This window comes from Triturus cristatus, chromosome 9, assembly GCF_964204655.1.
Source record: "Triturus cristatus chromosome 9, aTriCri1.1, whole genome shotgun sequence".
Lineage (NCBI taxonomy): Eukaryota > Metazoa > Chordata > Amphibia > Caudata > Salamandridae > Triturus > Triturus cristatus.
Genome location: NC_140592.1, coordinates 85,789,950 through 85,993,523, shown reverse-complemented (window position 1 = coordinate 85,993,523; position 203,574 = coordinate 85,789,950). Strand labels below are relative to the sequence as shown.

The following is a 203,574-nucleotide window of genomic DNA, read 5'->3' as shown; positions in this document are numbered from 1 at the left end:
CACAGCTTTCATCCAAGTAAAGCTAAACAATATTCACCAGAGACACTGCTCTCGAAGTCGGCACCTTAGCTGCCTATCTCTGCTTAGAAGAAGCTAAACTCTAGAGTTCGCTTTTGGAGAAGATGAGAACTCCGAGGGTTCTTATCTTCTGGAATGCTGTAAATAGTTATCGCTTCCCAAGTGATGTCCCAATGACTAGAGTTAATCAGTTCAAATGACCAGGAGAGAAAATAATAGTGCTTATTCTGTCCCTGCCTGCAATCTGGATAACATTTATTACGACTGCGATATGCCTGAATGTCGCAGCCATCTTGAGTAGGTGTCCTCTCTGCTGAGGCTGTCGTACAAGGATTCAACCACCGGCCACTTGATCCCGCCAAGTGCTAAAACCTCTGAGGATTATCCTGGTTTTAGCTATCTGCGCACAAAAATGTTTCTTTGCTCTGAAATGCGCTGTCAAAAGAGGCTGATGGTGTCTTTTATAATCTGTCTACAGCTGACTTAGCATTTACTTTGAACTAGCCCTTTATCTAAGAACATGCCAACAGCGTGAATTTTAATTTTCTGTATTGCAACTACCCTGTCCTTGTCAACTTCCTCCAATGGGTATCACCAGGCCATGTTTTCCTCAGGTTGCACCCTTCCTCCTGCCCGCATGTTGAGTCACACTCTGTCCTCCGGACCATTACAATGGAGTGTACTCTGTGTGTCGACTGATCACTCTGTAGATCTGTTTGATTTCTTTGGAACACACACACTGTTCCTGGATGGAGCTCATATAACCTTGTATGTATTAACACTGGACCTTCCTTGGCACAATCTGTTTTCGATGGGTTGCGTCATTATCACTCACGGTGGACCTACAAACCGATGGATCTGTAATATTTTATAATTTCTAAGCGTGCTCCTCTGGCACTCCTTGACTAGCTCTTATAACATACACCATGGCCGGTTGTAAAATGCACATTCCTATAGGTGTCCACTCACTTCTAATCATAAAGTATGGTAGGTTTTATAATCCCCATTGCATCAGGTCAGTCCCTGCCACACTTGAGTGGACCCGTCCAGTAAATACGTTGCCTGGTTGCATTATGTCCATTTCCATGGGTTTCTCCATATGTCAGGATATTAACTCTATATGTATGTTCTGTAGGCAAGGTTATAATTCTCAAAAAATAGTTTTGTGCCTCAAAGCATATATTAAAAATGGTCATACAAAGGTTTCTCCTTCTTCTCCCCTTAGGGAAACCATTAGAGCATATTCTATGGCTAGTTGTGTAAAGCCCATTCCTATAGGGGGCTCCTCTACTACTCCTGGGTAGCCTGCTGAGCATAAACAATAGTTAATGCAAGACTGAACCTCCCAAGATAGCGCCCATCACCTCTGGGCACATCCTTTGCTGCTGCATTCATTGTGGTCAAATTGTATGACCCGTTCGCTCCACCTATGGGAGGTACCCGCATGCGTGGCAGCAATTCTTCCTACATCAATATATAAGTGCAGCAACAATCTTGTGGCTATACAGTTTGAGCAGTCTGGCAAGTGCACAGCACCTAAACAATCCCCACTTAACCATCATGCATGTACATACATAACTACCCATCCATACACTAACATTCAATGTGTAAACATCATGGCTCTCAGCCTTTTTCATGTGAAATTGAAGCTTCGGAGCAGCAACAAAACACAATGAGTACAATCCTCACACACAATATTATACACGAACCAGAAGGGCACCTGAGAGGCGCACATTTTATCATCCATGGAACTCCCAAGAAGTCATGTCCTGCCTATCTGTTAAGGCACTGTGGCGTCTCAATAGGGATGTGAAGCTGCACCTGCAATACATGACAGTAGTGCCATGCTGATGTTCTTCAGTCCCTTTCCATCTTTGATCTACCCTCCTCTTACTGTGATCAGCCTCCTCCTTTCAAGCTGGCTCTTATACAAATCTACCCATTCCAAAGTGTGCTGACCAAAATATTGCTATTACACAACTTACAAAAACAGATGAATGGTAATAAATATATTTCACTAACTGTCCCCACTACCCTTCTGTAGGGTTATAATTCTTTTCTCAGTGAGGACGGTATGGTCATCTGTCATGGAGCTATCCGCTTCTGTCACTCTAAGCTGGTAGGCACTGTGCACCTGCTTTTGAGGAGGTCAAGGCAAGTTTAACAGATTTGTAGGAACTTCTAAACAGTACTTGCCCGGTCATCACCTGCCCAGTCCACAAGCTAAATATGATTTTGATCAATTGGATGTCAGCCAGGAATATTACAGCAGGTTACAACTGCTACTGAGTGTGTCTTTCCTGTCCAGGACATGAGCTCAGTGCATTTATTTTGTAAAGGTAGACTATGGCGGAGGAAGTAAGTGGTAACAAAAAATTACAGATCCATGAGTTGTTTTTTTTTAACCAGTCATATGGGGCCATTGTATCTATCGAGGAGCATGACACAAAATGTAGAATGAGCTCGCAGGCAGTTTCTGCTTATGTAAGTGAAGGTGGTGTACTTAAATGGATTTGCGTCTGCTCACAGTTTATCTTTTGAGGATGTAGGACTTACATTTACAACCACTGGCCCATTTGTCCTTTCATAACTGTTCAAAGATTTAGCTAGACCCTTGATTGCAGGGTAGGCATCGGCGCCCTGTGGTGAGAAGCATGCTCATGTCTATTATTTGTTAACTAGCATAGTAGCATTCATGGAACTGGTACTTTTTTAGTTAAACATGTTCTTGTTAGTTTCAGTAAACTGTGGATCTTATAAACAGCCTGTTCGAGACATATGAGCTGCAGATTATACACTGTGCATAGATCGCCATCTGGTGTTGGGCCCGGATGTTTGCAGTTTGTTTTTCCTCTTGGAAAGTCTTTGGAAGTCACGAGTTCGGTGACTCCTCCTTTGGTTGGTATTGCGCATGGGCTTCGGCTCCATCCTCAGATTGTTTTTTTCCGCCATCGGGCTCGGATGTAATACTTCGCGCTCTGGTTCCGAACTTTCCAGTTCAACGATCGACGCAAAAATCCTCGCTCATCGAGCTCCTTAAGATAATAAATCATCTTACTCACCTTCTCTTCGGCACTTCTTCGATTCCGGTCGTCGACGGCGGCCTTCGGGCCTATTCCGGCTCCGGTCTCGGCTGATGGAAAGAACTCCCTTCAAGAAGTGCCCTCGATGTGGGTCCAAGTTTCCCCACACCGATCTTCATGAGGTGTGCAACCTCTGCCTCTCCCCTGAACACGAGGCCCAAGACTGTCCCGCCTGCAAGTCTTTTCGCTCTAAAAAGACTATTCGAGATCGACGAACTAGACGCAACATGGCGCATTCCTCGACCTCCGCACCAGTCGACATCTTCGGGGCCGACGTCGAAGCTCCGGGACAGCAGAACATCGAAGAAGAGGACGACGACCTCGTCAGTGCTTCCGAGGCCGACGACTCAGATGTGGAGGACATCACCCCGGCGCAGAGGGCCGTGAGTACAATACCCCCTCCCACACCCACGCCGATACCCAAAAAGGCTTCGGTCACACCTTCGCCTTCGGGCCTAGGCAAGACCAAGGATACTGCTTCTCACACCCCACCTTCGGGCCCGGTAAAGAAGTCTATTAAGCCTTCCGGCAGCTCGGGCTCGAGCCAGCCTACCAGCGGTACCGAAAAACGCCCTTCGGCACCGAAGAAAAGATCGGCCTCCATCTCCACACCGAACCCAGTACCAAAGCCTTCGGTGTCGAAACCTGCCCTTCCGGTGCCGACCAAACATCACAAGGCCCTCGGCACCGACACTCCCATGCCGAAGCCTTCTTCGGCACCGACCCAAAAAATCGGAGGTCCCAAAGAAGCACGGCTTAGACAAACCTAAAAAGCCATCGGCCCCGAAAACTTCGGCGCCGACCGAACAACCAGGGTCGCAAGAACTTTTCACACCGGATCCTCTCCAAAAGACACTCACCAAGGATCCAAAAACTGGACATTTGACATTGTCTTCAAAAAAGAGACACTTGGACAAACCAGCTCCACCTACAAAGAGGAAAGACACTGCTACCTCCCCTTTCAGAGTGCCTTCCCCACCTCGTCCGCCTCCTCCACCCTCCCCAACTCCACCCTCTCCACCCCTGCCTCATCGTTCCCCAACCTTGTCTCCTGTCCCAGACGATTTAGGAGACCCTTATTATGATCCAGCAGATGTGCCACAAGACCCCACCCCTCTCCAGACCCATGGGACGACTTTAACAATCTGGACATCCCAGATGTCCCACAGGATGACCTTTACCCATCTAGGCCATCCCCACCTGAAGATTCCTTAGGCTTTCACCGCCTATTACAAAGGGCAGCACACTACCACGGGGTGGAGTTACATACTGACCCAGTGGAGGAGGATTTTCTCCTAGACACCTTTGACAATGCACATAGGTCTACTGCCATTCTACCTATGTTAAAGGGAGTGATTAAACATGCACCGGAGGTTTTTAAAGACCCAGTCAGGGCCAGGGTCCTAAACCCCCGTATAGAGAAAAAATACAAAGCCTCCCCCACAGACCCTTCATACATTAAAGGCCCTGCACCATTGGATTCCCTAGTGGTATCTACAGCTAGGAAGCGTTCAAATTCTCAGGCGTCAGGCGAAGCACCACCACCTGACAAAGAGTCCAAGCTCCTAGACGCGTCAGGGAAGCGCACTGCGTCACAAGCCGCCAACATTTGGCGTATCGCCAACACGCAAGCGCTATTGGCCAGATACGACAGGGCGCATTATGATGAGTTAGAGGCCATCATGCACCATCTCCCTGAAAAATACAAGAACAGGGCTAATTAATTGATTCAAGAGGGAAAAATAATAACTAATACCTCTATACGCTGTGCCCTAGATGCAGCAGACACAGCCTCCAGGGCCATAAACACCAGTGTTCTTTTCCGTCACCATGCCTGGCTCAGAGTTTCAGGTTTTAAACCTGAGGTACAAGCCTCTATATTAAACCACCCATTCGACCAAGATCATCTATTTGGCCCAAAAGTTGATGAAGCCCTCGAAAAGATGAAAAAAGATACAGACACGGCGAAATCCATGGGAGCCCTACAGTCACACACTCCTAGACGCTCCTTTCGCCGCTCTTCCTTTCGGGCACGGGCAGAGGCTACTCCTCGGATAGTGCATCCACGTCATACAAATCCCCTCCTCAATCTACCTTCACAAAGGGTTATCAAAGAGACGGATAAAGAGGCAATAATAATAAGGGCAGAGGCAAGACAAATACCGCTAGCTCTGCCACACCTCCTGCCCAATGACTTTCCCCCGCTCCCTCCAGACCATTCCACTCCGGTCGGGGGCAGAATACAGCATTTCCTTCACATCTGGGAGACAATCACCTCAGACAGATTAGTGACCCAAATTATTCGTTCAGGTTATTGCCTAGAATTAACATCTACCCCCCCTCCCCCAAACATTCCACCCAGGCAACGCCCTATGTCTCAAGAACATGCTACGTTACTAAAACAGGAGGTGATCTCCCTCCTGCAAAAAGAAGCCATAGAGCAGGTCCCCATAAATCAACAAAATGTAGGGGTCTACTCCCTGTACTTTCTGATTCCAAAGAGAGACGAGACTCTACGACCTATCCTAGATCTCAGACCTCTAAATACTTACATACATTCAGACCATTTTCACATGGTAACCCTTCAACAGGTTCTTCCACTCCTCTCCCAGAACGATTTTCTCACCACTCTGGACTTGAAAGACGCATACTTTCACATCCCAGTACACCAGTCTCACAGAAAGTACCTCAGATTTGTGGTGGACGGGCAACACTACCAGTTCAAGGTGCTCCCGTTCGGGGTAACAACAGCACCAAGGGTATTCGCCAAGTGCCTCGCAGTAGTGGCTGCACACCTCAGAAGACAGCACATTCACGTCTTCCCGTATCTGGACGACTGGCTAATAAAAGCCACGTCCTACGAACAATGTGTGCAACATACCGCCGCTACAATCCAACTACTTCACCAGCTAGGTTTCACGGTGAACCACCAAAAATCCCACCTGGTACCATCACACACAAAACAATACCTCGGTGACACCATAGACACGTCAAAAGCCATAGCCTATCCCAATCCTGCCAGGATTGCAAATATACAGGCTCTGCGTCAGAAATTCATATGTCAAAACTCTCTCCCAGCAAGAGTGTTTATGCAACTGATAGGGATGATGGCCTCTTGCATCTTCATAGTGCCCCATGCAAGACTCCAGATGCGTCCACTCCAAGAGTGTTTAGCGCGCCAGTGGAACCAGGCCCAGGGGCAACTGACAGATCTGATGTTGGTAGACGGTCGCACCCATCGCTCTCTGCAGTGGTGGAACACCACAAACCTTTCCAGAGGTCGACCGTTCCTTGACCCGGTCCCACAAATAATCCTAACAACAGACGCATCGCTCTCCGGCTGGGGAGCTCATCTTTTACATCTCACAGTACAGAGCACATGGACGCCGCAACAGAAGTTACTCCACATCAACCATCTGGAGTTACTGGCAATCTTCCTCGCCCTAAAATCCTTCCAGACGCAGATTTCAGGCAAGGCAGTCCTCATTCGCACAGACAACATGATTGCCATGTACTACATTCAAAAATAGGGGGGCACACACTCTCCACAGCTCTCTCAATTAGCACAGAGCATATGGAGATGGGCAATTCCACAAAAAATCTTTCTCCTGGCCCAACACGTCCCAGGAGTCCAAAACACCGTGGCAAATCTGCTCAGCAGACAAACGCAGCAGATCCACGAGTGGGAACTTCACCCACAGGTTCTTCACCCGTTCTTTCAGAAGTGGGGGCATCCACACATAGACCTATTCGCCACCCACGAAAACAAAAAATGCCCAAGCTTCGCCGCCAGATATCCACACCCATTGTCAAAGGCAATGCGATATGGATGAACTGGTCAAACAAATTTGCATACGCTTTTCCACCTCTCCCACTAATTCCATTAGTGGTGCGAAAGCTACAACAGCATTCCCTAACACTGATCCTAGTAGCTCTAACACGGGCCAGACAACCGTGGTACACCACACTGCTGGAACTCTCAGTAGTACCACACCAAAAACTACACCTCTCACCATGCCTCCTAACCCAGAACCATGGAGAGATCAGGCACCTGGACCCAGCTCATCTCAACCTTGCGATCTGGCTCCTGAGGTCCTAGAATTCGGATACCTTAACCTTCCCCCTGATTGCATGAATATTATAAGGGAAGCTAGACGCCCTACTACTAGGGTATGCTATGCTGCAAAGTGGAAAAGATTTGTTGTTTACTGCCACAACACAATCAATCCTTTAAATGTGTCCATACAGCACATCATATGTCACTTACTCCATCTACAAAGGTGTAACCTAGCATATACTTCCATTCGGTTACACCTCGCTGCAATTGCTGCTTATTTACAGAACAGGCAGCACCTATCACTTTTCAGAGTGCCTGCCATCAAAGCCTTTATGGAAGGCCTCAAAAGAGTAATTCCACCCAGAGTACCACCCTCACCTGTCTGGAACTTGAATATAGTTCTCACAAGGTTAATGGGACCCCCTTTCGAACCATTACATAAATGTGAGCTCCAATTTCTCACATGGAAAACAGCTTTTCTAGTGGCCATCACTTCCCTCAGAAGAGTTAGTGAAATACAAGCACTCACTATACAGGAACCTTTTCTCCAAATGCATCAGAACAAGGTTGTACTCCGCACCAGCCCAAAATTTCTACCCAAAGTCATTTCTCCATTCCATCTAAACCAGTCGGTAGAATTACCAGTCTTTTTCTCACAACCTCAAACCGTTGCGCTTTACTTTACTACATCCAAAGGACACAACCTTTCAGGAAAACCAAACAGCTATTTGTCTCCTTCTCTCCACCACATAAAGGCAACCCTATTTCTAAATCGGGGATAGCTAGGTGGATTGTAAAATGCATACAGATTTGCTACCACAAAGCAAAACGAACGCTATCTGTTCCCCCTAAAGCCCACTCTACAAGGAAGATAGGGACTTCTATGGCTTTTCTAGGAAACATACCACTAGATGACATCTGCAAAGCAGCGACATGATCCACACCGCACACTTTCACAAAGCATTACTGTGTAGATGTGCAAACCAAGCAACAAGCTAGTGTGGGCCAGGCTGTACTAAAAACACTGTTCCAAACAACTGCAATGGATGCCGGTGGTCGCCGCTAGGGTTGGGTACTGCTATATAATCTATGCACAGTGTATAATCTGCAGCTCATATGCCTCGAACGGAATATGCTACTTACCAGTATGTATCTGTTCTTGGCATGTAGAGCTGCAGATCTATACATGCCTCCCCGGCTACCTGTATCCGTTCCAGTTTATCTTATTTAGATACAACACACATGGGTTTCTTTACTGTTACTACTACGCTCCATCTTTCCCTGCTGGCGAAAAACAATCTGAGGATGGAGCCGAAGCCCATGCGCAATACCAACCAAAGGAGGAGTCACCGAACTCGTGACTTCCAAAGACTTTTCAAGAGGAAAAACAAACTGCAAACATCCGGGCCCAACACCAGATGGCGATCTATGCACAGTGTATAGATCTGCAGCTCTACATGCCAAGAACAGATGCATACTGGTAAGTAGCATATTTCTTCCCCAATACCACATTGTGCTGTGCTTTCTGAATTGTTCATCATAACTTATTGATCATAGTGCATTTTTGTGTAATTAGGTTTACAAAATCCTCGTTTACATTCATTGATAGAGGGTTATTGTAATGCAACCCTACACTTGGTAGGTGGTGAACAAGCAAATGACTGTTACTTCATTCCCTCAAATCTAGATGGCAGTGGACTGTTCGTACAAGCACCCACTAATGTCAGTGGTTGGACATCAATGGGTTTGTCTTCTACATCTGTGCAGTAGTCCGTTCCTCTAGACTTGCTGCTCTACCCCTAGTAGGTCCAAGGCTTTGTCAGCCCTTCCCGTGAGGCTGCAGGTCCGCGCAGCCGCATGGTTGCTGTAGAAGTTTCCGTTTCCGCTCAATGCGTTGGAGGGTACTTTTGACTCTGTCTTTGCGAAACACTTGCCACTGCAGTTCTCCCGTAAGCTGCTCCAAGAGGTCTTTGTCGCTGGGGTATGGGCGCTCCTATAACAGAAGACAGACTAGCTAAGATTCAGTCAGGCGTAACACCAACATATTTAGACATAAGATTACACAATTTTCTATGTGTTTTATTGAAGGAACTATTTCATTTAGTTGATAATGCAATTTCTTTGGCTGACTATTGGTTTACCAGTTGAAGGGCACAATTTAATTGGCTTGTTTTGACCAAATGAACAGATCAGGTTCTGTATTTTCTGGAAAATGCAACAAGAAAAGGCAAATTATGTGGCATATTGTGTGGCACTATTAGTTCACTATTTTGTAATTTTAACATATAACCCTCACACACACAAAGGAGGCGGCCATGTTGAGGATAAGGCACTGGACTCTGTTCATACTATACCTTACTTTGCTATAGTATATACCGAGCCAGCTTCCTACACATCCCTGTTGACGATGAGGCACTGGGCTCCTGAAGGCCCAACATCCATAAAGTGATCACTCGCCATGGAGGAGCACAAGTCCTCAAGGGAGACTGGCAGATGGTAATGCACCAATGTTCCTTAGAACAGTTACAGCACAAGGGCCATATCTGGTGAGGAAAGATACACACATCGGCCCGTAGTGCTTGCGCCACAAGATTCAAAAACATGAAATCACACTGCTGCTGCTTTTTTGTTTTGATTAACATTTTATGAAGGCTGGAGAGTAGTAACTTTGCATGAACCACTTCCTATAGTGTGTGGTTGGAACACTCTACGGCCAACTTCCCTTTCTGTTTTCTTATTTACCATTACCATGTAATTGTTAGAAATGATAAAAAGACATTTCCCTTCTGCAGTGAGAAAGACCTAAAGTTTAATGCCTGATCGTTTTGATATTCGGATTTTTCTACATAAGTGCAACTATCACATATTCCTTTCCGGGGACAAAAGCGCTGCCACTTTGGTAAGGTGGGCCCAACTAAAATATGGATACTGACCTATAAACAATAGCGTTAACCTATGCGAAATCTTTCGGATTTAACAATGTTTTTTACATGTTGGGCTGCTGTGCAACATGGCTTAAAGTAAAGAAATATTAAAAAATACTATGACGCCCCCAGCGTTGACCGCCTCCTATAGCTTTTATTTTTTCCCTTTAAGCCATTTTGCTGGTCAGTCTGCTCTGCAATATTTCTACAAACAGTGTGTAGGGGCGAGGGTGCAAGCAACACAAGGGCGGAAGGTGGGGAACAAAGAACGGACAGCATTAGAAGGGCAGGAGATTGGTGGTGAGAACTACTAGGGCAATTAACGTGCCCACAAGGGCTAAGACTCCCTGCCCTTGGAGGTTATTATAGCTCTATAGCTTAGAATAGTTGGGTGAAAGGATGCAAAGACAATCGTGCAAGCTTTGGGCACATATGGCTCAAGCAGTAGTAAGCCAGAGTCTGAGATGTGATCTGGTCACACAAACACATTGGACTCCGAAGGTTATTCTTCAGTCACATCAAAAGCACTCTTTTGAAGGTATTTGGCTCTGTAGCATCTCAGCTATTCCTTCTCTACACATATCTCTATTTCAAGAAATACATTATACCTATGCACAACCAGAACACACTTAGAATATGTCCGGATTGTAGAACTTTGAGAGATTTGTTTAAAGATGACAGGATGAGGTCCTTTGAAAATTGCAAATAAACTTACTGCCTACCAGAAGAAGAATATTCAGATTCTACCACCAGACACATTGGGCAGTATAGGGAAGCGTCTACGAGGGAGAAGACAGGCTTTGAAAAGATGATAGCCACATTTTAGGGAAGTAAGAGTCTTTTGGTCCATTCTGGATAGAATGTTAACCATTCACAATGATGAAATGACCAGGTGGGAAACCAGCTTAGTGTGAAATTTCCCAGTTCTAGTCGATGGGAGGAGGGCGGGGGAAACAACGGACAGCGACGGGAATACTGGGGGTAGAGAAACAATGGACAGCAGAAGGAGGACGGCGGCGGAGAAACAGACCATGGGAGGAGGGCAGGTGAAAACAACACAAAGGAGCAGTAACAGCAGGAGGATGTTGGGATGGAGGAAAGGGGCTGCAGACATACACTCTATAACGGTGCATATTCAAAAGTAAAAAGTATCTGCAGGAGCCTGCGGCCAGTGGAAGGACAATGGTTGCAGACTGTACTTAGTCCATGCTCCACAGCAGCCACACAAAGGAAGCCCCAGGAGGAAGCTGGAGGCCAGTAAGCAACTTGGGAACAAGAGTGGCATTGAAGCCAACCAATGGTAAGTAATGGGCATCTTCTAAGCTCGTTTAAGATTTCTTTTGTATGTTTACAAGAGATTTTGCAGGCAAAACCTAAAAAAGGTAAGAAGAACTGCAACTACGAATGCAATGGCAACTTTTTAGCGCAGGTTTGATTGAGGATTCCAGTCATCAGTTTCCTAATTCCCACACCTCACTAGAGGTTTCCGACTGGAACGAACTATTGCTGTTGTCAAAAATACCCACCCTTTATTAATGAACAAGCATAAAAAAACCAATAGGTCTGGCCTTGACAAGCATTTTAAGTGTCATTTTGTTCCAAGCAAATGTAACAGAAATTTAAATGAGAGAAAATTATAAAAGAAAAGCTGCTGTATAAAGGTGTTTGGCATATGCTTTAATGGAAAACAAATTAAAAACTGATTAATCACAGCACTAGGCTTAGGAGCTTAGTCTTCGGAGTATCTAAAGTGAACCATCACAGTGTTTGCCCAACAGGGGTTGTATTATAGAGAGGGTGCACTGCCCCGCATAACTGAGTGTGTGAGGCACAGAGTGAAACAGTGCTCCCTATTACAGTAATTGTACTCAGAATAAGGCACAAATAGTTGCTTGCGACCTGAACAGTACAATTGTGAAAGGCAGACCGGCTCTTTGAAACTGCTGGTCTGTCTTCCACATGCAGTGTAACACACAGCCTCAGTATAAAGGGGGACAGAGATCTACGTGCAGGAGAGTGCAGTAAATACCTGTACCTGCTTGCAGCAGGATGCCTGAAGGCTCATTTGCAAAGTGTGCAGTCAATGGGTGCATATTCAGTAAACCTCCCGATTGCTTCTTGCCCTTGAGCTGCCATCTGTAATATGGTGCAGGTGCAAAGGCTTCCTTATTTTGCATGGAGGCACACCCCACGCTAACAAGGGTGTGCACCCTTGAGATTGTGCTGGTGTAATCTATATTACCGAAGGGACCTTGTAACGTGGCGAAAGTAGTACATATTTGTTTTTTTACTCAAGGTCTGTTTATTGGGTTATGGAGCATTAGCGTGTCTCTACCTCTCTCCACAGCTAAAGTGAGGAATTGCCTGCCAGGATCCCTAGTAACTAACCGCTTTTGTGTAGAAACCTGTCGTGCAAAGTATGGCAATGCCAACAGTCTTAAAGTCAGTGTACGCCCAATGTTGGAGTGGGTATCTGTGATGGGCCATGCTGTGGCAATCGGTTCAAAGCAGGTGGTTTTCTATCAAGAGAATAACATTGGAGTCGTGTTGATGAGTTTTCACCAGACCTGGTGCAATTTGGTGGGGGAGTTGAGCCTCTGGACGTTACGAGAGAGCAACTTCAGATCGCGTGTGGTACCCATGTAAGGAAGTGGTAAAAAAATTAGGATCGACCAAAACCTCATTCTTGATGCACACGCAACTACTACTGCTGGCACCTGCTTCTACACACTCAATTTACTTAGAAGAATCTTCCCCCTGTTACCTTCCCCTACCAAAAAACTTTGATGCAAGCTCTAGTACTAAGCCGACTGGACTATTGTAACGCACTGTTAGCATCAGCCAACGAAGCCGCCTTAAACAAGCTACAAGTCATGCAGAACACGGCGGCCTGTCTGGTAGCTAACACCCTGTAGGAGAGTAGGATCTGCACTTGTGTTGCCCCCACTTTTTTTCTGATGTATACACTGGTTTCTGGCTATAGTCTGGCTGGGTCCCTGCTAATCAGGGCCCCAGTCTACCTGATCTCTCTAAACAACTTGATGTGCATACTAGATGCACTAGTGATTGGATACTGTGGTACCTTGTGAGCCCCTAGTATATGGTACCTTAGGTACCTAGGGCATTGGTACTTCACAGGCCTACCAGGGGCTGCAGCATGTATTATGCCACCCCTGGGAAGCATTCTCAATCTGACACCACAGGCCTGCTATTGCAGCCTGTGTGAGGTAGTGTTAGCACTCCTCACTGAGGTATAGGTTTCTATATCTCACCATACACACACATATGAACCTATCAGTCACCCCTATGGTAGGCCCCATCAATCCCAAGGGCAGGGTGCGTGGTTTACTATGTGAGGGGGTGCTTCTGCCTGAGCAGGACCCCTCTGCAGCTGGCAGAGTCTATTCTCTGCTGCTGTTTGTGGGTGCGGTTAAACCATATACTCTTAAGTGCATTATAACCTCCCGGTTAATGCTAACTTTGGAATGACTGCATCAAAACATGTCGTGTTTGGTGTCAAACGTTTTGGAATCATACCCCCACACCAGTAACTGGTGTGGGAGTATGATCCCACTCTACTAGAGGGGACGACATGTACCCACTGTACCAAACGGTAGAAATCTTCTAAAGCCCTGGCATCACAAAATGGATGCCACCAGCGCAGACACCGGGCTGCCCTTCTGCTGCTGACCGAAACTCGCAGTGGAGGGAGCTCAACAAAGGGTTTCCTGTCACAGGGAGGTGTCACAACCTCCCAGACAGGATTTAGTGTATTGGAGCTGGGTGGGTGCACTCTTAGAGTGCCTTTGAAGTCCTGCACTGGGGGAGCAGTAGACTCCTCTGTGCATATGCCAGCTCAAACCGGTTCAGGGGCCTCTGCCCCTGTCCTGGCGCGAAACTGGACAAAGGGAAGTGGGTGTAACCACCCCCTACCCTGGCCCTCCTAGAGGAGTGGCCATAGAGCTAGTCCCTCCCATCTTTACAGTATAAGATACCAAACATTGCCAATGCAATTCAGATTACACCTGGACGACGCTCTACGAAGAAGAATCCGGTCCCTTCAACGTTCTACTACCTTTAGAAGACCGAAGGATCTCCCTTGGAGCCAAGGAGTGGCTCCCCTGCTTTGCAGGCACCTTAAGGACTGAACAACGGTTGCAAACTTTACCGCTCCCGCCGGAGCCCGAAGTCCCTGCGTCCCCTGAAGTCGATTTCCTGACCTCTCTACGGCCATTTTGAGTCCCCAGCGAAGCTGTGGCGTCTGGACCCCACGAGTGACGAGGAACGACAATACCAGGGAACCGTGCACTGATTTCGAGTGCAAGCCCTGAACGACGAACTACAAACCTGTGCTTTGGACCACTTAATGTCCAAGTCCCGAGCAGGTACTGAACCAAAGATCAGCGGCCTACCCCGTCCCGAGTGACCGTGGGCTGTTGCTGAAGCTTACCTGCAAAGGCGTCTTCGCGGTTGCTTGCCCGTTGGCTAGTAGCCCTCCTGAAGACATCCTCAACTATTCCAAGGGCTGGCCTGGTTGCTCTGGGCCTACCCTCACTTACCCTCGCTGGGTAAGTCCCTCGGACCTTGCTGGTCTGAGCCATCCACAATCTTCACTCTACCCGAGACTTGCAGTTGCCAAGGTTTGTTGGCTCCAATCCGAGGGCCGACACCGCCAACAGCTGCAGACGTCGTGGGACCCTCCAACTCCAGCTGCTGATCGTCATCGATCCCTCCTGGACGACGTGGGCGAAGAGACAAAACACCATCAGCGACGAAAGCGACGCGACAGTTGTGGTCATCTATCCTGAAGACCACCGGTCACTGGCAAGTGACTCTGAACTCTGTCCCCTCAATTTCTAGGTCGCCTGCAACTCCAATCCATCGTTTGAACCGAACGGACACCTCTCTCGACGACACAAGCAGCAAGAACACCTCGATTCCCATTGATATCAGCATCGCAACCCGACACCAAAGGACACCTGTGCACCCGGACTCCCTGGGTGAGGTAACTCTGGCATTACGGTGCCCAAGTGTGCATTGGCTATCGAAATACTTACCCTGTAAGTTGTGTGCTTGTTGTCCACTCAGAAGTGCCCTAGAACTTTAAAATACGAATCGCGACATTTTTGCATTGAAGTCTATTAGAAACTTGCGTGCGTGTTTAGACACTGCACACGCCTCCTGTGGGCTGGTTACTTACCTGAACACACTACAGCAGTGAAGCCCCAGCGATTCCCAAGGCCCTAGGCCTCTTCATTTTGCTTGTCGAATTTGTTATACCATTTACTTAGTATATGGTCTGGTACGCCCCTAGGGCTACAGTGATTTATGTGCTTAATTTATTGAGAAATGTTGATCTTTTGAATGTTTACCTGGGACTAATCTCATAAAGAGATTAGTAGAGTATATTTAGTAATAAATACAGATATATTCCATATATATACCTGTGTGGTGTCCTTTCATTTGGTAATTCAAGAGATTATAAGGTAAAACAAGCTGCTTTACATTCCTCAGAGACTTGGCCTGAAGGCTGCTCTCCACAGCTACCACTAGGATAGCTTTCTTTTAAAAGGTTGTCTTTAAACCTATCTACCAAGAGTCGAATTGGACTGGTGCAAGGTGGCCACTAGAACTAGTGACCAGCATATGCCAGGCCAACTTCTCACATTGGTGGGCAGCGTGTGGGATTACAGCTTGCCATTGTTTTACCAGAAAATCTCAATTTGAATTACTAACTGAAAACCACTTAAGGTACTCAAGGTACATATAAAGTCAAGCTAGTATCAATAAGTTCTACTGAACTTAGAGCTGTGTGTAAAGGGATAAGCACACCCTTGCTACAGCTCAAGCTAGGTTTAGTAGGCCACAACTAGTGTAGGTAGTACAACACTGCACAACACTAGTATGCCTCACCAGGATGGAGCCAGTGGGTCCATCCCATCTCAGTACAAAGACATGGCCTACACTGACCTGAAGGCCTTATGCTTTGAGGACTGTGGGTGGGCAGGAGTCCCTCATCACAGCACCTGATAGATCTGCTAGTAGCAGATGACCTGAAACAAGCTCTAGGAGCAAGTGGGTCTGGATCAGGGGGTGGGTCAAACATAGTCTCTGGGTCTGATGATGAAAATCAAGATGATCTGGAGTCTGTGATTGAAGGGCCAGACTCAGAAGAGTCTGAAAGGAACAGAGGAATTCTCCCTAAGAGAACTGACAGAGTGGGAGAGAGGCCTAGGTCCCTCTCAAGGGAATCTGACCATTCATACCACTCTGGAAGAGAATCTGTCCCACAGAAGAACTCCAACTTTCCCAGGGAGACCTCTTCTGAGAGAAGGTACAAGTTGCTACAGTATGAGGAAGCTAAGCTTGCTCTCAGAGCCAAGCAACTGGCCTTAGATAGGGAAGCCTTCGAGCTCCAAAGAGCTTCAAAGAAGGAGGGGTTAGATGCCCCTGGTGGCAGCAACAGTGTCCCTAGAAACAGAGATTATACTCCTGACCATAGGAACCTGTCCAAGGTTGTTCCTCCCTACCAGAGTGGGGATGATATCCACAAATGGATAACTGCTATGGAGAGGGCCTGTAAAGTTCAACAGGTCCCCCAGAAACAGTGGGTAGCAATCTTGTGGCTCTCCTTTTCAGATAAAGGTAGAGACAAGCTCCTCACTGTTAGAGAAGAGGATGCTAATGACTATGAAGCCCTGAAGAGTGTTTTGATAGATGGGTTTGGCTTAACCACTGAACAGTACAGGTTGAAGTTCAGGGATACCCAGAAAACACAGACTCAGGATTGGACTGACTTTGTTGATTGTGCAACCAAGGCTCTAGAAGGTTGGCTGGTTGGTAGTAGAGTAACTGACTTTAAGGGATTGTATAATCTTATAATGAGAGAACAGATCCTTAATAATTGCCAGAACCAGTTGTTGCATCAGTACCTGGTGGACTCTGATCTGACCTCTCCCCAAGAATTGGGAAAGAAGGCAGACAAATGGGTCGGAACCAGGGTGAAGCTGAAAAACCAGAACCAGGGCGGTGACACTAAGAAGCAAGATCCTAAAGGCTCAGAGAAAGGTGGGGATAAGTCTAAAGACCAGAAGTCTTCACAAGGGCCCCAAAAATCTGCATCTGGTGGGGAGTCACAATCTAACAAGAAAAAAGGCCAAAAGAAGCCCTGGTGCAACTACTGTAAACAGAAGGGGCACTGGACTTCTGATTGTACCAAGTCCAAAGACCAATCCCCCACCACTTCAGCCCCTAAGGCACCTGTTCCCCCTAGTACAGCCAGTGGTGGAGGTAATGCACAGAATAAGGGTGTAGTAGGGTTGACCCTGGGTTCTGATGTGGACTCTGGCCTAGTCAGAGTACCAACACAGGCATTGCTTGTTTGTGAGGGAGACCTTGATATGTCATTCCTAGTGAGCCCCAGTAACCTGGGCAAATACAAACAGCAGCCTATTATAAATGGCAAACAGGCTTTGGCATTTAGGGACACAGGTGCTAGTGTCACCATGGTGGCAGAGGACCTAGTGGATCCTACACAGATCATCCTGGGGGAAATGTACCAGGTAACCAATGCTAGCAACACCAGGACCAACCATAGCCTGGCAGTTGTTAATTTCTCCTGGGGAGGGGTAACTGGCCTTAAAAAGGTTGTAGTCAGTGCAGACCTCCCTGTCGAATGTCTGTTGGGCAATGATCTGGAGACTTCAGCCTGGTCTGAAGTAGAATTATGGACTCGTGCTGAGATGTTGGGCATACCTGCAGAGGTATTTGCTGTGACCAGGTCACAAGCCAAAATGCATAAAGCTGAACCAGCTCTGGATCCTGAAACTATGGACCAGGTGCTACCCAAGAGGAGGAGCAGTAGGGTTAAGGCTGGGCCTTCCCCTCTGTCTCAGATCACAGATTCCCCTCCAGACGGAGGAGAAGCAGAGCCTGAAGAAGGAACTGCCCCAGAGGGACTTGAGCCTGGGCAGGTTGAGTTCTTGGGGGCAGGGGGCCCTTCCAGGGAAGATCTGAGCAAAGAGCAACAGTGCTGCCCCACTCTTGAACCCCTCAGACAGCAAGCTGCTGCTGAGGCTGCTGGGAGTGCTAGTGGGTCCCATAAGATTTATTGGGATGAGGGGCTCCTTTATTCTGAGGCTAGGGAACCAACTCCTGGCGCCACCAGGAGGCTGGTGATTCCTCAGAAGTTTAGGGGGTTCCTCTTGACCCCAGCACATGATATCCCATTGGCAGGTCACTTGGGCCAAAACAAGACCTGGGACAGGCTTGTTCCACATTTTCATTGGCCACACATGTCTGAAGATACAAAGGAGTTTTGTCGCTCCTGTGTCACTTGTCTAGCCAGTGGCAAGACAGGTGGCACTACAAAGGCCCCCCTGATACCACTACCTGTGGTGGGGGTCCCCTTTGAAAGGGTAGGGATTGATATAGTCGGTCCCCTTGACCCTCCAACAGCATCTGGGCACAGATTCATACTGGTGATAGTGGACCATGCCACCAGGTATCCAGAAGCTATTCCCCTCAGGACTACTACAGCCCCTGTGGTAGCCAGAGCCCTCATTGGAGTATTCTCCAGAGTGGGCTTTCCTAAGGAGGTTATCTCTGACAGAGGGTCCAACTTTATGTCAGGATATTTGACTGCAATGTGGAAGGAGTGTGGTGTAAACTACAAATTCACCACTCCCTATCACCCACAATGCAATGGGTTAGTTGAGAGGTTCAACAAAACCCTGAAAGGAATGATTAAGGGCCTCCCAGAAAAGCTTAGGCGAAAATGGGACCTTTTACTTCCTTGCCTTCTGTTTGCATACAGGGAGGTTCCTCAGAAGGGGGTTGGCTACAGCCCCTTTGAACTTCTGTTTGGGCACCCTGTGAGAGGACCATTATGTCTAGTGAAGGAGGGATGGGAGTTACCTCTCAAACCTCCCAAACAGGATGTAGTGGACTATGTACTTGGTCTCCGCTCCAATATGGCTGAGTACATGAAGAAGGCCACAAAAAACCTTGAGGCAAGCCAAGAACTACAAAAAGCTTGGCATGACCAAAAGGCTGTACTGACTGTTTACCAGCCAGGCCAGAAAGTGTGGGTGTTGGAGCCAGTGGCCCCAGCAGCTCTCCAGGACAAATGGAGTGGCCCCCATACAATTGTTGAAAAGAAGGGAGAGGTCACCTACCTGGTAGACCTTGGTACTCCCAGGAGCCCTCTTAGAGTGCTCCATGTCAACAGACTTAAAGCATATGTGGACAGGGCTGACATGAGCTTGCTCATGGCAACTGATGAGGACCAGGAGGAGGAGAGTGACCCTCTCCCTGACCTCCTCTCTCAGAACCCTGATGATGGATCAGTGGATGGCGTTGCTTTGGCAGGCAGCCTCACTGAACATCAACAAACTGAATGTAGACAAGTGCTACAGCAGTTTAGACATATGTTCAGTCTGACCCCAAGTCAGACTTCCTGGTGCACCCATGAGGTGGACACTGGAGACAGTCTGCCTGTAAAGAGTAAAATCTACAGGCAACCTGACCATGTCAGGGGCTGTATCAGGACTGAAGTCCAGAAAATGTTGGAGCTAGGTGTTATTGAGCCCTCAGATAGCCCTTGGGCTAGCCCAGTAGTCCTGGTCCCAAAACCTCACACCCAGGGCAGTAAGAAAGAGATGAGGTTTTGTGTTGACTACAGGGGCCTCAATGCAGTCACAAGGACTGATGCCTACCCAATACCAAGGGCAGATGAACTAATAGATACTTTGGCCTCAGCCAAATATCTAAGTACATTTGACCTTACAGCAGGCTATTGGCAAATCAGGTTAGCTGATGAAGCCAAGGCCAAAACTGCATTTTCGACCCCTGGTGGGCACTATCACTTTGTGGTAATGCCCTTTGGTTTGAAGAATGCACCTGCCACATTCCAGAGGTTGGTGAATAAAGTTCTGACTGGTATGGAAACTTACTGCTCAGCATATCTAGATGATATTGCTGTCTTTAGTTCTACCTGGCAGGATCACCTGGTCCACCTCAAGAATGTACTGGAGGCCCTGCAGAAAGCAGGCCTCACTATCAAGGCCACTAAGTGCCAGATAGGGCAGAGTCAGGTTGTGTACTTGGGCCACCTTGTAGGTGGGGGCCAGGTTCAACCATTGCAGAGCAAGATCCAGACCATAAAGGATTGGGTAGCTCCAACCACCCAGACACAGGTGAGAGCCTTCTTGGGCCTGACTGGGTACTATAGGAGGTTTGTTAAGAGATATGGATCTATAGTGACCCCCTTAAATGACCTAACCTCCAAGAAAATACCAACAAAGGTTCAGTGGACAGCTAGCTGTCAAAAGGCATTTGATGACCTCAAGCAGGCAATGTGCACTGCCCCCATCTTACAGAGTCCAGATTACAAAAAGAAGTTCATTGTTCAAACAGATGCTTCAGAGCTGGGTGTGGGAGCTGTACTGTCTCAACTTAATGATGAAGGTCAAGACCAGCCAGTAGCTTTCATAAGCAGAAGGCTGACCCCTAGAGAGAAACGTTGGTCAGCTATTGAGAGGGAGGCCTTTGCTGTGGTTTGGGCCCTGAAGAAGTTGAGGCCATACTTGTTTGGCACTCACTTCATTGTTCAGACTGACCATAAGCCCCTCCTATGGCTCAAACAGATGAAAGGTGAAAATCCTAAACTGCTCAGGTGGTCCATTTCCCTACAGGGGATGGACTATACAGTGGAACATAGACCTGGGACCCAACATGCCAATGCAGATGGACTCTCGAGGTATTTCCACTTAGAACATGAAGACTCAACTGGTCAAGGTTAGTTTAATGTCCCTGCGTTTGGGGGGGGGTTGTGTAGGAGAGTAGGATCTGCACTTGTGTTGCCCCCACTTTTTTTCTGATGTATACACTGGTTTCTGGCTATAGTCTGGCTGGGTCCCTGCTAATCAGGGCCCCAGTCTACCTGATCTCTCTAAACAACTTGATGTGCATACTAGATGCACTAGTGATTGGATACTGTGGTACCTTGTGAGCCCCTAGTATATGGTACCTTAGGTACCTAGGGCATTGGTACTTCACAGGCCTACCAGGGGCTGCAGCATGTATTATGCCACCCCTGGGAAGCATTCTCAATCTGACACCACAGGCCTGCTACTGCAGCCTGTGTGAGGTAGTGTTAGCACTCCTCACTGAGGTATAGGTTTCTATATCTCACCATACACACACATATGAACCTATCAGTCACCCCTATGGTAGGCCCCATCAATCCCAAGGGCAGGGTGCGTGGTTTACTATGTGAGGGGGTGCTTCTGCCTGAGCAGGACCCCTCTGCAGCTGGCAGAGTCTATTCTCTGCTGCTGTTTGTGGATGCGGTTAAACCATATACTCTTAAGTGCATTATAACCTCCCGGTTAATGCTAACTTTGGAATGACTGCATCAAAACATGTCGTGTTTGGTGTCAAACGTTTTGGAATCATACCCCCACACCAGTAACTGGTGTGGGAGTATGATCCCACCCTACTAGAGGGGACGACATGTACCCACTGTACCAAACGGTAGAAATCTTCTAAAGCCCTGGCATCACAAAATGGATGCCACCAGCACAGACACCGGGCTGCCCTCCTGCTGCTGACCGAAACTCGCAGTGGAGGGAGCTCAACAAAGGGTTTCCTGTCACAGGGAGGTGTCACAACCTCCCAGACAGGATTTAGTGTATTGGAGCTGGGTGGGTGCACTCTTAGAGTGCCTTTGAAGTCCTGCACTGGGGGAGCAGTAGGCTCCTCTGTGCATATGCCAGCTCAAACCGGTTCAGGGGCCTCTGCCCCTGTCCTGGCGCGAAACTGGACAAAGGGAAGTGGGTGTAACCACCCCCTACCCTGGCCCTCCTAGAGGAGTGGCCATAGAGCTAGTCCCTCCCATCTTTACAGTATAAGATACCAAACATGGCCAATGCAATTCAGATTACACCTGGACGACGCTCTACGAAGAAGAATCCGGTCCCTTCAACGTTCTACTACCTTTAGAAGACCGAAGGATCTCCCTTGGAGCCAAGGAGTGGCTCCCCTGCTTTGCAGGCACCTTAAGGACTGAACAACGGTTGCAAACTTTACCGCTCCCGGCGGAGCCCGAAGTCCCTGCGTCCCCTGAAGTCGATTTCCTGACCTCTCTACGGCCATTTTGAGTCCCCAGCGAAGCTGTGGCGTCTGGACCCCACGAGTGACGAGGAACGACAATACCAGGGAACCGTGCACTGATTTCGAGTGCAAGCCCTGAACGACGAACTACAAACCTGTGCTTTGGACCACTTAATGTCCAAGTCCCGAGCAGGTACTGAACCAAAGATCAGCGGCCTACCCCGTCCCGAGTGACCGTGGGCTGTTGCTGAAGCTTACCTGCAAAGGCGTCTTCGCGGTTGCTTGCCCGTTGGCTAGTAGCCCTCCTGAAGACATCCTCAACTATTCCAAGGGCTGGCCTGGTTGCTCTGGGCCTACCCTCACTTACCCTCGCTGGGTAAGTCCCTCGGACCTTGCTGGTCTGAGCCATCCACAATCTTCACTCTACCCGAGACTTGCAGTTGCCAAGGTTTGTTGGCTCCAATCCGAGGGCCGACACCGCCAACAGCTGCAGACGTCGTGGGACCCTCCAACTCCAGCTGCTGATCGTCATCGATCCCTCCTGGACGACGTGGGCGAAGAGACAAAACACCATCAGCGACGAAAGCGACGCGACAGTTGTGGTCATCTATCCTGAAGGCCACCGGTCACTGGCAAGTGACTCTGAACTCTGTCCCCTCAATTTCTAGGTCGCCTGCAACTCCAATCCATCGTTGGAACCGAACGGACACCTCTCTCGACGACACAAGCAGCAAGAACACCTCGATTCCCATTGATATCAGCATCGCAACCCGACACCAAAGGACACCTGTGCATCCGGACTCCCTGGGTGAGGTAACTCTGGCATTACGGTGCCCAAGTGTGCATTGGCTATCGAAATACTTACCCTGTAAGTTGTGTGCTTATTGTCCACTCAGAAGTGCCCTAGAACTTTAAAATACGAATCGCGACATTTTTGCATTGAAGTCTATGAGAAACTCGCGTGCGTGTTTAGACACTGCACACGCCTCCTGTGGGCTGGTTACTTACCTGAACACACTACAGCAGTGAAGCCCCAGCGATTCCCAAGGCCCTAGGCCTCTTCATTTTGCTTGTCGAATTTGTTATACCATTTACTTAGTATATGGTCTGGTACACCCCTAGGGCTACAGTGATTTATGTGCTTAATTTATTGAGAAATGTTGATCTTTTGAATGTTTACCTGGGACTAATCTCATAAAGAGATTAGTAGAGTATATTTAGTAATAAATACAGATATATTCCATATATATACCTGTGTGGTGTCCTTTCATTTGGTAATTCAAGAGATTATAAGGTAAAACAAGCTGCTTTACATTCCTCAGAGACTTAGCCTGAAGGCTGCTCTCCACAGCTACCACTAGGATAGCTTTCTTTTAAAAGGTTGTCTTTAAACCTATCTACCAAGAGTCGAATTGGACTGGTGCAAGGTGGCCACTAGAACTAGTGACCAGCATATGCCAGGCCAATTTCTCACACACCCCACCTAGAACGGCTTCCATTCACCTCCTCAAAAAACTTCACTGGCTCCCTGTGAGAAAGCGGGTGAAATTTAAGACGGGATGCACTGTTTTTAAAGCCCTTAATGAACAGAGGCCTTCCTACCTATCTGCTAAACTTATCAAGTATACCCCCTCACGGCCTCTGAGATCGGGCTCCAAGCTCCTCCTTTGCACCCCCAGAACAAAAAAAGCACGCAATGGTGGCAAAGCTTGCTCGAACCTCGCCCCTGCTTTCTGGAATGAGCTGCCTCTCCAGCTTCATAACTGCCAGAGCCTCTCTCAGTTCAGGAAGCTTCTGAAAACTCATCTCTTTTGATCCCCTTGGATCTGGCTACATCACTTTGTCCTAAGCGCAGAGATACCCCTTGGGGTGATTCAGCGCTATTTAAATTAATAATAATAATAAGGGGTGGCACTCTCAGTGTACTTATAGAGAGGCAGATCGTCATCCCGTGTGTGATGGGTAATGAATGGAGAGACACCCCCTCAGTGCTGCCAATATACGTAAAGGGCCATGAAGGTATCGAAGAGACCTGTCAGAGAGGGCAAGGGTACAGGAATGTGCAGGGGGTAATTAAAAGGGCCAATAGGGCCCAACCCTGTGAATCACTCCATACTGGGTTGGGTGGAAGTCACCAGACTCGAGGTGTCACCCTCAAAGAAGGTGAGCTCAGTAGGGGGGGAGCAGGAGACTAGGAGCAAGGCAGGAGAGCAAGCTGTGTGGTTAGTCAATCCTCTAATGGAAGAAAAGGAAATTGTAAAATACAACAGGTAAGTATCTGAAGTCTGAGCCCTGCCAAGTGTGTTAATGTTCGGGGGGCAGTGAGTGCCAGATGCAGTTCAGGAGTGAGACATAAACATGTTCTGCTTATGTTAGTTTTCCTGGGGTGAGAAATGAGTGTGTTCTGTCTTCGTCTTGTCAGGTGTGCAATAATGCCCGCCTTCGCCGTAGGCAAGTCTTGTGCCACCTTATTGTTGCAGTTGCGCCCATGTTTCTGGACCATATGCAATTTGGGTCGCTATGACTCTGAGCATATAGAAGGTGGGGGAGAGGTGTCTCTGCTAGCGGATTGTATTGGCCTCCGGGAGGGAAAGTTCATCCTTTGCTTTCCGTTCCAGGTGAAAAGCAGACCAAAGGAATGGGCCAATTGATATTTGATACCTTGAGTATGTAAGTACTCTGTCACTGGCTTAAAGTCCTGTCGCTCCTTCAGAGTCAGCGGGGAGAGGTCCTGGTACAAAATGTGAACCCTGGTGAGAATGTCAGAGGGCATATCTTGTCTGCCGGGAGCTGCAGTGAGCCTGTGTGCTCTGTCGAGAACTGTGCGAGGGAAGGGGCATCCGATTCGCCCCAGATGGCCACCAGCAGATCTCTTGTGAAGGACAATGTCCTCCCTCCTCCTCCCCCACTCTGCAAGGAATGACTCTGAGGTTGTTACGATGGCCCCGGGTATTCCAAGTCTTCCCGTTTGGCCTGGACCTCGATATGTTGTACCTCCAACGCATTGACTCTTCTCCAGAGGTCTTCCTGATCCTCTACACAGGAGTCGACGGTGCGTTCCAGGTCATCAACCCGGTCTCCCACTGATGTTACTTCCCTGCACAAGTCATTGAGGCTGCTTTTAAACTCTGTCTTCAAAGAGCCAATCTCTTGATGGAATTCCTGCAGGTAGTCCTGTGTGATGGAGAGGGGAGGGCTGCAAGGGGTTGAGTGGATGCATCTTTCTTGCTGCTCATGTCGTAGGCAGTCGTTTTAGCCCAAAGGGAGGAAACAGAGCTGTCTTTGGCAGATCTGCCTCTGGGCATAGTAGGCCAGTCTACACTGCTGCGGGCCTATAGGGCGTTGAACTGAAACACACAGATCTGTACTCCCTGCTGACCTTTGGCAGGTGACTATTAAACCAAAGGAGAGAAGCCCTCACACTGTAGAGATCAGTGACGTCCAGGGAGCGCTAAAATATGTCAGCAGTGCGAGGCAGGCGGGTCTGTGAAAAGCGCAGTCAGGCCAAGAGCCCCAAGGTCAGTAGTGCGAGGGATAGGCAGTCTCAGCAAAGTAAGTCCAATGCATTTACAGTTCCAGGCAATGTAGTCAGTACATCAGCACCTGGGAGCCACCAAGGATTCAAGTTCAGAAAGGCAGCAAGGCCGCGTGAACTGTGGGCTCCTCAAAGATGCTCAGGTCATTCCGTCATTGACATGCAGAGGTAAGGGAGCACTTGCAAGGCACTTGCTTCCACTACAGAGTTTGAGGGGGCTCACCGTGCCCCCAGAAGGGAGGAAAGGGCCAGGAGGGGACCCCCTAGATAACCCTGCAAGGGTGGCACCAGCTCTCAAGGGCAGAACAAAGAGAAGAAGACCCCGGGGTCACCTGCCCCCACACTGCAATGAAAGTCCTGTGCACTGTCAACCACTGGGCTGTGCTGTCCTTTGGGCCCCCGCAGTCTGTGATGGCCTGCTGGGCACAGCGAAGGCCGCACCGAGTCAAAGCAGGTCCCTTCCAGGGAACATGGTGCAAGACGCCTCAGGGGAGGGGGGCAGGGCTATCCGCAGTAGAGCAAGTTCCGAGGAGCAGCGGAACATTAGATACAGGTCGCCCCAGGCGCGGGTTCGGGCATTGCCTCCTGCTTACTGAGCCTCAGGCATTCACAGGGAGGGTGTCGGCCAACCAGGAGGCCGCGATGGCCTAGGCTGCAAGTAGGCAATGTCCCCGCAGCATCCGCAAGTGGTGAAGTCCCCCAGGGCCAGGAGGCATTCAGAGACTGCTGCGTAGGTGGCGTCCACATCCCCTGAGCGGACCATGCCCCAGATGGCCGCAATGCGTCACGTGCACAGGTAGGGACCTCATGGGAATCAGGGGCTCTGCAAGACCCTGAAACCAGGAGCCCGATCTGCTCAGCGTGTGGATCCTCCCAGCTGGGAACAAGGGAAGAGAAGGGGTGGGAGGGATGTCAACTTACTGATGGCCCCCAAGCAGTCCAAGCCTCTTCCACCCCTCCCCCCCCCCAAGCTCGCCAGCCCAGAGTGTCCCAGGGCAAGGCGGCGCCATCATCCTTCGCGACTTCAGAGACCACTGCAGTACTGCTGCTCAGAGAGTGGGAAGGACACAGAATGTGCCCCGGTAGCAGCGAAGGGTCTCTCCTTTGCTGGGGGCCTCCCAATCGGCCCAGGCCACCCCCCAGTGAGCACGCCGGTTCAAAGTGGTTAAGGCAAGATGGCGTTGCTGTCCCGTGCAAGACTGCTGCCCAACAGGTGCTGGAGGTCACCGACTGTTTCCCAGCTGTGGTCGCCTACCTCAGGAGGTGCTCCAACACCACCTAGTTTAATTTCAGACTTATAGTTGAGCTTTGAGAGGCTTTAGGGCCCGAGAGCTGTAGGGGCTCTAGAGATCCACGTCCTGTGCCATATCTGATGAGGCCACGCCCCTCTACATCTTCGCTTTGACTGGAAAGTCCTTTCTCACCACACTACTAATGCTAGATCTTTCGTACACCCTGAGGTTTCTAATCCAATACAAAGAGAGGTGCAAGCAAAATTGCTTTTTTTCCAGAAACAAATGAGAAAGACCAATAAATATCAAGCAAAGACTTTCCGCCCACCTTCCAATAACATTCGATTCAGAGTCAAATACAATGGACTCTGATCCAGCTGCCTTTTTAATCAGGTAACAGCAGTCAACATTGAAGTCAGAATTTTCACTAATGGACTGCGCTAAAGACTGGCGTCATAGCACCTTCTTCATATGGATAGCAGTGGAGGACACGTTTTCTTACTCCCTCTACCATCCCCACTTCATCTTCCCATTCATGAGGCGCTTGTGTTTTGATTTTAATTGTTCAAAACCTCCTGAAGATTAGAATCCGAGTACTTACAAAACCATTAAGGTGCAACAGGCATCCACTCCTGGCTTTTTGCAGTGGAAAGTTACAAGGCCTTGCTGCTTTTCTGAAACTCTTCATTTTCAGCAATGATTTTCTGATAGAACATTTCATGATTACTTACGCTTAGATATGAAAGTTGATGCAACAAAGGGATTGGGTCTCTGCCGTCGATGTAATGCATTACGATATGGGCTCCATGCTGCAATTTCGTCAGTTTTGTCGGAGGGGGGGGGGGGGGGGGTGCATTTTCAGTTCAGCCTTCTCCCCTTTGGCCACTACTCTCCACCTAGAGTGTTCACCTAAATAAATGGTAACTGTGATAGGACAATCGAGAGACACCTCATTCTGGGTGTCTGTGAATGTAAAAAGATCCATGCTGGTTTTTTTTTAAACTGCAGTTTACTGGAACGATTCAGGAGACGAGAAAGTTGTTGAGAGAATCTGTCCACCACCTAAGTAGATCCTTGGGTTGTCGCTGTGTGTAAAAGGAAATCGTCCAGATGTCTTTTAATATTTTAAAAGGATCTTCGTTGAAAATGAGCCCATTACATAACATTTATCCAATAATATCCTGGAGCCATCTGGAGCTCAAGATGCAGCAGATGAGCTCTTTCTACAGCAGCCACCTTTGTACATATCTGGGCGATAGACACATACTCCATGATAAACACGGCAAGTTCGTTTAAAAGGATAGGACAGACGGGGTAAAAGCTGGAGCGTCTGGCTGCTTGCTAGCTCAGAGCTCACGCAATGACCGTCACCTACGTCTCACGCAATGGCCGTCACCTACGTCTCACGCAATGACCGTCACCCACGTGAGAGCGCCTCGGAAGCAGTGAAAAGGCGCAATGACCGTCACCCACGTGTGAGCGCCTCGGAAGCAGTGAGAAGGTGCAATGAAAGAAGAGTGGCCGAGCTATTCACGCGCATCCTTGTTAGCCTACGTAGTCCAGACACCTAAGGGCATCATCTATAAATAGCGCCTCAAACAAAGAGCAGCACAGTGTTCCTTTTGAGACGCTCCCTTGTGCCAGGACAAAGTGTTGTAATGTCCCTTGTGCCAGGACAAAGGGTCCCAGAAGGCAGTTGTTTATGAGAAGTGTGTCCGGGAAGGGACCAGAGCCCGTGAATAAATCGTCTCATTAGCATCCCGACGCTTTCTGGAAAGGAATGTTGGCTTTTGCCTTTCCTCCCGGGCACCAATCTCTTCCCTGCGTGATCCGGAGCCTTGGGCAACCACGATAGTATGGGTGTTCATTCTGTGATGTCATCTGGGTCAAAGGTTGTTTGATTTCCCTTCTGCTCCTTTGTGAATCGATGTCACGTCTGCTCCAGCATCTCGTTGCTCTATCCTGTGACTAGCACCCGTCCGAAGGCACGTTACTTTTTATAGTAATGATGCAAAGCACTAAGGGTATGTTTCCTTATAAAATTAGAAAGATTCAACTTAGGGGCATGTTTACTAGAAAATGACGTAGCGCGACGCTGCAAGCCATCTTGGTGCGCTGAACTGCGTCATTAGTAAAGTGCAGGGATGCGTCATATTTACAGCAGTATGGCGTCATATTTACAGCAGTATGACGCATCCCTGTGCTCTCCTCTGGGCTGGCGCACAATTAGCTGCCATGCGCCAATGCAGGCACCCTTGCACCATGGTGCAAGGGTGCCTGTGGTGCAGGGATTTTTTTTGTGTGTGCATATTTATATATAGCGCGAACTCGACCCTAAGGTATTGGAGCGTTTTACATAGCGCTGTATTTACATTACACATTCAGGCACAGGGAGATTAAGTAAATTGCCCAGAATCACAGGATGTGGACGCGACCTCGAGGCTCGAACTCTGGTTTCCAGCACCAAAGTCGGCAGCGTAGCCGACGGACCACATCCTCTCCCCCAAATGGATGATTGGTTTTGAGCAGGAAGGGGCACCTAGCACAAAAAACAATCATTGATGTCGTTTTCCTCCTTCTATGTGTGCTCCCCTCATGGACTGCTCGACCGACACTACTACTGTGAGTCTGGTGTTGAAGAGGTACTTGGCTCAGTTACTCAGAGACCATAATAGACCGGGTCCTGGGACATGAGGGATAAAAGGCCTCAACCTCCATGGTTGGTCCCAATAACACCAGCTTGCCCTATGTCCCTCTGTAAGGGCTTCTGACTGTGCATATTTTCTTTCTGACAGTCTGACCCTCAACTACTTAGTCACCTCATACCAGGTGTTTTGGTAGTGCATTAAATACTCAGGTCCTCATTTATGAGGAATTGGAGTAAGGCAGCACCTCAAGTCTTCTTGCTACACTGCCCTACGCCAATATGAAATGGCAGGAATCAACCATATTGGTGAAATACAGTGCATTCCTGTCCTGTCCCCTTGCTCTGGTGCACAATTTGCTGCCTGGTGCCAATGTAGGCACCCTTGCACTGTGGTGCAAGAGGGCCTCTGTTGCATGCAGGATTGTTTTTGTGGAGGAAGGGAAACCTTCCTGCACAAAAACAATCCCGAGAGGCGTTTTCTTCTTTCTATTTGTGTTGCAGAATGTAGCACACATGGAAAGAGGAAAAAACAAGGAGAAATACAAATATTTCTCCTCGTTGCGCCTCTCTCTGGGGAGGTGTAAGGTTTCAGTGCTGCCTGAGGTTTACGTGATTAAGTAAATATGGGACAGTGTCAAAATCCATGGGTGCTGTTTGGGAAAGCCCACTGCAACGACCATTCAACACCTCCTTGATGCCGAGCAAGGCAAGGCAATGCAGCAACATGCGCTGCTTTGTCTTAATCTATGAAGCCATGCAAAGCCACGCAGAGATATGATTGAGAGACTTGCACTGCCGTAGCGTAAACAAAAGTGACACTCTGGCGGCACAATCCTCTCATAAAAAAGCCCTTTACTTTACTAGTACTTCATCTCCAGCTGCGCTGCTGCGGATGCATCGGTATAATTAGCCCTCCGAGACCTAAGCACCAGTGTGTTTCAGTCCTGAAGAGATGTAGATTGTGTTTTGCACCATATCCCACAGTCAACGTGCTGTGTTTGTCTCATTGGTGAATCAGTTTGCACAACACTCCCCCCACTACTAGTCAGCAAGCACGTCAGTGGGCACCATCATTCAGGGTACTTTCCAGAGTGGGCTCTGGTTCCCAGGAACTACAGATATGTGTGTACTTAATATCTGGAAATACTGTATACAGTGTATTGTGCCCAACTCATATGGTGCATATTTAATCTAATCTGCTTCTTCCCTCCACCCCGGTTGGTATCATGAATAATTGGTTGCTTACATACTAGAGGGAGTAGTATTTATTCAAGGTAACATTGGTGGAAGTTTTTTCATGCCTTACTGTTGCTGTCGTGTTTGGACCAGGTACAAAGATTCCTTTTTAAAAGTCCCTGCTCCAAGTTCCTACCCATTCCTGCTGTCCTTCTTCAGACCTGATGGTACACAGGCCCAGAATGGTATTTCCATCATCTACTCCAAACTCTTTTGTAGATCAGTACATCTCCGACATCCACCAGCTATACACACTGTCTACAGTAGGACAGCCAGAGCAGAACTCCTGTGATGAACCTGGTCATCTCTCAGAGACAACCCCCAGCATTCACATCATGTCTGCCCCAGTTATGTACCTCCAAACTAAGATGACCTCTTCCCAGCTATGGCTAAAATGAAAACAAAGGATCTGACTTCGGCAGACGGGTTTCTCGGTCACAAACATGATAGATATCCCATATGCCTTATTAGAAGTGTGTTGTGATGGAGTAGTCTGTCCAGCAAACTATACAAAATAAGGCCCAAAATAATGTTTTTATTACTGCACGGTGGGCCAATGTGATAAATAGTGCCATCTAAAGAGTGCTTAATTTGAGTTGGTGGATTCCAGTGCTCGGCACTAGCACTTTATTGTCAACATCAGCGTTTATTACAGTCTGCCACATGGAGGCAATGTTTAGCTAATTTAGGGATGAGCACAACAACAGTTGTTTATTGATTAAATATACAGTAAAATGACTAATACATGCCGACGAAGCCCTTTAAATAGCTTTGGGGGCCTGGAATAGTCTGAGCTGCCACATTTATGGTGATGGTTAGTAGTTGTGTTGGTTTTGTCATTGGCAATACTGGCAGGGGCAATGGGTGGTGCAAGCTGCAGTGGCATCCCAATGTGGGCCCCGGCACTTTTGTGTTTTTTACAAATTAAGATCAGAATCTAAACAAAATGCAGCTTAGTAAGAGAAAAACACAAGGAGAAATAAGGTTATTTCTTCTCGTTGCGCCTCCCTAACGCCACCCCTGATTTGGCATTCGAATCTGACGCATTCCCAGGTTTACAACTCCTCATAAATCTGGGAATGCTTCAGATTCTATGGGTGTTGCGTGGAAACACCCACAGCAACACCCATGGAACAGCTCTTTCACGCAGTGTTCTGCATGAAAGGGGCACATATTTACAAAGCCATGTAAAGTGGCTTTTTGAGGTCTTCTAAATTTGCTGTGGCACATTGCGCCACAGGAGCGTCAAAAAAGTGACGGTCCGGCGTCACTATTGTGGGTGGCATCCTATTCTTTCTAATTAGTTGACCTCGGGAAGATGGGATGCCTGTTCATTATCTTTCTTCTCTCCCACCAATGCGCAAAATGAGCTCTGATGGATTTGGACAGTCAGATAGCAAAGTGACCTCCTTGTGTACACGGGTATTACATACACTAAACAAGCATTGGCATAGCCAATAGGTCTCGCCTTTGGGACCTTATAAGTGTTTAGCCATGCAACAGTTGCATAACTAAATACTTATAAGGTCCCAAAAGCGAGACCTATTGGCTATGCAAAGCGGCCGTGAAAGTGAAAGTGATCGCGATCAAACATCAAAGCTGCCGTGCGGCCGCGAAACCGAAAGTAATGGCGATACCGAAAGTAATGGCGGTAAAGCGCGGCGCGCGGGCACATGCACTGTAGCTCCAGGCTGGACTGGTAGCACTTTTTGGAGCCCTCTCAACAAGTCTCGCCAGACCAGCGCATGCGCTGGGTCAGGCGAGACCTAAAAAGAATGATAAACAATGTTTGGGGTCCAGGGATGAACATCATATTGGAATGGAGGGTCAGGGAGTGTGGGAGCAAAACCGGTCCATTCAATCAAAGGTTGTGCCATTTAATGCCTCAAAAAGCCATGGGACAGTGTAGTAATAGATGCTATAGGGCTTGTCCAGGCAGGCAGAAACTCAGCTAAGTATGTTGGTGACTTACGTGCTGTCGTAACCTCTCGATGAACTCCTCTGGGGCATGGTCCAGGTAAAACCGTTTGGAGATTTTCAGACACTCAGCTCCGTTGCTCACCACACACAGGTTGGACTGGTCTTTAAAAAGGACATCTGAAAGGCCCTGGGACACAAGAAAACATGGTTTCTCAAAATCTGCAAGACATAGAATTTGACTTATTACCCTTTAGCATTGACATTCATGTAAAGTTAATTATTTTCTAAGGTTTGTCCTATGGGTCTCTTCTACAGCTCATTGTCACTTTAGAATACATTTATCTGGAGGACGTGAGGCAGAAACTGATAAATATGTAAGGGCCCGATTCTTTTTAACCTTTTGTGCAAGTCAGTGGTAGTTACTTGCGCAAGTCATTGTGTAGGGGAGGGTCTGAGCACGTCCCACTACAATGAATGCTGAACCACACACTTTGACGCCCGCAACCAACACCAACATTGACAAAGAACAGCAAGAATATGTGAATAACTTACAAAATTACCCCACCTACATCTGAGGCATAAAGTCCCCCCTGCCAAAACACATACATCTTTGGTCACAAGACATGCCTCCATTGTGGTCCCTGCTCTTTGGTTGACCCCACTATAGTGAGCCTACATGAGCTGGGAACCACAGCTGAGGCCTGAAGGACACCACCATGACCATGGCCTAGATACCATTGAATAGCTGGTAATTCATTCACAACACAAGGGTCTGCTGCTTCGTATTTGTTTTTGTTGGTCTTGTTTATGCGGTGTACCTTTGTATCAATGTATTTCTTGGACACGCTGAAATGGGAAGAGACAGTAAGTCACACAGAACTTCACAGAACCTCAACACTATCCACTACTCATTGAATTTTCTTGCAATGCCCAGGATTCACTAGAAAGATTGGGGAGCCAAAGCACATGGCTGGTATCTTTCTGGAGTAGCATGGTGGGCAACACAATGGACTGGAATGTGGCCCAAATGACTGCCAGAGGCTGCAATTAATTCAAGTATTCCAGGAGCCAAACGCGGTCAAAACCGGTCTGGGGTTGCTTAAGTTCCTGCCTGTGGGGTGGGGGGAACTGGCGAGGCAATTGAACTGCATCCATCCTGTATGAGCAGGATCAAGTCTGGAGTGGCAGGGTGGGCTAAAGCAATGGACTGGAATGCTTTTCCAAGTAATTACCAAAGGTTGAGATGAACTCAAGCATTCCACCCATCCTGATTTTATTTTTTCGATTGGCTTGGGCACCACAAACGTATGCAGTACAAGACAGAGTCAGACTTTCATCCAGACATCTACGTATATCTGGGCCCCAATCCTGGTTCATAATATCATTTTGCATTACCAGTATGACAAAAATGTAGCGAAGTGCTTTCTTAGATCTTTCCAGTTACCTTCACATACAACTGGTCTCACACATATCCCCTCTAAAAGCCAGCAGATCTAAACATGTACCTATCATGCCCACTAATGGACTAGGATGGTCATCTAACACTTAAAAGGCAGCAGGTCTTCGCCAACAAAGACACTTGAAGGTAGAATTCCTTCACTACTGAAGGGAACCATCCTATGATTCCACTGAACACATAACTACACCGAAGCTACACAAGGCTCTCCAGGCGTGTCATCAGGATGGCTGCCAGACCTCCTAGCACAACATATCCATATTTCTCATTTGCAGAGAAGCTTCCCATGCACACCATTCAGCAGTAGTAATGAGTGTCTGATGTGAATGTCACAAGCATGCACAGTAAAGTAGTTCATGGTTTCCAAGGTTTCCTGCACCTATGTGTCAATGTGGGTTGCTGTCTGCTGCCACCCTTGCTGTTTGAAAATTCTACAGTCCTCTGCGGCCGAGAACCCAGGGGAGGTCCTAGTCTGCTCTACGTTGTAATAAAGCTGGATGAAGTTTAACAGGAATAGGTTTATTGAAGGTTGTCTGAGTATCTACAGGAATAACATCCTATCCACACAGCGCCAGCAGCAACTGACCTGTGGGAATTCTAAGGTCATTTGAACACGATGAAAGCTCTAGAACCAAGAACCCCTTTGCACAGAACACAATGACACGCAGGTCATTACACACCTTCCCCCTTTACACTAGAAGAGCAAAGAAAAAGATCAGGAAGAAGAGGAGAGTTAGGAAAGAAAAAAGAGGCACAATAACATTAATGAAGAACAAAATCATGCAGTTTCACCGGAATCTTTCCAGCGCAAGAACTCCTTCGCAAAGCAGGCAATTCTTTGGACTGATCAATCAACCCAGGGTGAATTTTGCTGCGCATGGGAGCGATTCTGTTCAAATTCCAGATGCGACCATCATCCAACTTAACAGCATTCTGAAAAAGTTTCTTTACCACATAAGGAGAGGAGAATTTAGAGACTCCAGCACACCTCTGTGGAAGACGTTCTCGCACCCTGTCTCCTACTTTCACACGAGTGTGAGTGACAGCGTGTCTGGCGTCAAAATACTCTTTTCTTTTTGCAATCTTCAAATCCTGCCCTGCTTGCCAGGAACTTACACCAGGACCACACCAGAGGAAACTATGCTAGGACCTGCAGTAGGACAAGCATCTAAATCAACACGCGCACTTTTGTCTCTCATCCATGCTTGGAACATCTGGGTATTGGGCTTCCGCCCACGAAAGAGCTCAAAGGGAACTTTACTCGTGGTAGAATGAGTGGTGAGACGGTAGATGGTTACTCGTTCCGCAACCTCAGACTTCCAGTCTTTGTTTTGAGCTTTGGCTATTTGGATGGATTCTTTTAACACTCGGTTAAACCTTTCCACCATGCCATTGGTTTCGAGATGGTAGAGGGCGCACCGCTTATGTTTTACCCCCTTTTTTGACAAAAACCCTCCATCTCTCTTGAGACCAGTTGAACCCCATTGTCAGTAAGAAGACAGTCTGGGAATCCCTGTCAGGAGAAGACTTCATCAAAGGAACTTGGTGACGTGCTTAGTTTCAATCCTGTGAGTGATCTTAATCTTCGGCCACCTGGAGAACATGTCCATTAATACTAGAACATATGATTGACCGGAGCTACTAGTAATGGGACCCAAAAAATCCAATGATACATCTTGACAACAACGAACAGGGGCCTCAAGCTCAACCATAGGTTGGACTCTAGTATTATAGACCTTGTCAGAGGCATTACACTCAGAACAATCTCTCACCATGCGCTGGACTAAGAGATCAATTCTTGGCCACCAAAAGTGCAAACAAATCCTTTCTTTTGTCTTGGAGATGCCCTGGTGCCCCTGATGTGCTTGTTGCACGACTTTAAGTCTGATAGGGAGGGGTGAAACGAGCTTTGTACCTCTCCAAAGCAACCCAGAGGAGACAGACAGCTCATGACGCACATTCCAAAACGTTTGTGTCTCCTCACTCAAGCTTTTAATGCCACTTCCCCAACCATTAATCACTAACTTGCAGACCTCGATAATAATGAGATCGCTTTCAATGGCAGACTTCCACTCTCCCTTACTCAAGACTCCAGCCGTGACCTCACACACTTTATAATCTTCGTCCTCCCACGAGTTCCCAGAGACGTCAAGGATGTGAATAGGGTCACTCCTGACAAGGCGGGGAAGACAATCTGAGACCTTGTTCTGAGCACCAGGAATGTGATGTACAACAAAATCAGAGACTTGGAGTGCGACAATCCACCTGGCGATTCTTGACGATACAGCATCAAAACTCTTTTTAGTGAACAAATCCTTCAAAGGTTTGTGGTCAGACTGTACTGTGAACGAACTGCCCAAGAGAAATTTTTAAAGTTCAATAGCCCAAAAGATGCAAAGGGTTTCTTTCTCTATGACAGAGTATTGCATTTCAGGCCCCACCAGTGCTCGTGACAAAAACATGACAGTTATCTCCTGACCATCCTTCACATGTTTAAGAACAGCCCCGAGACCCTTGGAGCTAGCATCAGTGATGAGGATGGAAAGAGCGGAAGTGTCAAAACTCTTGAGAGAGGGAGCCTCACTCAAAGCCCCCTTTATATCATCAAATTCCGCTTGGCACTGTGGTGACCAGATGAAACTCACACCCTTCTTGAGAAGAGCCCTAAGGGTGAAAGCGCTAGAAGCAAATTGTAGAACAAACTTGTTGTAATATTCAGCCATGCCAAGAAAGGTGACTAACTCATCCCTGGATTGGGGCACAGGAAGATTCTCAATAGTCGTCACTAAATGATCTTTAGGTTTGACACACTTTTTAGATAATTTGTGCCCCAAATAGTCGATTTCCGTGAGGTTAAATTTACATTTGTTCTCACGTAGAGTCAAACCACAAGACTTGAAGCGCTTCAGAACGGCTCTCATCATGTAACTCTTGAGAAGAGCCATATACCAGTACATCGTCTTGGTAAATCTTGACACCAGGTAACCCATGTAAGACATCTTACATAGCTCTCTGGAATACAGAGGCTTCAGAATTCAGTCCGAAAAGAAGTCTTGTAAATTTGAAAGTGCCAAATGGTGTTATAAATGCAGTGAGGTTCATCGAGTCAGGGTCAATTTTAATCTGGTGAGATCCAATGTGGAGAAGACCTTAGCTCTGCCTAATTGCGTCAGCATTTCTGCAATATTTGGGAGAGGCTACATGTTAGCTACGACAGCGCGATTGAGTGCGCGCAAATCCACACAAAGTCTCACCTCACCAGAGGTTTTACGTGCAAGTACCACGGGAGCCAACCACTCACTCGCCTCAGTTCTGACAATAAGTCCATCTTTTAGAAACTTCTGCAGTTCTTTCTGTATTGACTCCCTCATGGCTAATGGTACACTACGCACCTTGCAAGTAACAGGGATGGCATCAGGTTTCCAAGAAATCTTATGCGTATAACCAGACAAACAACCTAGGTTTTCACTGAAAACTTGTTGAATTCACTCCGTAGATCGTCGACTTGAACAACCTTGGGGTCATATCAGCAGAAAACCAGCGATCATTATCGCTAAGCGCGCTCAGCACTAGGATAATTATCGCTGGCTATCGCTGGATTTTATCACGGAGATAGCGCGCTATCAGCGACGCTTATCTCCAAAGCGATAAAAATTCCAGAGTTAGCTGCCAAATGTGCGATTATCGTTTGAAATCCAGCGATAATCACACAACGATTGGCGATACGTTGTTGATAGGGCAGGGCAGACTTAGCCATTATATCCACCTTCCATTGGGTATATTGGCTAAGTCAGATTGAAAAAAAGTAGCGATAAGCATGGTTAGCGCTACTTTTCTTATCGCCATGCAAGTTTGCGGGAGGTTTGTTGATAGGAGAAATGTCGGTTAGCGACATTTCTCACATTATTTTTGTGCGGAACGCCCACTTTGCATCTCATTAGAGATGCAAAGCTGGGCGTTGAGGGAAAGGGCGCTGAGGCAAGGATTCACGCGATAGCGTGACCTTGCTGATAATGCGATAAAATTATCGCCATTTTCGCCCGAAAACGGGCGCTAAAGCGGCAATAATTTTATTGCGGCGCCTCGATGATATGCCCCTTGAATGGCTCAGGTGCACTAAGAGAATCAGAGGGTGATGAACACAAGTCTTCCTTCAAGACTATACAAGGATCCCTACCAGAAATTAACATGACTCCAAGCTCTGCCTTGTGAACCCAACTTATTATACTGTCACCCCTGGAGGAGATGTAGATTTTTTCAGCAGTTAGTTTATTCTTGTATTCTATGTCAGCCTCAAAGTATCCAAACAACTTCATAGGTTGACCACCATAAGCAAGTGGCCTGATGTCAGGCTTGAACACCTTCCCCTTTATTTATTTATTTTAGAAGTTTTATATAGCGCTTGTGGACCCGGAGGAAAGAGGTCACATTAAGGAACAATAAATCAACAGTAAAACAAATCAACATGTTAACAAACTAGAAACTGTTTAAGTCAACGAACATTGCAGAACACCAATAGAGTGAGCTAGGGCAATATACATCAGTGATATCAAGATGTGGGAGATCATGTTTAGAGGGATGGCGTGAAAAACGGGAAAGGCAGGTAGACAGCTTGGGGTGGGAGGTTAGACGAGCAAACGGAGGAGAGAGGCATAGGGGAAAACATAAGAGGGAAGGGACGGGAGAGTAAGAGAACTGAGAGAGATAGAGGAGGAGGAGGAGGGTAGGAGGGAAATCAGTGCCAGTAGGATGTGGTGGCAGGGGATAGGGGAGGAGAGAGAATGTAAAAAAGAAAAAGGGGGGGCTGGGAGATTAGAAGGGGAGAAGGGCGAGTTAATACTATAGGGCATTGGATCATGGCACAGGTTAAACACCCCAAAATTTATAGAGGAGGTGTAATTCGAGTTCTTTTTTGAAGCTGGAGTAGGAGGGGTTACAACGTAGGTCTTTTGGGAGGGCATTCCAGATGATTGGGGCATTTCCAGAAAAGAAGCGAGACTGAGTTGATTTCTTTTTTAGTAAAGGAGGGACTAGGAGGAGAGCGTTAGAGCTTTTTAGGGGTCTTGTGTTGCCCGCCTTGCAGATTTTGTTGGTGAGGTATGTCGGAGTATTTTGGTGGAGGACTTTATGTGTGATGCAAGCGGTTTTGTAGGCGGACCTGCCTTCAATGGGGAGCCATTTAAGGGTTTTGAGGGCAGGGGAGATGTGGTCGAAGCCTTTGCAGCCGGTGATGAGCTTTGCTGCAAGGCTGAGCACAGATTTAAGCGGAGGAAGGTGGATTTTTGGCATTCCGGTGATGATGGCATTGCCGTAATCAATGTGCGATTGGACAAGAGATTGGACAACTAGTTTAAAATCTTCCATGGGGATGAAGGGTTTGATCTTCTTTAGATGACGGAGGGTAAAGAGGGCTCCTTTAGCAGAGATTTTGATGTGAATATTGAGGGTTAGGTTTGTGTGAAGGGAGATACCCAGGGCTTTTACTGAGTTGGTAAGGGATAGGGAGCAGTTGAGGGCATTGAGGTCAGAGATCTAGGATTGAATGGGGAGGTGGTTGTTTTTAGGGGAGAAGAGAATGATTTCAGTTTTTTGGGGGTTAAGTTTGAGATGATTTAATTGGAATCTTGGTGAGGGTGTTATTGAGGTGTAAGATATCGGCATGGGTTTTGCTCTTATGGTAGCTATGGGTATCATCGGCGTATAGGTGGTAGTTGATCCCAGCTTGTTTAAGTATGAGGGTGAAGGGTTCCATAAAAAGATTAAAGAGAGAGGGAGAGAGAATAGATCCTTGGGGAACTCCAAGGGAGACCGGAGGGGGGTTAGATAGGCAGTTGTGTATTTTAATTTGCTGTGATCGGTGTTGGAGGTAGGAGACAAACCATTTATGAGTTGTGCCATTCAGGCCGAAACGATCTCTGAGAACATTAAGTAGAGTCGCATGGTTGACCGTATCAAACGCAGCTAAGAGATCAAGGAGGATTAGTAGGCAGGTCTTGCCATTGTCATGGGAGTGGTGTATGTCGTCGACAATGTTGAGCATAGCAGTTTCAGTGCTGCAGCCTTTTCTGAAGCCAGATTGTAGGCGGTCCAGTAAGTTGAATTTATCAATGTGTTCATCTAATTGGAGAAGGACACATTTTTCAAGGGCTTTGGAAAGCAGGGGGAGGTTAGAGATGGGGCGGAGATTGTTAAGGTCATTGGGGTCAGCCATAGGGTTTTTAAGAATGGGGGTGATTTGTCCAAGTTGAAGGGAGGTGGGGACACAACCCGAGGCCAAGGAGGTATTAATGATAGAGGTCCAGGATGGGGTATTGATGTGTTTTAGGTCTTGGACTAGATTAGAGGGGAGGGGGTCTTTGGTGTGGGAGTAAGGTTTAAGTTTAGAAATGATGTTAAAGACATCGTGTTCAGATACAGGTTGGAAATTATGCCAGAAAGCATTGTTTTTTAGTTGCGAGTTAGTGTGATTGGTTTCAAGAGGAGTGGAAATGGGTAAATGCGGGGAGAGATTATGGGCGGGTATTATAGAGGAAGTGTGTAAGGAAAGGTGAGAGTGGGGAGAAGGGGTAAGCTGGGAAGAGGTGTGAGTAGTGTGATCCAGGGGTGCGGGTAATGAGGAGAGAGTTATAGAGGGGATGTCTGGAGTGATTTGGGCGGTGGAAGGGATCCGAGTTGATAGGAAGGATTGTTCAATCTTTGCGATTTTATCCGAGAAGAAGAGAGCAATTTCTTCACATCTGGAGGTCGAAGCCAATGGTATAGGTGGTGTGGAAGAAGTTTGGTTAAGAACAATGTTGATCAGTTCTCTGGGTCTGTTCTTTGCCCGATCGAGTTGAGATCTGCAGAAGGATGATTTTTCGTTAAAAATGTGTTTCTTATAGGATGATCTGGCTTGTCTGAGTAAAGCCAGATGTGTGGGAGAGGGATGCTGTCTCCAGGTTCTTTACGTCAATCTAAATGTCTTTCTTTGTTAAGCTCTGAGTTAAACCATGATTTGTACGGGTTAGTTCTTAGATTTTTTTAGTTTCATCGGGGCCTGTTGGTCAAGGGTATTATTAAAGTGCTCAGTAAGCTCATTCGCGTTTTGTGAGGGAGGGATAAGGAGAAGTTGAGCATAGAGTTTGGACTCGAGTACTGTAGGGGGGATGAGGTTTAGATTTCGGGTCAGTTTCCTAGGTTTTATGATTTTGGTGGGGAGGGGAGGTGCCATGGCAGCTATGGTGAACAGGATGAGATGATGGTCAGACCAGTCGATGGGTACAATATTGGATAAGAAGGCCAGGTCCTTATTAGTAATGATAGTGTCAAGGATGACTCCTTTGGAGTGAGTCGGGGATTGACATAGTTGTATGAGGTCTTTGATCTTGAGGAGATTGGTGAGGAGGGTGATAGTGGGGTTGTCGGCATCATTCCAATGGAAGTTTAGATCTCCAAGGAAGAGATTTTTAGACTTAGATATTGAGGATTGTGTTAGAAGGTTGGATAGCTCATCGACAAAGGGTAGTGGGTTTCCAGGAGGGTGGTAGATATTATGTAGGCAAATTGGGTGGGAGCCATGAACTTTAAGTTCAGCTTCAAGATATTCGAATGTGGAGTGTTCGGAGTTATTAACAAGAGAAATCTGAATTTCGTTTTTGAATATGATGGCTAAACCACCACCTATTCTGTCAATTCTATCTTTTCTAAGAATAGAATATCCTGGAGGGGAGAGTAAGTCCAGGATGCTCGTAGAATGATCGTTAAGCCAGGTTTCCGTTAGAAACGCAATGTCGCTGGATTCACTAAGGATAGTTTCAGAAATTTCGGTGGCGTGTCGGACAGCGGAACGACAATTAACAAGCATGCATGTGAGAGGTTTGGGGTTACATTTGGGAGGAGGGCAGGAGTGAATGGTGGTTAGTTGAGGCTGGGGTCTGGGAGAGCCGGGAGAGAGGGGAATTCTGTTAGTCCCCAATATAACAGGAATGTTGGAGTAGGGGGGCTGAAGATTATTGATTGGAGAGTTGGGGGGCGGGTAGGAGTTGCATAGGTTATTGAGGTTGGCCAGGGAGAGATGGCTGGAGGTGCGGAGAGGTCTATGCAAACGGCAGTGGGAGGAGTCGCTCTCCAAGGTTTGTCATTAGAGGTGTTGTTTTGGCCAGTCCAGTGGGCGTTGACCCGATAAGGGAGGGTTTGGTCCTATGGGCATTGAAATCTAGTCTAAGACGAGAAAGATCTCTAGAGAATGTAGAGATGACGCGTTCTATGTTGAGTAGAGATTGGGATATAAGAGGGAGATGGGACATAATTGGAAGGGAGGGGGTGATGGGGGAGTTCAGTATTGGCTTTGTGAGGGGGTTTGTTAATAGGAATTGGTGGGCGAGGGGGGCAGGCGGAGAGCTACGGTTGGAGGGTGTGAGAGGATGTGTGACGGGGGCAGGAAATACGAGACCTTAGGGGGCGAGGGAAATGATGTTGGGAGGATGTGACTGGTAAGGAGAGGGATATCCTCAGGGGTAGGGGGCGGTAAGTATTTCTGTGACTTTTGAAAATATAACTGCTGCTTATATCTTGCTAGTTGGGCTTTGTGTCACTTTTTAAAATTACTTTTAAAAGAAACCTTTTTACTTATTGTTGCACCTTCTGTTCCTGCTGCACTTAGTCACTTTCCCTTAACGCTCCCTTGATGTGCTGGTGTACTCGTCTGTCAGAGCGAGTCACCGGAAACATCGCCATCTTGGGTAGCGTTCTAGTTGCTCATTTGCACTCTCCCTATTTAACGGACGAGATGCAAGCACGTGGTTAGTTACGAGATTACCCGCTGCGCGTTTCACAGGGATAGTTGAGATATCGAATTGCTGTGACTTTTGAAAATATAACTGCTGCTTATATCTTGCTAGTTGGGCATTGGGTCACTTTTTAAAATTACTTTTAAAAGAAACCTTTTTACTTATTGTTGCACCTACTGTTCCTGCTGCACTCAGTCACTTTCCCTTAACGCTCCCTTGATGTGCTGGTGTACTCGTCTGTCAGAGCGAGTCACCGGAAGCACCGCCATCTTGGGTAGCGTTCTAGTTGCTCATTTGTACTCTCCATATTTAATGGACGAGATGCAAGCGTGCAGCGCGCGCGCGCAGCGGGCGCACCGACGGCAAACCCGTCTGCGCCCGTCCACACTCCGGACGTGCTCAGCACCAGCTATGCTGCTCCAACTGCCCCCCTTTTGGTCTACTCTAGAGATGAGCTTGTCCGACTTTATACTCGGAGAGATAGGACCATGATTAATGAAAGTGGCACTGGCGGTAAGAATTTCCTTAAGAAAGCCATATCAGAGACTCTTAATTATGGACTGATCAATGTTAGATCCCTGGCTAAACATTACCTGGAGATTTATATATTATTGGAAGAGCATAACCTCGATGTCCTGTTTCTTACAGAAACTTGGACACGAGCAGACAGAGAAGTTGAGTTGGGCTTAGTCTGCCCCCCAGGTTATAAAATTTGCCATAAGCCCAGGCTGGATGGGAGAGGGGGAGGAGTAGGATTTATTCATAAAGACACCTGGATTATCACCGCACTCTGTGTAGAGGATATTCCGGGGATTGAATCACTGGGGTTCTCACTTAAGGATACCAGTAGTGCTCTATGTACAGGACTACTTTGTTACAGACCTCCAGGTGGAGCTGCCGATGGTTATCAAGAACTGATTGATGCGATATATAATTTATCGCACTCTCATTCTAAGTTACTGATCCTTGGAGATTTTAATCTCTGGGAGAATGGTACCCTTGACAAAGCTTTTAAAGAGCTTTGCCAGGCCTGTGAGTATGTTAACCTCCAACAGCTGGTACTACATCCTACTCATCAGAAGGGCCATGTGCTTGATCTTGTGTTTGCTGGTGAAAAAGACACAGCTGTAAAGGAGATGCTTCCGTTATGCTGGACAGACCATTTTTTGGTTCTTTAGCTAATCGCCAAAAACAAGCTGCTTATAAGACCGTTACTCGAACTAGTAGAGAATGGTCTAAAATTCTAAAACTAGTGGATCTTCCCCGACTTGTTGATGATAGGCCTGTCATTTATGATTCAGTGGAGATGAACAACTTGAATCTATGTCATCAAATCACCAACTCGCAAGATCAGTTAGCTCCTCTGAGGAAAGCCAAAAATTATAAAAAAGCTTCCGCCCCCTGGTATAATGAAGAGCTAAGGTTGATGAAGACTAGTTGTAAACAAGCAGAAATGAAATGGAGGAGGAATTACCTAGAGACTGATAAAGTAGCCTTAAAAAAATTGCTTTACATCTATAAAGAATCGATAGGCAAAGCCAAGGCCAAATATCTTGAGGAGACCATTTTACACTCACCTAATAAATCTCAAACTTTATTTAGCCTAGTAAGAGGTTTTTCCAACCCAGACTGTGCAAAATCTAAAATTCCGGCATCACAAGAACTATGTGATGACTTAGCAGTCTTTTTTGAGGAAAAAAATCAATAAAATCTTAAATGGACTAAAATCCTCTACGGATGATGATGCGCACCAGCACACTGGTAATGACACTTTAATAAACTGTGGTATAACTGATAGGGAACAAATGACACTTTTGGATCAATTCCAGGTTCCCTCACAAGAGGAATTTAATGCAATTGCAGCTGGCATCTCTTCAGGTTCCCCTATGGACCCACTTCCACACAAGTTCTGAAAACTGTTTGGTAGTGAACTCTTTCCGCATCTGTATCAAATCCGCTGTCAATCCCTAACCAATGGTGTAGTACCGGACTGTTGGAAAAAGGCAGTTGTCTCTCCACTGTTAAAAAAGGCTACACTGGATCCCCAATGTCCCTCCAACTACAGACCCATCTCCCTGCTACCGTATCCGATTAAGATCTTGGCGAGGGTAGTGAGTAAATCTCTTTCAAAATACGCTGAGGATAATGAGCTGCTGGACGAAGTCCAATTTGGATTTCGCCCTGCACGCGGAACTGAGACTGCCTTGGTGGCAGTCTTGGATGACCTGCGAATGCGGGCTGACAGCGGTCAGACAGCCTTTTTAGTGCTGCTTGACATGTCGGCCGCGTTCGATAAGGTTAACCACCGGATCCTGGTTAAGAGATTAGAGGAGATGGGTGTTGTGGGTAGGGCTCAGGACTGGTTGCACTCTTATCTTTCTAATAGGCAGCAGACAGTGACCCTGTCGCCATTTACTTCTCAGACTAGATATGTTAAACATGGGGTTCCACAGGGCTCGGCTATCATCCCAATTTTGTTTAACCTTTATCTTCTCCCACTTATTATCTTAATAAAATCATTTGGCATTGATGTCATAAACTATGCGGATGACACTCAGCTTGTCTTCTCCATTGAGGGCAATAAAGCAGTGCCTTTAGAAAAATTCCACAACTGTATGCACAGAACAGCAGAATGGCTGAAAGAGAACTCATTGCAATTTAAATGGGGGGAAAACTGAAGTCCTGTGCTGTACCGCAGGTAAAATTCAGCGACCACTCCCAGTAGACTTCTGGCCAGGCCCGGCTAACAACTCCTTATTGCCCACTAATACAGTGCGCAATATAGGAGTGATGCTGGATAGCAATTTACAATTGGATTCCCAGGTGAATAAAACGGTGAACACTTGTCTATCTCTGCTCCGAGCTCTTCGGAAGATACTCCCGTTTTTACCTACTCTTGCTAGACCTCAAGTGGTGCGGAGTATTGTTCTAAGCAGAATGGATTATTGTAATGCACTCCTTTTTGGTGCCCCGGCTTCCCTATTAAAAAAATTACAAAGAGTACAGATCATGGCTGCTAAATTGGCGCTAAATCGACCACGTAGAGCCTCGGCCTCATTGGCCTTAAAGGATCTACATTGGCTGCCCATTGCGCAGAGAGTCCAATTTAAGGCGCTCTGTATTGTCTACAGGGCAACACATAAAATTGGGCCTAAACTGCTGCAAAAGAAATTTGTATGGTATTCCCCTGTTCGACACTTGCGCTCTTCCTCTGCTAATCTGGTCTGTGTTCCCCATGTCAATAAAGCTCGAATGGGTGGCAGATCTTTTAGCTTTACAGCATCCAGATTTTGGAACGCTCTACCCCCGGAGCTTAGACAACTGAACACCTTGTCACGTTTCAGGAAGGAACTGAAAACCAGATTGTTTCCCAGAGATTAGATCCTTGTCTATCTCAGTTTAGTTACATGCAGTGGCTGATTGGTAATCTAAGCGCCAGGATACCCTTGGGGTGTCAGCTGCGCTATACAAGTGTTGCTTACATTACATTACATTACATTTCTGTGGGTGAGAACAGGCTTTCGGAGGGGGAAATGAAGGGGCCGGAGGTGGAATAGAAGTGGAAGGGGAAACGGGGAGGAGAGGAAGGCATTCATGGTGGGGAGGAAGGAGGGAAGGCAGGGGGTAAGGAGTCGGGGTAATAGGGGAGGGGGAGGATGGGATGTTAGAGTGCGTGGGGGATTGGGAGCATGTCTGAGTAACTACAGGAATAATGTCCTATCCACACAGTGCCAGCAGCAACTGATCTGTGGGAATTCTAAAGACACTTGAACACGATGAAAGCTCTAGAACCAAGAACCCCTTTGCACAGAACACAATGACACGCAGGTCATTACATACACCCATTGCCCTCCTTTGAAAGCATAATGCCTCCAAGCCAGGGTTTTGTGGCTCAACAGATCTGGTTCTGCTAGGCTTGAGTTCCTCCTGTGATTGGAAGCACTGCTTAGCCCCGCCTTCCGTAGTCAACATTGTAGACTGATATTGGCCAGGTGGTGCAGCAAGGGCAGAGGTAGATCCAAAAAGATGCCTCCATCTTGTCTCCTTTTAGCTTCTTCCCTGCTTCAGAGTTCAATTATCCCCTTCAGTATTAAAGGTCCCACAGTCCACCACTAGACCCTGGGTACCGCTGCCTATCTTTGTTACTCCTTATGTTACCAACAGGAAGCGTTAAACTTAATCCTGCTTGCGGCACAGATGCCTGTAAACACCACTCTGCATGGGCTTTCCTGTTTCTCTCTTCAAACCTGGACCCAGTCTGGCAGAAGTAGAAGTTGTGTATGCCTGCAAGAGACAAAGCTGTGTGCATGCAAATGGCAGAGGTTTTGTGTGGTGCCTGCAGGTGGTAGAGAGTGTGCGTGTTTGTGTCTACTGAACGTTTAAGAGGGGCATATGTCTCTGCAGATAGATTTTGCCCTCTGTGGATCGTAGGAGGGCCACCTCTTCGGGTAGCAGAAGGTGTGTGCATGTGTGTCTCCACACATGTGTCTCTGCGGCAGAAAGTACATGTTTTGACTGCAAATGGCTGACAGAATTGTTTTTGGTCTTTCCTGTACACCACAGAGTGAGTGAGTGAGTGAGTGAGTGAGTGAGTGAGTGAGTGAGTGAGTGAGTGAGTGAGAGAGAGAGAGAGAGAGAGAGAGAGAGAGAGTGTGTGTGTATACAGGTATGTGTGTATCTGCAGTAGAAGGTGCATGTGTTAACTGCAAATGGCTGAAGGTATGTGTGCTCCTGCAGACAGCAGAATTGTTTTTTGTCTCATTCCTGTATACACCACAGGGTGGGCGGGTGGATGTGTGTGTGTGTATCTGCGGTAGAAGGTACATGTGCTTCTACAAGTGGCTGCAGGTGTGTGTTGTGTGTGTGTTTGTGTGTCTCAGGTGGCTGGAGGTGTACGTGAATCTTGTACATCTATCTTCTTCGTCAAGAAGCTGCACTTTTAAAAATGTCTGCAATGAGACTGGCACAAACCCAACAAAACATCTTCTTTGCTTCCGAATGGCGATGACAGACACACATGTTGACAAGCAGCAGTGGGGTCAAACCATTCATTTGACATTTTTCCAAATCTGCTGTCTAAAAAAGACAGATCTTCCAGAGTGCTCTGTAAGAAAGTCACTGAAATATTACAAGATTTCAGATTCTCTTGTGGACCTGAGGAGCCTTATTTCTCCACAGCAGTAAATCATCTATGTATTTATAAAACACAAAATATATGCTGCCCCTGATGGCTGCTTTAAGGGCTGTATGAGCTGAGGATCCTCTGAGCCCAGAAAGCAGTCGATGGTCATCCAGACAGGCAGGGGTTAACCAGACATCCATCTGTCCAGTCTGCCTCTTCTTGGCATTTGCTTATGTTATGTGCATTTGTAAAGCACACTATCACCCACAAGGGTATCCTGGCACTGGCTATGTGTCCAGTGTCACCACTGAGGTTAAATCCTGCCCCCTGTGGGAGATCTGAATGGAAAACACATTTTTGGCTTGGGAGCCATATGGACTCCTCTTGCTGGCACCCTGTGCCAGTGGGCATCTGTCAGGGGGCATTGTGGATGAGAAGACAAGCGGAAAGACTTACGAACACAGATCCTCTCAACAGGGTGCCCAAAGTAATGAGAACGGGTGCCACCCTCCTGCTGCCAGCCACCGGCTTCTGCACTGCAAACACAAAAAGAAAGGAAGACAAATTTACAGTCAGTTCTACAATGTACTGAAAGTTTATTAAGCTTTCTGCGGGGGCCCATAAAACATGCCTTTGTCCTGTGGATTACCGTTTTCAACCATTTGTTTCTGTTAGTGTCATCGCCCATCAGTGGCAGTGACTGATAGTAAATAATGGGCTTTAAAATGCAATTACCGAGGGAAAATGCCAACCTACACTCACAACATGTGCCAATCAGTTTCTCTGTGCTAGTAAGAGTTTAACTAAATATCTTCTCATCGCTAAACAATTCTACTCCCAGGTTTTTCCTTGTGTGTTGCTTTCCTCGAATGTTTTTACAAAGTATGGGGCATATTAACAAGGAACAGGGAAAATTAACGCTAAGGGCGCTTAGCGTTACTTTTTTGAACGCCCACTATCGCTGGATAATATCGCCTGGTTATCGCGTTATTAACAACGCTAACCGCCAAGGCGATAAAAAATCCAGCGATAGCGGCATTTTGGGAGGTTATCACTGGTAATGCAGTGATAAAACTACAAGGATAGGGATATCCTTTTTGATAGCTCATGGTGGATTTAGCCATGTAATCCACCTCCCATTGGATTACATGGCTAAGTCTGAAAATTTAATAAATTATCTCAAGAAGAGTAGGGGTCCAAGGGATGTGGTTTAAGGACTCAAACAGTTCACAATCCCCAATTCAACTCATGTATACAAAAAGAGAGAACTGTGAGTCAGAGAAAGGTTTTGTGACTGTAACATAACTGGTAGAGGATGGTTCTTTGGTGAAGCTCCCAGGTTCCCAAATGATGAAGCGAGCCACTTGCTGTGGGTGATGGGAATCTTTCTCACGCATACACACACCTATTGACACATTTTGTACCTTGTTGACAGCAGTTATATCTTGATCAATACATGCTGAGTGGTTATGTTACAGTCACAAAACCTTTCTCTGACTCACAGTTCTCTCTTTTTGTATACATAAGTCTGAAAATTAGCAGACGTAAAAAAGCAGCGTTAACCGTGGTTAGCGCTGCTTTTTTTTGTCTCTAATAGGGTTAGCGTGAAGCTTGATAATAGGGGAAATGTCGCTTAGCGACATTTCTCCTATTATTTTGCTCTGGGACGCCCACTTTACATCTCATTAGAGATGCAAATGGAAGCGTAGTGAAAAAGGGTGCTAACATGCGATTTTGCATGTTAGCACCCTGTTGTTGATAGGGCGATATTTTTATCTCCGCTTCTTTGGCTTTTAAAGCCAAAAAAGCGGAGATAAAGCCCTTGTTAATATGCCCCTATGTTGTCAAAATCTACATCAAATAAGACCTCTACTTTTCTGCAGAAAATTCAATGATTCAAAATTTTCTGTGGAAACATAGCAAGTAACACTTGGTAAAAACAAATTTTCAGTGTACGATACACATTTTGCATGAGTGAGGAGCTCTGCATTAAGCAAGTGTGCAGAATTGCAGTAGGACTTTTGTCCGCCGAAATCATGCCATAACAGCCCCATCTCTTCCCATGGAATGTGTATTTTTACTGAGATCACAATGTCATTATCCGCAGAGGTTCCTGACGAACTGCATCTGGGATTTCACTGGAAAGCATCAGAAGTGGTTCCACTCGGCTGCATTAAAGAAGGTTCAACTCAGCTGCATCAGAAAAGGTTACCTTCAAAGATATCAGAGGAGACGGTCAACTACATTGCATCACAGGATGGTTGACTTGGCTACATCAGGGAAGGATCAACCCAACTGTATCAACGCAGCGGCATCGGAAAACATTTGGCTCAACTGTGTCAGAAGTGGTTCAGTCATTTGCATCAGCTCAGCTAGGGCCCGATTCACAGAACTAAGTTAAGACAAAATCCTAAACTTACTACTTTTGTCTTAAGTTTGTCTTAAGTCTGTCTTAAGTCTGTCTTAAGTTTGTCTTAAGTTTGTCTTAAGTTTGTCTTAAGTCTGTCTTAAGTCTGTCTTAAGTCTGTCTTAAGACAAACTTAAGACAAAATCCTAACTTCTGTGAATACCAAAAGTAGTAAGTTCAGGATTTTGTCTTAAGTTAGTTCTGTGAATCGGCCCACTAGATTGGAAAATGTTGAACTCAACTGTCTTAGGGAAGGATTAACCCTGCGATATTACAAGAGTTGTCTCACGACAACCGCATCAAAAGGAGGTTCAACAGATCCCATCAAAAGAGGCTGTCGAGCATTGGATGTTGGCTGCCAACATATTACAGGTTTCTATCTAACTGCATCACATGTGCGTCCTGTGAACTTTATCACAGGAGCAGTAACTTGACTACATTATGGAAGGTTCCATTCAAATATTTTAGAAGCTTGTTTTTTTAACTTTCTTATATGCACCTCCAACCAACCTACATCACAGTGGATCAACCAAAACTAGACTGCCGGTGTCTATAGCACATGAGCCTCCATCCCGATGGGACTCCGGAATCTCAAACAAAATAGATCACGCAGACTGTCCCAAAAGTCCCTTTGCCACATTGCATTCAGTGGCACCGACAGTGCTTAATTTGGGTCGGTGGTTGCAGGTGGGCCCAATGGTATTTATTTTTGGGGTCCAGCACTTATTTTTCCGCAAAGGACTTTGATCCAGAGCAGGAGACAGAAAATCACAAAACAGGGGCAGAGGGAGGAAGCAAAAGAAAAAAAAGTGACAAAGTGGGAAATTATGTTTGAGATAAAGAGTCATGGAATAGCTGCTTTTGGATGAAAGAGGCATGAGGTGGAATAACGTCTACACAAGCTTTAGATACAGCACTCTGACTTCCATAGCGCTGGCCGTGGGCTTTTAAGCAAAACATTGGGCCTGGCACCTATTCTTTAACAAATTAACCACTGGACACCAAGGCTTTGCCCAGCTGGATCCAGGGTGTTTATCTACCTATATATGCGAGATGCCTACACCATGCTACATCAAATCAAAATTCATTCCAAAGGTATCCCAGGAATTTTATCCAAATACATCAAAGGAAGATCACTGGAATTCTACTGAAAGTGTCTGCGCCCAAAAGGTACCTTTGCAAAACTACATCATGGGGCCTCCAGCCATTTAGAGCACATACAAGGGCATCACAGAAGATTCCAACACACTGTATCATATGAGGATTTATGTCTTTGCATCACAGAAGTCTCTACTCAAATTTATTATTGTGGTGTCCACCCATTTGTATTACCAGAACCTTCACTCAGTGAAATCCTATCATCCCGAGCCCTGTCGATTTACAAGAGCCTTTCCACAAGTTCATCATCGCCCGCATAAAAATACCCAAGGGGTCTCTAGCCTATTGAATCACATCTGCCTACCCTCAGCTGAGTCAATGTGCCCCAACCCTGCTGTTGTAAAGAACCTAAACTCTGCTGTATGGATAACTGGTCAAGCATGTAAATAGGACGACCTTGTATCCATGGAGAGAAACTGTGTTACGTTGACATATAAACAACGTAATTTACCAGGAGTGATTCAACAGGCAAATTTGATACATTTAAATTTTTTTCGTCTGAAATGACAGTATATGGGCAGTCAATATAAAATCCATGAAGCTTTGAACAGTTTAAAGAAAATTTAAAAAAGCAGTTGTAGTCAAATTCTGAATATATATATTGCATCAAAACAGACAACTGTATCATAAAAAAGATATGAAAAATCATGCAGTGAGCTATGTGACTTTGAACATAATATGTGAACAAATAGAACAAACAACGCAGCGGCAACCCTGAATACAAATAGTGAAATACACTAGGAGCATCCTTCTAAAATGATCATTGAATCCCCTCAACTTCCTCATGGAAGCTCCTATCTTACTGTGCCTGAAAAGCACCCGCCAATCACCCGACCCATCTGTCTATCCAGCCACTCATGCATCCTTACTGGCAGTATCTACCCCCGAATGAAAACACTTTCAGGTGGATTTGCCTCAATTCTTCCATTACTGTAAAAAAAAAAAAACGAAGGTAACAGCAACACATAATGCAAAGAAGGAAGTCCTCATGTCTGAGTAACTTACATTAACGGAGTGATACCTAATGTGGAACCCGTTGTAGTGCACCGAAGGACTTGCGTCCGGTGGAGTGGCATTTCTCTTGTGCAGCAATACTGCAGCAGACAGTGGCGCTGCTGGCAGCGATCGGTCATTCAGTCCTAATGTTGACCTGCTCTTGAGGTTATTCATTGTTTGATGCTGATGTTTATAAAAGCCAAAATGCACAGCTCATCACTATCCAGAACATCACGTACCTTGTAGTGTCTCCTCGGTCTTCGCCATGGAATTCATCGTGCTGGGTCGCAGGTGTGCAGACTTCATGGGCGAAGGCTCCCTGTTAATACCGCTTTCCTCGTTGCTCACTTTCAATACTGGAATTTTGAACCCATTCAATATCTCTACTTGCTGGTTGTCACTGCTAGTTACTACTAATTTAGGGTAGGGTGAATTCATATGCCCCACTGAGGCAGTAGTACCAAGAGCTTTGACATCTCTGTGTCCACCAGGCTGCTCGGAGAGCATAGAATGTGGATCGCTTGGAATATTCTCTTTCTTGCAGGTTTTGACCTTTTTGCAGATTCTCATTGGTGGTTGTTTGTGCAATATGCACCTGTCTAAGATCAGGTTTGGCTTCTCATGCATCCGTTTCTGGACTTCTGGCTTTGCCAAGGATGGAGCATCTTCAGAAACTGGAAGGAGACATTGTGGCACATTATAGCATACTCCACAGGAGTTTGAAAGTATAAGACAAGTTGGTATAAGATGTAATAACCTCGGAAGCACAAATGTTGCATTATGTCATCCATCGCATTAAACAACTGCAGTCAAATGGGGTACATCCCACAATTATTAGATGCTTTCCCAACTAACAGCTGATATGTTGACCCATGCTCCCTAGAAAACAGTTTATAACAGCCTGGCAATATAATTCTTCATTACACACAAAATACCCTTATGCATATCTTTTAAGAGAGTTGGAATAAATTAGCACAATGCTGTTTGGAAACATAGGTATTAGTTAAGAGCAGATCAAAACAATGTATTTTTCAAGTCTGCCTATTTCCAGCCTGCTGTCGAAGTAGACATAGATGGTATCAGGTTTGCTTGGTGCTGTTGATCCGCTGTTTCGACCATATTCCTTTTTCTAAATTAATTTACTCTTTAATAAATCCGGATTTACAGGGATCATGCTGAGAATTCCCCGGATAACTTTTCTAGATCTACAGGGAGCTTGTCTAGCCTCGACCCACGCGCTCCATATCAACCCTTGAAAAAGTTGTATCAAAACTTAGGGCTTCCTGTAAATCTTGAGCCAGATTCCCTTTCCGTTCAGCAAAGTATTTTGTACTGCAAGACCAAACTCCTGAAGCAGGAGATGGTACTTGCAGAACAAAGTAACAGGAGCCCAATGCACAAAGAGTTTTCTCGTTGCGCTTGGGGGACATTTTACAATTTCCCTCCCTGGGACCTCCATGGAATCCTCTCCTTCAGTGAGTATCTGCAATGCAAAGGCCCTTAATCTTGGACTCGGCTCCCAACTCATGGATCTTTGCTGAACAACTTCAAAACACCTCCCTAACCTACAGGGAAGTCCTCAAAAACACATATATTAAGTCACAAAAAATAAGTGTGAATCGCTGCTTCCGAATACAGACCAGTCTGTGCCACTCTACATTGTAAAGTCACTGAAAACAGCCAGCCCGCGCAGCTGTCCACCCACGTAAAGTCTAACAACCTGTGCAGAGTTACATTTCTGACCATGAAGAGGAAGGAATAGAACTTATGCAGAACACTGAGAAACAGCTATTCATGTTCCACACACAAGACCAAAAGTATGGGCTGATATTAGTAGATCTCTCTGCAGCCTCAGCTATCACCAGTCATAGAATCTCTTCAAGGCCTATAGGGTATCAAAAGGCTGCATGTTGAAACTTCAAGAGAATGATATCTGAATATATGCAGAAGTCACCCAAATCCACTTCAAACTGGCAGAGATGTCTGGGGAACACAATGAAGCGAGTAATTGCCTGAGGCATATTTAGCAGCACTTCCACTTGTCTGACGCTATGGACCCTTAACCAGTGCCAGGATGAGTGGTGCACAACAAGGTGTTATTGTCAATAACACCCTCTCCTTCACCCCATTAGCAGATACATTCACTAAGAATGCTATTGGCCCATGCTACAGGAGACCCTCACAAAATTGCCATGATCCTCAGAGTGGTAAAATCGTGTCGTGAATACTGCAATGATATTTACGCTGAACACGAAAAAAAAGGTCCAAGTTCCAAAGTGTCTTGAATTGTAGTGCTTGGCTGTTGTTTGGTCTGAAGCACCTTGACTATATTGCATGCACCTCCCAATGAGACTGCACTAGCCACACATTAAAGGAAGTTGGCAATTTAACACATTGGGCCAGACTTACAAAAAAGGTCTGGTCTCAGTGCAGTATAGATTCAGCCGTGCATTGTGCTGGGACCAGTCTATCTCATAGGCCAGCAAAGCATAAACTTATTTTTATGATGCAACAAGGAGTCACATGCATTAAGACGCAAAGGGCCTGAATTGTATATTGTTACGGTGGGATTGACTGTACACATCATTTCACAGTGCTGTGGATGCAGAGATAGAACTCTGCAAGGAGCAGCAGATGTGTATCTCTGCATTTACTTTAAAAATGCACCATAATTGCAACCCCTGTCCTTGTAAGGGACAGGGGTCACAATGCACAAAATCAAGGCACACCATGTAAGGAGCATCAAAGGGAGTGTGCAGCCCCCTTAAGCAGCTTACACTTTGTGAATGGGTTCCATCTGCCCACGTCAGTCGGAAACCAATCTAAGCAGCTACTGTGAATCGCATGTAGAGTGGGCGTGTCATGTACCACCCCCTTTTGTGAATTGCAAGGGTTTGCAATATTTGCATCACTATTCATATTGCCAGCTATGAATTGCAATGTACATATATAATGTGCGAATTTGGCACATTCCAAGTATGAAAGATTTCTCAGATCTCTGAATGTCCCGGTTTCTATACTTTGGAACACAAGCCGTCCTCACCCTACTACTCGACCCCCTAAAAGTTATAAGATCCCTAAAGATGGATCTCTGCCACTTGGCCTATTGCCAGGGAGCCCCAAACTAGGCTCTCGTTCAAGCCTGGCTCCCTAGCACTGAGCAGCCACCAAAGCACCCATTGTGCCAGCTGGGCACCAAAGGACAACTCCATGCACTCGCGGACCCAGGATTCAGGTAGCTTCCCTGATATAGGGCTTTTTCATCCTTTTTGTTATACCAAGAAGATACTCAAAGAAAGTGGAATTCAACAATTCGACTGTGCCTATTGGAATGACCCTAGGAAAGGCTTTGTGCTCACGGGCGCCTACTTTTCAACCCTCCCTGTAAAGTTCTCTTAGGTGGCTAGAACATGGCAAAAGCTGGGGGGAAAAATGCATGCATAAATATATAAACACAAAGAAGCCACACCTTGTCTACAAAACATTCTTCGCGACAGCTTTATCCGCACAAAAAAGTAACAGCATCAGTAATATTATTGTATAACTTGTACAATGAAACCTTTTATCCTACATAACTACACCCACAGGAATATCACATGGTGGTAACCCTCAAAACTGGGTGTTACTTTATCGCCCTAAGAAGCTTATGGAGTGTTCCTTTACCTCAATAGCTTTCCAAATAACCATAACATAAAAAACACATTTATGACACAATTTTCCTGGCGCAAACAGAGGGGAGGACGAAGTACTCACTGCTTCTTTGCTTTGCTCTTCTTGGTGGTGCTAGGGTGTTTATGGAAGGCGCCTCTTTGAAGACCTTGAACAACGAGCAGCTTCCCTTTAAGAAACACATTTACGTTAGTTTCTATTTGTTGATCCTGCCAATTCTAAGCATTGTCCTCAACCCCAGACAGGATGCTTTCAGCCTATGTCTTCCTTTTCCACATTTCAATTACAGCCTGCATTTGCAACATAGTCTGTGTTGATAGTGGTCTCTCTTGAGGCAACCTGGTATGAGATAGCCTCATGGGGTAGCAGCAGGGAAGTACTGCTCTGAGCCCCCCTATCGCAGAACAGGGCATATGCAAGGTATGCCGCCATATGTGAACACTGGGTGCCAAACTTCAAAAAGAGCCTACAAATTGTAAGACCACACATTTATCCTACAATACTTTAGAAGATGTCCTTCATCCATGCTGAAGTTGACCAAAGGTCATCTGAAGGAAGGCCTGTTTAATTGCATTGCTCGTCTATGTCAATCCCTCCAATGTGGAGACCCTGCCACCCTTCATTTGTGAGGACTTGGAAGAACCCATCTCATTCCACCTGAAAAGTGAATCATAATCAATACTAAATGATGATATACGTAATTTGGGACCATTCATACTTCAGGTAGAGTGTACTCTCTCAAGCGCCCGGATGCCCTTGCATAGCTGTTAGTGCTATATAAATATATTTCCTGCACTGTGCACCAGGAATTACTTAAAGTTGTGGGCCAGATTTCATTTTGCGCCCCATTGGGCACTCACAGGGATGGTGGCCAGCAAACCAACATGTCTGTGACTGGTTTTTCAATAAAGCAGTTTATTTTTTTTAATGCAGCCCGTTTTCCTTAAAGGAAAACGGGCTGCTTTAAAAAAATTAAATGTAGACGTTTCAGTTTCATTTATTAAGAGAAGGCAGTGATCCTTGGCGCCACTACCTGCTCTTAGATAAAACATTTTGCTGCCAATCACAAAGGGGAAGTGGTCCCCTGGGAACCCCTTCCTGTTTGCAAGTAGCTTACCAACAATTTGGAATTGGTGGTAAATGTGATTGTTTTGCAACCACATTTGTGGTCGTAAAACAATCTTATATCCCCTAGCGACTCGGTATTAGGAAGGGACGCCCTTGGCATGCCGCTTCCTAATACCAACTCACAAAATAGGTCTGGTGCATGCTAGAAACCTTTTCAGCAGTTGCAAACGGGTCTATTTCCTAGTTGCAACCACTAAAAACGGTCAGAAATCTTGCCCTTAGAGACTTATTACCAATATTATTAACTTGGTTCCACGGGCACTGTAGCTATGGCTGTTATGTATCACCCATGTAGAGATATTCCATACTAACAAAGTATTCTTAGATGAATGCTGGTAATTATGCCTGATGCAGTGAGGTGCTGGTGGTAATCTTGCAAATTTTGGCCACTAATGTAATCTTGTCTGATATTGTCGTTGTTACAACTTTAATAATAAAAGTAGCTTGGGATGCTTTTCATTGAACATCAGTAACTGTTATTACTGAAAAAGTTTGAGACCCCTGCTCTATCCTGTACTATTGAGTATGTTCACAATAAACAACGATTATTGACATATAAGTTGGCATCGTGCATAATTTATCAGATTGTGGTTAGTATTGTGAAGCCATCTTCTCATGACAACATTGTCTACAATGATCAGCTGTGCAATAGTGTCAGACCCCAAGATCACATTGTCGGGTTGGGTGGGAGGGATTCTCACCCCTGATAAGAAACTCACTGCGCTAGTGCTACTCCTGTCCAAGAGACAGTCGCCTGCTATTGAGAGAGACAAGGAGCGCCTCAGCATGGGCTTTGGCTGCAATCACTTCTATATTGTCCCGAACAATTGGAACTATATGCGGTGCTCATGCCACTGTCTTCTAAGCCCAGTGTCATCAAGGCCTATCTTCTATCCTAAACTGTACAAATAGACACTAGTTGATGCCAGGTAGGTTTGCGGTGTTAACCCATAAATAACCACCGATCCCCTCAAACCCCTCCTTTTCTATGGGACCTTGTCTATTACACATACAAGCACACTCCCAACAGCAAGAACTGTCTCACCTGGGTGCCCTGACTGTTGCTGACCTATAATTGCTCAAACGATCCCCCCCTTGTGCAACAAGGCAGCTCTATGATGCTTTCAATATGTGCTGTTTTAAGATTCTCTCCTTGAATGACCACACTGCACCGATGTGTTACTTCATTTGTCCTTTTTGTTTTGTTTTTCATGCAAAACTTAAATAAACAACCTTTGGGAAAGCCAATAGGTCGCACCTATGTGAGATCTATGAACTTTGTCAATGTTTTATTTTTAGGGATGTTGTATAGTATGGTGTGGTATGGTGCATCATTCTATGGTATGGCATGTTATGTCTTGGCAGTGTATAGCATGGTATGGCTCTAATTATATCGTTTATTGTTGTATGGTATGGTCTGTCATTGTATGGTACGTTATGATATGGCCTGTCGTATAGTATGGTATGGTGTGCCCTTGTATAGTATGCTATGATATGGTATGTCATTGGAAGGGATGGGATGGGATTAAGTGTCACGGTATCGTATGGTAATTATATGGTATACAAGAAGCTATCAAAGTTGTACCACAAATAAATGCGCGCAACCTCACACAGATACCTAAACATACATACAGGTATCTGCGTGTGTTTTACATGATTGCCTTTTTTTGTGGCGCTAAAAGTTCTCGTTTTGTCTGGAAATCAGGACATGAGTTTCGTGTATAACATATTTTTGCCATAGCCTATTTTTAATGATTAATAATAAACAGATCGTGGATAACGTATACTATGGTCCATTAACCCCATTGCGAAGAGGACAGCCAGTGCTGGAGGTCAGCCTGTGTGCCTTTTAATCTGAATCAGCAGAGGTATTGCAGAGGTGTGTCCTGTCAACTGCCATAACCTTCTAAATTCCCGCAAGCGGCAGTTGTGCAATCTCAATTTTACAGCTTGGTTGCATGGGCCATAAATTTTAAGATGATTATAGTCAGGAGCTGTGCCCTTTCATCTCCTACACACAGTGGCGTGGCTAGACGTACTGCCGCCTGGGTACAGGTAAGGGTGGTGGGGTGGGTTGGGTCTGGTGGCAGCCGATGGAAGACTTGTTCTCGGGCCCGGGAAGATGGTGGTAGTCGACAGACATGACTTCAGTACTGCCCGGGGCGGACAGCCCCCCGCCCCCCAGCTATGCCACTGCCTACACAGGACTCAACAGGCCATTTTCAGTCAGAACAACAAAATCAGTGGAAGGAGGTTGTATTTCCTGTACAACATAACTATTTTATTGTGCGGAATTTGTTGGTTTGTGTTTGGTACTATAGGCCGTCTGCGCTTTGTGAGTGCAGCCTGGTTTTGTTTATATTTCTTTGTCATTGGCAGGGCATGCTCTGGAAACCAGTTACATTACACAAGGTTGCACTGGGAGATTGAGTGATTTGTCAAGAATCACAGGATATTGAGCCCACGCCGAGACTAGAACCATACAACTCTTCTATGGGGCCTCCCTATGACTTGAATTTCGCGTCATATGAGTGGGTAAACCAGGAAGGTCCTTCCAAGACAACTGCACAATGTGGTGTGCCTGAAGATAGGAGGCAGAAATGATGGAAGAGGTAGGCCTGGATGCAAGAAATGACAGTGGAGGGGAGACGGTCTGCAAACACACACATGCACACTTATGGAGTGCTACTAGTGGAAGAACAAGCATTGGCAAAGCCAATAGGGCTGGTCTATGTGAGAGCTATTGGCTTTGCCAATGTCTTTTAGCCAAGTTCTACAGCAGTATGTCATTATACTGGAGTGGTGTGAAGAAGAGTGGCATAGAGTATAGAGGCATCGAGTAGAGTGGTGTGGTGTAGAGTAGAGTGGTGTAAGGTAGAGTGGCATAGAGTGGAGTGACGGAGAGTGCCATAGAATTGCACTATGTGAAGTGGCATAGAATAGAGTGGCGTTGAGTAGATTCATGTAAATCACAATAAGGAGTCCGTTCCTCTGTGGAGCAGATGTACTCAAGGTTGCTATCTGACTAGTGTTCAAGTCGCTGGGAGATCTGTATTTCAGATCGTAATGCCCTCACACACCTGTTAGGGTGTCATGCTTCATCATGGGGCGCTCCTCGTCAGACCGGCACTGCAATGTCTGACGGGCCTGGTGGCTTCTTTGGCGGAGTTCTTCAGATCTGAGGACGCCATATGTGGTGGGTGCATGTGGGCTAAAAAGTGGAGACTTATAATGTGTGCAAAGTGACTAGGTGACTTAAAATAGGCACCGGACCCTTGAACGCTTTATTTCAAAATGGGATCAGGACTAAATAAAAACAGTGGTGCTACCAGGAGGTCCTAAGGTAGCTTTATGTGTGAGTGGTCAACATGTTTCATGCCTTAGAAGCCCAAAAGTCAAGCGGCACTTCATCAGGACCTAAATAAATTAACAAAAACCAGTAAGGCCCTCAGAAAATTGGACCGGGGGGACTCCCCGTGAGGTGAGGATGTCTGAATGAAGTGTAACTGATCCCGTTTGAGGAACCAGCGGTGCGTCTCCACCTCGATGGAGGAGGAATATTACTTCATAGATGAAGGGGAATATTCAGACGTCGGGGAGATGCGCAGGTGAGCCGGCATCGCCTGTGCCTCCGCTTCGGTGGTCCCTCCAGTGGACGGGTCCCTCCCCTTCATCTATGAAGTAATATTCCTCCTCTATCGAGGTGGAGACGCACCGCTGGTTCCTCAAACGGGATCAGTTACACTTCATTCAGACATCCTCACCAAACGGGGAGTCCCCCGTTCCAATTGTTTGTGGGCCTTACTGGTTTTTGTTCATTTATGTAGGTTCGGATGAAGTGCCGCTCGACTTTTGGGCTTTTAAGGCATGAAACATGTTGACCACGCACACATAAAGCTACCCTGGTACCTTAGGATCTCCTGGTAGCACCACTGTTTTTACTTAGTCCTGGTTCCATTTTGAAATAAAGCGTTCAAGGGTCCGGTGCTTATTTTAAGACACCTAGTCACTTTGCACACATTATAAGTCACCACTTTTTAGCTCACATGCACCCACCACATATGGCGTCCTCAGATCTGAAGAAGTCCGCCAAAGAAGCCACCAGGCCCGTCAGACATTGCAACGCCGGTCTGACGAGGAGCGGCCATGATGAAGCATGACACCCTAACAGGTGTGTGAGGGCATTACGATCTGAAATACAGATCTCCCAGCGACTTGAACACTAGTCAGATAGCAACATTGAGTGCATCTGCTCCATAGAGGAAGACTCCTTACTGTAATTTACATTAGTACTTGGAGGAGCACAGGAGAAGGACCTCTCTAAATAATCAGCTCTTCTGTCCCCCTTTTGATTTAACATTGAGTAGATTCATACAGAGAGGTGTGGTTAGGGTGGAGTGGCGTAGAGATGAGTGGCGTAAACTGCAGTAGAGTGGCACTGTGTGGAACAAAGTGGCATGGAGTGGAGTGGTGTAGAGTGGCGTAGAGTAGGGTGGTGTTTGGTACTGTGGCATAGGGTAGAGTTCTGTAGAGTGGCATAGAGTGCAGTGGATTAGAGTGGGATTGAGTGGCATTGAGTGGCATAGAGTGACAGAGTAGAGTGGGGTGCAGTGGAGTAGACTAGTGTGAAGTAGAGTGATGTAGAGCAGAGTGGCATAGAATGGTGTGGAATGGCATAGATTAGCTTGGAATGGCATAGAGTAGAGTGGGGTAGAGCAGAGTGGCGTACAGTGGAGTGGCATACAGTAGAGTGGCATAGAGTGGAGTGGCTCAGAGTGGCATTGTGTGGAGTAGAGTGGCATAAGGTGGAGTGGCTTAGAGTAGAGTGGCGTAGAATAGGGTGAAGTGGATTGGATTGGCGTAGAGTGGCATAGAGTAGAGTGGAGTGGCATAGAGTAGAGTTGAGTCGCGTAAAGTGGCATAGAGTAGGACAGTTGTTTGAGGGGTGTAAGTAACTATAGCTTCAATAGAGACGCCAGATAGGGTGAAAGCAACATAAATAAGATGCTGTATGCCTGTATTAAAAGTAGGAAAATAGATTGCACTTCCAGGAATAATAACAACATGCTTAAAAAATAAAATAGTGCAAAAAGACAAGGAAGAACAAAGATGTGAAGAACACATGTACCTGGTCTATACTCAAGGGAGAAGCTAATGCCAAAAAGGAAAGGAAGCCTATGGAAGCAACGCAATCAAAAGATTGCAAATGAGAGTGACAATGAAAACAACTACTGTTATGCTGTGTACGGTTGTAAGCCCACTGAATTGTAAACAATACATCTCACAGCACATGCGCTGTGTAGACAAGACCTAAAAAACACGAGGACGAAGAAATTGCATAAATACAGTGGTGGTATGAAGCACAGCTACCAAAAAATCATGCGCTGACAAAGAGTGCTTCTGTACAAAAAAAGTAGCTCCTGCAATGAAAGCAGTAGAAAAACATTCCAAAAGAAAGAGGTACTTGGTCCATGCTCCAGAGAAAAAACAAACACACAAAGGGAGACAGGAAACCAACAGGAGACCCCAAGTGCTGACCAATGTAAATTAAGGTAATGAGAGTGACAACAAACTAACTAATTAATGGGCGGGCTGTAAGCCCCTTTTAAGATTTTCTTTTCTAAACAATAGGTTGTTGCAATTACAGCAAGTGTGCTGTCTCGGGTGGGACCTAAAAATGCATTTATGACTTGTATTTAGTCAGTATGCCATTGAACAGTTCTCTCCTCTAGCAGACTGGAAAATTAAGTGTGCACGTGAGGGTCATTAGAATAGCAATAGGAGCCCAAACTTCCCACAGCGAGTGTGGAGTTGACGCTGTATGCCTTCAAAGTCCTGCCAACTGCAAGAAAGGAGAAGACTTGAACCAAAGTCATCTCCAAAGTGATCTGTATTGAATTTCAGTTCAACAAGACCAGTTCATTGTAAAATAACTGAGAATGATGAATGACTTTGAACAAGCCCAACGTGATATTCTTCCAAATCCATATAGTCCATAAAGTCAGGTGGTGCTTCCAAAATAACAGCTTGGTATTGTATTGTTATTCGGTATTGGTAATCACCCACCATAGAAGCTAACATCAAACCACAGAGATCTTGCATGCCCTACGAGATGCAAGGCTCTCCCTGTCATTTAATAACACCAAAACTGTCAACATGTGTCTATGAGGGATCTTGTTGTGATCATGGTGTTTAGTAATCCAGCACAACTTCTAGTAGGAACACCGGTGAAACAGCTACAGTGCACAGTAGACCCCGAACAACTGTGATTAGTGTGCTGTCCTCCACAGGGAGGTGTCAAGTTGTTAAGCCCCCTACACAGGTGGGAGATTAATTAAATAGAGTGTGTGCCCCATAAAGTTAAAGACTGTGAAAAAAGAGGGCGAGACCAGCACCAGAGGTAAGCAATGAATGAAGGTTCAACAGAAGATTCTCAAGGAATGTCTCAAGCAAATGAAATGAATAAACTCCCTCTCCTTGGAGGGCGTGGGGGTCTCTATAGTGCTGTGTGGCACAGATGGGAAAAGGGGCATTCTTTCTGAGTAATATGCCATAGTTAGGCAATGATGGTTCATCTTCTTTTGCGTGACTGGGCGCCCATTGTAAATGTTTTTGTGGATTAAATTCTCCACATGGAACATGGCTTGTTCTTGGGCAGAAGGACCAGTGGAAAGATTACAATGTGGCAGGAATTAGACCCCTGCAAGAAAGGCCATGCAGCAGTGTTGGTGCATGCTCTGCATTATTAACGAAAGGCGGCCTTGGGTGGCACCGCAGATATGACATGAACTTTTTGCTCTTTGGAGAAATAAAGGCTCACAGGCAGGGGCAACAATTGAAGCGTTTGTTCATAGAAAGACGCATAGCAAAGAATGGACTAGCATTGACCATGCTGGGGACTAAAACAATGGAAGAGTTTTATAAGATCTGTACAGCCACCATGGGACCTTGGCTGATGAGCACTAATGGCAGAGATGTGACCCGAAAGAGTGCATAGATGTGACCCGACAGAGTGCATAGTGTAGAAGCATTTACAATATGGGCAGAGTAAGCTACCTGGACTCTGTGCCTAGACTATTGTAACTTGTACCGTTAGGAGGATTTTAGAAAAAAGGGGGGGGGTGTCAGGGTTGAAACTTTTACAGATGTCCTTTTTTAAATATCTGGAGTAACTGATATTGCACACCCATTAACTGTAGTGAAAACATCACAGGAAGTGACATCACCTCCATCTGATGACTCCTCCAAGAGCACTTATGAAATTGCAGGAAATGAGCAAAATAATCCAACAAGAAGTGTGATTCTAAATATAACTTTTAAATGTTTCTGAAGCTGGTACAAGTCAGGGATCACAAAAAGGAACAACAGTGTTGCAGGCGCCAACATGAGCCACCATGGAGGATCACACACCAGTCACAGATCCACAGAACGCTTGGCCATCTGATTTTGTTTTGTTCCTGCTCTGGGGGTGCTACAAAAACCTAGCCATAATTCTGCTCTGGTAGATGCTAGAGATTTATGAGGTGATTCATCTCAATGCTGAGACCCCCAAAAGAACAGATTTTATATTACCTATAGGGGTCACAAATGCACTCCTGGGTACACCGAAAGAACGCCAGTGGAGAGTTTGCAAACTGCAGCAGCATGCCTGGTGCCTGGGGTGAATAGGTTCACATAATGTCTCATCCTAACAGCATGTAGTGGCTCAGTGGACATAGGAGATAGCCCTTCAAATCACTGTGTACATTTCACAGAACCTTGGACAACAAATGCCCCAAATACCACAGTGAATATTCAATTTTAGGGACACATCAGAAGTACTAAATCAGGTTAGGAGGGTATATCAATAGCAACTTGTTTTTTCATTGAATTCTGACAACACTGGGTTATCCAAAAGCTGTAAATGACAGCATGGTCCAGCTGAAGTCACACTCTTCTGGTATTATAGGGAACATGTTGTGACCCAAAAGAGGTAGTATTTTAGGTGTTAAAAAGTCTAATTAGCATTTTAATGACATCGCTAAAGATAATCTACCAAGATCATTGTGTGCACAATGACATCACAGGAAATCACGTGATATGAAACAGGGTCTAGATCAGAGGAAATGATCATGTGGCTTCTGACCCATATGACATCACTAAACACATACTATCAGTGGGTGAGCTTTGATTACTGTGTCTAAAACTGGTTCGTTAGTAAATTTATCAGCAATGGCGAGACTTTGACATTTTTTGTTGCATTTTTAAAATGTCCAGAAGAAAAATCTTCAAAAATTTTGTTCTGAAAGCTGAAATATTTCTACACCTCGCTTTTTCAAACATATGTATGTGAAACCTTCACAAGCACAAAATAAAATCCTAAACGTAATATGGCATAAACGAAAACTGTGTTTTAAAAAAAAAAAGACTGTCTTTCCTTGAAGCGGCAAAGAGCTCAAAGCACAGGCTTGTTAGACTATGTTATCTTATCTCATCACAGGCTGGCAGCGGGCATTAAAAAATGATAGTAATTTGTTGCAAAATTAGTAGGCGGTAGGTACCCTTAAAAACTGTAACCTACTGCTTAACTCGGTAGGGCAAGTACATCTTGGGCCACAAAAATTAAGTAGCACAAAAAAGAAACTTTTGACTCAACAAATTAATGGCAAACTACATCTGCCTATTACCTCAAGTCCTGCAGTATTGGACTTTATTTTATGATTACCAGTTTCCGCACCGATCATGGCATTATAATAATAAACTCAAGAGTGGTATAAAAAAATAAATTTAAAAAAAGCGTATTAAGAGCAGGAAAAATACGACAAAGCTGTTTAGAGAGCAATGCATGCTTGAGTGAATAACCTGATATTATGTTCATAATGATATATAATAGTCCATGGTTAACGACAGGTGGCCATTGGGGCACTTTCATTGTGTTTTTGACTCCCTTGTGACACAGTTATTAAGATCTTTAACTAGTGGAAGAGAGCAGTTTTCTCCCCACTGAGGCATCCTGCAGTATAATACTTGGATCATACAATGCTCTGATGCTGGGAACCACATCTCCTGCACGCTGTAGAGAGATTGAAAGCAGCTCAGTGACGGGCTTCAACATGGAAAATGTTATTAGTTTAAACCACCAACCCTACTAAAAGTTACTCAGTACTCGAAATATGTATTCATGGTATGAGAAGAGGGACACAGAGGGTGTGTAAAATAGGTATTTAGAATTCAGTTTTAAATGAATTATTTGTACCACTAAAATCGATGGTTACAGTATATATTTATGACTAACTAATGGTTCATTTAATATGAAGCATTATGGCTACATGTGCATTGAGTTTTTCACTTACATTTTTTTTAAATATCTACATGAATGTTTAAACTGCAGGTCCTTCTATTATTGGTCCTGAGGAGACCCAGAAGTTGTTGGTAAAGAGCTGAAACACGTCCACATTACAAACAAGGCTATTCTTTCGAAAACATTTTGAACTCTTCGCATAATGGAATAGAAAAACGGTTGTAATTATTAAATACATTTTTCTGGCCAGCCTCAACAGCAATTTATATTAATAAACTTATAGTATGATTTCTTTTTGTAAAACACTATTACAAGGACTGTCTCAAATGGAAATATTTTGGAGTTAATATGAAATAATACATATCAATATATTTTTAATTTAATGTTTTCTTGTATAATAAACATTTGATATACATATAATTGATAGAGGAAATCCTTCGTGGAAGAACACTCACTCTATTATTACTAATGGTTTTTAGTATAACCATGAACAATTAATAATTTCAGAAAGTAGAGCACCGCCTAAGCCAAACACAAACTGAATCACCACTTGGCACAGTGCGGTTTGGTTAGTGGATACAGATGGCTAGTTCATTCGCATACGAACAAAGTGATATCCATGGCTTGCAACAGGCAAACGTTTTTCAGTGAAGGCTCTTCTAGGACTAGAGAAATGTGAAGGCCACTAAAAGTATGTTCATTATGTTGAATGTTTCTAAAGAACAAGTTACTTACTTTCGGTAACGCATTATCTGCTAGACACTATATTTAGCTGCAGATTCCTTACCTACGAATTTTCCAGGCGTCAGACTGGATCTGGAAACTTTTGCAGAGCAATACCCCTTACGCGTGCCATCGGGTGGCTCCATTCTGCTACGCCTGACCTCGTCGGCTTCGGTAGTGTCAGTTATGAAGTCGCAGTGCCTGTATAGGTGCCACCCAGATGCATGGGCGTCAGTAGTTTTTTCCTCGTCAGAAGCGCAGATCCACGAAATAACTGATATAGTCATGTGCAAACTAGGGCCCTGAATAGAGGAGTAATCCTAGCCCTACGAGATTAGTCTGCAAAGCGGGGAGGCGTGGGTGAGGCTGTAAGGAATCTGCAGCTAAATAGAGTCCCTGCCAGATAATGCATTACCGAACGTAAGTAACTTGTTCATCTGATAGAGACTTCCAGCTACAGATTCCTTACCTTTGAATTAGATACCCAAGCCATACCATCCCGGTGGTGGGTTGCTGACCAATATCCTATACTAAGAAGTCCTACTGTACCAATCAAGCAAAATGCCTGTCCCTTCGACCTGACAGTCCAGGCAGTAGTGTTTTGCAAACGTGTGCAAAGATGCCCCCATTGCCGCCTGAGAGATGTCTTGCACTGGAAGATAAGGAGGCGAGCAAGATAACGCCTGCAACTCACTCACCCTCCGGGCCGATGTAATCGGCACTAAAAAGCTGTTTTGATGATCAACAGCCGGGTGGGAGTTGGGACAATTGTGTAAAGGCTCAAAAGGAGTACACATCAGGTAGGTGAGGACCAAATTAAGGTCCCACTGCAGAATTACAAAGGACGTGGGTGAAACAGGTGAGCCAGCCCTTTTTAAAATCTATGTACAATAGGAGACTTGTAGAGAAAGGGCTGGTCTGGCAGTTGCAAAAAAGCAGACAGAGCAGATAGGTAGCCCTTGAGAGTTCCCAAAGCAGAGCCCTGTTGAGCAAGGGTCAGAATGAACAAAGGACAGTAGCAAGAGAAGCAGAAAGAGGGTCAATAGACCTTTCTGTACAGTATAATACAAATTTCTGCCAATGGCGGGCATATACCGTCTTAGTGGAGGGCCGCCTGGCCACCAGAATAACATTACAGACTTCGAGAGAAAGGTCAAAAGCTATCAACTGCAGCCGCTCAATCTCCACGCATGGAGGAGCAGAGTTGACTGGTTCAGGTGGAGAACCCTCCCCTGCTGCCCAATAGGGCAGCCTGATCGGAGGATCGATGCTCATTCTCAGCAGCTCTGGATACCAAATTCTCTTTGCCCAGTCCGGAGCCACAAGAATGACTTGGACCCGGTCACTCCTGATCTTCTTCAGAACCCTGGGCAGGAGTGGTATGGGGGAAAGGCATACAGCAGGCCTGAGCTCCACTCGCAACAAAAGGCGTCGCCGAGCGATAGCCGCCTTGGAAACTCTAGCACACAGTACTGCTGACACTGCACATTCTCTTCGGAGGTGAACAAATCTAACCAAGGTTCTCCCCACTGCTGAACGAAACCTTGCACCACCTCCGACTGGAGACTCCGCTCATGATCAGCTAGGTGTCAATGGCTGAGTTTGTCCACCCTGGCATTCAGAGAACCTACCAGGTGTTGAACCACCAGGGTTATGCCCTGATGTTCCAGCCATGTCCATAGACGTATAGCCTCTTGACAAAGGGCCCACGACCCCACCCCACCCTGCTTGTTTCAGTACCCCATGGCGGTGGTATTGTCCGTGAACACCTGCACTAGCTTCCCCTTGACAGAGGGAGGAAATGCTTTCAATGCCAATTGAATCACTCGTAGCTCCAACAAATTTATGTGGAGCCCCGACTCCGCCAGAGACCAGTGTCTCCTGAACTCCACCTCTTCCAGATGGCCGCACCATCCCAGAAGTGACACATCTGTGAGTTCTGGTTGGGGAAGGGAGAAGAGTCTGCCATTGACCCAATTGTGGTTTGTCAACCACCACTGAAGATCTCTTGTAGTTCTTTAACAAGATCTGAACCATGTTGGTGAGATTTCCTTGATGCTTGATGCTGTGCCCACTGGAACTTCAGGTCCCACTGCAGAGCCTGCATACGCCACCTGGCATGCTTTACCAACAGGATGCAGGAGGCTATGAGGCCCAACAGCCTCAGACTCAGTCTCCCCAAAATCCAGGATAGAGGATGAAACATCAGAATCATAACCTGAATATCCTGGACTTACTGCTCAGGATGATAATCCTGAAACTGCACTGTGTCCAGAACTCCCCTGATGAAAGGGAGTGTCTGAGAAGGAGTCAGGTGTGACTTCGGAATGTTTATAGAGAACCCCAGTGAATGCAGGAGGTCTGCCGTAGTCTGAAGGTGGGAGGCAACAGCCTGGGGTGAGGACGCCTTCAACAGCCAGTCGTTGAGGTAGGGGAAGACTGACAACCCTAACTTGTGCAGATGAGCTTTGACCACCGCCATCAACTTGGTTAACACTCTAGAGGCACTGGTAAGGCCGAAGTGGATCACAGTAAACTGAAAGTGCTCACGGCCTACCTTGAACCGCAGGTAACACCTGTGGCCCGGTGGGATGGGGATGTGAAAATACGCATCCTGCAGGTCCAACGCTACCATCCAGTCTTCTTGGTCTAGGGCAGACAAGACTTGAGCTAGAGTGAGCATCTTGAACTTCTCATTTTTGAGGAAGAGATTGACGGTCTGAAGATCCGAGATTGGCCGCAACTCTTTGTTCTTCTTGAGAATCAGAAAGTAGCAGGAATAACAATCACTGCCTACTTCAGAAACTGACAAATTCTCCCGCCAACTGGGGTAGTGGCGCCTTACAGACTCAAACTAATGGTCCTTTGAGGCTGCGACTGCCGGGGGAAGGGTGGCCAACAACTTCTGGCCTTCATTCCTGGTTCGAAATACACTGCATCCATGTCCTCGCATGGCTTAGGCGGTCTGTGCAGGAAGGTGGCTAGGATATGGCTGACGTAGCTGGAAGCCCCTTCTGTTGCCACGAAAGGGATGAAAGGAAGTCTGGCCATGAGGAGTGGCCCAAGGATCTGGCCGTTGCTCAAGAGTCCTTGAACCTGACCAGGGCAGAGTCTGCCTTTTCCCCAAAAAGATGGGTTCATCAAAGAGCATGTCCATCAGATTGGCCTGGACATCGCTCGAGAAGCCAATTGTCCTAAGCCAGACATGGTGCCTCAAGGCCACTGTCGTTGAAATTGATCTGCCCAGTGAATCTGTCATATCTAGGCCACACCGTATGGTGAATTTTGCTGCATCTCTCTCATCCTTGACTTCTTGGGAGATCACAGCCCTGGCCTCCTCCAGGACTTGTGGCAGCACTTGCGCAACCGTCTCCCAAAGGGAGTGGGAGAAATGGCCCAATAAGCATGTGGTATTGACGATTGCAATGCCAGGCTGGAGGAAGAAAACAACTTCTTTCCAAATGAATCCAACCTCTTGGATTCGCTACCTGGAGGGGCGGAAGAGAACGCACCCTGGGAAGTAGAGGCCTGCACCACCAAACTTTCAGTGGTGGGATGTTGGCTGAGGAAATTCTGATCGCCCAGTGCTGGGTCATGGAGGCGTGCAATCGTCTTATTCACAGAAGCCCCTGTGCTAGGCTTGGACCACGTGCATAGAAAGACGTCTGTAAGTGCCTCATTAAACGGCAAAAGAGGTTTGGAAGTGGGAGCCCCAGGTTGAACCACTTCAGTCAGGAGATTAGCCCTGACCTGCACTGAGGGCAGTTCTAGTCCAAGAACCTCAGCTGCCCCTTTTGCCACCATGGCATAGGATGCCCGCTCCTCCATAATCACTGTTGGCGGAGAGAGCATACCAGTGTCTTGGGAAGTGTCCAGTCCACTGGCTTCCGCAAGTTCCCCATAACAGTCCAAATGCTCTGCAGAGTCATCCTAGTGTTCAAGAGGGTCCGTAGACCCCTCCCATTCCTCTTCTGAGCCTAGCACATCTTCACAGTGCTATGGCGACAAAATAGAACCTCTGGGTTCAATTGGCGCAGGAATTGGCGTAGAGCAACGTTGTTCCGGCTCCGTGTCATCGGGGTTGAGGATGGGGCTGGCGCAGCCGATGGGCACTAGCGGCCCCACAGGCAATGACTTTGGGCCCGACGCCAGAAGAGATCGCGTTGGCACAACCGGCATCGACTAAGATCCGGGATCGGATCCATGAGGCCCCACCGGTGCCATGGCCAGAGCCGATAGAGTCAAACCCTATGCGGTCCCTTCGACTCTGTGGTTCCCGAGGGCTCACCAACGGGTTCGGCCTGCTCAAATATGTGGTACATGGCCTCGTAAAAATATTTGAATTAAGAGAGGGTCGCTCCGGCTCTTGGAAAAGGAGGGAGGTGCGAAGTCGATCCAGGCTCCGGCTTCCTGGAACTGTGCCTACAGCATTGCTGCTCCTTACTACGCCTGGGTGGAGTTCGCTGAGTTCTGCTACATGGAACTCCGCGAAGTGCAAAAATAACTCTGCTGCGCTACGTGGAGCTCCGCAAGCAGCGGAGTGCGTTAGATAAATACTGTTCGTGGTGATTTTCAGTGCCAGGTGCTTGTCTGCACTGTGCAATCATCGCAAATGGCACCATGGACAGCGCACGTGGTTGCTGCTTCCTTTCTGCCGCTCCAGTAGATTTTGACTCGGGCTGCAGCTTTATCAACGTCAGCAGACAGTTTCTCAACGCGAGCAGTCACGAGCATACGTGACCACTCACAATGATAAATCTGACCGCCTGCGTTGAGAAATCTCACGGGAAGTTGATTTTCCACGCTCTCCACCTTGATGTTAACGATCGCGATCGAGAAAAAATCTTGTCGGGAGGTTGATTTTCCTCGCTCGCGCTCGCCAACTTGACGTTAACAAATGCAAGTGAGGAAAAAACTCTGCTACGCGGAGCGGAGTTTTTTGGAACTCCGCGAGCTCCACGTAACACGGAGTTCCCCACCCAGACTTACTCCTTACCTATCTCGTCGACGTACAACAGCCAATGTGAACATGAAGTCCGCTTGGACTTCTTCTTCTCATGCCTCTTTCCAGAGTGTCCTGAGGACCTTTATTGGGAATAAGAGGACTTAGGGCTCCGGGAGCGGTCCCACGACCTCCTCTTCTTCGATCGGGACTGAGACTTCCATGGAGTCTCGCTCAACGGTGGGTACTACTGGGCCTGCGAGGAGCTTCAAGGCCTTCGGAGCCATGGCCCGGCAATCCGAGCCCAACTTCGAGTCGTGGTCGCACTTGAGACACCAGAGACAGCGAGGTGGGGATCGGTGACCGACATCATGTCGCGGCAGGCAACGCATGGCTTGAAACCTGTCTTCCTAAAGGACATCCCTCATTGATTTCGACAAAAAAAGCAAGAAAAGGTCTGTCAAAAAGTGACAGAGGAGTAGCTCTTCCTGGATCGGCGCTTAACTGGCACGGAAAGAAAAGAACTGGCATCCGCAGGCCTGGGTGGCACCTATATAGGCACCGTGATGTCATAACTGACACTACTGACACTGACTATGTCATGCAGGGCCGAATGAAGCTACCCGACGGCACGCGCAAGGGGTATTGCTCAGAAAATGTTTCCGGATCCAGCCTGATGCCTGGGAAATTCAAAGGTAAGAAATCTGCAGCTGGAAGTCTCTATCAGACACAGAACATTTTTTAGCACACTATTCTTAAAAAATGGAATGCCACCTTGACTCTTCAACTGATACCCGCAGCACAGCTCCTGGATACCCTCTCGGGTGATAAGCTGCGCTATATAAATACCGCTTGATTGACAATTGACTGAAATGGGAAAAAATATATACTTACTGACTTCACGATATAAATCCAATCTGTGACATTGCTATTCTTTAAAATGATAGCTCCTCTTCTACAAACAAGGAAAGAGAGGAAAACTAAATGAAATCTGCACCATACATGTAACTGATTTTCTACTGTTGCACAATTGGACAAACCTTGAAAATGCTTTAAAGTAAGAAATGTAATTTAACCCTGTTTTTCTCCAGAAATATTTTCAAATGTCAGAGTTGGAGTCAGCTGTTTTAATTGGACCAGATCATAAAAGAGTCAGACATCTCAGCAAGGATGACCTTATTTACAAATGGCCATTGTACAAATCCATGTCTTACATAGATTTCAAAGAATTCCATGAATGTGCCAGGTAGCACTGAAATTTAAGGCAAGCAATTTAGAGTTGAGGTGCATTTTGCATTTCTTTTTTATTTTGTTTTACTCCTCCCCTAGAAAATATTTTTCCTGTGATCAAATCCCTTAACTTTAATTAAATATGAGTGTGTTATGTACTGCATAGTTACATTTGGATAGCCTTTGCAAATATGAGAGGAGTTTTAAAACTAAGATATACACCGAATATAAAAATGTTGGCTGCCTTTTTCTGGCATGATTGTGGATCTACATGTGGCACCAAGAGTGGTTGTGGGTCAGTGTGTGCATCTATATTAGACTCTTTTTTGGCTATAAGTCCACTATGATTGATGGTTACAGCATGTATTCATGAATAACTAATGATTCATTTTATTATGAAGCATTATGGCTACATGTGTATTGAGTTTTTTACTTAAATGATTTTAAAATATGTATATGAATGCTTTAAACTGCAGGGCCTTATATTATTTGTTCTGAAGAGCCCCAGATTGTTTTGGCAAAGGGTTGAAACACGCCAATGTTACAAACAAGGCATGAGGGTGTGGCCAAGCCGTCGACTGTAATGGCCGCACAGCAGTGAAGCTCCGGAACCAAAAGCCCTTCTCTTGAGGGTTACAGCATCTATCCTCACCTCCACCAACTACCAATGGGAGAAAACTGCATTATCTATCCATCTATGAACTTCTTCTTCGCCTCACTATGCAGTCTCCTCTTAAAATTAGTCTGGGGTTATTGCAGACCCCGGATCGCCTTGAACACCCTCACTCTTCCGTATGACGGTGGCTTTGTCGTTCCTGACTTTTTCATACATTTCTGGTTTCCCTGGCTCAATTTGAATACGATTGGTTTCACCCAGACACCTGTCTGCCTTATTCAAAATTGGAGCGTGATCTGGCCTGTCCCACACCTTTAAATACCCTACTACCGCAGGGACTCATGATGGACCCTGCAGATTTACAAACTCTGTCTACCACATGGTATTGTGTTACGACATTTTATACTCCCCTGCACTTCCTCTCTCACCGAACCCCTGACTGCTTCTCACAATCGAAAAACATGTAAAACATACCTTGACTAGACATAACCTTCAAAGACTTGGTGAATTGTTCCCAGACGGAAATGCAATATTTCATACTATTGATACTGATCATGCCGACACCACATATATGGACAGGATTATTTTTTGTATATTAAACAGGACATTAAGTTCTCACATTCCCTCCTACCCCCTCGCACCTGATGAGTTTCCTCCTCTCACACTCTTAATAATGGACGGTGGACCGAGACAAGTCACATCTGATTACCAAGCTTTACCGTGTCTATGTGACTCTGAAACATGCACACGACAGCAGGGTGCAACAATATTGAGAGAAAAGTCTAGGTCACCCCATCACTGACAGAGACTGGGCCAAGCTTGACCACTCCAGGTCTTTCCCCTGCCCTAAGGACCATTTCCAGGGGGCAGACTTCCCACATATGACTTGGACCTGCCCCATCATTGCTACATTCTGGTTTGCTGTGTTTGGTACTCTTTCTCGCAGATGATCTCGCTGGTCCTTGACCCCTCCCCATTCCTAGCGCTTCTGGGCAACTTCTTGTCCATTCCAAAGAACCTCTGTGGATTCACTGCCATTGCTTTATTACTTGCAAAGAGACAGATTGCACTTCACTGGGGTAGCGCAATACGCCCAACTACTAAAGCCTGGCACCAGAGTATGACGTTTACTCCTCATTACAATCCCCCTCCGCCCGACCCAAAGACATTGGGAAGCCTCTCCAATCCAATCCTACTTGTTATCTCTGGATCCAGACCCCCTGGATTCAGCCCCTCAATCACCTGCTGCTACATCCTCATTATGTCACACTAGCCAAGACACCAATACATAGACCTGAACCCACCTCCCCTTATGCTCTCCCTGTTATTGTTTATCCTTTTGTTTTTCAATGCATTGTCAATTGCTATCCCTACGTGCTTGTGGCATAATTCCACTGTATAACTGAGTCAAGTCGCGATCATGTTTAGTTAATATAATGCTGAACGTCTCGTCTTAGTCTTTTTTTCTTTTTCTTTTCTCTTTTCTGTACCACTACATAGACCTAAACCCACCTCCCCTTATGCTCTCCCTGTTATTGTTTATCCTTTTGTTTTTCAATGCATTGTTTTATTTTTCTTTTCTCTTTTCTGTATTCTATTTGTGAAAAATCACGAAATCAAGATTTAAAACAAAAAAAGTTACAAACAAGCCTATTCTTTTGAAAACCTTTTGAAATATTCACTTCGTTGAAAAGAGCAACTTTCGTAATTATTAGATCACTTTTTCTAGTCAGCCTCCACAGCAATTTAGAATGCTAAACTTGTAATATGATGTCTTTTTGTAAAAAAAATTATGACAAGGACTGTCTCACTGGAAATATTTTGGAGTAAACATGAAATAATTTATATTAATGTATTTTAATTTCACGTTTTCTTGTATATAGAACATTTTATATAGACATGTTTGATAGAAGATATTCTTTGTGGAAGACCACTCACTCTATTACTAATGATTTTTAGTATAACCAAGAAAAATGTATTCTTTCAGAAAGGAGAGCAATGACTAAGCATAATTGTTTCTACTTAAAAGTATTTAAAATAACTCCCTCTAGGAAACAATATCATTTTTGTTTGCCACTTCCATGTTACTGCACATCAAGGGACATAACAGGACCACCAGAGTTATGTAATTTGGTCTGCTGAGTGTTTTCTGCATAATTATGGATTTACCACCTTTAGTAAATAAGCCTTCTGCTGCATAATTTCCTGGTTTAAATAAAATAAATTGGTTTCTAGCTCAAATGTTTCTAAAGAAAACACAGCACGAATGGTGCTATGCAGGGGCAGACCTTTTGCAAAGATTAACTGATCATCTTTCTTCAGTTGCTGATTGGTCTATTCAGGGATTAAACTTGTAATTTGTACTAACATGGCAAACCGTTCAACCAAATTGCATTAATGTGTTAAAATGACAAAGTAGTGGAATAACACTGCTACAGACTGTGCTGTTTTTTACAACATTTATTTGTCGTTTCTAGTCACATAATTTAGTTAACCCTGCTGTAATTGTATAATTTGATCCTCCAAAAGTGCTTAATTCCAATGGCCCTTAATAAAAGGAGATCAGTGAACTTTTGGCAAGGCTCACTACTTTAGCAATCTGCATTGCTTCTGAGGCTGAACAAGCCAATGTGTGTATGCCGAGAAAGATTAGTTAGACAGACGGTGGTCTGCAATAGGCAAAGATGGTGCTCTAAGGTCTATCACAAGTACAAATCAGTTAGGGCAGGTAATCTGGCACGGTGCATAAGGTAGGGAAAAACCACCAGATACCCACGTTTGTGGCCAGCAGACCACTAATGCTGTATATACAAATCCTCTGCACACGTTCAAAAGAAAATCCATAAAGTTACATTAAATATCACAACAGATGCTTGTCTTTATATTTTCAGATGTCTTTAATTCAAGATCTGTTAGCCTTCTTAGCCAACACGTGTTTTGTCGCTGTTACAGGGGATTACCCCGCGACTTCTTCAGGGCTGAGGTCAGTTTCAAGTAGTCTCTTAGTTCCGGTGATAATTCCAACCCGAAAGGGGTTCCTATAAGTACTGCTCCTGGAGAGGTAGACCAATTAGTCTTGTATCCGGAGAGCTAAATATGCTTCCAAATATAAGGGAGTTTCTTTTAGAAGAGTTGCCCCATCCGGCAATATTTAGGTAGAACCCTTCAGCTCTCCAGGCCGTGGCATGTTCGCCAGGCAAATCAGCAGTCTACTAAGAGACTACGGTCATGTCCTTCGGACTAAAATACACCAGCCTCTGTCAAAAGAGATGATGGCTTCTCATCAGACCAGATCTACTCTGCAGAACTCACAGTCTGAGCTGGAGATGACACGCTTATGGTTGATGGTTCTCACCAATGAGTGGAGCTTTTGAACACAGTACCCGCACCTCCTCTGTGGAGTAGGATGCCTCAGTACTAGATCATCATCATATTGTGTGGTTTCTCTTATTTAATAAGAAATCGCCCCATCGAGTTAATGAAAATAAATTTAAATTCAATGCATTCAATTATATATGATAATCGTGACACACTTTTATATCAGATGACATTTCTGTAAATTATATTCTGACATACAACCAATGGGCAACAGCTCTAAAGCAGCATTTGATATGGGAGTGATCAGCAAACTATTGCCTGCAGAGAGGCAACATCTTTCTTTAATACAAAGATTTAATTGAAATGTGCTAAAAATGTGATCCCACACTAATTATTCTACATATTTGAATAGACAGACATAAATCATTGCATTCAAAAGGGGGTGCAGTATATATAAAATAAAGTACCACCTTCCCACATACATTATAAGGACATTGCAAATCACTGGGGAGCTTGGTCACCGTTAAAGTGAAATGACTTGCAATATTCTTAAAATATGAGGCAGAGGGTATTTTATTACCTTTAATACATGGTTACGCCATCAACCTTTTCGCAATCCACTTAAATCCTTGCTGTCTCGCTCTTTCACTTGACGGAGGTAATATGGTTGCAGACATGAAGAATAAAAGTGAAATATAGTGTGAAATTAACCGCACCAAAAAGTGGAATAAATTATAGTCTCCAAATAATAAACATGCTGCCATAAATATTTCCTTTCTGCTCATCACTGTTTGTTTTAGAAAACAAAATCAGAAGAATGAAAACCCATTTTCATTTCTTTTGCGTTGTTTAAATAGCAGCTGTAATTATGCTCTGTGACCGGCCTTGCATCTTGGCTGCTGGCTGGATGCATTATGAGGACAAAACTCCATTGTAATTACATAGTACAGCTCCGTCATTTCATTATTACAGACGACTGGAGTCACAAGTCGCCTATGATAAGGAAGTCATAGACATACGTTTATAAGGGGTTTGCAGGCTCCCATGTATTATATCTTATGTTGCATGGCCAGTTTTTAGAGCTTACACAGGCACAGAGGAGCCAAATCATAGCAACTTCGGTTTCCAGTGAGAAGAAGGTAATTAGCAAACAAAGCAAACATAAGGAGATGATAGATGGAGCGCTGAAACCTTTCAGACACTCACCCCCAATCACAGATCTGGGTTGAATCCATCATCGTTCTTTAGCTCACTTCGCCACCCCAGTTCAGACATAGCTATTTGCAAATCAGTCTTGACCCTGTGCCTCCTGGGAACAGTCCAGCCCGAACTGCCAAGCCTTGTCTTCCCTTGCTCACTTTGCCACTGGATTCAAGCTAGTCTGGCTGATGAGGGCTGTTAACCCGAAACCGGTCCCAGGATGCTTGTTTCCGGTCCGGTGATTTGCATATAGCTATGTCTGAACTGGAGTAGCGAGGTGAGCTAAAGAAGGATAAAGGATTCAACCCAAATCTGTGACTGGGGGTGAGTGTCTGAAAAGTTTCAGCACTCCGCCCATCATCTCCTTGTGTTTGCTTTGTTCACCCTAAGTTGGCAGGGTATGCCCAGACGTGGGTCCCTTGCTCATGTTGCCACTGGATTCAAGCTAGCCTGGCTGATGAGGGGTGTTACCATGAAGCCGGTCCCAGGATGCTTGTTTCCGGTTCAGGGAAGACATGGCTTGGCAGTTCGGGCTGGACTGTTCCCATGAGGCACAGGGTCAAGACTGATTTGCATATAACTATGTCTGAACTGGGGTGGCAAAGTGAGCTAAAGAATGTTGATGTATTCAAACCAGATCTGTGACTGAGAGTGAGTGGCTGAAAAGTTTCAGCAATCCGCCCATCATCTCCTTGTGTTTGCTAAGTAGCCAACAAAGCCATCCATATGCATTGTAGAATATTCCTTGGTCAAGACTGCCCACACCAATATCATTCATAAACTCCCTTTCTTTGTCCACTGTTACAAAGGCACCCAAGAACATGGGCTATAGATACTGCCAAGGGGCTCTTTAGGTACTGGCGGGGTCAGAGGTGCAGGTAGCACACATATTCGTCTCCCAATCACTTTTGTAAGCAATCTGTGGAATATTTTGTTAGGTCGAATTGAACCATGTGTATAATGTATAAATCCCAAAATGCACTTGTGAAGGCATTGCATACAATAGACAAACCTTTCATTATAAACATTCTCTTTTGCAGAGAGATTCGAGATAATTTCACCCATTTCTCTTGGTTTATTTCATTCTTAACGTTGTTTTTTACGGGGAAATTTGGGGTAGTTTCACCCATTTGTGAGAGGTGTCTAGTGAATTGTTGGTAAATCGTTGAGCCAGGATTTTTGAAGAAGCTCTGGCTTTCTAGATCCGTCATCTTTGAAGACCCTGAGGCAGGACCCTTGGCGCTATTGACAGAGAATGTTAATTTTTCTCCAGCTCTACAGCACCTACCTGAAGTGGCAGACGAGGCACTTCCCAGGATGGTCTTCCAGGAGGTGCACTGGCCATCCCCTGAAGAACCGCAGGGTCCTAGACGGATCAGAAGACAAGGCGGAAATCATGAGAAATCACTGTGCACAGGTCCAAGAGATGAACATCTACTAGACTGCTCACCCTCCTTTCCCCCATGCACATGGTAAAAGTCGAACTACAGACTCTTTTCACTCTTGCACACTCTGGGTTACCATATGCCTTTATTCTCGAAAACATTTTGTAAAACTCTCCTTAAATGTTTACTACCGCACATGGGTGCACATTACGAATTTCAGAAATTTAAAGTCACAGGTGTCCAGCAATGCTGCTCGAAAGGTTTTATGAATTTCCAACTATGTCTGTGCTGCAGTTTATTTGTATTGTGTACATAATGTACGATTCTACATGCAATATTGACTTCCCATTGGTTCAATTGCACTTTTCCTTTCTTGCCCTAGGACACACCCGACACTCCACACCCACAGATCATTTTGGGGATGATCCCTTCCCACATTCCTACCCTGGAAAAGGATTTACTCCAGCCATTGTTAGGAGTAGATCTCTGACTGTTTCCAGGGTAAGAATAAGTTGTCAATTATACACAAACTGGCGGTGAGGGTGGCAAGCAAATTGCGCATAGGTGTGTGTTCTGGGATACTTATTCTCAAAGTTCTGATGACACTCTACTTTATGTGGTCCCACCGCCACTGGGCCACCAACAATAACTACAATCTATACAAAAGAAGCGTGTGATTCATCCAAATAATGATAGCGTTCCAAGCAGTGCACTCATAAATTGTCCATTCTCTGTGTATCCAATCAAGCAAATCCCAAGGGAGTCTTGTTTAATTGGAAAACCAATTCCGAATGTATTATTCAATCCAATTTTTCAACACAAAGGTACATTATCCAGTGTATCCAGCCAAGGTGTTCATCCTACATGGACATCATCAGGGCTTCTAATATAATGATAATCATATGACTTTAAATTCCATGTCTTGCGCCCATCCTTCTAGTATCGATCTTTGTATATTGCAAATGCCAATTACATTCCACGCTTCCTTCTAGCGCATCTCCAACACTGTCCTTTGCGTTGCGTTTGCAATAAACAAAGATTGATACTAGAAGACGGATGGGCGCACAGCATGGAATTTAACGTCATATGATTATCATGATATAAGAAGCCCTGATGATGTCCGCGAAGGATGAAACGTGTTGGCTGGATACATTGGATAATGTACCTTTGTGTTGAAAAATTGGATTGAATAATAAATTGGGAATTGGTTTTCCAATTAAACAAAACTCCCTTGGCATTTTCTTGATTGGATACAGAGAGAATGGACGATATATGAGCGCACTGCTTGGAACGCTATCATTATTTGGATAAATCACACGCTCCTTTTGTATAAGTTGTAAGAATAAGTCGTGGACACGTTGGTGAATATATATTGACTTTCGAGCTTGTAGGTGTTACAAAACCTTCCAGAGAATCCCGCCCACAGATGTACCATGCTTAATATTACTGAAGCTACAAACGAAGAATAGTCCTGCTTGCATGCGGGGACCCCGGGACACTTTTCAATATATGTATATAACAATCTTCTGACGCTGGATGTAGATACTTCATTATTGAACATTATACTGACACCTCCAAAAGTCCTTGACAGACCAGCTTTAACTGCAGTGTTTCTGTAGAAAAGTACAGTGATGTACAAAGCATGAAAGCCACATTGCAGCATGTATGGTAGAAATGTGTTACATAGTGAAAGATCTTCTGTGAATAAGACCCTCCCGGCGCTGTAACTCAGCCTGAATCTTGTCAACCAATAGCATTCAACGCAAATTTCAGTAACATGGGCTCCCCTACCTCAGAAACATGACTTGCTCCGGGTCTCCCATTATGTTCTTCCCAGCTGCAAGGAAGAGCTTGAGAAAGTCCTGTTGGAAAGAAACCAAAATGTGTTATGTTTATGCCAAATGCATTCTCTAAATGGTTAGTATCAGAACAGACTAGGGCGACTACCTCGCTTTAGGTCACTACAGACAGTGTTTCCCTTCCTGGACTTATACACGACAACCTGATGCATTCTGGGTGTAGTCTGGGTGTTTTTTTCCATTAACCTATTTAGACTAGCACACCTGAAATCAAGAATGAGTTGTAGGTGAAAACTTCATGACTGGAGACAGTGTCTGTAAAGACCTAAAGTGAGGCTGTGCACCTAGAACAAACGTCTGCAGCTGCTGCTGAAAGCACACCATTTTTTTTACCTGGAAGTGCAAGTGCATATGCACTAAGAGCAGTTGCTACCTATAAAAGATATGCCTCTGAAGGATAACATGCTCCGCCCACCAACTACTTCCACAGGTGAAAGGTGTGAATCAAAGCAGCAAACCACCATGTCTGAGAGTCTAATGTATCCAAGCAGTATGGATCCACTCACTGCTGCATTTTTCAAACATTTATAGTATTTGGCATTGTGGTTTTTACAGGTACAATTCATAAACCTTTGCAGTCTCTCGGAATGACTTCCTAACCGATGTCAGTGACATGAGCAGAAGGGAGGCCGGTAGAAGTAAGCCTGTGTCAGCTTGTGTAATTTCCTCTTAGTGGAGCAGGACCAAGGCTAATTTGCATATGGCTGGTTCTTGTCAGAGGTGGACAAAAAACAATGGGTAGGGATGTGGTCTCAAGTAGTATCAATGGCTGATATAAAATTAAGGATTCCACCCTTCACTTTTTTGTTCTTGTGCTCACTATGCCACTGAAACCAAGCTGCACCCAACTGAAGAACCCAATTAAGCCAAAGTCAGTTTCTGGCAGAGGAGACCCGACTTGGCAGTTGTGGCTGGACTGTTCCTATTGGAGCAGGACCAAGGCTGATTTGCATATGTCTGGGTCCTGACTGAAATGGCATTGTGGACCAACATGGACTGGATTACCAATGACTGAGATTAATTCAAGTGTTGCAGGCATCACTTTATTGTATTCCTCTGTATCCAAGACTTGGGCATTACCAATGGTTGGGTTGGGAGGGTGGATTATGCAGTGAGAAACACATCAAAGGGTGAACACCTTGACCAGTGCAATCCAGACAGAACACATGCCTGTATTATAAAATCAAGAGGTAGAAATGTGGAGTCCATGAAAGGGCCATTGCATCACGGTGCAGTCTTACAACGTCACTGACCCTACACACTGTTGAAGCTGAGGTAGACTAAGGTCTGTCCCTCCAGCCCCATTCCATGCAAAGGTAGGGAGAGCCCTCCTGCCGCTCCTCCCTGGTGCTGCCAGATGCTGGCAGATGGCTGCCAGCACCACTGCCCCTGCTCACCTCGGAGGAGCAGGGGTGTAACACAGGCCCCCTCACCCCCCGCAGTGCGGGGGGCCCCAAGCTCCAGGGGGCCCCCTCAGCACTGCACTTCGGCTGGAGAGCTCTTGATAGAGTCCGGAGGGCCCCCTCAATTATCGTTACCCCACTGTGGAGGAGGGAATTTCAGACCGTACTATTGCGGAGGTTCATGGACGCTGTATCCCCAGTCACCGAGATGGAAAGATTGAGGCCCTCAAGTTGAGGCTGGATCGAGAACAAAGGGCTCCAGTGCATGAGGCTAGCCTCCAGCATTGGAACAGCATAAGAACAAAAAGGACAATGCAGTGAACAAGCATGACACAGACATGCGTTAACCCCGTGCTCTCATTTATTATATTATTGTTGATATCATAATGCTACGCCATATAATATCATGAAGCTATTTCTGTATTCTTTCTGCTCACTTCCTCCCAATATTAGCAGATTATATCTTTGTTGTTAGTTTAAATTGCACATCCCTTGTACACACCATTGTAACGTTTGGTGTTTAGACGCATGTATCTGTTTTGTATGTGTTATGTAATTCATGTACTCTGAGGTCCTTATGTAATGCCACTGGTTCTATTGTACAGCACTCAAAAGCCCTTCGGGCAAAGTACGCGCTATATAAAAATGCATAAATAAATAAATTAATTCTATTAAAAGTGCAACAATATTTTTTCAACGGCTTGCACTATAAAAATACAATTGGTGAAGCAGGAAAATTTACCTCTCGGTCAATGCAGAGAAATTCAGCAGGTTCTTGAATGATAACAGTGAACTGCCAACGGTCTCCACTTAAAATCTCGCTGTCCTGTGGGTTTGGAAGAACAGATTCACTTTATTTATAACATCAGGTCCTGTAAGATAGGCTTGTTTTCACAAGATAGATAGTAGCAGTGAGAGACTGTATATCTTCGTATGGATCAAAGAATCCCATCGATGAATTAAAGTGTAAGGATGGAAGGTGCATGTGGCAGTACTCTCTTTTGTAAGTACAGAGCATGCCCTTAGTAGATAAATACACAGTATGCACCGCACCCATCTCCCCTCCTCACTCATCCTATGTGATCACTTTGTCACCTTTACTAGAGCTGATCACTCATTACTTCTAATAAGTAGGTGTAGATTATGCACCACTGAAGCTGCACGTTCCTAGCGCCCCTTCTACGCTGCATCGAGAGTCTACTCATGGTCTTAGTGCTACTTATTTATTTTATGTTTTTATTTGTTAAGCGCCAGAATCGACCCCCGAATGGGTATCTCTGCGCTAGGACAAGCGGTTTGAGAGAGTAGTCCATTATGAACTAGAAGCAGAAAAGAAAAGTTTTAAGCTGCTTCATAAAGAGAAGATGGTCCGTACACTGCCGCAGCTGAGGGGGAGAGAATTCCAGATAGGAGAGGGACTTGCCCCCCAGGCGGGCCCTTTTAATTCTCGGAGTTTCAAGTAAGGATTTGGATTCAGAGCACAGGGACCTCCGGGGCTTATAAAGAATAAATTTATCCATGAGGTAAGTAGGGCCAGATTTAACCAAAGCCTTATGTACAGTACAGCAAACCTTGAACTTCACACACTCCCGTATAGGGAGCCAATGTAGCTTATAAAGCAAAGGGCAGGAGGCAGTCCTTGGAGGGGCATTGACAATCAGGCGTGCCGCAGCGTTCTGGACAACCTGCAATCTATCAAGAGCGGCCTCATTAGCAGAGGCCAGCAGACCGTTGCAGTAATCCAAGCGGCTTAAAACAAGAGCCTGTGTCACGGTTTTCTGGATCGAATCAGGAAGCACAGGGAAGATGCGGCGCAGCAGGCCCAACACTTGGAAACAGAGGCCAGCTATCTGAGAGGCATGTTCCTTCATGCCCATGAATCGCCTTATTTACATAGGGTGATCTCAGGTCTCTGCCCCTGGCTCCCTCTTCCTCTCAGACTCACTCCAAGCTGGCACTGACCCCAGTCTCTCCCTGCCATACAATGCTGGATGGCTAACACCCCTTAACACCTTTGTCCACCAAGCCCAAGATGACCTACTTTTGTTTATCCACTGCTTCCAAAACCATTCCATCTCCCATGTCTTACCCTTGGCTTCCTTGCCAATTCCCTCCCTGTTGGAATAAAAGTGCCTATTGATGGATCATCCTGCCTCCGTTTTGTGGATTCTGTTCTGTCTTAAGATACTTCTTGCCCAGTGGCCTTGCTTCTGGAAACTCACAAGGGATGCTCCAGTGTGATTGAGACTGCTAGACGCTGAAGGTGCATCGAAGGTGTATCGTCACCTACACTGGTGAGTGGCTACTTCCCCCTCACTATGAGGTTTTAGAGACTCATAGTTGGTGGTAGTTGATGCATAGTGCATGGGCCTCTGTTTGTGTGCTCTAAATATCTCATTGGCATTTTTTAGTTTCTTTGTAGAACACTCACGTAACTTATGTTACTTCGTAACCTTCGAATAGGAAGCAAAGGGTATTTGTGTCGGACACGGACTTGGAGGATCTGGAAAAATTGTGCTTTGGCCACGGATTTTGGATGACTAATTCCTCCAGGCTACCTGAAATTGTGTAGCAAAAACAGTGCACAGATGCGAACACCTTGTGGTAATACCTCACCGTACTCGGCTTCGCGCACAGACTGGTTGCCTTCACACGCCTTCCTCGCATCATATATAAGATGCGCTAACTGCGTTAGCTATGCTTTTCCGGACTGTAAGAACATTTTTGGATTGAAATTGAGCAGAATTTATATCCCTCGTGGGACGGAATTACAATCACGACTCATAATCTTCTTTCTAAAAGGACAGAGCCTTGAAAAAGTCGCGGGATATTGCCCCTTTTGCGACGAAACACGTGCCGGCTGCTTATGTCCTAAGGAGATTTTTACAGCCTGAAGATACACTGGATTAAAAAACAAGAAAACTTACATATGTCTATGATATTTTGTGCTTACTCTTTCGCCTTTTATTTCTGTTTTATAAAATTCACTGTTTTGACATGTGCTAGGGATTTGTCAAAAAACCTTGTGGTAATACCGGTCGCTAAGACCATTGTAATGCATGATTTTCGTGAGGTTTTGGCTGTTCAGCCCGTCTCTATGACTCTGCCCACCTCTTTTCACCATTCCCCATGTCCTACCTCACCACTGCGGGGCATATTATCAAGAAACGGCGTTAAAATTATCGCCTTGAGAATTCCCATAGAAGCCCATGTTCTGGTGTCAACATGGGCTTCTATGGTATGGGAATTCTCTGCGGCATATTAACAAGCCCATTATCGCTGCTTTAACGGCAGTTTTCTGCCGCTAAAGCGGCGATAATTTTAACGCCGTGCTTGTTAATATGCCCCCAAGTTTTTCAAGGAAAGTTCACACTTTTTCTTTACCATGGGTGTCCCCAGACTCTTGCTTTTTTCCACCTTCGTTTTCAGTTAGGTGAAGAACCACTGTGGAGAACACGGTGGAGGACTTATGGTGGCTGAATGTCCTCATACATTATCATACAAAATCTGAAGCCTCAGGCACACCTTTTCCCCACAAGGACTTTAATGACCGTGTCCTCTTTCCCTGTTGTCTCTTCGTCCCTCTCCCCTTGCTCAATCAGCATTCGTTGGTTGCAATACTGCTTTACAAAAATAATAAAATTAAATTAAAATAAACAAAATAAAATACAATGAAAATATAAAGTTCGGGTCACAAAGTGCTTGTTAGTAATTACTCTACCATTGTTTGATAAATTGAGTTTTCTGTAAAATGTGCTGCAGTGAAGAAAAGCTGTATAAAATAAATACATATACTGTTAGCAAGAGAGGGGACAGGACAGCATGCCATCACTGCTCTCTGAGGATGTAAATTCTCAGATATTCAGGGAGGCCGGGGAAGAGAAGCACTTGTTAGGGGCGCAGCGCTGTAGGTGTTTCAGTGAGCTACGTTACTGTGGAGTGCCAGGATCTAGGCTGCTATTCTTTAACGAGGCCTTCTCTGTTTTACAGAAAGACTCAGCACTACCAGGCCTCCGTTGTCTAGGAGTATAGCGTCTAGTGGGTGAGGCGCATAGCGCTACGTAGACAAAAATGCTACAAATTGGGCATTCATTTACAATCACTTTGGAAGTTGAAATATATCCCTTTGGTGCAAATATTTAGCTCGGGCACCAAGTAAGCATCTACATACGTGGTGTGCCGCAAGATGGGTAAATTATGTATTTAGAAAACCATGCAGGGAGAGAGTAACGTGTGTCACTTACCCCAAAAGTATCTCCCTGCGTGAAGAACCAGGCAGGCTTCACCTGGCCGCTCTCGCTGGATCTCTTGATGACTGTGGCTGCAGAGCAGGCGTGAAGGAAACACAGAGGTGTCAAGGAAGGAGCTGGCTTCATTAAGGTGTAAACAGTGTTCAAAGAACCTTTTACAATCAAAATACATAAAGCATCTCTACAACTGTTGTATGCACTGAAGCGTCACAAACAGCCAAAGGATGGTATTGAATAGATATATTGAACCAATATATATTCAGTTTGCACACTGGGCCCGCATCAGTAAGGGCTCGGCGAACACTTTAGGTTCAGTACAGAAGGCACCGAGGACCCCTTTAATGTGTCTATCTGAAAAATAAACTCCCACGTCAGCATACAATAAACTAAGCCTGGTCAAAGTGCCAGAAAAACTCTGCCGTGCTCCGCGGAGTTCAGTCAGCGGCGGAGTCTGTTAAGTCGCGCTGCTCGCACTAATTATTAGCACCAGGAGTTAGTTCTGCGCTGTAAAATCAGCACAAACGGCACTACGCGTCGCGCCAGAGGGCGCAGCTGCTTTCTGCCACTCAGGAAGACATTCTACTCGAGCAGCAGCTTCCTCAACGCGAGCGGCAGATTACCCAACGCGAGTTGTCGCAACCTGCCGCAACCGCCCGTGATGAGAAATCTCGCCAGGAGGTTTTAGCACCTTATTTTTTCTGGCAAGCGCTCGCCAACTTACTGTTGGTAAGCCGCTCGAGAAAAAAACCTCTGCTCCGCATCACTTCGCTGAGTTTTTGGGAACTCTGCACTCAGCAGCGGAGCGGGAAAAACTCTGCGAATTCCGCCGGCCGAGCGGATTTCTTCGCCCACCCTACAATAAACAATATTCTGCTTGTCCAAACAGAGTATGCAGAATACGGTACACTTAGAGAATAAGCATTTATTTTCTACACCCAGGTCCACGCCCAGAGTAGGTTTGGAGTGCAAAAAATCAGGCTGAGTAAGTGGAGTGGATCTCTGGACATTTAACACAACTATATCTATAGGTCCCTAAAGGGTGAACTAATACGAACATTGGTGTTTCTCAGCAGCCAGCTGGCTTGATTTGGGTGGAAACGTGGTGAATACAGTTAACAAATACAGTCTTAGTACAGGATCCCAAACTCTGGAACCCAACGGATGCAACCATTAACCTCTTCGGTGCTCAGGGCGGCCCCCGGCCGTCCGACGTCACGGTGGGCGTGTGCGGAGGACGGCCTGGGGCTGTCCGAACCACGCCCACTCATTAATTCTGCACAGCGGGAACATTTGTGCAGCGCTGAAGGGGTTAATGGACTGTGATCCTGCATAGGAGCACATCACTCCTCCTGAAAACTGCAATCATTGAAGGACTGTGAAACTGTCAAGGATCACATCACCCCTCCTGAAAACTCGAATCATTAAAGTACTGAGATACTACAACGAAGCACTTCAATCCACCTGACAATTCCAATCATTAAAGGACTGTAAAACTGTATAGAAGCACATCACACCTCCTGAAAACTCCAGTCATTAAAGGACTGTGAAATAGCGAAGGAGCACATCACCCCTCCTGAAAATTGAAGGACTGTGAAACAGTCAAGGAGCACATCGTCCCTCCTTAACCCCAATCATTAAAGGACTGTGATACCCCACAGAAGCACATCACACCTCCTGAAAACGTCCATAATTAAAGGACTGAGATACTGCATAGGAGCACATCACTCCTCCTGAAAACTGCAATCATTGAAGGACTGTGAAACTGTCAAGGATCACATCACCCCTCCTGAAAACTCGAATCATTAAAGTACTGAGATACTACAACGAAGCACTTCAATCCACCTGAAAATTCCAATCATTAAAGGACTGTAAAACTGTATAGAAGCACATCACACCTCCTGAAAACTCCAGTCATTAAAGGACTGTGAAATAGCGAAGGAGCACATCACCCCTCCTGAAAATTGAAGGACTGTGAAACAGTCAAGGAGCACATCGTCCCTCCTTAACCCCAATCATTAAAGGACTGTGATACCCCACAGAAGCACATCACACCTCCTGAAAACGTCCATAATTAAAGGACTGAGATACTGCATAGGAGCACATCACTCCTCCTGAAAACTGCAATCATTGAAGGACTGTGAAACTGTCAAGGATCACATCACCCCTCCTGAAAACTCGAATCATTAAAGGACTGAGAAACTGCAAAGTAACACATCATTCCTCCTGAAAACTCCAGTCATTAAAGGACTGAGAAACTGCAAAGTAACACATTATTCCTCCTGAAAACTCCAGTCATTAAAGGACTGTGAAATAGTGAAGGAGCACATCAACCCTCCTAAAAAATTGAAGGACTGTGAAACAGTCAAGGAGCACATCGTCCCTCCTTAACCCCAATCATTAAAGGACTGTGATACCCCACAGAAGCACATCACCCCTCCTGAAAACTCCAATCATTAAAGGACTGGGAAACTGCATAGGAACACATCATTCCTCCTGAAAACTCCAATCATTGAAGGACTGTGAAACTGCAAAGTAACACATCATTCCTCCTGAAAACTCCAGTCATTAAAGGACTGTGAAATAGTGAAGGAGCACATCAACCCTCCTAAAAAATTGAAGGACTGTGAAACAGTCAAGGAGCACATCGTCCCTCCTTAACCCCAATCATTAAAGGACTGTGATACCCCACAGAAGCACATCACACCTCCTGAAAACGTCCATAATTAAAGGACTGAGATACTGCATAGGAGCACATCACCCCTCCTGAAAACTCCAATCATTAAAGGACTGAGATACTGCAAAGGAACACATCAGCCCTCCTGAAAACTCCAATCACTAAAGGACTGTGAAACTGTCAAGAAGCACATCACCCCCATGAAAACTCGAATCATTAAAAGGACTGAGATACTGCAAAGGAGCACATCACCCCCATGAAAACTCGAATCATTAAAGGATTGTGAAACTGTGAAGGAGTACATTAACTCCTGCAACCCGAACTTAAAAAAAAAAATCATATTACTGAGAGATGTTACCTTTAACAGAGCAGCTGTTACCTTTAATGTGCAGACGCCTAGCAGAACCACGTGTCCAGTCTTGATTAATCTGCACAGCCCCTTACAAAGGAAGTAAGCTGCATCCCTTAAATGTTATTGTATGCGTATTATGTAGCGCGTATACCCCTTGCGAGGTCTAAAGCACTTGGTTGGCTGAAGAATATTTTTCAGTCATGTTTGTCACCATTCCTCTTGTTTTCCCTTTTTGGGGACCCCCTCAGCTACCTTCTCACTTCACTCACCTACAAGGGACAAGTCTGTTCCATTACCTCCCCACAAAAAATCGGGGTACGGTTCGGTGATTTCTTTTAAGACTATAGGATCTCTGGGTAAAAGATTACACATACCGACGACGAAGGTGACATGTGCCACTATATGCAAATCAGTTAATATACAATTAATGAAGTCCCTTAGCACCCACCCACACAGACCCAGCAGGACGCACATGTGCTGGCTCTCTGCAGTCCCTCAGCACCCACCCAAACAGGCCCAGCAGGACGCACAGGTGCTGGCCCTCTGCAGTCCCTCAGCACCCACCCACACAGACCCACCAGGACGCACAGGTGCTGGCCCTCTGCAGTCCCTCAGCACCCACCCACACGGCCCAGCAGGACGCACAGGTGCTAGCCCTCTGCAGTCCCTCAGCACCCACCCACACAGGCCCAGCAGGACGCACAGGTGCTGGCCCTCTGCAGTCCCTCAGCACCCACCCACACAGACCCAGCAGGACGCACAGGTGCTAGCCCTCTACAGTCCCTCTGCACCTACCCACACAGACCCAGCAGGACGCACAGGTGCTGGCTCTCTGCAGTCCCTCAGCACCCACCCACACAGGCCCGGCAGGACGCACAGGTGCTGGCTCTCTGCAGTCCCTCAGCACCCACCCACACAGGCCCAGCAGGACGCACAGGTGCTGGCCCTCTGCAGTCCCTCAGCACCCACCCACACAGACCCAGCAGGACGCACATGTGCTGGCTCTCTGCAGTCCCTCAGCACCCACCCACACAGGCCCAGCAGGACGCACAGGTGCTGGCCCTCTGCGGTCCCTCAGCACCCACCCACACAAACCCAGCAGGACGCACAGGTGCTGTCCCTCTGCGGTCCCTCAGCACCCACCCACACAGACCCGGCAGGACACACAGATGCTGGCCCTCTGCAGTCCCTCAGCACCCACCCACACAGGCCCGGCAGGACGCACAGGTGCTGGCTCTCTGCAGTCCCTCAGCACCCACCCACACAGGCCCGGCAGGACGTACAGGTGCTGGCCCTCTGCAGTCCCTCAGCACCCACCCACACAGACCCAGCAGGACACACAGGTGCTGGCTCTCTGCAGTCCCTCAGCAGCCACCCACACAGACCCGGCAGGACGCACAGGTGCTGGCTCTCTGCAGTCCCTCAGCACCCACCCACACAGACCCAGCAGGACGCACAGATGCTGGCCCTCTGCAGTCCCTCAGCACCCACCCACACAGGCCCGGCAGGACGCACAGGTGCTGGCTCTCTGCAGTCCCTCAGCACCCACCCACACAGGCCCGGCAGGACGTACAGGTGCTGGCCCTCTGCAGTCCCTCAGCACCCACCCACACAGACCCAGCAGGACGCACAGGTGCTGGCTCTCTGCAGTCCCTCAGCAGCCACCCACACAGACCCGGCAGGACGCACAGGTGCTGGGCCTATGCAGTCCCTCAGCACCCACCCACACAGGCCCGGCAGGACGCACAGGTGCTGGCTCTCTGCAGTCCCTTGGCACCCACCCAAACAGGCCCGGCAGGACGCACAGGTGCTGGCTCTCTGCAGTCCCTCGGCACCCACCCACACAGGCCCGGCAGGACGCACAGGTGCTGGCCCTCTGCAGTCCCACAGCACCCACCCACACAGGCCCGGCAGGACGCACAGGTGCTGGCTCTCTGCAGTCCCTCAGCACCCACCCACACAGGCCCGGCAGGACGCACAGGTGCTGGCTCTCTGCAGTCCCTCAGCACCCACCCACACAGGCCCGGCAGGACGCACAGGTGCTGGCTCTCTGCAGTCCCTCAGCACCCACCCACACAGACCCAGCAGGACGCACAGGTGCTGGCCCTCTGCAGTCTCTCAGCACCCACCCACACAGGCCCGGCAGGACGCACAGGTGCTGGATCTCTGCAGTCCCTCAGCACCCACCCACACAGACCCAGCAGGACGCACAGGTGCTGGCCCTCTGCAGTCCCTCAGCACCCACCCACACAGACCCAGCAGGACGCACAGGTGCTGGCCCTCTGCAGTCCCTCAGCACCTACCCTCTCCACGCAGAGCAGGGGACATGGATAAAGGCCCTTTGCTGTCCATTAGCACCCACCCTGTGCAGGTCAGTATGGATAGGGAGAAGCTGGCCTTCTGCAGTCCCTCAGTACCCACCCTGGACAGGCCCGACAGGACGCACAGGTGCTGGCCCTCTGCAGTCCCTCAGCACCCACCCACACAGGCCCGGCAGGACGCACAGGTGCTGGCTCTCTGCAATCCCTCAGCACCCACCCACACAGGCCTGGTCGCACGCACAGGTGCTGGCCCTCTGCAGTCCCTCAGCACCCAGCAGGACACACAGGTGCTGGCCCTCTGCAGTCCCTCAGCACCCACCCACACAGACCCAGCAGGGCGCACAGGTGCTGGCCTTCTGCAGTCCCTCAGAACCCACCCACACAGGCCTGGCAGGACGCACAGGTGCTGGCCCTCTGCAGTCCCTCAGAACCCACCCACACAGGCCTGGCAGGGCGCACAGGTGCTGGCCCTCTGCAGTCCCTTAGCACCCACCCACACAGGCCCGGCAGGACGCACAGGTGCTTGCTCTCTGCAGTCCCTCAGCACCCACCCACACAGACTCAGCAGGACGCACAGGTGCTGGCCCTCTGCAGTCCCTCAGCACCCACCCACACAGACCCAGCAGGACGCACAGGTGCTGGCCCTCTGCAGTCCCTCAGCACCCACCCACACAGGCCCGGCAGGACTCACAGGTGCTGGCTCTTTGCGTCCCTCAGCACCCACCCACACAGACCCAGCAGGACGCACAGGTGCTGGCCCTCTGCAGTCCCTCAGCACCCACCCACACAGGCCCAGCAGGACGCACAGGTGCTGGCCCTCTGCAGTCCCTCAGCACCCACCCAAACAGGCCCGGCAGGACGCACAGGTGCTGGCTCTCTGCAGTCCCTCGGCACCCACCCACACAGACCCAGCAGGACGCACAGGTGCTGGCCCTCTGCAGTCCCTCAGCACCCACCCTCTCCACGCAGAGCAGGGGACATGGATAAAGGCCCTTTGCTATCCATTAGCACCCACCCTGTGCAGGTCAGGATGGATAGAGAGAAGCTGGCCTTCTGCAGTCCCTCAGTACCCACCCTGGACAGGCCCGGACAGGACGCAGAGATGCTGGCCCTCTGCACCCACCCTGGACAGGCCCAGCAGGATGCAGAGATGCTGGCCCTCTGCACCCACCTTGGACAGGTCCGGCAGGATGCATAGATGCTGGCCCTCTGCAGTCCTTCTGCATCCACCCTGGACAGGTCCGGCAGGACGCAGAGATGCTGGCCCACTGCACCCACCCTGGACAGGCCCTGCAGGACGCACAGGTGCTGGCCCTCTGCAGTCCCTCAGCACCCACCCACACAGACCCTGCAGGACGCACAGGTGCTGGCCCTCTGCAGTCCCTCAGCACCCACCCACAATGACCCAGCAGGACTCACAGGTGCTGGCCCTCTGCAGTCCCTCAGCACCCACCCTCTCCACGCAGAGCAGGGGAAAGGATAAAGGCCCTTTGCTGTCCATTAGCACCCACCCTGTGCAGGTCAGGATGGATAGGGAGAAGCTGGCCTTCTGCAGTCCCTCAGTACCCACCCTGTACAGGCCCGGACAGGACGCGGTGATGCTGGCCCTCTGCACCCACCCTGGACAGGCCCAGCAGGACGCAGAGATGCTGGCCCTCTGCACCCACCCCAGACAGGCCCGGCAGGATGCATAGATGCTGGCCCTCTGCACCCACCTTGGACAGGCCTGGCAGGATGCATAGATACTGGGCGCCTGCACCCACCCGGACAGGCCCGGCAGGATGCATAGATGCTGGCCCTCTGCACCCACCCCAGACAGGCCCGGCAGGATGCTTAGATGCTGGCCCACGGCACCCAACCCGGACAGACCTGGCTGAAGGCAAATATGCTGGCTCTCTGCACCCACCCTTGACAGGCCCGGCAGGATGCATTGATGCTGGCCCACTGCACTCAGCCTGGACAGACCCGGCTGAAGGCAAATATGCTGGCTCTCTGCACCCACCCTGGACAGGCCCTGCAGGACGCATATATACTGGCCCTCTGCAGCCCTTCTGCATCCACCCCGGACAGGCCCGGCAGGACGCACATATGCTGGCCCTCTGCACCCACCCTGGACAGGCCCAGCAGGACGCAGAGTTGCTGGCCCTCTGCACCCACCTTGGACAGGCCCGGCAGGATGCATAGATGCTGGCCCACTGCACTCAGCCCAAACAGACCCGACAGGACGCAGAGATGCTGGCCCTCTGCACCCACTCTGGACAGACCCAACAGGACGCAAAGATGCTGGCCCTTTGCACCCACCTTGGACAGGCCCGGCAGGATGCATAGATGGTGGCCCTCTGCACCCACCCCGGACAGGCCCGGCAGGATGCATAGATGCTGGCCCTCTGCACCCACCCCGGACAGGCCCGGCAGGATGCATAGATCCTGGCCCTCTGCACCCACCCCTGACAGGCCCGGCAGGACGCAGAGATGCTGGCCCTCTGTAGCCACATTGGACAGGCCCGGCAGGATGCATAGATGCTGGCCCTCTGCACCCACCCCGGACAGGCCCGGCAGGATGAATAGATGCTGGCCCACTGCACTCAGCCTGGACAGACCCGGCTGGAGGAACATGTGCTGGCTCTCTGCACCCACCCTGGACAGGCCCAACAGAACGCATATATACTGGCTCTCTGCACCTAGCCCAGACAGGCCCGGCAGGACGCACATATGCTGGCCCTCTGCACCCACCCTATCCAGGCCCGACAGGACGCATATATACTGGCCCTCTGCAGTCCCTCTGCACCCACCCTGGAGAGGCCCGGCAGAACACAGAGATGCTGGCCCTCTGCACCCAGCCTGGACAGACCCGGCAGAACGCAAGGCCCTCTGCACCCAGCCTGGACAGGCCCGGCAAGATGCATAGATGCTGACCCTCTGCACCCACTCTCGACAGGTCAGGCGGGACGCATAGATGCTGGCCCTCTGCATCCACACTGGACAGGCCCGGCAGGACAGACAGATGCTGCCCTCTGCACCCACCCTGAACAGGTCCGCACAGATGCTGGCCCTCTGCACACAGCCGGGCCTTGGTGATGGTGTCAATGGAATGGCCCGTGTTTGCCTTGAATTTTACGGCATCACGCTGACTCGGCCTGTCTTGCAAGCACCGATGGGCTCAGCCTGCCCTGGCAGCGTTGCCTGGAGTTATGGTCTTAAAAGGGCCATTATTTACGCAGGGCAGGCCTCTGGCGGGTACCTCAGGCCGTGTAACGCGGGCAGGTTGAAAGCCGCCAGTCAGCTGCCTCGGCTCGCGCAGCGGGTTGCCTGGGAGACCGGAACGACGCGGGCATTAAGGATAACCCGACCCAATGAATAACGGGGTGGCCCGAGATTTATTGGGATCACTTCCCTCGGCGCGATCTTATGGGAAGAACCTGTTATTCAGCTGTGAATCAGGTGCTTTCTACTCCGGCCGAGCTCTCGCTTCTTCTCTTCACTTCTGTGTAGTCAGTAGGGTAGCAAAGATGCAAGCGGGTACATGACCCCTATGATTACTTTTGGGCTAGTAAAATAAAGCAATCATCAGGGATCGATGGCCACGCAGGACTCTGGGCACCGGTGCCCCTGCACCTGCTGTACGAATGGTAGCTATGCCCATGTGTGTACTCCTCTCTGGTCTTTCAACCCCCCCCCCCTACTGTCTTTTATACTCCCCCCTTGTTCTCTCTCATTCCTCTTAGTAACTCTCCACATCTCAACTACTCTCCCTTCCTCTCTAGAGTTATCTGCTCCTTGTTAGTTCTCCAGAGTTCCCTGTAGCCTTTTCTAGTTCTCTGTAGACCACTCTAGTGCTACCCAAAACTCCCTACTCCTCTCTATATCTCCCTAGACCTTTCACTTTATGCGTAGATCTCCCAAGACCTGCTGAGTACACGCTAGTCTCGCCAGCACTCCCTAGCGCTGCTTAGTCCTTTCTAGACCTACCTACCTCTCCCTACACCTACCCCACCCTCTCTAGTTCTCCCTAGGCCCACCTATTTGATTCTACTGTCCCCCAGCCTCGCCTAGTCGCATTTAGGGGCATATCAGCAACAACCCGCGCTAATTATCGCTAAGCGCACTTAGCGCTAGGATAATTATCGCCGGCTAGCGTGGATTTTTATCGCTGAGATAGCGTGCTATTAGCAACGCTTATCTCAAAAGCGATAAAAATCCTAGCGCTAACTGCCTAACGTGAGATTATCTCTGGAAACCCAGCGATAATCTCACGAAATGTGGTGTTAGCTTGTTGATAGGGCCTCACATACTCAGCCATGATAGCCACCCTCCATAGGATATCATGGCTAAGTCAGTCCTGAAACAGGCGTAAGGAAAGTAGCGATAACAGGAGTTATCGCTACTTTTCTTGCCGCTATGCTTCATAGCGTGGGGCTTGATGATAGGAGAAATGTCGCTTAGCAATATTTCTCCTGTCATGTCAGGAACGCCCACTTTGCATCTCATTAGAGAAGCAAAGCTGGGCGTTAAGAATTTGCGCGCTAATGCAAGGTTTCACGCGTTAGCGTGACCTTGCTAATTAGGCGATAAAATTATCGCCGCTTTTCGGCCGAAAACGGCTGCAAAAGCGGCGATAATTTTCTATCGCCGCCTTGTAAATATGCCCCTTAGTCCTCTCTTGCTCATCTCTTCTCCTATAGCTCTCCCTAAACCTGCTTAATACTTCCTAGTCTCCTCCCTGTTGCCCCCAGTCTTCCCTAGCCCAGCCTAGTCACGTCTAGTCCACTCTAGCTCGCCTGCTCCCCAAATACCCCCCTCCCAAACTTGCTTGGTCCCCTCTAGTTTCCTATCTAGTCCTACCTATTTCCTAGTGTCTTCCCTACACCTGCCTAGTCATTCCTCGTCCTTTCTTCACGCCTGTTCCCATATTGGATTTCTCAATGTCCATTTTGCTTTCACTAGTATGGCCTAGCCCCAAATGTTCATTTCTAGTCCTTCTTAGGCCTGCCGAGGCCTCTCTAGTTCTCTTTCCGCTCCATCGTGTCCTCAGTGGTCTCCCTACTACCTGACTAATCCTCTCTAGCCCTTCACTAGCACGAGCTACTCTACCCTAACTCTATCTCTCCCCCTCATCCACGCTGGCCCTCAAGACTCATCTAGAATTATTTCTCTTTCCTTCTCAAACCTGTGTAGTCTGTAGATCATTTATGCTCCAAGAGCTTCTCTAGCCCTCCCCAGCCTAGCTTATCATCTTTAACCAGTGCTCCCTAGCCGCAAATCAAGTCTTACATTGTTTTCTGGGCCCTCGTTATTGCCCATAGCCACCCTATTCCTCTCCAACCCCTTTCAGTCCCCTCTAGTCCTCTTTAGTGCTTCCTTTCTCTCTCGTCATCGTCGTGCCCGAGGTGTAGCTACTATTTGTGCATCAGGGGCAGTGGCACCGGGTTCCATTAAACTCTGATAATTGCTGTATTTTACCCTCATAGCAGTCAAGGGGTCCATTTTCATTGTTTGCACCAGGGCCCATGGCGTCCCTGCTACACTACTAGTAGTGCCATTTGTTCCTCCCTAGGTCTCCCGGGCTTCCATACTCCTCCCTGTTTTTATCTATTCCCTCATTTCTTTTCTTTTTTGTGTGCAGTTTTATATAGCGTGAACTCGACCTGAAGGTATTGGACCACTTTACATAAGCACCAGCTACTTTACACAAGGACACATTCATTTTTTGTAGGCACAGGGAGATTGGGTGATTTGTCCAGAATCGCCAGATTTTGAGCCAAGACTCGAACCCAGTTCCCCAGTTTTAAAGTTGGCAGCTCTGGTCGTTACGCCACATCCTCTCCCCAAATGTCTTCCCCCTTGTAGAGGTGGGCAAGCCAAGAAATTAACAGGAAGAGCCAGAGCTGAGTGAAGAGTCTTCTTGGGTCCAAGAGCCCGTGCATGAGCCGAGCCCTGAAAATATTTGGCATGTAAATCATGCAACAAACTTAATGTAAAAAGAACCTTCAAAATTTAAGAAAATGTATTTCTGTAACATGCTGAAGCACTTAACCTCAGTATATTAGGTTATATCACTGCATTGAGAGAATTTATTATACGCAATAGTTTTTAACTTAAAAAGTTCCTTCCCCTGCCCTCTTGACAATGGCATTAGTGAACTAAGAGGCAAGTCAGCTGTCATGTGTACCCTATATGTGGCGTTGATTTTATTATAGGTGGATCAACATTATTGTATACTAAACAACAAAAAAGAGATTTTTGTACAGCCACATCCTGAACGCACGCCCCCCCCCCCCCCCACCCCCCCATATGTGATATGAAAAAGGCTCTGTGAAAGAAAATATTGCTTAGGGTCACACAATTTGGTCAAGTGCAGAAGCGGGGATTTCTTGTTTTATATTGTGCAATTCAGCCGCTAAATGGTATCATCTTCTCTTGCGTGTTTTGCATCTAAGGCTTCTGCTTTGCCAGTAATGTTTGGCACAGCTTTGACTGTAATGTTTGGCGTCTGAGGGTAGAATATGGGTGCCCGGCAGAAGCCACATGAAATCTAGGGGTGTGCAAAATGTGCATTATTTGCATTTGCACAATTATGCGATATTTCAGCAAAAGTGCGTGAAATAATTTGTAATTATGCAAAATACGAATCCGTAATTTTGCACTATACTTGAGTGCAAAATGTTACCATGCGTGAGTTTTTGATGCGAGGATACATTTCATGCTAAATAAAGTACAAAGAAAGGATTCTGAACAACAGTCATTTGCTTTCTGTTGTTCCTGTGCGTTCGCAGTAAAATTTTAATACGAATGGCACGTAATTACGTCAAGTGGCATAATGGTATAATTTTGGGAATTGTGAGTTACTCACACCAGTTACATGAATAATTGCAGTGTCATTTAAATTTCACCCAGGCATAATGAAATCGCTGCTTGTTTTGGGCCCGAGGGTCCGAGGGGATCTCGAGTGGGCCAGAGCTCGCCAGTGACATGAGCACAGCTCGAGCTTTCGGTGACACTCCCCCCTCTGGTGCTCCTTAGTTCTCTCAGGACCTCTACTGGCTCCCGGATGCTGCACACACCTCCGTGGTCTTCTCTACCCATCTCTCTTCTTCCGGTCTGATATTCCCAGATCCTCTCTAGTCAGTCTCTAGTTCCCTCCCGCACATTTTGTTGATCTTCGGGCTCCATTGACTTCTCTATCGTCCTCTCAGTCCTATCTGGCCATCCCACGTCTCGGCTGGTTCTACTTTGTTGTCTTTGGTCCCTCTAACTCTCGTTAAACCTCATAGTTTACTCTCCTCCTCACTAGTCTGCGCATGTCCCCCTCAGTCTGCTCTGGTGCCCATTGTCCCTCCTGGTCCTTTGCAAGTCTTCTCTGGACTTCTCCAGTCCTCACTAGCCTCCCCCTCCCCCCCCACTCAAGCCTTGTTCGGTCCTCGCTAGACCCCCAAGCTCTCCCTAGTACCCCCCATGGGTTAACGTAGAGCGCTGCAGCGAGGAGTATAATGGGGCTGTAGTTCTCTCACAAAGGGAACAAACTGAGACTAGTACTCTGGGGAAAATCCTACTCACAAATTATGTAGGGTAGAAACTACTTACCCAATCCTTGGTAGAGCCAACATCCCCTGCTCTTGAAGGTATGTTTTAATATGCCCAAGGCAGTTGCAGAGCGAAAACTCAATTTCCAGAAAAGATTTGTGATAGAGCTACTGAGAGGTGGAAACTTTGTGCATCTCACGATGAGCTTGGAGTTCCAGAAGATCTCATAGTCAGGTGCTCACACCTGTAACGGAGGCAGGTCTTTGTGGCCCATGTGCAATCGATTTTAATACATTTTTATGGGGTGGGAAGGCGGCACAGAACCGATAGTGGAGTGGGTGGCAACTTCTTCATATTTAGTAGCTCAGCTGTGCAGCTGGATCCTCAAGAGTAATCTAAAGGTTTCATTTCAAGTACACAAGCAAAGCAAGCATTGGCAAAGCCAAGAGGCCGCTCCTATTCAAGAGCTAATGGGGTTGCCAATGTGTTTTAGCCATGTTGTACACCAGCGTGACTACTGTTCAGCATGGCAAAAAGTTAATGGGACAGAGGAAAGAGGCGTGGGGTATCATAGAGTGGAATGGTGAAGAGTGGAGTAGATTGTTGTAGAGTGGAGTGGCAGACAATGTTGTGTATTGGAGTGGCATAGTGTAGAGTTGCATAGAGTGGCATGGAGTAGAGTGGACTGCTGTAGAGTGCATCGGTGTAGAGTGTTGCAGAGTAGAGTGGGGTAGAGTGCAGTGGCATTGAATTCAGCGGTACACAATACAGCGTTGTAGAACGCAGTGGCATAGGTTAGAGTGCTGCATAATAGAGTGCAGTGGTGCAGAATGGAGTGGCGCAGAGTGGAGTGGCGCAGAGTAGAGTGGTGCAGAGTAGAGTGGTGCAGAGTAGAGTGGCTCAGAGTAGAGAGCTGTGGTGTAGAGTAGAGTGGCGTAGAGAGGTGCAGAGTGGAGTGGCATAGAGTTGAGTGATGCAGAGGGCAGTGCCGCAGAGTAGATGTGAGTGGCTTAGAATGCAGTGGCGTAGAGTGCAGAGTAGAGGCAAGTGGCATAGAGTGAAGTGGGGTAGAGTGATGCAGAGTAGAGTAGCATAGAGTGGTGATAAGATGCACTTTATAAGTAGTGTTTGATTGATATAGTGCTGTAGAGTGCTGTGACAGAGTACAGTGACGTAGTGTGGAGTGGTGCAGAGTAGATTGGCGTAGAGCTCAGTTGTAGAAAGTGCAGTGTTTTAGAGTAGAGTGTCAGAGCGCAGTGGTGCAGACTGGAGTAGAGTGAAGTGGGGAAGAGTGGTGCAGAGTAGATTAGCATAGAGTGGTGATAAGCCCCACTTTAGAAGAAGAGAAGAGTTTGATTGATATAGTGCTGTAGAGTGCAGTGACATAGAGTGCAGTGGTGTAGAATGGTGTTGAGCAGAGTAGTGCAGAGCAGAGTGGCATAAAGCTCAGTGGCAGATAGTGCAGTGTTGTAGAGCAGAGTGTCAGAGTGCAGTGGTGTAGAGTGGAGTAGAGTGGCGAAGAGACCAGTGGTGTAGAGTACAGTGATGTAGAGTGCAGTGACAGAGTACAGTTGTGTAGAGTGCACTAGCATAGAGTGCAGTGGTTAAGAGTAGAGTGGCGTAGAGTGTAGTGGCATACAGAGGAGTGGCACAGAGTGGAGCAGAGTGACGCAGTGGCGTAGCGCAGAATGTTTCAGAGAAGAGAGCAGAGTGACAGAGTGCAGTGGCGTAGCGCAGAATGTTTCAGAGAAGAGAGATGTGGCATATAGTGAAGTGGTGCAGGGTAGAGTGCAACCACTAATAAACAGGGGGACCCCTCAAGTAAATGTAGGTAGAGCAGCAGGGGTGAAAACAATTAATATAGAACAAGGAAATATGCTCTACCTATATAATTTAAAGAACGCAATATATCGTTTGACTTGTGGACCACTGTGGCTAGACCATGCGCTCAAGAACTTGCATACTCCAAGTTAATGAAACATTATTTTATTTTTCTTCTTTTCAAGATAAGTGGATAGATACATTCATCATGTGTTAATACGATAAGATATGTACAATGACAAACACCAATGGATTCCATGGAAAACCTCTCATTCATCTCACTCAATTCAATTCAATAACACTTTATTTGGTTACATACATAACCATAAAAGCACATAAAAACATGATAAAATTATTAAAAAAGCATATAATGATATTACATTAATAAACAGTGGACCGAATACATAGACATTATTTTGTTTCTCATATTATCACATCGTAATTGATTTCCTACACTTGAAAATGTTTTTAAAAAAGACAGTTACAGAGGTTATTACAAATTCTGTCTCTAACTGTTGTAGGGCCATAAATGCTGGACGACAGTGCTTCATACCATATGTTTTTAAGACAGGGATAATCCATTATTTTCTCTGTACTGAATAAAATTTGCAAGAAAGTACCACATGTATAGTTGATTGTACAGAGATATCATCGCATGGGCATTTACACAGCTCTTTTGACCAGTCATTTGCATCAGGAAAGCTTAATGATCTATACAGGATACCCAGGCGAAAAACGCAGCAATAAAAATCTGTCATATTCACATGTTATCAAACATAGGTAAGGCTGCAGTCTAAAAGTTGTTAGTGTGAGATTTTGTGCTTGCACTGTTATTTTATTCATTTCCACACATAATCTCTGTTCACTCAAAAAGCTTAGACATTGATTTTTAAGGTCTTTCCTGGATAACCTATTCATGGTAGGGGGATCATCATAAAAGTCTTGGTGGCCCAAATTATATAAGAAGGATTTAACATATAACAGCCATCTAACTTGTTTCACCCCATCCAGGCCCATGCAGTCTGTTAAAATCCAGCGATTGAACTTCATTTCCTCTGTTGTCCATATCCTATGCCACAACAGAACTGGTTGAATCTTTATGATATCTTACAGATATAACAACCATAGTTCTGTGTGGCATATAAAAGAGGAGGTACTATTTGGGACCATCAGCAAGAATCTTAGAAACATATTTTCAGCTACCTGAATAGAGCCCACATCTGCATGCCCCCATATACCAGCTCGGTAGGAAGCGACAGTAACACATTTTGTTTTATAAATATTTAGTAATTCCACCGACGGGCGTCTGCCTAATTTCCTACTAAAGTTTGATAGGGCAGATAAAGTCCTTATATACGATAATCTCCTTGCTTTAACTGCCTGCACACAAGATCCCGACCTTTCAAATAAAATTCCAAGGTAGGAAAAAGTCTTGGTGCTTTCGATCCGCTTTTTGTCAATAAATATTGTTCTGGACTTTGTACACCCTGACCCACAATTCATTGTAAACATTTTAGATGAGTTAATAATAAGACCCCGCTCCGACATAAAATTTGCAAAACTGGTAATGACCCTTTGAAGTCCCAAAGATGTGCGGGCCATAAGAACCGCATCATCTGCATATAATAATGCGGGAATGGGTCGTTTACCAGCTTCCGGTAGGTCCGTACATTCCTGAACTAAAACCTTATCAAGACTATTTATGTACAATGTAAAAAGAAAGGGTGCAAGGACGCAGCCTTGCCTCACACCTCGCCTCACTTTAAAGTGTCTAGTGCATTCCCCCCTGCCCCGAATCAAACCCGTGCCTTTGCCCCTAAATATAGCTGCCTTAATAAGGAAATTAAAACCGCTTCCACACCCATCTCCTCTAAAATTAGCCATAATTTGTTATGCTTTACACAATCAAACGCCGATGATAAGTCGACGAATGCCAAATATAAAATTCCCTTTTTTGCTTTGATATACTTATTTATTAAAATGTTAAGGTTAAGGCCCTGCTCGATTGTACCTAACTTCTTGCGAAAACCATATTGCACTGCCCGATCCTCAGCCCAGTCCTGTAATCTGTTCAGTATTACTCGACCCACAATTTTCTCAGTTGAATCCAACAAGGATATTGGCCGATAACAAACCGGATCGGCCCTGTCTCCTTTTTTAAAGATTGGTACCAAAATGTATTCATACCATGTAGATACAAAACCAGCAGAGCTACAAGCATTAAAAACTTCTGTCAGCAAAGGTCCCCATAGTGCAATATTAGCTTTAAAAATATCGACAGGGACACCGTCCGGCCCAGCGGCCTTTCCTCCCAGACTTGTAGTAATGGCCAAGTTTACCTCACTAAGCTCAAATAAGAGTTGTACCCCTTGATCCTTTGATAGTATTACATACTCATCCTCATAATCTATATTAATTTGCGACCCTAAAAGTGGATCACTATACAGAGAGGAAAAGTGCTCTATCCACACTTGCTCAGTAATTGCTACCTCAATAGTAGCTAAATCTCTGTCTAACAGGAAGGGGGCGTTAACTGCCTTCCAGAAGGCGCCGGAGTCTCTACTAATGGATGCTTCACGTAATGCTGTCCATGCCTCTGCTTTTAACACATTTCTTCTATCTTGTAAGGCGCACTTATACTCTTTTCGGGCCTCTCTGATCTTATCCTGGTTTTTGTCTTCCAAATGCAGGGCATACTTAAGGTTCCTATAAGCCCTTGTACAGTTGGAGTCAAACCATCCTTCTTTCCTTAAGTTTTCTTTCTTATTGTCAACTTTAAGAGTGAGAGCCTTCTTAATATGGTCTGTAATGACATTAAAACCGTCAATAATTTCCTTACTTGTAGTCTTCTCATCCAGACAGGCCATGATCTTATCATTACAATTCATTACAACCTTTCTCATGAATTCATTTGGTTCTATTTTGTTCCAGCGTAATGCATATCCATTTTGCCTAGATGAGGATATATCTCCCATTAGAGGATTAGGGCTATTAACCGTAGTTATATCTTGTCTAAATAGAAGAATACCCAAGCTCTGCGGGAAGTGATCACTTAATGAGATCTTATGAGTACGGAAATTGGTAATTCTTGAGCAATGGCTGTTCGAAACCAGAATAAAATCTATTGTAGAAAAAATTCCGCGACCATTATAAGTAGGACCAAAGATAGCGGAGGGAATACATAAAGTGTTAGCAAATCCTAAATCGAGTTGAAACACAGTTTCATTTAAACTGTCACCATACCTTGAGTGCGGAAAATGGGGAAAAATCGTATCCAAGTCATACGTGATACCACAATTCCCAGTATCTGATTGTTGACATAACACAGTGTTGAAGTCCCCCCCAAACTATAAGCAAATCCTTACTTCCAGACTCCTGTAACTTTTGTAGATGGCAACGTATGGCCTTAACAATCCCCTCGATTCAGTCGTGGGGGACATTATTATAATAGTTCACTAATATTACTGTACAGGATTTGTCCACAGGTAAACTGATAATCTGATAAAAAACAATCCTCAGCCATCATGTTAATTCTACCAAAATTTACTAGGTTCGAGACATAGGTACAAAGACCCCCTTTAGCTCTTCCATGCGATGAAGCTATTGCAGGTGTATGCAGGGTTTTATAACCATTTATATGAATAGGCTCCACCGCCCATGTGTCCTGTAGACTAATGAGTTCAAATTTCTGAATAAAGTCATTCCATACCCTATTTGTCATCTTAGATTTTAAGCCGGCTACATTCCAAAACATGAAATTACAACTACCATTCCCAGTATTATCTACATAAGAAACAGGGCTTTCACCCCTACTAGGTGTCAAATACTTATCCTCCGGTGTAGGGCATAATATTGGGGCAGCCACAGTAATATGTAAAGAGAGAGTAGGTTTCCTATCATAATTGGATGGATTGACCATTTTGCTGGTAGTATGCACTGGAAGTATGTCAGGTATGTCGCATTGCACTGCGTTATCATATAAACCGGATGATCCTATTCCCCTATAGTATCCTCAACCCTATGGATCCTCAATACATCGTCCCTGCTACTTATATCCAAAGCTAATATGTCTGTGGTATTTTCGAGCAAACTGCTCCTATGGATAGGTTTAGCTATACTGAAGAGAGATGCCTTCAGCCAGTCCACTTCTTCCAAGTTAGGTAATACATTAAAACGATTATAAGTGGGTACACCATACCTTAAATTATGAATTGCCAGTGGAACCTCCCTGCTTTGTCTACTATAGTCATAACAACTGGGTTTGTAGAAAAATCCTACTGGGACAATATTGATATGTTGTGCTGAAATCAAGCATTTTCCAGCCCTGCTCTGAATCGACTGGATTAATTGCGGGGTTTTAAAGTTTAATATGACACAATCGCCAGCCATATCCTTGCGCCCCCTCCCTATCCGGCTCACCCTTCTTGCCACTTTGAACTCTAAAAAGAGTCTATCAGTTAGGCCAGACTTGCTCCCAAGCCAAGATAACGATTTGTTTCTCAGGCTCTAAGCGGTTTCAACCATCCCCCGACGCAGTCTGGGGACATTAGCTAATACTACTGTGTAAGGGGTTGCCGCTGGTGGTAAGTCTATGTATGTTGTCAAATTTTCAAACTTAGGATCATCCATGAGTCTTATTTCTTTCATCTCCTTTGGCCCCCTCACTTGATTAGTTATAGTCCCGCTCTGAGTAGTTGGGTTATGATGTGTCCCCGTGACACTTTTACATGCTAGCAGATATTCACTGGGGGTATGGGCGTTTGACTGGATACTGGGATTAGTACTCACTCTACAGGTATTCTGGGTGTCATTAGAATCAGATATTTGGGGAGAGGAGTTGGCCTAACGGCTAGGGCGCTCAACCTCGGACTTGGGGAACTGGGTTCGAGTCTCGGTAATGACGCTGAACTTCCTGTGATTCTGGGCAAATCACTTAATCTCCCCGTGCCTAACAAAAAAAGAATGTGTGTCTTCATGTAACGCAACTGGTGCTATGAAAAGTGCTCTGATAACTGATTGGATTTGGGTCAAGTTCACGCTATATAAAACTCTGCAAAAAAATAAAAATAAAATAAACTCACTCTTATTATGACATTTAGACAGTACATTGTCCATTGCCCCAGTCTTCCACTCAGATTATTTAAAGTCTCCCTAAGGTAACTATCAAGGGCATCCAATTTATTTTTTAATTTCAGTACTTCATTCTGCATACGGAAGTCAGAGCTAGCTAGCGCCTTCTCCCACCCGCTTATTTTGTTCGTTGCAGGAGTCCTACCCTTCTTTGGAGCTCTTTTTTGTGTAACACACGGGGTTGCCATACCCTTTGTACTAGTTTCCTTGGCCAGCTTGGATGAAGTATCTGGATTCCTAGGGCGCTCAGAGGGTGGTTGAGGATCACTCTCAGGATCACTATCTATAATGTGATCAGAAACATTCACAACACAACCATTTCTTTGATCTGTTCCGTTGTGCCTTTCTATCAGTGGATCAGTTGACCCTTTATCAACCGACCCTTTATCGTTATCAAATGGAGTAAGACCCTCAGCAATATTACTCCTATCCGGATTCATGGCCTCTTCTACAGTTAAAATTTGCTTTTCTATCGCACCCATAGCGCCTGTCAAATAATTTAATAATGTCAAGCAAGGTCCTTCCCCCTCTTTACTCTGTTTCTTCTTATGTGGTATGATAGATGATTTTCTCTTCCCCATATTAACTCAGTTTCGTGTTCCTTTGGGGTATCTGTGAATATAATTTGGTATGGACCTCTTACTTGCAGTTACAATAATCAGTCTCAGAGTTCATACCTCACACCTCGGCTTCAACGAATTCAGAATTCTGCGGCCAGGGCTATAGTCGGCCTTCCAAGAAGATGCTCGGCGAGAGCCACCATACACAAACTCCACTGGCTCCCATTGGAAGCCAGGATCCAATTTAAGGCTCTTATCACTGCCTTCAAAATCCTTAAAACAGAAGGCCCTGTACTTCTCCGTCCACTTCTACTACCCTACACCCCCCAGCGCAATCTGCGTTCCCTAGGGCTACATTTGGTAATGGTCCCCCGTACGAAATTCTGCCGTATCGGGGGGCGTTCCTTCAGAGTTCTGGGAGCAAAACTCTGGAACTCCCTTCCCCTGAACATTCGTCGCCTTGATAATCTATCTGCCTTCCGCAAGGCAATTAAAACTCACCTGTTTCCACTGCCTTAAGCCTTCGGCCTCCCGCCCCCCTTCTCAGTAGGTTATGCTATGGTTTCTCAGCGCCGGGACGCCCCGTTGCTGGGGCAGCTGTCGCGCTTCAACAAACTCATAACATAACATAACATAACAGAAGAAACCAGGCAATACTTCAGGGATGGCCACGTAACTGTCAATATACCATAGTCCAGCAATGATCTGGTTCCAATTGGTCTGGTGCAGATACAGGTACAGTCAATACCCTTGCGCTTATATAAATAGAATTAGGTACACAGTACCTTCATGTACACATATAACAGCAGACAGCCAAGAGCCGTGGCCCAGCCCGGCCTCTTCCGGTCGATGACGGGCAAGGACGGGCCCGTCCTTGGCCCGGGCTTCGCCCGGGCGAGCCCACGCTCGTCCCGCGCTGCGGGAGCCCCTGCAAGTTTTTATCGGCGCCTCCTGGCGCTCTAGTGATGGTGGCAGGTGCGTAACGGCGCTAAGGACCCTGGGAGCGGTAGTCCTGCTCCTTCCGCGACACTCCTGGTCTGGTCCTTGGCCCCCAGCGATAGCTCCGCAGACAGATTCAGGGAAGTTTGGCAGTGTTGGCAGTATGAGGGCGTCCCGCGCTGCGAGAGCCCCTGCAAGTTTTTATCGGGGCCTCCTGGCGCTCTAGTGATGGTGGCAGGTGCACGACGGCACTAAGGACCCTGGGAGCGGTAGTCCTGCTCCCTCAGCGATACTCCTGGTCCGGTCCTTGGCCCCCAGCGATAGCTCCGCAGACAGATTCAGGGTAGTTTGGCAGTGTTGGCAGTATGAGGGCATCCCACGCTGCGGGAGCCCCTGCGAGTTTTTATCAGCGCCTCCTGGCGCTCTAGTGATGGTGGCAGGTGCATGACGGCGCTAAGGACCCTGGGAGCGGTAGTCCTACTCCCGCCGCGATACTCCTGGTCCGGTCCTTGGCCCCCAGCGATAGCTCCGCAGACAGATTCAGGGCAGTTTGGCAATGTTGGCAGTATGAGGGCGTCACCTCATACATACATGTTCGTACTCAAACATTCACATTCCCTCCACAAATACACACATAAAATTCATAACACACCACAAAGTGCATTTGAAGTGTCAGGAATTACGTGGTTCCGCGCCTACCTAGCCTCTAATAACTACATTTCCCAGAGGCAGGCGGGGCGGACACCGTGTCTACAAGAAGGCGCAACGCACGTCAACAGGCGTGCGTAATACTGTTTGTTTTCTGGATCCCTTTCCCGGCTCGACAGGACGTCGTAGCCCGTTCTTTAGAGATTCACGGAGTTAGGTGTCAGGAAAAGACGCCGTTCATCTGCAGACCGGATTTCTCGGCCAGAGCGGAGAGCTCCCCGGCGGCATTTCCAACAGCGCGCAGCCCAACTTGGAGGCGGCGGCGGTGAGGTAACCGCGTTGTGAGTGGCCCTTTGTTGTTGGTTACAGACGCGGTGCTTTATTTACAGCGAGGAGCATTGAAAGTACTTTGTGGCTATACAGCGGTGGGTTTAACCGTGGGGCCACCATCCAGTCATTATGGCTAACTTTTGGCCGCTCTAGGGTTTAGCGTTGCTTATCAGGAAATTCTGAAAGTCTTTTAATTTTCTGACTATGTTCCTTGCAGTGCACTTAGAGTGGGGAAAACTTTGTGTGCACTTAGTTTTTATTTCCCGTTTGTATTCTTGATCTGGAGAAAGTATTGAGAAGACACAGACTGGACTTTCTTACTAATGGAAACAAAGATATTCAGTGGACTTCCATGAGTACAAGACTTATTTTTTATTTTTGCATAGTTCTTAGTTTAGGTGAGCATAAGGTATCCCAGGGTGGGGTGTATGAGTACTTAGGAGAGTGTGTATCTGACACAGGTGTGATTTCATGTACTTGTGTTCTGTTTTGGTAGACTTATCCACCCTTGGAGACTGGTTGTTCTCACTTGGCTATCCCGATTACTGCTACTACGGTGGATAAGGTATTTATGTACTTTCCTAGCGAGAATTGATGAGAGTAGCATATTGGATGTGTATTTACCCTGTGTGTCTTTGTATTTCAGGTTCTCCTCCTCGCTGTTCCCATCCTTTCCTTTCCCTCACTTGATCGCCCTAGAGCTCCGTAACTCTTCAGATGGAGTTTGGGGATGTCAAGGGGTGGACCCCTTATTGCTTTAAACCGGACCATGAGGTGTTCACAGAATCTGACATGAAGTACCCTTTAAAGGTGAAACATCAAGGAGTGTTAAGTTTCTTCAAAAGACGGATCAAATTAATTGTATCAATCCAGATATACAGTTTATGATTCTAGAAAAAGATTTCACATTGTATATCAAAAGAGCATAAAGTTTTAACACATAATTGTTCAACTTTGTATCAATAGATCAATAAATCATTAATACAGGGGACATGTTCTCAGTGCCGACGAGCGTTTCGGTGTCACTCCCCTTCTTGGGGTATCACCTTCTTCAGGGCGTATGTGATCAAACCAAAAAAGCCATGGGACCTGCCAAGTTGAGAGCAGACAGATTTGTATTGAAGAGCGTATTAACTGGAAGAGCAGGATAAATCTGCTTATATGCTCTATTTTATAGGGCAGCCTATATGGAAGAGGTGTATCGTCCAATGTGAAAACATGCACGTCAAAGTAGATGGAGTTCTATGAGTATAGTTACTGGACGGGTCCATCCACTGCCGATTTCAGTAAATAAAAATTACTAATAGCGGTATCCGAGTAGCCCGTTTCATCTGATGCCGGCCGATAGATCCTGAATTCCAAGATAACACAAGTTCACAGCGGCATCTGGGCAGCGCGTTCCGCGTATTGCTCGCAAAGGGTAGAGTGCAGTTGCATAGAGTGTCATAGGTTGTAATGGCATAGAGTGTAGTGGTGTAGAGTGCAGTGGTGCAGAGTAGATTAACGTGGCATACAGTGGATAGGCATAGAGTGAAGGGGCATAGAGTTGAGTGTTACAGAGTAAAGAGCATTAGCACAAAGTGTATTGACATAGAGTGCAGTGGTGTAGAGTGTAGTATTTCAGAGTGGCATAGACTACAGTGGCATAGAGTTGAGAGTGGAAGTTTATATGGAAAGACCCCTTTGGATAATGTAGAGCGTAAAGTGCAGTGGTGTAGAGTGGTATGTTGCAAAGTGCAGTGGCGTGCCCTGGTATAAAGTGGAGTGGTCCAGAGTAGAGTGCAGTGGTGTAGAGTGGTGCAGACTACAGTGGAGTGGCGTATAGTGGAGTATTCATGGTGTGGTAGCACACTGCCATTACATAGAACACATTTTCAATTGAAATGACCATTACATTTGCACAGACATACAGTTCTACTAATAAACCTATACAGTACACAACCAAAAATGTGTGGAAATTGCAACACCTAGTGCAATGATTTGCTTTGATCATATTAAAGGATTTGTTTCCAACACACCTTAGAAATAACAAAAAATGTGCTTCATTTGTGTTCCTAATTCTGATATATTCTGAAAAACTTACACATTTCATTTAAATGTTGTCGTGTGCTAGAAAAACACTCTTTATTACCCCCAGTACCAGGAAGAGTTTCACATAAATTCACTCACTTTGAAGTCAGAGAAAGAAAAGTAAACAAGTGCCCTCGGAAGACAGCGCCTGACATGTGAACTCGGTCTATGAATGCACAGCAAATGTGACGAGATAAGAACAAGATTTACAGGCAGGTTTACAGAAAGGGAGCCCTTGGAAGGATACTGTAAATAAGGTTTGGGCAAGGGGAAGTATGAACTCAAGCTGGACAGCCTAAATCAAGTAAAGCCAGCAAATGGAAAGCAAGAACACGTGAGTTACAAACCACAAAGTTATTGGCAAATAACAGACAGAATGCATGCCTTGAACAACTTTTTGAATGTCCCCAAGATGTCTTTAGCAAACTAGACAGCTGTGCTCCCTGGTAGACTGCAGCCTAATGACGCAATAATACCACAAGGTAATTCCTGTTGCCATAGGGTTAATTTTTTCTCCAAAGCGATATTACCACATCATTAGGAGTTCCTGAGGTTGAAATGGGGATAATGCAGTAATACAACATTTTATTACATTGTGTCCACTTTGTGTTGTAAAGAGATGTATGCAAATGATGCACTCATTATGTTTTACATTTACCAATTTCTACTTTTGTGTGTACTTAATGGAGAAATTCAATAATGTGATCATTTTGACCAACTACTAAAATAACTCTCACCTGATCCGGAGAGGCAGATGTAGAAGGAATGTGGTGGCTGTCCCTGTTGAATCATCACCTGGTTGGACTCAAACCTGTTGGAGAAAGAGGACGCTATCAGATGGAATGCAAATGCTTCACTCGATGAGTCAAATTCACTGAGAGCAAATACTCCATCTCTATGAGTGTGCATTCGACTCTCCAGCCCTCAGCTCAGTGGAATACAGCTAGCGATGGAGCCCCCCATCTCTTTGTTTGAGGGCACTGTACACCATCCCTCATATAGCGAGTGAATGGTTTCCTATGGACCAATGTTTGGCCTTCACAACTGTGCATCGCCTATATGACCATCTATGGCAGAGGCCCATGCTTCATCCAGGGACGGCTGCAAAGATATTCACAGAAGAGAACCCTCCACTCCAGACTAGCAGATCATCCTTCCATACAAGAAGAAACTGATTGGTAGATACTACTCTGTACAAGGACAAAACAGTGGATTTATCGCCTGGCACAGATAAAAACATACAAGACCACACGGAATTCAGGAAGGCACCAAACACTTGGCTTTTCCTAACATGCTTCTATAATGAGCAACTTCCCATGACATGGAGAAGATGGATGTTGACATTTCGACAATACCCACCTAAGGATGGCGGGCAGAACCACATACACAGCTATCTCTGTCTATCCTTTGTAATAGTCCACATATTGACTCATCTATACCTTCTTAGTGGCACTACATCAGTAGAATCTGCCATGCATGAAATGCTCTAAAGGGCATATTGCATTCAAACACCATCTCCCCAGTCATACACCTGCAAGTTATAAATATAACCTAAGACAGAAACATAATAAGAACACAACTCTGGTGCTCACATGTGACGTAGAAATGCTACACGCATTAGCCACGTCAGAGACATACACTTTTTCATCCAAGTGCGCCCATGGAATAGCGTGCTATCCATCTGCAAGTGTGCTTCAGTACCTCATCAGATGGTACGGAGTGCAATATAGAAGCAACTACAATTCAATAGAAGGCATCCCTCTTGCTACATGAGGCTGCTGCGTTGTCTCCTTTTATCTCTGGTCTGACTTAGATACACTGGGAGAGGGACTATTCTATCCACATGGGCTTTGGACCCTCCACTCGCCCAGTGATTCTGATACAGCTATAGAGGGCATCCTCTTCAACACAAGGCTGCTCTGCTGCCTTGGATTACTCTAGCCTGCCTCAGCTGCGCTGAGAGAGGGATTCATATTTGCATGAAGGAGCAGAGCAATGTCCCCATCTCCACTGAGTCATTCACACAGAGCGGGAACCACTTCTTCTCTAAGGCTGCTTGGTTACCGCCAATGCTTCGAATCAATTTAGTTACCCTGATAGTGACATCCTTCCCTTCTGAGGATGTGGTGTGTCCCTCCAGTCTGAATCAAGGGCACCCAAATATGTAACTCTTTCTTGCTGAGTGAGATGCTGCAAATCCATTCAGACTTATCAGCAGAAAGAGTTTCTGGGTTTCCTTCTTTGGGAAGGCTATTGTCTAGATTTAGCTCAGACTGACATCAGACAATATTTGACTTTTTACAGGTTAACAAGTAAAGATTGCTAATAAAGTGAAGCTTCATTATTCAGGAGCCATACAGGAGTCTGCTGAGGTCGGCTTTGTCCTACTTCGCATTCCGCCCCACGCTCCACTCGCAGTGAAGAGTCACTCGTTTCTTCAGCTGTCATCTCCCTGTCCCTCTCTCTATATCGTGACATGCAGGTGTTACCTAGGAATGTCACTGAGGGTTTGAAGAATAAATGCAGAAGGGGTCTGAGCCTTCGTCGAGTCTTTGAATTTGTATGTTACAGAAATGGACCACCGTTCCTCACACAGTGCAGTCAATCGCATATGCAGACCAATGCCAACACGTGGAGTCAATATCTTGAAGCCTGAAACGTGGAGCATGCAAAGCCCCTCTCTAGTTAAGCCTTTTCAAGATGCAATGGATCAGGATCTCTGCAACAATCCATAACCACCTCTTGCTTATTGGCAGTATGAGCACCATGTGCCATGGTCAGAGTGTCCTCATGCTCGTCTGGGTTCTCTAACCACCGCTCATTGGCAGTATGAGCACCATGTGCCGTGGTCAGAGTGTCCTCAAGCTCGCCTGGGTTCTCTAACCACCGCTAATTGGCAGTATGAGCACCATGTGCCATGGTCAGAGTGTCCTCAAGCTCGCCAGGGTTCTCTAACAGCTGTTTATTGGCAGCATGAGAGTGTCCTCAAGCTTGCCAGGGTTCTCTAACCACTGCTCATTGGCAGTATGAGCACCATGTGCCGTGGTCAGAGTGTCCTCAAGCTCTCCAGGGTTCTCTAACCACTGCTCATTGGCAGTATGAGCACCATGTGCCGTGGTCAGAGTGTCCTCAAGCTCGCAATAGGGTTCTCTAACCACTGCTCATTTGCAGAATGAGCACCATGTGCCATGGTCAGAGTGTCCCCAAGCTCTTCAGAGTTCTCTAACCACTGCTCATTGGCAGTATGAGCACCATGTGCCGTGGTCAGAGTGTCCTCAAGCTCTCCAGGGTTCTCTAACCACTGCTCATTGGCAGTATGAGCACCATGTGCCGTGGTCAGAGTGTCCTCAAGCTCTCCAGGGTTCTCTAACCACTGCTCATTGGCAGTATGAGCACCATGTGCCGTGGTCAGAGTGTCCTCAAGCTCGCAATAGGGTTCTCTAACCACTGCTCATTTGCAGAATGAGCACCATGTGCCGTGGTCAGAGTGTCCTCAAGCTCGCAATAGGGTTCTCTAACCGCTGCTCATTGATAGTATGAGCACCATGTGCCGTGGTCAGAGTGTCCTCAAGCTCGCAATAGGGTTCTCTAACCGCTGCTCATTGATAGTATGAGCACCATGTGCCGTGGCCAGAGTTCCTCAAGCTCGCCTGGGTTCTCTAACAACTGCTGATTGGCATTATGAGCACCATGTGCCGCGGTCAGAGCGTCACTGCTCATTGGCAGTATGAGCAGCACCATGTGCCATGGTCGGAGTATCCTCAAGCTCGCCAGGGTTCTCTAACCACTGCTCATTGGCAGTATGAGCACCATGTGCCGCGGTCAGAGTGTCCTCATGCTCGCCAGGGTTCTCTAACCACTGCTCATTGGCAGTATGAGCACCATGTGCCGTGGTCAGAGTGTCCTCAAGCTCGCCAGGGTTCTCTAACCACTGCTCATTGGCAGTATGAGCACCATGTGCCATGGTCAGAGTGTCCTCAAGCTCGCCAGGGTTCTCTAACCACTGCTCATTGGCAGTATGAGCACCATGTGCCGCGGTCAGAGTGTCCTCAAGCTCGCCAGGTTTCTCTAACCACTGCTTATTGGCAGTATGAGCACCATGTGCGATGGTCAGAGTGTCCTCAAGCTCACCAGGGTTCTCTAACAGCTGCTCATTGGCAGTATGAGCACCAAGTGCCATGGTCAGAGTGTCCTCAAGCTCGCCAGGGTTCTCTAACCACTGCTCATTGGCAGTATGTGCACCATGTGCCGTGGTCAGAGTGTCCTCATGCTCGCTAGGGTTCTCTAAACGCTGCTCATTGGCAGTATGAGCACCATGTGCCGTGGTCAGAGTGTCCTCAAGCTCGCCTGGGTTCCCTAACAACTGCTGATTGGCAGTATGAGCACCATGTGCCATGGTCAGAGTGTCCTCATGCTCGCTAGGGTTCTCTAAACGCTGCTCATTGGCAGTATGAGCACCATGTGCCGTGGTCAGAGTGTCCTCAAGCTCGCCAGGGTTCTCTAACCGCTGCTCATTGGCAGTATGAGCACCATGTGACGTGGTCAGAGTGTCCTCAAACTCGCCAGGGTTCTCTAACAACTGCTGATTGGCAGTATGAGCACCATGTGCCATGGTCAGAGTGTCCTCAAGCTCGCCTGGGTTCTCTAACAACTGCTGATTGGCAGTATGAGCACCATGTGCCGCGGTCAGAGTGTCCTCATGCTCGCTAGGGTTCCCTAACCGCTGCTCATTGGCCGTATGAGCACCATGTGCCGTGGTCAGAGTGTCCTCATGCTCGCCTGGGTTCTCTAACAACTGCTGATTGGCAGTATGAGCACCATGTGCCGCGGTCAGAGTTTCCTCATGCTCGCTAGGGTTCCCTAAACGCTGCTCATTGGCCGTATGAGCACCATGTGCCGCGGTCAGAGTGTCCTCAAGCTCGCCTGGGTTCCCTAACAACTGCTGATTGGCAGTATGAGCACCATGTGCCATGGTCAGAGTGTCCTCATGCTCGCCTGGGTTCCCTAACCGCTGCTCATTGGCCGTATGAGCACTATGTGCCGCGGTCAGAGTGTCCTCATGCTCGCTAGGGTTCCCTAACCGCTGCTCATTGGCCGTATGAGCACCATGTGCCGTGGTCAGAGTGTCCTCATGCTCGCCTGGGTTCTCTAACAACTGCTGATTGGCAGTATGAGCACCATGTGCCATGGTCAGAGTGTCCTCATGCTCGCCTGGGTTCCCTAACCGCTGCTCATTGGCCGTATGAGCACCATGTGCCGCGGTCAGAGTGTCCTCATGCTCGCTAGGGTTCCCTAACCGCTGCTCATTGGCCGTATGAGCACCATGTGCCGTGGTCAGAGTGTCCTCATGCTCGCCTGGGTTCTCTAACAACTGCTGATTGGCAGTATGAGCACCATGTGCCATGGTCAGAGTGTCCTCATGCTCGCCTGGGTTCCCTAACCGCTGCTCATTGGCCGTATGAGCACCATGTGCCGCGGTCAGAGTGTCCTCATGCTCGCTAGGGTTCCCTAACCGCTGCTCATTGGCCGTATGAGCACCATGTGCCGTGGTCAGAGTGTCCTCATGCTCGCCTGGGTTCTCTAACAACTGCTGATTGGCAGTATGAGCACCATGTGCCATGGCCAGAGTGTCCTCAAGCTCGCTAGGGTTCTCTAACAGCTGCTTCTTGGCAGTATAAGCAGCTCCATGTGCCATGGCCAGAGTGTCCTCGTGCTCACTAGGATTCTATAACAATTGGTTCAGCAACATGAAGCCTGACATTATTTGTGATTTTAGGGCTTTATTGGCATTAAACTTTTAAAAGTGAGGGTCCTGGAATTTCCAATTTGTTACTAACGAACCCATAGACTTCCCAGAGAGTTCAAAATGTAGTGAAACAAGTACCTTTCATAGTCCAACATTTTCAGGGACTTGAAGTATTTCATGAGAGTGCCCTTGAGGTCCTTAAAGGTGCCAATGTCTGAATAGGTGCATTCAAATGCTAAATTCCAGCGGGTTGGGACCAGCTCTGCTTAACAATGGACCCTTCTTGCTTTCATCATCTTCCCCAAGTGGCTGACAGTGTATATGTTGAATCGCTTGATCCATCTTGTCCAACCAGGACCCAGGCTTCTGGACTCAATCCATCAAAACGAGGCAACAAGCTAAGCATCCTCGATGTAGAGAGACTGATGCCATTAAGCACCTGTGATTTCAGTTTAAAAACCATGATTGGCTGAAATCACCCTCATGACGCCGATTTCTGACAAATGAGGATCCTCTGCTTATTCCTCCTGGCTGTACAGACAGTTTGGCGCGCTCATCCATCTTCTCTCTCTATCTCACGCCTTCGAGCTCCCTGCCTGTTCTTCCTAACGAGTCCTTAAGGTCCTGCCTTCTTACCCCACGTAGTCCTTAGGCTTTGTGCCTGCTCTCTCCCTGCCATGTGTAAAGCTCTTTCTCTGGGTTTCTTCCCCCGTCCATGGGCTCCCTGACTGCTTGGTCCCTTGTCTCTCCTACATCCCCATGCCACACATCTTGCAGTTTACCTTGAGTACCAGGCCACTCTTGCCACCTTGCGCTGCAGTTTGGTGGAGTAGCTTCCAAAGACACCGACATGATGCAGTGCAGCCAGCACTTGGCGGACATCTTGCTCCTTCCGCTCCCTAGGACGCGACTTTAGAATGCGAACCACCCGGTCCGTAAGCCTCATCTGTCACAAGAAATTACAATGTTCACACAAGGTATAAGAAACTCAACTTCTTTTCAGAGGAGGAACAAGAACCAGTGACTAATTATCAATAGGCCAATCACAGCTCTACTCTTAAACATCTAGCCATCCAAATGCATGCACCCTATATTAACAAAGCTTGTAAATCACACACTGTCGCGCCCAGCTAGATAGTGACAGCCGCGGCACAATGAAAGCAGGGTGGTGAGGGGGAGAGGGAGGGGGAGATAGGAGAGGGCATTGAGGGTAAAAATAATATTTTTTAAAAACCTTTCCTCTCACTGCCCCGACGCCAATGGCCATCTCAGTGCTTAACTCCTGGCAGTCTCTGGGAAGGCACAGGCTTCCCACCAATCCAGACGCTGCTCTCATGCTATGAGACCAGCGCCAGGATTGGTCTGAGCGGCCTGGTCTGCAACTTAGACACTGCCATTTTCGGAGACGGGCACCTACATAGCTCTGAAGTACACGACTTACACATGGGGCAGGATAATTAAGGCTTGCCAAACAGTCATGGGTTGCAAAATTATGTTTTGAGACTTGTCGTTTTGCTACTCAATTGCTCTGTTGTAACAATGGCGCCGTCTCTGATGTCTATCTGTTTTCATGCGCTATACCACAATTGGGAACAGTTTGATAAAATGTGAAAAGAAAAGTACATTTCACACTGACATTGAGATCTACATGGAAGGCAGGTAGAGTGAAAAAGCCTGCTCCGGCGGGAGAAGATCTTTTCCAGTGGAGCTGGCCTCATCTAAGACCAAGAGGCATTCAACAAGAGTGGCAGCATACTGTGGGGGTCTGAATAAACCTCTTTTAAGCATTAAAGGAAAACCAGGGATTTTACAGAAAGAAGAACATTTTATTGCTTTGATTAATAAAAATCATCAACAATACACAGATCAACAACCCGTTCACGTAAAAATGTTGTCAAATTATTCTCTCCAGCAAAATTTACAAAGACATGTTCTTAAAAGCATACAAATACATCTTGGAAATTTGGGAAGATTTATCAGCACGTACGTAGTTAAAAAAATAATTTGTTATAAAATAAAATGTTTTTCCTAATAGGAGAGTATGGGAGTGGCGACTAAACGCGGGATCTTGCATTAAAAATGATCTGTATTACAGAACAGCTGAATGGAGTTATGGGTTTGGGAATCCCACTCATTATACTGTTGTGGACATCAAAGTTCATTCTCACTCGGGTATTCCCTGGATGTCTACTTCTCGGGGAGCGTCAGATTAAAAGCATGGAATTACATCGAAGGATTTTGTATAGATTTGTCAGCGCGTGCACAGATAAAAATAATTAATTATAATTTAGGGCATTTTTCCTTGTAGGAGTGTATAGGACCTGCAAATATGGTTGGTTGGACTACCAATCCCAGAACTGTTCAACTCAATGTGGGAGTGGCGACTAAAGTCGGGTTCATGAATTAACAAGCATTGGCAATGCCAATAGTTCTGGCTTTAAAGGACCTATTCATGGTAATGTGAAGCATTACAAGTAAATAGCATGGGAATAGGTATGTATTTGTGTTTAAGTAAAGAACTGTAGATTAATATTGGTGTAGGTTAAAAGGTCTGGTGACAGTTGTCCTGTTAAGCCAGACCTAAACATCCATGTAGTTTAATGACTGCCCTCCTCCCATCTTTGCTGCTGCTAGAGAAAAATAACATACATTATCTCTTTATCTAAGACACTTTAATAGCTTTTCAATGTCATGTGTGTGCCCCTGAAAGTTCAAGCAGCTGGGCAAATAAACAAAATGATCACAGCTGCGTGGAGGGCAAGAACTTTTTTGTGGAAGCACACAACTTTTCACCAATCAAAAAATGTACTCCTGGTTCCAAACATGTGGGTGGAGTCAAAGCCCCTCTCTAGTAATGCTCACATAATTGTCTGACAACAGCTGCGCTGTCAAGCCAGACCATAAAAATGATACGTATCACTAAACAGCTGTATGGGATTATGATTAGAGTCATTTCATAAACAGAGTCACACTCATTATGCTGTCCTGGACATTAAAGTTCATTCTGATTTGGTCATCAGACGTCTACTACACGGCGACGTCAGATTAACCGTTACCTTTTAAAACTCTCCTAGAACCAGGTCAAGAAATTTAACTACTGTGCAGATCGACTCTACGTCTTGCCCTAGAATGCATGCCACAGTCGCCTCCTTAATTGTCGGTACCCCCAACATGCACAATATGTGAGAAAGTGATTCATACTATAGCTGCACCCTTTGCAGGATGTCCCGTGTCATCGACTCCAGTTTGCTCATATGTCGCCTAGCGCTAATAGTTGAAATCTGAATCACATACATTTAATTGTCTCAAATGTCAAATTTGTTGTCATAGAATTATCTCTAAGCCTTTGTGCAATTTTTCGCCATATGTAGCGGAGCCATATAAAATTGCCAGAAATAACTTTGATCTAAAAAGTTCCAATATTGAATCTCAGGATGTGATACATAGTTTTAAATACATTTGGCGTAGCTGGTACTGCAAGTGGTAGCTCTCTTTAACATAGCTTTATACTGATGAGTTCTCAGGCACATATCTCCTTCTTGCCAGATCCCAAGTACTAATACGTCTTGACTTCTTCCATGCGGTCCCCGCTGATCGACCAGTTGTGCCGGCCTGTAGTTCTTCCAAAGGAAATGATTTTAGTTTTGGACACATTGAGATTTAGGTCATTGTCAATGATATATTTGTCTAAGGCAGGCCAGGGAATGTGAAAGACCAGTAGGAGTGTGATCCAAAAGAACAGAGGGGCATATTATCAAGAAACGGCGTTAAAATTATCGCCGCTTTAGCGGCAGTAAACTGCCGCTAAAGCGGCGATAATGGGCTTGATAATATGTCCTTGAGAATTCCCATAGAAGCCCAGGTTCTGGTGTCAACATCGGCTTCTATTGGAATTCTCTTTGGCATATTATCAAGCCCATTATTGCCGCTTTAGCTGCAGTTTTCTGCCGCTAAAGCGGCGATAATTTTAACGCCGTGCTTGATAATATGCCCCCAAGTCATCTGCGTACTGCACGGTGGGGGACGTGGTCAGAATCAGTTTTGGAGAAAAAAAACCTTGTATTTTTCAATTCTGGAGTTAGGTCTGCTGTGTTAAGTTAAAAAGAAGTGGGGCTAGCACACAAAGCTGTTTCAACCCACGATTAGAGGGAATCTTCTTGGAAACTCTGGTGCTGTCTCTTACATTCACAGCGCTCATGTGTCCATAAATAGCACGCAGATGGTGGATAGTAGTAGGAGCGGAATACCCCAGTTTTTTCGTTTTCCCAAGAGTACAGCTCTGTTTACTTTGATGAAGGTGGCACTGAAGTCTAGATAGCATGCATAGAACCTAGGCCCTCAATAGATTGCCTTTTGTGCCATTAAGTTGCTCACCAGCACATTATCCTGGGCTTCACACCCCCCTCAGAAACCTGGTCTAGAATATCGGCAGCAGCTCCCTGGCTTCTGCCCATGCCTGAAGATGGGAGTGCAGAAAGGGTGCGAAAATGTTAGGCCTTGCTATCAAGGAGAGCAATATTTCTATAGATTTTTAGATCATGCAGGCTTCCCTTCTTGTACAGCAGATGTGAAATTGAGCCCTTGCCGGAGTCAGGGATTGTTTGTGCTACCAGACTCGAATTGTATTGGTCCAAGACTGCGGATTCGATTTGAATATAGAAATAGGGACTCTATTTGGGTTGGGGGCAATATTACCCCTACTTGCCTCCATGGGCTCTGCAAACATCTTTACAGTGAACGTTAGCATTGCATATGTGCGGAGGTTCCAGATGCTGGTCGTAGCAGAGCATGGAAACGCATCTGCATCGATGTTACTGGTCTCGACTTTAGGATATTCCAATGATCGAACCAGTCCCCGGAACATTTTTTAATCATCGCTGAACACCCCATTCTTTGATGTTGTGCAATCTTTTCAGCTCAAATGCTTTTTGTGTTCCAACATTGGCGCTTACAATCTAATGTTAGTGTCTTCAACTCTTGCAGTTGCAATTTATTTACAGTCTTTGCCTATCTTCTCATCAGACGAGATAGTTGCTTTTCAGGGCACACAACTCTGTTGTGTACCAGTTGTTGCACTGGGCATAACCAGGGATGTTCCCCTTTACTATTGGAATGTGTCCCGTCGGCTGAAGATAGTTGTTTTGATTCCAGAGCTGTTTGAAGCATCTCCCTATAACAAACAGTTGGGAATCCAAGGGAAAGCCTTAAGTGGATCGCTTCCTTCCTTATAGGAAGAACCCAAAGCATCTGCCTCCCCCCCTTCTACTCAGGCCCAAAAGACATAATCTGCAGAGTCGCCCAAGGATCATCTCTAAGCCCAACGCTCTGTAGCACTTACATGGCCCCTCTACCAGCCCTGGTCAAAGAGCACGAGATGAACATCATTTCCTACTCTGACGACACACAGCTCATCCTGTCCCTGTCCGCAGACCCCACCACCACCAAGGCAAACTTCCACAGATGTATGACCGACATTGCCGGCTCGATGCAAAACAAGTGCCTCAAGCTCAGCTCCGACAAAATTGAGGTCCTCATCTTCAGGAGCACTCCTCCCCCCAGAATGACACTTTGTGGCCAACCAAACTCGCCTCCCCACACCAACACATCACGCAAGAAATCCTAGGCATCATCCTCAACTGCAAGCTCTCGATGAGAAAGCAGATAAACGATGTCTCCTCTGCATGCTTTCACATCATTTGCATGCTGAAAAACATTTTCAAGTGGCTCCCCACCGACACGAGGTGCACAGTCACCCAGGCACTCATCATCATCGCCTAGACTACGGCAACACCTTCTACGTAGGGATCCCCACACAACTTATGAACAGACTCCAGATGATACAGAACGCAGCCGCAAGACTCATCCTCGACCACCCTAGACGAGCCCACATGAACCCCCACCTCAAAGCACTACACTGGCTCCCCCGTGAAAAAGTGGTGCCAGTTCAATCTAGTCACCCACGCCTACAAAGCATTCCACAAATTGGGCCCCACCTTCCTTAACCACAGAATTAACTTTTACCAACCCACCAGACAACTACGCTTCATGTCCCTTTACCTGGCCCACACGCCCGCATTCAAAAACGCAATAGCGGCAGGCGCTCTTTCTCCAACGTGGCCGCCAAATACTGGAACCAACTACCTATGCAACTCCATTCAACACTGACCTTCCAAGAGTTCACAAAGAAACTGAAAACCTGGCTGTTTAACAGATAGCTTACAGCATCAGTACCCTCCCACCCCGCCCCCAGCCCCCAGTGTGATAAAAAGCGGGTTACAAATCCCCATGTATTGTATTGTAAATGTCATGAATTGACACACCATAGATCCAAATATCTGATGCAGTCTGGCTTCTGAATACATCCAATATGAGCACATGATATAACTTTTCTGCTCCTACACATTCATATGCTCAGAAAACACTTTACTGGCTTCTCTTTTCAGTAGGCGCCGAGGCGCTTAGTCTCGGATCATTTCTTTGGTGACAAAATCTCCCTGCACTGCCATTCAGTAGCCTTGGATCTGCAGCAGTAGGGTATCTTCAGAGGCAGGGAAAATTCACCCACCTACAGTGGAAAAATAGCAAAAGGCTGGTTCACGACAGCGAGAGGCAGGAATGGCACTGCGCCAAGCAGGCATCCAATGGAGACCAGTGCGACGTCTTGGAAATCAATATCCATAACAAGCTGCCAGGGGAGGACCCAGAAGAGATCTGAGAGGATATGACAAAGACTCCATTGGACCACATCACCCCCATCCCAAGAGAAATTCACTGGCCTCCTTTTTATTCAATGATCCCCTCACCTTATCACACACAGGTATGGCTTACATATCTTTCTAAAAGAAAACCTAAAAACAAATAGTCGTGAAAGAAAATACGAGACGCAAATCATGTCTTGTCCCAGAAATTCAAAATTATTTAAAAAAAACTAAAATTAATTAGGGATTCTCTTGACAAAATTTGGAACTGCCTACACAACACGCCAAAACACCAATCTATTCCCTTTCTGGACAGATGTCAAGACTCCCCTCTTCAGAAACCAAGGCTGGGTCCTTCATACATGGGGATCCGCCAAGATCAATAACTTCTTTTAATCTCTGCAGTGATGTTAACACCTATTGTTACCTCTAAAAGCTTCCACTGTCTCTGTGGCTAGGTTTGCACCACATAAATACTATTATTAAATGCATAAATAGAAGATTGTAAGTCTTCCTATGTACTGGCTCTTGACGCCCACAGACTGGACCTTATGATATATTGACCAGGTCTCTCAATAAAGCTTACTCTCAAAGCATCAGCTCATTGTCTACAAACCACAGCACAACTATCTTTTTAGCTGGTAAAAAAACAACATGCACTTAATTGTCCTAGCATTCACTAGCCATTCACTAGCCATTCACTAGCCATTCCAGCAGTGATTGGAGGAGATGCGCGAATGCCATCCCATACTGAACAAGGTGGTAGTGCCCGTTGAATGTCAGAATATTGCATGTCATAAATATAGTGTCCTAAATATAATTTACAAAAATATTGTTCCATTGGGCGCAGATTTTGTATTATTACCTCCAAAAGGGAAATATTTATTAGAGCGCACTGTTTACGCTGGACGATACTCTGACAACAATATTCCAGCGCAACACCAGTGGTAACGGCTTGTGTTGTGTGCTCTGCCAAGCCTTGTGCCTAACTCTGCCCAAGGCCCTACAGGTCTGGTAGAGCCCTAACCGATCAGTACATCCCTCTGTGGCTTATCAAGAGAATGAATAAATAAATAAATGCAACTACAATACATCACAGTACATCTCATTGTAATTTACCTGTTTTTGAACCTTAAATTTGGTGATGTCAAAGAGGATGTCCTCTTCTGTTTGAAGAGGGCACTGTTGCTCTGGTCCGCGTCTTCTGACCCTTTCAACAGTATAGTCAGGATTTGCTCTGTCAAATGCATACACATTGTTACAATTACAACATATCTATCCACACATGTTCAAGCTCTCTAATATCTCAGGGTGTAGAAGAACATTTCAGGCCATTGTTATAAGAATGTAATACAAAAACTTTTTTTATAAAGCACTTACAACAGCAGCTTTGCCCTAGCACTGTTGCAAATACCATGGTTTCCATTAATCAACTTAGTGTTGCTCATTGTATCGACCTCGGAAGGATGAAAGGTGTGCTTGAACAACCACCAAAGTTTAATGATTTTTACTAAAGCATACGAAAAACCATTCCAAGATGGTTGGCACGAATGTGCGTACACACATGGCAGCCATCTTGGAATGCCTTTTCATTGTGTGTCATGGGGATCTGACAGATAGAAATAAAGCAGTAGGCACACTAAAGGAGGGAAAGAGGGAATTTCATTCAAAATTCTTTCTCAATAAATTGAACAGTATTAGGCAGATGACACTGTCTCTAGGGGGACAGATCGCCTCACTTAAGAAGTGAAACAAGGAAGGCTAGAACTCTGAGTAATGAAGATAACCGGTAAGCTGTCAGGCCATTTATGGTTACGACTGCACTTCAAGTTTCTACCCTACTAATATACTCAAAGTCTTATATTCTGTAAGAATTGGATAAAGAGCCAGGCATCTCATCATGTCCTGCACCCGGAAGGATTGTTTAATGCCTATTTGAAATTTTTTCTTCAGAATCTAGCTATCAATTCTTTCCATGGGGGTATTTATGAAAGTCGTCAAAATCGAAAGTGTAGCTTTTGGAAATGTTTACCCATATTCCAAGAAAGGTTCAGGATCCACCCCAATACCTAGCCTTAGAGAGGAACATTATGTACTCCCAAGAATACACCTCAAGGCTGTTTAAACACCAGACAGAATCCATGTCCTAACAGTAAATGCTCTCCAGGGGCATTGCAATCATGGTAAAATCAATGTATCATGTTTGATAGGCTATATCATTGTCATGTCATATCACAGAACACTCTAATGCAGAGCCTCCTTGTGGATGTGAGAAAGCAGGAGCAGGTTGCGTGAATGCAAGACTGAGTGCAGTGGTGGAAGAGATTAAGGTAGAGATCTCATGGGAGCCAATTATAAACTTGGCAGAGAGATGTGTTTTCAGATGCTTGAGGGACTGGATGATGGATTGAAACCAGTAGAGATCTGAAGCTTTTGTGTTCCAAAGTAGGTCACTACAAATGGTCATGTTGATAATTCTTCCTGAGGATGGATAGAGGTTTGGGCTAGATCTTAATATTTCACAGTTCATTATCTGGGTACCTTATGTACATATTTTGCAACTCAGCCCTCCATACCCAATTTACATTTATTTATCTGTTTTTTTAGAGTAGGTGTAAGGTAGAGTGAAGAGTGTGAACTGGGGGATTTCTTTGAGTCACTCAGTCTTTTTGCTGAGATTCCTGGTGTAAGGGTGAGTGTCCCGATTCCATCGTGTTTGCGATGTCCATCTGCATCACGGACCTCAATTTTGATCCACTCCTTCTACTCAGGTCTTCGGTGGAGGCTACCCATCTCCTCTTCCCTCATCTGTCTTTTCCACAGGATGAGGGAATCTAGCCGCAACAACATCACTACCTGCAGGAAATAGGTGGGCTGCATCGAGTGATCATAGTCAGTCCTCTTTCCCAGCAGGGATTCTTCATACTGTGGGAACTAGGGAGAGGGGTATCAGAAGCTTGCATATGAATCGTGTCTGTTCACGCTATCATATAGGGGGAGGGCGGTGTGCACATGTTGGCATGTCAGAAGTTATTGTGTGACCCGGGGGGAAAAATACATTGTTAGAATGTTGTGCCATCTAGCAGCACAAGCCCTGTTAGCTCTATGAATAAACAAGTCAGGCTTGCTTCCAAAGCTACACAGACATAATAGAATGTAGAAATCATACATAGAGGTGGACAAAACAATATGCTACTGAAGCAGGATCAATGATGCCAAATACTCAACTAAGAAACTCCATCAAATTCTATCAGAATTTCACGATTCAGAAAGCTGTTAAGTCACCCCACCTTCACAATACCCTTAAAGTAAACTAGCAATACATTTAACCAAAGCAAACACACTGGGTTCTTATCTAACAAAGAAAATGAACAACTGCTCCCCTAAAATACAGGCAAAAGGAATCACAGCAAGAAAGCAACCTCCATCTGTCTCTGTATCATCCTTTGAGTCGCTGATGATGGCTATAGACGTGTGAGCTGATGTGGATAATGACGGAGGGCAGTATCAATCGTAATTGGGATGCGATGGTTTTGTGAATGACATGCACTTTCTGTAAAAATAATTTGTGAATTTTGGTGCACACGGTCTGGAGGGATGGATGAAGTTTTTGATAGAATTGCGGCCAAGGAATCTTTGGATGCTCTTCAAAAGTCCTAGTGAGTTTTAAATTGCATGAGTCTTCATTACAGTAGGTGATAAACTCTTACACTCTTGCTGATTGATTTATACAAGTGATACAACTGATTCTCTCGTATTGCTTCTGTATAGCTTTTTCCACCATATTAATTGACATGTCGGTGATATATATGACATTGATTATATCTATACTGATGAATGCCTATTTATCTATTTATTTATTGTGTAACTCTCTTTTTGGTTGTATTGCTTATTATGGTATTTTAATTGTTTATATTTCTTCTCTCAAACTAATAAAGATATTAGAACAAAAAACTCTTACACAGGTGTGGCTCCTCCACTAAGGCTCTCAGAGCAGTGTCCTCGTTATTTGTAGCTACGGAGCTAGGTTCGCGCCGGGCAGGGCTGATGTCACAGGGAGGAGGAGTGGTTTGTGCACAATAAGTGTGGACGATGGTTTGGTCGGACGTCTTGGGCCGGCCAAACAGTCACAAGCTCCCACTCCCTGTCTGAGCGTTGAACCGTGGCGCTCAGACCAATCGCGACGCTGCTGTCATGATGGCAGCTGCATCGTGATTCGCTTAGAAGAGCCTGTGTGGCTCCTGCTTCCGCACTCGGAGTAAGAAGAGAAGCGGAGAGACGATGGAGGAGAATCGGCCAAAAAGGTAAGTGTTTTAAAAAAAGTTTTTTTGTTGTTTTCAACCTGCCTCTGCCTCGCCACCCCTGTTTCCTACCAGCCACCACTGTTCTTACAAACACACAGTGACACACTCACACATACACTTGGTGACTCACAGTAGATGATGGTTCCTGTAGAGAAAGCACAGCAGGGTGACACATCTAACAACTTTCTGGAACCGCAGCAGGACTTGAGGCTAAATGAGGGAAGAAGAACATATGGTATTACACAGAAGTCTTCCACCAACAGTAAAGCATCTTACAGTCTTTTTCTACTGATAATCGAAGAGACAAGTCAAAGAAGTGCAGACCTGTGCATTTTCAGACTGAACGTTCATATATAACTCCTAGTAAATACCCATGAGATTGCTGCATGAGGATAAGGAAATTCCTCGCTGAGCAATAGGAAATGTCTACGATAACATGACAATCAACAGATTCTCTGTGGGGTTGTAGTAGGTCAGGACCTACTAGGATGGCAATAGGAATTGTATAACAACCACTAGGAAATTTCTAAGCAACCTCTTTTTTGGACCATAGGGAATTACTGCAAGGTTGTGCCATGTTTTTTTTCCCATTAAGATGTTTCATCTCTGAGAGGAAACCGATACGAATAGCCTTTTTGGCATGCATGTATGGGGGTGAAATAAAGGAACCACTGAAATGATCCCAGAAACTCAAGTGTAAAGCATAACTCAGTTGTTATGTTCTTCCTAGGGATGTATCCAAGTGTGTAGTTCGCAATAGTGCAGTAGGTGCAGTGGCACCCGAGCCCACAGGTGCGAGGCCCTTCTGCCCCCAGTTATGGTTGCAATTCACTATTCAACTAGAGGCTGGACCAATTTCCCTTGCTTGTATTTGGTTAAATGACGCCCTTGTAGCTTACAGGCTACATGATGGGACCCAAAGCTTGAAGAAAACAGTTTATTTATAGTTAAGCCATTAGCTCGCACTTTCTGGATGCTTTTTATTAGAAATAGTATATGTTGAAATGTTGAAAAATAACGAAATAAAAGACTTTGTACGAATAATATGAAAGGACTGGGGTAGAATGATCTCTATCTATTTCCTATTTTTTCATGTGTGTTTTTTAGATCAGTGTACTATATTGATTTGTGTAACTCGCTTTTTGTTACGCTACCTCTGTTTCTCCCAGTCTCTCTAATTCACTGGTACTGTCTGTCACAAGTTCGCTCTCTATTTTGTAGTATTTTATTTCTTTTTAAGAATCAAATACTGTAATTTTCTGGCATATAACAAGGCACACGGCAATCATAGGAAATCTAAATCAAAAGAAGACATTATAATGGTATCACTCTGCCTCCTCTATTTTTGGCTCCCTCAGGCTCTCTCTCGTCTCTCCCACTATGAATTATTTAATTATGTTTTTTGTTAATTTGTATTTACATGTTTAAGTCTGGCTTAATCGCGCAGCAATCCACAGATTATTTTTTGACCAGTTCTTTAGTGAAGCTTTTGGCTCCGCCCAGAGACGTATTTCTCTCTCGACTCATTCTATTGGCTATGTGGTGCATCGTTCCGCCTTCTCTTCTAAGATGGGCTTCTATTTGAATGCAGAAGGGACTATTTGAGTTCATCACACTAAGGGATACATTCAATTACATAGCTCCTATATGCATTATATACTGAAATAAAATCCTTTTTACTTTTTCCCAGCACTAGCAAAGCCAATAAAACTGGCCATAATGGGATAAACAGCATCTGTGCATGGAACACATGTAAATAGCATTTGTGAATGACTCTGTTTGGATGCTTTGACACATGAAAGACAGGCCGATTGCCTTTGCTAGTTTGCCACTTCCACTGCCTTTGCCAGTGCTTGATTGAATTATTGTTTGCGAATATTTATGTATTTAACTGACCCTTTGTCTTGGGACTCTTCGTGTTAAGAAGTAAGTGCAGTTATGGTTCCAACTTCCATAGCAAGAAGGCTGGAAGGTTATAATTCCCCTCAAACGTATGTAAATGAAGCGCAGCCGCCATGAAGCTGAACCAGAGAATTGACGACGGCATGAGAATGCTGGAAAGATGCAGGGCCGGCTTTAGCGAATGAGGCGCTCCGTGCAACAATGTTTGTTGCCGCCCCCCAATGACCACCTCTGGCACGGATTCCCTCACTACCACCCTTTAACAGTGCTCAATAACCACTCTCTCTCAGATGCATTTAATTAGATTCATAGCACCACTCATACCAGTGTAGGGTGTCAGAGCACAATTTAAAAAGTTGCAATGGGGAGGCAGAAGTATAGTCCTCAAACTTTGGAACAGCTTCCCACCTCCTCTCAGAGCAATCCCTTCACTAGCAGCTTTTAGGAAGGAGATAAAGAGCTGGCTATTTAACATCTAAACAACAGCTAACCGCCTTTCAGACAGCGGCAAGACACCTTCGGGTAATCGCGTGCTTCAAAAAAAATTCATAACTTCATACACATTACACAGACAATCAATCATATGTGTGTAAATCAGTGTGTAGGAAATGTTACATAAGACAGAGGAGTACCAGGTGTAGGAGTCATGTCATTCATTCATACTTGTAGGCAGTATAGTTTAAGAGTGCTTGGTCTGGAGAAGCACAAACTTAGAATTTAAAACCTAACACCATGGTTGGGTGTTCTCTTCAATAATAAGAATTGATTTCTACCAAAATGAACCCTTTTTTGCAACAATAGGATAATGAAAGGCTGGGGAAAAATCATAGCGTTCTAACCTATACTTCGCAGTTTTCATGCAGCTCTTTGATGACAGTTAATACTCACTGTTCTACATTAGGATTAAAACTTATAAACTGCAAGTAACAATAGGATCTCTCTGACAATAATAGTAACCTACCGAGCTATTTACTTGATATGCTCTTTGCCAACTGCATGGTAGACGTACTTTACAGCAGGTCTATTAACACTCTCTGCTACCTTACGATTGGTCAAAACTTCCACTAGACAAAACTCCGATCTCTCTTTCTCTTCAGAAAGAACATTATTCACCGGAGTTATCATGACATTTTTATTGTTGCCTGAAAATTGCAGGAGACAAAGAACGCAGCAGCAGGTGCTTTTAAAACCATGATATACAGCGCCCCCACCTGAAGACAGCACCTGTTGCGGAAGCACTGGTCGCACTGCCCTTGAAAGATGTTCTTTATCCTCACAATCACTGCATATCACAAGGCCATAAGGATATTTGAGTTTTCAAGAACATTGTTCTGTGCTCCACTATATTCATGAACCACCTTCAAACAGACTTGAAGGCAACAGCCTGCAAATATGTTCTGAAAAATAAGACTGGGCATGTGTTTTTTATGTGTGCAGCTTCTTTGAGGGTCACTACCAGCAACTATTTGTATTTCCACCAATTGAAACCGTTGTTGTTTGTGTTTTCTTTTTTTCTTTTCACCTGGTTAATCCTGAACACCTTCGAAAAATCTCCGAGACAAGCAAAGCCTGAGCGAAACGCATCAGCTGATAATACCTGACCAGATAATACCTGACCAGAGACGGGTTGTAACTTTTGAGATATAACAAATAATATTGAAAGGAAGACACACAAAAACATTTAGGAGCTGAGAATGTTTCCTTGAGTGTCCTGTGGATAGAGCTAGAATACTGTTCTTTATGAGCACATTATTATTTTTTGAATGTATGACATTACAACGCATATATTTACAACGCATGCCTTTACAACGCAGTTTTTACATCGCAACATCCTTTACAATGCATTCTTTTACATCGCATGCAATTTCATCGCATATTTAGAAACTACCTTTACAACGCATTCCATTACATCACATTATACAATTATAACGTATACCATTACAACGCATAACATTACATCGCATTTAAGGTAAGTGTTGGATAGTGTAGGGGTAATAATTACTATTCTAACTCCAGTGAGTGCAACAGTAGGGTAAGTGAAGGATAGTGTAGGGGTAAAAATTACTATTCTAACTCCAGTGAGTGCAACAGTAGGGTAAGTGTTGGATAGTGTAGGGGTAAAAATGACTATTCTAACACCAGTGAGTGCAACAGTAGGTTAAGTGTTGGATAGTGTAAGGGTACTATGCGTTGTAATGGTATGCGTTGTAATGACTTGCGATGTAATGACATGCGATGTAATGGCTGCGTTGTAATGACATGAGATGTAAAGGATGTTGCGATGTAATGACTGCGTTGTAAAGGTAGTGCGATGTAATGACTGCATTGTAAAGGTTGTTTCTCTTATTTTTTGGGTCAAGCCTGTTAGACAACACTGCCTCTTCCGAGACACACTGTGGGCTCACCAAGAGCATACAGGTGCTTGCAGCCCGTCCATTGCTCACAATTGGTTGGTTTTCCTGTCACTCTCACTTGCCTGATTTTTATTAATATACCATCTTGGCAATATTGTGTTTGTCCCTCCCATGGAGCATAGCCTCTTTACCTTCTCTTTTGATTGGCTGGCTTATATGCTTCGACTGCTTGATTTACAAATACTACTTTTTACGTTTGGGTAAGCACTTCATAGGAGTGTATGGATTCTCCAGCTGTCTCCCCCCTGTACTTCTCTCCCCTTGTGTTCCATGGTGCTCTCTGCTGCCTGTGTGCTTCCCTCATGTTGTGATCGCCCTTTTATTCTTACTTCCATGCTTTCTCACTAGTGTGCTTCTCTTGCGCCTGCTCCACACTGCTCTCTCGCCATCGCCTCCTCTCTCACCTGTTGCTTCTCCTTCTCCTTCCCCTCCCTCCATGTTGCTTCCCTCACCCGCATCCTCATTTTCTCTTGCCCATTCCTTCTTTTCCCCCACCCTCCATGTTGTTTCTGTCCCCCCTTTGTTGCTTCCCCCAACTGCTCTTTCCATGTTGCTCCCCCTCACCACGGCCCTGAATGTTGCTCCCACCATCACAGCCCTCTGTGTTGCTCCCCCCACCACAGACCTCTGTGTTGTTGTCACTGCCCCACCGGCACGTCAGAAAAAAATGCTTTTGCGCTACTTTTCAATTTGCCGATCCAAATTTGGGTAAATGAGAAAAAAAATCCCTGCGTCCTGTTATAGGTGGTGCATGGATGGTGCACGCACCTACAAAATGAAACAACTACTGCATCATAGTGATTTGTTTTCTTTTTATTTTTAGCCATGCATCAAGTCAAAAACATTGGCAAATCCAATAGGTCCCAAAGGTGAGACGTACTGGCTTTGAGAATCTCTTGTAACTGTACCGGCTCGACCAAGCTTCAGACCAAACACAGATTGTCACCAAGTGATCTCTAGGGAATTTCACAATCTCTGTTCCAATATGGTACATTAACCTCACCCTTACTGGATTATAATACCAGTTTATCGACCATGCACATCGACTAACCAAAGAAACTTCTGAAACCTTTCAACCATGATGACATAACAAGGTTGGGTCCTCAAGTGGATCATCTCTCCTGCAGAGGAGATAGAAGAAGGACAACGAGAAGAAACTGCATAAAGTAAATATAGCCCCAGTGGCAGATATTTATTTTCCTTCCAGCTACTGCTCTGAAGATCTTTGAGACCCAGGCTACCAAGAAACGTGCTAGAGATGATCAGTGCTGCCTTCTTTAATAGGTACCTACTCTCTGAAATTGATACTGGGCTTGACTTCACCTCAGAGAGCTACTCGTCGGAGACCCCTGTGCTAGATGTTGCATAGGGCAAGCCAGGGTGGCACCTGCTATCCCCGTCTACACCATCCCAGCTCCACCTTCTCAGAAATGTTGAAACTCTCTGGTCTGAGAAGTCACCGCAGATGGTAAATTACGCAATATAGGTATATAAAGGTACTGCCCCTGGGATGTAACCCTTTCCTCTGTGATTTCCAGGGAGTGCCTATCCCGCATCTCACAATATGGCACCAACCAGCAGCGAGCATGTTGGCTAAACTTAGATAGTAGAATTTATATTATTTCAGAAATTATAGACCCAGACACAATTGGTTTTATGTAGCTGCCATCTTTTGTGGATATGTTTCCTGCAGAACTTCTCCCATTAGTGCCCATTGATTTTACTATGTTTGCCAGTTTAGATCTTGACTTTCTTCATGGTGACGCCCAGTTGATTAAGAGAGACGGACACATTGGCCCTTATGTATCTGCACATTTCTCCATAGACACAGAGTGGGGAGATCCGTTGATGCATCAGGCCCATAGACCTTTTGCTTGAGGGCAAGACTCAGTGCAAGAACACACAAAAATTGTCAAGGGTTTTTTTCAAAAAAAGGTGTTTCTAAGAACTTCCCTAACATTTTGAGAAAAACGCCTCACCCACACTTCATCATTGACTATTCCCAACACATTGGTAGGTAAATACCACTTTGGTGGGCTCGACCATTACTGGGAGCTCTTATATAAATGCAAGCTGGATTATTGCAGATATCCAGATAAATAGTAAACAATATCTGGAGGGATATCCAAGAGTGTATCCTTTATTATTGGGTTCCTCAGATATCATAAAAAAACGTGTGGATAGGATATCGGATGAGGTTCAATGGCTCCTCTGTCTGATAACGTACGCCAACATGTTTTGGCTGTTTAAAAAGCCCATATGGGTGTCCGGCCTTCATCAGGGCTCCTATAATATGTGCCTATGCATTCGCCCATGTACAAATCATGAGGCCTGGTACTCTTATACCTTTCATTTTCTTCATCTCTTCAGCCAGGCACCGAATCTTGAGGGTGAGTTCAGAGTCATAATGGTCAGATCAGGGAGGCACTCCCATGTAGTCACATATTTGTCAGGAGGATGTGCCCGCATCCGCTCCTATGATTACCCCATCTGCTGGTCGCCAAAGGGACAGTTCAGCCATATTTTCAGCAAATATGGTGGTGATTACAAATAGTGCTGCCAAATTGAGCATTCGACTACGTAAATATAATCAATATTCTGATTAATGCAGACGTTCCCTTAGCTTTGCTATTAAAATCAGAGGCAAACCTGCACAACCGGAAGCTGGTAGCTCTTACCCTTCAGGTGGTTCTATGTGGAGCACCTGTGATGGTAATAAAGGTTCAAAATGAACTTGCCATTTTCGCCTCCTCCTTCTAACCTTGTGAATGGCGATGCTGATATCACGAAAATGTAAGTTTCATTATCGAACTATTCTGTCAAGCATTGTCACTGGGCAGTGTCTATCGCACTTTTATATTGAGAGAAAATTGCACTTGAAGTTACACTCTTCACTACACAATCAGAAATGCACACAAAACAAAATCCAAAAGATAGAGGAAGCTGCATCAACATTGACAGTCGAGGGGAGGAGCCTAGCGCGCAACCAAGATGGCCGCGTAGGTGCGGGGCTCCCGAGGACCTCCGCAACCTCCTACGTTTATCCTGTCTTCATCCTGCATCGGTTGAGGGGACTGTGTCGGTGAGCCTGAGCCGAGGTGGTACCCGTTTCCCGTTTTCGAATCGGACCTCGGGTGCCGGAGTGAGCACCGATTGAAGTTTGCGGCCTGCCTCTCTCCTGACCCCGGACTCGCGTTTGGGGGCGACCCGGTGGCAAAGTGAACAACAACGGCGGGCTGGGCCTGGCGAGTCGCGTACCCCGCACTTTCACTTTCACTTTCGCGCCCCCTTGCCGTCTTTGCAAGTGGGATCGCGGCGCTCTTAGTGTTGGGGTGGCCTCGCTGGGGGACCCTGCCTGCCTGCCTGCTGTGGCCCGCTCCGCCGTCCTGGGGGGACCCCCCGGAGCCCGTGGCCTTGATTGCTGGCCTTTTACTGCGTGGCTGGTGAGGGTGTGAGACCCGCAACGATGGCCACGAAACAAGATGGCGATCGGTTGAAGGCCAAGTCGACCCGGCGTGGCGCCGCACATCAGGCCAACGTCATGGACCGCTACACCCTCCCGAAGGGATCTCCCGGTGGACCGCACAAGTCCTCTGAGTGCCCCCCGGATGCCCCGGCTTTGCCCACAGATCTGACCCTGCAGGACGTCATGGGCGCCATTGCTGAGATGAAGGCCTCGGTGGGCCAGCGGTTTGACACCTTAGCCCATAAAATCGACGCGGTCCTCGTTGATGTTAACCTGGTGAGAGCGGATCTCTCGAAGACTAACGACCGGGTCGATTCTTTGGCCCACACCGCGTCGGGCCTCACGACTGAGGTGGCGGCCCTTCAGACGGAGGTGCACCGGCTTCGTCAGGCGAGTGCGCTCATGGATCGGCGCCTGGAGGATTCCGAGAGCCGGGCCCGGAGGAATAATATCCGCATCATCGGAGTACCTGAGGGACGGGAGGAGTCGGATGCGGATCTTTTTGTGGAGGACCTGATCACTACCCATCTCCAGCCTCGGGGACTGAGTAAATTCTTTGCCGTGGAGAGGGCTCATAGGGTTCCCGGGGGAAGGCCGAAGATCGGAGCCCCTCCGTGGCCTCTTATTGCCCGTATTTTCAATTTCTGGGACAGGGACGCGATTCTGCAAGCCTCCAGGCTGCAAGGGCCGCTTAAGCTGGAGAACATGGAGGTGAACTTTTATCCGGACTTCACCCAAGCGGTCCAGAAGCAGAGATTGAGCTTCCTGGGCGTCAAGCGGCGGCTTCGGGACATGAACTTAAAGTACGCCATGCTCTTCCCGGCCAGGCTGCGGGTGGAGGTAGATGGTCGCACTCACTTTTTTGACCGTCCTGAAACGGCCGGGGACTGGCTGGACACTTTGTCTGGGGGTCGGGATCGGGATGGCGGGGGGGGCTGCGGGAGGAGAGGGCCCACTGGACCGGGACTGAGGTGCTGATACTGGGACTCACTCTGGACGAAGATGCGGCCACTTGCGGCCAAGCTTAGGGTCTCGTGTTGTTTGTACTTGTTCTCCCTCCTTTGTAGGTGGTGCGGGGTCTCGAAGGGGTACTCTTTCCTCCTCTAGGGGGTTTACCTAGTTTCCATTATATAGGGGCGACAGGCACACTGCAAGTTGGGGGGGCTGTCTGGGCTCATGCAGGGGTGCAGGGAGGGGGGAGTTTTGTTGAGGCGGTTGGGTTGGGGTGGGGTGTTGTTTAGTTGTACCACAAGGCAAAAGTATTGTTGTGCTATTCCTAAAGTGCTCTCGGGGGGACGAATGATTGCTTTCGTTTATGATGGGGGGTAGGGGACTGAGTCTTTTGTCCTGGAACGTTAATGGACTGGGGGACAGGATAAAATGAGGTGTGGTCCTGCAGTTCTTGAAACGAATTTCACCAGACATAGTTTTTCTGCAGGAGACGCACCTCATTGGCAACTCCTTTCGTGCTATGAACCGACGGGGCTACCGCCTTCTGGCCCATTCGGGCTTCACGTCTGGTTCACGGGGTGTGGGCATCATGGCCAAGACCTCGCTCCCGCTGGAAGTTGATGAGGTGATCCATGATGACAGGGGACGTTACACGGTTCTGGTGGGTAGAATGGAGGGCAGAGTGATTGTCTTTGTTTCTGTTTATGTCCCGCCAGGGTTGCAGGCGACCACCTTTGCGGATCTGGGGCGCCTCCTCCTTGGCCTTCCGGAGGGGATTCTAGTGGTTGGGGGGGATTTTAACGCTGTGGTTTCCGGAACTGAGGACCGTCACCCCCCTAGGGATCTCCCCCGTGCCCAGGCGTGGTTGTCTGGCCTCTTGGACACCTTGGGGCTGGTGGATTGTTGGCGTTTGAAACATCCTACGCAGATACAGTACACCTTTCATTCCGGGGCCCATGGCAGTCTCTCAAGGCTAGATTATGTCCTGGTGCCGGCGGCGCATGCGGGGAGGATCGGGGAGGTGCGCCATTTAGCGCGGGGTATTTCAGACCACTCCCCGCTCTTGTTGCACTTCGATATCCTTCCGAGGGGAGAGGGTAGGGTGGTCCCGATTAATCCCTGGTACCTGCGTGACCCCACCATTCGCGCAGAGTTGGTTAAGTCCCTTAAGCGATATTTTGACGATAACGTGGGGTCTGTGTCATCGGCTATATCGCTGTGGGAGGCATTTAAGACGGTGATCCGGGGGGATGCCCTGTCCCTTATTTCCTATTCCCGGAGGCGCGAGCGGGAGGAGGTGACCCGTGTTGAAACTGAAATCACTGAGTTGGAGGGTGACCTCGAATGTGGGGTGACGGATGACAAACTGCATGTTCTCCGACTCAAGCAGGCGGCCTATAAGGCCCTCGTCACGGAGGCGGCCAGGGGCCTCAGTAGAGAGCAACAGGGGAGACTGTATGATGTGGGTGATAAGGCTGGGAAATTGATTGCGTGGTTGGATAAAAAGGAGAGAGCGAGTCGAGTTGTCCCGTCGATTGAGAGGCCGGATGGTGTGTGTGTCACTGAACCTGAAGACATTGTAGATTGCTTCGCAGACTATTTCCGTAGGGTGTATTCCCCGGTGTCCTCCCGCTCGGAAGAAGATTCCCATGCCCTGCTTAGAGATATCGCGCTGCCTTCCCTTTCGGAGGAGGACAGGGTGTCGTTGGACGCCGCCCCGACCTCTGAGGAAATTGCCCTCGCCATATGTTCGGTCGCTTCCGGCAAGGCAATGGGTCCTAATGGTCTCCCCATCGAATTGTACAAGCTGCGACCGGACACGCTGGCGCCGCATCTCCGTGCTATGTTCCTTGCGGCCCGCTCGGCGGGTTCCCTCCCGCTGGACCAGCGCCTGGCTACTATCGTGGTTATTCATAAGGAGGGGAGGTCGCGGGACCGGGTCACATCCTACCGGCCTATTTCGCTGTTGAATGCAGAGCCCAAAATTCTCGCCAAGGTGTTGGCTAATCGGCTGATTGGCGTGGTGTGCGATTTGATTCACCAGGATCAGTCCGGCTTTATTCCCCATCGCAACACTGCCCTTAACCTGCGGCGCTTGCATGGGGTGCTCGCACGTGTCCCGTTCATACGGGAGCCGGCCATTTTGGCGTCCCTGGACGCCACTATGGCGTTTGACACACTTGAGTGGCCATATATTTGGGCGACACTCGCGAAGTTCGGGTTTGGCCCGGGATTCATCGGTTGGGTGAAACTGTTGTACTCTGGACCGCTGGCGCAGGTGGTTGTGAACGGGAGAGTGTCGGCTCCGTTTGGGCTGGGCAGGGGCACGCGGCAGGGCTGCCCGTTATCGCCGCTCCTTTTCGCGCTTGCTTTGGAGCCCCTGGCGGAGTGGCTGCGGTGGCATCCTTCTATCCGTGGTCTCCGATGGACCCCCGAGTATGAGGACCGCGTATCTCTATAAGCTGATGATATTCTCCTGTACTTGGCTTCCCCACGTGAATCACTGATAGTACTGGTTGATGTATTACACTCATTTGGCCTCAACTCCGGCCTGGTCATCAACTGGGCTAAATCGTGTGTGTATGTTCTCACGGGGGAGGATCCTATCCTTCCACGGGGTTGTCCTATCCAGATCGCCCCGCGGGGATTTAAGTACCTGGGTGTCTTCATTACCCTGGACGCGGAGGCCCGATACAAACAGAACTTGCTTCCCCCCCTCCAGCGCCTGAAGGAGGACGTCACGCGCTGGGGACGCTTGCCGCTCTCGCCGCTCGGCCGGGCGGCATTGTTTAAGATGATGTCGCTGCCACGCTTCCTGTATGCTTTACAGAACACAATGGACGTTGTCCCGGCGCGCTACTTTCGTGAGGTGGAGAATTTGCAGCGCCGACTGTTCTGGGAGGGCAGGCCGCGTATCGCCCTGGCGAAGCTGACGCTCCCGTGGTACGACGGGGGGGTCGCCCTCCCTGATATCAAGCGATATTACTGGGCCTCCCAGCTGGCTGCGATCAATCACGGCCTTTACGGGCCCGCTCTCAACCCTGCCTTTGAGATGGATAAAATGTTATTGCCGGGTGGTGACTATAATCGGGCGCTTTATTCGAGCTCGCTCGACGCACGTCTGACGGGCCCCACGCGGGTCATGGTACGAGTGTGGCACGCGGCTAACGTGGCGATGGGGTGGAAGGATCGCTTGACCCGGGCGACGCCACTATACGCATCCGAGAGGCTGGGCTCCTTGTGGACCTCAAAGGGCTTTGAGAAGTGGGACATGATAGGCATCAGCAGGGTGGGCGATCTCTGGACGAGGGGGGGATTCAAAACGTTCGACGTGCTGCAGACAGAATTCCAGCTGCAGGACAGGGAGTATTTTCGATATCTGCAGATCCGTCATGCGTTGTGCTCCGTATTTCCGGACGTTGCATCCATCCCGGAGTACTCCCCTCTGGAGGATAGAGTGCTAGATAGGCATGTCCCGGACGGCACGATTTCATTAATTTACAAAAAGCTCATTAATGACCGTTCGGGACTGCTGACTGGCCTTCGCGAGGCGTGGGGGGCTGATGGATTGGAGCTGGATGACGAGGACTGGGTGTCTGCGGTGGCCTCCCCGAAAGAGGTGGCCATACCGGCCCGCCTTCGCTTCGTCCAGCTCAAGATACTCCATAGGGTCTATGTTACGGGACCGAGGCTGATGCGTATGGGCTATGCTGTGGACGGGTTGTGCAAGCGTGGGTGTGGTTCTTTGGGGACCTTTCTCCATATTTTGTGGGACTGCCCGGAGGTGGTGCGATTCTGGCGTGGTGTGCATGAGGTTTTGCAGGTAGTTACGCATGTGCAGCTGCTGCCTGAGGCGAGGAGATGCCTTTTGAACGTGTGGGAGCCAACCGACTATTCCGTGCCGCAGACGTGGTGGGCGACTCTGGGATATATGGTAGCCAAACGTGACATTGCGCAATTGTGGGGCTCCCAGAGGTCGCCGACCGTCTCGGCGTGGAAGGACAACATGGACTGGTGTATGTTTCGGGAAAAGGTCGCTTATGTTGCGAGAGGTAAGCCTGGGAAATGGATGAAAGTGTGGGGCCCCTGGAACGCCTACCGTGGGGGAATCTGTACCCCGCCGCTATTGCCTGATTCGTCACCGGCCCCGTCTCCTTAGCCTGTTTGTCTTCCCGGTGCTGGGCTGTGAGTCTACTTAGTCCCCGTCCTGACCTTTCCCCCCTTCGATATTTCTATGGGTCAGCGGGGTCCCCCCCCTAGGGGAGCACATGCTGTTATTTCTGACTTTGGGTTGCCTTGTGGACTTGTTTTTTGTTGATTATTTATATAAAAATGAAGCCGTTGTGTGGGGTCCGGATGGTGTGGCTACCAACGCCTCTTTCAACTACTGTGAATTTCCTTCTGCCGCAGCGTGCGTTCTACTGTCTGTATTATATGCTCCTTCTGTGTGCTAGCGGCCGGCCTGGAGGTTGTAGGCCCATCTTTGTATATTTTTTGGATTCTGTAATAAACGGCTTAAAAAAAAAAAAAAAAAAAAAAAAACCTTGCCTCATTTTTTCTATTGAGGACATGTGTAAGAGACTATATTAAGGACAAGTAGTCCAGTATGCATTAGGAATAGTCATCGCAGTATTTCTATTCATGTTTTGTGGGCAAGTCTATGAACGAAGAACATTCCGCACCGTTACCATTAAGAAGGTATAGCACAGTCTTTTGTTTTAAGGATAAGCAACACTCAAGCCTTTACTTCTGACTCTTCACGTATTATTATGTTTTGAGTGTGATATTTGTTTTAATATTTGTTTTTTACATAAATAGCCTTTGGTATTGGTTATTTGATATTAAGGACAGATGTAGTCAACTCAAGTAAAATCCTGTATTTCTAATAAATAAATTCTTATAGAAACATTGACAGTCGAGTCAAGTGACTTCCAGTTGCTTTGTTGAAAACAAGAAAAAAGTAGCACATGAAAGGGAAATTAAAATTGTGAAAAATGTGCAAGTCCAATTTCACAAATGGCCAGGATGTTTTGAAAGTGCTAGCATGCAGCTGCCTACCGCCATAAATAACACCAGCCTCTAATTGTTTATTGTTTATAAACTGCACTTTATTACCTCCCTGAGTGTGCTGCTCAGATTCTCTCTGTGGAGAAACACTCTATGTGTACTACTTACTGGGCACAGGACACGTGTTAAGTGCCACAAGGCATGGCCGATCCATACTAGAAAATCACAAATAGGAAAGTCAACAATCGATTTTATGTGGCGTAAGTGAATTACCCATTGTAGTTAGATCTGGTTCATTAAAGGCATTTTATAATTTTCTTTTTTTTGTTTAAATTTATTTATTGTTTTTTAACATCATTCATAGCAGATTGGCACAGTACAGTCATAAAAAAAGCAATACATGTTTGTGATACGGACAGAGACGGAAACATCTACTGTTGATCAAGTTTACAGTAACTGTTGGTATTTTATTCATTTTTAATGGCACATAAACAATAAATACGCAACATCCACTCCTTTTGAAATTCTTCGTATACCCCACACCCCTCCCACAGGCAGGTACTATCCTATAAGGTAGTTTCATCAACTTTACCCAGTGGACCGGCACATAGGGCAATCTGGTAGTCTGGTCTGACAGGTCAGTGTGTGAGCCGTTTTTTGTGTCTTTGTGGGCCTGTTGTATGGTCTGGTGGGCCAGTTTTTACTGTTGACTTCTGTGATATTAAAACAAACATTGCCTGCAGCAAGCTCAAATCAATGCAGTCGCAATACCTCGCAAAACAGTTATACAGATTGTCTTTGCAAGTTCAAAACTGCCCAATTTGCAAACATGGCCCGCTTTTGGTTTTTTAACTAATACACTAATGGGGGTGACTTTTATTTTGGTGCCCGGCCTATCATTTGTCCCAGTCCAACCCTGACCAAGTCACGTATCCTACACTTGCATTCTAATTTGCTTATAATAACAAGCATTGAAAATGCAATAGGTCTTGCCCTCGTTTAAGTTAAAGCAATTCTGTTTGTAATTAGGTGGCTTTTTAGCTTTGCTTTTATTAGTGTTTTTCAAACTTTCATGTACATAACATGCATATGTATGCGTATATGTATATGTATGCATGCATTTATATTTGTATTTATATAGATATGCAGATGTATATATATGTTTATATATGTATGTATGTATGTATATAAATACACATAGATATATAAATACATATGCATATATATACATTATCTACTGGCGGTCGCCAGTAGATAGTTATAGTTAGGACCGTGTTTCCATAGGAAATCCGCAACATTCTATTTGGAATAACTTTGGCGCCGGTCGACGAATCCTCGCGAAATTTTCAAAACTAATCGGGCGCTACGCTCCGCTCCTACCCTGAAAGTCTCGGGGGGATTCGTCAAGCGGGGGCTAAAAAAAAAGGGGGGTTCCAAAACGCGTTTTCCCCATGCATTTTTCCATAGGACCTTTAGACACAGCTACAGCCCGAACGGCTGAACAGAATTACTTGAAATTTGGCAGAGAGGTAGTCCTCAGGTCAAGGATGTGCCTTTTGTAGGTCTGGTGTAAATCTGTTCAGTAGGTCCTGAGAAAATAGCATTTAAATCAATATATCTGTAAGCGCGCTCCGTGCGCTTACCGTAAGCTTACCGTACGCGTACGGTGCCGTGCGCGAGCTCAATTCTGATTGGTGGTTACATGACTGTAAACATTCGAATCGGTCGAAATCCGGAAGTGTCGGCCGCCATTTTATGTCTCTCGCACTGAGAAACAAAGGTGGGGAACGTGAAACGGGGGCAACGAAGAGAGTTGCAGACCCCCTAGTGTTTGTCAGGGGGTCCAAGAAGGACCCAAAAGTACGAAAAATAAATTTAATAATTTTTAAAAAAAGCTTACCGTACGCGCATGGCAAAAAAAAGAAAAAAAAAAAAAGAAAGAAGTTACAATCACATTTATTAAATAAATTAAAGGACCCACAAGGGAGAAAAAAACAAATGTTACTGCGTAAAAAAAGGCGAGGCGCGCACGGCATGGACTGCGCAATGTGGGCGCTCGGTGCGCGAAGAGCACCGATCGCCCACAGCGCGCGCACGGTGCACGAAGCGCACCGTGCGCGAAGGGTGTGCGCATAGTGAAAAACCAGAAAAAAAAATAAAAAATAAATACATAACTTAGCATTTAAAAAACCGTACAAATTCACTGAAAAAACCATAGGTTTCACACACGTTATAGTTAGGAATTATCATTTACAAAACCTTGCAAATTCACTTAAAAAACCATAGGTTTCACACATGTTATAGTTAGCTGTACATTTCACTCGTAAAAAACCAATGAAATTCCACGTTATAGTTAGATCAGGTAACTATAACTTGCGCGACCGCAATCCACAATGTGTAATTTCAGATGTCATCATTGATGTCATGAGTGATGTCACTGACCATGTCATGAGTGATGTACTATGTGACGTCATCAGCAGTTTATTGTGGGCGCGCAAGTTATAGTTACCTGATCTAACTATAACGTGGAATTTCATTGGTTTTTTACGAGTGAAATGTACAGCTAACTATAACGTGTGAAACCTATGGTTTTTTAAGTGAATATATATTATATGTGCATATGTGTGCGCATAGAGAGATAGAGACAGGTAGAGAGAGGTAGAGGTAGAGAGGTAGAGGTAGAGAGGTAGAGGTAGAGAGGTAGAGAGTGATAGAGAGGTAGAGAGTAGAGAGTAGTAGAGAGAGAGGTAGAGAGAGGTAGAGAGGTAGAGTAGAGAGTAGAGAGTGAGTAGTAGAGAGTAGAGAGTGAGTAGTAGAGAGTAGAGAGTGAGTAGTAGAGAGTAGTAGAGAGAGTAGTAGAGAGAATAGTAGAGAGTAGTAGAGGGTAGTAGAAGAGAGTGAGTAGTAGAGAATAGTAGAGAGTGAGTAGTAGAGAGTAGCATAGAGTAGTAGAGAGTGAGTAGTAAAGAGTAGCAGAGAGTAGTAGAGAGTGAGTAGCAGAGAGTAGTAGAACATGATTAGTAGAGAGTAGAGAGTAGTAGAGAGTGAGTAGTAGAGAGTAGTAGAGAGTGAGTAGTAGAGAGTGAGTAGTAGAGAGTTAGTAGAGAGTAGTAGAGAGTGAGTAGTAGAGAGTAGTAGAGAGTGAGTAGAGTAGAGAGTAGCATAGAATAGTAGAGAGTGAGTAGTAGAGAGTAAATAGTAAAGAGTAGAACACAGTAGTAGAGAGTAGTAGAGAGTAGTAGAGAGTGATTAGTAGAGAGTAGAGAGTAGTAGATAGTGAGTAGTAGAGAGTAGTAGTAGAGAGTGAGTAGTAGAGAGTGAGTAGTAGAGAGTTAGTAGAGAGTAGTAGAGAGTGAGGAGTAGAGAGTAGGGTTTACGATCTGTGGAGTTGGGGGGGATTAGGATAATAAATGTAGGATTTGTGAGACTACTTTTCAGTAGCTGACCGGGCTCGTCATTAACTCACTTGGGGCCATATGTAGGTAAATAATTTTTACCGATTCATAAATACCGAATTTTACCGAATCGGTATTTAAGAATCGGTAAGTTATATGTAGGTCAACAATCGGTAAACATTACCGATTCGGTAATATTCGGTAAACATGAATCGGAATTTACCGAATCGGTAAATACCGAAGTGGTATTTACCGAATCGGTAAATACCGAATCGGTAGTTCAAAAACACATGACTTGAATCAGCCAATCCTGTGCTACCTAAACCCCACCCAACCAGGAAGTGGCCACACCCAGGCAGGTGCACACAATCAGCAGACTCTGGAGAGGCTGGGAGTGCTGAGGAGAGGAATAGAGCAACTGCCTGATTCAGCCCTGGAAACTGCAACAATGGCCAGCCAGGACACAGAGAGGGAAGGAGGGGAGAGGAAGCGAAAGCTGAAATTCAGCCAAAAGGAGCTGCAAGTACTGGTGGAGGAGGTCGTGAAGCAGCACCAGAAGCTCTTTGGCAAACAGTCACAGCAAGTGCCTGAGTCAGAGAAACGTAAGATCTGGCTTGGAATTCAGGCACAGGTGAATGCCATGGGAGTGACCCCCCGGGACATCGATGTCCTCAAGAAGCGGTGGTACGACATCCGTATCATCACAAAGAGAAAGGTGGCAGAATTGAAAAAAGAGGCCAGCCGGACAGGAGGTGGAGGCAACAGGGCACCAGCCCTGACAGAACTGGAGGAGCTAGTGGAGACCACCATTGAGCCAGAAAGCATCGTGGGGATTGGGGACGCTGACAGCTCTGGCAGAGGCACCTCCAAACAAGGTAAGACGCTTGCACAGCAATGTGCCCCCCCCTACCCCTATCCCAACTCCCCAAATGTGCAATGAGAATCCCACTCCAGTACAGGTGTTAGTGCATGCTAGCAATGCATCATGCGAGATGTAGTCCCTGAAAGCCCAAACATGATACGATTAGCACAGAATAACAGGGCATGTGACACACAGTAGCGAGAAGCAGGCAGAGGACATTGAGATACTGTTTAGAAAATGTTTTGTCATGTCAGCAAATCAATGCTTCAGGTACACTTAGCTGATGTCGCTTTTCTGTCCACAGGCACTACTGCGCACAGAACTGCCCATGACAAGGGAGAGAGGGCACACCACAAACACAGCGCGGAGAAGGCCACCACCAGTGCTGCCCAGGGAACGGCACCACAGGCAGTCACACCACCCCAGCCAGCATCGCCGCTCCAGCCAGCATCCCCACTCCTGCAGGTGTCACCACCATCTTCGCCACCTGCATTGCACAGGTTGAGGAGGCGTCCTGCTGCCAGGTTGGATGTGACAGACTCATCGTCTGAAGACTCGAGGGGGGCGGAAACGTCCACTGTACCCCAGGATGTAACCCATGCCAGTGTGCCTTCCGACTCTGAGGGAGCACACACAGGTGGCAGACGGCGCCGCAGGGCTCGGCCGCAGAGTCCACCTCCCCTAGGGCTGGGCCATGGAGTCTCCTCAGGGCTTGAGGCCACCATGGTGAAAATCCAACGCATCCAGGCAAGGGCAATGGTGTCCATACAGCGACAAATGCGTGGGCTCAATGAGACTTTTGTAAACATTGACAAGGGCATCAGCGCCATGGCAGGGGGAATGGCTGAGATGGCAGCGGGCATGCGGGACATGTCCCAGTCCATCATGCTGCTGTGCTCAAAGTATGATGAGGACAGGGCAGCACGGCGCAGGGGACATCAGAGAAAGGATCTGACCTCAAGGGCAGTGAACCGGCTGGCGACTGCCACTTCGCTGCTCTGCAGGCGCTCTGTGGCGATGCAGGAGGGCCTTGCGCACTGCAGCACAGATGTGTCCAGGGGGATGGTGAGGGTCACGAGTGCACTAGAAGTGCTGCTCACCAGCCAGTCTGCAACAACTGGCGCTTTGGATGCTGGTGACACAGAAGACACGACCAGCAGGAGCAGCATAACCCCCCCTGTCCCAGACACACGTCGGAGCAGCAGGCGGCAAGGTGGTGCCACTGGTACCCCAGCCAGTGAGGACGCTCACTCAATGCCATCCCGCACTGGTGCGCGTGGGCGCAAACATTAATGCGTCAGGAAAAACAAAGACACTATTGGGTGAAGTAACCCTTAACTGACATAAGTTTATTTCTTAATGTTGATGGAATAGGTTTCCCTTTGTGTCGTGGCGTAGTGCTGCCTGATTAAACTACGTTATGGCATCCGACTACTGGCTGTGTCCCCTTACTCATTCAGAAATAGTTGCATGTGATCTCTGCCCGTCTCACTCTCCCATCTGTTGCTGTTGGCACTCCTGCTGCGTTGGCCTCTGGCTGTGCAGACTCATCATCATTGTCCTCAATATATGTCATTTCGACCTCTGTACCTCTCTTCGTGGCAAGGTTGTGCAGCATTGCACAAGTGGCAATTATCTTGCAGCAGAGGATGGGTGTGTACTGGCGTGCACCTCCGCTTTTATGGAGGCAGCGGAACCTGCTCTTCAATAGTCCGAACGTGCGCTCCACCACATTGCGTGTAGATTTGTGTGCCACATTATATCGTCTCTCACTCTGGGTTGATGGGTGTAGGTAGGGAGTGAGGATGAATGACCGCACGGCATATGCACTGTCGCCTAGGTGAGTAAAAGGGAAACATCAGTCACATGCCTCAATACACTATGATTTGCACTGAGTACTATGGAGCGTCACTGTTACTTACCTAGCAGGTATCCTTCTCCAAATTCTCCCGCAAGCAGTCGTGTGTAGATCCCACTGTTCTGGAAGATGTAGGAGTCATGGGTGCTCCCAGGGAACTTCGCAACAATATCAGTGATGATTTTCCCTGCATCGCAGATTACCTGCACATTGATGGAGTGGGTGGACTTTCTGTTCCTGTAGATGTGCTCAGTGGCAGCTGGTGGGCAGATTGGGATGTGTGTGCCATCAATACAGCCAATGACATGGGGGAACTGTGCCATGTGGTAAAAGTCAGTTTTAGTTTTCTGCAGTTCAGCCTGTGTTTGGGAAGCTGATGTAGTGGTGCATTCTCTGCATCATGGGATCCAGGAACTTCCTGAAGAAACGGGACAGGCAACTCTGGGATACACCGCCCACCGCAGCTGTCACCCCCTGGTAACTGCCAGATGCGAGTAGGTGTAGGCTGCAGAGAACCTGCACATGTGGTGGTATGGCATGCGCCCTTCTTGTTGGCTGGTCCAGGAGTGGGTGCAGGTCCCTTATCAGGTCCATGATGGTTTGGGGGTGTAGCCTGTACCTTTCATGTATCTCAGCGTCAGTCAGTTGAAAGAGTGTGATTCGCTGTCTGTAAATGCGTTCCTCCCGTCTCCAAATCCTCAGTCCTGCTGCCTGTAGACGTAGGCGCCTTGCAATGACATACAGAGCGGCCATGTTGTCCACGCTGTTGCATTTTGGGATTGCTTATATGCACTGTTGATGCTTACCACCTGCTTTCAATCTGTGTTAATTACCGACTCTTAATTACCGAATTTCATGGATTTCTTAATTACCGAATTTACCTACATATCTTTTCCCGTTTTACCACTTCATATTTACCGAATCGGAAAATATGTATTCGGTAAATATGAAGCGGAATTTTAGAATTCGGTAAATATGAATCGGTATTTACCGATTCATATTTACCGAAAATGGTTTTTGGCCTCCTACATCTCACTTGACTAAATACCGGTCGGTAACGGGATATTTACCGAATTTCGGCCGTTACCGACCGGTATTTAGCTACCTACATGAGGCCCTTGGTCATTTTACCACAAAGTCGAAAAAGGTTCAGAGAGTCTAATTGTCTGCTCGAGAGTTTTTGTGAGACAGTTATCAGTCCAAAAAGCACTAGTGACGTCAGCCAAGAAAAGGTATGTTTTTTGTCACCTCTCACTATTTCTAACATTTCTCGCTCACTTGATGAAACTGCACCCACCATGTTGATTTAAAATCATGACACTATGCAGCAAATACACAGAATAACATTCACCCAGCACATAAAACCGCTAACAGTAAGGCCTTTTAGTCTGCATTAACTGTTACCTGAATTTCAAGATGCATTCCTTACCATAAATGCTTCCCGCCTCATACCCCGAGGAAACCGCACAAGTGGCTACCGCGCCAGCCTCTCTGTCTCGAGTTTCGGGCACTCTCCCCGCCCATAGAAAGCTTTTATTGGAGGTCAGGGCGGCTAATAAAGTGGGACACGCAATTAACAAGCAGTGCTTGTGGGAAGCCTCGCGCCAGCTTCTGGGGTCGAGTGGTGGCTGCAAGCGCCGTGGCGGATTCCTCAGCACTGCCGCCGGGCCCTTCAGCCTGTCTGGGAAAGCGAAAGCACACCGCCATGCAAGCGTAGTGACAAAAAAATGCACGCGCGTGTGCACAAAGATGGCGTCGGGCTGTCCACATGCGCGTGCATATTTAGCTTTGCCGTTGGCGAGAGCAGCAATCTATGTCCATTTGGACGCGCGTGCATTCAGCTTTGGCTGAATCGATTACAAAAGGAGCTCTCCATGCGCGTGCATTTTTTTGTCCCTACGCATGCATGTTTAGCTTTGCCGATGGCGAGAGCAGCCATCTTTGTCCATTTGGACACACGTGCATTCAGCTTTGGCTGAATCGATTACAAAAGGTGCTCCCCATGGCGAGAGCAGCTCATGCGCTGCTTTCACCAGGCGAGACCTAAAAACAGGACTGCATGTAGCTGGGTCACACACAGGGAAGTGAAATATCAACAGACAGGGCACACAGGGGTGTAACCCAGGCACCTGTGGGGCAGGGTAGCCCCACCTTTCAGCGCCTCCCCTCCACCCCCAATACTTCAGGGGCCACCATTCAGTCCAAGGTGATGAATATCTGTGTGATATGGTAAACTGAGGGGGCCAGTCTTACTATTCTGAAGGGGGTGGGGGGGTGGAGGCATCATTTTGCTTTACACCACTGAGGGCACAGATATCTATGGAGCTGAGCCCCACTACTCTCAATTCAGGGCGGGGCGAATATGAAGAAGGATGAGGCTCCCACAATTTCCAGAGGTATCACAATCAGACGGTTTGAGGTATGGAGTGAATTTCCTCAATTTTATGGAGTGCTTCATTTGTACAATATTAAGTGCCAGGGCTCTGACCAGGAGGCCACTGCAGCTTGCACCATTCTTCGCCCCTGTCATCACTGCTAAAACAACTACTAACCATCTCTCTTGCATGTAAATGCGACAGTCCAGATTATTCCAGGTCCCCAAAGCTAAAGCAATGGCTGGGGAGGCAGGTATGAGCACTATTTTAATGTATGGTGTATTCCTAAACAACCGTTGTTCTGCTCATCTGTAAATTAGATGAGCATTGTCACCATGTAGTGGGCTGTTCTATGTATGGTGTTGACAATTAGTTGCCGGTGCTGAGCACCGGAAAGCACCGGCTCAAATTAAGCTCTGATTTTATGAGACCGCACAGTCCTCTCAATACAGGCATCTAAGTGACTATAGATGCCAGCAGGCTTGGGAAGAACAGTCCCATATGATTATCGCAGCTTGCTACGCTGCCAGGTAACTAGGGAAGGGTTGTTGTATACATCCTGTGTACAACCTGTGCTATACTTGCAAGCGTGTCCCATAGGTTGACCCATTATGGCTCACCCCTGTATTAGCGATGAAAAGGCTGGTTTCACTGATCTCTCCCTATCCTTGTTTTGAGGGTCCAAGCCTAATTTCACTAACTTTAATATCACACACTGTACTGTAGAGTGGTCAGTAGCTGCCTAGCAAGAATTTCCATTGTAAGGCATGCAGGCTCCTCTGACCGCATCTTTGATGGGTCTGAAATACAGGGATTGACAAAGCCAATAGGTATCACCTTTGAAAGGTGTTAGAGAAACGCTTGGCTTAGCCAGTGCTTGCTGCTGATGCTGAACAGCATACAGTAAAAAGAAAATGATTGCCGATGCTGAACAGCAAAACAAAGACATAAATGTGTGGCCCCCAACATAACGACATGTAAACATGCACACGTTAATAAGCACCAGTGCCTATGTGTCATGCCGATTCAGAAAGTGTTTTTTTTTTTACTTCATGGCTAGCCCTGTTCCAAAATAGCAGTTGTCCATCTTGGTGCTGTAAGTATTAAACAAGCATTTGCAATGCAATAGGTCTCGCATTTACAAGAGTAAAAGCTATTGGCATTGTAAATGCCTTTTATTTATATATTTTCAAAACCAACACATATATAAAAGGCATTGTCATTTCCAATGCGAATAGCTCAAACTCTCGCAAATGCGAGACCACTTTCATAGTGGCCACGCCCCTTTCTTTAGCTGCTGCTCGCAGTTTTCAGTTTACAGCTAGCCGCGTCTAAAGAAAGGGGTGTGGCCCCCATTAAAGTGAAAGCACGGCATGGGGCGCTTTTACCAACAACAAAAAAACATTTGTTCACAAACAAATGTTTTGTTTTGTAAAAGCGCCCCATGCCGTGCTTTCACCTAATGCGTAACCTCAAAATCTGTGCTTAGCATAGTGCGCCGCTAGACTCGTATTTTGCTGCTTCTGACACTCCATCCAAATATATAATACAACATGTAACATTACACCTACAACAAGCCAGGGCAGACACGGAGCCAGATTGAAACAGTAGCACGGGGGATCACCACAGACATGCTACCGGTGGCAACACCGAGCACTAAAGCAATCACAGATACTTCGTAGTTTGATTAGCATAAGTGATTCTCCTCTTCAAATTCCTAACACACTATAGTGAGAAATCAGCAGGGACTGGTAAACAAATAATGACGTTTTACATGGGCCATTCCTTCCCAACTTAAATGATGCCGGTGTTTAAATGTTTTATTCGTAATCAATAAAAATTCTGAAAGTAATAAAGACTACTGAGTGAAATTATTTTCCCAGACTCGTTTTTAACTGAGGCAAACAGGGGCACTTTAACAAACAAAATTGTGTTGTTGCTAACAAGAAGGTGTAAACACTCCCTCATTTACAATGCATGGGGAGAGGAGTTGGCCTAACAGCTAGGGCAGTCGACCTCAAATCTGGGGAACTGGGTTCAAATCTTGGCAGAGGACGCGCAACATCCTGTGATTCTGGGCAAATCATTTAATCTTCCCGTTCTTAACAAAAATGAATGTGTCCTCATGTAACGCAACTGATGCTCGTGTAAAGTGCTCTGATACCCAATACCCTCGGGTCAAGTTTGCTCTATATAAAAACTCCATAAACAAATACAATCTCAGATAGCCCTGGCAGTAAGCACCTGCGCTCTGGTGTCTTGCCCCTCGGAGCGAGCTTTAAACCAAGTCCATTTAAGATTCGAGGTATGGTAGGTGTGAGGGTGGCAGCCCAGCTCCGTCCACCACAGATGTTTGAGAGCGAAGCCTGGGGGATTCCAAACTGCATAGCTAAGGGTGACGAAGGAGTCTGACTGCCCTATGCATCCCACTCACCACCCTCTTAGCGGGTGCAGGGAGCGGCACTGCACCCGACGTGGGCTGTTGGAGCAGGAGGTGACCAGTCGGCCTGATCTCTGCCTGATCATAGCAAAATATGTCGCCACCAATCAGCTTTCAGTCCACTGGGCCTCTGGACCTGTGAGGCTACAGGCAGCAACTGCGATATGCTTTAATGTAACGTGAAACACATAGAAGCGGCTGCCTTTCCTGACAACCCGCGAGTGTGAGCAGCCACAGTGAAAGTGCGCATGGCGTGCTACTAACACATAGAAGCGGGCACCATTGCCGGCATCCCGCGAGTCCTGTTTACATTAAGGAAATAGTTCTCCAAAATGCTAATAAACGCTCCCGAGTTAGAACACAGTAAAAGGTCCAGTCCTCATGGGAGGTAACAACAGAAGACAGGAAGGTAGTAAGAAGGGACTAATAGGCCTATTAACAAATCAGAAGCCAGCATTTACAAAGCGCAATGACACAAGCCAATGACAAATATGGGCGGAGATTGAGCAGGACCTTCAAGTACATACTCCAATACAGCATATCTCGCAGAGCAGCGCATGCGCTGCCCAGGCTCGACCTAAAAATATGTAAAAAGCACTTTTTGGATAAAAAAGTGGCACAGCAGTAAATTGCAGCTGGCTGGTTACCTGAAAAAGAAAAAAATGAAATTACAGAAAAACAGGACAGGAGTGGCATGAGTGTAGGGCAACAGGGATGTGAAGGGAGAGCAGCACACAAGAGAGAGAGCAAAATTAAACCATGCACTCACAAGAAGTGCTCAAAGGAAAACAAAAAATGTAGTAAACAGTGGAAGGATACAAGTCATTCAATCAAAAGGAAGGTACAGTATCTGCATTTCAGGGAAGGTACAAACACAAGAAGAGAAACGAAATCCATCGAAATCCTACCCATTGACATCCTACCACAGGATTCAGGACCTTCATGAAGTACCATGGGATGACAGACAGGCCGAAGGGGAGGAAAGAAAATTGTCTTATCTCGCTGAACTACAGACAATTCACAGTCGCAAAATAGGTGTCCTCCAGATGCAGATGCTCCAGTGAATCCCAGATGAGATGAATTTCCTCTGCCTTGAAATGAAGATAAAGGACGCTATTGTTGCAAGAATTTGGGTTTATCATGTTCCTTTAGTTTTCTCTACACTAGAAAATGAAGCTGATTAAAGCCATTTTGTATTGTGTGAGGAAATGGGATGTACAATATGGTGTGGTTGCAGCCTCATCGTGTAGTACCCTTACCAACCCCTTTAGAACCAGTAGGTTTCGCTTGTCAAACCTTCAACGCAACCTGGGTAGCTGTGGCTCGGAGCAGCAATTGCTTATTTAAAGGAAAAAACGTAAAGCATTTATACAGCACCAAAACAATTGAAGAAATCGACAAGACACTTAAGAAATCCGACACCAATTTATAAAAATAGACTGTATTTGTAGACACCACAAGGAAAAAGCATTGACGAACAAGCATTGACAAATTCAACAAATTTCACACTTAGAAACTTTTCATCAGAATGAGGGCTAGTTGTATTGCGGTCATTTAGAGTCACTTTAGGAGACCAACTCCAGTAGGGCAACCAGCAGGGTCCATAGAACCAGATACCTCCACAGATGAAGGAATCTCCAGGCAGTTCCAGGCAGTTCCAGGCATTGAATCCAGGGGCGGTGGGTGAGATTTTAAAGTGGTGGGGCGCAAACGAATTAGCATACAGCACCGTAGCGAGCGAGCGCAACGAGCGATCCCGAACCTCAAAAGGGGGGTTTGGGGGGGTTACCCCCCCCCAAGAAAATTTTGAAAAAAAAGAAGAAAAATCGTGCATTTTCAAGCAAATTTGAGAAAGCAGGAAGGTTAATAAAGCAATTGTGAAAGTGCAGTTATTACATTAATAGATGGCATAACATAGGTAGCTGCTTATTCAGTATTACCACAGAGCTTCATACATTCTGTCCTATTATGCTCAGGTGCTGAATTCAAACTATAAGACTCATGGAAATCTCAGCTCTAAGAGTAGAAGAAGTTGCACAGCAGTGTAATGGTTGCCAGGCTCGTTCCGCAGGAGCGTCAGGAACTTGAAGAAAAGTCCACAGTCTTCCCCTACGGCCTTCCGACTCTATTAGACTCTAGAGTAACGAATGGCACGCAAGGGGAAAACAGGGAAACAAAACAAGGAAAGGCGGGGGAAGAAAAACAGTCTTACAACATACTGAATATTAGACTCTAGAGTAACGAATGGCAAGCAAGGGGAAAACAGGCTGAAGCTCGGGGCAGGGAGAGAGTGCAATGCTGCAGCTGCCTGGTTACCAGCCTCTTATACAAGGACACGTCACAATGTTGTTTTTTCGACGTGTCATCATACACATTCACAACTTTGTGGGTGATACCATGTGTTTTAAGATTAACGGGGGAGCAGGCAAGGCACTGGTATTGCGGTATTCGTTAAGTAAATCCAAATATTTCATGACAAAAATAACCTGCGATGAACCTGAAAGAAAATCCCCTCCTGCCCGAAACACTTCCTCAACAGTGGTCTCTCCTTTCCTCTCTACTGCGGGGACGGCCTCCCCCTGCATTTGCCCTGCGCCTCGTGACATCACAGTGATGTTACATCATAAGCGTTCCATTCACAGGATTTTGCTTCTGATGCCGCTGGGAAGGCACGCGCCTTTCGAATCAATATAAAATGCAGGGTTTTTTTAAGTCTTCATTTAAAATAAATGGAACTTTTTATCATAGTCCGCATTCTCATCACTTGTTCAAACAGCGCTCCACCTTCATTGTACAAATTAAAATGATTTCTACTGGGCCACATCGCCGTATCCAAGATGGGAGAGGATGTGGTTTCACGGCTAGAGCGGCCGACCTTGAAGTTCCGGCACGAGGTTCCAGTCTGGCAGGAGGTTCAAACGTCCTGTGATTTTGAACTCTCCCCGTGCCTTAATAATGAATGTGTTCCTCTGTCATGTAACTGGTGCTCAAGTAAAGCACCCTGATACCTTCGGGTTGATTTAGCGCTATAAAAAACTGCAAAAACATCTCCCTGTCACTGTCAGCCCTGCTCCTCCCCTCGAGTACTATCCAGTAATCCACTCCTTCCTGTATTACGACAGCCGTTATACACTGCGGAGAAATTACCTATTTCAATTTTATGAACTATTCGTAGAATACTTACATTTTACACTTTCTACTGTTTCAAATCCGTTGTCATTGTCTAGTCTATTCTATGTTGTCTCAATGTCATCCACGTTCAGCAAAGGGGGTGAAGACGATTTCAACAGGAAGTTTCCATGTGCTAATAAATTTGGCATCATTTACTGAATCCACACAAAATTAGTCACATGTTTAGAAAGGTTAGTTTTCTGTCGATTATATCAAGCCTTAAGCAAAACTCTCAGGAGCGCATGTAGTACGTCATAAAAACACATTAACTTCGCTGAAGAAATACCACAGTTAAGAATCAGGTTTGGTCCAGCGAACACAAAACTGAAAAAGCCATGAAATGTGCCAATTACAGTGTGCATGGCAGAATTTACAAAATAACTCATACCCACTGCCATGTTCAGTACTGTCCAGGAATATTTTCTTTAAAAAGCTGCCTACAAACAAAGAGCAAAATATAGTGGAGGGATGAGTAATGGTGTGCATTGTATGTTGCACACCATAACTGGTGAATTTCAGGACGTTTTCAGTTTTGTGTTCACTGAACCGTAACTAGGCCTGGGAGAAATTTTAATAATGCTGGCAAAAGTGGTGTGATTGCCAAATGTTGATTTACGCTACATTCCTGACATTACTTGAAATTTCTCATTACACAACTTTATGTAATTTGTGCACTGAAGAGACTTGATAAGTACATTATATTTTGCCAGACATTTTTACCAAAAATGCTTGTGAGGGAAATACCGGCAAATCCCATTCCACACACACACATATTTATATATTTATTAATTTATACATATATATGTGTGGGTGCATTATATATATGCAAATGCACAGACTGTATTATGTTATGTGTTGTCCTTTTTCATAATTAACGGGTGTTTATGAAATATAGGATAAGGGTTTCATCACCATGAAGACAGCTCAAACCACTCTTCATAGCTTTACTTTTGTCCATTGTTTTATCCAAATTCTATTAATAAAAGCCAAGGTAAACAGAAACAGCTTCAACAATCTTCCCATTCTGCTAACATAATGCGCTTAACAAAGCAAAGGGCTTTTTATAAAAACAATTCTGACATTTTCAATCACATAATGAAGTTTTTTTCTCTTATTTAAGGTACAGCAACGGATTAAAAATGCCATTCCCCTCATTAACAATCAGAAGACGCATCCTACCTGTGTGTCCCCCCAGGCGTGAAGAGATGGAGCAGCAGGCCCGATGCTGCAGCGTGTCCACACACCGTCCACGAGTCACGACCACGAGGCTCAGGCGACGCGCACGAGAGTGAAGTGAACCCGACCGTTACCGGATCCGAGTCATCCGACGCATGCTTACCTTACGTCACGCTCGGCTGCTGTGCTGCGCGGTGACCGGCCAATCCTGGCGCAGTGGCGCTGCATGCAGCGCCAGGATTGGCTTGGAGGGCACAGTGACTGCTCGCCCTGTCGCCCTTTTGCTGCCAGCGCTGCCACCAGCAGGTCCTGCACCCCCCCCCCCCTACTAGCTAATGGGGCCGGCCTGGGTGCGCATGCTCGGGCAAGTTGCTGCCCGAAGCATACATGCGGGGGAAAAAAAACGTTTTTTTAAAGACCTGTCAATCATCATTCAAATCAATCACCACACCAGCCAGCCCGCCCCCCCCTGCACACTCCCGATAAAGTCGGGGGCTGCCCGGCGCCGCCGGAATAATTTTGGTGCTGCGCTAAAGTAAATGGTAATTTGGTAAAACATTTATTTTAATTATTTAACTGTAGGGCAGCCGCGGGTCCAAGCAGCAGGGCTGGTGGGGCTACGCCCCTACGCCCCAATGGACGCACCGCGGCTGATTGAATCCCCTCATGCAGTGGATTCCTATGGAAGTGGTCCTGATGCAAGGGCTGAAGATACTTGTGGATGCAATGCAGTCAACGGAGGACTTCCTGGGTCCATGAAGGGGATGAGGTGGTCCCGGTCACAGGGTTGATGTCCCTTGTAGCCCTCTCTGTGCTGGTTGAAGTCCAGTTGCCACTGTGTTACCATTTGCCCAGTATTGTGGTCACAGCCAAATCCTTCCCTGGGTGATAACTTGGATTCTGGGCAGCCAAGCTGCACACTGATGACTCTCCTGGGCTCAGAAAACTCTAGTGCAACTTTATGCATTGTGCCCTGGTCTCTGGTGCTGCGCAACGGTGGTTATCTGAAGATTCTGGGCTACCAACTGACCCCAGCAGGCTTCAAAGCTGTTGTGGTCCTATGCTGTGAACAAGAGGTCAGCCAACTGACCCTTGGAGTCACTTTGCTTTGGCTGTGCTCTGGAGACGACTTCTCGATGAGCCGGACACAGCAGGCACAGTCCCTCTTCTTTCCTAGTCACCTGGTTCAGCAGGGGCTGTCCATGCCAGTTCAGTCTCTCTTCGCTGGTTCCTTGATGCTGCAGGGCAGTCCTTCTTCCAGTCCAATTGAAATCGAGATCTGCGTGGCAAGGGTACCCTATTTATGTTCAGAAAAAGACATGTGGGTAGACGCAGTCAGTAGCCAATGAGCTACTAGGTTCCCTCCCTCCTGATGACCACTTCCTAGGAAGTGTGGCATTTGACTATCCCATGATGCAACATTCTGACCACTCCCAACATGGCAAAACCCCTCTCTGGGTTTCTAGAACTCCCTAGTCCAACCCAGAGATGTAGCTACCAGGGAGGCTACACGCACCTGAAAAACCAGTTTGACAACATGTTTCCCCTCTCCTTCCCGGCTGCCAGCTGGTCTACCCAAACGAGCCTGCCCCTCTACCTCGCCCGAATGTTCCACATTTGCTCTTCAAATGCTTTTTCAGCTTTGAAGCTTGCCTTTTGGGCCAACACTGTGTGCCTTCCTACAGGAGGGAGAAAACACCTCTCTCCAGTGCAGGCCCCTATTGTCTCCTTTCCTGGGAGTCATTAGCACGTCTCCCTAAGACATGGACATGGGCGCATTTGCTTTCTTTATGTAGAGGATTTTTTGCCAAATGTCATATTTTTTTACTTTTTAATGCAAGGGAAGATTGACTGATTTGCTCAAAATCAGAGGTTTTATGCCGTAACCTAATAAGCATTGGGAAAGCCAGCACGTCCCGCCTTTCAGACTATTGGCTCTGTCATTGCCTTTTGTTCATGCTATAAAGTATGGGCATTGCCGTCTTTGGCAATGATTTGTAGCCATCCTGTATAACAGTGTGGCTGATGTACAGCATGGCTAACATTAATAATAATAAAAAATTAGGATACATCGAGCTAATACACTTAAAAAAAAATAAACACACATTACCCTTGGCTGCACCAGAGTACTTTTTAAAATTAGTTTGAACCACACTGGAAAGCAGCCTTGCTGCCGTGCAGCATGGTTACAAAACATTGCCAAAGCCAATGCTCTCATAGGCAAGACCCATTGGCAGGGCCACTGAAATTATGTGGCAGGGGAGGGACAAATTATGCATCAGGGTTGAGTAAATTATGCAGTAAGAATAGCCAAATTATGGGGCACATTTTGTGGTACTATCACTTCATTGTTTTGTCATTTTTACACTTGTTAACACTGTCTGGGTATTGATTGCACCTCATTAGTACCAGTTTAACACCCAAATATAGTCATTGGCAACAGAAAAATGAACAGTCAACTTTGCAAAGGGCTTCCCACTGCACAGCAACATGTGGAGCTGCGTTTTTAGTATTTTTTGAAACGTTTGAGCAAGAAACAATAATTTTTTTGTTAAAATCTACAGATTATGCAGCAGATGATGGATTATGTGGCAAATGCGGCAAATCTATAACTATGCGACAAAACGCAGAGTCCGCACAATACCATAATTCCAGTGGCCCTCCCATTGGTTATGCCAATGCTTGGTTTTTAGTTTTCCAAAAGAAAATCCTGCTTTGGGATTTTGTTTTTGAAAATTAAAAACTGTATTAAAAGTGTGCTGTACTGCACCATCATGTGGACAGAACAGCACAGCACACTTTCAATGGATTGATGAGAACTGCCTTGACAGCGGTGTCTGCCAATTTAGGAGATGTCCACTGGGGAAGCAGACATCTCTAAATCCAGAGTACAATTACTCCCTCAAGGGGAAGGAGTGTTTTTCTCATTCTCTCTGATGGAGTAAATGCCATACTCCGTTATCTAAATCATCCCCTAACACCCATTTTACGAGTGGGGCAGTCTGAGGTGCGACATTAATTGTACCCGATAAATAACATTAAGATGTGCTTCGTTCTTTATCCAGTGAGATAAACAGCATCACTTATGAGTGTTTCCCCTAAAATGAGACATAGGATGGATATTTTAGTACTTATGACATCAAAAATCTCGTCATGATGTTTTCGGGCCTTGTTCTCACTTTAAAATCCAGCAGGTCTGACCAACTGAAATGTAACTACGAATGTATACCACCCAGTGGTTTGCGGTGCAATAGAATCACAAACCTCATAATTCCAATATGTGTGGTAAGAGCATAAATTGGAAATTATCTGACCACTGTGATGAGGGCTAAGATCCAAACACACTGTAGCTCCTTCAAGGGTTGGTTTTCTCAAACAGATCAGCGGTCGACCTCAAATCTGGGGAACCAGGTTCGAGTCTCGGCTAGGACGCGCAACATCCTGTGATTCTGGGCAAATCACTTAATCTCCCCGTGCCTAACAAAAACAAACGTGTACTCATGTAACGCAAGTGGTGCTCGTGTAAAGCGCTCTGATACCCGATACCTTCAGTTCAAGTTCGCGCTACATAAAACTTCGTTAAAAAAAAACTAATTTTTTTTCTTTTTTTCTGGTCAAACCCAGACACCTGGCAAGGTCCATCAATGCTTGGGGTACTTTCAGTGAGCTTCATGCTCATTACAAGCCCATTACAAGCTGAGCCACTAATGCTGCTAAACACAACATAACGATTCACTAATCCCTCGTCTGGACAGAACAGGTTCTTGTTTCTTACAAAGTAAAGAGCAAACAACACTGCACTGGCAGTTACTACCATTGTCTCAGTGCCATGAATGCAATTCCCTGAAGGACAGCCCTGGGGTTCTTGGCTTCTCAGGATCAAGCAGCATGAAATAATGATCCCTGATGGGACACTGTTCGGCACGGATTAACTTATAATGAGGACAGGGGCGGCTCCTCCATGTGGGGGAAGGAGCGTCGCCCCACTGTTTTTTCATAGTGCGAGAAGCAGAAATATAAAATGGTATTATGAATACCATTTTATGTTTCTGCTTCTCGCACTGCGAGGAAGCAGAAAGAAGGGTTTGCTTGGGGGCGGTCGGGTGGGCGGTCCTGCTGCAGGGCAGGGGAGGAGTGGCTTGCCCACTGTTGTGGGCGCTGACTGTTTGGTCGGCCCCAGGGCCGACCAAACCAATCATACGCAGTCTCCCGTTTTCTCCATGTAGGCTGCATGCAGCCTGCATGGAGAAAACTGACTCCCCATAGACGCCGGTGCGGTCGGCGTTCCAGCCAATCACAACGCTGCCATTGCAGCATTGTGATTTGCTTAGGGGAGAAGAGGAAGGCTGCCTGCTGCCTGGGACTTGGAGCAGAGAGAGAAGGAGACACAATGCGGGACCGGAGGCGAAGGTACGTTTTTTAAAATTTTTATTAACCCCTCCTTCCCTGCGCGACTCCCCACAACCCCACCCGCGAGTCATGCCAGCAGCGACTGAATGAGGACAGTGCGGCACACAGTTTTATAAGAGTATATAAAAACACCATACCTACTAATAACTACAGGGGTCATCCTGGTCTCTTTGTGAAATATCGGCTCACCTGCTATTTATTTGGTCCCTGGACACTGTCAACTCCTCGGCGCACCCGCTTCGCGGGCGCCCCTTCGCCCGTCTCGTTGAGGAGACTGCACTCGGATTGTGTGAGGACCTTTGTGGACGAAAAACGGCAGCTGGCTTGTTGTTGCAGCAGGGCTGCGAGCGTGCGGGGACTTCAATTCCCAGAAGTCCCTGCCAGACCGATTGAGAGCTTCCGGTCCGCTCTCCCTGCTGGCCCGCCCCCCGCCCTCCTGAGGATTTAAAACTTCAGCTGTAGATAGCTGAGTGGGTCACCCTGGTCTCTTTGTGAAATATCGGCTCACCTGCTATTTATTTGGTCCCTGGACACTGTCAACTCCTCGGCGCACCCGCTTCGCGGGCGCCCCTTCGCCCGTCTCGTTGAGGAGACTGCACTCGGATTGTGTGAGGACCTTTGTGGACGAAAAACGGCAGCTGGCTTGTTGTTGCAGCAGGGCTGCGAGCGTGCGGGGACTTCAATTCCCAGAAGTCCCTGCCAGACCGATTGAGAGCTTCCGGTCCGCTCTCCCTGCTGGCCCGCCCCCCGCCCTCCTGAGGATTTAAAACTTCAGCTGTAGATAGCTGAGTGGGTCACCCTGGTCTCTTTGTGAAATATCGGCTCACCTGCTATTTATTTGGTCCCTGGACACTGTCAACTCCTCGGCGCACCCGCTTCGCGGGCGCCCCTTCGCCCGTCTCGTTGAGGAGACTGCACTCGGATTGTGTGAGGACCTTTGTGGACGAAAAACGGCAGCTGGCTTGTTGTTGCAGCAGGGCTGCGAGCGTGCGGGGACTTCAATTCCCAGAAGTCCCTGCCAGACCGATTGAGAGCTTCCGGTCCGCTCTCCCTGCTGGCCCGCCCCCCGCCCTCCTGAGGATTTAAAACTTCAGCTGTAGATAGCTGAGTGGGTCACCCTGGTCTCTTTGTGAAATATCGGCTCACCTGCTATTTATTTGGTCCCTGGACACTGTCAACTCCTCGGCGCACCCGCTTCGCGGGCGCCCCTTCGCCCGTCTCGTTGAGGAGACTGCACTCGGATTGTGTGAGGACCTTTGTGGACGAAAAACGGCAGCTGGCTTGTTGTTGCAGCAGGGCTGCGAGCGTGCGGGGACTTCAATTCCCAGAAGTCCCTGCCAGACCGATTGAGAGCTTCCGGTCCGCTCCCCCTGCTGGCCCGCCCCCCGCCCTCCTGAGGATTCAAAATACCTTCTCACTCCCGCAGCGCGGGACGCAGCCTGGACGAAGACCGGACAAAGAGCGGACAGTCTTAGACAGTCCGAGACAGGTCGAGACTGGACTGGATACGCTACTCAGCCCCTATTGTCTTCGTTTTGCGTGGCTCGCAGTAAGACTATTCTTTCTTGTTTTTATTTTCTGGATATACCGTCATCCATTATAACACTGTTGTTATTTGAATATTATTACTAGTTCCTGAAGAATGCCTAAAAAGAATCTAACGGCGGGAGGTAACTCAATAGAAAACTATATGATACAAGTAGTCTCTAAGATTAACAACGAGAGGCGCGAATCCTTAGGTCTCAGCCTGTCCCCTAACCTATCTCCCCTAAGCTCTTCACCTGATTCACCCTGGACTGATAAACCTCCCCTGGTCGAGGGAGGAGTAGTTTTTGACTCTGATAACTTAGATCATGACACTTCAAACCTGAGTACTCGCACAATACAGGGTCAAGACATAGCTCGGGTTAATGACTCGGAATGTCAGGTAGTTGACACTGATCAAGATCAAGATCAAATTGTGCAGGAGCGCGAGCAGCCAAATAATGAGGCTGATCCCCCAGTTCTAGATCATGCGCCACGTGCCATCAGAAATTGTAGAAAAAATCGTGGTGGAGTTCTTTCAGGGAAGAAGAGGGTTGCGTCTCCCGTAAGAAGTAGGGTCAAAGGCAGGGGGAAAGCAGAAGAACTCGAGAAGTATAAGGTGGATGAGGAGTTATTATCAAGATTAGCAGATTTAATTGACATTAAACTTAAAAACTTAATCAAACCAGTTATGACCAAACTGGACAAGCTAACTGCTGATATAAAGAAACTAGGTGCAGATCAAAAAAAGTTAGTAGAAGCTGTGTCTAATATTTCAGACACAGTTACCAGCCTAGCTTTACCCGTAAAAGAGGCTTTTTATCCTTCAGTTGAGGGAGGCACTACTTCAAACACTATACATGCTAATTTACAGGAACAGTCCTCAACTACAGCGACATTTCATTTACTGCCAGGAGATACTTTACCCCCAATTCCTCCTGTAATACCTGCACGCACTTTTACAGATGAAGTTACGGTACAGTTTCTGGAGGAAGCGGCTCCATTAGTACTTGTATTGGCTAACGTCCCCCCACTAGCCGCAGACCAACCAGAACCCCCCCCGGCAGTAACAAGTAAGGCCCTGCATTGGCTATCAGGCAACATGCAGCTGGCACCGTGGGGGAAACAACAGCTAGCTGGTGACATTAAGTCAGCCAGAAGGGTCCCATGGATAGGCCAAAACCCTAAAAAATTCAAGGGTGACTGCATCATTATAAATTTTGCCAATTCTGCAGTTTTACCAAACATCCTGCTAAATATCTTGCCGCCGCAGTGCAGAAGAGGCACCATCATTCCTCTCACACTAGAATTTTTCGGCAAAAAACAGCGGAGCATGTCCTATCCCAAGCCTACCCATAATTTCACCAGGCCCATATGGCCAGCGACTTCTAATGGCTGGGGTTCTGAGGTTCCAATTAATAACTGGGGGTATAGTCAGGATAGAAGGGAACGCCCAACACGTCCACCCCCTCCAGATCAATATTTTTCTACTTATTGTAATAATCACTATAACATCCCCATCTCTAATAGATATGGCATCTTCTCAGATGAGGGGGGACTGGATGGGGTGGAATGACTACCTGATACATCTTCTAACTTCCTCCCCACCGCCCGTTTGCCAGGAGTTATAGACTTTGGAGATAATCCTCAAGGGTTAGAACCGCAAGGTAGTAAGGATGGGGGTTTGGTTGGCTGGAATCAAATAGATTCACCAGGTTTACCCACTGATATTAACCCAGCCTGCCCACAAGTTTGTTCTTCGGCTAATCACGGGACAGATGGGGTACGCTGTTGTACAGGCTTAACACCTATCACTCATTTTGAATGTGGAAATGTGGCTACAATACAACATGAACCAATTAAAATTAAGGAGGGGCTATTATCCTGGAATATAGCTGGACTGCAGGATAAATTGTTCAATTCAGATTGGTTATCCTTTGTTAAAAATTACCCCGTTATATGCCTTCAAGAAACCTGGGCAGTGGGGAAAAATGTACACATTGACGGTTATGAGAGTTTTTTAACTTCGGCAGTTCCTTCATCTAGTGGTAGAGCTAAGGGGGGTTTGGCAATTTTTGTTAACCTATCATTAATTTGCCTTACAACTGTACATCACTCTGGCAATAATAATATTCAGGTTGTCGAATTTAAGAGGGGCAGTACAAGTTTTGCTCTGATCAACTTTTATAACGCAGTGAGTCAGTCTGGAGATTGTAACATGGAGTCATTGTGTGAATTCCTAAGGGCTAAAGATGATTCCCTCCCACGCCTTAAGATAATAGCGGGAGATTTTAACACTCATTTATGTGGGAATCCTAGCCTGAGTCCTGTTGGTCATTTGGGTTGTAACAATCTGGAAGGAGTACACTTTGATCACTCGCGAAGGGGTTCACGTTTAAATGACTTAATGAATGAATATAACCTTTTCACTGCTATGTCAATAGTTGAGGAACAAACTGTATTATCAACCCCTACTTTTAAAGGTCATGCATCAGGGTCATATATTGACCATATTTTATTATCGGCAGAATTTGTTAACTTTATTGGGGATTTTTCGATTATTTCAAGCATTTTTAGCGATCACAATCCTTTATGCATTACTATGGGTGTGAACTTACTCGAAAAACATAACCCTCGAGAGAATCGTGGTACCACTAAATGTATTAATGGTAAGCGACGCATAAAGTGGTCTATGGTGGACTGTAAGCAATTTTATTCTTCTATTAAGAATGTATGCCATCATGATTTGATAACATGTACATCTACTGCCTCAGCACCATTACAAATTCTGACGTCTTTTAATGAGATTGCTAAAAGGGTGGAGTCACTTTTAACGTTACCTGCTAAGAGGATAGCTAATTCATCTAATAATCCAAAATGGTTTGACAGCAACTGTTCGAAGGCCAGTCGCGAGCTCAAGAAAGCATTAAAAACAAATCAGAGAGATCCTTTAACCATCAGGGCGTTGCGGGCTAAGTACAAAAAGTCTCTTGCTACTCGCAAACGTGCTGTCAAGAAAAGCGTTTGGGAGTCTTTGTTAGATCCAGAGATACTAAAAAATAGCTCTAAGTTCTGGGAGATCATTAATAAGCCCTTGTTCGATCATCCCAGTACTTCAAGTACAGGAACCAACATCCCAGAAGAAGTTTGGATTAACCACTACAGTTCCATTTTTAAAGGTAATGGTTCCCAGGTACAATGCAGCCCAAAAGAAACTAGCGAAAATTCCCTGCTCTTCACAACTGATGAGGTAATAAAGGGCATAGAAGGCCTATCAAACAATAAGGCCCCAGGACCTGATGGTCTCCCTCCTGATCTTTTTAAATCTTGCATAACACTCTGGGCACCGGTTCTTACAGCTGTACTTAATGCTGCTGTGCTTTGTGGATGCCCAAAATCATGGGGGGTATCCACTATTGTGCCTATTTTTAAAAAAGGAGACCGCAGTAGCCCTACCTGCTATCGACCAATATCTTTAATAAACTCCGTGGTTAAAGTTGTGGGAGGAGTAATATTGAACAGATTGGTCAGATGGTCAGTAGAAAATAATATAATATCTTCAATCCAGTATGGATTCAGGCCAGGCCATTCTACAATCTCACAATGTTTAAACTTATACCTCATCATCGCGAAGTATACTAAGGCTCGAAGAGGAATGATCCATATGGCGTTCATGGATCTTTCCTCGGCTTTCGATTGTGTGAGCCGGGGGAAGCTCTGGGACGCCATGCTAAAAATGGGTGTGGATCCAAACTTAGTTGCTTTGATAGATGATATGCACTCGGACACCAATGCAAATGTCAGATTCACTCAAGACCTGAATGTGACCAAAGACTTTGGGGTGCATCGTGGTGTCCGACAAGGCTGCATCCTGGCCCCATTCCTTTTTAACTTATACATAAATGATCTGGAAGAGCATCTTTTAAGCACTAATACGGATTATCCGTATATAGGCCGTAGGGGGCTGCCAGTCCTTTTATATGCGGATGACGCAGTTCTCCTATCAAGAACAGCAAACGGTCTACAAATCTTATTAGACTCCTTCCATTCCTTCATGACCTCAAGAGAGTTAAGCATTAATAACTCTAAATCATATATAATGAAGGTCGGACAGGGAAATAAAAAAGTAAACTGCCTAAATGTAAATGGTGTACGTATTCCTACTACACATACATTTTCCTATCTCGGGGTCCTCTTTGACAGTCAACTAAATTGGGGACCCGTGATTGAAAAAAAGAAGGGAGAAGTCACTAGGGTAAACGCGGCAATAATGGACTTTTCTAAGAAAGTGGGCAATAGTCCAGTTGCCGCCTTGCTCCAACTTTATCAAGCTAAAAGTGTCCCCACAGCGTGCTATGGAAGTGAAATTTGGGGTTATGTTCCTTCGGATCCCTTACAGACCGCTGAAAATAACTTTCTAAAATCAGTACTAAGGGTTCCCAGGGGCACGGCCAACTTCTCCGTGCACGAGGAACTGGGGGTTTCCTTCGTATGTGACAAGATTGCTGTTAATCCCTTGTTATGCTGGATGAACTGTTGGTTAAATGATAACATTCCACTAACCCAGCTTATTTTAAGAGAGTCACTCACATGGGACAACAGGATGAAGGTTCCCTGGTTAAAGTATCTTTTTAAGTGCTTTGCCGAATTAGGTCGCCCTGAATTTTTTTTATCCCCTGAATCGATCACTAATCAGGATGTTACAACGGTCCAGAAAGCTTTTATTGGCCTAAGAACTCAAGATAGGGAATCACGTGAGCTAAAAAAAGAAAGTGTTCGTAATCATGCATTAGTAAAAAGCACCTTGCTCATGGAACCCTATTTATCCTGGCAATTGTCCAGTTATGACCGTTTTTTACTGATCAGGTTCAGGTTTAATTTGTTTCATTTTCTGCTGGCTGTACCCAGGGGATCTCATCGTGGACAAGTGTTGCCGGCTTGCGGCTGCGACGATATGTCTCCGCAAGACCTGGCACACTTTCTCTTCTTTTGTCCCTTTTATATTGTACCGAGGAATCTATATCTGAAACCCTGTTTGAAAAAACTAAACTTTATACAATATCGTCCTGCACTGCACTTTTTACAGCTATTAAGTTGTGAATATACCTTGTTTTTATGTAGTTTTTTAAAATTGGCAGTAAAATTTAGAAATAGTATGGAAGGATAAAAATAACATATGAATTGCTATTACCTCTTTTTTATAATGGACTCCACAAAATACTCTGAATGCTTGTTGTATATTTGTCCTCACCTGCTTATCTTATATCTGTATTTTATCCTTATGTATTAATGTGTTCTTTTTAAATGTAGTGTAAATGCTTTTATGGTTGTCAATTTGTACAACCGAATAAAGTTTATTGAACTTGAACTACTAATGTTCACGAGTAAAGTTACCTGTTGACTCCATGTCATCATACAGGATATCTGGCTGCAGTGCAGCTTTTCCTTCTCCAAAGAACTGCAAAATGGGACTTTGTTCCATTTCGTTCAAATGCGGTGAACAAGAACTGCAGCTCCCAGAATGCAAAGGATTGTTAAAGGAAATCCTAGAACTGAAAAACTGTGTCCATAGCAACATGGGGTCAGATTTAATGAGTTTTCACACAACGCAGCAAACGACAAAAGTTGCTGCGCTGCATTATGTAAAAGGGAGAGAGAAGAACAGCACCATTATCTACTAAGATATAGCGCTGGTCCTCTCTCCCCCTGCGCTGGTGCTCTTTAGGCTGCCTTGCACCAACGCACACACCCTTGCACCAACGCACACACTCTTGCACCAACGCACACACTCTTGCACCAACGCACACACCCTTGCACCAACGCACACACTCTTGCACCAACGCACACACTCTTGCACCAACGCACACACTCTTGCACCAACGCACACACTCTTGCACCAACGCACACACCCTTGCACCAATGCACACACCCTTGCACCATGTTAAATAGGTGCAGCATGCGCTGCACCATGCACTGGGGATGGCTGATCACTCGCCAGATTGGTACCTTATACCTGTCGCATAGTTCTTAAGCTCACAGCCCAAAAGAAGAGGATATGCAGAGTGAGAAGAAAGTTTGGATTGCTAGCACATGCACTTTGTCTCCTACACCATGCGTCTGTTATTGTTATTCCTCATTTGTAAAACGACAGTGCTTAATTTGTTAATCTTGACTCGCACTCTGATGGGACTCTAATGGCTCCTCTGGACAGCCTTCAAAACTTGCACCATCTTCAAACCCTTCTTCATCATCTGTAAAGCCATCACAACTGCCCCCCCTCCCCCTGCTTACCAGGCTGTCAGATTCACCCTCTCCAGAGGATCTCTGTACACCCGCAGCTGGGGCGCCATCCAACTGGAGATGAAGAAGTTCTCCATCTATGCACCCAGGATCTAAAATGGCGTCCCAGTTGTGGTGGCCTTCTGTGACATAGACAATAAGGTGAGGCCTATCTCTGTGTGGATGGGGGTGGATTTAATAACAGGATGCACACACAGACTTACTGGTATTGGGAGATAACCTTCGTGTGGTTTATCCCCTTTTATTTAACACCGCAGGCCACGCCTGGCCAGCGGATGACGTGAGCAGAGTTCCAGTTAGCTCACAGGAACACAGGAACGCTAACCATTACATCATCTGGACTGTCCTAACCCTGCAGATTCAGGAAAGAGCTAAATACAGACCTCTTTAAATAACAGTGCATCATAAATTATGATTAAGTAAACACACACTTTTCCTCTTAGAAACCAGCTACCCCTCCAATCAGGCGCGCAACACCCATTGGACTCAAAGGGCTTCAGCCCCCCCCCCCCCCCCCCCCCCGTCGTGTGCGGCAGCCCGGGATGAGACACCTTCCCGGGCAAAAAAGCAGCCGCACCCGAGCACTTCACAGGTCTTTAAAAGACCATTTGCATGTTAATGAGGCCTTGCTGTTGTTTCACCCCTTCTAAGAGCCCCTGCAGCTCCACTCTGCCTATTGCTTAAAGTTCAGCCCCCCCCGAAATTTTTGCTCAGCCTCCCCCCCCCCCCGAAATTTGGCTCTAGTTGCGCCTCTGCCTCCAATCAGATGTTGACTGTGTCTGTGCATTCACCCTGTATAGCGCTGCACTGCCTTTTGGCAAGGCTAGCGCTAAATAAATACCCCATTGATTTCGCAACATGCCTCTTTCCTCCACCACCCTACACTTCCTGTCCTTCTATCTCATTATGGCAGGTTCTTGCCCATCTTTGCTTTCTCCTTTTGTCTCTGTTTTCCTTTCTCTTCTGCCTTCTTTCTCTCTTTTCTCCCTTTCTCTTGCTCAGAGTCAGTGTCTGATGACGAAAACCAAGTAAAATAAATCAATATTTCCAAAATTGAGTGCCAGTGCCCACCGCCCACAACCACTGGCACAAATGAAGCACTTTATAGCGCACAGCAAGCTGTAGCGCTTTTAGTAGTCTGGGGATGACTCGGTTCCATGGTATTCATCCCAGACCAGAGTGTGAATAAGATTGTGGAAACGCTCCCTTTACTCTGGGCACAATCTGCTCCAGGGTGCAAACCTACCCTCCACTGCGCTCATGGGAAGAGTCTTTCCTCCCCTGCACCTCCTGTGTGCAGCCATCTCTGTGGTGCAGACAGCCTTTGGAACACGTGTGACCTTGGTGCAGCACCTGTTTACGTTGTTAAAAGCTGCATGGGCTCTAACAGTATAAACCCATATGAAGCCCCCGAGTCCAGTACAAACAATATGCAACTGGTCAACTGGATTTTCCGCCAAAGGTCACAAGAGCTCCCAGGGTGAGCCCTAACTCTCTTCTAGACAGCAAGAGCCAGAATGGCCACCTGACCGGACACTTTCCAAGATCAGCTCAACTTAAGTTCAACTCAGAAACCAAACCAGGAAACCCTGAACACCCAGGGAAACCCGATATCCAACGCCTGATTTACAGAGCAGCAGGCTTTGTGTAGAGGCGAGACGGTGCAAACCTAATCCCTCCATATATAATAAGCCACTTCCCCTGTAACAAGAGCAGTGGCCGCGGGCACAAAGGAAAGGGCCGTTTTACACAACTGTTACTCTCTTTAATGGCGGGCACCAGAAGCAGACTTTCAACATCTCCAAGCACGTTAAATCCACCCGAACAAAGCCGGGCATGTGTGATGGAAATCACGGTGTTTGCCCGTTGCAATGTCAGCCGCGAATAACAAGGCAACTGTTCTATAAAGGGGAGACGAGCCGGGCTCAAAGGAGCACGGCAGCTATAAATGTGGCGCGGACCCTCTGGGGAGGCAGCCTGGCTGGTGAAGGTGCCAGCCAGCCGTAAGCCCGGCACCCTTCACGGGCCTTTCCTCTCTGACTGGCACAGTGCTGCTGATGGCTGGGACACGGGGCTCCCCTTCACCAACGACTTTACATTCATGCATTTCAAAGAAGGGCCCAGACTTCTGCGATACGTAATAAACAAGCACTGGCAGAATCAACCAGTCTGGCCTTGGCAAGCTGGTGCGTTGGATTTTTTTAATTGTAATTATATGCCATAATTAGAAAACAGAGCACTAACTAAACCCGGAGGCCATATGTGTACAAAAGAAACACTAACTTTAAAAAATGCAAATCCATTGCATTAAAATGCATAGAATATTATAGGTGTTTACGGGCAACAGGTATACTTAGAACAGGTACAGAAACCGTTTCTTATTTTTAATGCACATAATTCTCATTATTAGCAAGAAAATTAGTCTGAAGAAATAGCTTAAACACATGGAGGACTAAAGAAAAAAATAAAAATGGATAAAGATTCGAAACAAAATGCATTGTATTAGCTCCCCAGACCTGGCACTGAAGTGCACTTCTTTTTAGGTGGCTGTGCACATGCGATCAGGGAAATGACATCACTCACAATGTGAGAGATAATGACGGAGGTGGGTTGACCCATTGCCCCATGCCGTGTGCCGTGGTGGGTAGAAGCAAAAAGTGACGGACAGGTGAACAGACCAATGAAAGAAGTGGCGTGACCCAAAGCCCTCTATGTATATATATGGTATTTTTACATCTATGACATTATTAATTGCATGAGACAGGCGAGACAGCTGAAGTTGTCCCTAGGTCCTCTTTTGATTCAGGTTTTATACTTATAAAGTGTGACTCACCCTAAGGTGTATCTTCGCGTTGGGTGAAAACCAATATCAGAATAGCCCTATAAAACCAAATAGTCAAGAAAGTCCAAGTTCCTACACAGGTGGTAAGAGCCATGTCTTTGCGGCCTACTGCCGTAGAGCCGCCATATGGATGCAGCTCTACAGCGAACCCTCGACCACCTAGCATTCTCTGATGAAACCTTGGGACTATGAAAATAATTTTGCCTTGATATCTCAGTAGCCGATTTGGGATATGCCAAGTGAAACAGTGGCGTAGCAAATAAGAAATAGGGGAGATCCAATCCTTAGCTTCAAACCGAATACCAGCCGGGCATAGAAGGTCTGGACAAGTTGCAACTTCTGAATGAAATACTTAGGAAGATCAAGATAAATAGAATAATCTAAGCAAGCAGAAATTAAGGGATTCAGAATTAATACCTTGTGTGGAACGGAAAACAAGTGCAAAATGTATTTCACCGTATGCAGCTGGAACTGGTGAGCTTCAGCCCGGCCTTCAGCCTGGGACAGACACTCAAACAACTAAGGGGGCGATGGAATCCGATGCTCTTCGTACTGATCCTAAGTTGGGGCTTCGCCCACACGGGTCACCACAGCAGCCTCTTCTTCTCAATGACTGTCTCAACCAGACCACTCTCCTTGCCTTTTTCAAGGGCCTCGCTTGGCATGCAGCGTCACCGTCCTCGCTCTGCACAAGGGCTACGGCCAGATCAGCACAGCAGCTCCACCCGGCGTACAGGGCTGCCCCCTTCCTTCTGCACACGGGCGACAACCTAAAGCAGTTCTCTTCACACCTCACTTCAGAGGTCCAATGGCCAGGATCTCCCACTGGGTCTCGCTCCCTCCTTTGGTCTCATCTTCCTCACATGTCCCATTGGTCTTGGCAAGCAGGCAGGCACTGGTGCTCCAGGCTCCAGGGCAGGTGATCTTGGATTTCCAGGGTGATGTCCTCTCAACCCAGCTGGGGACAGGCAGGCCTTGGCCCCCAGTCCTGGTCAAAGGCAGGAGTCTTGCAGAGTTTGTTCTCGTCACACAGTCCAACTGGCTGCTTGACAGCTGAACATTTTGGAGGCCTCCACATCACATGTGATTTAGAGTCTGAGTCTTTGAAGTTTATATTGGGTGTCTGCATCCTTTTGAAGTACCCTCTCCACTGCCCTGCCCTTCCTCCAGAAAGCAGTGTGTCACAGTAGGAGTGAATCTGAATCTAATAACACCACAACACAGGTCATAGCAGTGACTAGAGGTTCACACCTGGATGTCATCCTCAGTGATATGTGTATCAAAAGGTTACCCTAGATCCTCAGCCCGACTCTTTATGATTCTCTTATCAGATCCATCTCCTTACTGAGATGGGCCCAGGCCCCTTCCCCGTGACCCTCTGTGAATCAAGGAGCACCCTTTGGGTGTACTGAAGAGCCTGCCTCTCCCTTCCTCCAGTGTTTCCCTCCCAGCTCACGGGAATACAGCAATCCACAAATCTGTCCAGGGGGTTCCTCTACCTCCTGTGCTCCTCCAGTTAGCTCTGTGTATCCCAAAATGGAACCCCGAATCCTTCATGTATTATACGATTTACAAGCGCACATAGACCCAGCACATGCACCATTCACAGCCACATATACAGCCACCACATGTATGTAACACACACACACACTGCACAGCAATGCATCATCCCTGCATTGTACCATTCACAGGCACACATACAACCAGCACTTTTATATAAAACACATGTACTGTTCCTCCCTACACCCCAATCTGATGTAGGCCAAGGGAGGGTTAAGCACACAGCAGCTGAACTTTAAATGAGTGAGCCTGTAGGCCTCACTCCAGTGACACAGGTAAAAAGGCATGTTCACTCCTACTGATCAATAGACTGTATACTGCCATCATTCACATGTGCAGCTTAACTACTGGCAAATACAGTAACCTTTCACCACTGTGAGAATAGCGCTTTGTGCAGCCTTCCCAGTCCAAAATGACCGGCCTATGTCAGGGTGCACATGTATGATTCATGTTCGCCCATGACAACAAAAATCAGCATCATGGATTCAGACAGCATTTCAGTTTGGGCACTTATGGCAGGGGTACACGTGCTTCACCATGCGAGGGACTTTTCCATCTCAACAAATGTATTGCAGTAGGCACCATCTTTGTATTTCAAAAACTGCATAGCTTCTGCCAGAACTATTATGATCTTGGGGACAACTGTAGATGAATCGCTTCCAGAGAATGAGACCAAGATCCCCAATGTTTGCGGAGTAAAAGCATGATAATGAAATTAGAACAGGACCAGCACATTGCAATGGTGGGGCTATTACACAAGGTGAGGCGCACTCCTCCCTGAAAACATATGTGGTTTAATAAGTTATTCAATGAATTGAGAAATGCTAAATGTTAAACTCTCCATGTCCTAATCCTAGGATGAATAAAGTGCACACCAGACATTAAACTGAAGCACTGCAAAGTGTCCTTATTCTGATCCAGAAATTGTACGGTATTTTAAGCAAGAAGTTTGTTGTCATGTCCAGAGGTGATGGGATCAGAACCGAAATGTGCCTGTTCGACCCGTCCAATCACGAATGAAAGGCCACCTGCCATGTCCACCACCATTTTGACTTCCATAACTTCCTGAATTACATGGGTACTTTTTTAATTCAGTAAACAGACTGCATTGCACTTGTTAGGTTCATCTCTACTCCATTCCAGGTTTCGATGCATAAGGCACCAGCCCCAGCCGTGTCCATTGTAATCTCATGAAGTTCCCAGCTGGTCATTCCAAAATCAATGAAGTCCAGGCAAAGTCTTGGAGTCAACAGTCTTTGCACGAGTGTGGAGGAAAGTCACTTGTCAACCCTTCACGTAATTGAAAAATTTGGGAAAAACAGGAGGAAATAACTATTTAGAGTGGGTAATTTTCAAATGTTTACCTGGTCATATCATCATGCTCTGCAACATCCCGCGTCAGAAGGGGGCTTCCAGCAGGTGTTTGCATCTTCTTGACTACTCCACATGAACCTTTGTTATAGTATGTGCGGGATCATTGACCACGGATGCGGCTACAAATGGTAACGCTGACCAGTTTACATGGCTTCCTGTTTACATTACCCCATTTTTGGTTTCCTTATATTAAATTACTCCTTTACCATTGTATTTTATAACTCCAAATATTGTTGAAAGCACAACGTGGTGACCAAATGAAGTGAGATAGGTGCTTCCAGGCACTGGACTTGGGGATTTTTCATTGTTTGCCTTCACTTTAGTTCATTGCACATCAGGTGAAGATTTGTTCAGAATGCTGAGACCAGGTTTCAGAAGGAGTGACCTCCACTATGTATTTGGAGAATCACAGGATATGTGGAAGTATCCTCAACATTGTGTCCTCTTTACGGAAGGGCTCTATGTGGCCAGAGTTGGATGGAAATTCTGGGAGAAGGACGGAATGTTTAAACTGGGCATTCACAGTACGCATGCGCTTTCCCTTCATGGTCTTGTCAGTTTTGGAAGATCATTATACAAACTGAGAAAAGCAAAAAGTGATGGGTGGAAATGCTTGATTTAATCTTAACACCTGATATTTATTTTCTGCACATTGCACACTATCACTTTTTTATTTCTCTGCGACTAGAGACAGACAAAAATCATATACAAAAACTATCTTGACCTTCCACCAAAAGTTGGACAATCGTCCGACGACTATGGCAGCCCCTATGAACAGGAAAACAATCAATGCCTGAGACATTTTGACTCCATTGGGCCTCTTCAGTGCAGTGTAGTATGTGTTCCGATGGCAGAACAAGCTCTCGGGCCATGTCTGGGGCAAACCCTCACTAAACAACGAGGCTCTCTTATAAAGGCATTAAACTGCCTTGCCTATGGTTTAGGGAAGGAGAGGCACCCACCAACATAAGAGTAAGACCATAGCGATTTACAAACTGCACTTCTAAAGTTACTACAGCCAACAAAAAGGACCTAAACAGTTGTAAATGTACTCTATCTGTGAACTTGAGTAAGTCCTGCACTACACATGGCCAACCACTGGTACTGTAACACCTTCCCACAGAAAATAATGGTGAATGGGACTTCAAATAGAACCCCATAAAAAATAATACTAGAGAAGATTAATTTATTTCGACTTTCTAAACATATATATGAATTTAATGTAATGGTAAGAATGTGCATATAATAAGAAAATAAACATTATTTTAATTCAAAATATTTTAATAGCCTTTTTAAATTTAGAAATAAATGTAATTTCACTTTTTTAATAAATTAATTTAAATTAAGTCTACACATAATCTTCAGCATATCTTAATACATAATAAGTAAATATAATCATTTTAGTTTCAGTGGGGTATTTTTTTTATAAATCTTAAAAAACTATTTTCTTTTAATTTGTTTATTATTTAAATATTGAAAAAAATTAAGCTATTTGTGATGTCGTTTTTATTGTGTTCTACATTTAAAATAAATATATTAAATTATCTTACATTAATAAGTAACATAAACATAGTTTTACTGATTTGTTTTTTAAACTTAAAATTACTGTACAATTTACCTATTCTTAACCATAGCAAAATCACTGCCCTGACTGCTGAGGTGTCCACCTTTGTGTGAAAAGTTACTAGTAGTAACTTTACACCTGTAAATTAGGCTCCACCCGCCTGAATCCATTGGATAGAGCTATGTATGTCTACACTTTGTAGTATATTTATACTCGCAAATGGTGAATAGCCAAAGTAGTAAATTTACTATAAAGTTTAAAAATCAATTTAGACGTTTAGTTTTACTCATGGGTAAATATACATTTGTGAGTAGCACCATAGTTTGCTGTTTACACCAGATTCAGGTATACCCATGGACATGTAGCGATCTAGGTATATCATCTATTAAATGTACTTGTATATGGGTTTTGACCAGTTAACTGGAGGACTCTGATATACAGGCAGTATACTACTGGTATCTTTGAGTTGTGTCTGAAAAAACATTAGGGGCCATTTTACAGAAAGTTTGTAGTGGCAAAAAAAACCAAGGCAAACCCATGTTGTGTTATTTTGCTGCGTGTGTAATACAGAATGTAGCAAACAATGTATGCCCCAATTTATATTTTGCACCAGGGCAAAAATGAGGAAATTTATTGTGGAGATTTCTAAACATATTATCATGCACTTTTGTTTCTAAATAATTTTGCTTGTAACATACAGTTTTTAACAAAGGAACCGTAGCCCTTTCAAAGGCCTTTTGCAACAAAAAAACTGACTTTGCACAGCTTTGCCCTTCAAATAATGAAAAAAATAAAAACATTATTTTGCCTAAAACTTAGTCCTATCTTTTCAATTTGAAAAGTAGTGAAAAATTGAAACTCTTCTCTTCTAATTCAAACACAGCCAAAAATAATGTAAAATCAGTTTGTGATGCGATGTCCCTGGTACAAATATTCTTTTCTCCATTCTTTTTTTTTTAATAAATCTTTTTTTATTGAAACAAGGCATGACAGACTAAAAAAACACGTTACACATACATTGGCAATATTGTTACGCTACAAGTGATACCCGAGACATAGTGATCAAGCCTCAATAAATACAGTCCCCAATGAAACATGTTCAGATGTCATTAACAATATCCTCTCTCGTTCTCGGAGGTTCACATATTGCTCCCCTGGGAGTGTTCCATTGCCCCCAAACTTGTGGCCATTTATCCGGGCACCCCCTGGCTTTGTATATGGACTTTTCCGTGACCATACACCAGTCCATATCTTTACCCCATTCTCCGATACTCGGTGGGCTCTGCGCCCTCCACAGTCTTGCAATGTTTCGTTTTGCCACCATCAGCCCCAATGTAACCCAAATTTGTTCCTTGGAATTTAGGTCGGTAGTGCCCCATACATTTAGGAGGGCCAGTTTAATGTTACCATCTATCTGCTGTCCCAACACGTCTTCCATAAGGTTCACTACCGCCTCCCAGTATCGCTGAATAGCCGTGCATTCTCAAAGTGTGTGGATAAAGGTTCCCTCCTGCCCACACTGCCTTACACAACCACCATCTGAGCTGTATCCCATGCAAACCAACAATGACCCAGACAGATAGGACCTGTGTAGAAGCTTCAGCTGCAACCGCCAAAGCCTGGAGGAGATGGCCACCTCATGAGGGGAGGCCACCGCCGCCAGCCACTCGTCATCATCCAATCCTGCCACGTCGTGGTCCCATTTAGCCCTCAGGGGAGCAAGGGGATCTGCCATGTTATTAATCAGTTTTTTGTAAATGAGTGATATGGCCTTCTCCAGCAGGTCACCATCTAAAACTCTGTCTTCGAGTGGAGTGGACTCGGGGAGTGCACTGCCTTTAGGGAGAATTGCAAGTAAGGCACGTCTAATTTGGAGATACCGGAAATGCTGCAAATGCACTAGTTCATATTCCCGCTGTAACCAAGGGAAAGTGACCACCTCACCTGATTTCCACAGATCACCCACCTTGGATATACCTATGAGGTCCCAGCGATCAAAGCCCCTCGAGCAAATCAGCCGGCCCAATTGTTCGCTATGCCAAAGTGGTGTGGCCTGCGTGAGTTTCCCCTCCCATCCCAAACTTTTGGTAGCTGCCTTCCACACCTGCACCGCATGACCAGTTGGGCCCGTCAGGGCAGGTTTTAACAACGCACATAAAGGGCCCCATCAAAGTTACATCCCGGGAAGAGCCATCTGTCAATCTGGAAGGCGGGTCGCACTGCGGCTTATACATACATTGGTTGATCGCCGCTAGGTGTGTCGCCCAATAGTACTTTCGTATGTCTGGAAGTCTGATGCCCCCATCGAACCACCCTAGTGTGAGTTTGTGCATTGCGATACGAGGTGGCTTTCGCTCCCACAGCAGGCCCCGTATGATACAATCAATTTCTTTAAAGTACGAGGGTTCAACAGGGTGGAGAGTATTATGCAAAGCGTATAAGAACCGGGGAAGGGACATCATTTTGAATAGGGCCGCACGCCCCAAGAGAGACAACGGAAGCGATTTCCAATGCAGGACGTCAGCTTTAAGACGCACGAGAGGCAGCAGAAGATTGCGATCATAAAATCTGGATGGATCTTTAAAGACCCAGATCCCCAGATATTTGAAGTCATCAGTAGCTTCCTCCGTTGATATTGCAGAGGGAGGAGAGGTCTCTTTCCATAGAAGACATATAGCACTGATTTGGTCCAGTTTATAGAATAGCCAGCATATCTACCGAAAACATGAAATATGTCTAGGACCACATTGAGGGATGCCGCCGGGGATGCCAAATAAAGCAAAATATCGTCCACGTACAGTGATATACGGTCTTCCCATCCAGACATCCATTTAAGGCCCCTCATGGCGGGGTCTTTATGGAGCCACGTTGCCAGAGGCTCAAGGGCCAGGGCAATGAGAAGTGGGGTCAAGGGGCATCCCTGCCTGGTGCCTCTGCTAAGAACGAACACAGAAGATTTCCTGTTGTTAACCACTACTTGGGCGAGCGGCTGTTGGTAGAGAAGCCGAACCCAACCCGTGAACCCGGGGCCAAAACCCAATTTGTGTAAGACTGCAAACATATAGGGCCACTCAATGGTGTCAAATGCGGAAGCAGCATCAAGGGAGACCGCGACAACGTCCTCTCTAATCATGTTGGTACGGCACACCACCCCATGAAGCCTACGCAAATTGAGGGAGGTGTTTCTAGCGGGCATAAACCCTGACTGGTCCGGGTGGACCATACGGGTGATGACCCCGAGCAGACGAGAGACAATGACCTTTGCCAGGATTTTCGCTTCCCAATTAAGCAACGAGATGGGTCTGTAGGAGGAACACTTGTTACTTGGTTTGCCCACTTTGTGAATGACAACAATATTGGCAAGTCTCTGATCCTCGGGCAGGATTCCCCCCTTCATACTTTCATGAAACATTTCGGTGAGATAGGGTGCTGTCTGACCCGCAGTAAGCTTAAATCATTCAATAAGCAAGCCATTGGGGCCCGATGCTTTCCCACCGCGTAAGTCGTGAATGACCTTTTCGACCTCCGTAACTGTGATGTCAAGATCGGAACGCTCCTCGTCGGTGAGAGAGGGCAATGAAGTGTCCCGCAAAAGTGAGGAAGCCTCCTCCTCCGTATGTGGTGTTTGGGACGTATAGAGCGACTGATAATACTGACCGAATGCATCCGCTATATCCTGGGGGGCAGTGAGGCAGGAGTGAGAGTCTGTCTCTATCTCAACTACAACGCGACAGGCCTGATCTCTACGATCTAGCCAGGCTAACAGTTTGCCAGCCTTATCGCCGACGTCATAAATTCTGCTGAGCGTGGCCCTATGGTGCGACTTGGCAGCCTCAGCTGCCAAATCGGTATATTCCTTGACTTTAATACGCAATCTCTGCCGCGCTTCCACCGAGTCGTTTAGCGAAGGGTTTCCCCTCAGTGTAGGATTTCTTCCTCCAAGCGAGTCATATCTGCACACTTCTTTTTCCGCTGCCCCGAGATCTGGGCCAAAGAAACCCCCGTATAATGGCCTTGTAGGCCTCCCAAAGCGTTGTTGTCGAGTCTACCGACCCATTGTTCTCCTGGAAGTAAAGGTCCGACTCACTTAAGATCTTATCCCTGATTCGGGGAGTCGTAAGATACCAGGGGTTGATCGGGGCTGTACGGCCAACCGTGGGCTCACCCACCTCCAGGCGACATAGGATAGGTGACTGGTCAGAGATCCCCCTGGCTAAGTGCTGTATTTCCTTCATGCTGCAAAGTTGGTGTGCGAGCGTCAGAACGTAGCCTATAAGGGACATACTATGGTGTGCAGTAGAAAGTGCATCGCTGCTTTGTCAGGTGCAATCTGCTCCAGACATCCACCAAGCCCATCGCCCCAAGGAAGCTGTGGATTCGAGTGCGGGAGGGTGGCAAGGCCTTCTGGGGCCATCGGTCAAGGGAGTCAGAGTCAATGGAATTGAAATCGCCCCCGATCAACACTCTGCCTTCCGTCAAGGCCAGGAGGAGATCCCCAAGGTCTACATAGGCTTGGGTGTGCAACCCCGGCGGGACATAGACAGTAAGGAGATTGATTATGCACCTCTCCTAGGTCCCGGAGATGGCCACAAACCTACCTAGGACGTCGGTACGGACAAGTCAATTGTCATGGGGAATGACTTCTGGACCATTATGCCCACTCCCCGGTAGCCAGAACCAAAAGCCGAGTGTGCCACTAGTTGGAAACCCCAACGCAACATGGCCTTACAAGCATTTCCAAGCAAGTGCGTCTCTTGTAAGAGGACTACATCGAGGGAATGTCTTTTAAAAAATTGGAGCACTATACCCCTCTTGATCTTGTCTCCCAGCCCGCTGATTTTCCACGACAACAGCTTGAGCCCCTGTCTAGTTGTCGTGCCCATTGCACTCTGGTGCTTGTTCATTCAGTTGCAGGGGGAGCCTCCTGTGAACGCCCCAAGGGGGGGACACATCAGTAGACCACTTTCCCTTTACAGACAGAAATACCAAAAGCATGTAACCAGTGATTGCCTTTCCTTGGAGACAGTCATATATGTAATATCTAAGAAACAAAGAACAATACAAACTAGAACATCCCCCCATCCCTCGCAATAAAAGGAACCCTGAACAATACACTGAATGAGGTGCATGACGAAGAGGTGCTGCGAGCAGGATGCCCACCCTCAGAGCTCACAAATTACCGAAAAAAAAGAAATAAATACAAACAAAACCCCCCCACCCCGAAAAACCGCCGTCCACCTGCCTCCCTGCATGGTGGGCAAGAAACCACCCGCCTCCCCAAACTTGCAGAGTGCCTTTCGCCCACCCTAGAAAACTTGTAGGTGCGTGTACCAACCCCATTCCCCATAGCAGCATTTTGTGACGAACGTATGTCTCCAGCACTTGCCCCTTGAGAAGAGGCAAGGCCGTGCAACAGTATAATTCAGTGAGTGCCCCCAACACCCCACTTTATATACATAGTTACATCTCTGTTGTCTTCATCAGCTGCAGCAGGCAAACCCAAGCAATCGACCCATTATAGGCGCAGCAAACAGAGTACAGTGTCCACAATGAGTTCTCTGGTGTGGATCGCAGTTGAAAAAGTTCCAGGGTCTCCCGAGCTTAAGTATCCGGAGAGGAAGCTAAGTCATCTCACATCACATCCACATGTTATCCCAAGTCCCCAATAATAGTTATATAGTTACGTCACTGGGTCCATGGGTCGCAGCGGCAAGTAGTCGTGGATTATCCCCCTGGTATAATACAGTAGAACATAGCTCAGTTAAAGCAGCAAGGTGCGGCAAGATCAACCGTGGATACTCATGGCTAAATCCATGTCCTCAATTTGTGTGATGCGATTCTGGTGAGGCTCCCGGGGCAGCGCCGCCGCCCCTCGGGGACCCATGTTGGTGGTCCGGCCGATTGTGGCGCACCGTTCCACGGCGATCCTTATTATGTCGCTTCCCAACCACGCGCCAACCCTCGAGCCAATCCCACGCATCCTCGGGACTTGAGAAGAACCATGTTTTCCCTTCGGAGACAACATTTATTTTTGGGGGGAAGAGCATGGCGTATTGAATTTCCTGGTCGCGCAGGATGCGTTTCACCTCCAAGGAACTGCGTTGTTGTCTCTGGACTCGAAGCGTGAAGTCTGGGAATAAGGTGACTTGGCTGTTATCAACAGTAACGGGGGGCCACTCTTGCTGCATGGAGTATGGCGTCGTAATCTCGTTAGTTAAACACCCGCGCCAGGAGAGGTCGGGTGGTGCTCCTGGTCTTGGTCTGCCGCCTGGCACCCTGTACGTGCTCTCGATGGAAAAGTAGTTGGATAGGCCCTTAGGTTGGAGGTGCTTCAATACCAGATCTTCTACAAATAGGTCCGCCGCCTGCCCCTCCGCTCGTTCTGGCACCCCCATTATACGGATGTTGTTGCGCCGCATATGGCCCTCATTGTCATCGAGTTAGCGCTCCAGTAGGTCCTGTTTTGCTTGGAGGTCAGTGACCTGGTGCTTAAGCTTATCGGAGTCCGTTGTTAGAACCTTAGTAGTGGTTTCCACCGCTGTGAGGCGTTCGGTCATTTTCCGCATATCTGCCCTGATCAGGGAAGCCTCTGACGCAACTGTGTCAATTTGGCCCTGCAGGGAAGTGTGCACCGTGGTAATGGCAGCCAGTACGTCTTGCAGCGTGGGTTCAGGCGGTTCTGCCTTCTGTTTCTGAGTGGACTACGACTCTTCCTGCCCCTTCTGCCAGGCAAATTTTTCCAGCTTCGTCTGGAGCGTTTGGCGGCTGCCACGGCCACTCGCCATGGTCTGGGCCATAGTCTAGGCTCCGCAAGTAAAATGGAGGAACCAGCTGGTTACTCACTGCCAACTGCTTGTGGGATTGTGCCCAGTCCGGCCTGTCGGGTTTCACCAGCCGGTTAAGGCTGCGGACAGTGTCTGTGGAGCCGCACTCAGACCAGCCAGCGAGGGGGGGGTCCCGTTTATAACCCTGCTACTCACTTAAGCGATTCAGACGATGTACACAGTGAAAGCACGGTGCTAGTGACGGCTTGGGCCGGCGCGGTATCACTGATTTAGTGTCCCTCTTTGTAGTAGCTGAGTGTTCACCGCATCGGAGCCTGCAGTGTAGGTCACCTCTGGACCCAGGGAGAAGACCACAACGACAAGGCGTGTCTCGCTGCGTGTTAGCACCTTTGGTGGGCCACTGCTGTGACCTGTGGGAGTTTCCTCTGTGCAGCGTTGACTACCACACTGGCTCTTCGTGTCGTGTGCACTTGAATAGGCAGGTATGCACTGGAGGAGCAAGGCTTAAGTGGTCGTGCCTCGATGAGTAGCCCTGTGCCCAGGACTTGGGCTACTATTAGGGCACCGGTGTGTGATCCACACGCTGTGTATCTGCCCCCCGGTGTCTCCCTCTGTGCCAGGCAGGCTCTGAAAGGTCGTGCCTGGGCCGCGTGCTATTATGGGCCAGTGTTTGTGACAGGGGTCTCTTGAGAAGGAATGGGGTCAGTGGGGGCTGCTTACTTGAAGCACCGGATGGCGCCCGGTATGTTGCTTATTCCGGTACCGCCTCCGATCGAATTTGGCCGCGAGGGAGCCGAGGCGTGCCCCTCCTGTTCCCACCGCCGCACCACCGGTGACGCGGTCCTTGCCGGGCAGTTGGACCAGTGGGGCGTAATAAATCCAGCAGAGTGGTCCCTCCGGGGGACAACAGACGGAAGCCGCACCTCAGGGTGCCTGTATGTTCTGCGCCAGCAGTCCGCGACCTTCGAGCCGCTCCGTTTGCTCCAGCAGGGGTGTCCCGGGTCCGGACTCAAAACTGCAGTTGTACTCGTCTGTTCCAAACTGTAGCTGACAGATCGAGGTGTCACCGCATGCAAGGTAGATGGTGAAGTTTTAAAGGACTTCCGCTCGGGACAATGTCACTTTATATGGATATTTTGGGAGTGGCACGACGGAGCTTCGCTACCATGCGGCCATTTTCCTAGGCAGTTGGCCAAGTCCCTCCTGTTTTCTCCAATCTTAATATACTCTAGCAGCAAAAACAGTGCAAACTATTCTTATTGCACTAGCGGACAGTGTCTGTAACACAGCCACCGGTCTTTCCAAATACTCCTGAAAGCTTAGCTTCAAGGGGTAGAATGCTTACAACGAGTGTCGACCACAGAAAGATCTTCTGAAAAAGCAAGCGTGTGAAATGCGGAATTAAAATACCTGTTACTTTAAGGGCACTTCACACCCTGATGGCCTAGAGCAGTGGTTCCCAAACTTTTGACTCCTGAGGACCCCCATTGAGTCACCACTGGAAGCCGGGGACCCCCAAGCAATTTGTAGGATTTAAATTTCAAACATTAAAACAGTAATTTGAAAAAAATAAACAAACGTGTGCACTCAAAACAAATACTCAAATTACTAAGGATTTTAGGGGCATATTTACAAGTCCCTATCGCCATGGGACCGTCACTTTTTGCGATGTTCCTGTGGCAATAGGGGCTTTGCCTTATTTACAAGGCAGCGTTAAGCCACTTATTGTGGCTTAACGCTGCCTTGTAAATAAGGCCCCCTTTCACGCAATGCTTAGCGTGAAAAAGGTGGGCAGTGGGAGTTGCAGTGGGCGTTTCACTCCAACACCCATTGATTTTGACGCTGCCCTCTATTTACAAGGTCAGCTTAAATAGGAGACAGCACCAAAATTAAGACCATGAAAAACCTGGTCTTAACTTGGCGAAATGAGGAGAAGTGCCTTATTTCTCCTTGTTTTTGCTTTTTCCAACAGAAAAAGCAAAACACCGTTGATTGTTCATGTTCAGGCTGGTGACCCTTCCTGCACATAAACAATCTTTAATAAAAATGACGTTTTGTAACTTCCATGTGTGCTGCATTAGGCAGCACACATGGAAGTGACAAAAAGGCATTACAAAATTGTTATGTGCAGGAAGTGGGAACATAGCAGCATCAGGATAATGATAGACTGGAAATAAACATATGTTGCCCGCTTTTACCATGCAGTTTGCAAGCAGCTCTTTGACAGTTTATAGGACACTGTGCTAGATTACGATTTTCCCTTATGAATTTCACAGTGACAAAAGAATCTCTGTGACAAAATCAGTAGTCCACTGACCTATGCACATAAAATACTGTTTTTGAAATGCATTGTACACGTTCTTTGCAGTAGGCATATTAACCCTCTGTGTCACATTAGATAAGTCAAAGCTGCCACTAGACAAAACTTTCCTCTCTCTCCAGCAGGTACATTAATCACTGGCATTTTCTTGACACTTTTATAGTTGCTCAAACTGCTAATTTTACAAGGAACTTTGCAGTGCTTTTAAAACTGCTGCCTGCGGACCCCCTGGGTATGTGCCACGGACCCCTGGGGGTCCTCGGACCCCAGTTTGGGAAACACTGGCCTAGAGTCTGGGCCAACGGCTAGTGACTTGAAAGCTCGCTCACCTACAACTATCCTGTTTACTCTGGGATAGTCAGGGGCGTAGCTGCATGTGGGGGTTATTTGGGGTGTTACACCCCTCTAATAAATGTATTTATTAATACATAGTTGGGTACAGAAGCTTTCAGTCGGGCATGATAAGGTGTCTGTCGGATTTCACCTGTAATTTTTAAATATCAGGACAAAACACACACACACTCTTATCTCTGTTTCGAAGATCTTAAAACATGGTTATTTTACAAAATAATGTGTTCAAGTACTGCTTACAATCAACAATCCTTTCCACTGGTCCTAAAGCCATGCCCCCATGTGCTGCTTCTCATATAATGATTAACATGATATGGGTCCCGTTGGTTTTCTCCTTTTTGCTGCTGACTCTCTGCCTCCTACCTGTTACCTGCTGCCTGATCGGTCCGAGGGGGGCCGCAACGCTCGCTTGCTGGCTCTCGTGCACGCCTGGCTATCGGCACCCACAGTTGAAGGGGACTACACCTCCCAGCATTCCCCCAGAGGCGCACTGCTACTACCATCACCAAGAAGCACCAGGAGGTGCTTGAAAAGCCGTTGCGGGCTCACGCGGCGCGGGACGCACGCGTGCGCACCCATGCAAAGCCTGGGCCAAGGACGGGCCCGTCTGCTCCCGTCAGCGACCAGTGGAGGCCGGGCAGGGACCTCCCTCTGAGACTTGCATCGAATAAGGTATAGTGGACGGTTCCTCATTACGTATTAATCTAAGACATTTGATTCCTTAGTATCTACCCCTTGTTGATATATACCTGCCTTGGTTAGACATAATCAAGATGAATAAGTGTGAGGGGAAGGGTGCGCAGCCCGGTGGAAGCATCGCCGGGACTCTTGATCAATTTTTGATTAGGGCTACCTCCGTACTGGAACATGAAATAGTGAGGACAGAACGACGCCTATCCTTGGAGCCGTTTGTAAATAAAAGATCTTCATTGGGGGGTTTGGCTTCCCTCCCTACTTTGGATTGTGGCTCTAAAATTGATCAACTGAGTGAAATAGTATCAGCCGTAGCCCCAGAGATAGTCCCCGAACCTCTCATTGAATTGACATCCTGCGAGTCCATTCCCAAAGTAGAGTCACTTTGCCCCAACCAAAGAGTCACAACCAGGGCATCGGGAATGTCAAAGACATCAAGCTCGGGCATAATTTCAGACATGGTGGTGAAGAGGAAGAGAGACTCAAACCTGTAAAATTGGCTAGACAACCTAGAAGAGGGGGGGATGATTCAGCTGACCACGGTGCAAGAGTTCAAAGTCTTGCAGAAACACTGATTACTGTCACTCCTCAAACAACATGTTTGACTACAGATGAAGTTTTGTGGCAACGACTGGAAACTTTGGTTTCTACTATTCTGAACCCCATTACAATGAGATTGGCCCAGATAGTAGATAAGCTAAATGGCCTTAATTCACTGGCTAAGTCAAACTTTCGTGCAACAGAGGCATTACTAATTAAAATTGGGTCTCCTCCAACGTCAAATGAAAATGTTCTGACCACTGAAGTTACCTCCCGGAAAACTAGTAAACGGGTACCCCCGTCAAACTACCGACTCTACCTATAAGGACAAAGCCCGTACCCCCAGCACCACCTTAAAATACTAATCCAGTGAAAATTATGGATGAAATTAACAAATCAGCTGATTTTCCCGGCGAATTTGCACAAACTTCCACGAGTCCAATGGCTGCTAAAATACTGGACAAAGCAGTTGCTGTAAACAATCCGTTAATGGCCACTAGCGATTGTGAAACCACTGGACAAACTTTAATACCCATGGGGCAGGAAAGCTCAGGCGTCAATAGAAGGATCGCAAGATCGGTCCTAAGTCCAACAATGCCTGAAACCCAGTCTATAACTTTGCACCTGCCACCAGCGGCTGCACCACTGGTGGTGGTATTGGGAAATGTGCCATTATTGCGGGAGGGTCAGGCTGAATCCACAGTTCAATTAATGACTAAAGTCACGTACTGGATGGACCAAAAGATGAGAGGGGCCGGGGTGCGGGACATGAACATACAAAGCCAATTGATTATGGCTAGAAGAGTAACTTGGCTAGGGCCATCAAAGAAAGAAAAGGGGGGAGATTGTGTAGACTTAAATTTCAATAATGGTTTCATTGTAACATTTCTACTGGATATGTTGTGCACCGATCTAGACAGGAATCCGAATAACATCAGGGTGCTACCATTGGGTTTTTATTACCGACCTCCCCATCTAATAATACCACAGATTCACCAACAATGTTTGATGTGGGGGAGACAGACCAGGGTCTCCTCAGGAGGTTTACCAAGGGAACCCAATCTAAACTGTGAAAATAGATTTGCTCCTCTCTCTGATTTAGAAGCTTGCGATTGACTACAGTCCTCACAATTGCATTACAATGAAAGTAACATAAGTCAGTCTCCAACAATCTTGTTTAATGGGGTTAGTGCTCAGGATATAACACAAACCCAACCAGAGACTAGTGGGAACCAGTCTTCTCCGGCTTCTGCCACTGAGGACATCCTACCACAACATATTAGACTGTTGGGGTCCCAAAACATGGCACACAATGTAGATTCTGGGTTCACTTTGGTAAATGATCAGAGACAATGTGATGAAAAATGGTTAAATTCACAGCAAAATCATGATTGCTTAGAGTCATTCCCCCCTCAGTCATCTTCAGGGACTGTAAGAGCAAAACTAACAATACCGAACGAAACTCTAATCATGCAGGAAAATGTAAATCAGGAGGGCATTGACCTCCACAACGGTGACTCTGTAAACCAACGATCAATAGGTATTGCATCTTGGAATATAGCTGGTTTACAAACCAAGATTGCATCCTCAGACTGGTTTTCGTTTATAGAGGGGTACGATATTTGGATCTTCCAAGAAACATGGTCACAGAAACTAATTTTCCATCAGGGATTCCTGAACTTTGCAAATCCCGCTACTTCTAACCAAAATGGGAGACCCTCTGGGGTGCTAACTATCTGGGTAAGACAACATCCAGGTTATAGGATTGAAGAGATACCAACGGCTAGCCCAGACATTCTAGCCATTAGACTAAGATCACAACAAGATTTAGACTTAATAGTGATTAATGTCTATGCAAGAGGGTTGGCGGGTGAAACATTTTCAAACACTGTTTCCACATTAGATACCCTTATAAAGAAACTTAGGGAGAATAATTATATAGTCATTGCAGGTGATTTTAATTGTACTTTTGAACCCCTAGGCTACGAAGATGGTGGTCTTAGCAGTGAAGAGGACTCCCTTTGGGGTATACCGCTGCTAACTTTACCCCCGATAAAAAAATGGACAGCGGCAGTACTCCAGTTAAAAAGCCTGTGTCTGGAATGTGGCATCAGGGCTGTAAATGGAAGGAGTCTATCTGACAGTGAAGGCCAGCACACCTTTAATAATGGGTTAAGAAGTAGTCGTTCCGACTATTTTCTTATTAGTGTGGAGCTATGGCCCCGACTCATAGACATGGCAATACAACCGAGAATTGCAAGTGACCATAACCCCTTACTGCTAACCTTACAGTTAATGGGTTTGGGTAACCAAGTAGAGCATACTGAGATAGCAACATCTGATGTAATTATGACAAATGACATGAGAAGGGTAAAATGGATGACACTACTGGGAAATGACCATAACTTAGAGCTGATGAAGATTGCATTGGAGAATACACTACTAAATATCTCAGCTTTAGACCCCAATGCAAATAGTAATCTTGCAATTATAAAAGCTCATGAAGAGCTCTTTGTTAAACTTAAAAGTTTTTTTTTATTAAGACTGAAAAAAACAGCAATCGAGTCCCTAAAAAATCAGCCAAGTGGTATAATAAGGACTGCAGAGTTGCGTATAGGCATTTGTCTCAGGCTATAAGGGGGAAGGTAATAGATGAGGTTAAAATTGCACGGATTGCGTACAAAAAAGCCCAACATACTGCTAAAAAGGAGTTTGATGAATTAAGATGGAATGAATTAACGCAAGCAAGCTCCAGGAAAGATATGCAGAAATTCTGGCAGATTGTAAAATGGGGAAGAGGCGAAATTTTGCAAACCCCGTTCAACAGTGTAGCACCGGAACAGTGGGTTTCCTATTTCGAGGCACAATTCTTCTCCCCGCCAGATGTCTCGAATACAAACTTCGATTTAGTCCCAGAGACAACATTGAATTTCGAGATCAGGGAGGTTGAAATAGCCCTGGATGCAATCCAAACTGGAAGGGCACCTGGCCCGGATTGTATTCCAGACAATTTATTTAAATATGATAAAACCAACTAGGTCAAATATATCCATTTATTAGCAAATGCCATAGCAAGAGGGGCACCCATTCCGGATTCTTGGCGTGGAGCTGAGATTATACCGATTTATAAAAAAGGGGATCGAGCCTGCCCAAAAAAATATAGGCCAATAAGTGTAATAGACACGATGCAAAAGATTATGGACCGGCTCGTGTTGAGCCGTATAAATATCTGGATAGACGAATGTGAGATTCTATCAACACTACAGGCTGGCTTCCGCCCCCACGTTAGCACTATAGACCAAGTTTTTAGAGTTATGATGATTTACTGGAGCACAGTAATCTTGGCAGGGGGAACCATATACGCAGCCTTTATAGACTTAAAATCTGCATTTGATCTAGTCCCCCGAAATAAACTATGGGAATCCCTAAAGGAAGCAGGGATGCCTCCAGAACTTCTCTTTGTGATTATCAAATTGCATGAGTCCAACTATGCTCAGGTTCGCTGGGGGACTCAGATTAAGGTCACCGAACGATTCCCTGTAGGCAAAGGGGTATGACAAGGGTGCGTTTTGGCACCTACCCTTTTTTCGCTTTTTATTAACAGGGCTTTTACCTACTTCCTATCATATCCAACAGATGCTCCCTCACTAGCAGGCTCTAAGGTACCACTATTAATGTTTGTGGATGATACCCTAATTCTATCCAAGACACAAATGGGCCTGCAACGGGCGTTGGATAGATTTACGGTATTTTGCAAAGATCACGATCTAGTGATCAATGTAGATAAAACGAAATTTATGGTCCTACACAGATATAAATCAGTAAAGGGGAGAGTAGTAATGGATAATGCCATACTCGAACAAACAGATACATTTACTTATCTGGGAGTGACCTTGAGAAAAAGGCTAAATTGGAAACCACAGATTGACCTATTGGCCTTAAGACATGCCCAACTTGCAGGTGTCCTCTTAAAAGAATTTCGGCTTTCACAAACTAAGCCGGTAGGCCCTGCAATTACGATTTATAATGGAAAGATCAGAGCCTCAATACTTTATGGCGCCAAATTATGGGGCTTTGAAAATGTAGCATCGCTAGCTATAGCCCAAAATAAGTTCATGCGAGCACTGAGAGGCCTTCCACAATCAACGCCTCTTAAACCCCTTATTTTTGATCTGTGATGCACCACATTGGAGGAGCTAGCACCATATAGGCCTATAGCGTATTGGAGAAGGCTCTGGACTACGCCGGAGCTGTTACCATATGCGAATGCATTGAAACATGTTAAAGAAATTGACTCAGCAGGTAAAATTAAATGGCTACCAAAGATAACAGGCATTTGCAATGCAATAGGTCTCGCATTTGTTGCAGTTGGAGCTACTGGCATTGTAAATGGCAGTGTTTTTTATCAATGTTTTTGTTTGCAGTGGAGTGATTATTTAAAAATTACACACTATACCATATTATAAGCTATTCTAGCAACTGTACAGTAAAGCTATGGCTATTTTAACGTAAAGGAGTATGAATGGATGAATAAAAATACAAAAAACAGGATCCAAAAATTTACGATGAAATGTATAGCAGGGGACAGGGACTACCGATCACAAAAAATGTACTTGAAGTGATTGGGGCATCATATGCAATAAAAAAAATCGGTAGTACGGGGTGTCAGCGACGCTTGTGCAAATGTTGTTCAGCTGGTGAAGTGGTCAGCTCTGTTTGCAGATGCAAAGTGGTGAAAGGTGAAGTATTCAGCTCTGTTTGCAGGCACAAAGGGATGAATGGTGAAGTGGTCACTCTCTTCAGCGGTGAACATGCTCTTTACTGTTGCTCATGGGCATCAAGAGACTCTGCCAGGTCTAAGGCATTCCAGAGACCTTATATGATGGCTGGGGTTTGTAAATGAACCTACATTAAACACCACTAAGAGATGAAGCGGTTTCTGCAACATCACATGATTTTCCTCCAAAATGTGTTTTTTCAGTTTTACTTTTTGGATTCCTGGGATGCTCTGGCATAAAATTCCCGGTGCCACCATGATTCATTTGGTACAGTAAATAAACACAATAACCAAAAATACTCTCAAACTGCAGTTTAACGGAGACGTGGTTTTCTGTGTAACAGACAAACGTCTGACCATGGTCCCAGCAGGGGCACGTGCCACCTAATCTAGAGACACTTCTCTCACAGGAGTGGTGCCAACTCACCTGCAGCCAAAGCTATGGGTCACAGGAAAATGGGATGGAGAGTAAGGGGGGTACAGGGAGAGAGAGAAAGGGGGCACAGGGAGAGAGAAATGGGGGCATGGAGAGAAATGGCGGACCGAGAGAGAACGGGGAAGAGAGGCTGGAAGGGTGAAAACGAAAGGGAGAGAGGGCACTAGTGAGGGGGGTACCGGAAGGGGAAGGAGGTGGACAGGTGATATACATTTTAAAAAGCAGGTCTTTGGCAGTAGGTGATGACTGCTGGCAATGACCAACACCCGGAAAGGAGGTTTGACATCCGAGCCCCCACTATTATAATGTGTAACTATCATGCAACTACAATATCACAAAAAGGTGCTAGTTTTCCAAAGACACATGACCCGCCTGATGTACACACTACAAGATTCTTATAAGTCCCAAGAACATAAAGACAAATTCATCTGGCACATTGGAAAAAAATTATACTTTTCAAATAGCCCTCCGTATTAAATTTGCTCCATTTCTACGCTCGGTTAACAGATATAACTACTACCCAATCAATGGTATTCAATTGATCCACCTCGGAAGAATGAAGGCTGAGGCAGACTTGCCGGGAGTGTAACCTCTGCCCCTTACAAGTGTACGTCTCACTGAGCCCTTCTGCCGGTATTGTGTTGGACAGCTGGTTACAATTCGATCAGTTGAGCCCCTTATGTGTAGCCTTGAAAAACAGAAACACAGCAAAGCCCGCTTTTGTATTCGCCAGATAACTAGGAAAACCAGTTATACACGAGGCGCGAGCAGCAACCGGAGTCACAGAGGTAGAGAGACCAGCCTTGGCTCCGCCGGTTATGAATAACTTAATATCCACGTACCTACCAAACATGAATGTGTCCTTCTATAATGGATGTGGTATACATGTAGAGTGCTCCAATACCTACGGATTGAGTTTGCGCTAAATAAAAAAAACTAAAAAATAAATACAAACACCTAACAGATCTGTTCCAGGTCAGGCAGCGGAGTCATAGTTCGCCCGACCCTTGTGAAGACAGAGCGCCATCCCTGAAAATCAGCAGGGCAAGGGCGAGGATGTGGTCCGTCGGCTAAACTGCCGACTTTGGTGCTGGAAACCAGAGTTTGAGCCCCGAGGTCGCATCAACATCCTGTGATTCTGGGCAAATCACTTAATCTCCCCCCGTGCCTGAATGTGTAATGTAAATACGGTGCTCGTGTAAAGCGCTCCAATAAACTTCGGGTCGAGTTTCTGCTATATATATATGCAAAAAAAAACAAGTGCAAAGGCAAGTAGCAGTACAAGGACATGTCGCCAGCTAGTCACATGCACTCATAACCACACCTACTGGCGACGCAACAGCACAGTGAACCCATCCGCCCAACACCGGACATTTTGCAACTTGCTTTTATGTGGTGTACACATAATTATACATTTGCCACACTTGCCTCATACCATCATCTCCTGCATATTTTTCCTTTTCTCGCATAATTTAGCCAACCCTGCCAGTTATACTATAATAAAGTAAACAAACTAAGCAGTTCACAGAACTTACCCCAGTAAAACAAGCGTCTTCAAATAGGTCGTGTCTCCAATGAATGTCGCTGATTCGCCTTCTTTGAAAATGTTCAGTGCTGCACGTTTAAATAGAGCATTGGATGCACGAAAGATATCACTAATAGCACTAAGTAAACAAAGTAATTGCTAAAAATGTCCTAAAACATGCCGCCCTAATTATCGCTTGCCATGCAGCTTTTATGACTAATGAAGGCGTGGCGGTGGCGCCTGTAATACGCCTGCTCCCGATCACAAAACAGAAAGTGAGAATTATCACAGCATGAGACCCCACAGTAATCATTAGTACAGCATGCCGACAGGCGCCCCAGGCTGCTGGAGCACTCAACTATAATTAATGCGCAGCACGTCTTCCGGAGACGAGCACTCAACTGGAATTAACGCGCACAAGCTGTTCCACTGTGAAGCGCGTTCACAGACCAGAATGGGCTCGTGCCCAGACCAGAATCGGCGCAGCACGTCTTCCGGAGACGAGCACTCAACTGGAATTAACGCCCACAAGCTGTTCCACTGTGAAGCGCGTTCACAGACCAGAATCGGCTCGTGCCCAGACCAGAATCGGCTTGTGCCCAGGTCTGTCTCCCTTGGGAGTAAACACGGCAACAATAGTCTCGTTGGCGGCAGCGCTTCGCGCTGCAACGCCAGCGAGACCTAAAAAGCACATTGGTCGATATGGGGTTTAGCCACCTGTGGGAGGATCCAACGGGTAGTATGTTCCCATCCAAAAAAGATTATAAGGAAGCTTATTGGAATATGGTGAACATTAAGTCGTTGTTACTTGTACAAAATAACTCTCTTACTGGCATTTTTCTAGAACACAAAACTGAACCAAGATTTGAAGCATATTGGAATTTTATTACGAAACCTAGTGACAGGAAATGTTTCCATCAATTTAGAGTAGGATCATTGCCCATAAAATCTTTTACAACAAAATGGCAAAACGAAATAGATACCAAATGTCCTTCATGCCAATTGATGGATGAGTCTATAATGCATATTCTATATGTATGCCCTGCATATAAACGCCCAAGAAATAAATGGCTAAAGTTGATATGCTCTAATCTTGGCACAAGATCAAGCTCAACTGCCTTCCGCATCTTGAAAACAAACCTGCGGGAAGATATAGCTATTGCAATGGCTAATTACTTGAGCTGCATGTGGGCCATTCGCAGAAATAACATTAACCCCTTGCTTGCTCATGACGAGCTCAGCTCGTCATGAGTCACAGTGGAGCTGTGCTCATGACGAGCTGAGCTCGTCATAACGGCCGCGGCCCGCCCACGCGCGATTAATTCCCCACCTGTGCGGGAGAATTAATCAGTGGGCGGGGTCGTGACAAGCTCAGCTCGTCATGAGCACAGCTCCACTGTGAGTCATGACGAGCTGAGCTCGTCACGAGCACAGAGGCGCTGCAGCCCCCCCTCCCTCCCGCACTGTGGGGGAATTACCCCCGCAGGGAAGGGGTTTAAAAACTAGTGGAACCCAAATAGGGATTCTATGGTATCCTAACTGCTGAGTTTTAGGAAAACACTATATCTAAGTTGCTACATATATGCGTATTTACTCGTGTTATACTATAAATGTTTAATGTTCTTTTAAAAAATTCTTCTTAACCTTTTAAAATATTTTAATATTTTTAACTTTACTTTTTACACTATTTGTATTACCGAACTATGTAGCCAGTGATGTTTGAGGATTAATGTACTGTATTTTTATTGTGCCTTTGGTGATTGAAATTATCGAAATAAAGACTACTTTGATATGACAGCGTGATTGTCAGAAAATGTGATGCTCACACCCCCTGGTCTTACTGACCAAGCTACGCCCCTGGGGATAGTTTGTTTGATTTATTTTTGCCCTGAATTCTCTCACAATATATAATCTCCCTCTTGTCGCCTACACATCAGCCCTGGGCTTCATGTAAAGCTCTCTGTCGCCGTCAGGGCCTGCTTTGGAGTTAGAAGCGCCTGGTTCTTCAAGCTATTTTGGTGCACCCCTCATCCGGCTTCTCCAGAGATTCCCTCTCTGACATCTTCCAGCAGTGCCACCTATCTCTCTACAGCCCCTCGCTCACATGCATTTCTTTTGCTTTATAGCGCTACTCATAGCAACCCAAGGGTGTCAGAGCACTATACATCTCACACACACATTACATGCAGGCAATGAATCGTAGGTGTGTAAATCAGTCTATAGGAAATGCTACACAAAACTAGATGGCGCTACAGAAAACTGCAAATGAATAACTGGAAACAAAACAGGAAATGCTGCCAATCGATCGGGCTGGTTTTGACGGGAAAGTAGTCACAAAGTATATTCGACCCAAATTAGAGGATTGTACCATTGGCAGCAATACAATTCCATCAACCTTCTGGGTTTTGAGCCTGGCCAATCAGCTATCGACGCTCTGTGACACGAAGCAAGAAATATGTAAAGGGCAGGCGAGGATTGTGCAGGCCTGGTCAGTCAGAGCATTGCCGAGTGTGACTGGAGGTAGGTAGCAGGGGTGTATGAGGTGTAAGTGCCACTGGTATAGGCCCCAATTGGAGGCATATCCGCCCCCTCTTAAATACCACTTGTATTGATCTTGGCGCCTTTGGGGTCAAGGGTCATAAAGAAGAAACAGAAACTAAATGTAAACACGGCTCCAAAAGCCTGGGCTCGCAGCAAGTAGGTGAGTATTGATGGGCTAAGGCTGGATGAGAGAAGGGGTCAACCATGTGATGTTATCAAGGTCAAAGGGTATCTCTCCAGCCGCCCCTGCCATCTTATTGACTCGCTGCCCATGAGCTTGAACTGCATATCAAATACCTTCTGATGGAGCGGGCACACCGCCCCCGTTCAATAAAATGTTGTGAGACGGGGTAGGGGGATGGGGGGGGTGCACCCTGGCTTAAATGTTGCACACGGTCACTCAAATCAAATCAAATCAAGCTTTATTCGGGTGCAAAAAACAACCATAAAAGCACAAAATATTTTCAATTTTTAAAAGAAAAGAAAAAGAGACACAACCAACATATTAAAAATATCGAACTACAAACAAATTCATTTTGATACGATACATTTCTGTCAGTCTTCCCCCCTAACACTCAGTTTTAAAATATCTAGCCTAACAGCGAATTTCAGCATGAGATATATGAAAGTGCTAGTGCGATCATGTAAACATGACAATCAACAGTTCTATACCAAAGAATTAATGTGAATATACAACCGTTAGAGACATGAGCTGGTTATCAGAGGTTTTATGAAGGAAAGGGTAACTAAAATGGCTACAAATTCTGCCTATGTCTAACAGCTAATTTCAAAAATATAGCTGTCGGCTTGGCAAATGAGTCAACATCCAGAAATTGAAGGGCAAGGAAAGCAGGACGACACTTGGGCAAACCCCAGATTTTTAAGATCGGGATAAGCCACTGTTTCCTCAAATCCTGGTAGAATTTACAGAACAAAATTGTATGTATCGTGGTTTGAGGGGAGATCTCATCGCAAGGGCATGGTTGGAGAGATTTTTCCCAGGTGTTAGATTTAGGAAAAGTGACCAAATGATGGAAAATGTTTAGTCTAAATTTTGTTAAAAGAAATCTCTCATAGTCAGTGAAGTTAAAAGTTAAGTAGGGCTGGATTGCCAAGGTTGTTTGAACCATTAAGGAATGTTGCACGGTAGGTTTGGGGAGCTCGCTGGTCAACCTCAGGGATTCTAAGTGTGCCAGACATAGCTTTTTAAATTGTTTTCTCGGGATTTCAGCTATTAAGAAAGGAGAATGAAAGAACTGTGGCATGCCCAGGTCACCAAGGAATCTCTTTATGTAAGATATCCATCCAATCTTATATGCTCTATATAAGGAAATACAATCCTCTATAAACCCTTGGGAAAAAGTAGTGGCATTAGATGACCAAATGTGATGCCATAATAATAAGGGTTGGATCCTGATCAGGTCTGTTAGATATGGCAAACCTACTTCCAAATGGCAAGCATAAGTCGACGTAGACCGCGGGACTGCCAGAAGAAATCTTAGAAAACTATTTTCCACCCTTTGGATCTCCTCGACCTTGGCATATCCCCAAACACCAGCCCCGTATATTACACTGCCTATACATTTTGCCCTATAAATCTCGTCTGCCTAATTTGGTTGCAAAGTTAACCAAGACAGCAGTTGTTCTTGCAAAAAGAAGTTTCCTGGACTCAATGGCATTTTTCCATGAGCATTTGTGGTCGAATACAATGCCCAGGTATGGATATGTGATGGTACTCTCCAATTTTTGATTGTCAATGCAAAAGGTCTTGTTGTTCCTTTTCCTTGACCCAACAGACATTACGAATGTTTTTTTAATGTTAATCTTCAGGTCAAGATTGGCCATGAAGGTGTGATATTTCACAAGGGAGCGCTGTAATTCCAGTGGGGTACGTGCTAATATTACAGCGTCGTCCGCGTAGAGTAGAGCCGGTATAGGACGGTTGTTTATAATGGGGAGGTCCTGAGCCCCTGTTAACATGGCTTTTTCCAGGCCATTAGTATATAAATTAAACAAGAACGGGGCCAGGACACATCCCTGCCTTACACCGCGCTCCACTCTGAACGACTTTGTTACCTCGCCCCTCAAACTGTATCTCACACGAGCTGTAGCGTCTGACTATAATTCACGCAAAAAGATTATGAGGGGCTCCTCTATTCCCATATCCGCTAAGATGTTCCACAGCTTAATATGGTTGACGCAATCAAAAGCTGCTGAAAGATCAACGGTCACTCACTGGCTGCAGTCTCCCACTCTTATTCTCACTATCTCACCCTACCGATCTCAATAGACCAGCTTAACTCACCACCCTCCCGCTACATTAGCTGAGACGGGATGAATGTCGCGCTTTATAAATACATTTTTTTTAAATCACTAAAATGTAAAAGGTAAAACAGGCAAAAAGCGTGACTTGTAGCCGTTGTGATAGTGCTTAAAGGAACTCTGATACCCGAGGAATACGGGGACGGGTAACGAGGAGGCTTACAAGGAGTTAAAGCCACACAAGAAAAAAATACCAGAGCAACGACTTGTGTATTTCCTCGACATATATTAATACCGGAAAGTGATATGAATTTTGTAAAAAACCCATTAAAGGCAAAAGGTGAACAGCAAGTGGGAGAATCACGGAGACGCAAAAAAAGGTTTTGGGACATTTCGGTGTGGCTTAGACTCTGATATGAATGAAACCACAATATGTGGAATGCCGTGTTTTAAACAAATAGTGCATTTTGACATGTGAAAGACGTGTCCATAAAGTTTGCAGGCAGGACACTTGTTCCGAGACAGAACTCGCGACTGCAGGCGAATACTTAGGGTTACCACCTGTTTCCAAAATCCTTTAGATACCCAATAAAAAATACCGCCCTTCCCATAAATACGTTTTACACACACTTGAGCACGACTTGCCCAAGATCACACGGCGTGTCAGGCGAAGCCGGGCATACGATCTGCTCTGTACATATTAAACACCCGGTCTTTTCCTCATCTTGTGATACACTGGACGAGTCTTACCTTGTCACGGAGCACCCTGGGCTCCTCTTCCTGGGGGACTGGAGAGAGGACGAAACCCCCCTGCACCGACTCCCGGCGCTGCGCTCCATCCTCCGGAGGGTCGGTGGCCTCGTATGCCAGGGTCGGGAGCGGACCTGCAGGATTTGTCATGCTTTGGCGAACCCGCCGCAAGGATGGGGGCCCGTCATTCCCACGCAGGCGGCTGGCGGGCTGCGGCTGAGTCCGTACCCGGGGGGGCCTTCCTGCTGGTATTGGCTCCCTCCTCCTCACCTTCGGCCTCCCCACCGGGGCTCCCAGGGCCCGCAGGGAGGCCACTATACTCTCCTTCCTCCGCTCCAGCATCTCCCCCACGCTCCCAAAAATGCAAAAATGAAACTCCAGCTGTTCTCTATGTAGAAAAAGTTTAGCAAAAAATATAATTTGCAAACCCCATATTCTCTAAAAAAAATAACAATGAATTGTTGGCAGATGTGCCCGCATAGATGGTCCTCAGAAACCCCAGCAATGGGCGCTTCAGGAGGATTCAGGGTATGCGCCGCCTGCCTGTTGCCGTGGATGAAGAGGGGGCGCTGCCCGGGTACCCTCCCTAGGATGCCCTGACAGGTCTCCGGCAGCATCCGTGTCTCGGAGCATCAGTGCAGCGCCTCTCCTCGACTGGGCGTCTGAGGAGGAGGGAGTGAGGGCGGGAGCTCCCTCCCCAGGGGCCGGTGTGCAGGAGGGACTGGGAGACGAGTCATACCAGGGCAGCCTGTCCCGGGGGCAGCCTCATCCTCTCACTATCGTAGTGCGAGGCTGGCGGAGGAGGCCAGGCTGTGCGTGGGTAACGCAGGAGTAAGGGGCGGTGGAGGTTACAGGAGCCTGGACCCCCACCCCGCGAGTCCACGCCACTGTCTCATCTCCATGTCCTGCCTCTCACACCAACCTGCCCCCCCTTTCTTTCGCCAGCCCCCACGTCTCATCAGCATGTACCCACCAGTCTGCACAACCTTTCTCCCCTAACCTCCATACTTCGATTTCCACACCTGGCCTGGAAATTATCGGGGACGTAACGCGGGCCCTGCAGCACAGGGGCTCCGGACGTGGCTTAACAGCTAGAACGGCCGACCTTTAAGTAGGGAGCAAGGTCGGAGTCCAGGTGGAGGCTCAAGCATCCTGTGATTCTGGGCAAATCACTTCATCTCCCTGTGTATAAAAAAACTAAAAATGAATGTATCCGTCTGTAATTCAACTGGAGCTCATGTAAAGTGCTTTGATACCTTCGAGTCGAGTTCGCCCTACATAAAACTGCAACAACAAAAAACAAGCATTGAAAATGCAATCGGTCTCGCCTCTGATTAAGTTAAAGCCATTTGCTTTTCTAATGGTATTGTATAGCAAAGCAAATGGCTTTAACTTAATGAAAGGTGGGACCTAATGTTAGTCAGTGTCAGTCATGTCAGACAGCGTCAGTCATGTCAGTCAGTTTCAGTCAGTCAGTCAGTCATTGTCAGTCAGTCAGTGTTAGTCAGCTAGTGATATTCAGTCAGTGTCAGTCAGTGTCAGTCAGTCATTGTCGGTCAGTCAGTGTCAGTCAGCCAGTGTTATTCAGTCAGTGTCAGTCAGTGTCAGTCAGTCAGTGTCAGTCAGTCAATGTCATTCAGTCAGTGTCAGTCAGTCAGTGTCAGTAAGTTTCAGTCAGTGTCAGCCAGTCAGTGTCAGTCAGTGTTAGTCAGTCAGTCAGGCAGTGTCAGTCAGTCAGTGTCAGTCAATGTCAGTCAGTCAGGCAGTGTCAGTCAGTCAGTGTCAGTCAGTGTCAGTCAGTGTCAGTCAGTCAGTGTCAGTCAGTGTCAGTCAGTCAGTGTCAGTCAGTGTCCTGTCAGTGTCAGTCAGTCAGTGTCAGTCAGTGTCAGTCAGTCAGTGTCAGTCAGTGTCAGTCAGTGTCAGTCAGTCAGTGTCAGTCAGTGTCATTCAGTCAGTGTCAGTCAGTTTCAGTCAGTCAGTCAGTGTCATTCAGTGTCAGTCAGTGTGTCAGTCAGTGTCAGTCAGTGTCAGTCAGTCATTGTCAGTCAGTCAGTGTCAGTCAGTCAATGTCAGTCAGTGTCAGTCAGTGTCAGTCAGTCAGTGTCAGTCAGTCCGTGTCAGTCAGTTTCAGTCAGTATCAGTCAGTGTCACTGAGTGTCAGTCAGTCAGTGAGTGTCAGTCAGTGAGTGTCAGTCAGTGAGTGTCAGTCAGAGTCAGTGAGTGTCAGTCAGTGTCAGTCAGTCAGTGTCGGTTGGTCAGTGTCAGTCAGTGTCAGTCAGTCATAGTCAGTCAGTGTCAGTCAGTCAGTGTCAGTCATGTCAGTCAGAGTCAGTGTCAGTCAGCCAGTGTCAGTCATGTCAGTCAGTGTCAGTCAGTCAGTTACAGCCAGTCAGTTGCAGTCAGTCAGTGTCAGTCAGTCAGTGTCAGTCAGTGTCAGTCAGTGTCAGTCAGTCAGCGTCAGTCAGTGTCAGTCAGTCAGTGCCAGTCAGTCAGTGTCAGTCCGTCAGTTTCAATCAGTGTCAGTCAGTGAGTGTCAGTCGGTCAGTGTCAGTCAGTCAGTGTCCGTCGGTTAGTATCATTCGGTCAGTGTCAGTCGGTCAGTGTCAATCAGTCAGTGTCAGTCATGTCAGTCAGTGTCAGGTAGTCAGTGTCAGTCAGTCAGTGTCAATCAGTGTCAGTCGGTCAGTGTCAGTCAGTGTCAGTCAGTGTCAGTCAGTGTCAGTCAGTCAGTGTCAGTCAGTCAGTGTTAGTCAGTCAGTCAGTGTGAGTCAGTCAGTTTCAGTCAGTCAGTTTCAGTCAGTCAGTGTCAGTCAGTCAGTGTCAGTCAGTGTCAGTCAGGGTCAGTCAGTGTCAGTCAGTCAGTGTCAGTCAGTCAGTGTTAGTCAGTGTCAGTCATGTCAGTCAGTCAGTTTCAGTCAGTCATTGTCAGTGAGTCAGTGTCAGTCAGTATCAGTCAGTGTCAGTCAGTCAGTGTCAGTCAGTGTCAGTCAGTCAGTGTCAGTCCTGTCAGTGTCAGTCAGGGTCAGTCAGTCAGTGTCAGCTAGAGCAGCTCTGCTGACCTGATTCTCTGGCTCTAAAGCAGCTCTGCTGACCTGGTTTCTCTGGCTCTACAGCAGCTCTGCTGACCTGGTTCTCTGCCTCTTGATGCACAGCGAGTGTGTATGTACATCAGGGGGTCTCATCTCCTCCAATCGTTAAATACAGCACTGAGCT

General features: G+C 46.4%; 1 protein-coding gene across 1 annotated transcript; it reads right to left on the bottom strand.

Annotated features, from left to right (window-relative positions):
- Positions 1-8,914: 8,914 nt before the first annotated feature.
- On the bottom strand, positions 8,915-128,994 carry LOC146797456 (cyclic nucleotide-binding domain-containing protein 2-like). The gene is made up of 14 exons (XM_085624480.1): positions 128,921-128,994; positions 125,606-125,723; positions 118,571-118,734; positions 112,780-112,853; positions 87,671-87,747; positions 84,169-84,252; positions 81,956-82,026; positions 80,068-80,145; positions 73,310-73,370; positions 56,427-56,511; positions 52,913-53,347; positions 48,569-48,648; positions 32,819-32,953; positions 8,915-9,151 (listed from the first exon to the last, which is right to left on the bottom strand). Exons 3-14 carry the CDS (start codon positions 118,732-118,734, stop codon positions 8,978-8,980), a joined length of 1,518 nt encoding a protein of 505 aa, XP_085480606.1. The 5' UTR covers positions 125,606-125,723; positions 128,921-128,994; the 3' UTR covers positions 8,915-8,977.
- Between the last annotated feature and the right edge of the window lie 74,580 nt (positions 128,995-203,574).

Excerpts from the sequence above, each read along its gene's own strand:
- LOC146797456 (XM_085624480.1), bottom strand. The coding sequence starts at position 118,734 with ATGAGGCTTACGGACCGGGTGGTTCGCATTCTAAAGTCGCGTCCTAGG. Across the intron at positions 112,854-118,570 it reads AGAGTGGCCTGGTACTCAAG|GTTTGAGTCCAACCAGGTGA; the intron begins GTAAACTGCAAG and ends TTTCTCCAACAG. Across the intron at positions 9,152-32,818 it reads TCGAGAGGTTACGACAGCAC|GAGCGCCCATACCCCAGCGA; the intron begins GTAAGTCACCAA and ends CTTCTGTTATAG.